At 38.6% G+C, this 288,358-nt stretch overlaps 2 protein-coding genes across 4 annotated transcripts; both read left to right on the top strand.

Annotated features, from left to right (window-relative positions):
- The first annotated feature begins 86,095 nt into the window (after positions 1 to 86,095).
- On the top strand, positions 86,096 to 257,459 carry LOC149255039 (uncharacterized). Of its 3 annotated transcripts, XM_089460299.1 has the most exons (31): positions 86,103 to 86,397; positions 139,863 to 140,004; positions 150,825 to 150,947; positions 174,090 to 174,247; positions 196,291 to 196,335; positions 196,699 to 196,777; positions 196,959 to 197,032; positions 219,333 to 219,439; positions 220,944 to 221,126; positions 222,274 to 222,627; positions 222,876 to 223,107; positions 223,229 to 223,303; positions 223,447 to 223,790; positions 223,937 to 224,132; positions 224,452 to 224,710; positions 224,819 to 225,158; positions 246,729 to 246,909; positions 247,005 to 247,145; positions 247,544 to 247,805; positions 248,610 to 249,733; positions 250,260 to 250,399; positions 250,520 to 250,701; positions 250,849 to 251,307; positions 251,402 to 251,527; positions 251,612 to 251,677; positions 251,830 to 253,670; positions 253,761 to 254,040; positions 254,200 to 254,433; positions 256,045 to 256,593; positions 256,717 to 256,849; positions 256,977 to 257,459. In XM_089460299.1, the coding sequence occupies exons 2-31, from the start codon at positions 139,939 to 139,941 to the stop codon at positions 257,225 to 257,227; spliced, it is 8,604 nt and encodes a 2,867-aa protein (XP_089316425.1). In that variant the 5' UTR covers positions 86,103 to 86,397; positions 139,863 to 139,938; the 3' UTR covers positions 257,228 to 257,459. The 3 variants fall into 3 exon arrangements, with proteins under 3 accessions (XP_089316424.1, XP_089316425.1, XP_089316423.1); XM_089460298.1 differs by lacking the exons at positions 254,200 to 254,433; positions 256,045 to 256,593; positions 256,717 to 256,849; positions 256,977 to 257,459 and having other exon boundaries at positions 86,096 to 86,397; positions 246,771 to 246,909; positions 253,761 to 254,182; XM_089460297.1 differs by lacking the exons at positions 86,103 to 86,397; positions 254,200 to 254,433; positions 256,045 to 256,593; positions 256,717 to 256,849; positions 256,977 to 257,459 and adding an exon at positions 86,425 to 86,955 and having other exon boundaries at positions 253,761 to 254,182.
- Positions 130,863 to 131,669, top strand: LOC149255040 (uncharacterized). The gene has a single exon (XM_089454929.1). The coding sequence runs from the start codon at positions 130,863 to 130,865 to the stop codon at positions 131,667 to 131,669; it is 807 nt and encodes a 268-aa protein (XP_089311055.1).
- Positions 257,460 to 288,358: the final 30,899 nt, after the last annotated feature.

Genomic DNA, 288,358 nt, shown 5'->3' with positions numbered 1-288,358 from the left:
TCAAGTTAAGTCATAGTTGTCTTATGTTGATTCATATGGTCGTAATTAAGGGGGACTGTTAGAAATAATAATTACTTCTGCAAGGAGTGCAGTCCAGATTTAGAGTTCGAGTTGAAGTGCGTCAGTGTGTGTTAAGTCGAGTCCAATATTAGCAAGTGTGTACATGTCTATTTCTTTAAAGTGAAGTGAGTCGCTAGTCGAAAAATGTCTAAATACCCCCTACCTAGTTCATTGTAATAAGCAAATTTTACTTGATCAATAAAAAAATTGTATCTCCTAATTTTTATGTTTCTCTTTTCTGCCTTTCCACACAAAATTATTATTCGACTAATTTTATGTATGCTTATAACTAGAAAACTAAAAAAGTAATATCACTAAGGTACCGGGACCACACCACACGTTGAATTCAAAAAAATACATTCAAGTTTTGAGCCACCGACCTCAAAAGTAAGCATTGAGAAGTATCGACTAGGTGGGTTGAAATGGACTTTGCAATCGAATTTATTAAACCACATAAACGCATACGAGCTTTGAGATATTATAGGGACGACAACATTGAAGCTAAAAGATACTTTCATTCGTATTCATTAAAATTCATAAATGCACCCGAGCATTGAGACCATTTAAATGAAAGTGAAATTTGAGACAGATTTTATATTCGTTTTAATTAAACTTCATAATGCATTTGATGGCTGCGCCCTTTTTCTTTTGCAGTTACATGAACCTCTAAATGAAGTCATAAAATAGCTATATCTTAAAAGTAAATATAATAGTAACAATGTTATAAAAGTGATTAGGTTGATAAGTTGTTTATTTTGAAAGAAGGTTGTTAAAATTTTAATTTAATTATTAATAATTATTAAACGTGTAGTAGAGATTTAATATATAGGGAATTATATATATATATATATATATAATTTAATAAAAAAATGTCATATTTATTAACGTTATTAAATTGGTATTATACTTATGGAATAATATAATGTAATTATATGGAGTTGTTTTTAGTGTGATTTTTTGGACTTTCTCGTGCTAGAATTCGGTCGAAAAATTTGATGTGAAATCTTGATTTGTGTTATTTAAAATGGTATTTTGACTATATATATGGATTGAGCACCCTAAAAACCCCCTAGAGCATTTTGATTGTGCAGGTATTACCCATCAAACTTGTGATTTCAAAAAATTATTGCCCGATTTTAGAGAAATTAGACTGGAAAAGCCCACTAGAAAAGCTTCCAAAAAATCGCACTAAAGACAACCCGTAATTATATTGTTATCATGAATTTTTATTGAGAGATCTTAAACTCGAATCTAGAACTTGTTTTGTTTCCTATATATGAATTGTAGTTATGATTTTGATGTGTGGAAATCAAAAATTTATGTCTTATATATGTGTAACTGTTGTGATCAATAAAAATATCACAGTATATATTTTGCGTTCTATAATTTTTAATAAATAAATTCTTTTATACTTATAAAAAAATATATAATATAATATATTATAGTGAAATATACTCACTTTTAATTAGTTATTTAAAATTAAATACTTTTATTATCGTTTAAGAATATATTGTAGTCAAATACACTTCACTTTTAATTAGTTATTTCAAATAAAACAGTTTTACTATAATTTTATAAAAGTTTTTGAATATATGTACTAAATTAAATATGTCATTTTTTGCTGCTTAAACCATGGTGAGATAGCCCATTCAAATGCCCGTCATCATACAATAAAATATGTGATGATATTAAAAATATTTTAAATATTTTATTTTTTTTATTATTTAAATACAATGGAAAAAATAATTTAATCTAATTTAAAATGCATTTTTCAGATAAATAAAAGTAATTTTAAAAAATAAAATTTAAAATTTTTAATATCACAATAAGTGTCATTTGCACTGACAGAAATAGATTTGCAATTACTTTGGAAACCCTGCATTACGGAAGAAATGTTAGCGAGATCTTTTTTGATGGTGGTAATGGGCTCACTCCTATTTACAATGATTGTTATTGATTCTTCATCTTGATGTATTCTGTTTTTTTTTTGTGAAGCTTCAAAATAAATGTTCTCAATTTCTCAACAAACTTTTCACTAAATAGATTATCCCAAGAGCTAGTTGCCAACAAATCTGCATAATTTTCCGTGTTGGCTTTGAAGGCCTCACATTCTAAAAAAAAATTATGTTTCCACTTTTCAGGAAGAACAAAAAATGCATACTTTTTCTTCCCACACTTTCTTTGGCCTTTTCCAGCACCCTGTTTCACAACGAATGAGAATTAGTCCTTAATTGAGCAATAAAAATTTTGGCTTTCCAAGAGATATTGGCCTTTATATATGCTATTGGTTGATGACTATGAGTGAGATTAAACACTTCAATATAGTAAAACTCAAAGCCATATTAAAAATAATTGTTTACCTCCAAATAGGACCAACCTAATCGTTCACCATGACACGAGTAAGAAAGCCATGGGCACTCTAAAGGATAATATTTCACCATGGAATCAGTAAGAAAGTCATGGGAACTCTGCTTTCCTTCCAGTGTAGAATATATACAGTAACAAAATTAAGTCGGATCATTGGCAATAATGACTATAAAATTTATGCATTAACATTACTAATGGGTGCTTTTAGTGCTGGGAGCTGTCGTTTCCATATATTTGTTCCTTATCCAAACACCGTCTCCTTTTCCACCACCTGTCGCAGGTAGCTTCCACGATCTTGCTATATATAATATTAAATGAATCTAATATTGAGAAAGTTTCTATGTTAAATGTAGCCCAATGGACACACAATGCGAGCATGACTGATATAACAAAAAGGTGCTATAACGCAGAGGAACTTGTGGCGTCCTAATTACCTACAACAGAGAAAAAGATGAAGGTAGCTAAAATGGCAGCATCACAGAAGTATATCTTCAATGGCTATGAAAATTGAGCGGCCATGGTACATCATGGTCGGTAAAACCTCTAAATTTATATTTATGGGCTAGAAGTTGCATAGAAATGACCATGACTTGGAAAGGGAAGGACAACATTACAACACATTACTCAGCCATTCTATGTGTCAACCATGTTTGCCTGCATAAATGTCGTATTTGAATTTGAGGAAGCCATAACAAAAATCTCTCACGCCCAAGAAAAATATGGTAGATGCCTCATTGCTAAAGAACCCCATTTTCTCTTATATAATGGTTTGGCCCGTGGGTGTCCTCTTGTTGTCACCATAACTTCCACGATCTTTCTTCATGACTTGCATCATGTTTCAGAGCATACTGTAGCATTTCATTCCTTTTGATATTGAATAATACTCTGCTGTTATGTGTTTATGTTTGAGTATATGCTTTTTAGAAGACGGCGAACAATATCTATATATATAGAGAGAGCTATTAGTTAATTAATGGTCGGTGGCCACCAACTTTTGTAGAGCTATAGCTCCATGAATGCATGGCGCAGTTTATAGTATGCATTAATGGAACTATAAATTCACAAATATTTATAGCTTTAACAATATCAGATTTAACCACATTATAACACAATTGGCATATATTACTCTACCCTTGATGTACCTGTGGCTCTATATACTATATATATTGTTTGGTTTAGGAGAAGGATGATCGAGGAGTGTTGAGATGGTCAAATAAGAACAATGAACATCAATGACCACATATTTATTCCAGAATTCCCTCCTCGCAAGGGATCATAGGGCACCTGGGTGGTTGACTCTATGGGAATTCCACTTTTTGAATTCTAAAAGGAGTCGTGCTTGACCCACCTTGGTTATTCAAACCCATCATTCCCTACAAGATGACATTTATTTCAGGTCAACATTGTTCTCTATTGACAAACCCAATCTTCCACCCACTCTCGCGAGTTTCAATTGTTGTATTATATCTAGTACCATTTCAAAGGAGCATGGTGCAACCTTAGACACTCAAAAGAGAAATGGGCCAGGAAGGAAAACCGCCAAGCAGCAGAGAGATGAAAATACCCAGAAGGATATAATGGGCACCCAGAACCACATAGAGTCCTACATCCTGGGACAAATCGACAAAGATACAACAAACAAGGAGCAGGGAGGGTGAGCAACTCTCTGTAACCCCAAATGAAATGATGAAAGTCCTCTCCTGTAACAGTAGGGGACTAGGGGCAAAAAAATATTCTATTCTCTTGATACTGCAGAAACGACACATGAACTAGGAATTGAAAGACAAGACACGCAAGGGCTGCGAGAGATGAACCCTACAACAGCCGCTGCCGCAGCACCCTCGGCCTCCGTTTGGCCTCGGATCTCCGCCGCTGAAGGGGAAGATCTACTCCAGATAAGAAGGCCGGAGCCGAAACAAGATCTACTCCAGATAAGAAGGTCGGAGCCGAAACAGGCATTGAGCAGAGTTACGGAGCCGAAACCCAACTGCGAAGAGGCAGCCGCGGTTGCCTCCCTGTCCTCGGTCACTGCCTGGCCTATGCTTGGACTTGCTGCTGAAAGGAGGGCTCGATTCAGGATCTATTGGAGGCGTGAACCCGAGTTGAGGATCCAAGCGGAGGTTGAGCCGAAGAAAGAGGCGAACTTCCAGGCGTTGAGCTCAGGAGCGCATAGCCATGGCAGCTCTGGCCCCTCCATTGATCAGGGGCCTCTCCACAGATCGGTCGCCCTTCCCTTCGCTGCAGATCCGAGTTGGAGCCAAAGAAACCTCAGGCAGAAGATTTCTTCTCTCCTGTTGCCGCCTTTGCGTCAAAAGCTGGGAGACTCAAAGGATTCTGGCCCCTTGCTGCTCCAAAAATCTTTTGATAATTCCTCTGCCCCCTTTCAGTTTCAAATAGCACAGATCTTGGGCAAGACCATTCTGCAATGGGTAAACCCTACAGATCTGGTGCAGAACCTCAAAGCAAATCTGGAGCACAGACTTGGGATCCCCTCAGCCCTACAAAGACTTATTTTCCAAGGTAAACAACTCGAAGATCCTCTTCCTCTCTCTTTTTACAGCATAAAAAACAACAGTTCTTTAGTGTTTTCCTTTCGCTTGAGAGGTGGAGCTGCAGGGCAATCCTCTTCTGCTCCTCCATACTCCTACAAAGCTGCAATCCGCTCTGAGATACCCGCAACCTCGGAGCCTTCCAAACCCAAGCCTTTCTTGGTTGACAAATTGGAGGAGGTTCCCTCTGTTGAGATCTCCTACTCTGACCTTGCAGACGACACCCAAAAATTTGCTGAAAGGGCCATCATCTGCAGATTCAATGGGCTCTGGCCACACTCAAAGGATCTTTATGACTGGATCAATGACAACTGGACTGACCGTTGCAAGGTTCATTTCTGTGCAAAGGGATATTTTATAGTGTTGTTCGATAACCCCGAGCACTACGAAAAGGCCTTAGAAGAAGGCCCTTGGTTCATGGGTTCAGCAGGCCTCTTCTTAACTCCATGGTTCCCAGACTTTGACCCAGCTTCTGCAGTCTTCACTAAAGCCCCTATATGGATCAGACTTCCAAATCTCCCAATACACCTGTGGCGCACAGAAGTATACAGGCAAATAGGCAACACCCTGGGTTGCTTTTTAATGGGAGATTACAAGAGGGAACGGCAAGGTCTCTATACATATGCTAGAGTATGTGTGGAGCTAGATTTAAGCAAGGGATTGCCAGAGCAAATTAATCTCAAGATCAATGACTCTGTTTGCACCCAGTTTATAGATTACGAAAACACTGCCTTCCGATGCCGCCATTGTCACCTAGCAGGGCACCTGCAGAACTCCTGCCCATCGCTGACAGCAACAAAGAAAAAAGGCATCTTCGCAAAATCCAAACCCAAGCGTTGGGCTCCCTGTCCACCGCCGCCAGCTGGGAGCTCTAGCTCCCCAAGTATGGGGGATGAGGAAAGCGATTCAGAACCGGACCAGGCGCCTCAGCCGATGGTTCCGCCCACGGATACCAAGGGGCACACCCACGTCACAGCAATCTCCCAGAAACGGGCCCATGAGACTTCCTCTTCTGAATCAGAAAAGGAGTTCCCGAAGATAGAGAATTCCAGTCTTCAAGTTGTTCTAGCTCATTCTCCCCAGGATGGTTGGACAAAAGTCAACAAAAAGAAAGGGAAAAAACACTGTGTTGTAGTTTCTGACCCTATGGGGTAAAAGTCAGTTAGTCAGTTTTTGCTCTCAAATTATCTGAGGTAGCTCTGAGATTGTATCTTTCTACCAGGACCGAGGTTGATGGATCCATCATTTCCGGTCTGTCGGTCTCTTGCTTCTCCTGATTGTACTATATTTTTCTTAATAGATTTAGTCTTTATCGATAAAAAAAAAAAAAACAGTAGGGGACTAGGGCACCCCTCCAAAAGAACTGCCTTAAAAGATCTAATAAATCAAGAGAAACCAGGAGTTGTATTAGTTCAAGAAACAAAGCAAGGGCAACAAGAAATGAAAAAAATCATAGCATACCATAAACAGTACAAAGGCAGTGTTTGTGAATCAAAAGGAGCCTCTACGTGAATCGCAATGCTTTGGGACCAAAACACTTGGAGTATCACAACATAAACAATCAACCAACACTGGATAAACACTGCTCTGGAGAAATAATCAAAGGATAATCATTTATAATGTATATGCTCCAAACCATTATAGAGACAAGGAGCAATGTTGGGGCACACTCAAAGAAAATATAGATGAAGAAGAAAATAATAACATTATTCTAGGGGGAGATCTAAATCTCATTTTGCACTCCAATGAGAAGCGAGGAGGTTGCTTCTCTTCAGATCCATGCAGAAACCAGGTGGAGACTATCATGCAGGACTGCGACCTTATTGATGTAGTCCCAAAAAACCGCAGATTCACTTGGAATAATCACAGGTTAGGGAAAAACAATGTTATGGAAAGGTTGGATAGAATCCTAGTGAATGTTTCACTTCTCTGCACTTTCTCTGCATCTTATGCCTTCATCCATCCCTCCACAGCATCAGATCACTATCCCACATCTCTGAAACCCACCGCTCATTGGGACCTATTCCCTTTAAGTGTAGTCCTCTATGGAATGATAACTCAATAGTCAAAAGTATTATTCAAAGTAGTTGGCAGCAACACATTGAAGGATCGCCATGTTATATCTGGGAAAGCAAAATTAAAAGAGTCAAATATGCACTAGAAGACTGGGCAAAAAACTACTACATTGAGCTGGAAAAAAAGAAAAGAGAGATCAAATCCAAATTGAAGGATCTCCATAGCACAATTGAGGGGCGCGGATTTTAACAAGAAGATAAAGATCATGAAGATAAACTCTATTGCCAGCTATATCGTATCAATAGAGAAGAAGAGCAGAAATGGAGAATTAAGTCTAGGCAGTTATGGCTGAAATGAGGAAACAAAAATTCGACTTTTTTCCATAAGCAAACTACAGCCCAAAAAATTAGGAACAACATTACATCTATCGTTGATAGAGAAGGCAATCTACAAACCAACCAAGGTGCTATCAAGCAGGCAGCTTCAGATCATTATAGAGAACTTCTAACAGAAACTAAGGAAGAGGAAGACTATTCAGACCTGTTGCAATACCTTCCAAGTGGGATCAACAAAGAAATCAATGACAACTTGAGTAAGGAGATAGAAGAAGAAGAAATAAGAGGAGCCATTTGTGCTCTCCACCAAGACAAAGCCCCTGGACTGAATGGCTTTCCAATCTGCTTTTACAAAGCTCACTGGGGTATTATTAAAAAGGATCTTATGAAAATGATGAAATGGGTTCAACGCAAAAGAAAAATTGGAGGCTATACCAATTCCACTTACCTAGCCCTCATTCCCAAAGAGAATCACCCCACGACCTTATCCCGCTTCCGGCCCATTTCTCTTTGCAACTCCTCTTACAAAATCCTCACAAAAATCTTAGCTACTCGTCTCAAACCTCTTCTTCCTTCGCTCATATATGAAAACCAATGTGGTTTTCTGACCAACAGGCACATCTCTGATTCAATCCTCCTTGTTCAAGAAGAAATTCACTCCAGTCATTCCAGAAAAGAAAAAGGGTTCACCTTGAAGCTGGATTTGGCCAACGTCTTTGATAGGGTAAGGTACTCCTTTCTTATCAATGTCCTTAAGAAAATGGGTTTTGCAAAGCCCATCCTTGATCTCATCAAAGCCAGTATCATGGGGCCTTGGATTTCCCCTCTTGTCAATGGTAGACCTGGACCTCCCTTTCAAACTTTGAGAGGGCTGAGACAAGGTTGCCCTCTCTCCCCTTACATGTTTATCTTGATGGCAGAATCCTTCAGCAAAGCTTTAGATTACGAGAGATGAACTGGTCTCATCACTGGCATAAAATTCGAGAACGAAGTCAAAAACATAACCCATTCCCAATTTGCGAATGACACTCTGTTAATAGGAGGGGCATCTGTCACAATAGCTCGTTGTTTCAAAACTCTTCTGGACAAATATATGAGTTATTCAGGAGGCATGATCAACCATTTAAAAATTTGCATCTATGGTTGGCATGCAACAACCCAAACCCTTCATAATATAGCCAATACTTTTGGGGTCCCTTGCAAATTGAATTGGGATTGTTTCACCTATCTGGGAATTCCTGTGAGCATTGGGCCCTTAAAAGTTGAAATCTGGGACACAATTATAGACAAAATGAAGAGGAAAGTGCAACAATGGGGTTCTACATGGCTTAACCCAAAAGGCCGCCTTGTTCTTCTAAAATCAGGGCTCTCATCTCTTCCACTCTACCAATTCACTCTAATGTAGGCCCCAGCCATATTCCATAATAAAATGGAAAGTATTCTTCGCCATTTTCTCTGGAAAGGGGGGGAAACGAAAAAAATAAGTTCAATCTTATTAGCTGGAAGCAAGTAATTCAAGGCTAGGATTGTGGAGGACTCGGAATCAGATCTCCCAAGCTCTCAAATTTGGCTTTTGGAGGCAAGATCATGTGGAGACTAATCAGCGAGCAACCGACATGGTGGAAAAGAGTTCTAGAAGTCAAATATCTAAGCTACCCAAGACAACAACTCTTGGACTGTGAAATACCCGCTAGAAACGGCTCAAAAATTTGGAAACTATGCAAAAAAGTAATCCCTTTTTTGGCCCAAAACACCTCCAAAGTCCCCAAGGGAGGCAGCAATATCAAAATTGAAGCAGAGAAAATTATGGAGAATCATTCTATCAGCAGTCAACAGGTACGGATAAAATCCTTCCCTTTCATTGCAATAAATGAATTCATTATCTGGACCAAATCTCGCAATGGGACACTCACTCGGAGATATGGATGGGATGGAATTTTCCACCCATACCCTTAGATCTTAAGGAGAGCTTTGACATCCTTCAAGTTCATCTCCACAACATTGCCCCCATAATAAAAAATGACATCGACAGTTTTTGATGGGATCCTACAGGCTCCAACTATACAATTCAAGCTGGCCACCATTACTTATGTAACAAAGAGTACCCTGCTCCTGCTTGGACTCATTGGAAAACTGTCTGGAAATCCGAGGCCATCCCCAAAATCAAATTCTTCATTTGGACCCTCTTGAAAGGGAAAATTCTCACTACTGATAATCTGCAAAAGAGAGGTATAGCAAGACCTTCACGATGTCCAAATTGTAAAGAAGCAAAAAAACCATCCAACATCTCTTTATCGCCTGCCCTCTTGCAATTTCTTGCTGGAAAGGAATATTTCCCAACAATCATCTTCCATGGAATTCCCAAAACTCCATTGGCGAGGTTCTGAATCTATGGAAGAAGAGTTACCCTTGGCAGCATAAGAAGAACAATATAGCCAAATGGGTTTGGGATGCCCTCCCCTATGCCCTTATGTGGAAAATCTGGTTGGCAAGGAACCGTATGATTTTCCAAAATAAGGAAGCCATCAAAAGGCATCTCTACAGCAAGGCAAAAAGTTTAACGTTAGAAACCATTTCTGCCAAAAATATGAAGAAAATTGATGTCGTTGGCCTCAGTGTTGAGGAAAGGGATTTTATTGCCTATTTGTTAGATAAAAGCAATAGCGATCAAATTGAAAGTAATTCCAACATCCAGTCCAGCATCCCCAATCATAATTGGAAAATAAGAAACAAAGAAGAAGAATTTTTAAGCTGGCTCTGAGGCAGCAATCTCCACTATCTCTCCGATGGAGCTTCTAAATCCAACCTAGGAACAACAGGTGCAGGCGGAGTCATCTACAATCCCAGTGGTAGCATTATAGCCACCACTTATGAATGGGGATTGGGCTCCTTATCCAATAACAGGGCAGAAGCTCTTGCCCTCTATCAAGGTCTAAATCAACTTCAAAAGTTTGGAATTAGAAAAGCGTTGATTTTTGGAGACTCTGCCACAATCATCAGTCTCATGGTTTGCAATCAAAAGGCATCCAATATCTACCTTCAGTGAACGATTAAAAGGTGTCAAGCTCTAATCCGTCAAAACATAGAACTTAGATTTTTCCATGTGCTCCGCTCCCTCAACAAAGAAGCTGACATGCGTGCCAACAGAGCTTGTTGCAAACCCAAAGGCAATCTTCTCTGCAATAATACAAGATTCCATCATCATCTCCCGTAATCTTTCCATCATCATGATCTGTTGTAACTCATATGACCTTGTCCTCCGTAGCATCTTCATGGGATTCTCTGACAGACATCTACATCTCTCTTCTCCCGTCAAATCTTTGATTAAGATCTTCTCTCCTCCAATCTGTCCTGTCGCCCCTTCCACTCTGCCCCGATTGACTCGATTCCTTCTCTCCCTTGACTCCCTCCTTCCCTCTCTTGGGATCCCGCGCCTCCTCTTCTGTAGTCTTCATCTTTTAAATTCAAGCATCCCCCCTCAATCCAATGCTCAGATTTGTTCACTGGTTTTTTTTGTGATCCTCTGCTTTTGTTCCTCGACTCCCAGATCGGCTGGGACCTCGGTCTCAACTATCTCCCCTACTCACTGCTTCTCTTTGCTTCTCCCTCCACTGCATTCCCCTTTGCTATCTGATCTGTGCTCTGTCCTCATCCCTCCTCTGCGGCGCCTTCCTTTTTTCTCCCATTCTTCATCTCAGAAGGGTTATCCTCTCAGTTCCTCTACTCTCCAGGATGATCTCCTTTTTAGTCCTTCTTCCCTATCTTCATCGGCTAGACAGAACTCCTTAAACGTTCTAGGTCTTTCTCATCCCAAGAAGAGCACTAAGACAGCTCCCAACATCCACGATATGGTAAGATCTGAAGACTGCCTCTGCTGATCTACAGGCAGAACTGGAACAAATCCGCGTGCATCAAAGAGTTATGGACGCCAAAATTGATTCCCATGCCACACTAACCAATGATAAATATGAAGCAGATATCAATTTATTTCTTCATAGAGTCTCCTCGCTCCAAGAACAGTTTAATGATTTGGCCAATAAATGCAGTCATGTCCAGGAATCAATCGAAATCCTGAAGTACATGATGGAGAAAAGGAATGCACCCAACACCAGTTCTTCAAGCCTCAGGAATGCTGAAGTCGATAGCAAACCAAAAGACTCAACAACATGCCAGATTAGCCATGTTAGCATAGATTAAAGATGTGTTGCAGATATTTCTTACTTGTGTCTTAGTTTGTTAGAATTTTTACTTACTCTTGTTTTCCAAAAGTCAGAAATGACAGAAGCAAAGGGAAATTTTGTCTTCCCAATCATCTCCTAGCTTTTCCTTCGGGCTGAAAACTTTGTATCGCAAGAGCTCAGTCTCCCAAACTTTTTTTGGAATACAAATAGTGACCGATTATGTAAAAAAAAAGAAAAAAACAATGAACTGACAAAAGGCCTTGTTCTTCTATAGCGTTTGAATCAAAGCAATGTCAATCAATCCCAACCCAAATCGTGGAGGCCATTACAAGCCAGAGAGACCTCCATGGCACTGGTATTACCAACCTATTGTTTTAGTTAATAGATACTTTCGCCTTTTGCTTGAATTTAGTTACTATTTTCATAATTTTTTCAAAACCGCATGCCATTAAGCTCTGTGGTTATGAAAAAATTTGGAAACATGTGATTTAAAGCATAACAACACCTGTTCAATTGGATGGATGGAGAAAATCAACCGTAAGGATGGTTGTTTCCCTTTCAATCCACAAAGTCATTATTTTCTTCTTGCCGTATCCACTAATCTGGAAGCCTTAAGGATGGTTGTTTCCCTTTCAATCCACAAAGCCATTCTTTTCTTCTTGCCTTATTCAATAATTTGGAAGCGTTCGTGAGCAATTTCTTATTGAGTTTCCATTCAAAGCAGTTAGTTGGATAATATTTATCTCGTTGACAATGTGCTCATAACTCTATTTTTCCCTTGGACTGTAGTTTTAGAACACAGAGGCTACGTGTAATTGGATCAGAAATACCATTCTAAAGAACTCTTATATCCATTCGATCTAATTTATTGATGTCAGGGAAACATGTAACATATCATCTTCAGCAAAGTGTGTTTCACAGGGAAATAGAGAGCTACTTGATCTCGAAACTACAACATCTTATCGATGGAAAGTATGGTAGTTTGGAATGAGGTGATAGGGGTCAATTCATTTTCACCAAACGAAAAACCACTCCAGTTGGGGAACTCATAGAGGACCGAATTGGAGCAACCTTGTTAAGTGCAACAATCGATCAAATGAAATGTACAAGAGGGGGAAAGAGATCTTTCTGACCTGAAACCATCGTGTTACGATCTATTACCCCAAAAGGATTCTTTTCTAAATGAGAAAGAAGGTGAGAAAGGGTAGTATAGAGTCGTAATAGCACGACGGGATAAAGAGAACCCTTGACATTTTTCTCTTATAGGGAGAAGGAGATAAGGGCAGGTGAAGCATGTATGAAAAATATATCATGAACGATGATGAAATGGAATAGTGAGTAATTGGATCGAAGAACAACTATCATCGGAGAGAATCCTTTATATAAACTCTTGTATCGTGGTATATACAATCTTTGAGAAAAGGAAGTTTCGACAAAGCAACTTCCTACAAAGCGTATCTGATACATAAGTCACTTCGGTGATCATGTTGGGAAAAATATTGAGAAGGGGAGTGAATCAATATTTTAAACTTTCAAAATAATTATTTTCTTTTCAAATTATATAAGTTGTTTTACTGAAACCAACCAGCGTATGTCCGCGCCTATAAAAAATGAAGCCAATGTATAGATAATAAACTTTGATAAACAACTAATTTATTGTCTTAAATCAGAGTGTGATGCATTTACAAAGTAGTAAACATATGCAATAAGGACAAAATCAATCAATGCACATAAGCAGCACACATGAACACCATGATTTTTCAGGTTGAAACCCAATGTGGGAAAAAACCACCGTTGTTGTCGTCTCAGTCTTCAATCTTCTTATAATAAAAAGTGTTCACAAGTTTTTTATTGGTGAAGACTTTTTCCAGTACGCAGGCATCTACCTGCTAAAGGCTACAACATTCACTCGTTTTCCAGCTTGTACTAAAAGGGAGCTCCAACCCCCTAGCTCTTGTATGGGCTGATATGTTTACCAGTATGTAGGCGTCATCCTACAAAAGGCTACCACCTTCACTCTTCCTCGAGGGACCGCATTTCACAAATTTTCATACTGGATACTCCTGGTACACATCAACACAATATGTAGGCCATGTTTCATCAAATTTTCATATTGGACCCATCGGTAACATTGAAGCTCAAAATTGATCACCACTCCAATACAACTGCATCTATCAACAATCAGTCAATCTAAACAATCAGATCATTGCCACCAGAACATAAAGCTGAACCCAAAACACTGTATCAATAACTAGAACCAACTGTGACCTCAAATATCATATTTCAGAATGTATACGCTACTTCAATGAAGCTAACCTGCATGTATACGCTACTTTCTACAACCCAGCCTGCGCATACCTCTAAAGATACTGAATCATCAAACTTCTGAACCAAAAACTGTACTAACCAGATTCATTGTGGAGATCTACTATCATATTACAGAGCTGTAAACATATAGGAGCAAAGATCACCCTTCTTATTTACTCAATCAATCAACCAGACTCAATCTCCTTATACGATCAATTTTACTCTTAGATCTAATGAAGACACCATTGACAAACAACGATAAAATAGTAGCACTGATAAGATAGATTAGTCATCTCTAAACAACAAGATTTTCTTTTGCATACGCCACTTGAAAGTGTCGAACAACGTGCATAAGCGCCTTCACCAAGGCGAACCTATGTATAGATCTGCAAATTATAACTTATAAGTTCGCAATTATTCCAAACTTCAAATATACCTAGACCATAACATATAAATGATAAAACATGAATTAACAATCAGATCTAGACTATCCATTATCAAATCATACAATGATAAGTCATTTCAGGTCTCATGATCCTGATCCAACATTGTATCTAAGGGTGCACAAAATATTTTAAATATATATCATAACCATAACCCTTACAACCCAAAGTATACTTCAGATAGAAGTATTCATGAAACCCCTTTCACTTACACTTATCCCTTTGATCTTCTCCTCCTTATATACTTAGAGCCTTTTCAATACCTCAAACCAAAACAACACTTAGAACATGTGGTATTCTTAGACAAAATCAAGTAACTGTTATTCTACTTCTTCCTGTAGTAGCCTCTTAAATTCGACATTCTCTTCTTGAAACCTTTCGTAAATCTCCTCATTCGAGGGATGAGAAGACGAGCAAGGCGGCGAATAAGATCCATAAGCATCAGAAGATGTGGATGAAGCATCGATTTCAGATCTTCCTTTCTCCTCCTCTCTTCTTTTCTCATATGTTTCATACATGATGTCCACCATTTGGGACATCCTCATGAAGGCTTCGTGCATTTCTTTATCATCCTCCATGGTTGCACATTCGGTCATTCACACATGCAATTTCCTATCAACAAAAGACAACATCTCTTCCCATCACGCCTCAACATCTGTCATGTCTCATCTTCGTAGCGCACACCCTTTGAAGCTTGTTTCTAGTTAGCATACTCATGCATCTAGCATCAACTAAGACATCCTCATGAAGGCTTCATGCATTTCTTTATCATCCTCCATGGCTTCACATTCGTTCATTCACACATGCAATTTCCTATCAGCAAAACACTGCTTCTCTTCCCATTGCGCTTCAACATCTACCATGTCTTATCTTTGTAGCGCACATCCGTTGAAGCTTGTTTCTGGTTAGCGTACTCATGCATCTCACATCCAGGATTTTTTTGCTTATAGATGCATCATAATTACATGTAACAGAGCACTTAAAAACCATAGAAACGTACGCATATAAAACGAATATAAAAATACATAATCACACATGAGATCAAGACATAGAGATTTGATTATGAAGTTCATCCAATTTGGACTACATCTTCGGTCCATGCTCAATAGTGGGGAGGCCTTCATTCATTAAATGGAATGAAAAGAGAAGAAGTACAAGCAGATTTTACATAAACACCCTTATACCTCCAATCTGCAAGATAGCTCACAAATGGAGAGCCCAGCTCTAGAAACAAACAACATCACTGAAATCTTGGCGAAAAATCCTTTAGAAACGCTTGTCTGAACGCCCAATTTTGATAAAAAGGGTTCCTGTACCTCTCGGAACCTTTAGATACTTGAGGCAAGGTTCTAGCCACCTGCCAGGAGCAAGTGTCGCTGCTCTGCAATGGTAATATGAGAAATCTCGCAGCTGCTCTCCCCCTTATCCTATGCATATAGTCCATATAAATTATGATCAGCATATTCCTTCTTGAACCAGGCAGTTAACAAAATGATAAACATAGAAGGCAGGTTGTTTCAATACACAAAGATTCTCGATCCCGGAATAGTGCGCAAGTATAGCCCTGTTAAACATAGTAAAAATACCAAAAAAAAACAGTTCCATGGACTATTTCCTGCTTATCTTCTTAACCGCTCATTAATTCCCTAAACTGACAGCTTAAACACAGAGAATCGGCATTCAACTCCTTAAACAGACGATTTTAACAGACCTGACAATGCTATGAACAGAGAACCATAATTCATTAGCACCGATACCCCATTGCAAATCGCAATCAGCCGGAGCCAGGGGTAACACATATGTGAGAGCTCTATACTTCAGTGATGTGTGATGTGCGATATCCCATAGCACTCAGCACATGCTCAGGGCCAATTCTGACTGTTGTCTTATGCGATGTACGATTATCTCATTGCACTCTGGTCTGGACCGAGGGTCGATTCTAAAGCACGTTTGCTTTGTGATCTGCGATATGCGATTATCGCATCGCACTCTGGTTTTTCCAGGGGCCGATTCTGAAGCATGCCGCTATGCGATCTGTGATATGTGATTATCACATCGCACTCTGGTTTGTCCGGTGGCTGATTCTTAACCACGCCGCTATGCGATCTGCGATTATCGCATCGCACTCTGGTTCTGTCAGGGGGCCAATTTTATACCACCGACCCTCCTTTGATCTGCGATTGCGATAATCGCAATCGCAACCCGGGGACTATTGGGGCCGATCCTTTAACCACACACCTCTGCCCTTTGCATTCAACGAACTGTGGGGCTAATGATGGCCTGCCACTTGGCGCTTCCCCATTCGCTGAAGAGTTCTACCACGTCATTTCCTTTGCCACCTGTCCAAGTCAAACTTGAACTTTGAGTTGCTTTAACTTCTGCATACAAGCTCGGATTCGAGTGTCGTTCACACCGTTGGAATCAGGGTGATGAGAACTTAGATCTGTCGCTAAGTTTGTAGAGATTCTTTCACTTTAAATTTTTGAGCCTTTGTACCATGTCACTGGTACTTTTGAAGACCCTCCTGGATCAATGCTACCCATCATAAACAACAGAAAATAATCCAAAATTAACAGTCATATCTTCGACCCATTACTCATCTGACGATTCCACCAGAGAAAGATCTTTAGCACTTGATCTTGGTAATTCAGATTACGGCATGCATGGGATATGCTGCTCGATGCGGCCCAAACGGGCATTCTGGTTCTAAAACTGACATTGGATAAGTTGGAGCTCATTTTGAATGTCTTGTAGACTCGACTCAGCCTCATTGTGCACCGTTGTGCTGGTGGTCACAGCTATTGCTTTGGCCACTATGCACTTCATTAACCAGTAAAGATGAATGGATTGTCTGAACAGGGTGAGACGGTCATGCGTGTACCCAGGATCCATGATTAGTTCCCCCTAGTCTTCGATTGGCGGTTCAAGCTTAGCTTGCGAATTCAACTCTGCCTCCTAATTCACAATCAATTGTTTCACCTACGCTGAGGTCCCTTCGCAGTAAGCTTTGACCATGGCCTGAAGATGCTCAGAATTTGTTTTTCGACCCATCTGCCACACAGTCCCCTGCAGCATAGTCCCGCTTTGTTTCGTCCCCTGCCTTGTTGTCCCCTGCCATGCAGTCATCTACGGCGGAGTCACCTGCAGTGCGGTCACTCGCCGCTTAGTCCTCTATTGCGCAATTCTCTACTGCTTAGTCCGACCGGAAGATGGATCTACATATTTTCCTTTATCTTCCTGGTGTCTTCTACCTCTTCCACCTCGACCCAAGGCTCCACCGCAAGGCTAATACTTCACCATGTTTGCCAAGGCTGGGCCCCCTTTCTTCACCCTTCTCCCACTTTCTCGTGCTCGTGACCCATCCCACTCTACAGAGGCCAGGAGTGAAGACAACGTAGGTGTATCTGTAATATATTTTGTACAACAAGCATTAACTTAACGAATGACTAGAAAAACAAATGCAACTCCGAACAACGTTGCATCCCTTCATAATTTCACCATCCGAGCCAACAAGCATATATAATTAATAACCCTCTAGAGGTGGGAGGTATCACCAGAAAAAAGAACGGTGTCCCCCATACCCCCCTGAGCCCTAAGTTCGTAGACTTGGCCCTGGTCATTTTCCAAAACCCTTGCTCTCCACAGGGCTTGTCCCGAAAATTCAAACTTAAATCAGGGAACCCAATTATCAACATGCAGAGAAAACATCATAATAAAAAACTGGAAACCGATAAACATGCCCATGCGAGAAAGAAGATTGCTAAAAAAATATAGAAATCGACATCACATAATCGAGAAGGTCTATATTGCCAGTCACAGAAACTGCTAAGTTAACCGGTGTTTCCTTTCCCCTTCGGGCACGAAGTTTATCCCAAGTAGTCACCCCCCGCCCATGATATACAAATAAGATTATAACATACCATACTTTATACGCCAACCTCCAGCAAAGAAAGGCAGCAGCTGGGTGTTCCTCTCGCGTTCCCGAAGCCGCGAACCAGTAACCAACGAACTTAAGCTCCTTAAGAAGCTGAGGACCAGAGTTTATACACCAGATATGAGGTCTTAACTCCACCTTCGCTCCCACTACCTGTAGCTGCCAACGATTACCAACTTTAGCATTGTGGATCTACCAAGATCTGCGACACTGCATATTATCACAGTGAATACTTGTGTGAGGGTATCGGGTATACTACCCATCACCCCAAAACATTAAAAGCTTTGTCATGTCAATCAAGCCCAAGTGGGCCTCCAACTGTGTCGCACCCCGATCAAGGCAATCATTCTCATCATTTTAAATATGCTAAATATGTCTAATACTAGCATAATTGAATTAATAAATTGGTTGATATACACCGACACGGTTATATCAAGCACATTCACAACAAGAATTGTTGTCATGTTGGGTGCCTTGTAGAATCAAGTTGATATTACGATGAATCATTTGCATTTCAAAGATTGATAATTCCACAATGATAAAACTATGAGAAATAAACCAACTAGAAATAATAAACCTACCACACATAATCAATTTTAAAGCAATAAACCCTAAACCTAAAATTTGTTCATAACATTAAACATTCATCTTAATACTCAATTTGAAACACAAATAAAACAATTTGTTACATCAATACATATTTATCATTATCCATTTGGTCACATGAAAAGTATATAATCGGTCCTTACTACAACGTTTGTCAGAGTTTGATTTTCATTTTATAGATGGTAGAAATTCGATCCTAATATGTTTGTATCCGCAACCAATATCTTGGTTACTTTGTTATTTGGAAATTGAATCCAACCTTGAGTGAGTAACTAATTTAATTTAATTGTGTTATCATCTATTATACCATACATAAAAGAAATATATTTAATTAGTTAAAATTGGCTTCCCATCAAAATTTTAGACCAATTGTTGGAGTAGCAAAAGTCTACAATATTTTCCATATCCTCTTATTTGTTTTTCACCTCGGTGCTAAACAAGAATTTTGAAAGTTTTACAATTCATGTTGGTTTTGACAAAAAAGTAAGCATTAACACTTACGGTATCTTGTATTTTTGAATAACATGACCTAATTCCATCTTTATGAAAATTATGGGAAGGAAACCTAATACCTTGAACTTCATGGTGTGTTGTATGACAATTTGAAATTAGTAGAGGCTCCTTTAAGAGGGATACATTCTCATAAATTCGCCATTTTAAATATCCATTACCACGGTTTATATTGTGTGAAAATCCAAACTCCATTATATTAAATTTTCTTCAATCACCATATTGTTAAATTTATATGTAGATTGAATTTATCTATAATTGTAAATTTATTTACAATTGTTATGAGGAATGATAGCTATCCTCTCATCAAATTTAATTTCACCAAATAACATATTGAATATATATTATTGTGGCTTTCAGTGTTATGTTACTCTTTCATCAAAAACCAACAATCAATCCTCTCCATGCTATTTTGTTTGCACATTGTTTTTTTTTATATTGTGTCCATCGAGAATGTGTTATAATTATTACATATCCTTTTTTATTCCTTCCATACATTAACAAACATATTAAATCATAAAAATACGAAACCCTAAATATCTTCATGTAATATATAATTATAGTTGTCATCAATAGTTGATATTCATATATTAACATTAGAACAAGTTCCCAAAATGGTATGTTGGATCTTGTGGCGAATTGATTTTAATAACATGTTCATAAGACTTTGATCTATGAATTTTAAGAGTGAATTTGGCAAAGATATCTCGTACAATCATTTATTGTTATGCAACAATTTACATCATGATAATGTGATATCGGTTGTCATTTTGTTAGCACAACCACATTAATTTACATCACAATCATGTGATAGCAGAAAGGTAATAACACTTGTACCATAAAATGGAACAACCTGGTTATAAAGAGGGAATGTAATATATCTTTTGGAAATCAAAATTGTTAAATTCCTTTCCTTCCTTGTAATGGAAAGATACCTTTGAATCATTGTTATCATGAGCATATTCCGTTTTCATGTCCTTTGCTTAGTCAAACCCTAAAATTTTATTCCTTTAATGCAACCATGTCATTTGATACCTTGTCCGACGAACGTTCTGAAGGATGCCATTGGTCGTTCTCCTCTCTTTGATGAACAACTTTAGTTGTGTTAAATATTTATGGGAAACCTTGATGATGAAACTTGTTGCAGCCTCAAGCAAGGTAAATCAAGAAATTATTTTTCTTCCTTCTCTTATTCATTGCCTCAAATAATCACTTCCATGGTAGAGCCTCAACACCCTCCACAATAGACATAATGGTGATAGTAGTTCCCTCTTAAATCTGCAAATTAGACTAATTAGGGAGGAATTAACTCGCTCCACCACCAGGTTAATTGAAACTATAGAATGAAATCGATTGAGGGAGGTTGAATTAGAGCCAGTGTGAATGAAATTGAAGGGAATGAAGTAGAATCATGAACGATGAAAAGAGGCCACAAAGAAATAACTTGAATGATGAAATATTTTTTTTGTAATGCAATGTGATAATGTAAGAGTGTTGAATTATAGAAAACGTGAATAGTAAGAATGTATTCAATTACAAATAGTCTTCATTGTGATCAATATTAAATTATTTCCTTCTATTATTCTTATCACGACACGTGTTAGCTTTTTCCATCTTTTCGTATCTATCATATGAAAAGGGAGGTTCAAATCGTAGGCCATTTAAATCTTTAACTCAAGCTATTGTCGTAAACGTCACACCTTATCTCTCTTGCTCTCCAATGTTAATAATAGCTTTCTCCAAAGTCAATCATTGTGACTTATGGAGTGTTAAAACCCAAATAAGTTTCAATGGTAGTTGTTTTTTATTACCTTGTTTGAATGTAAAGTGACCAATAATGTTGAATGATAAAAAAATGGGAATAATAAGAATGTAGTCAATTACAAATAGTTTACAGTTTCAAAAAACAAACATTTTCGAATAAGTGAACATTTTATTTAAGATGAAAATTCAAGTATTTTATCCATGGCTGAATTACTATAACACATAAATCAGTGCACGTCGTTATAATTTCTTTGTGCTTACATTGAAAACAATGCATTTAGTGCAAGCAATCAAATAGGATTAGAAATCAACATCTACATTAAAAACAATGCATCTAGTGCAAGCAATCAAATAGGATTAGAAATCAACATCTACACTAAAATCAATGCATCTAGTGAAAGAAATAAAAAAGGATTAGAAATCAACATCTACAATGTAATCAATGCATCTAGTTCAAGCAATCAATTGATATTAGAAATCAACATCTACATTGAAATCAGTACATCTATTGCAATCAATCAAATACGATTAGGAATCAACATCTACACTGAAATCAATGCATCTATTTAAGTGAAAAACCAAAATATTTATAGCTTTTTAAATCCAACTTCTTTTACCTTTTATAAAAGCCTTACTTCCTCTCCCTCTATGGTTAATAATGTTCAATATTATATAATATTATATACGATATGTATTTGTCTCTATATGTCTCTTTATTCTTCCCTCTCTCTTCCCCATTCATCTCTCTCTCTCTCTCTGCCTCTCCCTCCCTCTCTTTGTCTTTCTCTTCTTCGCTCTCTCTCTCCCTTCCATATATATCTATATCTCCCTAAATTTATCCTTTTGTGTCTCTCTATCACACCACCCCAAACACACGTGCTCTCTCTCTCTCTCTCTCTCTCTCTCTCTCTCTCTCTATATATATATATATATATATATATATATATATCCCTCCCTTTCTCTGTCTCTCTCTTCTTCCCTCTCTACCCCTCCATCTATATCTCTATCTCTCTTTGTCTCATCTTCGTCATCTCTCTATCTCATCCCCCAAACATACACACTCTCTATCCATATCTATCTATCTCTATATCCATCCCTCTCCCTCTCTTTCATTCTCTTTCTTTTCCCTCTTGCTTTCCTTTCTCCCTCACTCACTCTCCATCTCTCCCTTATCACTCCCCCCCCCTCTCTCTCTTCACCTTTTTCTCTCTAAGTATTTCTTCTTACCTCCCTATATTTTCCCCTCCAACTCCATCTCTCCCTCCCTCCCTCTCTCCTTCTCTCTCTCAAGTCCTCTCTCCCCTTCACTCCCACCCCCCTCTGTCTCCCCCCCATAACTCTCTCTATCTCTCCCTCTCTCTGCCCTCTGACTATGTCACAATCTCCCTCCCTCTCTCATTCTATATCCTCCCCTCTCCCCCCTCCATATTTGTGTCTCCCCCTCTCTCTCTCCCCATTCTCCCCCCTCTCTCCTTTCTCCCTCACTCTCTCTCCATCTCTCCCTCACTCTCTCTCCATCTCTCCCTTGTCACTCCCTCTCTCTCTCCACCTCTCTCTCTCTCTATGTCATTGTTCTTCCCTCCCTCTTTCTCTTCCTCCATCTCTCCTTCTCTCTCTCCCCTCCTCTCTCTCTTCCCCCCTCTCCCTCCCTCTCTGTCCCACCTCCCCCCCATCTCTCTCTCTCTCTCTCCATATGATCAAGAATTTTCATTGTGTGTAATCAATAATATATGTAAGGTCTAATACAATAATACTTATAATTGAGATTATTATGATTATAATATATTGGAACAATAATAATCAATATTATTGGTTATTATACTAGTGATAATATGTTAACTTTACATTAATAATAATATTGTTAACTTTACTAGGGAAGTTGGAGCGGGGAGGGGTTATCTTTCACCCCGATGAAGAAGAGGAGAAATAATATGCTTGGGGGCTAGGATCTCTAACAAACAATCAAGCTGAATTTTTAACACTTTGGTTAGGTCTTGACCTAGCAATAGAAAGGGGATTTCGACAACTCTATGTCTACAGGGATTCAACTATAGTTGTCCAACATGTCGTGATGCTAAAAGATAATTTAGAGCTCCATTCTTTATCGAATAAGTCTCGAAATTGTGAAATTTGACAGCGTGGAATTCTTCCATGTAAAGGGGAATCATAATTCATTGGCAGTTGCAATGGCAAATAAGGGTGTCAATATGGAACAAGGAACATTAACAATGGATGAGAAAACTACCTTCAAACCTTTGCCACGATAGGTATTAAATCAAGTGTGAATTTATATGTCATTGTTGGCTTCACTATCCAATCAAAGGAAGCGGCGTTTGTTGTCTTGTTGTCAGCACGAACTCAACAATTTCAATAATTTATTTGTTAGTCATAATAGTATGGCAACTCTCTCCTCACAAAGTGGCATGGACCCATGTACCCACTTGGAGTTCCCACGCATCATTGGATCTTTCAGGGGATAGATGGAGGCTGATTCTCCTCATTTTTAATTATGAATTGAAGTGTGATGATAGCATATTTATGAAGGATATCTCCTAAGCACGCTTGAAGAAGCATATATTAACGAAGAAAAACCCAGATTATAGGCTGGAAATTATGGATATGAATCCTCACGTCCAATGAATGCAGATATATCAATTCGACATTCAAGGTGAAGGGATGAATGTTGCTAAGGTAAAAGAAAATGCTCTAATTATAAAAAGAGAAGGTGTGATCTTGGAAGTTATGAGTCGCCCTTCTAACATGTTCTCTATTTGTACGAAATATTATGAAGCATTGTCCTGTATTAATGGAGAATCAATGAATTTGGGAGCAAGAGGAGAATGGATACAACTTAGTCTGTCTGTCGGCGTCAATGGAGTTATTAATAAGCCTGACCTCCTAGTAGGGAGATATGATTTAAGCTTAATCTCAAAAGCACAATGAGTTGGTGAACCAAAAGCTCAACTTGTTGGAGGCCAAACTCTCAAGGCTATAGGTGTCGTCTGACCGCTTGCACATCAAAATTGGCATCCTAGACATTCCTTTTGAATTGGAAGATGACAGGAAGAGCTTTGAGGAAGATGAAGGTCGTGGAGCACAATACGAGCCGACATCAGATCCTCAAGCAAAATAATCAACTTTTTATGGTTAAACAAAATTGTGGAATTGAAGAGCCATCTCAACAAAGGGCTCATCATGTTGAATAGTTTAATTTCATGAAGCTTTGAATTATGTTTTGTAATTTTATAGTGATATTAGGTGTTTTTTGGAAAATCTATAAGGATACCATGTTTAGGAAATTGGTATGTAATATAAGGTCATATATAAGCAGTATGTTTTGGAACTTTTTGAATGCATAGAAAGAAACCTATGTCACTGATGTACAAGTTTTTGGTCTTTAAAATAGTCTGCATTAATATAAAGCTTATAATCGTTCCTTTAAAAAATACAAAAAATAACATTGTTAACTTTACATTAATAATAATAATGTTAACTTTACATTATTGATTATTGTTACACAGTAATTTGTCACCATCCCTGTTACTCCTCTTGTCGTACCTTAGAGGACTCATTCTGAGAGTTATAAGAAGTGACAAGGGCTAAAAACACTTGCATTATGTTCCCCTGAGTATGTACTCCATGTTCCCTGAAGACACCTTCTGCAGATCATCCCTAAAAAGTGCTCTTTTTCCATTGGCGCAAGTCCACAGTATCCTACCCGCGCCAATGATGGAGATCCTCAAAAGAGGGCGCGACCATTGGCGCTCTATCTTAGAGCAACAGTCGCGCCAACCAAATTTAGTCGTGCTTTTTGCCTTAATGCACGTCCGACTGTTGTTTCCTTCATTACATGGAGCTTTTCTGAGGATAGAAAATCAGTCTTTTGTCGAGCTTTATCCATCTTTATGGCTTTTGCTAAATCCGTGAAAGGTGTCCCGGTTCATCGCATCCTCCTCCCTTCTCCATCTATATAAGCTTGTCATAATGCATTGGACAAGCTAGAGAGCTAAAGAGAGTGTTGGTGTTAGTGTTATGCTAGTGATTTGGTGATTGAGTGATAGTAGTGATGATTATTGGTCATGGAGTGTTAGATGTTGAGTTCTTGGAGGAATGCTGGTGAGTGCTAGAGAGGTTATGCTGCCGGAGAAGAGATGCATGTCAAGACACATATAGTTACTCGCCCAGCCAGGAGAAGGGTCGACGTCAGAACAATGGTTGTAACTTTTCCTGTTTATTAATTGATGAGCGACTGCTATTATAGTTCCAATCTCATTATCTATCATGGTGATATGTTGATTTATTTCCTTTCTGACTGAAATATAGTTGTGCCTTGGTAGTCTTTATGTTGGTATCTGTCTCTTCCTTTACATGTGCAGGTGTTCGTTATGATCTGTTGGAGCAAGGGAGCGAGGATATCAACTCTGCTTCAATCATAGCGTTGGACTCTAGGTTAGTCTTCTTGATTCACCTTTGATGCATAACTAGGAACTTGCGTAGCAGCGTGGTTTGTTTGTGGCTAGTTCTGTGATAGGCTAGTGGGATCGCCTCTGTCCGCAGAGGGGATTTACCTTACCAACAATTATTATACCAATAATAATATGTTAAAGAAACAATAGCATCTTAACTTTACATTATAAACAAACCAATTTCTTATGATCAATTTGGTAGCTCTTTGCCTTACATTTTACTTTTTACATTACATTACATTTTGCATTTGTATACATTTTAATTCGAATATTAATGAAAACATATGAAACTCACATTTTTTTTTCTTCTTCTATAATGTTGACATACAATCTCTTTTATATTACACCTACACATCTCCCCATACTAAAGTGCAAAGCACATTGACCCTTTTTTCCTAGAGGACCTTACCTTTGCATGATTTGAATAATACTTTGAATACCTTCCTTCATATAGAAGGAAATAATAATCCCTTATGCATTGCTTCCATAAGCACCATGGATTAATTATGTCGATAGGCGTGGTCTATATTGGAATTGGGCTTCATGAATTTCCCATCTTTAAAATAGAAAAAAATATGAATGGCCTTGATTTAAGAATGATCTTCGCCTTATACATGATCTAATGGATGAAATTAAAAGTTTACAAGACTTTTCTCAGTTTCAAACCTCTATTGGCTTTACAAATTGTTATCCTTGCAAATGGAAAATAATTATTTAGAGATTTAGATCATTTAACAATTTTGATCGAGTTATGAAAAATCAATAATTCAAACAATACAAAATAAGTGGCCCTTCCTTTCATTTCTTAGTGGCCTATTTTCATCATCCATGACTCTCATTCATTTGCTTTAGTTTCATTGACCCTAGATCTGATTCAATCTCCCTCCATTAATTTCATTTTATACTGTCAGTTAACTTCGCGGTAGAGTGAGTTCGTTCCTCCATAATTAGTCTGATCTTCAAAGTCAATAGGTGAACCTACTATCACCATTATGTTTATTGTGGAGTGTGTTGAACCTCTATCATGGAAATGATTATTCGAGGCAATAAAGAAGAGAAGGAAGCAAAATAATTGGCTGATCTACGTTGGTTGAGGTCGCAGTCAGTTCCATCATCAAGATTTCCCAGAAATATTCGACATAGCCATAGTTGTTTGTTAAAGCGAGGAGAATGACCAATGACATCCTTTAAAACGTTCACTCGATGAGTTATTTGATGCATTAGACGAATAAGATTACAGGGTTTGTGAAGGACATGAATATAGAATACGCTCATGATAACAATGATTCAAAGGTATGTTTCCACTGCAACGAATGAAAGGAATCTAACAATTTTGGTTTCCAAAAGATATATTATATTACCTCTTTATTATTTGGTTGTTCGATGGTATGGTAGATGTATCAATTTAATGGAGATAGAGCAAATGTTATTACCTTTATACTATCACATGATCGTGATGCAAATTAATGTGGTTGTGCTAGCAAAATGGCGACTGATATCACATGATCATGATGCAAATTATTGCATAACAATGAATGATTGCATAGGCTATCTCTTCCAAATTCACTCATAGAATTCACAAATCAAAGTCTTATGAATGTGTTATTAAAATCAAGTCGACACAAGATCCAACATACCATTTTGGAAACGTGTTCCAATGTTAATATATGAATAACAATTATTGATGATAGTTATATTTATACATTACATGGAGATATTTAGGGTTTCATATTTATATGAGTCAATTTGTTTGTCAATATATGGAAGGAATAACGAAGGATCTATATTAATTTGTCAATACAGAGAATTAATATTGAAGGATCTACAATAATTCTAACACATTTTCAACGGACATAAACTCCAAAAAAATTAATTGTGCAAACAAAATAGCATAGAGAGGATTGATTATTGGTTTTGAATGAAAGAGTAACATGGCGCTCAAAGCTACAGTAATATATATTCAAGATGTTATTTTTTGGAATTGAATTTGATGAGAGGATAACTATCATTCCTCATAACAATTAGAAATAAATTTACAAGTAGAAATAAATTCAACACACACACGATTTAATGGATTTTGGATTTTCACACAATATAATGGATTTTGGATTTTTACACGATTTAAACTATGGTATTGGATATTTAAAATGGCGAATTTTTGAGAATGAATGCATGTATCCCTTTTAAAGGAGCCTCTATGAATTTCAAATTGTCACGCAACCCACCATGAAGTTCAAGGTATTAGGTTTCTTTCCCATAATCATTTGTCTCACTTTCCAAACCAAAGAGCCATAATTTTCACAAAGGTAGAATTAGGTCATGTTATTCCAAAATATAAGATACCATAAGTGTTCATATTTAATTCTTGGTCAAAACCAACATGAATTGTAAAATTATTAGAATTCTTCTTCAGCACCAAGGTGAAAAACAAGTAAGAGGATGTGGAGAATATTGTAAACTTTTTCTACTCCAACAATTGGTCTAAAATTTTGATGGGAAACCAATTTTAACTAATTAAATATATTTCTTTATACACGGTATAATATATGATAACAAAATTAAATTAAATTACTTACTCACTTAAGGCTGGGTTCAATTTCCAAACAAGATGAGCTGCGAAGCAGCAAGTCCCTGCATTAAGTTGAGCCTGAGAATGCACCTGTACTTGCATTGAGTGGGCAAGTCACGAAAACCGTACTAGATGCTGAGAAGAAGCTAGAGCAAGAGAACGTTGTTCATAAGTACTAGGGTAGGCTCTTTCCTTTCATTCCGCAGAATATGCACCTGTAGCTGCATAGAGTGGGCAAGTCACGAAAACTGTACTAGATGCTGAGAAGAAGCTAGAGCAAGAGAACGTTGTTCATAAGTACTAGGGTAGGCTCTTTCCTTTCATTCCGCAGAATATTGTCATGTTGCTGGGGTGCCTGTCCGGGTAGCCCAGTATTCCGCAGAATATTCGAAACAGCAGGAGCCCTCCATCTGGTATAAGTACTCTGCGCATCCCTTATTCAGGACCAAGGTATACTGAGCCTGTTCATTATGCAGGAGCGCGTTGGATCATATTTCTCATCTGACCTCAAGAAATAGAAGCTTATTATATCAATCCCACTTCGGTCAGCTGTCGCAGCATTAAAGAAGGTCCCAGCCGAGGGCCATATAGAGAGAGGGAGGGCATGTAGCATCCGTCCGTGGGAGGGCAGAGCATGTAGGCAGTAAGTATCTGGAGTAAGGCAGGGCAGATAAGATACTTGGCTTGAGGGCCACTGTTAGTTCTAAAAAGTTCGTTAAGTGAATGCACTCCATCACATATTGAATCTCTTTCTCGGTATTAAAGCAAGGCAGTAAGCATGCTGGGAATGCACATCCGGCACTGTATGTCCCCGCCCTTCTAGCAACTACGGGAAGAAGTACGGTAAGTAAATGCACATACTGACCAGTCAAATACAGCTTAAAATTAATAAGTGAAATCAAGAAATACCAGTCCACTGTAGCTAACCAATACAAGATTAATCGGTTGCTGGTGTATTTTCGCTTTCTAGAGAAGCGATGGTTGTTCCTTCCGTTCCTTTATTTTTCGACTTTGAATAAAGGGCAGAATTCAAGCATGCCATGTAGCATTCAATAATGCTCTGTTGTGCCTTCGTCAAATCTGATATACCAATTCTACCATTAAACTATGCATTTGGTACACTAAATCGGATTTGTAATAATGTCATATTTTTATTTTAATAAACTAAATAAAAAAATTTAGTGACAATTTTGTTGGAATAATCGATTTCACTGCCTAGAACGTATGTCTTGCATTGTATGAGATTTTCTTATTTGCGTATAAGATTATTGTTGGTATAAAGTTTATTACGAAAATTTATAATCATTAAATTTAAATTAATAATAATTAAAAATATAACTTTTAAAAAAGGGACGCATGTTAAAATCTAAAATATAAAATTAACAATAGGAATTGGATTCGGAGGCAGTGTACCCTTTACATGTTTAGATCACAGAGAATTTAAATATTTTGTACATAAAGTTAAAATGAAAGGGCATAAGTTTACTCATAAATATTTAGCCAACACCATTACATTGCATGCAAGCCACGTGCTTGTGTGTGCCATTATCATACACTCTAGACTCGCCGCATACATATGTTGGGTAACGCAGGCATCATAGCGAAACCTGAGACAGCAGATCAATGCTCTGAGGTAGCAGGGAGGTGAGGGACTCATTCTCTGTGGCAGCGAGGAACCCCCTTTCTGAGACAACGAAGGATGTATCTAGGGCTGCTGGAGAACCATACATGTCTGTCTGAGGTAGAACCAATTTCGAAATATACATCTTTCAAATCAGATACTTGTAATCGTATACGTTTTCTGCTGCTTCACAGCGAAGATTTGTGATAACTGTGATATGTGCTTTGATTGAATGTTGAATTCTAAGGCTGCGGAGAGCAGAAAAGAGGAAAAACAGAAGGCCACAAGGTGTCAGATGATTGGGACTGAAACAACCAGGGCAAATACAGTATGGAGGGGCTAGCAAGGTCGATTCTAGGTAGCAAGTGACTCCTTTCTTCATCATTTCAGTTACGAATGCCTCGTATATAAAGGCATTGGGTAGATAGCAGAGGAACAAGCGAAGATAGAGCCCGCAGCATAAGCTATAGAGTACGAGTTAGTTTTGAATTTGCAAACCCTGTTCTGACAATATGGGTGTTTCAATTCTGTGATATAGTGAATCTGATAAGACAAAATTTATATATTTTTGGTCATTTTGATATGTGATTGTTTGCGTCATTGTGACTGTTTGTGTCATTGTAGAGGTGGAAAAAGTAATAAAGTGAAGGAATATTGATGCTTTTGAAGATTCTTGCAGAATAAACTCTTTTACTTTCGGCTGGAGCTATTCCTGTAGCTGCCAAGTTGGTCACTACAACTATACAATTATGTAATAGCAAGCAACGAACAAAGTTAAACAGAGATTTATAAACTGTAGATGATAAAGAAAAAGATGAAAACCCTTTCCACTAGAAAATACTATTAAAATTGTAAAGATTGAGATTCGCTTCTTTTTTGGTATGATGGGCAGAAGAGCCTCTATACGGCCAAGCCTCTCAGCGACAAGCAAGTGGAACTGGACGTTGTCTTGGCGGAAAATGAAGGCGGAGGAGTTCCTTCCACAAGGTGAGTTATATGTTTTTTACTATTTGCTTTTCGTTACCACTATGAAATTTATGTATCACATACTGAGATTTCCTTAAATTTAACTGGCATTGTGTGTCTTGTTAAAGATGGTTTTGCCGAGCAGGTAATGCCCGTGACAGCTATTTAAGTCTAGATTTTGGTTGTTTTTAATCGAATTTTCCTAAATAATTGTGCCACTGCTATTGATGTTTGATTTAGTTCGGCATGTTTTTTGTATAAAGAATTCTAATAGTAAGTGGATTTCATGTTCTTAAATAAAATATGTTGTTGACAGACCCTTATCTTGGTTTTTACTGAAATTCATCTTATATCAAAATTTAACATCATAAGATCAACCTCGGATTCATGGATTTACTTTGCTGAACCATTATGTTTTGGCAGGCGGGTTAGGACTTACCACGTGCTATTCAGGCTGGCCGCAACGATTCACTTGAAGCTACTGCTTATGCGTATGAATTTGTTACTGAAACTACTGTTCGATCTGGATCTGGGTCTCGTTCTTCACCACCTGAAACAACTGGTTATGCATATCGATCTGGATATGCTTCTAGGTATGCTTATACAACATCTGTTCTGTCTCCCCTCAGCAACATCTTATGCGTATGAATTTGTTACTGAAACTACTGTTCGATCTGGATCTGGGTCTCGTTCTTCACCACCTGAAACAACTGGTTATGCATATCGATCTGGGCTTCTAGGTATGCTTATACAACATCTGTTCTGTCTCCCCTCAGCAACATCTATTCTGTAGACACCACAGCAGCATGCAGAGCATCTGTTCTGTAGACACCACAGCAGCATGCAGAGTGACACATTGCAACAGTGGCAATTTCAGTAATCCTTACGGCTGTAAAGAGCCCGCCCGAAATGTTGTATATATCTATCAAAAGTGTTATGGAGAAATAACATATATAAAGAATACCCGGCGTGATATCAACCAGTTCAGCTTCGTGATAAGTCAAATGCAATAAGAGCTAGCATTTTATATTGCCAGATTAATGTTAGCATTAATCAACAGCTCCGAAAAATGAATGAGAAAGACCCAGGAAAATGCAAGATAATATATGATTTCAGCGCCTCTGCCTCGGGAAGAGGCCAAATAAGACCATAAACCACTATGATCTAAAAAACTTTGTTTATACTCGATAAACAGGCGCGTTCAAGCAGGTGAACTAATGTTAAGTACATCGTTTCCGATTACTATAGTCCCTGGCCATTGCCAGATGGCAGGGACTAATAATAGAGTGACCAAGATCTCGGCTATGGATACAAACATATTGGATCAAATTTCTACCACATGTATTTATCTATAAATTGAAAATCATACTCCGACAGAGGTTGTAGTAAGGACCGATTGTATAAATTTCATGTGACCAGATGTACGATAATAAATATGTATTGATGTAACAGATTGTTTTATTTGTGTTTCAAACTTACTATTAAGATGAACGCTTAATGTTATGTACAAAATTTAGGTTTAGGCTTTATTACTTCAAAGATGATTATGTGTGTTAGGTTGATTCTCTCTAATAGGTTTATTTCCTATAGGTTTATCATTGTGGAGTTAACAATTTTTGAAATGCAAATAATCCCTCATTGTATCAACTCGATTCTACAAGGCACACAACATGACAACAATTTGTGTTGTGCATGTGCTTGATATAAGCCTATCGATGTATATCAACCACATTAATGAATGTGGTTGTGCTAGTTTATCTATAAGCATAGTAGTGCCAGTTAAGTGTACGATACATTAACAATGAATGGAATCTCGCTATAAGGGTTAAATGCATAGATTAAATTTTGTATAACAAGATACTACAAAGTATGAAATTAATAAAATGTCTTATATATCATACAAATGTTTTTAAATTGTTAACTATGAAACGAGGAATAATAACCCGAGGATCTTCACTTTAAAATTTATTGTTTGAATTTGTAAAATTAGTAGTATAAGTAATGTCTCATATACTATGAATGTCTCATAAGTAATATAAATGTAGGATTGTGATGTAAGGAGTATGTTAAAACAATTTAATTAAAAGGAAAAAAAAAAAGTATGAGAAAGAGAAGAGGTGCAAAGTTACAAAGGAAGCACATGTGGAATAATGAAAATAATAGCCTCGTAGAGTGCATTGTTTATTAGTGTACACATTATTGAAGGGAGTATGCCATAAAATAAAGGAAGCACGTGTGGAATAATGAAAATAATAGCTTGGTAGAGTGCATTGTTTAGTAGTGCACACATTATTGAAGGGAGTATGCCATAAAATGTTGAGAGTGAGGATAAATAAAGTTAAAGGAGCTTGCTTGAAGACAAGTTCGAAAGATTCAACACAAAGATAATCATAAAGTGTGTGTATGACATTAGTAGGGGTGCATTGAAGATGGAAAGGTATAAGATCTCAAGGAAAGAAATAAAAGATTTACACTCATTGAGAATGTACTGAGGCAATTGTTTAGATTGACATGAAGGAAATGAATGATAAAAAGCAAGTTGAAGAAATGCAAGATAAAAATTAGTTGAAGCAAAATATTTAGAACGAAGGATGAAGAGATGATGAGATGGTCGACAAATTGAATAACAAACATCAATATTAATAGCTAGAATATAAGCCCCAAGGGATTAACCAATCATATCAAGGAACCAAGTCTATTGTGTCGAGAACTCAATTGAGAGACAATAAAACATGTAGCTCTGATTTGACAATATTTTCCATATAGATTAGTATCATTTTGATATCTAGGGAGGTACTAAAGAAAAAACATATTTCCATAAATCATTTAACACGAGTTATTTATTATTATTATTATTAGTTGATTTATTTTTTCCCGTTTAATTTAAGAAAGAGGTATATAATACAACATATTTTAAGATAATCCACATTTTCCAACATAACCATTTTTTTCAGAGAAAAAAACAGCATAACTTTATATTAAGAGTATATAAAGATCTTCAATACATAATTCGAGATAACTGATATGGCATGGATATGCCCAGACCTCTTCATAAAATGCATACAGATTTTCCATACAGGCAGATAATGCCTATCATCCTTAGCAAAAAACATTATGTCAGACCAGATCAGAAATACACATAAAAGAGAACATAGACATATATAATACATCTCCAGGACCAGTTGATCAAAAAGCTTGATGGAAATGTGTCAAAACTTAATGAGGCTGTACCATATAGAGAGTCATTTAAAACATATAAGAAAGAGGGGGCAGATACGCCCAGCCTTGGTGAAGAGGATCCAACAAAAATGATAATGACAATCTGAAAGGAAAAAACCCCATGCAGAACCACAAAACTCACGGCATCATATGGCAGCACATGTTGACATAGAGGAATTTTGTTGATAGGAATCATAGCAAGCCATTATACGCTGAAGAACAGCCTGGAGAGGTTCCTTAGAGTCTTGGAAAATGTGCGCATTCCTCCAGTTCCAGAGATACCAGCATGTGATAATGAAGAGCGATCTCCAAGAAGAGGATTGTCTACTCCACCAGAGAAAACCTTCCTGAACAGAAGAAAAAATGATGTGAGGGAAAACAAAATATGTAGACAAATCATACCAGATTATGAGGGACGTAGGGCACTGAAAGAACATATGCAAATTTGTTTCCGAGGCATTAAGGCACATGGAGCATCTACTTGGACCCTACCAGCTTCTCCTTTGAAGAGTCTCCCATGTGAGATTTTTGTTTTGAAATAGCAACCAAGAGAAAATGATCATCTTCAACAGGCATGCAGATTTCCAAAAACATAGAGGGAAAAGCGGATGAGGACTTCCAACAGCAACGGAAATCATGTTAGCATAAATGTTCTTGACGCTCACAGGTTTATGGAGAGACCATACCAGACTATCTTTTGTGCCCATTCGGGAGATCCCCAAACATTCAAGTCTCGCTTTTACCATCAACCAAAGGGGAAGCATCTGACGGGGTAAATGCAACTCCTCCCCATCCTTCCAAATCGGAGAGGCGCCAGACCATCCCTTGATCAACTTATCCCACGTAAAAACTCCCAGCCTATGAAGATTACATAACAGTGGATGGGGAAATGTGAAACCCCGGCCAGATGAAATAGAATCAAAAGCAATAAAAATGTTAGATCCAGAATATAAGGTCCAGCGAAATTTTTTTATGAAAAAAGGATGGACTTTTCTCAGGCTTTGCCATATCATCGAGCCGCTTCTGGTGCCAAGGACCCGCTTCCTGTACCAAAAGTCTACGCTCTTTCCCTTCAGATATTTAGTCTTTACGATCCTGCTCCACGGCCCATCCCCATATATTCCTCTGTAGAGAGACTTGCATAGAAGAGCATTACCAAAGGTGCGAATGTCTTTCAAGCCCCATCCACCCATGCTTTTTGGAATAGAAATAGAGGCCATCTTGACAAGATGGAATTTACTCTGATATGCGTGACCTCCCCATAGAAAGTTAGCAATCAGCCTATTCATCTGCTTTATAATACTGCTGGGAAGATAGAGAATGTGAGCCTAGTAGACTGATAATTGACAGAGGACAATCTGAGCTAATATAAATCTGCCAGCAAGTGAGAGGAATTTATATTCCCATCGAGCAATCTTCTTATAAAACCTATCCAGTAGCCATTGCCAATCCCTTTTTGTATATCCTTTTGCCTTTAATGAAAAGCCCAGGTATTTGAACCCGTGATGAATTGAAAATGGAGCTATACCCAATAGGTCTGATATCCAATGAACAATATCCAAATTTACATCATTGTGAAACAAGAAATATTTTTCCTTATTTATAAACAGACCTGTAGCCTTATGGAATCTTGAAATAATGTCATTTATGGAAGCCCAGGAGGCCCTGCAGAGCATAGCAAAGATGAGAACATCATCAACAAAAAGATTATGAGAAATGGAGATGTTCTTACAGATCTTAACCGGAAGACATCTCTTATCCTCGACGGCTTTGTTAATCTGGAGACTAAGAGAGTTCATCACCAGAATGAATAGAAATGGGGAAAGGGGACATCCCTGTCGGAGTCCTCTCTCTGCTTGAAAAAAGACCGAGGGAATTCCATTCACAATCACCGAATATTTTACATTCTCCACACAAGACATGACCCAATTAACACCTTGGGACTTTAGTCCTATCTTAGCCAACAGGATTCTCAGAAAGCCCCAATCGACACAATCATATGCTTTTTGCAAGTCAATCTTGAGAATAGCCGCATCCAAATTCTTTGATAACATTGTAAAAAGACTTTCTTGGTTCATGGCGACCGCGTCCAAAATGAAACGGCCATTTAAAAAAGCATGTTGGTCTCTGGAAATATAGGAATTTAGTATAGGCTTCATTCTCTCCGCAACAATTTTTTAGATAATCTTGAACATGATGTTGCATAGTGAGATAGGCCGAAAATCCTGAAAGGATTCAGTCCTATGCTTCTTTGGAATTAGCGCGATGAAGGTTGAGGTGGTTGCCGAGTGAATGTTTCCAGCCATCCGGGAAGCATCAACCATGCGCAGCAGATCCGATTTGAAGAGGTCAAAGAAATGAAGGAAAAATTCTATTGGCCAACCATCAGGCCCCGGGCTTTTATCCTTTTTGAAGGATTTAATGGCCTTTAGAAGTTCATCTTCAGAGATAGGCTTTATGAAGTCTTCATTTGCAGCATCATTAAACATTTCAGGCACCAGCTCTACACCCCAAAGGGCATCTTGGAAGATAACCTCCCTTCTCCTGTATTGATTTTGAAAATACCGCACTGCCTCCGACGTGATCTGATGCTGAGATATGAGTATATTTCCCTGATCATCTCTTATGCTCCAGATAGAATTTTTTTCCCTTCTTGCGCTTGCAAATTTGTGGAAGAACTTAGTATTTTTGTCTCCTGCTTTTAGCCAGATGGCTCTGCTCTTGAGACGCCATGATTCCTCCTCTTTTAGAAGGATCATATTTTTCCTTTTTTCCAGCTTTCTAATCATGTTCTTCATATCAAAGGAAAGGTAATTGGGGTCTGACAACTCACAGAGGGAGTCCAGTTCCTTGCGAATGCAGTTTAATTCCTCTTTATCCATTTTCTTTTTATTTTTTTGCCACTCTTTCGAAACTGCCTTCAATCTGTTTAACTTTTCGCGGAATGGCATGAAAGGAGCCATTTCGGACTCTTGTATGCTTTTCCAATTCCCTGATATGACTTCATTAAAAGACTGGTCCTCCAAGTGTATTCTATTGAATTTAAAAGGGTATCCGGCTCTATTTATGTTCCCGTGCCAGGTAAGGAGGATAGGCCTGTGATCAGATGAATGATCATTCCCGATTGATAATACAGGCATACCCAGATATCCAATAATACTAGCATGTATAATGACTCTGTCAATTCTCTTGGCTATGTATGCCTACCCAGTCCTGCAATTGTCCCATGTGGGCATCATTTTGTCAGGAGCAATGTCTGCCAGGCCCTGTAGAGTAATTCCTTCTTTATTCTCTCAGCCAGAGAATCTATTTTTCTGCAATTCCCCCAGCATTCATCAGAACTAAGAGTCAAGTTAAAATCGCCAGCTAATAGCAACGATTCAACCTCAAGAATGTGTGATTCAAAAAGCCTTTCCCAAAAAGGAAGTCTCTTTTTATATGGAGCGTAGATATTCAGCAAGTTGAGAGAAAAATATTGACCCGTGATAGATGCATGGATTAAAATCCCTGCACAGCATTTGTAGGCTATTGCCATGATCCAGGCTGGATCCCACAGAACCATTTGACCTCCTGACTGACCGTTTGCTTCAGTTGCCACCATATACCACGTGGGGAACATTTTTCTAAAGTAAACTATGGATGCAAAACTGGGATGCATGGTCTCCTGTATGAATATGATCTTTGGATGGGCCATGTAGAAAACATCCTTTAGCGCATTGAATTTGGGGGTTGCGCCCAATCCCCTGAAGTTCATAGAGACAAGGAATGTCATTTTGATGACTCACCAGCGTCACATGCTCTAAGGGGCCGAAACTCTGGTGAATCCAGGACAGGGACTTCCACTAAGGAAAAATTTCTCGCATCATGCTCAGAAGCTACAATTCTCCCTCTAAAATGACAACTACCCCCCTTTGTTTTCTTCCTGACAGTAATATTTTTTGCGGATTGAGGACTTATGAAGGGATGGGGCGGGCTGGACGGTTTATGTATGGTCAGTGGTTCAAGTTCCAGCGAGGTCCTATTGAGGAGACAGTCAATATCACTATCAAAATTATTAACCAGAGAATCAGAGGAAACATTGCCCGGGGAAGGACTATGACGAGGGTCATATTCTTGAGTCTGGATAGGTTCCTTTCCCTTCGATTCAGCATGACAAAGTTTGACTGGAGACGGAGAGGAGGATGAAATCTGAATGGGAAGAGTACCTACGACGAAATCCTTTTGATTCATATCAGGGGGAGAAGGAACCGGAATATCCTCTCGAGGTTCAGGAATTTGAGAGCATAAAGGGGGCGAGATGATTGAATCTAAATGGCCTTGAGAGTCTCTATAGGAACAGCAGAGATCCGACTCTGAAGGAGGTTCTAAAGAAAGAGACTTATGGCCCATATTCTGAGCAGGAATCGGCATATTTTGATGATCCTGTTTTCTGGTGACCCGAATATCATCTTCCCGGGAATACTCGGACTCAGACCTCCTGACCCGCCTGATGTTAGATTTCCTGAATTTTTGAGAGAAACGATGACTGCAATTTCTGATCAAGTGGCCTGTCTTATGACATAAGGAGCATCTGAAGGGGATTCCCCAGAAGTCTAGCCTTTGCTGGATTTTACTATTTCCCCATACAATCTCCAAGTGATCTGGATAACCACCTTTATACGGCTTCTCAATAAGGATCCAGGCAATTCTCTTATCTTTCTCTCCTCTACACCAGGGGTCAACATAAACAAACTTGCCTATTGAATTCCCTATTTTTGAAAGAGATTCTTCCGACCATAGTTCCAAGGGCCAGTTTGGTAGTTTCACCCAAATCAGGCAGTTGGAAGGAGTTTTCTTTAAAGGATCAAACCCTATGTACCAGCAAGACAGGGCTAAGAAGCTTCTTCCAAAAACCCAGGGATTTTTTAAAATGATATCTAAATCAGAGTCTTTCAGGAAGTGGAAGGAATACCATTCCTTCATGAGGCGGGAGATGATAGGAGTGTACCCAATCAAGGGAGCCCACTTGTCCGATAGCCATTTACGCATGTCCTGATCACCCATCTCAGGAAATTGCCACTTCCCAACCAGCGAAAATTTCTTTAGGCTATCAATTCTTTCTGTAAGGGTGGCACCATCCAAGCATATGGCTTTCGGAGGAGGATCAGTCTTGACAGGATTCTTAGCTTTATTGAAAAAGGAAGATGGGGATCCGTCTATTTTGGAGAAAGCCTTTTTAGGTTTATGAGCCTCTCTGCAAGCTGGCTTTATAATCATGTCCTCCACTGTGGCTTGCCAGCCTGTAAGGCTTGGTGACTTTTTCCGTTCCTCCTCGGCTTGTATGGCAGCCTGTACAAGCGCTCGCATGGCTGAAGAGTCCGACTCATCCATGCTATTAATGGGAGTGGGTGAGCACTAATGCCGGCAAGTGCTTTGATGCCGTCAACCACTTGTGCCAGTACAAGAGATCTAACTCTATTAAATATTCCTTCCTTAATATGATCCCCGGATGTAATAAAGCCTGGAGGGAGAGGCAGTAAATAGAATAGACTGTTCTGATAATAATCCCTGGATGAAATAACACCTGGAGAGAAAGGCAAATAATAGAATAGACCGAGGAGATCAGCACCGTAGATCCGATCCTGACAAAAGGATGTGTCGGACAGGGAAAATTAAAGGATCCAGAATGATGAGGACTCGGGATCAGCAAGGTAGAAGACTCCAGAAATGGGAAAAGGAGGTGGAGCCTGACAAATTGGAAAAATCTTCTAGGTGATATGACATAAAAGGACTTTCCCTTCCCCGAGTCAGCATCAAACCTAAATTGGAAGAGATTTGAGCGTACTATGCCAGATAAGGATAGATTGCAAGAGCTGGAGACAGATACAGGTGTAATTAAGGCAGATGTTGACCAAAGAAAATTTGAAATTTTCAGGTCACCGGAAAGATAGGGAATACCAGGGATTCAACTGGTATTCAGGCAGCCATTTTTTTTACAGCCTATCAGAAATCGGGAGCTGCTATGCGGGAGAATGTTCATGGCAATCAACACAGCAACAGACAAGCTGGAAAACACACCACCACTTCCCAATTTTAATACGAAAATCAGTACATGGACTGTAGAAAACAATTGAGTTCTTTATCTTGGCATATAAAGACTTCAGCATTTTTTAAGCAGAAACAGAGAATTCATCTACGACAATACCTTATATGGAAAAAACCAGAGGATTGTCAATTACTACTACAATTCGTCCTCAATCACTTTTCCAGAAAAACTTAGAACAGATAAGGAGGAAACAGAATAAAACTGACCTTTCATGCTTTGCCAGAACATACGGGAGAGAAAGCGTCCTGTACCAAACCATCACCTTCAGCGAGATGTCTAAGTGCCTTCCAGAGCTCAAAACCAGATATAAACTGCTTTTTCCAGCTTTGGGATAGACTATAGAGATTCAAAAGCCACCCACCCAGAGCAAAAACACTTCTGTGAGAACCAGAACCATCCAAATCACCATTATGATAAGACTAGACTCCATAGAAATATATTCGCCTGAGAGGAAAACTATTATGTTATAAGACCATCAACCAGGAAAAACAGGCGGAAAGCAAACGTAAAAATCCCAAGGCCAAAGGCCCAAGGTGGGATGAGGAAACCGCAGGCAATCTAACTGAGGCGAATATATAACTTGGAGGCTAAGACGAAGAAATAATGGCAGGTTCATCACCAGACGTCCTTCTGCATGGGACAAGAAAGAAGGCAGCTCTACGTGTCCAGGAGAGGAGATGTAAGTGCATGCAAGGGACCACCTATGGAAGCAGGTTGTCGCTATTCGGAGGCCTACCGACCCTATTTACCAGTCAAGCATTCTCTGTAGGGGACCAACCAGAAAACTTTGGGTGGCGCTCCCAGCCTTCCTAGCTTGTAAACCTGCCACCTGAAAGAGGAAGTAAGCGTTGTCTGTCTCCGGGAAAGGCGGGTGGCTGAATCCTATTGGAGTCTGTAAAAACCTTCACCAGCTCTGCGGTCTCTCATGTTAATGAGACTTAAACCTGAGTAAAGAAGTTATCATTAAATTCTCCCAACCACTTAAAATACACTCAATTGACATTTAACTTGAGATATTTACTTATAATCAATTTACCAATTACATGGCGCTAAAAACAACAAGAAATAATAAAGACAAACATTATACTAAATAGACAAGGAAATCTTTATGAAGTCCCTTATTCCACATTTACCATATTGACACATCATAACTACCAAGAGAATGGGGAGAAATCATAACTCCAAGGAAATAAGGCCTCTCAATTAAAGAATGACTTAATGTGCAATGGTTACCATTGTTCTACAACACAACTAAATTGCGCAAAGTTTATAAGATTCAACACACCATATTATGGTTGGGTTAAACTATTCACAATACACAAGTGAGAGACATAAACATAATATCTTGAAGTGTTTTATGTGCTTACCTAAAAAATTCCAATAATAATATACACCACAAAATTTTCAACTTGTAATCTTTAAGCGTAGTTTAAACATGTTGTGATTTGAACCTTTTACGTTCTCATTTTTCTAAGTATTTCTCCTCAAAATTCTCTCACACATATATATCAATCACAACATCATTGTCATTATAAATATCCATTATTGAGATTGCACACCTTCATTGCAATAGGGATGTTGAGAGTGCTAAATTTATTTATGCACTAAAAAATTGATAGATATTTGTAGTTCATATAGGTATATGGATTTTGAGAGTGCTAAATTCATTTATGCACTAAATTTTTTTATAGATATATGTAGCTTAAATAGGTATAAGGATTTTGAGAGTGCTAAATTCATTTATGCACTAAATTTTTTATAGATATATGTAGCTGAGATAGGTACTTGTGCACAGGTCTAATTGTTGAGATTTGTAGAAGTCATCTAAAGTCCTCCTTGTAACAAATTCATTTGAATAAAATGAATTATTAACATAAAGTGTTTTTTTAATAAAAGCAAGGTTAAGTGAAGGGGAAAGACATGAGGGATATTAAGTAATCTCAACAAGGGTGATAAGGGACTTTCATCTAGTGAGCAGGTCCGAAGAAGACAACAAGCAAAAAATTGTAGCAAAAGGATCAGATGCATGCATGTTGTACAAGGCAACGCAACATTAGGCATACAACAGGTCATTGCATAGTGTAAACACGAGAGAGTTTCGTAGGTTGCGCAATAGTCGTACATGCAGTCATACAACCGTATAGGTGCAACGCGAGTCTATACAGTAAGCCAACAAGTTGGGGGTTTGATTCGTGGAAATTCTAAAGGGTTGTACAAACCATACATGTGCCTAATAAATTCTATTTTTTTTACTATAGCTTGTATCTGTTTTCAATGGGTCATCTTCCTAATAAGGCAGCTCTTGTAAGCTTTGGTATTATTTTAATGAGAAGTTGATTTGAAGGGCATAAATTTTTGTTGTGCGTTGTGGAAATTTATTTTATTTGCTTCTGCTGTAATTTTTTATTTCGCTAATTAAAACCCTGGTGTATTCATACTATTGTGCGAGTTGTATTAAATTTAATTTTTAGCGAGGAAATCACAATGTAATAATTTGTCAAGTTATGGGGTTGTAAAATTGACATGGTATCAAAGCTTACACTCCTAAGAGGAGGCTAATCTCTAAGTATAAATTGCATATCATTGTATATCAATAAACCAAAGGTAAATCCCGTGGGTGCTTAAAGTACCAAGCATAAATACACGATAATGTCCTAATATTTGAAAAATGACAACAAGAAGAGTCAAGTCTAGAGACAAATTGGATGGGGCATCAAACTTCTTATCTTAGCAAGCAAGTGTTACTTTGCTTTTGAAGGAAAATGACCTTTGGGAAACAGTTGTCAAGGTAATTCCCCCACTGACAAATTTGCAACAATTAGTAGCTTGTGAGAAGAAGAATATTAGAGCCTAGAGGTTGGTCTTAGATACAATGAAGGATGATTTGACTCCTCACTTGTCTGACAAACAGTCGGCCAAAAAAATGTTTAAAGCTCTAGTGGATCTTTTCCTAAGTGATAATATTAACAGAGCAATAATATTGAGGAATAAGCTTATATTCGTGCAAATGTCCAAATATGACAATGCTACTAGCTACCTCACGAGGATCACTTAGATTGTGATTAGTTTGTAGCAATGGGGGAAAGGGTTGATGATGAAGAACTAGTTAATACAACACTAACTGGTTTCTTAAAGCCTTGAGAACCATTTAATTAAAGGTATATGTGCTTGGGATAAATTGTACCACATATGAGAGTTTTCCACTTTATGTGGGCCATACAACAACCCTTCGCGTGGTCGTATAGCCATATAGGTGTTGCAAGCGATTGCACAATAAGCCAGCGGGTCGAGGATTTGGTTCAGAGAAATTATGGAGGGTCATACAAGTGCCCCGTAAATTCTATTAGTTTTGTTGTAGCTTGTATTTATTTTTAATAGGCCATTTTTCCATTAAACAAATCTTGGTAAGCTTTAATATTATTTTAATGAAAACCAGACTTAAAACTCGTAAATATTGATTTATTTATTTTGTATTCGAGAGGAACCCAGTAGCTCGGTTGACACGTAGCTACCAAAAAAATTATGGGGGTCTACGACCTATCCTCCTCTCCATAAATCAAGTCACAACCGAGGGGATTTGAACCTTGGATCTCTCAATTTTCTCAAAACTTACATTACTTCGATCACTAATTGAGCTACCCCCTGGGACTCATAAATATTAAATATTATAAATATTTATTTCATTCATTTTATTTTGTATTAATTTATTTATTTATTTATTTGTAAAATTGTGTGAGTCCTGAGATTAATGCACGCTTAACTATTGGCTTGAGAAACTGCATCCCAAGGACATCTACGTCGTCAACGTCACCCGACGATCACATTCGGCCTTGGCCACACCAACCCCTAACATGGCCAAATTTTTGTCCATGGAGCTTCGAACTGGTTACCTTCATATCACGGATAGCCTTGACAAAAACAAAAGCCCATAAAGCGTAGAATAGACAATGATATATATATATATATAAATTATATTATCACAAATATTATTAAAAAAATAGGAAAAAAATATTTAAACTTATTTGCAATGCTTACAATATCCATAGTACATACATTATAGATAAATATTTGTTTTAAAATTAATATATGTGAAGTTTGTGATTTTCAAGAGATATTTTATAGACTCTAACAACAACATGAAAACACTCAAATATGAGGTGTACAAAACACTCAATAGTGGGTAGATTATCAAATGTTAAAGATGTGAATATGTATCAAAGGTCAATAAGTTAAGGACAGAGGAATGGTTTTCATCTGAATCTGATAAACACAAAATCACAATGGTTTATCATTTAAATTATATTATACTTTTAATGTAAAAATAGATTCAAAACCCTTAAAGATCTTAAAAATTTTGGAAATCCACAAATTCGAAACATAATCGAAAAAATCTACCAAAGCCAAATTGTCGCAAATATCGCCAAAAAAACCTCCTCTCAAAGCACACCTAATGTTGCCAAGATAACTAAAGTATTATAAAATATGTATTTTATGAAATAATAGAATTTTATAAAGTTAATTTTATTATATAATTTGCATTAAAAATTATTATATAATTGATTTGTATATAATTTTAATATAATTTATTTTTAAATTGTTGCTTAGTTATGTAAAAGTCCTCGTGAAAATTCCATGTGATAAAAGTTAATAAAGGCAAAATAATACCACGATTGATGGGACACTTATTCCAAGTTGAATGTTGGCCAAGACATCCTAGTGTGGGTGTTCATTTGGTTTATTATGGCTAAGGAAATTGACAAAGGCAATGGCTAAGGCTTTGGAAAGGCAAAATGATATTTTTGGCACATTTATTTATGAAAATAATGGAAATTAGGAGAAAAAGTAGGGAAAGGTCAGAGGTTGCATGTGAAGAGAAAAATGAAGGAAAATAATGAAAAATCAAGAAAATAGAGGCCTAGTTGATAAAAAGGCTTGTAAGGATCAGTTTGTAACCTTTTTCCAGTTCAGTTTTGGAGCTCTCTCATTATTCTCTCTCTCTCTCTCTCACTCTTAGGCACTTAGAGTTTTCTTGGAGCACTTTGGTATTGGATCAAGAAAGGAAAAGAAGGCAAGAGGAAGGAAGGAGCAAGCAAGGAAGAGCAGGATCAAGTAGCTACAACAGTATTCTTTGCAAGTATCGATTTCATGTGTGTTTTCCTTGCTAGTTTTGGCATGCATGGTATTGTATTTGGTTCTTTTGATGTTATGGCATGGGTTTTTCCAGGTGTGTTTTCAGCCTAGCCTTTCCATTTCTGGATAGTCATCGTGTGATGGGGTTCTCATGTTTTGGTTGAGTTGGATTGTCGAATGGATTCAAAGCTGAGTGAGGTGGATCTCTGAATGATATAACACATGGCCTAGTGACCCCTGAACTGGACTATGGGTTGCAGTAAAGCCGAATTTTGTGTTGCCTCGGTGGGACTAGGAATCCTCGATCGGTGAATGGCGGGATATATGGTAAATCCTAGAGGTGGTTGCCCTTGATTAGGCCTAGGAATCCTTATCGTTGAATGGCAGGATACGATGAAGCCTAGAGGGTGGTGTCTCGATTTAGGGCCTAGTGATCCCTAGATCAGACTGTGGATTGCGGTAAAGCTTGAAAGACTAGGAGACATGAAAATTCCTCACGGTGTAGGTGGAGAAATCTTGTGGCGTCCATGCTTGTTTTTGCCCAGTGGTCTCGTGGAGATCATGGTAAAGCATGTTATTACATGTTTATTGTGTTGCCCTAGTGATCCAGTTTGGATTACAATAAAGTCTGGTTTTTATTGATGAGGGTGAGGTGGTTTAGCCTCGGGATGCCCTGGTTGGTTCTTTTGGTTTGAGTCCAACATTCATGCTTGGAATATGGCACAGGGGTGAATGGCTGAAGAGAGATTTGGCTCAACCATTCTATGGTCGGGTGGAACGTGGTAGTCTCATCCCCGATTGGATTTTGCATTCATTAATAAGAGGTTCTCTCCTTGATATCTTATGTATAAATGTACTTGTTTATATGTGTATTTTATGGCTGATGTATCCTTGATATTTATGTTGTTATTATGATGGTTATAAGCATGTATTATGACAGAATGATGTATGGATTTCCACATGTTTTGATTTGTAAATGAATTAACAATGTATCTATGACCTAATAGATAATAATGCAGCTAATGCTTCTTAGCGATTCTCAGATAAGTATGAGACCCCTATGCTTAAATTTGTTGTTTATACGTGTAGATTACACATTTGAAATATGTTTGATGAAATTGCTGCCATGGCTAGTAGGGGTCCGGTCAAGGGTTTGTTTAAGTAATTTCAATTTTATCATCATTCCATTGTTATCTTTCTATTATGAAGGTATCATCGAATTATGGGCAGTGACCTCAGCTCTGGGCCTAAAAAGGTGGCTCAAATCCCGAGGACACTAGCACAACATTAAGCAAAATAATCCCTAGATGTTGGCATACCATGTTGTGGGAGCGTCGAGAGCCTTCTGGACACATGCATGCCCATATAATGGGAGCATTCGAGGGTTAATTGGTCTAAAAACTCAGTGGGACCCAGGGGTTGGTTACCTGAGAGGTTGGGATGGTTCTTGGGAGTCTTGCTACTGGTGTGGAAGGTTTGTATGTTGTGTTTCCATCGACTCCACTTCCTTAAGGTCACATAGGAGGCTGAATCTCATCATAGTAGCCTCTTGTCACATGTTTACCCCAGTTGGTCGGTTACTTGGGTAGATGCGGGAGGAGGGTGTTACAATTTACGTTAAAAATTGTATTTACATTAAAAATTATATTTATTATTTATTTGTTCATTACTCTACTTTTAATATAATATTAATTATTGTCCGCTAGGGGTAGCTCAATTGGCAATGGTCGTGTCTCACCGAATCGTAAGCCTTGGGTTCAAATCTTGTGCTATCCCCCCTGATTAGGGTGAGAAGTTGGACATGATGAAGATGTAGTCATACCAAGCTTACTATATATATATATATATATATATTACTAATTTTATAAAAAATATTACTATTTTCTTGCCAAATACCTTCCACCAAATCTTTTCGTGTTAGAATCTATTAAAATATAATTATACATTCATTTCTATTTATAGATCTTGTATTTTCTTCATATAATTTTATGTGCTTATTCCTTTAGTATTGTACAAATTAAATAGTGTATTTTCACATACTTTTATTAATAGTGCAATTATATAAATTAAATAGTTGGTAAATATCAATATTCAATCCAAATCTATGATAAGCATCAAAACATGTTTTTTTTGGTCAAGTAAGAGTGGAGCCTTCAACCGAAAAAAAGATTACATATGGTACACATCTTTACAAGTGTAAAGACCAACAAAAGACAGACATGTTGAAGATTAACAAACAACAGGGTCAACAAAACCCAAAACCTTACACACAAAACCTCCGACCATTTTAAAACCCGATATCCATTCGATAAGAACCCAAATGATCAGACGATCCTTAATGATATTGCACCAGAAACTTGCGCGACACTTACCCACTTCACGGAGCCGATATAAATTATAAACCATTGGTCTATAAAACTTTGGATCCACTCTTAGACTTAACCTCTGATCATTTTAAAACCTGATATCTATTCGATCAAAACCCATTTGATACGACGGTCCTCAATGATATCGAATTAGAAACTTGCGCAAAACTTACCCGCTTCAGGAAGCCAATATAGATTATAAACCATTGGTCTATAAAACTTCGGGTCCGCTCTTAGACTTAACCTCTGATCCTTTTAAAACCCGATATCCATTCGATCAAGACCCATTTGATCCAGCGGTCCTCAATGATATCGAATCGGAAACTTGTGCGACACTTACCTGCTTCACGCAGCCGATATAGATTATAAACCATTGGTCTATAAAACTTCGGGTCCGCTCTTAGACTTAACCTCTGACCATTTTAAAACCCGATATCCATTTGATAACAAAGGCCATCAAAACCTATGGCCTGCAGCCCTTCCGCTAGTCTTCCTCCTGCTTATTATTCATGGTCTGGAAGTACACCATATCTTTGGCTACCTGTCGTTGACAATCATCACGCAGTTTACGAGAGGGTATAGAATCCCAGTCGTACCGAATATAGCTTTCCTTACATAGCACTCCTTCATTCGCCAGACGATCAAATAACATATTGGCTTTTCGAGTTTACATGTCCATTATTCACCCCGCTACGGGGGAGGGTAACGGGGTGAATAATGGACATGTAAACTCGAAAATCAGAGAGTCCTACCAAACTTGCAAAAAAAAATGAGAATATTGGATTTTCTTCGCACATGAACGAAGATGACGGTTCTCAAGGGTCGCAATTGGGAATGAATACGCTGAAAGACCTGCGAGAGCCTCCAATGTTTCGACACTTTCCCAAGTGTCGTTCCATTACACATTTTCTTGGCTGCATTAATGACTAATTCAGAGTCAACTTCAATGATGGTATTGTGTAAATTTGACTCCATCAGGATTTCCAGGCACTTCTCTAAGGCCATGAGCTCCGCCATGTTATCAGTGGCAGTGCCCAAATGACTGTGAAAGATATCCTTTATGTGCCCCTGCTCATCTCTTATGACACCGCCAAATCCATCCATCCCTGGGATGCCCTTAGAAGCCCTGTCTATATTGATTTTCAAAAAACCATGAGGAGCAGGCTGCCAGATATCTTTACCAGCAGTTGTTTTGCTCACACCCTTATCAGTGCCTTAGGGAACCAGAGAATGGAAACCCAACTATAACATTATGAGAGCATCCTGGGATGAAGGGGGGTCCTCAAGAATTTTCCACATAAGGGCTCCTACTGTATCTTTGAGTTGTCGTAAAATTTGGACAATGATGTTCTAGGTCAAGCCTGTTTTGTTCTTGAAAATCCTGCCATTGCGTTCTTTCTAGACATCCCAGATAATAAATCCTGGAACCAAATTCCAAGCCTTGTTAAGGATTTCATTACCTGAGAAGTCTTTCCTGCAATTCTTCAAAGTGTTGGTGATGTTGAGTTAGTCCCTGTCAATTTTCCTGAAGAATGAGGCCGCCCAATCCCACAAGGTAGAGGTGAAGGGGCAGAGGTTTAGTAAATGTTCCATTGTCTCCTCTTGTAAGCCACATAGATGGCATTTGGATGGGCCAACAAAGCCCCTTTTCAGAAGATTCTCCCATGTGAGAATTTTCTTTTGGTGAACCAACCACATAAACAACTTGATTTTCATCCATTGCGAGTTCTGCCAAAGGTCATTCCAAACCTGATCAGGGTTTGGATAATCAAAACCTAGGGCCATGCATTTAGCTTCTTTGAGGTTAAAGGTGCCTTCGGTGTTTCGACCCCATCTCAGTTGGTCAGACGAGGATGACACCAAAATCTTCCTCTGCTCCAAGTCAAGAGCAAGAGAATCTGCCTAGGCCTTCAAAGGACTCTCTTCACTATAACCAAGATCCTTCCACATTCTCCATTTACCATTGTCCCTTACCTGATCCCAGAAGTCACTTACTATAATTAAACCTTTGTTGTCAGTGTCAATTTTGAGAGAGGTTAGTTCTTCTCTAAACAAATTTGGTTCATGTTGTCCGTTATCCTACCAAAACCGTGCAAGTTTCCCAGCTCGAATCTCCCAGAAACTATGTTGCTAGACCATGGCAATATTCTCCCAAGCAAGGTTCCAAATGTGGGAGCCCTTTATGAGCCCTGACATTCCGATATGATCCCTCTCCTGCCAATTATTTGCATATTTCTGCTTCCAAAGCTTGGCCCAAGGGGTTGCCGATTCCTTGAGCCACCTCCACCAAAGTTTGGCTCTCGAAACTCTACCGAGGATTTCAGGGTCATGAAGCCCCAAACCACCATGGGCCTTAGGTTTGCAGAGCTTGTCCCAAGCTACCAAAGCCACTTCTTTTTCTCTTTCCCTTTGCCCCAAAGAAAATCTCGTTGAATACTCTTGATTTGTTGCATAACTCCTTTAGGAGCAAGAAGAGCTGAAAACATGAAAATGCGTATAGCCTGCAGGACAGCCTTTGTAAGCACAAGTCGCCACGCCAAATTCAAAGACTTGCAGGTCCATTTCCTGACTTTCTCCTGAAGTTTATTACTTACCAGCTCCCACACTCCCTTGCTCAGAGGTTTGTCAGTAAGATGCATTCCAAGGTATTTGGAAGGTAACTGATCCCTTTCAAACCCAAGATTTTTGGTGAGGTTCCTCTGAATAGCAATGTCAATGTTAAAAAATAACACCTTTGATTTGTCAAGGCTTACCTCTGTACCAGCAGCCAATGCAAAGTCGTTCAGGATTTCTTTGAAAGCTTTGGCTTCCTTGACCGTAGGAATGCCTTGCAGTATTGTGTCATCAACAAATTGTTGATGAGTATAAAAAGCACCATCCGGGGTAAGTTTCAGACCCTGGATTCTTCCTTCAACATTTTCCATTTTGATCGCTCTGCCTAGCCCTTCCATCATGAGAACAAAGAGGAAGGGGGAGAGCGGATCCCCTTGTCTGAGACCCCTAGAAGGCATAAAGGTTCTGGAGGGAGAACCGTTAAGCAGAATGGAGAAGTTGGTCGTGGATACAAGGGCCATAACCCATCTTATCTAGTTGTGGTCGAAGCCATAAGCTCTTAGCACTACCCTGATGTAAGACCAACTTAGCTTATCATAAGCTTTTGCTAGGTCAAGCTACATGATCATACCAGCTTGCTTATTGATCTTAAGAGAGTGTACCACCTTGTGAGCTTGTATGATGTTGTTGAGAATCTGTCTTCCTTCCACAAATCCAGTTTTCTCCTCTGAGACGAGAGAAGGAAGAAGAGGCTTGAGTCTGTTAGCAATCACTTTGGAAATAATTTTGTACACCACATTACATAAGGCTATGTGTCTGAATCTGTCCGGTGTCATAGCCTTTTCCTGCTTTGGAATCAAAGCTATGAGAGAGGCATTAAGAGCTTTCAAAACAGTTTTGGATCTTCTAGAGTCCTCCACAACATCAAGGATATCTTGTTTGACTGTTTTCCAGCAAGCTTTGAAGAAGTCCACATTGAAACCATCAGGGTAAGGAGCTTTCCCATTCTGCATCTCATTGATAACTTCACTAACCTCCTCTTCAGACACAGGCTTGTTAAGATTGTGGTTGTCTTCCCTGGTTACAAGCTTAGGAATGACCTTTGTGAATTTTTTAATGAACTAAGATCTGTCGACGAGAGGCTCCTATGCAATGCTAAGGAAGCGCTGAACTAGGACAGATTCCATTTATTTGTGAGAGACGAGCTCTTTCCCTTGAGAATATTTAAATTTTGAAATTTTGTTATGTGATCTATGATCCAAGGTTGATCTATGAAAAAACTTCGTGTTCCTTTCTCCTTCTCTAATCCACTGCACCCTCGATTTCTGTCTCTAGAAAATCTCCTCTTGCATGCACCGATCGTCCCATTCATTCTAAAGAGAGTCAGCCTGAACTTTCCGTTCCTCGGTAAAACCTTCTGAGATGATGATCTGATTAATCTCCTGAAGTTTTTGCTCAACTTCTCTTTTGGCTTTAAAAATATTACCAAACTCTTTTGTGTTCCAATATTTAAGCCTAGATTTGATGTGTTTAAGTCTTTGCTGCAACATGAACATTTTAGAGCCTTGAATAGGCATATCTTCCATCCACCATTTGTCAATATTGATGGTGAAGTCAGGGTGAGAGAGCCAGACATTTTCAAACCTGAAAGGTTTGTTCCTCGGTGTACCCATAAAAGTAGCTTCAAGCTAGACAGGCCAGTGGTCTGAGCCTCCGAAGGGAAGGATTAAAGCTGACATATCAAGGCCTATGAGAAGGAGGTCCTCTGAGATTATGAATCTATCTAGTTTAGAGGCGACTTGAGAAGCCCCTCCCCTCTTATTATTCCAAGTAAAAGTGCCATTTACTGTTTCGGTGTCCACTGGCCCCATGTTATTCATGAATGTCTGGAAGGCAATGGAGTCTCTGCCTAGTTTTCTAGTACCTCCTTTTTTCTCTATAGGAGATCTGATCATATTGAAATCCCCAGCCAGAATTCGAGGCATATCAAGATATCTCTCTCTCAGCTTCTCAAGGGAGGTGAGAAGCTTAAGTTTGTCTTCTATTTTTTGAGGACCATAGATGTTAGTGATCATGTAGATCTCCTTATCACCTAGAGGTAGAATCACCAACGATAGATAATTCCTAGAAGCTTCAGCATCTAGGATTCCAAGTTTTTGAGGATCCCATAGAGTAAGAATCCCACCCGCCGAGTTATCTTATTTAACCTCTAGATACTCAAACTTGATTAACCATTTGATGTGTATCTCTCTTATCTTGTCCATCGAACATTTTGTTTCCTAAATAAAAACCATATCTGATTTTTCTTCTTTCATTCTACTGCTAAGAGTTCTTTGTTTCCTTTTACTTCCTAGACCCCTAATGTTCTAGGTTGTAAGCTTCATTAAGAAAGGTTTGTAAAAGGAGTAACTGGTAAGATCCCTCATCTTACATGAGTTAATCATAAGTTTCCCACATTTAATCAGCAGCTCATTCTGTTTTTTTCTTCCTCTTTTCCTACTCGGGTTCTTGGAAGAATGCAATGGTGTATCCTCCATCATTTTCACTCCCATATTCTCCTGGCTTTCATGGTTTCTTTTGACTCCAAAACACTTCGTTTGTCTCTCCAGAGGAAGAGCTATTGAACCCTATCAAACTCCTCTTTTGGCAGAGAGTCTACCCCTTTGGTGATTCCCTACTCCAGAAACTTTTCTAGATCCAAATTCTCCCTCTCTAGAATCTCCTGCAGTTCATGGTCTTTCGTTCCAGCCTCGCATGGGGTCATCTCATGGCCCCTAATGAGCTCCATAATGCTCAACATATCATCCTTTTGTTTGATGTTTTCTGGTATATCCTCCATATTAGCATCTCTTTCCTTCTCAGTGGGAATATTCTCTAATTCCTGGTTTGTCCCATTGTTTTCGACTCCTTCTAAGATCTTGAAAATATTGTGGCTCGGTTGTCCATCTTCATTAATTTTCTTTTGGTAGCGCTTGCCTCCTTTCCATTTACCCCCAACCTTAGTAAAACCTTCGGGATCCTTACCTGTAGTGGCTTTCGTATAGCTCTCCAGCTTGTTTAATGGGCAGTCCCTGTATAGGTGCCCATGTTCATGGCACTTACGACACCTAAATGGGACGTGTTCATAGTCCACCGCCTGCACCCATTCCTCGTCATACACTTCTAAAATGATTGCATCCGGAAGTGCCCCAGATAAGTCCATTTCCACACATATCCGGGTAAAGGAAGTGTATTTGCCTCTTAGAGTAGCATCTGAGATCTTTATAAAATGCCCTAGCTTGTTGCCGATAGCCTTTAGAGACTCCGGCAGTGAATAATCTAAAGGAAGGGAATAGAGTCTTATCCATACCGGCATCGAGGTGAAAGTTTCTCGTTCTGGGACAAAGTTCATTACCCATGGTCTCATATAAAGGCCTGCAGAAGCGTAAAAATAGGGTCCTCCCTCGAACACTCTGTCTTTATCCTCTAAGCTTGTGAACACCACTGTGATGAAGCCTTTGGACCCAAGATGAAGGTCAATTTCCCCCTTTGGTTTCCAGTGGTTCCTTATCCATGCTTGCAAAGCCTTCTTCGTCAGCCAAATCCCCATAAATTTACATATAACAGCATATTCCGCCATGTGGTCTTTGTGCACTTGCAGCGCTGGGTCACTTAAAACGACTTGAGAAATAGTGGTCGACTTGGGTTTACAGACCCCTGATGTACTCATAGGAGCAACTTTTTGACTGCTAACCTTTGTCCTCTTCTCCTTACTAGCTTCTTCATGATTCTCTTCCTGTCCTTGAGGTCTGATAGTTTCTGATTTTTCTGTATTCTTAGCCTCTGTTACCACCTCCATTGGTTTCTTGAAGCGATGTGATCCAACTCCCTTGCTTCTGTCCGCAACCACTTGACTGTAGGAGGGAGCTGAACTCCCTCCTCCACGCCCCGCCATGGTGACCAGCGACAAAACCCTAAAGCAAAACCCTAGTTCAGATTACAGATCGCCCACTCCCCTGATCTGATCTAATCTAGACACAACCTATACCAACCTCAAAACACGTATTTCAGTAATACATCTCACATTACAAAGAATGATAAAAATTAACTAAAATATAATTTTATTTTAAATTATTATTATTATTGTTATTTATAATAATAATAATAAGTAATATTTGAGTTAAAGACATGTATAGATTTGAAAAATTTATAAAAATTATTCATCCAATAGAGCAAAAAGCAAGTGGTCTCACCCCGACCGGGTTTGTTGACCAATGTGTATAGCAGGTGACAAAAATAAAAAAATGAGGCTCATGACAACATCCATAAACGAGAGGGCCAAAGGAACCAAAAGACAAACAATACATAAAAAACAATTGATAGCATACCAATCATCCCACGTAATGGAAGTTGTGTCATCTTGGGCAGTTCCTGGAGGTGGCAGAGGGTAGAAGTTGCACGTCCTTCAAAGTGCGCTAGCCAAGTCTCCAGCTTTTCCATGTTTTATGCAAGGTGGTTTTGGCCTCGCCACACCACCAACACTCGCTTAATGACCTAGCACTGAAAGTAATGCATTATGTCCAAGGTGGCCACCAACTCGGCATGTTCCTCCCTTCAAACCCGTTCAACTGACTCTACTCGATCTAGTAGAGATTGAATTAGTTCGCGATAATTCTCTAGACAACAATGTTGAATTACCTACTGGTTGGGAGTTGCAAGCCGACCAAACCCCCATCTATTCATTCCACCTCACCGCACACCACCACTTCGCTGAGGTTGCTGAGACCTCCACATCCATCTCCACGGGAAACCTACTTTATGCTACCACGACCGATGTGCATTCCAACAACCGATAGCTAGGAGCGGCTAGCAGTCTTGCCACACCAGCGCGTCCTGGTTACCACCATTGCCAAATCTTCTGAAGTAGCCAAACTCGCCTAGTCCTCGTGACCCACAGAGCCTGATTTGGCAATGGGGGAGGAGCCCCCATGACGCGAGGAAGGTCGCATATTGAACAGTTTAGGAAAGCCAAATCCCCCAACAGTATTTAGAGTCTGAACCACTGAAATTTTCCCAGACCTCCACACCGAAAGACTAGATCTCCCTTCACCCACAGTGCTCCACAGACGACCACATGCTACAACCCAACTACCACCTTGCCACCAATTGAGCACCCCGGCGAGAACGCAAGTTACTTGAGAAGGAGAAGGCGGGAGAAACTCACCCCAGGTTGACGCTCCCCTCTATCTTCACCGCACACAGAGAAACACCCACGAAACCACCAGGCACGCCAATTTTGGACCAAGCACCAAAAAATAAGAATCCCTCGCATAATCACTGCCACCCGCAACAACACCACCTCCATAGCTCATACATTGTATATTTTTTCCTCCAGACGCCTCCAACGGAACAACTACTCACATCTTCCAAAATACATCGAAGGCAAAAATACCAAGTTCCCCCAATTACCCGCAACCGCACTATGCAAGTGCAATAAAACTCGGGGTGCATTTGGAGCAAAACGATAATGAATTCACACAGCCAAGAGTCGCAAGGGAAGATCAGATGTCGCAACCCAGCACTGAAAGCCCACCGCCGACTCTTGCACTTGCTTGCAGAATACCGACCAGGAGCCCAACACAAGAATGAAACACAAATGCAAATGTCGTCTTACTGAGCCATCCCGCTCGTTAAAATTTCACTAGCCACATTCGCCGAGACAAGACAAGGTTTCACGCAATCACATTTAAAATTGCAATTACACTCCCGTTAGACCGGTTCAGATGAAAGGACTGGGAGGCCAGTCCTTCACCGATACACAAACTATTAATGATCATGGGACTTGGTGGCCACATGCTCCAAGATCCTCACCCCCATCGGGGATTTGAATAAAATAAATATTAAACTATATATATATATATATATATATATATATATATATATATGTAAATTATTTTTTTCTAATTGGTTGATGACTAATTGTTTTATTGCAGTGTTTGCACAACACAATTCCATGTGGACAATTGCCCACTATAATTTAAGCAACTAATTGTATAAAAAAAAATTAATAGAAACTCATGTAAATAAATGTAATATGAAATTTATTAAACTCTTACCATATTATTTTTTTATATTAGTTTTTAATATTATACTAGTTTAAAAATATATTAAAATATTATATATAATTATTATTGTTATTTAAAATTATTAATTACTTTTAACCTAACACCTTTATATATTACATTTATTTTTTTAAAGATTTGGGATATTACATTTTCCTATTCACCATACAAATTAAAATAACAATAATAAATAATATTTTTGTTAATATGGTTTAATATTTCATATAAAAAAATATTGTGATAGAGATTTAGGTTCAGATTTTAATGTATATAGTGGATTAAACTAATTTTAAAAGTCTATTGTGTAAATGTGTTGTGGATTTATTTAGGTTAATTTTTTTATTTTTTTATAAGGCACCAAAAAAAATATAAAATCACAAAACTTTACTTAAGAAATAAAGATAATAAAACTCTCACATTAAAATAATATAAAGATAATCAAATTCTAACCTTAAGTCTACAATTTAAGTGATGTCTAAACACATTGTGAATTGGTATTTTCTCGTCATTTAAATTAATATTTATGGTTCAAAGTCTATTAATAATCAATTTGGATCAATCAATTTGGATCATTGAATTATAGTAAGTGTATTTATGAATATTGAATTTATTTTTTTATTTTTAAAATATTTTTTAAGTAATAATTAATTTTTTATTAATTAAATTCGAATTTGGTTCGTGCTATTACATTCTTAAATATAAGATTTTTCATAGTCCTCTAAAATTGTTCTAACTATACCTGGATGCGGGTTCCTTAATGAGATGTTAAAGCTCGAGCACGCAACGTCGGCATCTGGCAATACCTGGAGTAGGTTTGGCGGTTCGTGGCAGGCCATTAATTAGCATTTATGAAGCTTCGGGTTCAAGGCACGCAGGGAAAGGATTTCAGGATGGCGCGCACAATTCACGGTTCATTTGTTCGGGTCTCTTCAGATAGTGACAGAGTCGATCCGGTTTATTCAGGTAGTGATACTCTATGGTGGTTATGTTCTCAGAACTTTGGCGCAACACAGAGCATTTGGAAGCCACCATGGCTTCATAATCGCTCACTTCTAACCAGCTTCAGAACGGAGGTCTTTTCACTCCGGTTTCTTTTAATTTGTGGCGAGTCGCTTCCCTTTCTCCCTCAGTCCTTCAGCAATTTCAATTTGATAATCCATTCTGCAATGGCCCGGCGTCGTGGTATTCCCAGGCGGGGTAGTAACTCAGGATCCCGTGGAGGGTCTAGGGGTCGTGGTGGCACAAGACCTCGACGTATTACCCCGTTAGCCTCTGCCTCGCCGTCTTCTCCGCCATCAGACCACTCTGGACCCTCCCTAAACAACTCTTTTCACTCATCCCGGTTCAAATTCAAAAGCAGGCGTAACAAACCGACTATCTCAGCTATTATAACTGTCATCTTCTCGGAGGAAGAAGATGAGCTCACAGGCTCAGTTGAAACCTCCAAGGATCAGTCTCTTTCTCAAAATTCCAGTGACTATCAGGGCAGCTTGGATGGTGATGTCCTCAATAATCCCGCTGCGTTGCAGGAAGAAGGCCAACAAGAAGATTCTCCCCATCAGCAAGATTCTTCTCAAGAGAATATCATAGCCTGTACACCAGCGCAATTCTCTGGCAGCGTTCTGCACCTAATGACTCCTCCAGACTGCAACACGATGGAAGTTGAAGATAACGTGATGGTTCATTGGGTAAGCTCTCCCAACAAGGCAAATGAAGGCGACACAGACTCGCCACCTCAGGCATAACTACTTCTGCCTCAACAAGTCATCTCAGGATTTCTGGTTTTTGGGTGTAATTCTCAGGGGGTATGGCTTCTGATATCATCAGTATGGTTTTTCTCATCCTCCAGGATATGATTTTGGCTTTCCAGTTTTTTTGTAATAGTGGCAAAGATTAGAATTTTGTAATAGGGCGGCTCATACTAAAGCATCGATCTTATCTGGCTCTATTTAGTCTTGGGTCTATGATTTTCATCTTTGTAAACAGAAGGCAATGTGCTAATCGCAACGGTTTTTCTGACAGAGGACAGGCTACAGCGCCCTCAAAGCCTCAAACCTCTTTGTAAATATTTTTCTTTTTTAATCTTAATAGAATAGTCTTTATACAGAGAGAAAAAAAATAATAATAAAAAAAAAATAAAAAAAAAATAAAAATTGTTCTAACTATTAATTTTTTGATATGCAAAGTTATATTTTTTCTATTACCTACAAAATTTTTCTTATAATATCATTTTAATAAAGATGGTTTAATTCAAATTTATAAATGATAATATATATATATATATATATATATATATATGTAATAATAATTTTAATTGTAATTTAAAAAATTAAAGTAAATTTTAATAATGTTTGTACTAAAATTTATTAGAATAAAATAACATTGAAACTCATAACATCATATAAATAATAATAATAAAATAAGAGATTTATTACTATTATTTTAATAACTTGTATGGATAGGAGAATTAATGGATAGGAGAATTAATTTTCATAATATTATAACTAATAACAAATAAAATATGGATAGGAGAATTGATTTTCATAATAATATAACTAATAACATATTTTTATATGTATTTAAGTTTAAGGTTTCAAAAGAAGTTAATAATTGTTTATGGATTTTTTTTGTTTGTTTGTGGATTGAAGCGTTTATATTACTTAAAAATCATGTTTATATAAAAATTTCAAAGAGCTTCCTTATGGGTTTGCTTTTCTTTCTCGAACATATATAATCAAGAGATTAGAATCTAAGACCAATATGAAAAAAACCAATGGAAAATAACTCAATTAGAAAATGTGCTTAAGTCGACACCAATATAATTACTTGATTCAATTGAATTCTCAACCTACCAAACATGCAAATATCTTATGTGGAATCAAAGCCAATGCATTACAAAAAAACACAAGATATAGAGACCGTGACGCCACTGCAAATACATCACATATAAAAGTTGCGACAACAAAATAGGCCCTTGGCTTTCTATTGAAATGACACCTCCCGACATACCAAAAATGCACTAGGGAAGGCCCATGCTAGATCACAAATTGACCATCATGATAAAACAAACTAAAACCCATAGTAAGCAAACACCAAACTTCTGCCAAACTTGGAAAACACAAGGCAACAAAATTCAAAATCGCATGCCATGAACAGGGACTAAGAAGCGAGGGGCAAAACACCAAAGTGGATTTTTTTTTTGATTTTAAAATTAAGTAATAAATTAAATTTCATTACATATAAAATTGTAAATAATATTGAAACTTGACCAAGTTAGATAGTCAAGATTTATCACAATATACGTTACTTGTAGATATATGTTAAATATTCCTATGCGTGTGCCCATGTTAGGTATACATTGTTTAATATTTTATATTACTTCTTCATCCCACTTGAAACAACACTCAACTCTTGCCTCTTCTTCTGCAAGATTTATCTCATTTTAGGCCTTTGGAGTTGTGTGCTCGAAGTAAATGGCAATATATTTTTAGCATTGATCTAAGTTCATGTAAGGGGATGGCTTTTGCAACCGCCCTTGGAATGGTTATATTGGCTAATGTCATGCCTTGGAATTTTTGTTGCTGTGTGGGAAACCAAGACATTGATAAGGGGTGGTAGAGCGTTGGATGATGGGAAATCGATAAGATGGCCACAAACGGTTAGGATAAAAGGTTGGTGAGAGGAGACATGGCTAGAGGCTAATTATAGGGCATGAGGGGTTTCAAAAAATAATTTGTGAAGAGGATTATACCTCAACAATTGAAAAGGATATAAAATTGATGGGGATGGGGTGAGGATAGACCTACATATCAAATTTGTGAGACAAACTATCATAAAACTGAGGGAAACACTTCTTGTGAAAGTTAAAATGATCACAGGGAGATGATGGGACTTAACACAAGGATAAAGTCAAGGGGGTGAGGGGATATGACTAGTTTTAGTCAAAAAAATAGGGGTGTATACTGAACTTTGTAACCAAGAGTAAGCTAGAACAACAACTCTAATGTAAGTAAAAGCCCAAATTCACCAGGTCAAAGGGCTTACCCTGTTGTGTGTGATTAACGAGTTTAATCCCAGGGATGAACATGATATCATATTATCTATCTAATAAGCTTGATCATGCTTCGTAATGTCCATGTGTGGAAAAGAAGCAAAGTTTCATCGAATTTAATCCCGGGGATGAACATGATATTATATAATCTATCTAATGAGTTTGATCATGCTTCATAATGGCTGTGTGTGGAAGAGAATTACAGCCTAAATTATTTGAGAGGTAAGGACGAAATTGTTGGTACTGTTGAGAGGAGTGTGGCATCAATTGCCATAATCTCCAAGTGTGTTGGATACTAAACTTACCTTCTTCCTTCACCATTTGTTTAATTTGAACTAAATTTAATGGAGATGATAAATAACTATTAATCATTATAGGTATGATTTACAGAGTACCACCCCATTTAAAAATTATTACTTGTATATTTAATCATATTAAATATTATGTATTTTCTAACCATTTCAAAAGGGAATAAATCACCATTCCAACACTTTTTAAAATTCAAAATATATACACCCAAATAACAAAATTGTGTATAAAATATCACAATTGAATTATTACCTGTCGCAGGCATGGTATGACACATTCGATTTTTCCTTTGACTAGGTTTTACTTTGTTTTTTACCATAATGTTTTGGAGCTTCTTGATAATTTAACCTTGTGGATTGAATTTGGCTACTTTTTATTAATATTTAAAAGTATTTATCTATAATATGATTGGCTTAGTTCTTATTCTATAATGATTCACCAACATGGAGTGCTGAGATCAGGGACACTTGGGCTTGGCAGATGCGGACTGTTGGAATTTACTAGCCATGGTCGGTATTTTCATCAAGAAATAAAAATTGAATTTATGCCCCCTCGAACACTCAAGTCGACCCCTCCAAGATCATGTTGGCATGCCCCGCGAGACATGTTTTTTCACTTGGATGAATAACTATATGTTGAGCCTATTTGTTGTCCTTCAAAGGTAGATTCAGATCATCTTGTGTATCTCTATTTTGGTGCACTAATATCTCTCAGGAACCTTGCATCTTTGTGGCTTATATCTTCTGTGGCATGTGTGCAAGTCCAAGGGACTATATCTTCGTGGAATCATGCAGACCTGAGGTACTATGTTTATGTGGAACATTGTGAGTTTTATGGCACTATTTCTCTAATGCTTACACAAATTATGTGACACCATTTCTCTAAGGCTTATACAAGTTTTGTGGCATCATTTCTCTAAGGCTTGTGCGAGTTTTGTGGCACCATTTCTTTGTGACTTAGATCGAGTTTTGTAGCACCATTTCTTTGTGACTTAGGTCGAGTTTTGTAGCATCATTGCTTTGTGACATGTGAGTTTTGTGGCTCCTATACGAAGTATGTGGTCTATCCTATGCAATGTTTGTACTATGTGAAGTCTATGGTCTACATTGATGCTAAGTATGCGAATTTTTGATTCTGTGATGATCCGAAAGAGGTTGAGGAAGAGACTCTCTTGGAGACCAAATTTGAGGAAGTTTGCCTTTAGATGGCGATGGAATTGATTTGGCAGTTGTGGGAGGTCGTTTTGATGGTTAGATTTTGTCTATGTCATGATGTCTTAAATAGAATATGTTGATGTACAATTTGATGAATTGACTCTCTCTCTCACAAGGAAAGATTTGTTGGGTTTTCTCCTTGTGAGTTTTGCCCTGCCCGCTGACCGAAATTTTGGTCTCTTGTCTATTTTTTTCATTGTGATCTACTGATCTATTGATGGTTGAATTTTTTCTAAGTGTAACTGCTTGATGATGTGAATATGGTGTAAAGAAGTTAAAATTTATCATTAGAAGTAGTTACCATATAGAAATATTGCACTAGTCTTTACTACACTAGATTATCAACATTGTATCAGAGTTATGGTGAAGAAAGGTGCACTGAGATCACTTTTTTAAGAAATCCATAAGTTCAATCTGCAAAAGACTTGTTTGTGGAAGGCTGAAATCCTATACCACAGTCTGCAAATAGATCGAAGGATAAGGTAATTCATTGCATCAAGGTTGTTGACCATGATAAGACCAAGGCAAATTATTGTGGAAAGTGTCAATTTCAAGCTCTCTATCTATGAGAAAGTGGACAAGTTCAAGCCCCTTTATCTTTGTGAAATGATTAAGGTCGAACCTTAGTGCCTCAAACCAAAGGTTCGAAAGTCAGAAAATTTCTTCATGAATTTGAGGTTGTGACAGACTAATTATGGAAGAACTATAAGAATTATATAATTTTCAAGAAGTCTTTATGCAAGCATTAGAAAGATAATTATTATTGATTTGAGTTACTTCAAGAACAAGTTTGTGCTTGGTGCCTACTTCATGCAAGGTATGTATGAAATTTTTCCCTTGGATCATATATATTAAAATGCTTATTCGTGCAAAAATATAGTTACTTCCTTAGTAAAGGATCATGTCAATACTGGTTGGTTTATTATATTCAATATCTTGACAAGCCTTGAGGGATCATCTAAAATAATTGATCATTAAAGATGCCAGATTGAAAAGTCTTGTTTCTGAGTTATGACTTGTGATACTTTAAGAATCCATCAAGGGTATATTTAAAGACGTCGTGAGCTTCTGTCCTAAACACCTCAATACCTTTGTCAAAATTTGAAATTTCTCAGAAAGGTTGAATCTCATTTGTATCTTTGTTCAAATACCTCATGAAATGACAATCGAAATATAAAGATGTTTGATGTTCAGAATAGAAAGTAAAAGTTATAAATGGTATTTGAAACCATGAGGCAATGTATAAATAAACAATGTTCCTCAATTCGTTGGAAAAATTATTCAAATCTTGCCATTGTTTGATAGTCAGAGGTATGTTGCAATGATAGATTACTTAGGGATTCAAGAGTCTAATCATTCTTTGAAACCTACGTATAATATACCCGATCCAAGGAGCTTGAAGATTCTATTCGAACATTTAGTCATAAACGCTCAAAGGGATAATTGTCATTGGAATAAAGTACTCCTTGATAAGTAAAGTACACATCAGTAGGAGAGTCACACCTAGTAGACCAAGGATATTGGATTATTGTTGCTAGGATTTAAATCTCTTGATGAATGGATGCCATGTGTGTTACAATGGAAAAAAATTATGATATAAAATCTATCTTGATAAAATCTTTGAAGAAGTAGAGCTATTTGATGGGTTTTGGATATTTCGACATTCAAGGGTTTGAATAATAAGGGTTCATGTTTCTCCTTGAAGTTAAATACCGTCAAGTTTGAAAATCTTTTAATACTGCAGGGTCTAATATACTTAATGCAAGTTTTGTCAAAGGAAATTGGTGATCGTATTACAAATTTGGAAGTCGATTTGAAGCAAAATGTTGTTGAGGTCACCGAATCACCTTTCAACGATAATATCATACCAACTCTCGCAAACAAAGAAGTTGTGACCAAAAAATATTTGGAAGCAAGTCTCAAAAGTCAACCTTGTGTTAACTTGGAGAGTTCTTTATTCTATACACAATAATATGGTCACGAGACCTTGATGAAATGCACTAAGCCGACTTGATATCTCTTTGAAGTCTTTATACTGAAGCAAGGTCTGATTTGACCGAATACAATCTGAAACTTGAGACGTGAAGAAGTCCATACTTTAACATGCTAAGAAGAAATGAAATTAAAATATGATGAAACTCTTTGTCACTTCAACAAAAAGGGGTCAAGTCCCTACTTGGAGTAAAAATATGAGCCACTTGGTTTAATAAAACCAAGGTTTACTTTCATCTCTTATGCAATCAAGTTTAAGGTTCTGGGTATTTTAGGGTTAGTAAACCCTAACAAGCATAAAGGATTTGGTCTAGGGTTTGGAGTAAAAAACACTAGCTAGACACTTGTAAACCCTAACAAGGAATGAAGATGGAAAGGTGTAGGGTTTATGTACAAAACCCTAGACCTAGATATTTTCGTTGAAAGAAGAAACCTTAGCACCAACAAAGAAGGAATGACATGATGATGATGATGTGGATGAAGTTAATTTTCAAGAAGGCCAAAGATCAAGAGGGAGCCAACATGTTCTCAAAAGATAAATATCTTATTTCTCTCTTCTTGTCCTTTTATATCTTGCTTGGTTATATTTTTTCTTGCTTGGCCTCCCAATGAGGATTGAAGGTACATGATGAAGCCTGCCATTGTTGTGGCAATAAATGAAAAGATTGGATGAACAAAGTTTGTGACAAGAAGACTCGTGATTGAGAAATATTGTATTAGATGAGCCCTAAACTTAAGGGGAGCAAACAAATCAGCCAAATTAATGAAGTCACTTGTGACTTCCAAGATGGATAGAAGTGCATGAGGAAAAGATTACCTTAGTAAGAGGGAGAAGAATATGCAAATAAACACCTCGTTCATGGTACTCTCAAGTTGATGGCTATTTGGTTCTACAAAGAGTGATGATGATTTGTTGTTGAAGATGATCCCGTGATTTTGATTTTCGATTAGGGATTAGGACCTCTTTGTCTAGTGTAAAAGGTTGATTAAAGGATATTGGTTTAATGGATGACTACCTGGGATTATAAGTGTGACAAAATATTGATGAAATCTGTGTTAAGATCCTTTAGAAGTTTGGCATGGTGGACTGTGAGTCCATGAATACTCCCATATTTGAAGAAGTTGTGAGATTGTGATTATGATCTAGTTGGTCCTTCTATGTATCGCAAATTGATTGTCTCATTGAACTATCTCGTGAACATCATACTTGATATTTGCTATGCTATAACAACCTTGGTCAAAATTCCATGTAATAAAGTTAATAAACACAAAATAATAACCAAGTTCATGGGACACGTATTCCAAGCTAAATGTTGGTACAAACATCTTAGTGTGGGTGTTCATTTGGTTTATTATTGCTAAAGGAAATTGGCAAAGTCAAAGGCTTTGGAAAGGCAGAGTGGCATTAATTGGCATTTTATTTATGAAAATAATGGAAATTAGGAGAAAAGGACGGTGAAAGGTCACAGGTTGCATGTGAGGAGGAAAATGAAGGAAAATTGAAGAAAATTGAAGAAAATAGAGGCCTCATTAATAAAAAGACTTATGAGGATCAGTTGGTACCTTTTTATCAATTCAGATTTGGGAGTTCTCTCTATTCTCTCTCTTTCACACTCTTGGGCACTTAGAACATTCTTGGAGCACTCTAGCATTGGATCAAGGAAAACAAAGGAAGGGTAAAGAAGGCAAAGGAAAGCAAAGATCAAGCAAGGAAAAGAAACATCTACAACGAGATTATTTGCAGGTATCAATTTGCATGTGCGATTTCCTTTCTATATTTGGGCATTCATGGTACATGCATGTGTGTATTTGGTTCTCTTGCTATCATTGACATGGGTTTTGCCAGGTGTGAAAGTGTTCTTCAACCTTGCCCTGCCATTTCCAGATAGCCATGGTGTGATGGCTTCTCTTGTATTTGGTTGAGTTGGATTTCTAGATGGTTTCAAAACAAAGTGAGGAGGTCTCTGAAAGAAATAACACAAGGCCTAGGAATCCCTAAACCAGAGAAGGTGGAATTGTGGTAAAGCCAAATTTTGTGTGCGTTGGTGGGCCTATGAATCCTCGACCGATGAATGGCGGGATATATGATAAATCCTAGAGGTGTGTGCCCTCAATCAAGCCTAGGAATCCTTGACCGAGGAATGGAGGGATATAATGTAAATCCTGGAGGGTGGAGTCTTGATTAGTCCTAGTAATCCTCGACCATTGTATGGCGGGATATATGGTAAAGCCTAGTACGCAAATTCCTCATTGTATGGGTGGAGTAATCCAGTGACATCCATGCTTGGTTAGGGCCTATTGATCCGATGGGGATTGCAGTGAAGCTTATGGAAACCTGGTTTGGTTTGGTTTTGAGTCCCACATTCATGCTTGGAATACGGCACGAGGGTGATTGGTTGAAAGAAAGATTTGGTTCAGTCAATCTATGGTCCGGTGGTTCGTGGAAGTCCCAAACCAAGTTGGCTTTTTCATTCATTAATAAGAGCTCCTTCTCTTTGGTATTTCATGTGTAAATGTACTCGCTTATATGTGGAATTTATGCCTGTTATATCCTTTCTATTTTTGTTTGTTATATGTCGAATATGAGTATGTTTTATGACAAACTTGATGTATGGATTTCATCTTATTTTGATTAGAAATTGAAATTACAATGAATACATGACCTAATAGATGATAATGCAGCTATTGTGATATGGCAACATTGCTTCTCTACGAGTCTCAGATAAGTATGAGACCCCTATTCTCAAATCTACTGTTATGGCCTGTACATTACATAATTGTGATATGTTTTACAAAATGCCCATCATGGCTAGTAGGGGTCAGATCAAGTACTTGTACCAATGATTGCATTAGTAGTCTTATTCCATTGTTATTTATCATTTCTATAAGTTTGATGATGTTCTGGGCAGTGGCCTAAGTCTTGGCCTTGAAAAAGTGGCACAAAATACAGGGTCACTAACTCAAAACTAATTGAAAAAGTCCATAGTTGTTGGCATGCCTTATTGTGGGAGCGAATGGGAAGCCTCAGTCGCATGCATGGCTTGTAATGGGAGCGGTTGAGGGTCTAGATCAGTTAAATGTCAAGTTATCTTAGGGGTTGGTCACCTGGAAATGTTGGTTGGCTCCTGAAGGTTTTGTAGCATGTGTGGAAGTTCAAAATGGTTTTTTTTGTTGGTTCCACTTCCTTAACTGTACATGGGGAGTTGAATCACATATAGTAGCATATCGTCACTTTTTTACCCCAACAAACCAATTAACTTGGGTAAATATGGAAGGATGGTGTTACAGAGTGGTATTAGAGAATGGTTCACCCCTTGGACTGGATGGGTGGTGTGTGTTGGACATTCATACATATCATCTACATATTGGTTCTTCATGCTTATGGTCTATGTGCTTGTTGTGGATACATGGTGTTGGTCATGGTTGCATTTATGTCGCCATGTGAAAGTTGATGGTGTTGTTGTTGGATGTGTTTGTCGTGAGTGTATGTTGGTCATGCATTGGTTATGCATGTCAGTGCTTATATGTTGTTATGCATACATTGACATGGTTATAGTTGTCGTGCATGAGATCATGGTATGTGGTTGGTATGGTCATGCATGATAACTGGCTGATGGTTGAAATGATGTTTATGTATTGATATGATTATGATTATACATGTATTGTGCTAATCTGGTTGATCTTGCAGATGAGATATCCTCCCCTGAACTATACTGAGGTATGTTGATTATGTTATGTTTTGGTTTAAGCTGACATGGTATACTTGCAGGAAGAAGATCAAAGATGACTAAGAAGATGGTAGATAATGGTTCACTAGACTCTCCCTATGGATCAGATGAGCAACGTGGTGTTGGGAATTCTTCTGACTTAGCAGACACATTGAGAAGCTTGAAGGAAAAAATAAGGAGTTGCAAGGCAGATAATGACAGGATCATTCAACAACAAGAAAAACAAGCAGAAGTTAATGCAGTCATCCTTCACAGTTTGTCAAAATTGCAAAGATAAGGACTGCTTAGGATAAGCCATAGGCAAGAGGACACGACTAATGGGGCATATGGCAGTAGATCTTAGGGTGGGCACAGGTCGAATAGAGATGAGATGATCAAAGATGGCAGGCTCTTGGATGCTCCAGATAAGAAAGGTGACGGACACAAGTTCTATTCTAGTTTTGGATATGACAAGCACTATGATCGTCATCGTTATCATCCTTACAGGAGTGATAGGGGAAATTTTTCAGATGAGTTCAAGAGGGTGAAGCCACCTGCCTTTGACGGAGATTTGAAGAGGTCAGAGGATCCAGAGGCATGGGTACTTGGGATGAAGAAATTCTTTGAGCTGCATGAGTACATAAAGAATATGAAGGCTAGAATAATTATCTTCAACCTCAAAGGGAAAGTAGACATCTGGTGGGAAGATGTGAAGCAGGTTAGAGACATCAAGACAAAAGAGTTGAGCTGGCATGAATCCAAGAGACTTTTCAGGAATGTTGGGTTGTGTTATATTCTTTCCACGACTAGCCGCCCTAGTTAATTAGGGGGTTAGAGTGGGAGGGGGGAAGCCCCCCTTCGTTGCGCCGATTGCACAGCGAGGGCGACAGCCCCCCTGTCTAGGGGTTTTGATGGGGGCAAGTAGCCCCCCTCTACGGCGTCCAAGGTAGCACCCTGGGGAATTTTTTTTTGGACGCTATATTAGGTGGGGTGAACCTACCTATGGTTTTGTGCATGGTTTTCGCACATGGTTCTAGGCGCGATGGTTTTCGGTCCATGGTATTGGATGCTTCTGCATGTATATATATGTATCGTAACATTGAAATGAACATAATGAAAAATCAATATGGTAGTCCCAGTTTTGGGATCGACGCGAAAATCTCTGTGTATATGTGTTTTCATTGTTTATTTTCTATGTTTTAGAATTCTTATCTAGGTAATTTATGTACAAGATTAAAACCTACATTTGGTATCAGAGCTGTTTTGGCTTCAAGGGGATGCCTTTGTTGCTGAGGGTTTTCACTTGGGCCTGTGGTAGACCCTGTTCAATGGGAGATCTGCTGGATCTATTCTGGTGGTGAAAGAAGATGGCGAGTAGTGGAAAGATAGAGATCAAGAAATTTAATGGTCAAAGTTTTGAGTTATGGAAACTCAAGATGGAGGATCTGTTGGTAGATAAAGATTAGTGGATCGTGGTAGATCCAGGTAATAAACCAATGGGATTGTTCGATGAAGAATGGAAGAAGTTGGATCAGAAGGCAAAGAGCATAATACGATTGTGTGTCTCAGATTCAGTATTTTTGAATGTATCAGGGGAAGCTACGACTAAGGCTTTGTGGGTCAAGTCAGGGACTTTGTACCAATCCAAGTCTCTGGTGAATAAACTATTCCTATGGAAAAAGTTGTATAACAAGAGGATGAAAGATGGAGACTCGGTGACAGAGCATCTGAACACATTTAATACTGTGGTAAGTGAGTTATTATCTGTTGATATTAAAATTTCAGATGAAGATAAGTGCATCAGTTTGTTGTGTTCTGTACCAGATTCATGGGATAGTCTGGTTATTGCAATAGGTAGTAATGCAATTGCCTTGCAATTTGATGAAATAGTCTGATCCTTGCTGATGGAGGAGATGAGACGGAAAAATATGGAGAGCCAGAATGGTGATGCCTTGTTTGTACGAGGACGGTCCCAGAATAGAAACAAAAATAAGTCATCGAGTGGGAGATCTAAATCTAGACATAGACCTAAATCTCCAAGAAAACCTATAAAGGTGTGCTGGAAATATGTAAAGGAAGGGCAATACAAAAGGGACTATAAATATAAAGCTCTTGGCAAAGGAAAGGGATCTGATGATGCTCCTTCTGCAGAGGCGAAAACCACCTCAGATGAAGGTGGGGATGTATACTTGGCTTCTTCAAGTAGACATGTAAATCATGAGGCATGGTTGATTGACTCAGATGCATCCTTTCACTTCACTCCCCATAGAGAGTGATTCTGCGAGTATGAGAAATATTATGGTGGTGATGTCTTCTTAGGGGATGATAGGAAGGCTAGAATCGTTGGTCGGGGAAAAGTAATGTTGAAGTTGCAAGGTGGAAGGGTTAGAACACTTCTGGGTGTTCTGCATATTCCTGCATTGGCCAGAAATATGATTTTTGTAAGCAAGCTGGATGATGCAGGTGTAAAAGTAGTGTTCAAGAAAGATACCTGCAAGATGGTTCGGGGAGCACTAGTATTAATGTGGGGAGTTCAGATTGGAACTCTGTACAAGCTACAAGGTAGCATTGTTATTGATGGGTGCAACAGTTATGTAGTTCCTGAAAGTGGAGCAGAAAATCTAATGGTCTCTGGAGAAAAGACCATGATATGGCATCAAAGGCTTGGACATATTGGAGAGAAGGGCCTTCGAATACTTCATGGTAAAGGTATGACTAATAGCTCTTTGGATTTTGATTTTTGTGAAAATTGTGTATATGGGAAGCAAAATCGAGTGAGTTTCCCCTGTGGTGGTAAGAGGGCGAAACAAATATTAGAGCTTGTGCACAGTGATGTGTTTGGACCTGTGAAGCTTCCATCACTGGGTAAGTCTGTGTACTATGTATCATTTATAGATGACTTCTCAAGGAATACATGGATATATTTCCTCAAGAAGAAATCTGAAGTCTTTGACAGGTTTAAAGAATTTACGCCTCTGGTGGAAAACAAGACAAAGAAGAAGATAAAGGTGTCGAGGATAGATAACGGTGGAGAGTTTTGCAACAAGGAATTTGAAGAATTATGTAAGAAGTGTGGTATAGCACGACAGAAGACTACTCCATACACACCTGAGAAAAATGGAGTTGCAGAAAGAATGAACAAGACGTTGATGGAAAGGGCAAGAAGCATGCTCAATGGTGCTAGGTTAGGACAAGAATTCTGGGCAGAGGTGGTGGAGACAGCATGTTACATGGTCAACAAATCACCCTCATTAGGGTTGGAGGATAAGACTCCACAAGAGGTATGGACTGGTAAGAAACGCTCTCTTTCACATCTGAGGGTATTTGGATGTGATGCATATGTACATGTTCCAAAGGAGAAAATAACAAAGCTGGATAGTAAATATGAAAAGTGCATCTTTATTGGGTATAAGGATGGTTTAAAGGGTTATAAGCTTTGGAATCTAGTAACAAGGAAAGTTGTGTACAACCGAGATGTGGTGTTCAGAGAGGTGAAAAATGTTATTAAACATGAAGTCCCATCAAAGGAACCTGAGAAGATAGCATTTGAGCTAAAGGAGGAATAATCAGACTCTACAACAAAAGAGGAATCAGAAGATGAAGAGCCACAAACTCCGTTTGTGAGAGAATCAGTTCGAGAAAGAAGGCAACTAGAATAGTATAGTCCATCTGCTTTATGTTCAAATTTTGCTTTATCTATTACTGATGATGATCCCAGAACTGTGAAGGAAGTAGTAGATTCAGAGGATGGAAAACTCTGGAAAGAGGCCATGGTTGATGAAATGGCATCTTTGCACAAAAATGAGGCTTGGGATCTGGTGGAGTTGTCGGTTGGAAGGAAACCCATTGGAACCAAATGGGTGTTCAAGGAGAAGACAAATGCAGAAGGAAAGGTGGAGAAATACAAAGCTCAGTTGGTAGCAAAAGGTTATTCCGAGGTGCCGGGAATTGATCTTGGTGATATTTTTTCTCCTATTGCCAAGGTAGCTTCTATTAGATTACTTTTATCTGTTGTTGCTACTTTTGATTTTGAGGTAGAACAGATGGATATGAAGACAACATTTCTCCACGGGGATCTGGAAGAGGAGATCTACATGAAGCAACCTGAAGTCTTTGCGGTGAAGGGTAAGAAAGAACTGGTATGTAAGTTAAAGAAGTCTCTGTATGGGCTAAAACAGTCACCAAGGATGTGGTATCAGAAATTTGATACATTTATACGGGGACTTGGCTTCACCAGAAGCAAAGCAGATCAATGTGTGTATTTTAAATTAATTGGTCACCGTGTTATTTATCTGGTCTTGGATGTGGATGACATGTTGCTTGTTCGTAATGACAAAGAAATTATCCAGGATTTGAAGATCCAATTTTCCTCCAAATTCGACATGAAAGATCTTGGTGTTGCAAACTATATTTTGCGCATGGAAATTAAAAGAGATCAGGTAAAGAGGAAGCTCTCGTTAAACCATAAGAAGTATGTCGAGACAATACTGCAGAGATTTAATATGCAGGATAGTAAACTGGTGAAGGTTCCTATTCCTGTAGGTGTAAAGTTATCTGCTGAATAGTGTCCCAAGACACAAGAAGAGGAAGAGGACATGTCCCGTGTTCCATATGCAAGTACAACAGGTAGCCTGATGTATGCGATGGTTTGTACTAGACCAGACATTGCAAATGCAGTGGGAGTATTGAGCAGGTATATGTCAAAACCAAGGAAAGAGCATTGGACAATAGTGAAGCGGGTTGGACAACAGTGAAGCGGGTTTTTAGGTATTTGCATGGCACTAGTGATTATGGTTTGTGCTACCAAGGAAGACCAGGATTGGTGATCTGAGTTGACTCAACTCCCGAGTTTAACCAAGATCTTTTACTTTCGTGATGTTGTTAGAATTGCATTTAAAATAGCATAAGTGATCATATATGCATGTACTGTAACGAAAAAGGAACATGACAAGAATTAGCAACATAAAATAATAAGACGTTGATAACGAAGTTCTTCCAGGAAGGATTACGTCTTTGGGCCCTGGTGTCAAGATGGTGTAGGTCGTTGTATTAAGTGGTGTCAATAGCGATGATGTACATAGGTGGTGACGTCGCTATCATACAAGGAAAATTCCCTCACACAGGAGTGGCTCCAAGAGATGTTGCGCTACAGGAACTCTCAGTAAAAAAGGACTCTTATTAGTGTGACATAAACTCATGCATGATGATAATGAACATCCCGCCAATATGGCATAAAAGGGATCTCAATGCAATCATACATGGCGACACATGAGTCTCCCATCAACATAACAACAAAGGGATCTCAAATAAAACATGACGAATCATGACAACAAGTACATCCCACAAATGATTTAGCATCACATCAAGCAGGTTCAATCCCCGTCGGCCCCGCATTTAACATGGCATATGCGCATATGGTGATGGGGTGTGGGTCGGGTCCACCTGAGATGGCCTGACCACCACCTTAACATTATGTTTAGTGTATATGTGGTTGACGAAGGGTTCGGTTGGATGGGTGGGGGTCATGGCCCGTCGGCCCTTTCATAATTAAATTCTGTTTTGTAATATAGTTTGGAGGTGGCGGGGGTGGTGGTCCGCCACCTCATATATATATATATAACAAGGCCACAATTTCCCCTATTTTCGGTGGCCAGATTCCATGCTCGGGACTCGGTCAATTTGTAGGACACTTAAACCTGGCCCACAACCCAACTTTGACCAAAACTTTCATTGGCCCGTTCTCCCTCATACGAGCTCGGATTGACAAACCGTTCACACCGTTGCGATCAGGACAACAAGATCTACGCTTTGGTCTTAGTTCGAAAGCATTCTGATCACTTTGATTTTCGAGTTTCCATAAGCCCTCTTTGTCCTGTGTGTGTCTCTAGAGCTACTTGGATCAATTGGACAAAGTTTTGGATATTCGTGGCTTTGTTGATGCAGAATGGGCTGGAGATCTGGATCAGAGAATATCTACAAATGGGTATGTGTTTAACCTATTTGGAGGTGCATTCAGCTGGATGAGTAAGAAACAACCTGTAGTGGCACCATCAACTACAGAAGCAAAATACATGGCAGTCACTCATGCAAGAAAGGAAGCAGTTTTGTTGTAGAGATTGTGTTCAAGTATGGGGTTAGTACAGGGAGCTATAAGGATAGATTGTGACAGCCAAAGTGCAATTTTCTTGGCAAAGAACCCTGCTTACCATTCAAAGACAAAGCACATTGATGTTCAGTATCACTTTGTGAGGGATATGATAGAGGAAAAAAAGGTGTTGCTGGTAAAGGTGGACACATTGAAGAATACTGCAGATGCATTGACAAAATATGTGAGTTCTGAGAAGTTCTCTTGGTGTAGAGAAACAATGGCCATTGCAGGGCTGGATAAATGATTAAGCTCTCTTGTGGCCCCCACTGTGGAAAGAAAACAACAAGTGGGAGAATGTTGGGTTGTGTTATATTCTTTCCACGATTAGCCTACCTATGGTTTTGTGCATGGTTTTCGCACATGGTTTTGGGCGTGATGGTTTTCGGCCCATGGTATTGGATGCTTCAGCATGTATATATATGTATTGTAACATTCAAAGGAACATAATGAAAAATCAAGCTGGTAGTCCCAGTATTGGGATCCAGGGGAAAATCTCTATGTATATGTGTTTTATGTGTTATGCTATCGCATTGTTTATTTTATGTGTTTTAGAATTTGTATGCAAGTAATTTCTGTATAGGGTTAAAACCTACAAGGAAGAAGTACTTGTCAAAGAGGTACCATGACAACAAATCCAAGGAACTCTGTGAACTAAAGATGGGATCGATTACAGATGAGGAGTACATAACTAATTTCCTGGAGTTATTGAGGTATGTACAATATCTTAAGGATGAGAAGGCCAAAGTTCAGAGATTTTTCAGTGGATTGCCATTAGTATTTAGAGATCGAATTGAGTATGATGAGGGTCAGTCACTTAAAGAAGTCATTGGGAAATTAAAGAACTGTTATGAGCAATTAAAACGTAAGATAAAATCTCAACAAGGTTGGAAAAGGAAAGACAAAGCTAAAGGTAAATGGTAGCCAAAAAGAACAAGGCCTCAGGATGTAGGTGAGAAAGAAAATGTTGCACCTTACAAGAAATTTGATGGGTCACAACATGGATGGCAATGAAATAAAGGTTATAGTACATGATGGTTGCAATGTTGGACACGTGGTAGGGGTCATCTTAAGAGGGATTGTCCGCAAAATCGTGGCGATAGTCCTCAACTTTACAGTGCACTTGAAGCTCAAATAGTTGGGGATGTTGGGCAGAGCATTCCACGGATTTATGCAGCGTTGTATAACATGCAAGCAGATCAACATGCATCTATTATCGAGATGTATGGTAAGCTTTGTAATCAAGTTGTTTCTATTTTGATTGACCCTGGATCTAATTATAGTTATGTTAGTCCTGACTTGGTGGATAAGTGTGGTTTGAATAAATAAGTGCATGCAAAATCCTGGTTAGTGGAGTTGGCTACATGTACAAAGAAGAGAGTGTATCATTGGGTAAGAGCTTGTGAATTCGAGTTGACTGATATACCTACCTCAACACATTTTAATGTATTGTCATTGGGAATATATAATATGCTTTTGGGTATGGACTGATTTTATCTTCATAGGACTACAATGGATTGTTATGACAGGGCCATTGAGTGCTTGAATGACAATGGATAATAGAGGGTCTTGCAGGGTAAGAATAAGGCAACATCAGTTAGAATGGTGACAAACTATGCAGTCAAAGTGCAGTCGTAGAAAAGGGCGTGTGTTATTTGCATTGCATATTTCTAGTGATAAAGGTAAGTATGTTGAGGATGTGAAGGTATTGAGAAAGTACCCGATGTTGGAGTAGTTTCAAGATGCATTTCCCGCAGAGATTTTAGAGTTTCCGTCTCACCGAGAAGTGGAATTTTCCATTGAGTTGGTACGAGGGGCAACACCAACACCAAAGGCACCATACAGGATGAGCACACCAAAGTTAGTAGAGTTGAAGTTGCAGTTGAAGGAAATGCTTGACAAGGTATACATTAGGCCAAGTGTATTACCGTGGGGTGCACCGCTATTGTTTGTGAAGAAGAAGGATGGTACTCTCAAATTGTGCATCAATTACGAGAAGTTGAACACGGTAACCATCTAGAACATGTATCCATTGTCGAGGATTGATGACTTGTTTGATCAGTTGAAGTGAGTGGTAGTGTTCTCAAAAATTGATATGATATCAGGATATCATCAGGTACACATTAAGGAAGACGACATTTACAAGACAACTTTCAAGACGAGGTATGGGCATTATGAGTTTGTTGTAGTTGCATTTGGTTTGACTAATGCTCCAGCTACGTTTATGCGCTTGATGAATAGTGTGTTGCATCCTTATCTAGACAAGTTTGTTATTGTATTCATTGATGACATCTTGATATATTCTAAAAATGAGGAAGAGCATGCCGAACACTTAGCAGCAGTGTTGAGATTATTGAGAGAGCATCAATTGTATGCCAAGCTTAGTAAATGCAGTTTCTTTTAAACAAAGGTAAATTACTTGGGACATGTTGTTTCCAAGGAAGGCATAGCAGTGGATCCAAAAAAGATAAGGGCTATCATGGAGTGGGCAGCTCCTATAAATGTTGATGAGGTAAGATCATTTATGGGGCTAGCAGGTTATTATAGGAGGTTCATCAGGAACTTCTCTCGCATTTCATATCCTATTATATCACTAAAGAGGCAAGGTAAGAAATTTGAATGGATAGAGGAATGTGTATCCAATTTTGAACAATTGAAGCAGTTGTTGACAAATGCTCCAGTGTCAAAGATTGAAGATCTAAACAAAGAATTTGTGGTGTGCATAAATGCTTGCAAGAGAGGACTTGGTGGAGTCCTTATGCAGGAAGGACATGTAGTATGCTACGAGTCACGGAAACTTAATGAGCATGAGCAGAATTATCCGACACATGACCATGAATTGGCAACTATCATCCATGCATTGAAGATGTGGAGACACTATCTTCTTGGTAGGAGGTTTGTACTGATGAGCGATCACAATGGATTGAGATACTTATTTGACCAACTGAATCTGAATGTCGGGCAAGCTAGATGGTTGACCACAATCAGTGACTTCGACTTTGAAATAAGGTACACCAAGGGTAAGGAAAACAGGGTTGTAGATGCTCTTAGCAGGAGGATACATGTGAATCATATAACAACTATGAGTTCTTATGGGACATACTTGCAGGATCATATCTTACATGCAAGATAGAAGGATGGAAGGTACATGGAGCTTATGCATAAGCTACAACACAGTATAGGTGGTTAGGATGTGGACTATCATCTTATAATAGATGGTTTGATAAGATTTAGGGACATGATATATGTGTCAGACAACAATGAGCTCAAGAAAACTATCTTGCGAGAGTTTCATGCAAAATCGTATTCAGATCACCTAGGATACCAGAAGACATTGACAACAGTGAAGATGTTTTATCATTGGCCAAATCAGAAGAAGGAAGTGGCAGAGTTTGTGGCTAGATGTTTGGACTGTCAGCAGGTGAAAGCAAAATGTAAGAATCCAGGTGGACTACTACAACCAATTCCATTCCAGAGTGGGAGTGGGAGGTCATTTCCATGGACTTCATCACATGCTTTCCTAGGAAATCTAGACAACATGATTCCATCATGGTTGTGGTGAACAGGTTGACTAAGGTAGTGCACTTCATTCTACTGAAGTCTATTTATTTAGCTAGTGATGTGGTACAGGTATTCATCAGAGATGTAGTGAGGTTGCATGGTGTTCCAAGGAAGTTTGTGTCATACAGGGATGGTAAGTTCACTTCCAAGTTTTGGAAGGAGTTGTTTACAGGTTTGGGGACAGAGTTGGCCTTCAACATGACTTATCATTCACAGACAAATGGACAGACAGAGAGGCCCAACATGATATTGAAGGACATGTTGAGGATGTGTGTGATGCATCAACATATGAGATGGGAGGAGTACCTTCCATTGGTTGAGTTTGCTTATAATAATGGGTATCAAGAGTCACTGAGGATGAGTCTGTTTAAGGCATTATATGGGAAAAGTTGTAATACTCCCATCAGTTGGAGTGATCCAGTGAAAAAGATATTGATAGGACCAGACATGTTGGCAGAGATGGAACAAGAAATGCAGGTAATCAAGAAGAATCTAAAGGAAATACATCATAAACAAAAAAGGTATGCATATCAGAACAGGTTGTTTAAGGAGTTTTGGGTTGGGGAACATGTGTACTTGCGCATCAAGCCCAAGAACAACCCATTGAGGATTGGATCATGTTCCAAGATGGCACCTCAGTTTTGTGGACCTTTCAAGAGTCTTGAAAGGATTGGATCAGTAGCCTATCGACTTGCATTGCCTATGACAGTGAAAGTCCATGATGTTTTCCATGTGCCACTGCTTAAGAAGTATGTTAAATATGTTGATCATGTGATTGACTGGTTTGTATTGCAGGTGGAGCCAGATGGATAATTCCAACCGAAACCTCAGTGTATATTGCAGAAAAATATGCTCATGCTCCGGAACTGAGCAATCGAGTAGGTTAAAGTGCAGCAAAAGAATTTTGGGCCCCATGAAGCTACATGGGAGATGCCAGATCAAATGTAGGCATCTGTTGAGCGAATGTTTTTGGCAGATGTTTTGGTGTGATATTTGGTATATGTATAAGGATGTAAATATGCCATGAATTATGCTATAAAGCTCCAATAAGTAGTATGGGTGTCATGTTGTTATGTTGTTATGTGTCATGTTGGTTTGCTTCTCAACAGGTTGATCATTGTAAATACTGCATAGAGCTAAGTTGCAAAGCTCCATGGGCAGTGTGTTTTGCTTCTGAGTAGTCTTGCTAGTTGTAGGTGTCATTAAACATCGAGGATGGTGTTCCCCCGATGGGGAGGGTTCTGCAATAGCCCTGGTCAAAATTCCATGTAATAAAGTTAATAAAGGAAAAATAATAACTAATGTCGTGGGACACGTATTCCAAGCTAAATGTTGGGAAAAACATCCTAGTGTGGGTGTTCATTTGGTTTATTATGGCTAAAGGAAATTGGCAAGGGCTTTGGAAAGGAAAAGTAGCATTAATTATCATTTTATTTATGAAAATAATGGAAATTAGGAGAAAAGGAAGGTGAAAGGTCATAGGTTGCATGTGAGGAGGAAAATGAAGGAAAATAACAGAAAATTGAAGAAAATAGAGGCCTCATTAATAAAAAGGCTCCAGAGGACCAATTGGTAGCTTTTTGTCAGTTTAGTTTTCAAAGCTCTCTCTCTTCTCATTCTCTCTCACTCTTGGACACAAAGCATTCTTGGAGCACTCTAGCATTAGATTAAGGAAAGAAAAGGAGGGACCAAGAGGCAAAGGAAAGCAAATATCAAGCAAGGAAGAGCATCATCTAGCAACTACAGTGATATTATTTGTAGGTATCGATTTGAAAGTGTGATTTCCTTGCTAGATTTGGCATGGACGGTACATGCATGTGTTTATTTGATTCTCTTGTTGCCATTGGCATGGGTTTTTCCAGGCGTGACAATGTTCTTCAGCCTTGCCTTTCCATTTTCAGATAGGAATGGTGTGATGGGTTCTCTTGTATTTGGTTGATCTGGATTGCCAGATGGTTTCGAAACTGGGTGAGGTGGTCTCTGAAAGAAAGAACACAATGCCTAGGAATTCTTGGATCAGAGAAGGTGGGATTGAGGTAAAGTCAGATTTTGTGTGCCTCGATGGGCTTAGGAATCCTCGACTAGTGAATGGTGGGATATACGGTAAATCCTAAAGGCGTGCACCCTCGATCAGGCCTAGGAATCCTCAATCGGTGAATGGAGGGATATATGGTAAATCCTGGAGGGTGGAGTCTTGATTAGGCCTAGGAATCATTGACTATTGTATGTCAGGATATACGGTAAAACCTAGAGACTAGGAGACATGCAAATTCCTCACAGTTGTGGTGGAGAAATCTAGTGGCATCCATGCTTGTTAGGGCCTAGTGATCTAGTGGGGATTGCGGTAAAGCCTAAGGAAACCTAGTTTGGTTTGGTTTCGAGTCCCACATTCATGCTTGGAATATGCCATGAGGGTGATTGGCTAAAATAAAGATTGGGTTTAGGCAATCTATGTTCAGGTGGTTCGTGGAAGTCCCAAACTTGGTTGGCTTTTGCATTCATTAATAAGAGCTCCTTCTTCTTGGTATTTCATGTGTAAATGTGTTGGCTATCTATGGATTTTATGGCTGTTATATCCTTGTTATTTCTGTTGGTTATATGCTGGTTATGAGTATGTTCTATGAGAGAATTGATTTATGGATTTCATCATGTTTTGATTAGAAACTGAAAATACAATGGATACATGATATAATAGATGATAATGCAACTATTGTGATATGGCAACAATGCTTCTCTACGAATCTCAGATAAGTATGAGACCCCATGCTCAAATATGTTGTTATGACCTATAGATTACATAATTTTGACATGTTTGACAAAATTCCCATCATGGCTAGTAGTGGTAAGATCAAGTACTTATACCAATGATTGCATTAATAGCTTTATTCCATTGTTATTTATCATTTTTGGAAGTTTCATGAAGTTATGGGTAGTGGCCTGAGTCATGGCCCTGAAAAAGTGGCACAAAATTCGGGGTCGCTAACTTAGAACTAGCTAAAAAAGTCTGCAATCACTGGCATGCCTTGTTGTGGGAGTGACTGGGAGGCCTTAGTCGCATGCATGGTTTGTCATGGGAGTAGCTCAAGGTCCAAATTAGTGAAATGTCAAGTTGTCTCCACTTCCTTAACTATACATGGGGAGTTGAATCACATCATAGTAGCCTCTCGTCACATGTTTACCCCAGTGGACCGATTAACTTGGGTAAATGTGGGAGGAGGGTGTTACATATGCTGTGAACATAATTCTTGGTTGAGCCTTGACATGTGCATTAGGCTGCAACGAAACATATATTGAGATATTTGTACGACACCATTAATTATGGTTTGAACGGAGAATGACAACTACATGGTTTTATTGATGATGATTGGGGTGGATGCTCTAATGATAAAAAGAGCGCTTAGGGTTCCTGTTTTTGGTTTGGGCTCTGCTGTGATGATCAAGTAAGAAGAAAACTTTTGTTCCTCTTAGTACAACAAAGGTTGAGTATATTGTTGCATGTTTAACCTATTATGAAGTTGCGTGCCTGGTTTGTTTGATATAGTGCTGGGATTGACCATTGTATGGGGTGATAATCAAAGTTGTGTAAAGCTTTATGAGAACCCATCTTTTCATGTGAGGCTGAAGCACATTGAAATCAAGTATCACTATATCCTCGATGTTTCCTTGTGTGGAGCTACAAGGCTTGAATATAATTTTATTGATGAACAGGTTGCTAATGTTTTGTGAGAAGCCTGGAATGACTTAGAATCCATTTTGGAGAGGGAGCATTGATTATATAGTATCATGAATTTTCCTTAGACTGTAATTGAGAGGCCATCAATTATTGTCGGGAATATTATCACTCCCTTTGATCAGTTGACCGAGAGGCCAGTAGTTATGGTCAGGGAGCTTGGTAATTTTGAGGCATGAAGTGATCCCTTGGGTTATGATGACTGAGAGACCAATGATTTTGGTAATTAGGGACACTGATTTTGTGATCTCTCCCTTAGGTAGTTAACAAGAGACTAATGGATTAGTCAAGGAGATTGATATTGAGTTCCCTTCCTTGGGTCGTTGACTCAGAGGCCACTGATTTTGGTCGAGAATGATGAGTTGTCTCCTTTGGGTTGTGGACCGAGATACTATCTAGTCAGGGAGATTTATGTTGAAACAAGGATTCCTCGCTTGGGTCATGGACTAAGAGACCTTTGTTTAAGGTCCGAGAGATGGACCATGTGTATGCTCTCTTGGGTCATTAAGGTTGACTAAGAAACCATTGCATATGGTTGGAGAGTTTGGTCTCATGAATGATCTTGGTTGATTACATTGGTCAGTTGGGAACTGACCTTGATGTCATTGGGTTTTGGCTTATGGGATGAGTTTGATGCTATGTATCTTTCCTTATGATGAGACTTGTAGATGCTCAAGTCAACCCCTCAAATGCTCAAGTTAGCCCCTCCAAGATCATGTCAGTGTGCCCTAAGTGACACACCTATTCACTTAGATGAACACCTATATATTGAGCCTATTCGCTCTCCTTCAAAGGTAGATTGGGATCATCTTGTGTATCTTTGTTTTGGTGTGCTAATATATTTGTGGAACCTTGCAGATCTATGACTTATATATTCTATGGTATGTGTGCAAGTTTGAGGCATTATATCTCTGTGGAATCATGCAGACCTGAGGCACTATGTTTCTATGGAACAATGCGAGTTTTGTGGTGCTATTTCTTTGAGGCTTATGCGGGTTTTGTGGCACCATTTCTCCGAGGCTTATGCGAGTTTTGTGGCACCATTTCTTTGTGACTTAGGCTGAGTTTCGTGGCACCATCTCTCTATGATTTATGCAAGTTTTATGGCTCCTATAGGAAGTCTATGCTCTATCTTATGCGAGGTCTGTACCATGTGAAGTTTGTGGTCTACACTCATGCTAAGTATGCGAAGTTCTGATTATGCGATGATCAGAAATTCTAAAGCCGAGGAAGAGACACTCTTAGAGACCAAATTTGAGGAAGTTTGTCTTGACATGATGATGGAATTGATTTGGCATTTGTGGGAGGTTGTCTTGATGGTTACTTTATGTCTATGTCTTGACTATAATATGTTGATGTACAATTTGATCTATTGAACTTTCTCTCTCACAAGGAAAGATTTGTTGGGTTTTCCCCTTATGGGGTTTGCCCTAGCTGCTAGCCTAAATTTTGGTCTCTTCCCTATTGTTTTTCATTGTGATCTATTGCTCTAGCTATGGTTGAATTTTTTCAAAGTGTAATTGCTTGATGATGTCAATATGATGTAAAGAAGTTAAAATGTATCATCATGAGTAGTTATTAGATAGAAAAATTGCACTAGTCTTGATTGCACTAGAAAATCAACGTGGACTTCATATCTCTATAGCATGGGAACTCATCCTTGTTTCCATACTTCCCATTGAGAACACAATCGTCACATTCATTACAACAAAAATTGCAGTAGTACGTGCTTAACACCATAAAACTTTCTCCTGTTGGATACGCCCATTATTACATGTGGCATTTTAGAAATTGTTGTAGTGTGAATGATCTTTTAAAATCCGTCAATGAATATTTTTCGAATGCTACCAAGGAATCAACACCACGTCTCGTCCAGTCAAATGTCCCACTGAACCGACCCTCAGACTATGAAGCTTCTAACAGTTTCATCCAACTCCTTCTTGCCTTTACATAATAAGATACCTATTCAACGACGACATATATTCTTTCTTCCAGACCATACACAATTTTAAAGATTTAAAGAAAAAACAATTTCACTCGAATGTATGGACTTAACTCTTTTTAAATCCAAAAAAAATCTTAATTATATTTATATATTTACATAATATATAATAATATAAATCTATAATATTTGTAATTACTAAAAACCAACCATCATTTGCAACCACAATCAATATACTATAGTCGACTACAATCCTAATTTTGACTCCTCTTCTCTATAAGAATCTTTAATCGTCAAACACCACTGGTTTTCACTTGTAGAGTGTTTAGCCCATTTCAAATAGTGGTTACGAATAAAATGAGATACATCACCTGTGCAAGTTAATAACAAACTCATGTATAAAACAATAACAAATTTACTTTCAACTTTGCTTAAATGGCTTAAAAATTAAAATAAAATACGATGATGCCATTATATCATAAATTTATAATAATTAAAATTGTTTATATCTGTGTTTAATATTCATTTATAATTTAGAATGAAAAATATATTTTATAATGTAATGTATAATTTTGATATATATATATATATATATATATATATATATGCATTGCATTTAGAGTAGTGATACCTTAATACAATGTATTCATTTATAATTTAGAATGAAAATAATATTTTGTAATGTAATGTATAATTTTAATATATCAAAATATATATATTTAAATTGCATTGCATTTAGAGTAGTGATAACTTAATATAATGTTACCACCTGCTCTTGCATGTAATGCTACTTCTTTAGCCACATGCGAGGACTCCTCTAAGTCAAGTTGGTCATAGTATGTAGAAGAAGTGTTCAAACATAATTAGCTTAAATTAGTTTAGATGAAGTAAGATTTTAAGTGTTGTTGCTGAATGATTGAATTTCATTCAGCTAAACGATTTGCACAATATCTGTTTCATTAGATATGTGGAATATGAGAGAGTATGAAAAATGGTAACCTCATAAACAAATCAAGTTCAGAATGCATCTATATCAAAAAAATTTCCAACTACATTCAATAACAATAATAAGATGCTTGACTAAATCTTTATCAAAATATTCCATTTACTCACATCAAATAAGAATAAAATAATAAAAAGAAAAAATATTTTATATACTTTTATCAAATAAGAATAAAAGAATAAAGATTAAATGCTTATATTATTATTATTATGGCTTAAATGAGATTATCTTGTTGTTGCGTTATTATTATGCCTTTCTCCAACACGTATTACACATTTGGTTTTGGGTTGACTATATATTATTTTGGTCATATCTGTTAAATAATTTTCAATTTTGTAAAGTGAAACTTTATGATTTATTTTTTTATTTAATGTTTTTTTATTAACATTCATTTGTAATATTATTGGTTGAAATTTTTAACAGCTTATTGAACCATGCCTCGAGTTACTAGGCATGATGGTAACTGGTAGTACGATGGTATGATTTGAATATTATTGCCTGCTATCGGCATTGCACATTGGTCTATGATAGTGAGTCTGCACAAATATAAATGGACAATCCTAAATAATCATATCTTCATGGCATTGCACATTGGTCTACGATAGTGAGACTGCACAAATATAAATGGACAATCCTAAATAATCATATCTTCTTTTCTCTTTCTGATAGTTGAAACACAAACGTGCAAAGTTGATAACAACTATCTTCTCTTGAATTTCGATATTTTTCTTACGTGCAGTTCCTATTGAAGCAATTGCTATGGTGCGAGTCATAAGGTATTTAAAAAAAATTGAGCAAATGGAAGAGGGTAGATGGCCCAAGTTTGTCTTTAATGACAAATTGTGCAAAAAAAAAAACAAATGATTTAGTAAATGGGGTATTTGCTTGAACACGTGTCCCATAAACAACAAAGAGATTTGTTATGGATAAGTTCCACAAGCGTACTTGGGATAAGGAGTTGGGAAGAAAGAAAAAGTACTGTATTGAAGTGTTTAATCCCACTCATAGTCATCAAACAAAAGCATACATAGAGGCCAATATCTCTTGGAGAGCCAAAATTCTTATTGCTCAATTAAAGACTAATTCTCATAAACTCCGTTGTGAAACAAGGCGTTGAAAAAGGCCAAAAGAAGTGTGGGAGGAAAGAGTATGCATTTTTTGTTCTTTCAGAAAAGTGGAAATAGAAAAGCATTTCATTTTAGAATGTGAGGCCTTCAAATACAACATGGAAAATTATGTAGATATGCTGATAACTAGCTCTTGGGTTAATCTATGTAGCAAGGGGTTTGTCGAGAAGCTGGGAGCATTTATTATGAAGCTTCACAGAAAAAGGGTTGAATACAATAAGGAGATGAAGAAGTAATCTGTCCCATAGACTATTTTTAGCCTTTTGGATATTAAAATAATTTCTTTCTTTCTTTCTCGTTTTGATTTTCCGCTTAGAAACATTCATTTCTTATCTGAAAACATAAAAAAAATTATGAATTATACTTTTCTAAATTAAACTTAATAATTGTTTAATTTCACCATTACATAATATCTTTTAATCATGCATGACAAGTATCTTAATTAAACTTAATAACCATTTGGTGAAATAATACCTTTACCCTCTACTTGAGTTCATTTTTTGTTTCAACATCATTGCCCAACTTTCATCTTTCATCATGTTTATGGGCATGATTTTGATAACTACATTTATAAGCATAATGATAGACATAGGCCTCTCATTTTCATAGTTTATGAGCACAATAACTTCGATCCTCTTAACACAATTCCATTTTCTGTCGAAACAATACAATGTTAGCGGAAATCTTAATTTGTATTGAATAAGTGTGAAAATTTATTTTATTTATTTAATTTTTTTTTAGCATATTCTAAAATCTATTTTAGAAAATTAGCAATATTTAAAAAAAATATTAGTTGTTTTGTAATTAATTTATTTTTATATGTAAATTTAATTTTGGATTCTCTATTTTAATTACAAATTAATAAATTTTTTAATTTACCATCAATAAAATCTAAACTTTAATACTAATTTGAATTTTTACTTAAAAAAAAAGTTGCTCTTACACAATTTATCATTAAAGACAACTTTAGGCCATCTACCCTTTTCCATTTGCTCAATTTTTTTTAAATAATTTATGACTCGCACCATAGGAATTAATTCAATAGGAGCAGCCCCGTTTCACTTAACAAGATATCATAAGTCACTACACTTTTAATCTTAAATTTGTTTGTAATCATGAATTTTCTCAATTTGTCGAAAGTAGTGCTAACCCACAGTTTACAACCAAATTCGTGGTTTGAAATCCCCGTTCTGCGATGCACGAACAACTAATATGTTCTTAATCCATGCTTCCATGACCTTACCAGCTGCCGCCTTGATTCAAACTTCATCAACGGTTATGTAATAGGCTGTCTAAAAATTATGTATAACAATGTTCAATCTGACAGACGAGCCCTGTTTGACAATCTCACAAAGTTAGAGCAATGTTCAAACTGACAGAGGAGCCTTGTTTGACAATCTCACGAACGGAGCCGGAGCTGTGTTCAGTATAAATATAGCAAATACGGCGGAGCAATAGAGCCCTTTAGGTAAATGTAATGCAAATCTCTGTTGCATACAATCTCATAGTTTTTAGGTTTTGTTGAATGCACTCTCTATAGCCCATGAATAGCAATGAAAATGGTAGTTTGTCTGAAGTTTTGCATACCAGTGATTGTAATACTAATTTCTTCGCCCTCCTACAATTTTCCCAGCCGCCGCACTGTTCACGACCTGATCCGAAGCACTTTGTCTTTCGGGGTTCTTGGTAGTGAACAGGCTCCAGAAAGCCACTCTCCACTTTGGGCTGCGAACAATGCTCAGAATTAGGGCTTTTGCTTTTGGCGATTAGTATAAGGGAAAAACATGTTCAGTTTTATCCCATCCTCACCCCCATTATGACCAGCCACTTTTAATAGTATATGCCGGGAGACTGTAGGCCGAGGACAAGGAGGAAAAGCTCGAAGCTCTAAATCCTGGAGGTTTTTAGTGAGAAATTTGAGAGGTTTAGAAGAAGACTCATTCGCCTCGGAATTGCATTGTAGTGCCCGCTAAATCTTAATTATCTGGTGCAAATGGCTGGGAACAGCACGCCTTTCATTCCCAAGGTAAAATTCTTCCGAATTGTCAGCATTAGATTTCGAATTTCGAGCTGGGAATTGCGTTCCAGAGTTTGAATTTGGGGTTTTGTGGAGGGTTTTAGCGTTAATTTACGCATTTTACCCATCCTTTGCCACAAATTCTCAGCGTTTGTGGGAAATTGGGGATGAAAAATCTCTTCTTCGGAGAAATTAAGGGTTTAAGGCCGAGAATTCTGAGAATTCGCCATTTAAATGTAACCCGTGACTCCATTGGATGTCTGTCCATTTGGCCATTGTGAAATTATTGTGAATTTTTTTTGCTATGGTTCCAATTCTGCTTCCCTTAGTTTAGAATTCAAAGATTTTTGCCATCGGTTGTCTTGTCCATCTGAAAGCCCGAGAATCTAATATGCAAGGTCCTCATACTCTACAAGATCATTGATCTATTCTACAAGAAGAATGCACATAAAGCTCGCATTGAACCAGATTGTTGAATGCATATGATGGGCAGCATATAGGAAAACCCGATATTGTATAAGCTACGATAGCGTTATTCCAAATTAATTTAAAGCTGATCAAATATAACCCCGAAAACCTTCAAAGATGTTTAACTGACTGAACTCGTGGGGTTTATAAGCTGTAACCATCTACTCAAAATTATTTTCTATAGACTGCCCTCGCCTAGTGTGCAAAGTGATTATACTCTTAATATAATCTATCTGGTTTTTTTCTTCTGAAAAAAAGATTATAGAGATTTAATCCTGCAAGCTTACGCTTTATTTCAGGAAAATAAGCTTCTTTTGAATGTTGTAAATTGAAATCAAATTCATAAACAAAAATGTTCTGAAACATAAAGATAAATTACTTAAATTCAAGGACGAGAGTTTTAATCAACAATGAGATTTTGAAGGTATGCGATATCATTCTAATGCATGGTAGAGAATGTAATAGAGTATGTCAAAGCTTATGCGTGCTTACACTGATGACCAAATAATCTTCTGGAGAAATTTCCATATGTTTTGCTCTGCACTCCCAAATTCGAGTGTTAACAACTTGAAGTATGGTGTCACCTCTGCAACAGAGTTGATACATTTCACAAAACTTAGGAAGCTTTCAGGATTCTAATATATTTCCAATGACTATAGTTTTTATAATTTGTACTCTAAATAAGGCTGAGGTTAAAATTTTGAAACTGAACTTGCACTTGACTCTCTGGCCATGGTTTTTTATAATGTTTCCTCTAAATAGGCGTGAGATTGAATTGTTGAAATTGAACTTGCACTTGAATTTCAAAACTCAACCAAAGCCATTTACCTTGACCTATTTTTCCCTTTCCAACAGAGTGGTAGGAATGAGTCTGATGAATCTTGCTCCACCTGAACAAACATAATCTGTGCAGCCCCCCACATCATATTGTTTTCTGTAAAACAAGAGAACAATATGTTAGTAGAAGTTCATAGATTATTTTAAATAACAAATTAAATCAAGAAAGTTTATTTTAAAGGGATTTCAAGTTAATTATTAAAGCAGAAGAGTCAAGACATGGGAGTTGTTTCTGACTAGAGGCCTATGATGCAACTCAGTGTCTATGAATTATTCGCCAAGCCTAAAATGCAAGATGCTACTGTAAGTAAATAACAAACTGGCTTTATGAGGGGAAGATACTTGTGAGAGAATATAGTTACTCTGTAGGAAATTCTTGACTGAGCTTCAAGAACAGATCAGAATATATTAAAGTTAGTGATGTACGTTTCAAAGGCTTAGACAGAATGGAGTTGTATGTTTTCATGTTGATGTTCCTGAAGGAACACATTTGTAACGATGTCTCTTTATTTCATCTTTCTGTTAATAAATATGCCATAGGGTATATGGTAATAATAATTGCTGTATTCCTAAACGAATACACAGCTCCTACAAAGTGGTTCTTAGTTGATTAACTATTATCTTCCAATGGACATAGTTTTACATCTACAAACAGATCATATAATGTGGAATGGACTGGAAACCCTGTTGACAACATTTGATTAGTAATTTGAACCTAAATTGGACGTTAAGGCAAAAATTATGGGCTTATAGCCACTCATTCTATTAAGTTATTCAAACAGGGTGATGGCTTCCTCAGCATGGATGGAGATAGTTGCATTTCTAATAGTGTGGTATTCATTCTCTATTTGTAAACTCTATTTGTATTTTATTGTTGGGTGCTATTGTACTCTCAACTTGCAGCATATATACATCCCAGGTCAGCAAGAATATACTTCTTTGTTACTGCTGTATATGAGGCTCATAAGCATTATGAATTAATGTTCTCTCAACTGGCAGCATATATACATCCCAGGTCAGCAAGAATACACTTCTTTGTTACTGTTGTATATGAGGCTCATAACCATTATACCAACTTAGAAACCTAGGAGGGGACCTTACACGTGGTATCAAGCTGTGGGACTTCTGCCATGGCGGAAGGAAGAGCAGATGTTGAGTGTGCAGGGAATTTCAGAGTTTTATTCAAGTTCTCCCAAATGCACCCTCTTACTTTCTGAGGTAAGCCAAATGGATTTAATTAACCGAATTCTAATCTATATCAGTCTTGGAATGTCGGATCTTGTTGTAAGATTGGGTGGACGATTCAGGACTTCTGAAGATCATACCCATGGCTCAATTTTGTCAGGCTGGATGCCTCTTGCTATCTGTTTTCATTAATAAGTAGAGCCCATGAATGTTGCATACCAACGTTTCGTTTTTGTGTAATTGGTTCTTGCTGTTTTCTGTGGCCTGACATATGTATATGTGGGCTCTTGCAGGGTTACTTATTGTAGTTTTAGTCTATTTTTAGAATAGGTTACATAAAGATGCTTGTCAAACGACTTGTTGACAAGTGGTTAAATCAAAGCACCTTTCAGAGTTAAGACTTGGGTTCAAACTCCTTGAGAACATAATATGTCAATGATGTGGCCAACCAAGCCATACTGCATCTGGTCTGGCATCTGAGACCAGGTGAAAGTCCTGGAGACCTTCGTGACTCATGGATGCAGTCCATCTCAGTGGGAGAGGCCAGATGCAAGTCCTGGTTGAACTTGGTGAAATATAATACCTTTTGGTCATGGCATCTAAGGCAATGGTAGACCCACTTCTTTAACAAAGGTTTATTTACCAACCCAAAGGTTACAGAACTGACACAAAACGAGGAACAAGAAAATTTATTGCTTTGTTGTGCCACTGAAGGCTTGTCAATGGCAATGGTGTTTCGTACACTATGCCACTTTGATTCAGTGTCATGTAAGAATATGATGCTTCAATAAGCATAGACTAAAATTGGCCAAAGGGAAAAGATTGAATTATATTCTGATAATCACTTAATGAAGTAGATGGTCAGTTCAGGTTTTCTGCAATAGATAGTGGGGAATATTATATAGTGCCATCGATCTAGCCAATGGCTTCTCATTGGATCACTATGAATCACTACGAGTGAAATAGTAAATGGATAAACCATGATGATCAGAAATTTATAAGTGGCTAGTGCAGATGTTTCAAGCCATGGTGAGAATGTGGGTGTCTGATAAGAACAAAGTTATCTAAGCTAAAGGTAGACCCAATTCCTTTATTATTTACCTCTCACCACATGCAATATGTGGAAACAGCACACTAGATCTCTTTGATAAGGTGTCATGTAAGAATACAATGCTTTAATATGCAGAGACTAAAACGGGTTCAAGGGAAATTTTGAATCATATTATGATAATCAGTCAATGAAAAACATGATTCACTCAGGTGCTCTGCATAAGGCATAGTGGGGGAATATTGTATAGTGTTAACTCTAGCCAGACTGCTATAGAAATCATAAGTAGATAAATCATGATGATCAAAAAAATTGTCAGGTGATAGTGCAGGTACCCCCAAACCATATGGTGCAGACATAGGTTCCTAAATAAGCATGGAGTTATATTTGAGCCTTGAACTTTGCCAGCTATCATGTACTAGAGGAAGTTGGAGTTATGATTAAGGCAAGGACATGGAAAATAGTAGAGGAATGATGTGTATGGAAACTTCATTCATCCCTTCCATGTGTGGATTATGTACTATTCAATCTTAGTTTCTGTGTTCACCTTCTGCCTTCAAGATATCAAAGGAAGGTTTATGATTTTGAATCTTTGATACAATTATTGATTACAAGCTGCTGCAAACTTGGGCTCTAAACTCTGTCAGTCTAGGTTGGCTTTGATTATTTTCTACCAGATAATAATGACTCGTAAAGGTTCACATTTGTTAAGGGTTTTGTACATCTATCATTAATTAGAAAGAATTGTTTCAGGATCCCTATTCGCTGTCCTTTTTCCAGTTTCTACTTGCAAGTCCAGTCCCACTAGTGCCAAGCCCTGTCATGGCATTTTTATTATGTCAATACGGTTATCTGATACATGTTTTAACAGGTTTATAGAAGTCTTGCATGACAAGATTGTAGCCTTTAAAGCAGTTGTTAATTTCCCCATTTATAGAACCAAAATTTTAAAGGAAAATCTAAAGGAAATTATAGCTCGGTGCAAGCATTGACATTGCATAGCAAGAAACTTCATTGTTAGTAATCGATACATTTTTTTTAGGAGAATGAAGAATGACATTGGCTCTAATTTCTCTCTCTATTTATGATCCTACCAAAGGCATAAACACTAGATTTATGTGCCATATTCTCTCAGCTTGGATTTGGAGATTTATTTTGCATCGGTCTTGCACTCTAATCCTTCATTTATGTTTTCCAGTTGATAATACCATGTCCACATAATCACCATATTAATTTCTTTCCTAATTTGAATCGGTGTCAAGTTGGTGGCTAATCATATTAATGATTCATTGAGTTAGCTGCATACAGCAATGGAACTTGCAAAATTTTAAGATGGCTCACTCCTTTGCATCATTCTATCCAACCTTTCTCTTCTCAAAGATACTTCTAGGAGAACATTTTTCTCTATTGCATAAAGTCAGCTAAATTGTATCAGTGACACAAAATGTTATCGCTACATGGCTAAGGGGTTGTCACTGTGTCTTGTTCCCATCAACAGTGGCCGCATATCATGGAAGGTTTAGAATCCTGAAGTTGTTTGTGTGATGGTGGTGTCAGTGAAGAGTCAAGACACACATGCATGTCAATATGGGACTTTGGAGTTGCTCTAGCGCTAAAGCTCACTGGAGTGCTACTTCCCTCTTCACACTTCAATTGCTAAGAAGCAAATCTTTTCTGGGAATGGAGGTCCTCTTTATGTGCTTGCAGTGAGTCAAAGCATCCTAATTCTATGTGATCCTGAATGACACCTTGACTGAAGGAAATTATTTAGCCTGCATTAGTAAGCCTCTTAGACAGATTTATCTTGAGATCAATTGCCACTAGTTCACCCCCTGCAGAAACTTTACACAATAGAGGCAGGTTGTTGATCCTCGAAGACCACAAACTCATTTCAACAAGATACACTCATTGCACAGCAAAAGGCATATCTAGGTAACTAAAGTGTCAGGAAGAGAAACGTTTCTAAGACACCATTAACATCCTAGTTCCAATGACTAGATTTCTTGTAGAATACCACCAGGATTTATCTGGTAGAGGAATCAGCTACTCTTGTGCAACGCCAAGACGGACTCGCTAATGTTAAAAAAACTGAGCTCATTTAAGACAGAATAGTTCTCAAAACAGTGTTGGCCAGGTTGAGGCTCATAACCATTATAAATTCAGACAAGACAAGTGTGTTTCTTTAACACAACATATATTATTAAACACCAACATATAACTATGTGTCTATCAATGAACTTATAACCAAAATGAGATCAAAGCATTGTAGGAGAACATTGCAATATGATCCACATGAAGGGAGGACCAGAAAAAACTTGTTTAAAAATAATTTGATTTCAGGTTGATAACCTTTCATATATAATGCAAATTTCATTATATATTTTCAAACAAAAAACTATGTCAAATTGTAAGAGGCATATGTTTTAAATAAAAAACCACATTAACACCAAGTAAATGATCCCAACCACAACCCAATTCTCGTAAGTGATGATATTACACCAAGTAAATGATCCCAACGCATCGTTTAAAATTTTAATTTTAATTTAACTTGGTTTTCCTTTCAATTTTAGTTATTAATAATTAATATTATTTAATTCAGTTATCTTTGTAATTTCCTTCCCTTATTAGTTTTGGACCAAGTTTTTTCTATTCTTTTTGGTAATTTAAAATTATTTTTATTAATAATAAAATTATTTTAATTAAGAATAAAATATTAATATTTTCTATCTTATCAACTATTTTAATCATTATTTAGCTAATTTTTTTGTTTTAATCAAATAATTTCCTATTTGTTATTATTCTCCTCCTATAACGGCTATATTCCATCACAATCCTCTATTTATAGAGGTCCAACACTCATCACATCATCAGTTAGCTTCTAGTCCTTGAAGATGGGTGAAGGGTTCACTCAAAACGTTGGGCATAATAATGATTGTAACACACAGTTATCCAGAAGTCCTCATCAACAACTTACAATATAATGAAATTCTTCTAATCAAATCTTTTAAATTCCTTTATTAATCTAATTTTACCAATTTTAATTTATTGATTATTACATTTTCAATGATTATTATAATCCATTATTCCTAAATAAATTTCAAAGCTTCATTAATTCCCTTTGACCAATTTTTTTCTTTAATCTTCAATTAATAATTTGTTTTCCTTTAAATATGATTAGTTATAACAATTCTTTTGACCTAGAATCAATTCTTTAATTCCTTTACCTAAAATCATTCATTTAATTCCTTTTTAATAAAAAATTACGAATCTTATTCTGCTAATAATTTTTTGCCAATTTTTCTTTTTGACCAAATTTTTTCAATTTTTTTTAGCAATTTAAAATTATTTTTATTAATAGTAAAATTATATTTTTTTTTTGTCGTTAAAAGACTATCTAAAGTTTCTATTATATTTACAAAATTAATTTACAGACAGTAATGCAGGCAATCCAAGGCCAGCAGATGCACCTTGGAAAGGTTAGACTCTGAAACAAGAAGCTCCCTCGCAGGGGCAGCATCGACTGTACCAAAATTCTCCCTTAGGCAACTAATCAAGCTAACAGAGTAGTTCCAAAAAACCATTGCTTCTGGAGGTACAGAAGCAGAGAAAATTAACAACCTATAACTTTTCATTGCTATAAACAAAACCATTTCTGCCCACGCAGGGGCTATCGACCATGACAGACTGAACATAACAGTAAAGAAAAGTAAAGCTGAACCCTTCATACATGGGCCAGATAGACAGACTCAGAAAATTCCAATTAGACCGACGCACAATTGTTGCCGTGACCGACTTACTTGCAGGGGTCTTGGTCGTCGCTTCTGGTGGCGAGAGGAGGGACTGAGTGAATTTGGGCCTCGCTGCCTGGTTCCTCGCTAAGGCTTGGGTCCTCCACCACGTAGCACCATCCCCTGCCTTCCGGGACACCTGCCCACATGGCCTTCCATCTGTCCTCGTCCATGCCTGGTGGTGCCGGCCCCAAGTATGGCCCGGAGTCTTTGTCCGCCTCCTTTCCCAAACCTCCTTGCTCAACCGGCGGCAGCTCCTCCATGCGACCCTTGCCCTTATCCTCTTTGCCCGAACTTTCTGGCATCGTCTCCATTGCCTCCTTGCTCGCCCCCTCTGAAGGTGACTCCGCCATGCCCTCTGGTGCGCCTGCCTCGACTCCTTCAGGAATTCTTGTAAACATAACAGAGATATGGGCATTGACTCCTGTGGTATCCCTTGGGCCACCCAAGGTGAAAACCACAGAGCCAAACGCAGGCAGCAGTGGCCCGCCCTCGCTCGAACTACCCACTTCCAGAAATTGCCTACCCGGGAGCTGCGTTGCTCTGGCCCTCCTGTGGCAGTAGCAACAGCAGCAATGATGGTGTTCGTCTGCTGCAGGAGTTCTAGAGGAGGACCCTCTTCCTGGTCCTCGTCTACTTGGCTGCCTCTCCCGCAATTTAACCATGTTTGGTTCGTTGCCTCCCTCGTATGCACTGACCAATTTAATTGCCAAGCACCCTCCCTCTGTGTGCAAATTGCCCCTTCGAACCTCCCACTGAACCAGAGAGCCTTCGAACCACCACTGCTGTTTGCCACACCACAAGTTACAGCGGCATACCAAAACGTGCTCAGCGGCGGAGTTTCTGGCCTGCCTCGGCTCCTTCTTCCTCGGCTCCCACATTCGCCTGGATTTAACTTGCCAAGGCTCCCACATTGTTCTCTGTAATCGGGTTCCGAGCTTCCCCTTCCCCAGAACATTAACTGCATTTCGTCCCTGCTCATTAACTGCCATGAATTCCTTCGCGTGTGTGCAGAACCACAATGGAATGACGGTCGAACCATCTTCATAAGGTTAACCACGAGGCGGCACATGCAGGGCATGTGGCTCGTCCTCTCTCACCACGTCATCACCCGCATCCGGGGAATAGTAAAATTATATTAATTAAGAATAAAATATTAATATTTTCTATCTTATCAACTATTGTAATCTTTATTTACCTAATTCTTTTGTTTTAATCAAATAATTTCCTATCTGTTATTATTCTCCTCCTATAACGGCTATTTTTCTTCTAACGGCTATATTCCATCACAATCCCTGATTTATAGAGGTCCAGCACTCTTCACATCATCAGTTAGCTTCTAGCCCTTGACGATGGGTGAAGGGTTCACCCGAAGTGTTGGGCATATAATGATCGTAACACACCGTTCTCCAGAAGTCCTCAACAACAACAGTTGTAGAGGTTACAACATTGCTTCTGTGAGGTGAAGAGACCGATACAAAAGTAAAACTTTTTGAAGTTGCTACATCAGTAGGTCTGTCAGGTACAAGAGCAACTGAAGAAGTTATTGCATGTGAGAAATCACTGCTAGAAAGAATTTCATTGTTCTCCAAAAATTAAATAAATGGAGAATAATAAATATCCACACATGCTAAATGTTGTGGAAATGAGGTGGAAAATTATGGGGGAGTTAAAGTGAAGTCCCAAGGTGATGTGGACTCCTAAAATCAAGGAAAGGACATGTGCTCAAATAAAATCGAATTTCTGGCATTAAATGAGAAAGTTGCTTACTTGGAAATTGGAACCCCATTTTCTCTTATATAATGGTTGTGGCCCGTGGGTGTCCTCTTGTTGTCACCATAACTTCCACGATCTTTCTATATGACTTGCATCCTGTTTCAGAGCATACTGTAGCATTTCATTCCTTTTGATATTGAATAATACTCTGCTGTTATGTGTTTATGTTTGAGTATATGATTTTTAGAAGAAGGCGAACAATATCTATATATATATATAGCTATTAGTCTGTGTTGCACGGGTACCCGCACCCGGGGGTGGGGTTCTCGAACCCGTCCCGGGTTCCCGCACCCAAGTCTCGGATTCGGGTACGGGTTCTTCAAAAAAAAAATTTGGGTTCTTAGCCTTTGACGGGTTCTTGGGTTCTTCGGGTGCTTGGGTTCTTGGGTTCTTCGGGTGCTTGGGTTCTTCAGGTTCTTCGGGTTCTTCAAGTTGGGTTCTTCAGGGTTCTTCATTAAAAAACTAATGGGTTCTTCAATAAAAAAAATAATTTTTTTTTATTGAAACAATGAAATTTAAAAAATAAGTTAAAACACCCTAAATCTTAAAGGCAAATATCATATATGAAATATCAAATATCTGATAGGCTTAGTCAGATACCGTGATACACTATATTCATTGTTCTTGGCGGTAGAGCACCGCGACATACCAGTTTCGCAGCAGTGGGTAGCTTCAGCGTGGACCGTGGGCAGCTTCCGGCAGCAGTGGGCAGTGGACCGTGCAGCTTCAATGATAGTGGACGATATTTACAAGTTCTTTGTAGAGTCTAGGCCCGTGTTCTCTGTTTTCAGTATAGGGTTTTCTAAAACATGCAAACAGACTCTTTTTCTATGGTAGAATCTTTGAAAGGCAGATGATATATTTTTATAACGTATTTGATTTGTTTTAATCGAGGGGGGAAATAGAAGTAGAACTTCCAAATTCTGCGGTAAAACATTTTACACAACCATATAAAATTATTCAATAGATCAAATTTACAACATAAATCGCCAGATTTGCTCTGCGGCTAAGCCCATAAGGAAATTTTCAGGCTTAATATCTCGATGAAGGAAACTCTTTGAATGCACATATTCAATCCTATTAATCTGCAAATCGAAGTAGTAAAGAAGATAGTTTCAATTCATTTCATGAAATATTTCCATGGCCTCCTATATTTTACTGATACTTCTCTTGGTGAACACCTGACTCAATGGCTACTGGTTTACTGTAAAAAAACTGAACTAAGGAGAGATCCCAAATTAACCAGGAATACCAGGACTGAATAGAGATATCTAAGTGGCTGATGCACACCCTTCAAGTCACATTATTTGCAGCCTTATATGTTTCAGTTTTGGGCTGTAGATAGTTTATTAGACAACATCTACCAATGCCATAGATCACAGTATTTGCAAATGTTCCCAGGAAACGTATTCAATAAAGTTTGATTTCATAAATGGATTTAATAATAAATACAACAAACAAAATCACAACTTAAATTTAGGAAGAATAAGCATCATGCAAGAATATACGTGGATCTATATCTAATTTTTTAGAATGTGGGAAATCACTACTTGAAAGTGGAGAAAGTGAAGCACCAAACAATCACTGAGTTATCAAAACAAAACTATAAAATGAATGATTTGTTCAAAGCAATAAAGCTTTAGGATTATACGCCCATCAGTTGATCAACAAGCATCAAAACAGTCTTCAATGAGAATTCCCTACTGTAGTAATTAAATAAATCCTCGAGACTTGGTCCAAGTATATCTAGGACCATGACATTAAAATCACCTTCAACACTACACAGTAAAATCGAAATCCGTGATTACAACCCACCAGTATAATCGTAATAACAGATCTGAGATTATATTAGAATTTAGAAGGAATTGGGTTCTGGTTAGAAGTTAGAACAGCTAGTTGTATTGTATCTTCTTTGTAGAGAAAAGGGTATGCCTTCTACAACCATCTCTCAGTTCTGTTTCTGGCATTCTGCCATATATTACCATCCCACAGTGAAGTAATTCACCCACAAGACTGTGGGAGTGATTAGTTGCCGTTGGAGTGATTACTATTTATTATTGGTGATAACTGATAAATTTTGAAATTTCAATGTCAATGTTGAATGTTCAATGATGTGCAATGTTTAAATGATTATCATTAAAGTTTTCTTGTTTAAAGTTATAAAAATATACAAATTCAAATTTCACATATATTATTAATTATAAATTATAAAATATAATTATTAAATTTTAATATTATTATATTACCCGACGAACCCACGCACCCTGTTTCCAAAAATGCCATCCCCGTCCCCGTCCCCGCACCCACGTTTCCTGGCAACATAGCTATTAGTTAATTAATGGCCGGTGGCCACCAACTTTTGTAGAGCTATAGCTCCATGAATGCATGGAGCAGTATATGGTATGCATTAATGGAACTATAAATTCACAAATATTGATAGCCTTAACAATATCAGATTTAACCACATTATAACACAATTGGCATATTTTACTCTACCCTTGATGTACCTGTGGCTCTATATACTATATATATTGTTTGGTTTAGGAGAAGGATGATCGAGGAGTGTTGAGATGGTCAAAGAAGAACAATGAACATCAATGACCACATATTTATTCCAGAATTCCCTCCTCGCAAGGGATCATAGGGCACCTGGGTGGTTGACTATATCTCTAAATTGGTCGTTCGACCGCTCGATTAGTGGCGACATCTATGGGAATTCCACTTTGTGAATTCTAAAAGGAGCCGTGCTTGACCCACCTTGGTTATTCAAACCCATCATTCCCTAAAAGATGACATTTATTTCAGGTCAACATTGTTCTCTATTGACAAACCCAATCTTCCACCCACTCTCGCGAGTTTCAATTGTTGTATTATATCTAGTACCATTTCAAAGGAGCATGGTGCAACCTTAGACACTCAAAAGAGAAATGGGCCAGGAAGGAAAACCGCCAAGCAGCAGAGAGATGGAAATACCCAGAAGGATATAATGGGCACCCAGAACCCCATAAAGTCCTACATCTTGGGACAAATCGACAAAGATACAACAAACAAGGAGCAGGGAGGGCGAGCAACTCTCCGTAACCCCCACATGAAATGATGAAAGTCCTCTCCTGTAATAGTAGGGGACTAGGGCACCCCTCCAAAATAGTTGCCTTAAAAGATCTAATGAATCAAGAGAAACCAGGAGTTGTATTAGTTCAAGAAACAAAGCAAGGGCAACAAGAAATGAAAAAAATCATAGCATACCATAAACAGTACAAAGGCAGTGTTTGTGAATCAAGAGGAGCCTCTACGGGAATCGCAATGCTTTGGGACCAAAGCACTTGGAGTATCGCAACATAAACAATCAACCAACACTGGATAAAGACTGCTATGGAGAAATAATCAAAGGATAGTCATTTATAATGTATATGCTCCAAACCATTATAGAGACAAGGAGCAATGCTGGGGCACACTCAAAGAAAATATAGATGAAGAAGAAAATAATAACATTATTTTGGCGGGAGATCTAAATCTCATTTTGCACTCCAATGAGAAGCGAGGAGGTTGCTTCTCTTCAGATCCATACAGAAACCAGGTGGAGACTATCATGCAGGGTCGCGACCTTATTGATGTAGTCCCAAAAAGCCGCAGATTCACTTGGAATAATCACAGGTTAGGGAAAAACAATGTTATGGAAAGGTTGGATAGAATCCTGGTGAATGTTTCACTTCGCTCCACTTTCTCTACAACTTATGCCTTCATCCATCCCTCTACAGCATCAGATCACTATCCCACATCTCTGATTCTTGAAAGTTTGAAACCCACTGCTCATTGGGACCTATTCCCTTTAAGTACAGTCCTCTTTGGAATGATAACTCAACAGTCAAAAGTATTATTCAAAGTAGTTGGCAGTAGCACATAGAAGGATCGCCAGGTTATATCTGGGAAAGCAAAATTAAAAGAGTCAAATATGCACTAAAAGACTGGGCAAAAAACTGCTACACTGAGCCGAAAAAAGAGAAAAGAGAGATCAAAGCCAAATTGGAGGATCTCCATAGCACAATTGAGGGGCGCGGATTTCAACAGGAAGATAAAGATCGTGAAGATAAACTCTATTGCCAGCTATATCGTATCAATAGAGAAGAAGAGCAGAAATGGAGAATTAAGTCTAGGCAGTTATGGCTGAAAGGAGGAGACAAAAATTCGGCTTTTTTCCATAAGCAAACTACAGCCCGGAAAATTAGGAACAACATTACATCTATCGTTGATAGAGAAGGCAATCTACAAACCAACCAAGGTGCTATGAAGCAGGAAGCTTCAGATCATTATAGAAAACTTATATCAGAAACTAAGGAAGAGGAAGACTATTCAGACCTGTTGCAATCAGTGTTTTACAACCAGGCCGAGTTGACTCGGAAACGGCCTGGTCATACCGAGTCGGAAAAAAAAAATGCGACCAGGCCAAGTAACCGGCCAGTTTGGCCGAGTCAGCTATGACTCGGCCTAGTCATCTAATGACCAGGCCGAGTCATAGCTGACTCGGTCAACCAGGCCGAGTCCGCATTGACCAGGCCGGGTCAATAAAAAGCGGCTGGGCAGCGTTAAACATGTTTTTTTTTTCACTTTTTTGGTGTTTTTTGGTAAAGTTAATAGGGTTTGTGGATTCCAAAGGGTAATGGTAAATTGTTAAATGCTTTTGGGGTCCATTTCCCCCTCCCAAACTTTTATAAAGGCGACTGTAAATTACTTCATGAGAAATTGTTTTTTGATTCTAAAAGGCGACTGTAGATATATAAACTTTCTGAGAATCATGTAAAAAAATGATAACAATATTTATTTGTAAAGTCTCACAACTATGATCAAGATGACTGTACATAAGATAAATAGACTTCATGAGAATCAAAGCTACAAGCCTAAAACCCATATAGTTTTACAAATCAAATACTATCCATATTATTCAGTCTCCTATAGATTGCTTTTACAGATACAGTCCTGAAAGTGTATCTTCTGCAACAATAATACTCAGAACCATAATACAATAATGTAAACATTAATCTTATTATTATCAAGTAAATATTCTTGCATTATGCAATACAATAGCTAATTTCCTAAGGCTATATCGGACCAAACAGGCTTGATTCCCCTTAGCATAAATCTGGAATCTCTCTTCCATGACTTCATAGTATTCCAGAGCATCTCACGGCATTCAGTCCTTTAAATCAATAGAGAACCAAACAGCCCAAAATCTTCAGTTATGAAGAAATCATGAAGACTAAACAGCCCAAAATCTTCAGTTATGAAGAAACAATGAAGACTAAACAGTCCAAAATCTTCAGTTATGAAGAAATAATGAAGACTGGGTAATCTCCATCATGAAGTGCTCAAACAGAAACCATGTTATTCTCTGAAGTGTAATCTCAGAACTACCTCTCATAAAGATTGCTTTCATAACTACCTCTCACTCTTATAGAAATTACATTGATATAATGGATTGGTTCATGAGCCTACTTTGATCATATGTTGTCTTCCATCTATATTATAATGCTATGTGTTTGGAAACATGAATGAAAATCTTTAAACTTATGTTTAAAATATTTAAAATTATGTTTTTTTATAAAAAAAAATAAATATTTAATGTATTTTTTACAAGGACCGAGTCATTGAAATCGACTAGGCCGAGTCATTACCGAATCAGAGTCCTGGTCGGAGTCGATCCTCGGCCTGGTCGGAATCCTGGTCAGAGTCGTAAAACACTGGTTGCAATACCTTCCAAGTGGGATCAACAAAGAAATCAATGACAACTTGAGTAAGGAGATAGAAGAAGAAGAAATAAGAGGAGCCATCTGTGCTCTCCAACCAGACAAAGCCCCTAGACTGGATGGCTTTCCAATCTGCTTTTACAGAGCTCTCCAGGATGATCTCCTTTTTAGTCCTTCTTCCTTATCTTCATCGGCTAGATAGAACTCCTTAAACGTTCCAGGTATTTCTCATCCCAAGAAGAGCACTATGACAGCTCCCAACATCCACGATATGGCAAGATCTGAAGACTGCCTGCATTGTGCTGATCTACAGGCAGAACTGGAACAAATTCGCGTGCATCAAAGAGTTATGGACGCCAAAATTGATTCCCATGCCAGACTGACCAGTGAGAAATATGAAGCAGATATCAATTTATTTCTTCATAGAGTCTCCTTGCTCCAGGAACAGTTTAATGATTTGGCCAATAAATGCAGTCATGTCCAGGAACCAATCGAAATCCTGAAGTACATGATGGAGAAAAGGAATGCACCCAACACCAGTTCTTCAAGCCTTAGGAATGCTGAAGTCGATAGCAAACCAAAAGATTCAACAACACGCCAGATTAGCCATGTTAGCATAGATTAAAGATGTGTTGCAGATATTGCTTACTTATGTCTTAGTTTGTTAGAATTTTTACTTTTGTTTTCCAAAAGTCATAAATGACAGAAGCAAAGGGAAATTTTGTCTTCCCAATCATCTCCTAGCTTTTCCTTCGGGCTTAAAACTTTGTATCACAAGAGCTCAGTCTCCCAAACTTTTTTTGGAATACAAATAGTGACCGATTATGTAAAAAAAAGAAAAAACAATGAACTGACAAAAGGTCTTGTTCTTCTGTAGCGTTTGAATCAGAGCAATGTCAATCAACCCCAACCCAAATCGTGGAGGCCATTAGAAGCCAGAGAGACCTCCATGGCACTGGTATTACCAACCTATTGTTTTAGTTAATAGATACTTTTGCCTTTTGCTTGAATTGAGTTACTATTTTCAAAATTTTTTCAAAACCCCACACCATTAAGCTCTGTGGTTATGACAAATTTTGGAAACATGTGATTTAAAGCATAACAACACATGTTCAATTGGATGGACGGAGAAAATCAACCGTAAGGATGGTTGTTTCCCTTTCAATCCACAAAGTCATTATTTTCTTCTTGCCTTATCCACTGATCTGGAAGCCTTAAGGATGGTTGTTTCCGTTTCAATCCACAAAGCCATTCTTTTCTTCTTGCCTTATTCACTAATTTGGAAGCGTTCGTGAGCGATTGCTTATTGAGTTTCCTTTCAAAGCAGTTAGTTGGATAATATTTATCCCGTTGACAACGTGCTCATAACTCTATTTTTCCCTTGGACTGTAGTTTTAGAACACAGAGGCTACGTGTAATTGGATCAGAAAGACCATTCTAAAGAACTCTTATATCCATTCGATCTAATTTATTGATGTCAGGGAAACATGTAACGTATCATCTTTAGCGAAGTGTGTGTCACAGGGAAATAGAGAGCTCCTTGATCTCGAAACTACAACATCTTATCGATGGAAAGTACGGTAGTTTGGAATGAGGTGATAGGGGTCAATTCATTTTCACCAAACGAAAAACCACTCCAGTTATTTTGGTTGTCACCTGCGTCTCTATCCCCCCCCGATCTTCATAGAAAAGTCATTTTGTGAAAGATTGTGTTGTGTAGAGTGGACGGGCGTGTGTCCAGTTGGGGAACTCACAGAGGACCGAATTGGAGTAACCTTGTTAAGTGCAACGATCGATCAAATGAAATGTACAAGAGGGGGAAAGAGATCTTTCTGACCTGAAACCATCGTGTTACGATCTATTACCCCAAAATGATTCTTTTCTAAATGAGAAAGAAGGTGAGAAAGGGTAGTATAGAGTCGTAATAGCACGACGGGATAAAGAGAACCCTCAATATTTTTCTCTTATAGGGAGAAGGAGATAAGGGCAGGTGAAGCATGTATGAAAAATATATCATGAACGATGATGAAATGGAATAGTGAGTAATTGGATCGAAGAACAACTATCATCGGAGAGAATCCTTTATATAAACTCTTGTATCGTGGTATATACAATCTTTGAGAAAAGGAAGTTTCGACAAAGCAACTTCCTACAAAGCGTATCCGATACATAAGTCACTTCGGTGATCATGTTGGGAAAAATATTGAGAAGGGGAGTGAATCAATATTTTAAAATTTCAAAATAATTATTTTCTTTTCAAATTATATAAGTTGTTTTACTGAAACCAACCAGCGTATGTCCGCGCCTATAAAAAACGAAACCAACGTATAGATAATAAACTTTGATAAACAACTAATTCATTGTCTTAAATTAGAGTGTGATGCATTTACAAAGTAGTAAACAGATGCAATAAGGACAAAATCAATCAATGCACATAAGCAGCACACATGAACACCATGATTTTTCAGGTTGAAACCTAATGTGGGAAAAAACCACCGTTGTTGTCGTCTCAGTCGTCAATCTTCTTATAATAAAAAGTGTTCACAAGTTTTTCATTGGTGAAGACTTTTTCCAGTACGCAGGCATCTACCTGTTAAATGCTACAACCTTCACTCGTTTTCCAGCTTCTACTAAAAGGGAGCTCCAACCTAGCTCTTGTATTGGCTGATATGTTTACCAGTATGTAGGCGTCATCCTACAAAAGGCTACCACCTTCACTCTTCCTCGAGGGACCGCGTTTCATAAATTTTCATACTGGATACACCTGGTACACATCAACACAATATGTAGGTCATGTTTCATCAAATTTTCATATTGGACCCATCGGTAACATTGAAGCTCAAAATTGATCACCACTCCAATACAACTGCATCTATCAACAATCAGTCAATCTAAACAATCAGATCACTGCCACCAGAACATAAAGTTGAACCCAGAACACTGTATCAACAACTAGAACCAACTGTGATCTCAAATATCATATTTCAGAATGTATACGCTACTTCAATGAAGCCAACCTGCATGTATACGCTACTTTCTGCAACCCAACCTGCGTATACCTCTAAAGATACTGAATCATCAAACTTCCGAACCAAAAACTGTACTAACCAGATTCATTGTGGAGATCTACTATCATATTACAGAGTTGTAAACATATAGGAGCAAAGATCACCCTTCTTTTTTACTCAATCAATCAACCAGACTCAATCTCCTTATACGATCAATTTTACTCTTAGATCTAATGAAGACACCATTGACAAACAACGATAAAATAGTAGCACTGATAAGATAGATTAGTCATCTCTAAACAACAAGATTTTCTTTTGCATATGCCACTTGAAAGTGCCGAACCAATGTGCATAAGTGCCTTCACCAAGGCGAACCTATGTATAGATCTGCAAATTATAACTTATAACTTCGCAGTTATTCCAGACTTCAGATATATCTACTTCTAGATCATAACATATAAATGATAAAACATGAATTAACAATCAGATCTAGACTATCCATTATCAGATCATACAATGATAAGTCATTTCAGGTCTCATGATCCTGATCCAACATTGTATCTAAGGGTGCACAAAATATTTCAAATATATATCATTACCATAACCCTTACAACCCAAAGTATACTTCAGATAGAAGTATTCATGAAAAACCCTCACTTACACTTATCCCTTTGATCTTCTCCTCATATACTTAGAGCCTTTTTCAATACCTCAAACCAAAACAACACTTAGAACATGTGGTATTCTTAGACAAAATCAAGTAACTGTTATTCCCCTCAATATTGTGGGCTAATACCATGGTATGGACCCTTTGTATTCTTTAACCTTAATTTTCCATCCCATACATGCTTTTCCTCTTGTAAAAGTGTGTGCATACGTATACACTCCTTTTGTTTTGTGTACCCGCTTCTATACGTTACTTGGACTAGGTGAAATAGCGTATACAACTTAATAAAACTTAAAATATCATTTTTCTTCAATAGCCTGATTCTGATATGTAATCCTTTGTTCCATCATCTTGTTCTTCTGTGCCATTACTCTATTACCATTGAGTAGACCTGTTGCAATGGAAGTTGCCCTTTATCATTTTTGAACTGACCTGTATGTGGGTTGCCATAAAGGATGACACGTGTAGCATAATGCCAATAGATCAAGGACCTTTCTCTTTTCTATATTATATAGGTGAGAATCCTTTATCGTACACGTATGCGTAAAAACCGAGGAATTCGAAAAATTGAATGGACACAAAGTGGTGCATATTATATAAGGAGATGACTGAATATCGCTCTTGCAACAACTCAAGAAATGAAATGAATCGAATCAAATTGAAGTGGTTAATCATATAAGAATTAGACGAGGCATCTCGCTCGTGCAAACGAATCAGTCTCAGAGGATCTTAATCGAGTGCAATCACTTAATCATATATAATGATATAACTGAAGATCGATATTGCAACAATGAACTCGAGACAAGAAACACACCTACCTTTGTTACAACATCTCATTTTGAAACTCTGTCTATATATACCGGCCAACATAAGAAACCGACAGGCATCATAGGAACCTTTCTCTCGGCCAACCTTTGATATATCACCTCTAGCTAGTGATCCAAACAAGGATGTCTCTATTATGGTCATTCAAAAGCCAACATGGTTCCTTACTTAAATAAGGGGTATCTTCTTACAGGTCAAATTGACCATGATTTTTCGTTACTGGCCAAAAACGGTAAGGATCCAGTAATTAAATTATGAGCTATTTGTTTTAATTCATAAGAATTCCGTAAGAACAAAAATACCTTATGTTATTTCTCCTCGGAGTTGTTGATTTACTTTATGCTTTGAACTTTCTAGGTTCATCCTTTTTCGTTTTGAATAGGATGAGTGATGTGGATGAAAGATAATAATGTATGACTCATTTGTGTGTTTACAATGACCTGCATTGTCTGCATGCATGCATAGATGGGTTCCATTAGTAATATCTCACAAATAAGAACCTTTCAAATCCACAATAAGAAGAAGATGCTTTGAGTAGAATAATTGTAGATCTTACAAATGTACTTCTTGTGGGAAGTGATAAGATTAAAATGATTTACGTACTTCTACTATAAATAAACAAACTATACTTTTAGATTAGATATGTTGGTTCTTGATGCATTAGAGAAATTCAAAGAAGACCAATGACTAACAAGGATTGTACACTAGATTCAGAACATGACTGGTCTGAATAAATAAACAAACTTTTGGTAAACCAAAAGGTTTCAAATTAATACAATGTATGATGATCTAAGGATCTTATGCTAGTAGTAAAATAATACATGCACCAAGTAAGGTGTGACATATAAAAAAGTATTAGGTGATGAAAATAGAGGATAACAAACCATGCAATAGCTCGTGGTTAAGTCAATAGGATGCTTTAACCATATTGGATGGCTAAGTGGTACGGGTAAGTGAAATTGTTCTGTACAAAGATAATTGGCTTCGATAGAATGATATCTAGCAACCTATTCAAATTAATTGACAATCTTACAATCTGAGATGCATATTTTACCATTATTTCCTATCAACCAATTTTGGAGAAGTCTGTTTGCCTGTCAGATTACATTGATAGTTTTGTCTAGTTATGAATATGACAACGTAACAATGATTGCATAAACTATTTATTTTAATGAATTTGATAATTGATAAATGAATAATATTGTCATGTTTTCTAGGGGTAAATTAATGTTTAAGGCGAGGTGTAAACATGTAAATGACCTAGATTCACCCCCTGGTACACTTAGTGCCTAAAAACTTAGAGGGTGTGGCATTGAAAGCATTGTAACTCTCATTCATGACTCACGTATATGAGGCGTATGTACTTTCATATTGATTATTCGATTGAATTCAAATATAAACTAAATTATTCATAGTCAAAAAGTGCTAATATGGCATAATTAGATTATGTGTGGTGTACTTTGAAATACCAAACAATTATTTTCTTGGCTATAGACAATGTTAAGGTTAATAAACTTCAAATAACACATTGAAGTCCACACTAGACTAACTATCATAATCAATAGTTTGCTTTATGATTAAGCGGAGGTCATATTCCACTATTAGTAAAACCTTGTCTAAGGAACATATTCAATCCCAAAACCTCAAGGTTATTGGTATTGTAAAGTTGTATTATGCATAATTACATTTATGTTATCATTTTGCTAAAACCTTCTTGCAACCGATTATTGGAAACACTGAGAGGGGGGTGAATTGATATTTCTTTCAATTATGATATTATGTCAGTTAAGATTTTTGTCACAAATTAAACCAGAACAAAATAAATAAAAAATAATAATTTTATTGATGAAAATAGTGAGGACTGTAATTCTCTTTTACAAAAACTCAAGCTCCAACTTGTACACTATACCAACTTATACTTAACTATTTCCTATGTGTCGAAATATCCTAACACATTGCATCGAAAGAAGTTTTCTAGGCCACTGGGTATTTTTACGAGTACAACCATACAAACAAATGTCCCTCGAGCAAACAATGAGGATAATAAGTTATCACCAAAGTATTATGGTCCTTACAAGGTGTTGCGAAAGATTGGTACTATGACATACAAATTGGAGCTTCCTACATCTTCCTGAGTGCACCCAGTTTTCCATGTTTCATGCTTAAAGAAGGTTATAGGTGACAAGCTCTCATTTCAAATAATATTGCGAGAACTTGACGAGGAAGGGAAAATCATATTCGAACCTTAAGTAGTCATGAAAACAAAAACTCAACAGCTATGAAATTAATCAATTTCAGAGTATCTCATAAAGTGGAAGAACTTATCTGCAGAAGATTCCACATGGGAGGATGGTAATTTTATATAGAAGCATCAAGAACTACTCAAGCGTTGAGGAAAACACTTTTTTGAAGGAGAGGAGCATATTAGGTCCCTATAACACTAGTGTATTCCCTCATTATTATTATTGTAGCCCCCTTATTGTTATTGTTGTGCCCATGTAGTCCCCATATTGTTATTGTTGTGCCCCATAAAAGCCCTCTATTGTTATTGTTGTGCCCTTACATTATTATTGTTATGTCGGCTCTGATTATATTGTGACCCCTTAGACTCCTATATATAGAAATGAGGTTTTTTCATTTGTATCATCCAAGAATTATTCATTTGTGTACTGTAAAGGAGGTTTCCCGCTCGAAGAGGCCTCTTTTGAAGTCATTTATCTATCTCTTCTTCTATTTTGTGAGTTGGTTGAATAACAAGGCCTTTGTATTTTCCACATATGCTTTCTTCTTGTTTAGATTAGTTGGAAGCGGAGATGGGATCTTGCATCCATCTATCATAGATTGTCAAACTTCGACTCCAAGAGAAGTAATATTCCATTTTGACCTTCTAGAAGGAAAATTTTGTTCCATCAAATTGGTGAACCTCACCATCTTTATTGGTCATTGTCAATCAAAATTACATATTCTAGTTGTTAGGTTGGTCTTGAATAAGTTGGATCTGGTACCAATTATTGGAAACACTAAGAGGAGGGTGAATTGATATTTCTTTCAATTATTATATTATATTAGTTAAGATTTTTATCACAAATTAAGCCAGAACAAAATAAATAAAAAATAATAATTTTATTGATGAAAATAGTGAGGACTGCAATCCTCTTTTACAAAAACTCAAGCTCCAACTTGTATAACAAAATATCTGACTACTTCAAGGCTCCAACCTTGAACAAATCGAAGCACCAGCTTGGTCAAAATGTGAACTCCAATCCTCTCAACAAATCCAATCACCAACTTGGTCAAAATGAGGAATTTAATCCTCTCAACAAATCAAAATGAGGACTCTAATCCTCCTAGGCTCCAACTTTTCCAAATAGACTTCAAAATACAACTTTTGCAAGATGTCTTCAAAATAAGTTTGAAATGAGATTCAAAAATATAATACAAGTCTTCAAGTAAGGCTTCAAGTCTACTTCAAACACCTCAAGAACTGCTTCAAGAATTGGTTCAAAGTCTACCTCAAAGAAGGGTTGAAGAGTTGCTCCAAATAGTCTTCAAAATCTGGTATAAGGTTACTTCAAAGTCTCGTTCTAGTTATGCTTCCTGAAAAACTAGCTCCAAAGGGTTGCTCCAAAGTTTCTAAAGTTTCCTTCAGGAGGTCTCCACCGTTTGCTTTATTTATGCTCTCATGTTCAACTCAGATAATCACTACAGGTCTGAATAAAGTCATAAAGAGAAGGATCCATCTTTGTTTTTCTACAGGTTGAGGTCTATAGCTATACCACATGTCAAATATTGTCACAAAGAGCCAAATTATAGAGATTACAAAGGGATGAATTACAGAGATTGCAGAGGGCCAAATTACAGAGATTACATAGGACCAAAAACTATCTCAGATGTGCTTCTAAAGGATGGAAGTTTACTCCCATCTTTGGATTGAAATCTACTCTAGAATATGATTGAAAACCTCCAATAGTCTTTAGCCAAGAACATAGATAAAACTCAGTAAATATGCCTTGAATTTCCTTCAAGATTCATGAGATATGAACCATATATCTTTTACTTCAGACTGAATTCTCTTGCTTCCTTAACCGAATTGGATGAGAGAATGGAGACATGTTCTCTATTTATATTAGTCAAACCATACTTGAATCATCGTGTCTTTTGGAAGGAGGGCCAACTTATGTTTATGTAGGCTGACTTGTCCCAAGAGGAAAAATATGGATTTCCTAACTTGTAAATTTGAATTCTCTTTAATGAGGAGTTAGGAGGCAAGTAAATATTCATTGGAAAGCTCTTGAAGTCCTCTTTAAGCCTATGTAATTATATTCTTGAGTTGGTGTTTCCTTTTACACCAATAACAAATATTTGTCGTACACCATCTATTTGTGGATGGAATGTTGTAGATCTCTTCAACTTTGTGTCCATCTTATCCCACAATGTAGTCTAGAATGCACTGAGAAATATTGTGTCCTTGTCTGAAACGATACCCCTTGGTATCCCAAAGTGCACCTAGACTTGTCCAAAAAACAAGTTTGTTTCTTCTTGCCCACTGATGGTCTTTTTATAAGTCATCAAAACACACACCTTACTGAACGTTTCAACTATCATGAACATGTAGTCATGTTCCTTCCTAGTTTTTGGTAAACCTACCACAAAGTCCATGGAAATGCTTTCCCAAGGACGAGTGAGTATAAGTAAGGGATGATATAGAACTTGTGTCCTATTGTTAAGCTTGCTGGTACAACAAAACATGCATCCTCTTATGAATCTAGCTACCTACTCTTGCATCTTGGGTCAATATAAATACCTCAACAAGTTGGCCACGATCTTCCCTACACCAAAGTGCCCTACAACTTTGGAGGCGTGATCATCTCTAATTAGTTGCCATTTCTCACCTTTAAGAACGCATAGCTTATCTAACATGTAGAGTAACCCATCCTAGAGATGGTATTCAACGGTGCTATCATTATCGAGCACATGAATCTGACTCTACAACTACTAAAATACCTCCTTGAAGTCCTCATCTTCTAAATATGCCTCTTTGTATGCATCATGGGTGAATGACTTCATGTGCATAAGAGTCCCCAAAGTTGTTTTCGTTGATGTGGGTGGCCTTGAAATCATGATGGTCAACTTGTTCGTGCTCCCCTTCATGTACTTGATCACTAAATGAAACCTAAGTTACCAGGAGACGGATACGGATACGGATCCGTTGGATTTTTGAAAAGCCAGGATCCGGATACGGCGAGTACAAAAATATATAATAATATTTTTTGAAATTTTAAAAAATACATTTGATGTTTAAAATCAAAACCATTCATGAATCACAACATTAGAACTAAAATTATTAGACAATTTATGAATCTGAATACTGAAATGATGCATCTTGCCTCATACAAAGATGATAGTAGTAAAAACAAAATGAACGTTTCATCAATGATCACTTTATTAATATGATAATATAGAGTAGGCGTGTCTACAAATCATGAAATGGGTCTACATCATCATCATCTACATATTGCAACTCTACATCATGAATAGACGATCGTGCGCCAGGAATGTTAGAAGTTGTTGCAGAAGTAGGAAGTGGTTGTGTAGCATCCTCAAGTAGATTAAGGTGAGTCATGGCATTTAATGTCATGTTCGAGTTAGATATCTCAGGTTCCACATCCCACACCCTATTTGGACCTTTTTTATACTCTGAAGTAGAATGTGATAGAAGGCGAAGGTTGGAATGGACATATACAAGATCCTCAGCTTTCGCTGCTCCCAATCTGTTTCTCTTTACCGAATAGATGAAGCCATATGTACTCCAGTTCCTCTCAGCTGATGAGGAACTGGCAACCTGTGATAACAACCTCGTGGCTAGGGTTGAGAGATAAGTGCTATCTCCACCATGGAAGCCCCACCAAGTAATAGGATCCATATGCCCCCGACCATCCATGGCTATTGGATCTGAAAAGATCCCAGTGGATTGTACAAATGCTCCAAATTCCTCACGTACATCCTTTGCAATTCCAACTTCCCTATAGATTTTCCTCAAAACTGTCTTATATCCCTGTACCACTTCAGAATCTCTGTTTGGTGCTGCTCTACCAGGTAAAGACAATATTTTGGAATGGTAATATTTGGGGTGTAGAGCATACGCCAAAAGGTGTAATGGCGTGGTCATTTTGTTCCACCTTTTTGTAACTATGTCTTTCACTTCATTGTAAAATACTTCAAAGGGGTCATGCTCACTTGCCTTGATAATTTCCCGTATTTTCTCCAACATACTATCTATGTTTTCATAGACTTCCCCCAAGCAAGGCATATCTGTGTCAAATGCCCTAATCATGGTTAGAATTGGTTCTGTGAATTGCAAAAGGTATTGGACCTTGTCTCACCATGCATCATCAAGAATGATATACTTTATTCTTTGTCCTCTATCAGAAGTTGAAGTCCTCCATGATTCCCAAAGAGGGTCAATGACCATTGCCTGTAATGCTTGTCTGACCTCCAAAAGCCTCTTTATGACTAAAGTGTGGGAAGCAAATCGAGTTTCGGCAACCTACATAAACATATTGAAAAGTAAAATCTTAAATCAGACATAAAATAAATTGAACATTAAAATTGAGAACTCATAATGCATAACATTGATTAAAATTGGAGTACCTTTAGTAGCTCCAACTTTGCAAAACTCCGATATATGGCTTGGGACATTGAGTGATTGGTGATAAACATTTGGATCTCCTTTGATGCTACATATATTTCATTGATCCACTCAATTTCACCAATCTTGGCTAGCATAAGGTTCAATGAATGCACTGCACATGGAGTCCAAAATATGTGATTGTATTGACTCTCCACAAGCAGGGCCGCTGCTCTACAAACCTTTGCATTGTCTGTGATAATTTGGACAACATTTTGTGACCCCACACTTTCTGTTGCATCAATAAGAATTGTTGAGATGAACGTTGCATCTTTTTCCACTCCACTGCAATCAATGGCCTTCAAAAACATTGCTCCTTGGGGACAAATTGCAATAACATTAATTAAAGGGCGATTTCTTTGGTCTCTCCATCCATCAGAAACGATGGACACCCCTGTTTCTGCCCATGTATCACGAATTGATTGTAATTGTCTATTCACAAATTTTCTTTCTGATGTTAACAAAGTGGTGCGTACCTTTTCATACCCGGGGCTCTTGTATCCTTTTGGTGCTTCATTAACTGCTTTAATCATTTGTTGCCAATAAGGAGAGCGCACCAAATTGAATGCTAGTCCATTTGCATAGATGCAACGAGCAACATGCTCATCTGCAACTTCTCTACCCTGGTTATTGAATGCTTCTTCAAGAGGTCCTAGAGTAGGCCTTTTATTACTTGTGAGAGCTGGTGTAGATGGCAATGAAGACTTGGTTGTAGAGGCTTGCACAGGGAGTTTTCCCTTGCTGAATTTCCTATCAGCGGCGTCTTGCAAAGATGCATAAAACTTAACTTTTGCAGGACTCAAACCTGTCCCAGGTTGGCCATTTGGACCATTTGGACCATTGCATACTAACACACCTGTGTTGGTTTGCCCAGTGAGATGGGCCTTCACCCTAGTGTATGAGCCATTTCGAATACTATTGCATTCACTACATCTCCATTTGTACGAACCACCACCAGAGTTTTTGCCAAGAATTTCCACATACTGCCATTAAGGAGATCTTGGATCTTTATTGACATTTATTCCTTCACTAGATTCATGCTGTAATGGTTCCATGTTTATCACACCTGCGTTGATAACCAAATAAAATTAATAAAATTGTCATTTTCAAAACAAAATTCTAAATTGTTATTCCTAATATATTATTATATATAATATTAAATATATATGCATGTGTAGGGCAAAATAAAATTACAAAAAAAATATAAAATTCTAAATTATTATTTTATAATAAATAATTTAAAATTTAAATAAATAACTAATTATAATATTATATATATACATAATTTAAAAACTAATAAATTAATAAATATTAATAAAAAAACAACACACCTTGAATAATTGATATAATTATTGAAATAAAATTATAAACATAAAATTATTAAAATATTTTTTTAATTTTTATTTTCAACTTACAAGCTGAGGCTTTTAATAAAAATTTATAACTTACAGTTACAGGTTATATTAATATAACGTATGGCCCGTGGGCCTGGGACTTTTATTTTTTTTTATAAAATAATTTTTAGCCATATCGATATAATCTGTAACGTATAATTTTTTTATTTTAATTTTTACAGTTTAGGTTAATATAACTTACGGGCCACGGGCCGACCACCACTTTTAATTTTGTTTATAAAAAAAATTATTTTAATTCTTAAAGACTTAACCATATGATAAACATAATGTGCAACGCATAAAAAAAATGTTATAATTTTTAAGTTTGAACCATATAAAATTATAAATCTCACCGCTTACCGCCTGCAACTCTGTGGGCCGACCCACGACGCCTGTTGCAGCGTTGCTCTGTCTGACCCACGACGTTGCAGCGTTGCTCTGTCTGACCCACGACGCCTGTTGCTCTGCCTAACCCACGACGCGTGCGAAGAACCGTAGACAGACGACGCGCCGGAGCCTGCTCCTCTGCTCGACCCACGACGCGAGAACTGGAGGATGGCTGCCTGCTCCCTGGATTCTGTTCGACCCACGACACCGCACAAATGCCTGCTCTCACACGACGCACAGATCCCTGCTCTCCCACGACGCTGCCAACGAGACTCGCCCACACCCTTTTATAGAATTCCTTGCAGATAAACTAGGAGTGAAACTAGGAGTTAAACTATAATAAAATTTCAATTAACTGAGTTGGATCAACTGTTAACTGAAGATCCAAACCCACTTGAACTGCGACATACATTTTGTTAAGTGAACGTACGGATCCCATTGTATCCGTACCCGTACCAGTTTCGGATTCGGGGATCTGAGGTTTCTCTGCTTGCCCCCCACGCATCCGGTAACGTAGAATGAAACCACTGTAGAAACCCCATTCATTCATAATTCCTGATCTATTGTAGCTTACTCTGGGCTTGCGGGTATTATAGTGGCTAGTGATTTGTGTGGATTACTATCTCCTTTCACATCAGATAATGCTTCCACTTCTTCACAACTTGCGTCAGGGCATAAACCTCCTTTTCATAGGTAGTGTAGTCAAGAGTTTCCCCATGAAATACTATAAAGAGGTAGCACACATGCTTTCTTCCTTGCATTAAGACCACTCCCATAACATACCCACTCACATTTGTCTCCACTTCAAAGGGTTGTTGCAAGTTAACTAGTGCTTGATTGATCTTCTTCTTTAGCTCCTCAAAGGTCCTCTGCTAAACCTTTCCCCTCTCAAAACTATGACCACTTACTATTATTGCGTGGAGTGTGAAGCTACTGCTAAAAATGAGGCTATGAATTTCCTTAGGTATTGTGTTGCCCCATTGAAACTCCTAACCTCAAAAACATTACTAATCACTAGCCATTTCTTGACAATATCTATCTTCAACTATCCTCCACCTATCACATACCCTAGACACACCAAATATTGTTGTTCAAACTCACACTTATTGAGATTTGCTAGCAGTCGGTGCTTCTTTAATGTCTCTAGCACCTATGACAAATGTGATATATGCTCCTCTTAGGTAGCACTGTATACTAGTATATCATCCAAATACACAATGACAAATGAATCTGTGAAAGGGCACATTACATAATTCATTTATCTCATAAACATAGCGGGTGCATTACATAGGTCAAATGGCATGACTAACCACTCATACAAACCTTGCCTACTTTTGAAGGTGGTCTTTTGAGTAACTTCTTCTTTGACTCAAACCTGGTGATATCCAGACTTTAAATCCTCCTTGGTGAAGTATTTTGCTCGGTGCAACCGATCCAACAGATCATTTATCTTATGTAGCGGGTACATGTTCTTGAGCATGATATTATTCAATGCACTATAATCTATACACACCCACCAAGTCCCATCGTTCTTTGGCACAATGATGATGGGTGACCCACATGGTGATGTACTCGGTCAAATGAAACCATGTTCCAGTAGTTGTTGCAACTATTTGGGAAGAGGTTACGTAGGTAGTTGATTAGATTTATGAGGAAATGAAGTGGATGGTAATGGAAGTGGTTGAATTTAAGTCAATTGTGGTTGGAATTGTGGTTGAGTCAGTTGTTGGGGAGGAGAATAATATTGAGGTTGGAATTAAGGATACGGTCGTTGAAAAGTTTGGGCATACTGAGGATTCCTACCGTAAGAATCCTATCGTAAGAATACTGAGGATAATCTCTTACTAATGGTGATCTCCACTCAAATATGTGCATATGCAAAATATCATCTTAATTTGATGTAGATCGATGCTAGCAATTGTCTAATTCAAATCCCATTAGATGTGACACAATACACTAATTAATTTACTATAGATGTGGGGAAACATCTATTAGGTTTTTCCATGATGCTCCCCTTTATATATATATATATATCCACTTTCTTCCTCTCTTGCTGAACCTTAGGTGGTACACCTTTACCCACTTTTGTGATCTTGTCATTTCCCACTTCATGCACAATTAGATCAAAGAACCTTAGATGGTCCACCTTAACCCACTTTTGTCATCTTGTCATTCCCGAGTTCATGCAAAATTCTCCAAACTCTCTCCAAACCACAAGTTTTCATTAGAGTGATTGTTAGGAGATTTATTAAGTTCATTTGTGGAGGAGTTTGTCTAAGTTTATTATGTCAATATATTTTATTATATTGTTCTTTGTTTATCATAATATTTAATTTTGTCACAAAAAATTATCACACATTAATTAGGTTGATTGATTTTTTAATAGATTTTATTATATTGTTATTTTTAATTTTGTCAAAAAAAATTATGGCACATTAATTAGGTTGATTGATTTTTTAATAGAATTGATTATTATATTAAATGTTATTATTATTATTATTGAGTGTATAGTTAATTAATTATATTTATTATTGCATGTGTTATATATTGCTTTTATTTAAAATTAGTTAATTATATATTTTTTTAATGGGTTGTATGCTGTTTTTATTTACTAGGGTACTATCTTTTCTCCTAACCTATTATATTAATTGTTTTTATAGTTTTATTAAATTTATTACAACAATACAAATATCTCTTTAAAAAAATTAATCTTCAAAGTATTTATAACAAATACAAAATTAATATAAATTTATGTTTATTTTTAATATATAGTATATACATATCATATATCAATTTTATATTGAAAAAAAACATAATCATTCTTTTAAATGCTTTTGATTTATATATATATTTTTTTATTTCTTAAAAATATTATTTTCACATATCAACCTATGTTATTCTTGCATAATAAACAAAACCCACACAGTGGCAATGTGCAAAAAAACAAGAGCAATGGCATTGCCATAGATGACTCTTGTTAGTGTAGATATTAAAATGAATATTCACATTACTCAATCACAATTTATTGCCATTAGATTATTTCAATTTCATGTTCTACACAATGAATATTATAATTTATTAAAAGAAAATCCAGCTTTATATTAATGTTTTTAGTTAATTTTATTACAAGTGATTGTAGAGGCAAGCTTATAATAAACCTAGGGGATGACTTATGCAAATATATTAGTATTAATAACTAGATCATGGTTACGAAGTATTTTTTTATTATTATCAATATTGCAAATAGAGTTGTTTTTGTTGCATAAACTAAATTTAACTATTTAAGAAAAAGTTTGCAATATTAAAAAGTCGATTACCTTATATTAAAAAGTGTAGTATTAGAGTTGTGAAAATTTAATGTTTCAGGGTGTATTCCTCTAGATTTGTTTTATATATATATACAAGTTGAAGAAATCATTCTTAGAGTACTTTTCAGGGGTACATAGTCTTGCTCAAGATTGGATTGCGGGACTTGTGGGACCAAACCTCCACACGCAGCCATTGGACCACAACCTCTAAACTAGATGTATTAATCAACATACAGTGTAAAATAATGATGTTTTGATTGGTTAAAGTTTCATGGATGTCATGGATGAAATCCACGTGGATTGATAGAAACATGACATACAACATTTGTGGGGAGACTATCGTTTGCCATTTTGAGTTATATAACAAGGTGGTAGAATATGTGTAGGTCAGGGGTTGCAGTTGACAATTACTATTTTCATTCATGTTATTGTGGAGTTGTCTAATCATGTAACACACTTTCACTTAGCTATCAAAATTGGATGATGCAAGAATTTAAAGGTTTGGTGGATTTAAAATTCTAAATGATTTTTTTGAATTGATTCTTAATTGAGCAAAATCCAAAAAAACATTGTTCTACCATACATAAAACTTAAATTATAGTGAAACTATGTTAAGTTATGGTATGTTCTATGCTTATAGCAGTTTACTTCTTTTTCTTATTATATTCCACCGATTAGCAATCACATGTACATAAAGTAAAGTGCAGATAGAACATTAAACGATCGACAAAAAACAAGCCAAGACAAGAGACACAAGATGTGGCGGATAGCCAGGGACAAACCCCACAATGTGTGGGGAAACCCTTTGATCAAATCTTCTTTTATCTTCAATAATTCAGCAGAGAGAAATAGTACAATAAATCTGATTCATATCAGCAGTAGCAAACCCTAGATCAACAGCATCAGCATTAGCGGCTTCATTATCAAACTAGGGCAGACCATATCTCACAAACTGATCGTCGGATTGACTTCATTCCACCACCAAAAGTTGCGGCTTTCAGAGGAGGTTCAGATGAACCTACAAGGCAGTTCCAAAGAGGAGATCTTCTAGGCCACGCAAGTCAATCTTTACTTCTGCAGTTGTAGCTTCAGTTTCAGCAGTTTCCGGCTTCAAACTAGGGCAGTCGATATCTTGCAAACCGTTCATCGGATTGACTTCATTCCACCACCAAAAGTTGCGGCTTTCAGAGGAGGTTCAGATGAACCTACAACGCAGTTCCAAAGAGGAGATCTTCTAGGCCACACAAGTCAATCTTTACTTCTGCAGTTGCAGCTTCAAATTCAACAGCTTCCGGCTTCACATGAGTGAGAGAGAGACCCATTTCAGCGTAGTAGAGAAGAGACTCATTTCTGTGTAGTAGAGAGAGAGAGAGATGTGATGAGATGAGTGAGTCCAAATGAGGAAAATTCCTCTTATATTTATACACAACGTTGGTGGGTGAATAGATGTGACTGTTGGGCTTCTGAGCCTACATGAGTTGTAGGTCGGCTTGATAATAATTCCATAATCAAAATAAATTCATATCTCCATGAATACTTATCGGAATCGGATGATTTTTATATCAATCCTACACCTCTCGACGAGAGGAATCCAATAAAAATATTATCAGCCATGAATAAGATGACCCACATGAAGTTTTGCCCTGGTTGCCAATTTTAACACTCCCTCTCAACCATGGAGAACTTCATCTGCAATCTATCTATCGATCGTTACTATTCATCCATCAAATGCACTGCCCTGTACAGCCTGACCCTTGCCCTGCTCTGCTCTATTCTGCCTGTTCTGCTTTGTCTTGTTCTGCCCTGCACTGATCTGTACTGTTTTGCTCTGTTCTGCTCTGCGATTGCATTGTTCTGTTCTGCTCTGCTTTTGTCCGAATTATGAAGAAGAAGAAATGATCGAGGATGTATCATACTGACTCAAAGTCAGTCTCAGAGTATGTACCACTGGTCCCAGACTAGTCTCAACCAACCCGAAGTCAGCGTCATAGTGAGTACAACTCCACTGGTCCTAGACCGGTATCATCCTCCACTGACTCAAAGTCAGTCTCAGAGTGCGTACCACTGGTCCCAGACCAGTCTCAGCCGACCCGAAGTCAGCTTCATAGTAAGTACCACTCCTACCACTGGTCCCAGAGTAGTATCGCAGTCTCAGAGAGTGTACCACTGGTCCCAGACCAATCTCAACCGACCCGAAGTCAGCGTCATAGTATGTACCACTCTCACTGGTCCCAGACTAGTACTGCACTGACACAAAGTCAGTCTTGGAGTATGTACCACTGGTCCCAGACCAGTCTCAACTGACCCGAAGTCAGCGTCATAGTATGGTACAACTCCTACCACTGGTCCCAGACCAGTATCGCAGTCTCAGAGAGTGTACGACTGGTCCCAGACCAGTCTCAATCGACCCGAAGTCAGCGTCATAGAATGTACCACTCTCACTGGTCCCAGACCAGTACTGCACTGACACGAAGTCAGTCTCGGAGTATGTATCAATGGTCCTAGACCAGTCTCAACCGACCCGAAGTCAGCGTCATAGTATGGTACAACTCCTACCATTGGTCCCAGACCAATATCATTGATCCCATATCAATGGAGGTCATCCTAGCGTAGGGAGTACGGTAGATACAACGATGCGTCCATTGGTACTACTATGGTCCCTAACTTCATTTCCCTGCTCATTGATCAGATGAGAGGTACTTCCCATGAGTCCCAGACTACATGGGTAGGATGCCTCGACATGAGAACTAATCAATCCTGTCCTCACAGGAGAACACATAAATCCTGCTACAATCGCCGTGGAGAACACATCAATCCAGGCTGCCATGGAGAATACATCAATCCAGGCCTCACAGGAGAACTAATCATCCTGCTACACAGGAGAGTGAATCATCCTGTTCCACAAGAGAGTGAATCATCTTGTCCCACAAGAGAGCGAATCATCTTGTTCCAGTGTGCACCACCAGGGGAGGGTGAGTCACCCTGTGGTCATATGTTCCTCCAGTAGGAACCGCAAGCCCTCAGAGCTCCCAAAGCTCAATGTATGCAACATGCAGGACCCTTGTACAAGGGTTTCTTGCCGACTCCAAGTCGTTTGGGAAAATCACAGATTAGATCTTTCCTCGGGGCTTTGACAAGGTGTATCAACCTGTACGTCATCTTAATGTGATGGAGGTTCCTTGCTCATCGACTTACCATATCCCAGATGATGTCTATCTACCGGAGCAATTGACGAATACGGGATTCCTCAATAATCGAATCCCACCTCTGGTTGTTACAGAGAATCACAGTGGTATCCAATGTAAATCCAAACAACTCACTGAAGAGCTTTCGCAACTAGACTGCCTCACACGAGGTTATGCTAGCAACAATATATCCTGCTTCGGCGGTGCTCAAAGCCACCGACTTCTGCTTCCTACTCATCCAGGATATCGAAGCAAATCCCAAGGTGAAATAGTAACCGAAAGTGCTCTTACGGTCCACCACACTACCTGCCCAATCAACATCAGTATATCCAAGTAGTCTCACATCTCCGGCAGTGTATCTTAATCCATGAGAGATTGTGTCCTGAAGACATCTCAGAAGATTCCTGGCATCAATCCAGTGAGGCTCAACCAAATATGAGCTCACAATGCTAACTGCAAAACATATGTTCGGACGGAGGTTCGCCAAGAACATCAATGCGAATGAGTTTTTGAAACTCAGAGGCATTTCCCAAGTCTGGTCCGACATCACTACCATATAACTTCTAAGAGTTAAGATCCTCGAGGTAGTCATAGGCTTGCAGTCCATCATACCGAATCTTTCCAATATATTTACCACATATTTTCCTTGAGATAGGAAAATTTCCCTTGGCTTCTGCCACACTTCAAGTCCTTGGTCCTTCATTTCAAATTTAGAAGCCATCTCCCTCTTACATTTGTGAATGAGAGGGTTTGCACCTGTTAGAAAGAGGTTATCCACATACAACATCAGTATGAGAGGCTTGTCATCTTCAACCTTAAAGTAAAGGTTAGGATCAGCTTCACTCCTAGTGAATCCCAGCTTCATCAAGTAGCCATCGATCCTCTCATACCATGCTCGGGGTGCTTGCTTCAGCCCATAGAGAGCCTTCTTCAACCTGCATACATGAGATTTTCAATCATAAATCTCAAATCCTTCAGGTTGCTCCACATAGACCTCTTCTTTGATAGAACCATACAAGAACACAGTCTTAACATCCCATCTGATGTAGGTTCCATCCTTGTGAAGCCACAAGGGCTATGATCAAGCGGATGGTTGTATATCTGGCAACAGGTGCAAATATCATAGTCTATACCTCCCTTCTGGGATAAACCATGAGCAACAAAATGAACCTTATACTTTTCCATACTTCCATTTGCTGCATGCTTTATCTTGTAAAGCCATTTTGAAGTAACAATTGTCTTGTCCAGGGTCTGGGAACTACTTCCCAGACATCATTCTCCATAATAGACTCATATTCTATGGTCATAGCATCCTTCCATAGTTAATGCTTGATGACATCTAAGAATGATGAAGGTTCATTTTGTATGATCGTGCTCATGATGGTCAGGTATCCCTGATACCTGTTAAGTTTCTTACTTTGATGGAAGGTTCCTCAGGGTGCAGCATGTCCTTCAGCATCATCAAGTATCCCCCTAAGCCATGAAGGCCTCTTCCTAGAAGAGGAAGGCTCATGTGGATGAGGATCAATCGGATCCATGGGTTCTTCTACATCAGGCATTGATTCATCATCCTTTCCTTTCGGTTCCCTGGTGTCGGCTTCTTGAGAGCTACTCAAAGTCAGCAGATTGTCCACCTTGCTGAGAGCCATATCTTTGTCAAAGGTGACATCATGACTAATCACGACTTCCCTTTGACCAGTGGTGAACATTTCTTCAGGAGTTTAGGAACCCAATGCTTGATGAGGGCATCGATTTTGTACATATACGACGGTGATTGTAGTTTCAACCCATAGAAACTTTGGAAGTCTTTGATCATGTAGCATGGCCCGGACAGCTTCCATCATCGTGTGGTTCTTCCTTCCCACCACACCATTCTGCTCAGGAGTATGTGGTGTAGTAGTCTCCCTCTTAATGCCAACCTCAGGTATGCCTGAGTAAACCAATTGTAATATATCGGAGGTCTTGCTTTGGCTTGAGGGGAATGGTCACCTTTTGAGCTTTCCTTTGGCACATCCCGGACATACACCTTCTTTCTCTACTTGGAATTCGGGCATCCCTGTTACCATCTGTCTTACATCGGGTAGAGCTTTGTAATGAAGGTGGGTAAACCTCCGATGCCAAAGTTCGGACTAAAGAGTTGTGTCACAAGACATGATACCTAGCGGACTTCCATCGACCTGATATAATGAATCAACACTAAACCCAAGAGTAAAGGCATCTTTAACATTATTTTTCCATATACATACCTTGCCATTGCTGAAGGTTACCTTGTAGCCTCTGTCTTCCATTGCCAAGATGGACACTAGGTTCCTTTTGAGGTCAGGTGCATTTAATACATCCTAGAATTTCTAGCCTTCTTGAATGCTTGTCCTCTTCCTTGATTCCCAGCTCTCCTCTTACCTTTGCTGTTGAATTTGTCATTCCTTTGATTGCCATTAGAGGGATTTCGAGTTGCACCACTGCATACTGTACCATGCTTCTCTAATCATGATTATCATCATGCTGCCCATGTCCATGATTTTATCCATCATAATGCTGCTCAAACTAGTTTGCATCATCATCATGCTATCCTATATGTCCATGATCTCATGTTGCCCTTTATGTCCATGATCTCATTCATCATGATGCTCATGATCTCATACATAGTGACTTGCTTTATTGCAAATGTAACATCGTCATTTTCTTCTAGCCTTAGGTCCAACCTTTCCTTTTGATTTAGTCCCGGAATTATTTCTTTTCTTTGCATGAGAAGAAAAGGCAGCAGGAGGACCTTTAGGCATGGGCATTTCTTGCACTTCTTCCCTTGTTTCTTCTTGAATGCATCTAGCCATTAATTTCTCGAAACCAGGAATTACAATATAGTTCAAAAGAGTAGTCCTGAACACATACCATTCAAATGGCAATCCTCCAAGAGTTGTGAGTGCCATAGTTTCCCCAATAGATAGGAGATCGTTCTTGATCTCGGTGATTCTTAAGAAGTATGCTTGCATACTTTCATCTTTACCCTTCTTGATTTCCCTCAGCTTATTTCTAAGAAACAAAACTTGATTTGCATCATTAACTTTAAATAAACTCACCAGTCTATTGTAGATTTCCTTGGAGGTGTCCAGTTCAGAGATGTAGGCCACCAAGTGCTTGTCGATAGAGTCCCGGATGATCTTCTATTGTTTTGACTTCTCCATTTTTTCATTTGTTCTAGGTAGCAACGGATGCATTTGATGGAGGCTCAACAATATTGCGTCTCACATGATCCAACACTCCTTGATTCTCAAGGGTTAGATCGATAGACATCTTCCATCCGTGATAGTCAGCTTTCTCACGGAGCTTGTCTTCAGCAGGAAAGAGTGTTGAGGACCCCATAGTTCTTTTAGGATAGCCTTGCCAATATTCTCTTCGATGATTGCTCTTGCTCTTGCTCGGGCTTTGCCTTCACCTCAGCTCTGATACCATGTTAAGTTATGGTATGTTCTATGCTTATAACAATTTACTTCTTTTTCTTATTATATTCCACCGATTAGCAATCACATGTACATAAAGTAAAGTGCAGATAGAACATTAAATGATCGACAGAAAACAAGCCAAGACAAGAGACACAAGATGTGGCGGATAGCCAGGGACAAACCCCACAATGTGTGGGGAAACCCTTTGATCAAATCTTCTTTTATCTTCAATAATTCAGCAGAGAGAAATAGTACAATAAATCTGATTCATATCAGCAGTAGCAAACCCTAGATCAACAGCATCAGCATTAGCGGCTTCATTATCAAACTAGGGCAGACCATATCTCACAAACCGACCGTCGGATTGACTTCATTCCACCACCAAAAGTTGCGGCTTTCAGAGGAGGTTCAGATGAACCTACAAGCCAGTTCCAAAGAGGAGATCTTCTAGGCCATGCAAGTCAATCTTTACTTCTGCAGTTGCAGCTTCAGTTTCAGCAGTTTCCGGCTTCAAACTAGGGCAGTCGATATCTTGCAAACCGTTCATTGGATCGACTTCATTCCACCACCAAAAGTTGCGGCTTTCAGAGGAGGTTCAGACGAACCTACAACGTAGTTCCAAAGAGGACATCTTCTAGGCCACGCAAGTCAATCTTTACTTCTGCAGTTGCAGCTTCAAATTCAACAGCTTCCGGCTTCACATGAGTGAGAGAGAGACCCATTTCAGCGTAGTAGAGAAGAGACTCATTTCTGCGTAGTAGAGAGAGAGAGATGTGATGAGATGAGTGAGTCCAAATGAGGAAAAGTCCTCTTATATTTATACACAACGTTGGTGGGTGAATAGATGCGACTGTTGGGCTTTTGAGCCTACATGAGTTGTAGGTCGGCTTGATAATAATTCCATAATCAAAATAAATTCATATCTCCATGAATACTTATCGGAATCGGATTATCTATATATCAATCCTACACCTCTCGACGAGAGGAATCTAATAAAAATATTATCAACCATGAATAAGATGACCCACATGAAGTTTTGCCCTGGTTGCCAATTTTAACAAACTATAACTATATTTGAAATTTCATTGAAATTATATGAAATATTTTTTGTTTTTGTTTTTTGTTATGGGATTAATTTACTCATTTTTTTGTAACTAAGCTGAGCCTAGGCTGGGGCTATCCTACTTATTGGTTGGAAGAAGACTGATCCACCCACGATGGGATGCTTATCACTAGGTTAGAAGAAGATCGATCCACCCACGATGGAATGCTTATCACTGGGATAATATGGGGCTCAGTTGAGCCTGGACGCCCCTTCAGAAGTATAATTCCCCCAAAATGGCTTCCACTCCTCAACCCCTCCTCGCGAGGTTTGAACCTGTGACTTGGCAGGGACTAAACCCCACACAAACCAACTGGTCTACACCTCATAGTTCTAAAAACATACATGTCATAAAGTAGAATTTAAATTTTAATAACAAAGGTAGCAACTTTTCTTCATAATAACTAATAAATGTTGATAGATATTGTCTATTACTCTAGCAAATAACATTTACTAAATATTCTTCCTTTCCTCATTTAGATACAATCCAACATCGACATAAATAGCAATGTAGCAGTGGAATGGATAACATGTTAATATGATTATAGAGAAAGCTAATTCTCAATACTTCTAAGAGCTCAACTAAGCTAAGAATCTTAAAATCTATGATATGTTCAATCACTTCAAACTTAACAACCATAAATCATGGTAAAGTGTAATCTAAATAAGAATAAGACGAGTTGATTGTTGAACAAGTGTTACATAGTAGCTAGTTCAAATATATTTAAATTAACTTAACAACCATAAATCATGGTGAAGTGTTATTTGATTGTTGAACAAGTGTTACATAGTAGCTAGTTCAAATATATTTAAATTAACTTAACAACTATAAATCATGGTAAAGTGTTATTTGATTGTTGAACAAGTGTTACATAGTAGCTAGTTCAAATATATTTAAATTAAAGTAAAAAGATTGAATTCAAATTAGTGTTAAGGTTTTATTGATTGGTAAATTGAGGTATTTTGTTAATTGTAATTTTGCATTGTGGATGTGGAGAATCCAGTCCGGCCCAACTACATAATAATGACTTGATAATGTTTTTGTTGAGAAGATTGCCTTGAAGGTTTTACTCCTAATTATTAAAGTGTTGAAGAAAACATAAATAATGGTGGGTAGTAACAACTCGTAAATGTATTTATTTACATCTTGCTTCTATCCATTTTTTATGCAAATACTTGCTTAAATTATGGTGGGTAGTAATTGATGGTAAACATGTTATTTAAGTGAGTATGAACTATTTTCACGAATTTTAATTTTTGGTGGTTCTATGAAGCTTAAGAATGAAAAATCTAAAAGCATCTATGGCATAAATATTATAACTATATAAAAAATTATGGCAAAAAAATAAGAAACAATTATACACATAACATTGTGTTGTATAAAAATTACAATAACAATTATTACATAATAAAACTTGAAACAATCATATGGTAAATAAATAATTTTAAATATTTATAAAAATAATAAAATTCAATTCATAATATTAAACTATACAAAACTACAAAAACTTTGGATAAAAATCAAAATAATACCTCACTATTTAAAAAAATCCAATAGATAATACCATGCTTACTAGACATAATAATAAAAATTAAAGAGAAAAAAACAAAACACAATTAAATGTATTATATTGTTCAATCATAAAACCCTCCATCCAATTTCAAAGTAGAAAACCCTACCCGAATAAATTTTAATGAAAAAAGAAAAAGAGGAATTGAATGTATTACATTGTTGAATCATAAAACCTTTCATCCAATTTCAAAATATAAACCTAATCCAAATAAAAATTTACCTTTCAACAATAAATCTAAATCCCCTACGCTAAAAAAAAAGTTATATCCTTCATCTCCGCGCTGTTAAATATACATTGAAATAAAAAATTAAGTTACATACAAGCGTCCCTCGCATGAAAGTGCCCAAACCTTGCTTTTGGTGGAGGAAGGGTTTTATGGAGGGTTTAAAGCTTCATATTTTCGGAAATTAAAAGTTTTTAAATGTGAAAAATATCTGCAAGAGAGAAAAAATAATAGGGCAAAGACGTCCACGATCCTTGATGCTAGACTGTGATTGAAAACCAGTCTGTGTGGCGGAGGGGCGAGCACCGAGTGGAGAGCACTAGGTAGTGACCAACCAGGTATGTGCAGACCGACTTCTATTCTACACTCTCCACTCTATGATCATAACCGGCTTGGTATAGCCTGGCCCTGACACACGTTCATCTGGAATCGCAACTCTACCAAGACACCTGTCTATCCTCAGTATGAACGCGAGACTCTGATACTTTTGATCGGGTAGACGTGTTTCCTACTGCTTACTACGTGCCGTCTCTTAGATTTGCCATATATATCTATCATTGACTGGCCTCTGGTTTTCCTTTCTCAACCTGTCTATTTCTGGAGCGATTTTCTAACTGTAAGGATTGCTATTACAGTCAGTTATTCTTAAACATCTACTATCATTCACTCTGTTTTATTTTTTACTGAGTGGTTCATGGTGCTCGGTGCTTAACACTCGGAACACGCTCACGCCTCAGGTCAGTGTTTTTATCAGCCTCATATATAGCTTATTTTGCTCCATAGTTTTACATTCAGTTATAGTTTTCTGTTATGCAGATGTTAATGGCTATTTTCTATCCTTTGTAATTTTAGCACATATCTGGGTTTTACTATCTCTATGCTGGAGCTTTCTATTTTGCACCCTATCTATGTCTCTTATGTCACGGACTGTTTCTACGTGCTGTTCATGGATATCCAATTCGAATTTGCGGATTAGGGTGCCATATCCATGATGTGCTCTGATACCAGTTTCAGTTTTGGACCATGGGGGCGCAATCTCCTTTTTCTGTAGCCGTGTTTTTTACCCTGGTTCATCTTTCTGAGTTTTCCATCGATCTATGTTTTTTCGTTGCCGGTATCTCAAGTTTTTGAATTTTCCGGGCATATCTTGGAGTTTTGAATTTCTGTTCTTTGATCTTCATTTACTCCAGCCATTAATCCCCGCCGCCACCATCTACTTTGCCAGATCTGCTGCTCCTTTCGAGGCCATCATTGCATCGATGGTCGATCTCTCTTATCCCTTATGCTGATTGAAGGGATGTTCCTGGTGGATGGACATTCATTTCCACTCTCCCGCATTTACATTTTCATCTAAATGGTCCACTTTCTGTCACTATAGTTACTGTGGTTTGTCCCTCATTTTGTTGCGATGGTCTTTTCCCTCCTTATCTGTACCTTCTTTATTTACAAAGAGATCATTCTCCTGTCAGTAAATCCATTGGGATCCCCATCCTGACCTCTAGGTGTCAGATCTTTCCCCGTCATGGATTTTCACACTGACCATTCTGCTGAGTCAGCCATGGTCCATGCTACTTTGGATGCGGAAAAATCTCGTGCCAGATATGCTCCTCAGTTTGGTTGGATTGACTCGTTGGAAGCTGATATCATACTTCCCTCTCTAATGGATGTGCCTCAACGGGATGATGATTTAACAATTAGGCCGCTCAAAAAATCATCGACCTGCTAAAACCTCTCCACCGCCTTCAGCCATCAACCTGGATGGTCCTCTATTAACAGACAGGATTATTAGCCTACACTGTACAGAAGAGGGCGCTTATTGGTAGATGGTTTTTCCCATCAATGGAGGATTCACAAATCAGAGAATGGATTGATGCCAGGTGGTCTCCTCTTCTGGAATACTCCCCTACCGTTGTTCGCCTCATGAACAACTGGTATAGTTTCCACTTTCTCAGCAGCGTTGACCTGGAAATCATCTATTCGAAACCCTGGGTGAAAGATAGAAGTTTCTTAGCTCTGCACAGGTGGTTTATAGGTTTTGATCCACTTCGATGCACGCCCCAGAATAACTACATTTGGCTCAAATTGCCTGGCCTGCCTCTCGAATTGTGGACCAGGGAATCCATGGAGAAAATTGGGAACGCTGTTGGGCGGTTCATATATGTCGACCCTAGGTGTATCGGTGATAAAGACAAGAGGGTAGCTGGGGTACTCATCGAAAAAGATTACAGGGGTGGTTTTCCTGAGACTATTGAACTCTCCTGGGAGCTCTCCAAGTTTCATCAACGCTTAGACTTCTGGGGCCTGCCTTTCAGGTGCTCCAGCTGCCATAAAACAGGACACCTCTATCCGAAGTGCCCACGTCGCCCGAGTGGCCGAATGAAGAAGAAGACTGCATATTGTCCCCCCTTGGCGCATGACAGAGACTCTTTGGCTTTTGAGGGGCCTTCATCCGGGCAGATTTTTCGGGCTCCTATCTTTTCCAATGATTCTCATCTATCTCCTAAGGACCGTTCCCTGGAACGATCTGCTAGCCTCCCTCTATCTAGATCTGTCTCTGTTGACCCATCACATCGTATCTCCGTCTTGTCCGCCGATCGACAGAGATCCTCTACTGTTTCTAAATCACCTTCTCAATCCCCTAAGGTCCCGTCGGCCAGAATTCTGAATTTCTCCCACGTGTCGCCGCCCCGCGTTCCTGATTCGGACCCTGAAATTCCCCTCCCTCCTGAACAAACTAAGCCGCTCGGCACCAACCCATCATCTATCCTTTACATTTCATCCTCGACCCAATCTCCCCCTTCCCACATCCGTTCTATCCCTATCCCCTCGCCTGGCGTATCCCCTGTTATAAACCATTCTCCCTTTCATCCTTCCCCCCCTACCCCCCCATCATGCGGCTCGATACCTGATCGCAAGGGCAAGGCGCCATACATCCCCGCTTCTCCTCCTCCATCCCCACAATCCTCCCCTCACAATTCCTTTGATCAGGACATCGATCAGCTTCTCAAAAGGGCGTCCCTTAAACTTCAGCTGTTAACTATCCATCGACCTTCCCGCTCCCCCTCGCCCCACATTAGCCCCAGATCTGCGGGGAACATAACTGTCAGGCGCAAGGAGAAACGCGGCAGCAGACATTTCCAGGGATGAAAGGGAAAATTAGATCTGACAACCGGGGATCGATCCTTAATTGACATTCCTGTGACTGAAATAGCTATTGATGATTTTTCTGAAAATGGGCCTCTTAGAGCTTGTCGGCCCCTAGAGGTTCCAAAATGATTGATATTTTATCTATGAATATCCGGGGCCTTGGTGCTGAACACAAATTCTTGGCCCTTAAATATATTTTTGCCTCCTCGAAATCTAAGATGCTTCTCATTCAGGAAACCATGCATGATTGCGCTCAGACCATCTCTTACTTCAGGCGAATGCTCCCGACTTGGCATATGGTTGCCTCTAATGCTGTGGGCATGTCTGGTGGTCTGGCTGTGTTATGGGACCCCAGGTGGATTACTGCTGCTGCTTTTCAATGCTTCGCTGGCATCCTTGTGCTGGCTCATGTCCGGGGATCCCATGACCCCATCCACATTTTAAATATATATGCTCCCTATAAAAATCGGTCTCCATTTTGGAATTATCTGTTTTCTTTTGAACTTCTTGAAATTGACTCTTTGATTATTGGTGGTGATTTTAACTGTACTTTTTGTAGTGACGAGATATGGGGCAATGGCAGGAAATTTGATCCTATGGGAAGACAGATCCGGGAATCTATTATTCAAAAGAATTTCATTGATATATTGCCTGTTGATCATGGCCCAACCTGGGACAATGGAAGGTCCAACAGTTCCTATTTGGCAAAAAGAATCGACAGGTTCATTTTCCATGAGCGATTGATTGAAATATATGGGCCGCCCTCTATGAATATTATTCCATCCTTCATATCTGATCATCGGCCCATTACCTTTCAATGGAAACATGATGATCGCAGATTTGGATATCCCTTTAAGTTCAATCGCACTTGGTTGGCCGAAGATAAGTTCAATACTTTTATAAAGGATACTTGGAAACAATATCCCAAATAGGTTAATGACTCTCCACGACATTTCATTGACCGCCTGCAATCCCTTCGTATGGAGGTAAAGAAATGGCAAATTGGGAAGGCGGCCTCCAATAAAAAGGAGCTAACGGATATAAACACGGAATTAGAGCACTTATCTTCCCTCCTCAAAAATTCCCCCATGACGACCTCCACCAGGAATCGTATCTGGGGCTTAGAAAAAGAAAACAACGGATTTTAGAGCAAGAAGAAGCTATGTGGAGGCTCAAGAGCCGTGCTTTATGGTTCCGAGAAGGAGATCAAAACACCAGGTTTTTCCACAGGTTTGCCAACAAGAGGAGGGAAACTAATGGTATTTGGACTATCAGGGATGAACAAGGAAGTTCTCACTCCACGCAAAAGGCTATCTCCAGAGAGGCTATTAAGTATTTTAAAAGGGCATACAGCGCGGACTCTGTCTGCGATTTTGAGGATGTTTTGTTGGGTATAGACCCATATCCCATTATGTTTGATGAAGGTCAAAACAATGCTCTTTTTGCTGAAGTGACAGAAGAAGAATTATTGGCAACAATGAAATCTTTCCAGAAAGATAAATGCCCCGGGCCGGACGGGTGGACCATCGACTTCTTCATCCATTTCTTTGATTTATTTAAGGATGATATCCTCAAGATGGTCGAGGATTCGAGAATGTAGGGCATCATCAGTCAGAAGATCTCCTCTACATTTATCGCCCTTATTCCTAAGAAAAAGATCTCATCCACTTTTTTTGATTACCGGCCCATATCATTATGCAACGTATTGTGCAAGATCATATCTAAGATCATTGCTATACGTATCAGGGACACTCTATCTCTCCACCTGTCCACAGAACAACATGGGTTCCTTAAGGACATAAATATTTTAGAAGTGGTGGCTCTCACCCAGGAATGCTTACATTCAATGCATTGTAGGAAAATAGGTGCGGCCCTAATGAAGATCGACCTAAAGAAGGCATACGACTGTGTGAGTTGGGGCTTTATAAGATGCCTTCCGGCAAAGATAGGTCTTGATATCAGATGCATTCGATGGATCATGGCCTGTGTAGTGGATGTAAACTTTGCAGTCCTCATTAACGGTGTCCCTACTCCTTTTTTCAAATCGGTCAGGGGATTACGCCAGGGATGCTCCCTATATCCACTTATCTTCATCCTTGTCATGGAATCTTTGAGCTTACATATTAAAATAGCGATTCATCAAGGGAGATATCAACCTCTACCGATATGCAAGGATATATCCATGTCACACTCCCTTTTTGTTGACGATATCCTTCTGTCTGCCATGCTGCGCAGATCTACATGGATATGTCTTTATGAAATTCTGGAGAGATTCCAGAGAGCCACCGGCCTGAATATCAACGACACAAAGTCATCTTTCCATGTCGCTGATACAAGTGGAGATGTTATCACTTATCTAGCTGAGTTATTCCACATCAAGGCTATTCCTATCAGGGAGGGTTTCAAATATCTTGGATTTAACTTGAAACCTGTGAGTTACAGAGCTGCTGACTGGTCGTGGATTACTGACTGTTTCTACAAGAAAATATTAACATGGGAATCCAGATGTTTGTTAGTCGGAGGTCGCGCCATTCTTACCCAATCCGTGATGGTTTAAATCATGGTTTTCTGGGCTCTTTTATTCTATATCTGTCATTTATTATTAACAGTTTAAATAGAATGATAGCAAATTTCATTTGGGGCGGCCAGAAGGAAAAGACTAAATACCATCTATGTAGACTTTCTAAGCTGTCTCGCCCAAAATCCATGGGAGGTTGGGGCATAATGGATTTACACTCCTTCAGAAGAGTGCTTCTATGTAAAACAATGTGGAATGCATTTACGGGAGAATCTTATTGGAGCAAAACTGTCAGAGCTAAGTATTTGGACGGCTACGACATCACTTATTGGTACAGACAAAGCTCTCTTGGATCCGCCAGCGGTTCTATCATCTGGAGAGGGTTTAAAAGATTGCAACCGTTCTTCCGGAAAAATTTGATTTGGAATTTTCATACGGGATGCAAGATCATTATAGGCATTGATGAATTCGCAGGTGTGGGTGGATCGATCCATATCTCCCCATCACTCTTGAGACATTTTCAACGCATGGGATACTTTTTTTGGACCAGCGTTATAAAAAGTTGGGACGATGGCATCCCTATTTGGAAATCTGCATCAGATTTACAACGATCCGGAGCTCTTGAATCTCAATGGAACACTGTCACCCGGTCCTTGCAATCATTCGGTCTATATCGTTCGCTGGTTAAGGACAGTATCATTTGGAAAGGTCTCGGCGGCTATTCAGTGGTCAGCGCCAGGCACATATATCTCCAGATTTTACAAACAGGTTGTGACTCTTGTGAAAATATCTTTCCGCCTGCTTTATGGAAATCTGGATGCCCTTTAAAAATCAAAATTTTTGCTTGGCTGGTTTTTTACGACAGGAATCTCACCTGGGAGAATCTTCAGAAGCGACAATGGTATGGGCCTGCTATCTGTTCCCTTTGCGGATTAAATACTGAAAATAACTTACACATATTCCTTCAATGTCCTCAATCCTTAATGATTTGGCAACTCTTATCTACTCATTTTGGCATTGATATTGTCAACGCCTCTTCCATCTGCGAAGCCTTTTATTCATGGAGCAGCATGCGCTGCAAGTGGAGGCCGATTCCTTTGATTACAATTTGGGCCATTTGGAAATGGCGCAACCATATGATATTTGACTCCAAAAAGGACCCGTTTCATATTGTCTATGAATCCATCCTTTCGCTATTTGAAGCTATTGCTTGGCCACATCTCCCCTCAGTCAAACAACAAAGGAACTTGTTGCCAAATGATTGCTATGAATATCCTTATGCCTTTTTTGATGGCGTTTCCCAACGAAACATATCTGCCTGTGGGATTCACATTACTCCAGAAGAAGGACAAACTTATGATATCCATTGGAACGGAGGTCGCGGTACAAACAGCAAAGCAGAAATTATGGCCCTGGCTGGTCCCATTGCTTTCTCTGATTTCCTTGGCATCAAAAACCTTCACATTTTTGGAGACTCCAAAGTCACCATCGATCATGTTCTGTCCAAAAATAGAATCAGAAATATACACCTTTCAGGCTGGTTAAATAGGATTGAGGATTGGTGGCACAACAGGAAGGACTACACCATCTCCCACATAGCCAGAGGAAAAAATCGAAGAGCAGACATTTTGTCAAAGCAGGGACTAACATCGCCGCAGGGCATATGGAGGCTGCAGATTACTGTGGACAACTACACTTGCCAGATCCAAGAATTCTCCATGACGGGTACACAATTCACTATTTTGTGATTCCAATCAGATAAGATTTCTATTACCCAACTTATGTCTCATACATATGTGGTTTTTCATACAATACATTGGCTCATTGAAACCTATTTGAAGATACGTCCGATGTTATATTTCTCCTCATTCACTCTATGTTACAGTTTTTTGATCAGGATACACATATCCTTCACCATGAGGTTTATGGTTTTATTTTTCTCCTTCCAGAACAAAAGCCATATCTATAATGATGTACTTTTTCTGTTTTGATTAATACAAAATATCTATATAGCTTTTTTTCGTGCTGAAAAAAAGAACCAACAACATACCGAAGAATTTTGCAAATAGACAGACACGCAGAGCAAACTCAGAGTGCATGGTCGGAGCGTGCCCTAGAGTTTTTGAGACGAATATTTCTTCTCGAAATTTGAAGACTTGGAGCCTTTTTGGTGGAATCCAATATTTTGACAAGTACACAGGTATTTTTTTCTGAAGATTTTTTTACTTAAGAAGATTACAAACTATAACTATTGAAATACAAACGCGTATTGACGATACGTGCCAGACAAACCCCTCACATATAGCGAAGGAAGCGCAAAAATCCCAGAGATTTAGACTTTTAAGCATACATAGAGATTAATTCCTGAAAGTTATTTTTGGCCAGAAGTATATATAAATTGTCACCGGGTTCAGTGAAATTTCAAGGTTCAAGTTCGAAATTCGTCAAACCTCAAGCAATTTCGAATAAGATCGTTGAAGTTCGCCACACTTGAACGCGAACTTCAAAATGAATCCAAACTTGGATACCAAAATTTATTTAAGTGCAGTGGAATTCGATTTTTTAAAGATTTTTTTTTCTTTTTCTTTTTCTTTTCTAAATGCAAGTCTAAACCTAGACTAAACTTACACCACGTTCCATTCTTTCCTCTCTCCATGTTCCATACTTCTTGCCGCATAACATTCCTCCCTTCTTCGAGCGCTCACAGATCCGCGCACCATTCTACCTCCAGTTTCATATTATTCCTCCCTCTATTACAGCCCGACACGACCATCTCTTGTCTCCTTTCTCACAAGCCACAGAGCGAGGCTGAGTTACTGACCATCGCTCGTAAACCCGACAACGGCGGCTACAGGGCCGAAGGATGAGGCTAAAGGGTTGACGGTGGCTGCTACAGGCCCGAACGTTGAAGACTGAGGTTGCAGACTTCAAGAGCGGTATGCTACAACGACAACCTCGGCCTGAAGGCTTAGATCAGCCACCAGAGTACCGTTTCAGGCTCTCAACATAGGGTATTAATATGTTTAATTATTAATTTTGGGATGCAATTTTCGTTTTTATCATGTGTGTTCAATTAGCATATTGAAATTTATTACATACATTTTAAGTTTGAAATTTTATATTCTTTGGAACACAATGCCGAATTTTGTTAGCTAATTTTTCATTGTCGAATGAAGGGGAGGTTCTCGTACCTCACAACAATAAACAACAGTGTTGATCCGTGTACTGTCTTTAGGGCTTAGGCAGGGGTCATACATTCAAAAAATCCAGTGACCAACTCCAAATATAATAACATCGTATTTACAATTAACGATATTCTATCACAATATTTAGAGAATGTTTTGACACTAATGGCAAAGGAAAAGTGTCAGTTTAATGATGAAAAAGATGGAGCAGTCTTCTTTAGCCATGTAAAAAGCAAATATGAAATACAAAGGAGGCAACAACAATGCAAAAAAGGGAATTATAATATTTAACTGAGTACAATTAATTTGATATTTACCTTAATGCCCTCCTTTAATGGTCAATCTAGTAATGACACCAAGCTTATTTGAGAGTTTTACATATTTTTCAAAACCAAAGACTTAGGTGAAAATGTCTGTAGGTTGGTCCTTTGTGGGATGATATTGCAGATTAATAGATCCATCCTTTACCTGAAAAAGTGGCAGTGTTGTCAACATGCTTGGTATGCTTGTGGATGATTGGATTCTTGGCTAGTTTGAGCAACCCCCGATTACAAAAAAGTAGGGGTGTTGGTTTTATCTATTGCATCTCCATTTTTGGAATAGTGTTGTTGGGAGTGCCCTACTAGGGGCCACGCCCCTCCTCCCCCATTGAAGTGGACTACACTCTTGATGCTCTTGTTCTGTTCCTATTCCTACTTCAGCAACATTGGTTGAGAAATACAAGGAGCATCTCAAACTGTCTCACATGCTCCTTGTATTTCTCCTTGATATTCTGCTTCTATTTAAATGTATTCTACTTCTATTTAAATAGCTCTTGCTTCTTGTAGGTCCATATAATTGTTCTATTATGTAAACATTTTGACTTGATTAAATTACATAAAAATAAAAATAAAATAAAATAAAATTTAAAATTAAAAGTAAAATTAAATAAAACAAAAAATCTAATAATTAAAATAAAAATAAAATAAAATTTACAAATAAAATAAAATAAAAATTTTAATAATTAAAATAAAAACAAAATAAAATAGCCAATTTGCTGTTTTTGAACTTTAGGGTTTGACAACCCATGGATTTGCAATAGTATTTCATCAAAACTATAGTGGAAAAGGAGCATAACAGAGCATTGATAACATAGTTCCAGTGCGATGTTGCATAAAAAAATATGGCCATACCACTCTTCCATTTAGGGTTCAGAATTGCGCGAGTACGCAGTCCACAGGAATCTTAGCAGTCAACGAGGAAACCTTGGGCTGTAGGGTTCTGATCTGAGCGGAAATCCTGGAGTTAAAAAAACCCTCGCTTCTGATACTATGTCGGCAGAGCTATAGGGTTTTGATTTGGCAGAGGCAGAGCTGTAGTGCTTTCATCTGAGCGGGAATCTTCTCAATAAGTCCACAGTGCAAAGGACATCGCTAAACCATAAAAAATTCCAAGAAAAGCCCCAACTGCAACTTCGTAACTCTCATCATCGAAAGAGGTACGTCCCCAGGAGGACTATTGAACGGTTGTTTGAAGGGGGACTATTGAAAGGGTTTTTGAGACTGGCCTAATTTTTCTTATAACGTTTGGGCTTAACCATAGCTTCGGCTGATTCCTGCTCGGAGAAGCGGGAGCCTTCGCCAATACATTTTTTTTGGAAACGGGTTGGTGCCATTGTCGCCATGAAGCTCATCAGGTAATCAGTTTTTCCTTTCAAATCTTCCCCTTTTTAAAGTTCTAAACATGAAAAACATCCCCAAAAAATTGAATTTGCGTAGTCTAGACTGCATATAACAAGGGCTTTGAAGAATGTCCTGAAGTTGAAGAAACTCAGCCTCATTCATGGATCAGCTAAATATAAGTTCAAGTGCAAGTTAGTCCCCAGGAATGTTGTCTCAAAATTGCGTTAGATAGCTGCAAAATCAGTTCCAAACCTCAGATCCAGGCTTCAGAATATGCCTCAGCCACAGCCAAATTATACCATGAAGAATTGCAACAAAATTTCTCAGAAATTCCCATTCCACAGGGGTCGAGTTAGCTCAACATTCTAGCCACAAAAAGTAGTCAAAATACACAAATTGCGTCCAAGAATTTTGCCTACGGTATCAGTGATTAAGCTCAGAATTACCCTCCGAATATGCCTCAGGAGATGTGCCACAGGGAGGCCGAAATAGGACCTCAGGGCCTATGCGTCTGTTACAGGAGTATAGCCTTAGATCTGTGCGAATATGCCCACGAAGTGCCTCGGAGAATACACTCAGATCTGCCTCAGAAAAGGCGGAATGGCCTCAGAAGGTGCTCAATACCCCAACGAAGAACCATAAACAAAAGATATACACATTAAGCCCAAAAACCTTCTTCAATCCTGACCTCCTCTTCAGATCTGCCTCAGAAAAGGCGGAATGGCCTCAGAAGGTGCTCAATACCCCAACGAAGAACCATAAACAAAAGATATACACATTAAGCCCAAAAACCTTCTTCAATCCTGACCTCCTCTTTAGCTTGGCGTGACTACACAAGGGCGCACACAACCGAAGAGATGTATCAATTAAGTGCATACAAGATGGTTTAATTGGAGGGCAGACGAGCCCTATTTATAGAGGCTGAAGAGCTTTCTAGAGAGGCAAGCTAACCAGTTCAAGAGGTTATGGAGTCGACCCTCCATAACTGATTTGAATTTTAAATTAAATTGATTTTGGAGCCAAAAATCAATTTCCATTTAGGCTGATTTTAGGAGATAGAAAATGTTATTTTAATTTGATATTTGGAGCTGATTTGGGGCTCATTAATCCTTATAGATGGACAAGTAAATCTACACAGACAATAATAAACAACATTATTTCAACATTGTCCAATCACCAAGCTGACTTTCAATATCTATTTGGGGCTCCTTGACCACACATTTGGGGCACAAACTTTGATCTGGCATATCTCCTCAACCGTGAGGAGTTATAAGGTGTGGCACCTACCGATAGAAGCAGCAAGATGAGGACCATCAAATGAAGATGATCATGAGCCAAAAAACCCTGATCTTCCTTGTCATTTTGTCATTGAAAGCGGGTTTTTTCTGCTGCTGCTTGGGTTGGCATCAATGACGACCAATTTTCAACACATTTTATGTAATACTTTGCTGATTATTATTTGTGAACTATGTATTTTTTTACCATAATGGCATCATGCATTCCACATTGTTAGATTAAACATAGAAAATAGTTCACTCGTTTGATGTCTCTTTGTAATGTATCTCTTGAAGTTTTATAAGAATTATATAATGCTATATGTAGAATGAAGTTTTTTGATGAAGCTCACTGTTTGCAACAGTTTACATTTGAGATCATTTGACAGAGAATAATGAAAAAAGAGATTAATTGAAGGCTATGCATGTACCATTAAAAAATGAGGTAGAAATTTCTAGTTCTAAAAAACAATCTTTTCACATGCAGATAAGAGTCAGATTTGGAGGTATTATGTTTGGATTTCAAGGTTGAAGCAAAAGTTTGGATTCTTTCATCAAATAAAATGGCATGTTCACAAAATCAGCCTATCAAGAGTCTTAACAAAGGGCCTAGTGGAAAACGCTTTGTGGTATGTGTGATCATCCTTCTTTATGGTTATATTTTCAAAGACATGTTAAATTTAGTTATGTTTTGAAATTTAACTTGATATATTGGTATCCACCAGATGGTTTCTTCGATTCATTTGCAAATGTGACTGGGAATATAGATGAAGACAACTTTATTATTCACATAGTTATTCTTAATTTCAACATTGGGTCAATCAAAGTAGGTGTCATATAAGGGCTAGGAAGTAAACGACAAGTTCAGAGCTGGATCATTCAATAAATATCCATTGAATGCATGCCTTGGAGGTGAGATGTGGTGTCTTTATATAGTTTTGGAGGACACCATATGAGAGCTAGCTGACTCGATAAATTTTTAGGAGGGAAGGCCAATAAATTCAAATTGGAATTTGAATTTTAGAATGGAGCCAAAACATTGGTCCAAAAATTAAAATCATTTAATGTAATTAGTTCTCCAATCATGATTTGAAAATTATTCTAGGCCCATGAATAATTCCTTCAATAATTAATCCTTTAATTATGATAAATTTCTTCTAAGCCCATGAACAAATGATAAGTTGCCATGTCACCCATTTCTTGGGGTTTTTGACCACGAGGTGGGTGCTTCATATTCAAACAAAGACATCTCTCAAACCGTGAGGGCTCTTGTGGCATGGCATATACCTCTGGAATCGGCTCGACGAGGATCATCCAATGATGGTGATCTTAGGAGCAATCCGACTAATCTTTGTCCTCAAAAAGTGAAACAAGTGCGGGGATTTTGTTAATTTGGCAGCTCAGGGACAAATTCCCTCTTTTGGACAGCCTTCCTCATCTAGAGAAGACCCTCTTTGTCCTTGGAAGAATTTAATTTGGTCAAGGAAAAATATATTTTTAATGTGAAAACCCACACATGCACAAAATTATAGGTCGGCTTTAAAGACAAATTGGGTCTCCAAAGAAGCATATAAATACAAGTCAAGGCATCATCATTTGGACACACATTACTCACACATCTTCTTCTATTGGAGGCTCGTACAAGTCTGAAATTGCAGGTCTTCATTCACATGTGTGAGGAGGAGAGAGAATTTCAGGAGGGCTGAAAATCTGTCTTTGACCAACGATGACTTTTTGATGTTTGGGCTTACTTTGACTTGGTTTGACTTCTGATTTGGATTTGTTCTTGGAGGCTGCATTCTTTGGCACAAATATAGAGGATTTCTGGGCAGGATGACTTCCTTTGACCGCAGATTTTCTCTCTGTAGACCAGGTTTGACTGAGTTGTTTGGGGTTGCTTTGACTTGATTTTGACCAGCAAAGGAGACCAAATATTTTGACCTTTGAATGAGCTCTTTTGGAGAAGTTTGACCACTGATTTCAGGACTGGTTAGGGCATCTTTGACTGCTGTTGACTTTGACTAGATTTGATAGTTTGACCAGATTTGACTTTTGGGATCATCTCTTGGATTTTGGATATTGGTTTGTTGGAAAGTCAAAGCTGTTGACCTTTGATTCTTGGTTGGTGAATTGGATCATTGTAATCTCTCTGCCGAACATTTTATGACAATCTAATAAGAAGAAGAATTTGAAAGGGTTTTCCCCCTTGTGGGGTTTTCCCGTGGTCTTTGACGAAATCTTGTGTCTCCTATTGGTCTTGATTTTCCTCTGCTGTACATTGTATTTATTGTTGTATCTACAATTGCGATTTGTAACTGGAAGATTGAAATTGATTTGAAAGTAATTGCTAATTGAAGAAAAGAATTGGGCTAAAGTGATTGTAACAACGTAGAACAGTAGAAGATTGACAACTTCTAGGGTTTTCTAGGGCTTCTTCCTTTGGAGCTTTCAACAGATGTAACCCAAACAAATATTAAGAGCGTTCAATAACCGATGTTGACATTAGTGACAACACCATTCAACAACTTCGCCTAAAAATTCCTGGATTTGCTCCAAACAAACATCTTCTGCTGGGACCATTTTGATAGTTGCTTTATTTTGCTACACCACCCCATGCACCTATTTCACCTTTACTCGCCCTGCAATTGACTGGATCATCAGGTTACCCAACAATTCTCCATGCAAAGTGCCCAAGTCTATGCTTTTTCTTATGAAACCTGCACTACCATAGAAACACTCCATCTCCCTTCCCAGATCTGAGTTACCAGAAGTGACCTTCGCCTCCTATAAGGAATTAAGTGGATCTTTAACTATAGAGTGTGGTAGTGAATTAGGGTTGCGAGGGAGCACCCCCCCCCCAACCCTCGGTCTCAATTTGTGCTCCGGACGAGAGCGTCTCCGGAGCGCGATCCTTGAAAAAAAAACGATCCCTGCCTTAATTGAAGCGTTTTTGGGAGCATTCGATCTAGGAGCGTTTTTTTAGAGGGGCAACGATCACTCCCCCTTTGAAACAACGCTCCCGGTCAGCGGAAAAAAAGGGTCGCGACCGAGAGGGAGGGTGACGTTGGCGGTGGAGAGGAGAGAGGGAAAGGGAAGGAAAGGGGAGAGGAGAGAGGCAAGGGAGGGAAAGGGGAGAGGAGAAGGGAAAGGGAGGGAAAGGGGAGGGGGAAAAATAAATAGACCCTCTCCCCTCCCATTATTCACTTCATCCATTGAGAGCTTGAGCAAGAGAGTTTGGAGCAAGAGAGAGTTTGAAGCTTGGAGAGAGGTGCTTGGTGAGAGAGGAGCTTGGTGAGGGGAGATTGAGGAGCTTGGGATTGAAGGCCAAAGAGGTAGGACACTCTAATCTAGAAATTTTTTATTTTTATTTTTATTTTTAATTTTTAATTTTTAATTTTTTAATTTAATTTAATTTAATTTTTATGTTCACTGCTAAATAAATAAATAATTTTTTTTCTCTATTTCCCATTCCTCCATTTTTTTGCATATTCGAAACTTCAAATTTCAAACATCATGGTTATATGGCTTGGCATTTTCTTCTTCTTGGTTCATTTTTTGGTTGTTATGGTGTTGGAGAGTAGAATGAGGAGGGTTGATCATGAAGAAGAGCATAAAGAAGTGGGTTATAGTGGATTTGATGAAAACTCGAGAGAGGAGTATCTTGGTGAGGAGGAAGAGAGTGAACATGATTCAACCCAAAAAACTAAACAAGACCAAACCCCATTGTGGAAATATGTTTCTAGGCTTGAAGTAGGGAAAGGGGGTGGAACCACTAAATTTGACTGTCTTCATTGCAACAAAACTTACACAGGGTCATACACTCGTGCCAAAAGGCACCTCTGTGGGAAAAGGGCATGGGATGAAGATAAAGCAATAGGAATCAAAACTTGTACAAGTGTGTAAGCAATAGATATAACCAAATACACAAGGGAAGAGGAGCAAGTCCAATACAAATCTAAAAAATCAAAGGGTTTCTTTGAACCAAGCTCACAATCATATCAACATGCACAAAGAATTCCTTCAGCATCCTCCCATAGCAGTTTAATGGAGGCATAGGGTCACCAAACATCTCTGTAAGGCGTAGAACCATATCAAATTTCCTTGATGAATGGGTGTAGGAATGACGTGGATTCAAAAGTTTACCGGTTTCTTTATGCATGTGGGATACCATTCAATGTTCTTTGCTCACCTTATTGGCATGAAATGGTTTTTGCCATAAATGATGCCCCTAAAGGATACGAGAGCCCTAGGTATGACAATGCTAGAACTATTGGACTTAATCATGAAAAAACAAAAATATCACATTCTTTGAATAGAATGACAAATTCTTGGACTGAGCATGGGGTGTCCATTGTATCTGATGGATGGACAAATGTAAAAGGCAAGCCATTGATAAGTGTTCTTGCTGTGTCTGTTAGTGGTGCCATCTTTCTTTCAGCATGTGATTACTCAGACAAGTTCAAGACTCGCATCAACATTGCAAAACCATCACTTGAAACAATTGTACGCATTGGGCCATACATTGTCATCCAAGTCATCACTGATAATGCTGCTAATTGTAAGGCAACAAGAGCAATTAATGAGTATAAATACCCCAACATATTTTGGTCTGGGTGTTTGGTTCACACTTTGGTGATCAATTATGATAAATGTTATATATTGAATTTTGAAAGCTTGAAACTTTAAGATTGATGAATCATGAGACTCAATATGTTGTATGTTACTAACTTGTGGACGTGGTTGATGAAGATTATAACTTCTAGATGATTGTTGTTATATGGTTCAATCAATGTTTTTTTATATCTAATTCATCATTCTACATGTTTTTGTTGACATATATGCATCAAAATATAAAAAATATATATTATATAAAAAACGCTCCCAAACCGGGAGCTTCTGAAAGTGTTGCTTCTGCTCTTGCTCCCAAGTAATCTTGGAGTGAATAATGATCTGTAGCTGTTCTTCTGGATGCAAAACAATTGACTGTGTGACAATCCCACTGAGCAATCCATCCATTGCATATTGCCTACCTAAGCTAAGGTATCTTGGAGATTAGATAAAGGCCTTGTTTGGCTCTACAGGATGTGACTCAACTTTGTCTTTGCCTGCTTTCGTGCTTTGCACTATAGTTCCATTTTTTTGTAAATGAGTTGGATCCTGACAGTCTCCCAAGCTTTTCACCTAGAGATAAACAATAATCCTAGTCCCTCACCCCTCGACTTTGGGCTAGTGAAAAATCAGTAGGGTCCTTTGAGTAATCCACTATATCCTCATGAAACTCCATTGAAACTCTGGTTTTCAACCTTCACCAATCCCTTAGAATATGCATTATATGAATCATCTTAAAATTAGCCAGCAATTTGTTAACTCTAGTGCAAAATTTGCAGTAATTCATAGTTCAAAGGGTTGCTACATTTCAAGGTATCAATCACATGTTTGGAATCACCTCATACACGAAGTTTCCTAATTTGGACTCCTTTCTCTATTTCTAGTTAAAGTCCTTGGATAAGGCTTATGTTAAAATTGGCAACTAGGGCCAAACTCCATATGGGTCACCTTATTTATGGCAGTTGATATTTTTCTTGGATTCCTCTCTCCGAGAGGTGTAGGATTTTGATCTATAGATCATCTGATTTCTCCATGTATTTATGGAGATATGAATTTATTCATATTACTGACAATTTGTCAAGGTCAACCAACAAGCTAAACAAGCACTTTTACCCCCTAGCTCATCCTCAACGTTGCATTTAAATAGAGGAGACCTCAAGTGATTTGAGGAACACATCATCTCATGATCTCTCTCTCCATTTGTTTAGGTATGTCTTTTCACAAGGAGGACGTGGTGGAAAGATAGATCTAAGGAGCCCTAGCCGCAATAAGAGAAGGATCCATAGCCGCAGCAGAGGGGCCTTAGCCACAACAAAGAGAGCAAGCCCTAGCTACAACAAAGAGCAAGCCCTAGCCGCAGCAAGGGGAGTTTCAGGGACAATGTGGAAGAAGGTCTGCTTCATGGAAGTGTGGACAGGTCCGTTTGGAGGCTGTGTGCTGGATAGGAGTTAAGATTGGGTTGAGGGACTGTTTTGTGGTCAAAACATGTCCGAAGTTAGTTGTTTCTAGGGCCAAGTTTGCTGGGCAGTAGTCCGACTTTAGAAGAGGGCAAGATATTGCTGTTTGAGGTGATTGTTTGGGCCTGTTGGAGGAGACTGCAGCTACAACTAGCTGCTTTGCTAGGCTGAAGGCCATAGCAAGCAGCTAAGGTTGTTCCAAGGCAACGTTGAGGTGAACAATGCTTGCGGGAGGCAGCATGGCATAAGGGGAGACTCTCCTAGGTGAACCACAACCCTAGAAGGGCTTAGTTTGTTGACATCGTGGAGGGTTAAGGTCTGCATATTGTGCCCTAACCAGAATTGTAGGAGCAACAAGCAAACAGTGGAAGACAACAACATTTTGTGGAGTGTTTGGTCAAAGTGTTGACTGGATTGGATCGTGATTGTAGTAGCCTATTGTTGCCATGTGGAGGATATTCTGAGGAGTTGAAGGATCTTCCTAGGAGTAGATCCAACAATATAGATTTTGGATGCATTGAGCTTACTGTTGAAGGCTGGGTTTGATCGAGCCATTTAGAGGAAGATCTACATCTTGTTTGACCAACATTGATTTCTCTGGTCAAGGCTTTACTGCTGCTGTCATAAAATATCAAATTTGTATATTTGTACTCTCTCTCTGCTGAACTATTGAAAAATATAAGAAGAATTGATCAAGGGTTTCCCCACATTGGGGTTTGTCCCTGGATGGTGCCAGATCTTGTGTGCTCGTCTTTGCTTGTCTTCTATTGTTTATGTTTATGTTCTATTTGCATTTTACTATCATGCTGATGTGATTGCTAAACTGGATATTGATATTGCGCTAACAAGAAAATTGAAGTAAATTGCTCTTAAGTATAGAACATACCAAAATTAACATGGTATCATAGTTGAGGTTAAGAGAAAGCCCAAGCAAGAGTGAAAGAGCAATCATCGAAGACAGTTGGACAAGGACAAAAGGCTAAATGGGTTCCTCATCCCACTTCCCGGCTGAAGGAAAGCTCCGTGAAAAGTCTGACTATCATGGATGGAAGATGTCTCTTGATCTGACATTGGAAGAACAAGAAGTGCTGGATCATGTAAAGGGTAAAATCCCTGAGCCTCCATCAAATGCACCGACTGCTACAAAGAGCAAGTACAAGGCTGAAGTCAAAGCGAAAAAGATTATCAGAGATTCCATTGACAAGCGTCTGGTGTACTTCTTGGAGCGATGAGCAACCATAGGGTGAGTGGTTCAGCCTTCCCCTAGTGGTTTGCTATGTAGGCAGGATGAGTGGTTCATCCTTCTCCTGTTGAGACACAACCATAGGGTGAGTGGTCCAGCGTTCCACTAGTGATTTGTTGTGTACAGGGCGAGTGGTTCAACCTTCCCCTGTGGTGCCCCATGGCGACATGTAGGCAGGATGAGTGGTTCATCCTTTTCCTGTTGAGACATCCTACCCATGCAGTTTGGGACTCATGGGAAGCACCTCTCATTTGGCTAATGAGTAGGGAAATGAGGATAGGGACCATAGTACTACCGATGGACGCATCGTGTACTACCGTACTCCCTATGCTAGGATGACCTATATTGATCTGGGATCAATTGGAATTGACTTCGGGTCAGTAAGAGTGGTATGAAACACTCTTTTATCTGGGACTGACTTCGGGTCAGTAAGACTGGTATGAGACACTCTCTTTATATGGGACTGACTTTGGGTCAGTAGAGAATGGTATGATACATTCTCGATCACTTCTTCTTCATAGTTAGCAGAGCAGAGCAGTTCAGAGCAGTGCATTGATGGCAGAGATAGTACTGACTGAAAAATGGATTAGCAGATGGAGCTCTTCCTAGTTGAGAGGGAGTGTTAAAATTGGCAACTAGGGCCAAACTCCATATGGGTCATCTTATTTATGGCAACTGATATTTTTCTTGGATTCCTCTCTCCGAGAGGTGTAGGATTGATCTAAAGATCATCTGATTCCGACATGTATTTATGGAGATATGAATTTATTCATATTATTGACAATTTGTCAAGGTCGGCCAACAAGTTAAACAAGCACTTTTACCCCCAACTCATCCTCAATGTTGCATTTAAATAGAGGAGACCTCAAGTCATTTGAGGAACACATCATCTCATGATATCTCTCTCCATTTGTTTGGGTACGTCTTCTCACAAGGAGGACGTGGTGGAAAGAGAGATCTAAGGAGCCCTAGCTGCAGCAAGAGAAGGAGCCCTAGCCACAACAGAGGAGCCTTAGCCGCAGCAAAGAGAGAAAGCCCTAGCTGCAGCAAAGAGCAAGCCCTAGCCGCAGCAAGGAGAGGTCAAGGGACAACGTGGAAGAAGGTTTGCTTCAGGAAAGTGTGGATAGGTCTGTTTGGAGGCTGTGTGTTGGACAGGAGTTAAGATTGGGTTGAGGGACTGTTTTGTGGTCAAAATAGGTCCGAAGTTAGTTGTTTCTAGGGCCAAGTTTGCTGGGCAGTAGGCCGAGTTTAGAAGAGGGCAAGATATTGCTGTTTGAGGTGACTGTTTGGGCCTGTTGGAGGAGACCGTAGCTATAGCTAGCTGCTTTGCTAGGCTGCAGGCCATAGCAAGCAGCTAAGGTTGTTCCAAGGCAGTGTTGAGGTGAACAATTCTTGCTGGAGGCAGCGTGGCATAAGGGGAGACTCTTCTAGGTGGACTGCAACCCTAGAAGGGCTTAGTTTGCTGACAACGTGGAGGGTTAAGGGCCGCATATGGTGCCCTAACTAGAATTGCAGGAGCAACAAGTAAACAGTGGAGGACAACAGCATTTTGTGGAGGAGTGTTGGGTCAAAGTGTTGACCGGATTGGATCGTTATTGTAGCAGCCTGTTGTTGCCATGTGGAGGATCTTCTGAGAAGTTGAAGGATCTTCCTAGGAGCAGAACCAACAGTGTAGTTTTTGGATGCATTGAGCTTAATGTTGAAGGCCAATGTTGGCTGGGTTTGTTCGAGCGATTTAGAGGAAGATTTACATCCTGTTTGACCAATATTGATTTCTCTGGTCAAGGCTTTACTGCTGCTGTCATAAAATATCAGATTTATATATTTGTACTATCTCTCTCTCTCTCTCTCTGCTGAACTATTGAAGAATATAAGAAGAATTGATCAAGGGTTTCCCCACATTGGGGTTTGTCCCTGGCTGGTGCCACATCTTGTGTCTTATTATCTTGGCTTGTCTTCTATTGTTTATGTCTATGTTCTATCTTCATTTTACTATCACACTGACGTGATTGCTAAATTGGATATTGATATTGGGCTAACAAGAAAATTGAACTAAATTGCTCTTAAGCATAAAACATACCAAAAATTAACAGCTTCTGAATTCTGCTTCATTATTGGTCATGTTTGCATATCACCAGAGTTCTCTAGATGAGCTAACTTTTTCACTCCAAGCTGCAGCAGATCCTCAATTCTTGCTAGATCTATCTAATGGATGTCTGTAAAAGTATTCATGTTCGACGTCATACTTTGCTCATGTGCCCAAATATTTCTTTTCTGACTGATGCTTTTTTAAAAGCAATCTGAATGAATTCAGAAAACAAGATAAGAGCTCCAGTTGTTGTTCAATCCAATTCAAAATTTTCTTACCTGAAGATGACATTATTTATGTTGATCCACATGGGTTCTCAAGATAAATTTAGAAAGAGATATACACATTGGTTTTTCTCAAAGATGACAAGGATAAAGTAAATCAAAGTTGGTTTAGGTCAGATTTTGTCAATGCAAACTGTCACAAACAGTGAAGATAATATCAACAATATATCGCCGAATATCGGAAATATCGCGATATTTTCAGCGAGCTGAAATATTGCCGAGAAAATATCGTGATATTTTTGGCTCCCGAAAATATCGCGATATTTCCGAGATATCGGCGATATCTCGGAAAATATCGCGAGACCATATAAAATATCGTCGGGCGTGTTTTGCCGCGGCTAGAAAAAGGAAAAATCATTTTTTTTCTTCATTTTTGTTTCTGAGTGTTGGAGAAGGAAGGGGAAGAGTTTTGTGGTGGTTGTCAAGGAGGGTTTGAGGATCAAACAATGATTATCACTACCAACTAAGATTTTTTTGTGGATTAAAGATTGAAGAATAGTGAGACAAACTTCATTTCTTCCATTAACAGGTATGTTTTAAAAAACCCCTATGTTAATGATTTTTTCATAGATTTAGGGTTATGCTTGCTTGCCTCTTTGCCTACCAACATTTTGTTTTTTTTGTTTTTTTCCATTTGCTATGATTTTCATGCCCATGAGCCAATGCAAGGGTTTTCTCCATATTTGGACAGCAAGCTTCATTTTTTTTTCAACTTTCTTATGCACCCTCTTATTGCCATTTTTCAATCACATTGCAAAATGCAAATAATGTAGTAATTTTTTTTAAATGAGGTGGTTATTACTTATTATTTTTTGTGTTGGGGGGGTTTAATGCCAATTTTTTGTGTTTTGTTTTGTGCCCTAGGTTTGAATTAGTTCACTACAAATGTCAAATATGCCAAAAGCCTTGGACCCATTTTGGGAGTATGGGGAGGCTGTTGGTGGGGCAAATCAGGCATATATATCATGCAAATTGTTTGGGACCAAGATGTCAGGAGGGGTTACACGATTGAAATACCATCTAGCTAGAGTCTTTGTACATGATGCAGATGTAATGCCTTGTATGGTTTCTAGTGCAGCGGTTATACAAAAAGCTCTTGAAGCAATTGCTGAACAAGACACAAAGAAAGATGCTAGGGAGAGGCTAATGGTCTCAGATAGATAGTTGCTAGTTTTATTTGTTTTGCAACTTTTGCTACATATAAGTTTATAACTCATGATGATGAAATACTTTTAAAGTTTTATATATGTGATGTTATTTTGTTTGAGTCCTTGACTGGACAATTATTAGGGATTAGCAGGATATGTGATGTTATTTTGTTTGAGTCCTTGGTTGGACAATTATTAGGGATCAGCAGGATATGTGATGTTATTTTGTTTGAGTCCTTGATTGGACAATTATCAGGGATCAACAGGATTTGGTATCGCCTTTGAAGTTTGATGTATCATTTCTATTTGACATCATATATATCAGTGCCTTCTTCATATTTATGTGCCAATGTGTTTAGTTCATGTTGTTATTGCTTTATATGTTTAGAAATCTGAAAAAAATGAATATATTATGCATTTTTTATGCTTGCCGATATTTTCGCCGATATTGCCGATAAGATATTTCTTGGACCCTCGCCGATATTTTTCCGATACCGATATTTTCAACACTGGTCACAAATTCTGTTTCCATGCAAGCTTACTGTTTTTTAGAGTTGAGGTCATTGAAATACTTCTACATGGGTTCTGACATTATTGTTTTTTTTTGTATTCTGGGACAGTTCAAGAATTTCTCTCAGCGACTTGAAGAGGTTGATATTGATGTATTCCGAAGTCTAGCACCTGTGAAATTTGAGCCAACTCAAGGAACATCATTTTTCCAAGAAAACCTTCTACAATGGCGGGTATTGCTTTATTCATTTTTAAGATGATGTACATTTGCACTGTGTTTTAGTACAATTGGTATCTGTCTCTTTCTTTAAATTTCATTTAGTGAAATGGCATTTTTTATTGCAATGGTGTAAAATAATTTTGAGGTTGTTTTTGTTGTCAATTGCACCTTGCAGAAAATTAAATCAAAGGTCATTGCTGTTAGTTTTTGTAGCTCAGACAGGTATTTCCATAAGGGTGTCTGCTCATCAAAATCGTCATTAAATGTCTCCTATGCTTTTCCCAGAAGTTCACTTTATTAATTAATTAATAAAGTGAATGTTTTTTTTATTAAAGTGACTTTTAATTAATAAAGTGACTAAAGTGGGTCACTTAATGATTTAATTAAATGAAAGCCATTGGTCTCACAGTTAGATCTCAACTATTGAAAATTAGGTTTTTGGCTCATGTCAAAGTTATAAAAGAAAGAGAAAAAATGACAAAGACACACAAAGAGCATTTATTTGACAAGTCATGTGAGTAAAGGGGAAAATCAGAGATTTGATTTTCAGCCATTGGCGAGGAGTTTTAGTAGTAGTTCAGCAAGGAGAAGGCGACCAGTCGACAACAAGGAGAAGAGAAACTGTACAACTCAGCAAAGCATGCAGTACAACCGGCTGTACAGATTCTGTACAACCATACAAATAACATAGTAGGTTGTACGGATTCAGTACAGCCATACAGATTGCAGAGCAGGCTGCACGTTTGGTGTAGATCAGCTTTGATTTTTGTGCAAACTGAATTTTTTCCAGATTTTCTATTCGTTTGTTAATTTCTTAGAGCCATTTTCGCTGTAAAGGAAGGAGCTCTTGTAAGTTCTGAAGATATTTTGAATGAAGAACTGATCTAGAAGAGCAGAAATAATTGTGCACTGTGCGTAATTGCTTTTCTCATATTTGCTTCTTGTAAGAGTTAATGTTAATTTTAGGTATGTTCTATGCTTAGAGCAATTTATTTCAATTTTCACAGTTAGCTCAATATCTTTTCTAGGTTAGCAATCACATCAGCATAATAGTAAATTGTAGATAGAACATAAACATAAATTGCAGAAGACAAGCCAAGACAAGAGGACACAAAATGTGGCACTAGCTAGGGACAAACCCCAATGTGGGGAAACCCTTGATCAATTCTTCATATATGTTTTTCAATAGTTCAGTAGAGAGAGAGAGAGAGAGAGTACATATACAATAGAAGTCAACACTTTGACTTATCTAAATAAGAGCATAGATCATCTCTAAGAAGATGATACATAAGGTAGCTGAACTCGGATGAAGACATGTTGCTTCAACTGATTCTCGAAGGTGACTCCATCACCATGCTGCACCTATCATTGTGCTGCACCTCATCATCATGCTGCACCTCACTGTGCTGCACCATGTTGCACCCATCATCACTATGCTGCATCTCATCATGCTTCACTACTCATGACTGTACCTATCACTGTACTGCTGCACTATGTTGCACCCAAATGCATGCTGCAATACCTCATCATCCTGCTGCTGTATACATTCTCGTTGCTGCTATATGTCCATCATTACCATGTTGTCCCATTGCTGCTCCAATGTCCAGCAACACTGATCTACACCATGCTGCACCATCATATGCTACACTGTACATCATGCTATGCATTGCTGCTCCTATGTGCACTATGCTGCATTGTACAACATGTACTCATAGCTGCTCCTATGTGCACTATACATCTTGCTATGCTGCTCCAAGTCTGTATAGGATTAGGGCCGACTGCATCAAAACTTTGACCCAACACGCTGTTGCAATACTGCTGTACTGCTGTTCCTGGTTAGGGCATGATCACGTTGCAACAATCTTTGTCAACCCACACAAACAACCTCCAAATAACTGCGGCCTAGTCAAGGTAAAGTGTTGCCTCCATATGCTGTTGTTTTGGGCATATGGAAGCCTCTCAAGCCTACACGCAACCTTGTTTTGGAGTGGCTAGCATGGCTGCCTACCTCAGATCTCTGCGGCACCCTAACAGCCCTCCAAAACAGTCATACCTTACCTCTTTTTGCCCTCACAGACTTGCGTGCTCCCTTCTTCAAACTCGGCTTGGATGTAGTCACCAAGAGGCTCCAACAACCCTAAGACTCCCACGTTGTACCTACCTTCTTTGTTGGTTAGGGCATCCTTTAGACATCGAGTTAGGGAGCCTCTTTACTGCGGTTAGGGTATCTCTTTTCCAACGTCTAAGGGTTGTCTCAAACAGTGTATAGATTAGGGCATCTAGGGTATGATAAGATTGCATTTAGGGACAGTTGTTAGGCCTCCTTCACCGTGCTAGATCTCCCTTTGAACTGCAGCCAAACCTTCACAAGACCTGTGGCTAGGGCATCCTTCTTTTATTGCGAATAGGGTCTCCTTCTAGACCTACATTTAGGGCTTCCTCTTCTTAGACTTCTCTTCCACTAAAACCCAAAACAAGTGGAGAGAAATCAAGACTGAAGTGTGTGCTAAATGACTATCAAGTCACTTCCTTTTATACTAAAACGTTGAGCACACGTGGGTTATTTGGTTGCTGGCCGACCTTGACGAATTGTCACATAACACAAATAACTTCATATCTCCATGAATACTTATCGGAATCGGATGATCTTTAGATCAATCCTACACTTCTCGATGAGAGGAATCCAAGAAAAATATCAGCTGCCATAAATAAGATGACCCACATGGAGTTTGGCCCTAGTTGCCAATTTTAACAGTTAATAATTCTAGCAAGAAACTAGATTTGATTTTTTTGTTCAGATAGTTGATTTGAGGATAATTTAACATGGTATTAGAGCTTTTGCTCTGAGAGAAAAACAAATATATTGTTTTCCAGGTCTCTTCAGCAAGCTTGAGAGACAGAGCTCAGGATAGCCATGCCAGTAACTACTGTGAAAGTTGAAGATTGATTTGATGGTGTTTCAAATTTCTTGCATGGAAGGCAATAATATTAGTGATCTTGAAGGAGCAAGACTTCTGGGAAGTCATGTACAACCCCCCTCCAACTCTAACGTAGACCTCAAGGAGCATACACGGAGTAGCAACAATATACCTTGCAGTGTAGGAAGTGTGGGATAAGGACATAAAGGCACAAAGGGTGATCCTTGCAGCTATTAAGGATCATTTGATTCCTCGTTTGTGGAAAATTTGAGATCTCAAGGAGATGTTTGATGCCTTGGTATTGTTTTTTCAAAGCGATAACATGAGTATGAAATTATTCTCAAAATTAAGCTCAGAGAGTGCTCCCCTGCAACATAGGAATGTTGCTTCAAATGGGTTCACCAAGGCTTGGGAACCATTCATCATGGGCATCTATGCCCGAGAACATCTTCCCAAGTGGGAGAGACTTTGGGATGATTACATCCAAGAGGAGACTCGTAAAGAGTCCAGGACTAGCAAGTAGGGAGAAGGAGCAACAAATGAAAACTTCTCCCTAGTCAGCGAGACGAAGAAGACTAAAGGGAAAGTTTCCATCAAGAAGGGTGACACTGATGGAAAGGGTCAATAGTCTAGGTAGAAGAGAGATATGAGCAAAACGATCAAATGCTATATTTGCCATAAGAATGGCCATTTTACTTCTCAATATCCACAAAAGAATAAGGGCAAGGGGAAGTCGCAAATATTTGCAGCGACAATAGAGACACGGTTGAGCGAGCTTGCTTCCAATATCGAGAGTGAATTTTTACTTGTCTTGCCTTTCTACCAACATTATTGCTAGAAGCACCTGGTACTTGGATAGTGGCACCTCCCACCACATGGCAAAGGCTAGAGATATATTCAGTGGTTTTGCAAAGGATGACTCATGGATCCATATTGAGCTTGGCGATGATGGCAAGTATGCAGTGAGGGGACAAGAGACAATTTAGTTCTAGCCTGAGTTAGGAGGGTACTCTATGTACTTGGCCAAAAGAAGAACCTTTTGTCCATGTTATTCATGGAGGGCATTGATTATGAGGTCAACTTCTGGAGGGGGCAAGTGTTTCATCTGCCTTGAGGGAGCTAGTCCAAGACTGCAATGAGGATTGTGTTGATTTTTGAAGAGTCCTCTAATTTGATAATTGTTTCTTATGATTCTTTCTTAGATTGATCTTTTCTTACATTTATTGTGCATCATAAAATAGTTACATAGGGAACTTCAACAATAAACAATATGCCAATAGGATCATAAAGAGACAACCACACAAGCACATAATAGTTTACTCTCGGAAAACCCACATTGGGGGGAGAAACCCAACAACCATTTCCTTAGAATAAATTCATTACTTCAACAGAGATATATCTAAGTCAAATACTAGGTCAAACCTGGTCCATCCTCCTAGTCAAGTCATAGATGCGCTTAATAAAATTTGGTATGGTCTGCTCTCCTAGGGCAGAACTTCGGTCTCTCTTCTCATCATAATATTTCAGTTTTGTAGCTTTGTTGCTGTTTGGAAACTCGACCCTTCAACAAAATGATAATCATGAGGATAGATCTTCAGGAGTTCGATTCTTCAACAGAATGTCAACCTCATAGATTTGACCTTCAATATATAGATAGATCCATCCTTCAATACAAAGATACTCACCCTTCTTTCTTGTCTCCATCGCAAAAGATATCAAGTCTTGATGTTGTGATGTGAATTGCCATTGGAGTGTTGGACAACCTCTTTACCTCCGCACGTGTGACTGTTTTCTCTGTGGTGTAGACCTCTTCCTTCTTCGCTTGTGAGAGCTCCTTCAATGCTTGAGTGAGGGGCCTTATAGGCCTGCTTAGATTTCCCAACCAATGATATTATGTCATTGTAATGATAGTGCTGCTGTGACTGCAGGAAGAGGTTTGTTCCTCGTTTTTTGCGCTAATTTCAGAGCTATGAATGCGTTATATTGGAGTGGAGTACGACCCTTATATATAGGTGTTTTCTCCTTCTTTTAGGCCGACTAGATAACTTGTTTGTAGGCCGACTTGAGGACTGTTCTTATGCTTTGGATTTCTTCTTCCTAGGATGTCGTAGCTTGGAGGATGCTTGTGACTTTGCTTGGAGATATTCTCTTGACCATAATACATATACATGCAAGGTATACCATGCCCTTAAGGTCTTCAACTTATTATTTTGACTATTTGACTCACCTATAACACTTTAAATAGTGCTAGACCTATTTCAATGAGCAAGAAACTCATTGACTTATATTATAAAAGTAATATTTCTTTTCTTGAATAAATACAAATATCAAAAGTACATTTATGAAGACCGAACCTAGTTACATTTCCTTCAACACTCCCTCTTAACTAGGGAGGTATTCATATAATCTTCCAAGGTGTTTGGTTATTATCAATCTTGAAGAATTCACATAAGAGAAACCGGATTAGCAATCCATCTGTTATAGCATCATATCCATCAGCATTGTCATAGTGCAAGTCCTTGACTTAACAACTCCATCTCTTTACGAGACCATGAGCTACAATGCTGGCGAGACCAATGATTTATAGACACCTTCATCATTGTCTCTCAAGGTACATACTGACCCGGGTGTTCTCCGAGTATGACCTTCTAGGACTATTCTTATCTTGGGTTCCTAATCCTCAAAAAATATCAGTCCTATTGCCTACTCTTGTCTTGGATGCCCTACACATCCTCAAAGAGTATCAGATGCCAGATGATTACCTAATCCTCCCATTCTCTCTTCCCAAGTGAAGACAAGGATGTTGTGTCTATCTTGTGTCTACATTTCCATTCATGGCCTTCATCTAGACTTACGGCTGTTAGTCCTGGTCTAGTGCATGACCCATGAAATGGAAAACACAATTCTCACTCCTTTGTAATTAGGGGTGATCCAAATCTCCCTCTTGATCAGGGACCTGTTAGAGCTCCCTCTTAACTAGGGAGTCTTTCATTCATCAACAACTGCTTCTTCGGGTGTCCTTTAGCTGCTTGATCTTCTTCCTTTCTTTGATGTCATGAAGTCTTTGTTTAGACTTCTTCTAGGTAGGGCACCATCCATTGATCACTTTCATCCCTGGTTTGTCATGTCATGCTTCCTTCGTGGAAAGTGGCTTTCTTGTCATTCATCAGGTTTTCTTGTCATCTTGGCTACTCCTTTGTCATCTTGTCCATGCTTCAGAATATTCTTCTCATGGATGCTTCATTGTACTTGATTGTTTACATGCTTTGACCTAGTAGCCCATCATGACTTCATCCTAATATTGCTTCAACATTGCTTTTTCTTTTGGTGGATGGCTTCTTCATCACGACATCTCTGTAGAGTAGAATCAGTTATCTGCACCCTTTATATCTCCAAGGCCTTCATAGGTGTCAAGGGTCCTTTCTTCCTTTATCAGAGTTGTCTTGCCTTCTTTCGGGAGATATCTTCAAAGTATCTTGTCAGATAGTGATTCTCGGTGATCATGGTGTTCTTCCACATGCTTGATCTCTTTCTTCGTTTGCTTCTTATCAGATAGATAGGTCAACTATCTAATGCTTCTTGCGAGAGCATTCCTTCATTACTTGCTTCCTGGACTTGTCAACATTTCTTCTTGCTTCTTAGTCAACAATCTTATACTCCTTATGTGAGGATATTCTTTTGTTGACCTTCATTGCATTGTGGTACATGCCCTCGAGCATGTTCTTGGTGAAAGAGATTCTTTCATGCTTGATCATGTTATAGAACTATCCCATGACTCAATAATATACAAATGATAACATGACTAAGCTTTGATGCATACATACCTCATCTTGATTCTCCTTTGATCATCTTAGCTTCATTTGATTGTCCTTGGTGTGGCCCTTCTTGCTTCATCCTAGCTTGCCTGCATATCATCCTTTTCTTGAATCCCATGAATGAGATTCCTAATGAGACATTTGCTTGGGTTTATGAACCTTCTTTTGAAGATTCCATCACAGGATCTTAGAGATCCTTGCCTCACAAATGTTTCTTTTCCTTTTGATGATGGAGGTCTTCTAAGATTCATGATCAATTTTCCTTTCATCGTGGATGAGGTCCTATACTAGGTATGCCTCTTCTATATGAATATCTTGAGCTATATCTGCCATGCTCCTATATTCTAGAAGATATTTCTACCTATTCATTTTTATTCTTATTATAAATGCTACATCTTCATGAGTATCTAGAACTCTATATACATCATGCTTCTAGATTCTAGAGGATGTTTCTAGCCATGCAATTTTATTCTATTCCTTCATGCTCCTATACTACTCAAAAATTTGAAAGAAGTCTAGAAGTAAAGAGTTTGACCTAGTCATAGTAGAGATCAGGAGGATCTTCCTTCTTTTGCTTCTTTCCTTCTTCTTTCACTTCTTGAGTTATGTGAGCTTCTTCCTGCTTTCTTTTGTTGTTGTTGTCCTTCTTAAGCTTAGGACAATTCCTTCTGTAGTGTCCATATTCTTGGCATCCAAAACATTGGATTTTGGACATGTCTTTGTTGCTTGTTCTTCATGGACCAAACTTGCCAAAATTACCCTTTCTTTTGGCCATGGTAGAAAATGCTTGCTCCTTTGATCCCACATCTTCTTTTGCCTTAAGTTTAGTTTCCTTTGTCTTGCATAGAGACCACATTTCACTGAGAGTGGTTGCTTCCTTCTTGGCATATATGCTTGATGTGAAGTTCCCCACTCCTCAGGTAGAGCATTGAGTACTACAATTGTCATCTCTTTGTCAGACATGACTTCCCCAAGCTCTTGAAGTTGATCTCTCATTTCAGATATTTTCATGAAGTAGGGAGTTATTCCTTCCTTTATTATCTATATATTTTATAATTCATTCCTCAAAGATATTACTTCTTCGGTTGTGGATATCGAAAATAGCTCTACTAGCTTATCATAAATTTCTTTTGATGTCTCAAACTTGGAGACATAAGGAATGAGAGAGATTTTGATTGATTCTATCAGAATCCTTTGAGCTCTTGTCTCATCCTTATTGTACTTGGCTAAGGCTTGAGTTTGTTCCTTAGAAGGGGAAATGATATTCCCTTTGGCATGTTCAAGGAGTTCATTCTCCTTGAGAAGTAGATCAGTCCTCTTCTTCCATGCAAGAAAGTTATTGGTACCTACCAATTTATTGCTTTCTTTGCAAACCTACCAATTTATTCAGAAGGGGACATGTACTTACTTGATAGATTTTGAGATGTAATGGATTTGCTTCCTCCTTGAAGACTTGATGGCTTGATGTACTTCAAGTTGCCGCCTTCAAGTGGACTTGCTTGATGACTCGGAGCTTGATGTAGGTCCTGCTTCAATTTGCTCTTCTTTGTAGGTGCCTTTATGTAAGGCTCTTCTTCTTGCTATGTAGACCTCCTTGATGAATGATGGATTGTAGACCCTTCTTGTCCTTGAAGTGATTGAGACTTCTAGGCTTGATGCTTCAACTTTGTAGGTGCTTCTCCTTGATGAGTGTTCTTGAGTTGCCCTTTCCTTGATGTGTTAACCTTCGCTCTGATACCATGTGTTAACCTTGCCCTTTACTTTTTTTGTTAGCTTATTCTTCTTCTTATTAGTGCATATGTGTGTACTTCATGAAACTGCTACCAAAACATAAAAACAAGAAAACAAGATGTTGGCTCTCTGCCAGGGCCAAAACCTCTCTTCTCTTGAGAGGAAAATCCTTTAGTGAATTTCTCTTATTGAAGCTTCTATTGATCAATGCCAAACCCGAGACCCCTGACAAAGAGATCCTCCAAGCACAAGTTAAGTCTTCACTCCTTTCTGCACCATATACCCCGACACTTCTTTCGGCACTTTGTTTCCCGACACTTCGTCCTTCTTCGTCCGACTATGTGATTCACCTTACCCTCATGCCATCACAGCTGCAGACCAGCAACCACTTTTAAGAAAAATCACTACTACATAACGTTGGAAATAACAATGTTTATGAACCACCTCTTCGGACTCTATAATCTCAAAACAAAGTGAAGTGCACATTCACCCCTGCTATTTTTGTTAAACATCTTGAAAAATATTAACACCTGAACGTCATATCAAAGAACACGACTTTTCACTACAGTCACTAAGATTAATATTTTTGATAAAAACAAGTTAAGTTTGTAATCAATAAAGTGAGAGAAACAATATAGTATACCAGCAAGGTTTTAATTATAAAAGCATTATATTATTAGAATCATAAAGTTTCATATTATATTAAAAGGGTGATATATATATTTTATAAAAAGGAGATTTTAATTAAAAAAAAGGTCTCTTATTATCCAAAGTTCAAAAAAATAAAAAGAAAGAAATGAAGAAGAGGAACAATAAAAATGTATATTTAAAAAGTCATATAAAGTTAAAAAAAAGAAGGGAGGTGAAGAAAAGAGAGGATATATATATATATAAAGGGTATTTAAAAAAAGAAGAAAAAGACGAATATTATATAAAGGGGATATATATTATATAAAGTTTCACAGAAGTCTATATACACGTACAATGTTTTGAAGGTCATAAAAGAAGAAAATAACAATATTTTATTATAGAGATTAAGAAGGGTTATCTTCAAAAACCCTAATTTCATCTCAAAAAAGGCAAATGGAGTCTAATTCAAAGGAAAGGATTTTTTTCTTCCTATAAAAGTATTCCAATTGCAGATTGTAGATTAATTACATTAAAAGGGAATACCCAAGGGAAGGAGATTAATATCACTATCAACACACATAACGAGGAAAATTACATCAATGTTAATCTAGCGAATCAATTATTAATTCCAGAGTTAAACATAGGAGAAAGAACATATATTTTTGGCAAAAACCATGTTAAAAGAATTGACATCATTTTGGGTCAACCTTGGTTAAAAGAATTGGGTACGTTCATGTTAAACTTAGAAAAAAAGATTTTGATGTTTCCTTACAAGAGGAAGATGACCACCTTCAAGGATGTGACAATGAAGTCAAAGCCGATAAAGCCTTCATCAGAAGACTTTAAGGATATTTCAGAATTAATGTTTGAAGATAATAAAAAAACTATACCAAAGAAGTAGAAAGAGCTTGAAGAAGTCATTTCCAGTAAAGACAAAGAAATTTCGCGTCTTAAAGAACACAATGAAAAACTACTTGAACAAGTCAATAAAGCTAAGGCCATAAAGAAGGAACTCAAGATGCACTTCTTGGAACAACAAGAAGAAAATTTTCGTTTAAAGAACCTTAATCAAACATTATTAGAATAAATCAAAAGTTTAAAAGATGATGAGGCTACTAAGAATAAAATTGACAATACAACAAGCGAATAGGTTTTACGCCTAAGGAATCATAACCAAAACCTCCTTACACAAATAAAGAAGCTTAAATGTGACAAGAAGTCACTAAATGACAAGTTAGAACAACTTCAAGAAGTAACATCAAAGTCTCCAATCGTTTCAGTCCAAGTTGAAGAAAATGGAATGAATATCAATCCAGTGAATATCACAACTCAAGAAGAAGACACATCAGTTAAACAAAAAACACACTCAGATGTTGAGATGAAGGAAATTCCAAGTGAAGATTTTGTAACCAACTCGAGGACATTGGAACCTAAAGTAAATTAGAATCTTGCCACACAGATGATAAGGGAAACCAAAAAAACTCTTTATCTACATCCGAATCACAAGAACATACATCTCAATCAATCTATCAATCCGTATCACTCAGAACATAAACAACAAACTTATGTTCCGAAGAATATTGAAGTGTGCACAACTCAGTCCTGTGATAACATGTTAAATTATGGTATGTTTTATGCTTAGAGCAGTTTACTTATTTTTCTTCTTATTATCCACAGATTAGCAATCACATATACATTAAGTAAAGTGCAGATAGAACATTAAATGATCAACAGAAAACAAGCCAAGGCAAGAGACACGAGATGTGGCGGCTAGCCAGGGACAAACCCCAATGTGGGGAAACACTTTGATCAAATCTTCTTTTATCTTCAATAGTTTAGCAGAGATAAATAGTACAAAATCTGAATTCTGTAATTTTATATCAGCAGCAGCAAACCCTAGATCAACAAAGTCAAACTTGGTCAAACTAGTTGAAACTGACCTCTAAAATGCTTGGTCAATTTCTGGTCAACTTGTCCTCGAACAGCCTGAAGAAACATCCCCAAAATTACAGTCAATTTGCAGATTTCTGAAGTCAACTTGCAACCTTAAACTAGGGCAGTCAACACTGGTCAAACTAGAGGTCAGATCACCTCGGTTTTCGTGCCAAAAATTGCGGCCTACCTAGGAGAGGCAACCACACCCAATCCGCACTTCTGGATGGTCAACACTGGTCAAAGAGATGACTTGCTGCCCTAGTGTCCTTCTTTCTGCGTCTTCCTTGCCCTAGGACGTCTTCTTTTCAGCCACACGTGTGAGAGAGAGAGAGGCTCCTTTTATGCGTAGGAGAGAGAGAGAAGATGAGTGAATGAATTGTCCAATTGAGAAGGCTCCTTGTGTTTATATGCAAACATTGAGGCTTCTAAGCCTACATAAGTTTGCTGGCCGACCTTGACAATTTGTCCATAATCAAAATAAATTCATATCTCCATAAATACTTATCAAATCGGATGATCGTTAGATCAATCCTACACCTTTCAATGAGAGGAATCTAGGAAAAATATCAGAAGCCATAAATAAGGTGATCCACATGGAGTTTGGCCCTAGTTGCCAATTTTAACACTCTCTCTCAACTAGGGAGAACTTCATCTGCAGTCCGTAGGACCGTCGCTGCTATCCATGCATCAAATGCACTGTCTTGTACGGCTTGACCCCACTCTTCTCTGCTTTGCTTCTGCTCTGCTCGAACTATGAAGAAGAAGAAATGATCGAGGATGTATCATACCATCCTCCACTGACTCGAAGTCAGTCTCAGAGTGTGAAACATTCTCACTGATCCCAGATCAATGGAGGTCATCCTAGCATAGGGAGTACGGTAGATACAACGATGCGTCCATCGATTGTACTACTATGGTCCCTATCCTCATTTCCCTGCTCATTGATTAGATGAGAGGTACTTCCCATGAGTCCAAGACTGCATGGGTAGGATGCCTCGACAGGAGAACTAATCATCTTGTCCACAAGAGAACGAATCATCCTGTCTAGTGGATGCGACGAAGAACTAATCATCCTAGCCTACAGGAGAACTAATCATCCTGCTCCATAGTCGCCACGGAGAACGAATCATCCTGGCCCACAGGAGAACTAATCATCTTGTTCCACAGTCGCCACGGGGTGTCACAGGGGAAGCTTGAAACTTTACCCTGTACATAGTGCACCACTAGGGGATGGTGAGTCGCCCTATGGTCACATGTTGCTCCAAGAAGTACCCTGCGCCCCCCTAGAGCTCCCAGAGCTCAATACATCATACTCGACCCTCATAAGAGGGTCTTTGAATGACACCAAGTCGTTCTCGGAAGTCAGGAATTTGACCTTTCCTAGGGGCTTTGTCAAAATGTCGGTGACTTGTTCATCTGTACCGATATGTTGGAGCCTTATTGCTCCTCGCTGCACCATATCTCGAATATAGTGGTACCTGATATCGATATGCTTGGAGCGATCATGAAATACGGGATTCTCTGATAAACGGATCCCACTCTGGTTGTCACATAGAATCACGGTGGTATCCAATGTAAATCCAAATAGCTCACTAAAGAGATTTCGCAACCAGACTGCCTCACAGGAGGCCATGCTAGCAGCAACAATGTATTCTGCCTCGGCGGTGCTCAAAGCCACTGACTTCTGCTTCCTGCTCATCCAGGATATCGAGGCAGATCCCAAAGAGAAACAACACCTGGAAGTGCTCTTTCGGTCCACCACATTGCCTACCCAATCAGCATCAATATACCCAAGTAGTTTCACATCTCCGACAGTGTATCTCAACCCATGAGTGATTGTGCCACGAAGATATCTCAACATATTCTTGGCACCAATCCAATGTGAGTGGTGAGGCTCAACCATATGTTGACTCAATGTGTTGATTGCAAAGCATATATCCGGACAGGAGTTCACCAAGAACATTAATGCTCCGACGAGTTGACGATACTCGGTAGCATTTCGTAAAATAGGTCCGGCAGCACTACGGCTTAACTTCTTGAAGTCAATCTCCATTGCGGTAGTTACGGGCTTGCAGTGCACCATGCCGAATCTCTCCAATATCTTCATCACATATTTTCCTTTAGATAAGAAAATCTCCCCTGGTTTCTGCTAGACTTCTAGTCCTAGGAAATAGTGCATAAGTCCTAGGTCTTTCATCTCGAACTCAGAAGCCAACTCTCTCTTACATTTGTGAATGAGAGGGTTCTCACCTGTTAGAAAGAGGTCGTCAACATATAGCACTAGTATGAGAGGCTTGTCATCTATAACCTTAAAGTAAAGGTTAGTGTCGGCTTCACTCCTAGTGAATCCCAGCTTCATCAAGTAGCTATCGATCCTCTCATACCATGCTCGAGGTGCTTGCTTTAGCCCATAGAGGGCCTTCTTCAACTTGCATACTTGAGATTCTCGATCATATATCTCAAATCCTTCCAGTTGCTCCACATAGACCTCCTCTTTGGTCGAACCATGTAAGAACGCAGTCTTGACATCCATCTGATGTAGGTTCCATCCTTGCGAAGCAGCAAGGGCTATGATTGAGCGGATGGTGGTATATCGGGCAACAGGTGCAAATATCTCGTCATAGTCTATACCTTCCTTCTGGGAGAAGCCACGAGCGACAAAACGAGCCTTATACTTTTTCGCACTTCCATCAACTGCATGCTTTATCTTGTAAAGCCATTTTGAAGTGACAACTGCTTTGTCCTGGGGTCTGGGGATCACATCCCAAACATTGTTTTTCATAATGGACTCATATTCCTCGGTCATAGCATCCTTCCATACTTGATGCTTGACAGCATCTGTGAATGACGAAGGCTCATTTTGGATGATTGTGCTCATGATGGTCAGGTATCCCTAATACCTGTTCGGCTTCTTACTTTCACGGAAGGTTCCTCTGGGTGCAATGTGTCCTTCAACAAGTGTCCCCCTAAGCCATAAAGGCCTCTTCCTAGAAGAGGAAGGCTCTTGCGGAGGAGGATCAATAGGATCCATAGGTTCTTCCACATTGGGCATCGGGCGTCGTCTCATCTTCCTTTTCCTTCGGTTCGTCGGTGTCAGCTTCTCTAGATTCCCTTAAAGTAGGAAGATTGTCTACTTTGTTAAGAGCCATATCTTGGTCAAAGGTGACATTATGACTGATCTCGACTTCCCTTTGACCAACTACATAGATTCTATAGCCCTTAGTATTTTCGCTATGGCCCACGAAGATTCCTTTCTTTTCAGATGCACCCAATTTATACTTTTTTCTCTTTAGGCACATGAAAATATACAGGGTTTCCAAAAATTCTAAAATGAGATACGTTAGGTTTCTTATCGGTGAGAATTTTTTCAGGAGTCTTGGAACCCAATGCTTGATGAGGGCATCGGTTTTGTACATATACGATAGTATTTGCAGCTTCGGCCCATAGAAACTTCGGAAGTCTTTGATCATGGAGCATAGCAGGTGCCAGGGACAACTTCCACAATTGTACGATTCTTCCTTTCCGCCACACCATTTTGCTCAGGAGTATATGGTGTAGTAGTCTCCCTCTTAATGCCAGCGTCTTTGCAAAAGTCATGAAACTCATTGGATTCATATTCAGTCCCATTATCAGTCTTTAAGGTCGTGATCTTCTTTTCGGTTTGATTTTCAATCAAGGCTTTGAAATGCCGAAACCAGGAGAACACTTCATCCTTCTTTTTCAAGAAGTATATCCAAGTCTTGCGAGAATAATCATCTGTAAAGGTGAGTTAATATAAATATCCTCCCAAGGAGTTCACAGGCATCATATCGGATATGTCTGAGTGAACCGATTGCAATATATCGAAGGTCTTGCTTTGGCTTGAGGGGAATGGTCCCCTTTTGAGCTTTCCTTCGGTACATCCTGGACATACACCTTCTTGCTTTAATCTGAGCTCGAGCATCCCGGTCACCATTTTTCTTACATCGGGTAGAGCTTTATAATGATGGTCAGCAAACCTCCGATGCCATAGTTGAGACAGAAGAGATGTGTCACAAGACATGACACCCAGCGGACTTCCTCCGACTTGATATAATGAATCAACTCGAAACCCAAGAGTAAAAGCATCTTTAAAGTTCTTTTTCCATACATGTACCTTACCATCGTTGAAGGCCACCTTGTAGCCTTTGTCTTCCATTGCCGAAATGGACACCAGGTTCTTTTTGAGATCAGGTACATATAATACATCTTGTAAGTGGATGGTATTACCCTGATTCAATTGAAAAGTGACATTTCCTACGCCTTTCACGGGATATTTTGAATTATCTCCAAGAACAATTTCCAGGTTGGTTTCCTTCTCTATCAAATTATAGAGAGCTTCTTTGTAACCAGTGAAGTGCCTTGAGGCACCACTATCAATAAGCCAATTTCCCAGCGATTCCAGGGGAGCAGTAGTAGATAGAGTTGCTGGTAGATGATATTCATCTTGCTTATTGTTAACAACGTTAGGTTCATACCTGGAATTTCTTGCCTTCTTGAATGGTTGTCCTCTTCCTTGATTTCCGACACTTCTTTTACCTCTGCCATTTGACCTGCCATTCCTTTGATTGCCTTGAGAGGGATTTTGATCATCGTCTCGATGTGAGTCCCTTTTATCAGGGCACTCCCTTGCATAGTGACCCGTTTTATTGCAATTGTAACATTGTCCTTTTCTTCCACCCTTTGGTCCAACCTTTCCTTTGCATTTAGCCCTGAAATTGTTTCTTCTTTTAGTATGAGAAGAAAAGGCAGAGGATGACCTTTAAGTATGGGCATTTCTTGCTCTTCCATCCTTGTTTCTTCTTGAATGCATCTGGCCATTAATTCCTCAGATCCAGGAATTACATTATTGTTGAGAAGAGTAGTCCTGAATATATACCATCTAGATGGTAGTCCTCCAAGAGTTGTGAGTGTCATTTCTCTGTCACGAATTACTTCCCCAATAGATAGGAGATCGTTCTTGATCTCGGTGATCCTTAAGAAATATGCTTGCATACTCTCATCTTTGCCCTTCTTAATTTCCTTTAGCTTATTTCTAAGAAACAAGACTTCATTTACATCATTGACTTTAAATAAACTCACCAGTCTATCGTAGATTTCATTGGAGGTGTTCAGCTCGGAAACATAGGCCACCAAGCACTTGTTGATAGTGTCCCAGATGATCTTTCTTGCTTTTAATTCTCCCTTGGTCCATTTGTTCCTAGCAGCAGCGGATGCATTTGACGGAGGCTCAACAATTCTGCCTCTCACATGGTCCAACACTTCTTGTTCTTCTAATGTTAGATGGAGAGACATCTTCCATTCGTGATAGTCAGACTTCTCACGGAGTTTGTCTTCAACTGGGAAGTGTGTTGAGGACCCCATGATTTCTTTCAGATAGCCTTGCCAACCTTCTCTTCGGTGATTGCTCTTGCTTGGGCTTTGTCTTCACCTCAGCTTTGATACCATGTTAAATTATGGTATGTTCTATGCTTAGAGCAGTTTACTTATTTTTCTTCTTATTACGCACATATTAGCAATCACATATACATTAAGTAAAGTGCAGATATAACATTAAATGATCAACAAAAAACAAGCCAAGACAAGAGACACAAGATGTGGCGGCTAGCCAGGGACAAACCCCAATGCGGGGAAACCCTTTGATCAAATCCTTTTTTATCTTCAATAGTTTAGCAGAGATAAATAGTACAAAATCTAAATTCTGTAATTTTATATCAGCAGCAGCAAACCCTAGATCAGCAAAGTCAAACTTGGTTAAACTAGTTGAAATTGACCTCTAAAATGCTTGGTCAATTTCTGGTCACCTTGTCCTCGAACAACCTGAAGAAACAACCCTTGAACATCCCCAAAAGTACAGTCAACTTGTAGCCTTAAACTAGGGCAGTGAACACTGGTCAAACCAGAGGTTAGATCACCTCGGTTTTCGTGCCAAAAATTGTGGCCTGCCTAGGAGAGGCAACCACACCCAATCCACACTTCTGGATGGTCAACGCTGGTCAAAGAGATGACTTGCTGCCCCAGCATCCTTCTTTCTGCGTCTTCCTTGCCCTAGGACGTCTTCTTTTCAGCCACACGTGTGAGAGAGAGAGGCTCCTTTTACGCGTAGGAGAGAGAGAGAGAAGATGAGTGAATGAATTGTCCAAATGAGGAGAAGGCTCCTTGTATTTATATGCAAAAGTTGAGGGTGAATAGACGTGACTGTTGGGCTTCTGAGCCTGCATAAGTTTGCCGGCCGACCTTGATAATTTGTCCATAATCAAAATAAATTCATATCTCCATAAATACTTATCAAAATCGGATGATCTTTAGATCAATCCTACACCTCTCGATGAGAAGAATCTAGGAAAAATATCAGAAGTCATATATAAGGTGATCCACATGGAGTTTGGCCCTAGTTGCCAATTTTAACATAACAGTTCATCACAAGTTTCCAGTGATCAAAAGATTTCAGAAAATATTAATTTAGGATGGTCATATCCTTCCTCCGTGCGACAATTTTATATATCACTCCAATGATCATATCAACTTGTATCGACAAGGATGACTGTCCTGAGATGAGAAGACATTCATAGTAGAAAAAGGGATTAAGCCCTTCCATCAACAAGCTTTTGAGGACAAAGCTTTTTGAAGAGGAAGGCAATGTTATGAATATAATTATGTAAAAGTAATAAATATAGATAAGAAATAATAAACATAATAATATATAAATAAGTAATAATTAGTTAAACAAAAAAGCATGTCTAAGGAGACATGACCGTTCATAAAGGGACACCTGCTTGGTATATAAGCAAGCCCCTCACTCTCAATTGTATCATCCTTATTTATACATTTTAATATATATTCTTGTATCTCAATGGAGATATTTATATTCCAAATCTTCTGGAGTATTTAACTTGAAGAATGAACTTTGTTCGTTCCATCCAAGCTCCCTAGAGGGTCATATTCACTTTTGTAGGGTGTGCGTTGAGAGCCATGGACCTCCACCATAACAGAGAGAAGATAGCCATGCCATGGGATCCTTTAGCACCATTCATTGCTCGCTTCTGTTTGACTTATTTGATGATGATGATGATGATGCACTTGGACCACCTTGCCCAACCGACTACACACTTGCACCACACACTTAGCAGTTGGTCTAGGGGCCAAATGGGGTTCTGTCTCACACTGGGAGACAAGGAAGGGCTTGGATCATTGTTCCATCCCTTGCATATGGGATACATGCTTGTTCGATTCAGTTCAAGACCCATGAGGATGCTTTTGTACCCCCATAGCCACTTGGGAGCACCACAAGTCATTTGTTTGGAGATCAAGGGGCCATCCCCTTCATCACTATTTTTTGGAGCCCTTCTATTCATTCTAGCACATGTTGGACTTCATTTGGCCTTCCAACCACCCTTCTACCTACTTGTTTATCATTTCAGCTCTCTTGAGAGGCTGATTATTCTTATTATGCAGCTATTTGGTGGGTTTGTCACCAAAGTGTTGTTATTTGCACATTATTTTATTGTTAGGGGCATCATTAGGCCTAATTTAGCCATTCAAACTCCTTAGAGTAGTGTGTAAGAGAGGATCATTTCACCTCTCATCATCACTTGGATTGGTATCTCTTTGTAAAAAAGAATTCCGACCTGCTACTGATGAGCAAATTGGAGATCAATTGGTGCATTTTGATGTTTGGATATTTGTTATTTGTCTTGGAGCTTCATTTTTGCAAGTCTAATGGATGGATATAATCTTCTTGTCATGTAAGTGCTTTTCTTATGTAGATTTTTTCATGTAATTTGTCTAATGTATGGAACGCTATGCTTGGATTATTTTTGTACCCTAATTGTTGATGCAAAATTCATAATCACATGTAATCTTGGCTCGTTGTATATGTTATTCAATTTGGCAAGAAGATCAAATGTTTGTAGGGTGGGTATTGAACTTTGACCTTGAAACTCCATTAAATATACACAACGAAGAATAAATCCTTGTTGAGACTTTGTAGATGCTTATCTAGGGCATGCGAAGTTGCAATAAGGCTCCTTGATAAGTCAAACGTCTCAAAATTGAACTCACTTTGACTCCATTCTCAAAATTGGCTAGGGACTGATCTCAATCTTTGGTGGTTTCTTTGAAAATCTCTCTTTTCCTCATTTTTGCTGCCCTAACCCTAGACGACCTAGCTAGGGCATGAACAAATGCACTTGCTCAACGAGTTGGCTAGGAACTGCATTGGTGTGTCCTCCACATGCCCTCCAAATTTGAAGTTGTTCCCACAGTCGGTTTATGAGATACACCAAGCCCTAGCTTCAAAATCCTTTGGTTCTTGGTCCTTCTGGGTTTGCGGCCTTCAAAGGGATCTATTTTGCTAGAAAACTCTAAGGCAATTCACCAATTGTTGATCCCTTCTTCTCCCTTGCTTGGCTTAGGCCTTTGTTTGAAGTCTCACCTGAAACCCTAGGCTTTGCTTGGGTCCTCTTGGGCTTCTTTGTGTTCCCGCATCTCTGTCATTCCTTATCTCACAAGGCCACTTAGAAACCTTATTTCGAAAAGGAATCTTAGGTCTAGGGCATCCGTCATTAAGGAATACCTCTAATCCCTAGGTCTAGGCATCCCTTGAGCCTTTGTTAGAGAGCCCTTCACCTTGCTTCTAAAGAAAACAAACCCTATTCGTTGAGCCTCTCTTGTGAATGGTCCCTAGAAATCACTACCTATCCTATCATTGATTCATCTTCCCTAGTGATTTCGTTATGCCAGGACTCCTCCCATCAGTGAAAGTCTGTAAAGGGTAGGGGACATCGACTGAGGTGACAATGGGTCCTTGTCCCATTGTATCCCACTTGATCTAGTAGTAGTCCCTTTAGAACCCCTCCTAGGACCCCTGCTAAATTGAGCAGTAACATGCCCCTTGCTCAACTTTAGGGGGAAGTTGAGATATTTCGAATAATTGTCATTTGTGGGCACATGCCAACCTACTATGCGTGGTTGGGTTCCTTTATGGGTCAACCTTTGGGTAGTTACACCCATCATTAGACTTAGAATTTTACAGTGAGGTCAACCTATTCTCTTGCTTGGGTCTAGCACTTTAATTGTATGTGATTGGTACAAATACACACTAGTCACACCATATGTAATCATCTCATTTAAGTGAGTTTTCTCATTCTTTAACTTAGGGCACTATATGTTGTGTTTCTCATGTTAATGGTTTTATCTTCTTTTCTCACAAGGCACTATCTAAGTCACACAACATGAGGACACGAGACACGAAGGACCCAAAAATACGAATATCTGACATGTGACGTGATGACCCCTTGGAACATGACACAAAGGACATGTTATATATTATATATTTATAATATATATTAGAAAATACAACAAATTAGTGAATTACATATAAAATATGAAATATACAAAACATTTAAATGATGATGATACAAATTCAATCATATTGCTAATGCTTATAACCAAAATAGCACTAAGCGCAATCCATTTCTGAACCAAAAATACATCAACAAAGAGGCCCTAATTGGCTTGTAGAGTAAAAAAAGATCATGCTACAACAAATAACTAGTACTACATATCATCAAAATCATTGCCTATATTGGGATTCTCATAATCATTATGACCCTCTATGCATTAAAATAAGATAGAAAAAACTTAACTTGTCAAATCGAGATTTTGCTTGAGTGATGGCTACATTTTTACTTGGGTCATGACAAAGGAGTTCAACAATCAATGCCACCAACATCGAGGTACATATAGGGCTTGGTCCTATTAATTAAATGCTAGTTCCATACCCTCATACATGAAAAACTGCGATGGAAATGTTGCAATCCCCCCAACTTTTAAATCTTGAAAACTGTTAAGTTTGTTGGATTTTGAGTGGGATCTAAAATTCTACTTTCTCCATTTGAAATCTAATGAGGTCGGAACCGTTCTCAAACATGGTAAGTCAATTAATGGTAATGTTTAAAAATTAGGTACTAGGATTTTCATCCTTTTACTTTAAGAATTTAACATTATCGTTATTTGTATAACATTAGAAGGGCATGAACAAATGCAGTTCCCAACACATGGAATCCCTTCTAACATTGCTTAATTGCCCTTAGCTGCACTTGAAAACCTTTGAGAGCTCCAAACCTGTAGCTTAATTGTGTGAGAATGGGGCAATAGAGTGATTTTAAGATGCTTTTTCTTTGGACACGTGTTCAAATTTCGGGACACCAGTAGGGCTAATGTCCAACACGAGTCAAACTAGTGTCCTGCGATTAGGGCATGAGTCAAAATCGTGTTGGAGACTTGTCACATGTGTCGTGTCTGACATGTGAAATACGTGACATGGGGGTTGTGGGGGGAGGACATGCCATGTTACTTAGGGTGCTATTATATTTTAGCTTGTTTTTCTTATTGAATGTGCATTTGTTGAAGAATTCACGGTAGATCCTCTAGCTCATGATTTCTAACAGCAAATACCTAACAATATAACCACTACATTAAATAACTCAATATTACATCACTTTACTACCGAGCCTTTACTGTACCTGCACTTTATCTACCCTCCTATTTTCAAATTTGTAAATATTCTGTTGTTAATATGAGATGTATTTTACAAAAAGAAAGGCTTTATTGTACTTCTAGAGAGGAAAGACTAGGCTCATCTCAACTTTAAAGCCAAGACGACCAAGCTGTTGGTGAGTCAAGCTAGTCCCAACAATGAAGTTTGAGTTGTAATTATGACAGTTTTATCTAACAAACTTTGCTTCATCTTGTGAAGCTTGAAGTTTGGTCAAGCTTCTTACATTTGGAAAAGTGAATTTGTGTGAAAACCCCATGATGTAAGAAAACTTGCATTTTTTACTTTGCTTGAGGTTGATCATGCATAAGCATGTAACAATGTTGCTACTTTTCGTCCTGAAGACTTTGGGTTTGAGGGCGTTCGTTTTCTTACTCTTGGTAGGATCAAGGTTGCGGGGGAGCACCCCCCCTTCTCTCGAATATGCTCCCGATTATGTGCACCCTTACATGCTATATAAATGAAAAGTTGTAACTTGTGGACTTGTGGTTGATGAAGATTGTAATTACTAGATGATTGATGTTATATGGTTTAATCCATGTTTTTATGCTTTTCATAACTAGTTCATCATTCTACATGCTTTTGTTGACATATATGCATCAAAATATATACAAATATATATTATATAAAATTCGCTTCCAACCCGAGAGCTTTTGAAAATGTCGCTCCCCACATCCGCTTCCTACTTCCACGCCCGCTCCCAAGCAACCTTAGGTAGGGCAAGAGAGCAGTAGGTGTTTTATTATCTTCATTTTGTCCTACGTTAATTAAATGAATGAGAACTAAAATGTTAGGGGTAATCCTATAGACTATACAGTAGCAAGACCATTCAACTGTCTAATACAATGAAGAAGACTTTAGGTTATCTTTCTTCTGAGGAAGCAAATTCACACACATGCAAACGTGGAGTAACCAAATGGGAATTCTTTACCATTCATCAGAAAATAATCTCTTAGCTCAAAAACATTGCACAAGAGAAAACTAGTATTACTGATGGATACGTTCTCCTTATTCAATGAAATATGTTCAACCAGAATGTCTGGCGGGGATTTCATAAATGGCTTGGGATACTTCTTAATTTATTTTTGCCTTGCATTTTTGTGTAAAAGTTATTTGAAAACATAAGCAAAGGCAAATTGAAAGAAATATGTTTGAAATGATGAACTTCAAATTCCAGCATTGGGTTTTTTTTCAAGGATTGCAATGGTCAACATAAATTGTTGTTCTACTAAAATGGTTAAGGGATTTGAATTCTAAAGATGTAATTTAAGAGAAAGCTTGTGTCGAAGTTCTTGTCATATTGCAAAAGATAAACCTCTAAATATCTCTGAGCATTTATGGTACAAAACATAGTATAAGCAGGCAAAGATGTGTACAAGGATATTATTGTTCCACTTACGTCAATTTTTATTGGCAAAAGTTAATTTTAACTAAAATATCATTTTTGTTATACACAGGATGGGGTTTCACTCACTGACAATTTGGTTCCCTAATTGTTTTGTATATTCCATTTCCATCATAATTTGTTTATTCTCTTTATTGTCAACCAGGAACTGAATAGTGCGGCAGAATTTATTTCTCTATATGAAGAATTGATGCCAGTGGTGCAAACCTTACCACAAGTTTTGCTCCACAAGGAAATGATTGTATCAAAACTCCTTTGCCGGTTGCACATGCAGGCTAAGCTTTCCCTTGAGCCTATCCTCAGGTACAGAGAAATGATTTTGTTAGCTGTTTTGAGTAGAATGATTGCACATTTGACAATTTACATATGACTTGTTATCTATCATCTCCTTCCGGCAGAAAACATGCTTACTATTCAGGAAAGAACTGCATTTGAATTGGTATAATTTCTTCAAGGCATACATGATATCTGGTACTTGGACGTGGGAATGAACATTGGGTGTGTTAATGTCCATGTAACAAGTAACGTTTGGGGGATGATTCCGAGGGGATTCTGAAGGAGGCACTCATTTTTAATCTGTAAATTACTTGCATGATTCCAATAGTTGTACCAAAGAATTTATACAGAAACTTTATAATTTGGTCATTTGATGATAAAAATATATATCTTTCAATAACTAGGTGGAACATTTGTCCTGTAAATCCAAATATAATGCGAGAGTGACTGAGTGGATCCTCTAGCACTGTTTTATTAACTCTAATCAAAATTTCTTAAATTATGATAGTCTGGTAAACTTGTTCTAGGTTTTAATATGTTTTTGACGGTTCAGTCCATAAATATGCACAAATAATTGTTTTTATATGCTTTTCTTCTACAGTGTTCCATTCAGCATGTACTTGCAATAATATATAACTACAGCCGATAAAAATATATATCTTTCAATAACTAGGTGGAACATTTGTCCCGTAAATCCAAATATAATGCGAGAGTGACTGAGTGGACTCTCTAGCACTGTTTTATTAACTCTAATCAAAATTTCTTAAATTATGATAGTCTGGTAAACTTGTTCTAGGTTTTAATATTTTTTTGATGGTTCAGTCCGTAAATATGCACAAAGAATTGTTTTTATATGCTTTTCTTCTACAGTGTTCCATTCAGCATGTACTTGCAATAATATATAACTACAGCTGAAGCAAGTTATCATTTGTGTTTCAGTGCAGGTAAGGAAGTTCCATTTCTAGGCAATTTTGCCCTGCCTGATGGATCCCCGACAAATGAGTTTCCTGGGAAAATAGAGAAATATGTAATAGAATAAATTGTCTAGTGGGTGATATTTCATATTACTTCAGTAAAAAGGTGATAATTACCCCTTTTGCAACATGCAATTAAAGTTTGTCTTGTGCTTTTCTGCTCCCAAAGCCCTGTTGGTATACAAGAATGTGTTCCCTCAATGGTTCAGTGCATGTAGGTGCTTGCCTGTTCCCTAAACCAAAGGTGGGTTAGTGTTTGTTCCATCGCTCGGTGTGAATTGCATGTTCCCTTAATTAAAGTTGAGCTGGTGCCTATTCCCTTGCTAGGTGCGGATCCCCTGTTAGCTCAATCGCTGACCCTAGGTATGCATAGCTCGGTGTCAGTAGCTAGGTACCTAGATCCCAATGGTCAAAGGTCTGGTCCATGTATGAAAGTTCCCTGCATAAAATCTGGACCTTGAGGGAAGGAATAGAGGGCTGGGAACTTACTGGAATTTTAGAAGACCTTACTTTCATGTTTGGAGGGTCTGTGTTTGATTGTTAGTAGTGTTCACTGTTAATAAATATGTCTTAGGTTAGTAATAAAGTAATGATATGTAAAAAACATAACAATGTCTTAATATAATGAGGTTTGTCTCTTTAGAGTGGTCCTCTTTTCAATGAGAGCACGGGTTTCCTCTTTTGTAGCAGGTTAGTTGGAGAAGACAATTTTTGGCATGAGGCTTAAATTGTTTGACATTTTATTACTTTGACATCAAGGGTGTGCGTGAGATAGGAGGTTGGCGAGGGAGGGCATCAGTCTGGGACTAGTATGTTGTGTAACACAACAGGCTCAACTGCATTGGAAATGTGTGATGTTAGGCATAGCCCCTGTGAGACACATGAGGTCGGATAGGCATTGCGGGTGACTAAATCTCGGCACCAATAGTGGCTTGCTTAGGAGGAGATATGGTGGTGTGTTTTGACAGACAGGTTGATGTAGTGCTGTAGGTAAAGTTTGCAGTTGTTGACATCAACATACATATGGGTGTACATGTGGGCTGGAAGGAATTTGCTGGATGGTGATGCCAGCAAAAGACAACTGCAGTGTAACATGTTTTACAGAAATAGCAGACTAAAACCACCATTATTTTGAATCCTTTTTGAGTTACCGTTTACAGAAATTCTGATGGAGAAAGCAGTTTGGAGGGGGTGAAACATTTTAGTGTGTCTTTATAGCCAAATACGATGGAAAAGGAAAGCAATGGCAACAATGCAGAGGTGAAAGCAATGTTGAGAGTCCAACCTGTTGAAAATGTAACTATGGTCGGTCTTCGTAATTGCTATTGTACTTTATCATTATCTATTTATTGTAAAAGAAGAATTTTATTTATTTATTTTGAAGCATGAGTTTCATGCTCCTTTTATTAGGTCAAAGTCTCCATTGTAGGCTTCACGGGTTTTCTTGAGTCATAAGAGTCATTGTAATATTTATTAGATCCTTCTTGGGCTTTTGTATCATGTAAAGAAAAAATATTTTGAGTCAAAAAGAGTCATATTTCACCTCCTCACCAAGTCGGCCCAGTTTGGGGCAATTCGACCCTGTGGAAGCAGTATAAATAAAAGAAGAATTCAACCTAGTTGGCATCCATCCATCAACAAGTTCGATCTGCAGTACAGGAAGAGAAAAAGAAGTGCGAAGTAAAGAACAAGGTCAAATCAAAGGAAGGACAAAAATTGAAGCTTTGGGGCATCTCTCTCACACATGCCAATTTTCTAGGGTTTTTGGGAAATTCGTTGTTGAGGAACATAACTAGCTTCAGTCTTCATAATTGTACTTGTCAAAAATAAAAATTTATTATTAAAGCAAATGACTTATTAAAGCATGGGTTTCATGCTTGGGTCAAATTTTTCTAGGTCAAAGCCTCCATTGAAGGTTTCAAGGTTTTGTTTTGAGTAATTAGAGTCATTGTCATTTTTATTAGACCCTTCATGGGCTTTTGTATCATGTAAAAAGAATTATTTTTGAGTTGAAAAGGTAATTTGTCACGTCCACACCAAGTCGGCCCTGTCCATAATAAGTCGGCGTACATAAGGGCAATTCGACCCAGCAGATTGGTTATATAAGGAGAGGCATTCGACCTATTTCACTCTCTCACTCAACAAGTTTGATCTACAAGACAGAGAAGCAGAAAATGAGAGCGAAGAAGTTGGAGAAGGACGAAGTTTGTTGGAAAACCCTAAATTTATTTTTGGGTTATCTTTCTCTCACACATGTGAAGTTTTTTGGGAAATTGCTGGGGCCGAAAATCTGTATCTATTGCAGGTCCGAAATTCTAAAGTTGAGGTCCAAGTTCTACTGCTGGGGGGCCGAAATTTTGGACTGAAGCTATTGCTGGGAAGTTGTCACGTGGAGTATTTTGTCAAAATCATCTATTGCAGGAAAGGGATGACTTGGTGGTTGGAGGTCTTTGTATAGATCTAAGAAGTCTGGAAGTGTTTCATCTTGAATTGAATCTACTGGAGGAAGAGTTCTTGACTGGGTTTTCCCCTTATAGGGGTTTTTTCCTGACTGGGAACCTACATCTTATGTCTCTTGTTCTTGTGATCTTCATACACATATAATTTGGTAGTTGCTTGTTGAAAGATAAACTAATTAAGAAGTAAAAGAGGCCAACATAATTTACAAGTAATTATCAAGAAAGAGGAATCAAACCATAAACCCTACTAGCATTGGTTTCTCAACAGTTGCAGGGGCTGAAATTTCTACAATAACTGCAGGTCCGAAATTCTGAGTTGCAAGGGGGCCCGAAATTCCAAAGTGAAGCAGTTTTAAAGGAAGTGACTCTTGTTGACTTTGACAATTTTTGTCTACTTGGAAGGAGGGCCGACTTGGTGATTGGAGGAGGTCTTTGTCTTGGTCAAAAGGTCTTGGATTGTCTCACTTTGACTTGGTTCAATTATAGAAGAAGAGTTTGACTGGGTTTTCCCCTAGAGAGGGGTTTTGCCTTGGCTGAGTGCCTACATCTTGTGTCTCTTGTTCTTGTGATTTTCATGCATTTTTGATTTGGTAATTGCTTGATGAAAGATAACATAATAAAGAAGTAAAGAAGCCAACACAAATCTCAAGTAATTATCAAGAAAAGAGGAATTAAAACCCTAATAACTACTTGCACTAATTTCTCAACATGGTATTAGAGCTAAGGTGAAGGAGGGACTATTTGAAGATCACTTTGTTGGCTATCATTTGAAGGAAGGAAAGTGCTCTTGAAAGGAAAATCTCCCTCATCAATGACAAGCTATTTGAAGATGGCACTCAAGGCCTGTAAAGATCTCTCTATAGTTGCATGAAGTTTTGGTGTCAAGATCATCTACAATCTATCTAGGAGAGTTAAAATTGAAGGATTCATAGTAGCACTTACAGGTACATTTGATGATGACAATGCTTGGATCATTGATAGTGGAGCCTGGAGACACATGACAGGAGAAAGTGGACAACTTCAAATCTTATCAAAATAATCATCATCTCATTCAATGGAGCTTGGAGACAACAATAACTATGTAGTCAAAGGTCTTGGATCTACGTCATTGAATCTAGAAGATGGTGGAAAGCCTCATCTCAACAACATTCTCTACGTCCTAGGTTTGAAAAAAATGTACTTTCTATTTCTTGTCTAGAAGATAAAGGAGAGAGGATTGCCTTTGTAGATGGAAAAGTTCTTGTTTGGGGAAGGGCCTCTAGTATTGAAAAGGCAAGGGTTGTTGGGATTCGTGAGGGAAGGTTGTATCAACTTTTGACACCTCCTCCACAAGCTCTTGTTCACATGGATGTTAGCCCCTCTGAGCTTTGGCATAAAAGGTATGGACACCTTCATTATAAAATATTACCCTCTCTAAATCAAATGGTAAAAGGCATCCCTAGCTTAAATGCGGAGCATGAAGGAGTATGTAAGTGATGTGCTTTGGGTAAGAATACAAGGAAACCATTTTCAAGCTGTGAGAGATGGTCTAAAAAAGTGTTAGACCTCATTCATTTCGATGTGTATGGACCAATGGCAGATAAATCTCTTGGAGGCCATCTATGTTATGTGACCTTCATTGATGATCACTCTAGGAACACTTGGATCTATCTTCTCATATCTAAGGGTGAAGTCTTTGAAAAGTTCAAAGATTTCAAATCAGAAGTGGAGAACTTAACAAAAATGAAAATAAAGTCCCTTAGATTCGACAATGATGGTGAATATACATCTAAGGAACTCATAGCCTTTTGCAAGGAAGCAGGTATTAAGAGGGAGCTCATAGTTCCCAATAATCCTGAACAAAATGGAGTAGCAAAAAGAAAGAATAGGACCATTGAAGAATGCATTAGAACCATGATATTTGACCAAGACCTTCCAAAATTCTTATGGGGAGAAGCATCTATGAAAACAATATACATACAAAATTGAAGTCCTCATAGAATTCTTGAAAATATGACACTGGAAGAAGCATTCTCAAGGAAGAAGCCATATGCAGATCATCTTCGTATCTTTGGATGCCCTACCTACATTCATATTCCTAAAGATAAGAGAGAAGCTAGATTCTACTAGTATGAAGGGTATCTCTGTTGGTTATAGTCTTTCATGAAAGGCTTATAGAATCTACATAAAAAGGAGATCGTGAAATTGTAGTTAGCAGAGATGTCATATTTGATGAAACCTCTGCATACAAAATCTAATGATATTCCTGTTGAATCCGATGAAGAAGATATTCCACTCTTTGAAGAAAAAGAACAACTTGACAAAGCTCTTACAAATCAGAAGGAGGAGGACCAAGTGAACCCATTCGACCTACAATCATTCCGGAAGTAAAGAAGAGGCCAAATTGGTTAATAGTTAGACTTGAAGATGTTGAAGGACATGTAGCAGCAAAAGCTACTTTCAGACAAAGCAAGGAACCAAAGAGATACTCTGGATATGTAGCTTATATGTCAAAACTAATTGAAGCAAAACCAACCATATTTGAACAAAACACTCATCATGATGAATGGAAGATATCCATGCAAGAAGAATATCGATCAATCATGAAGAATGGGGTTTGGGAAATTGTTCCTAGACCTAGGGAAAAATCTTTTGTCACCTCTAAATGGATCTACAGAGTCAAACACGTTGTTGATGGGAGCATAGATAAATACAAAGCAAGATTTGTAGCAAGGGGTTTCTCTCATATGAAGGTGTGGACTATGAAGAAACATTTGATCCTACAACCAGGTACACCACCATAAGATCCTTCATTTCTTTAGCAACTACTATGGGATGGAAGATCCACCAGATGTATGTCAAAATAACTTTCTTGAATGAAACCGTAGATGAAGAAGTGTATATTGAACAACCAAAAGGTTTTGAGATACATACCAAGGAATCTCATGTCTGCAGGTTGAAGAAAGCTCTATATGGCTTGAAACAAGCAGCTAGAGCTTGGTATGCTAGAATGGATGCCTATCTTTTAAGGATTGGATTTGTCAAAAGCTTTGCAAACCTAAACCTCTACATCAAAGTAGTAAAGAATGAACTTGTCATTATTCTATTATATGTGGATTATTTGTTAAAATCTGAAATTTCTATGCAAAAATTTAAAAATTCTTTGCAGATACTTGAAAGTCCTATACAAAAAACTGAATGTACTTGTAGAAAATTGAATGTACCTTGCAGAAAACGAAATGGAACTGAATGTACTTTGCAAAAATTTGAATGTTCTATGCTGTTACAGTGTTAGTCAAGGTTGTCATTGATGTCATTATGGCATTGTTTGTGATGGCAAATTCTTGTGATCTGTGATGTTGCCCTAAGATGCCCATTGATCATAATGCCCTAGTGATGAAAGTTCTTATGAAGATGCCATTACAAGAACTAACCTTGTTGTGGTAATATGATATCCTTGCTCATGTGACAAAGCCCGAAACTAAACATTTAATAAGACGATGTTATGAATGATGACACTTGATGAACACTATTGAAGGAATTGATGACATGAAAGTTTACACTTGATGACATACATGACACATGAAGATTTGGATAGTGGAACCTTTGGAACCTTGAACAAGTTAAGAACTTGAGGGCCTTTGGATAGTGAAGTTTGTTGATGACAATTTGAAGATATCCTTGTAGCAGAGATATTGAAGCATCCTTGAAGCAACAATGTTGAGGTACATTGTAGAATCCTTAGAAGAATGATTTGGTGTAGACTTTGAGGCTTAGTGCAGCTTATTGTAGGCACATCGTTGAGAAGCCCTAGCTGTCCTTGGAGTTAATCTTGGAGACCATGATGCATTACTCATCATGAAGTGACCTTGGAGAAAGTGTTTGGGTAATATGAAGATTAGCGGCGACACCTTCATGGTAAGACAAGGTTGTCATTGATGAAGTGACGTGGAGACTAACTGAAGGCATTGCTGAAAATTGACAGGGCTCGTTGAAGAAGACATTGGGAGCCGTGAAAAATAATCAAACACATTTTGACAAATTGAAGTTGAGGGTTGGAGCCCTAGAGGTTGGTGCCTCAAATTGACAAGGTTGGAGCCTTGGGAAGTCCAAGTTGGTGCTTGGCAAAACACAGGTTGGAGCCTGGGAGATTTAAGATTGGTGTCTTCATCTAGGGTTGGAGCCCTAGACATTACTATATTGAATTTATTGTAAAGAAGAGATTAATAAAAGTATTTATTCTTGTTGTTCATTTTGTGTTCTAATTATAAGTGATCTTAACTAGTAAAAATAACAATTGAAAAGAAACACTGATTCACCACCCTCTCAATATTTCCAACAATTCAAATCAGAGCCAGTACCTTCGCTCATAAGCCTAACAACTTGAAGGTTGATCCTTAGAACAGAAATGGCAAAGCCAAGGAAGAATGCTTCCAATCCTTCTAAAGATATCTCTTCCTCAATGATGAAAACTGAAGACAATCAAATTGGGAAAGTTCCATTGTTCAATGGTAACTTTGATATATGGAAGGTGAGAATGAGGAATTTCCTTATGTCTCAAGGCGTCGAAGTATGGGAATCAGTGATTACTGAAAGCACGATGGAAGGAGAATCCAAGGAGTATATTGCAAGAGCGATGAAGGCAATCTTGAATGGGCTACTAGATCCTATAAAGGCCAAAGTGGAAAATGTTCATGAACAAAAGATCTGTGGGACAAACATCATGATCTTCACTCAAAAGGAGAATTGACCATGACTGCTAGTAAAGAAGATGATGGAAACCAAGAAGGAAATCCAAAACCCATTAAGGAAGTTGAAAACAAGAGTGAAGATATCAAGGCCAAAGAAGACCTAGAAGATGAAGAAAATAAAGAAAACTTCGAAGAAAATCTCATGGAAAAACTTATAGCTGCCCTAGAAGAGATTAACAGGTTGAAAAAGGAAAATAAGGAGCTTAAGAAGCAATTACAAGATGGTGACCATAACCTTGACAAGACAAGGAAGGAAGTTGATTACTTTAAGAAAGAGATAAGGAGCTCACGAAGCTAAAGGAGCATTGTCATCAAAACAAGAAAAGACATCATGAAGAAGTCATATCCATGACAAATCAATTGGATAAAGCAAAGAAAAAGGAAGACACCTTGTCAAGCCACCTTGAACAAAGACACAAGATCTTGAACAAACCTGAAGCAGAAATTGGTCAATACAAGGAAGAGGTCTCCTCCCTTAGATCTCAACTAGAAGAAACAAAGAAAAAAGCACAAGGAGTTGAGAAGGTGATCGAAGCTTTGGCACTCATAGAAGGACAAGTTGATGATGCAGAAAAGGAAAGAAACACCATGATATGCCAACTAGAAGAAAAGGATGATGACATGACTAAATTAAGATCATAAATATCTTCACTTAAGTTCAATCATGTGAAGCAACCAAGATGAAGGAAGAAATGGAGATCAACCTATCAATGAAGGATGAAGAATGCAAGAAAATGAAAGAAGAAATTGTCTTTCTTAAAAAGGAAGTTGACTTGTTGAATAAGAACTTGAGGAGTTCTCAAACCCTAGATGACATCCTAAGTCATCAAAGATCTCCTCTTGATAAATCAGGTCTTGGCTATGCAGGTGAACCCTCAAATAGAAATGATGCAAACCCTAATGTTTCAAAGGATGTGGAGAAGCTTGAAAGAAATATTGATGCCCTAGGTTCCAACAAAAGCAAGGAGAAGAGTCAAGATGACATTGGAAGAAACTCTACTACAAGAAGATATGCAGATGGTGTCAAGAATGCAAGAGATAATGGATATCATCAAAGAATTCCAAGGCAAAAAGACTTCAGAGGTACATTAAGGCAATCTCCATCTCCCAGTTACCAAAGCATATTTTTTGGTTATTGCTATTCTTGTACAAATTTTGGGCACATGGCAAAGGACTGTAGGGCATACCACAAGGACAAATATAATGGTCCCCATCAATTTCCTAGAAGCAACTTTGCAAGAGGAAATTATGCTTCTTCATTTATGGACAAAACTGAATGCTTCAATTGTCATAACATTGGACATATGGCGTGATTGTAACTTGACTCGGGTCCCTAAACAAGCTAAAAACATGTCTACCAAGCAAGAAAAGAAAGCTACACAAGTATGGAGGAGGAGGCAAATTGGATCCGAAAGTCTCTTGAACACTCAAAACATGCACTCATGTTGTTGATCTGATGAGTACATCTTTGGCAGATATGATATTCCAATTTTTAATGATGAAATTTTGCCAAGAAGAAGACCGTGCATACTGTTAGGGAGAGCTTATGATTCTTAATTATTCTTGCAGAAGCTATCTGTGAAGAGCCCTATGAAATCCTTGATGAGTCATATATGGACAATCTTGATAAATCATCTCTCAAGGGTGGCTCATGAAATTGTGGAGATGTCTTCCACTTGATCACAAGGCAAGCAATCTTTCTTGAGCTAGAGGAGTTTATGTAGGCAGGGGGAGTTGGTTCATCATATGAAGAAATGCAAACATATCTATCATGGACCACATTGCCAAAAGGAAGATATCTTGACAGGGGGAGCAACATATCTAACATGGAGAGCTATCATTGATGAAGAAAATATGATGGGAGCAACATGATAAGGGGAGTACTTGGGTACCCCGTTTGCCATTGATGTCAAAGGGGGAGAGAATGTTGAAGGGCAAGAATATTGCCATCAATGACAAAGGGGGAGATTGTTAGTCAAGGTTGTCATTGATGTCAATATGACATTGTTTGTGATGGCAAATTCTTGTGATGTGTGATGTTGCCCTAAGATGCCCATTGATCATAATGCCTTAGTGATGAAATTTCTTATGAAGATGCCATAACAAGAACTAACCTTGTTGTGGGAATATGATATCCTTGCTCATGTGAAGAAGCCGTAACCTAAACATTTAATAAGACGATGTTATGAATGATGACACTTGATGAACACTATTGAAGGAATTGATGACATGAATGTTTATTGATGACATACATGAATGACTACACTTGATGATGACACTTGATGAAGGACTTGATTACATATGATGACATGGTTGGAGACCATATGATGAGATGGAGGACCATATGATGACATAGAGATGATATGATGACACAATTTCAGACATGACAAGCACTAATGACCTCATTTTGACCCAAACACCTTATGCATAAAAAATTTCAAGAACAACCAAAGAAAAATAATTTTTGACAATTTGGAGGCATCCTATCATAATGGGTCCTTTACCATCTTAAAGAGGATTCTTTCCTCTTTCTAATGAGCCCTCACTCAACTCCTAACTCCAAATAACCTGAGAGAAATTGATTTTTGAAAAATTATATATTCTATTTTTCCAATCTGGCCGACCTATACCCTGTCCCTCATGTCGGGCTCCTTCCATGGTCACATCCCTTTATTTTTCATGACAAAATGTGTATAAATAGAGACCGCAAACCCTCATTTCTATCATCAATGTTAGTAAAACAATTCAGAGTTAATACAATGAGGAAAAACACCGAGGAGAGAAGACTTAGAGGCTGAAAATAATTGTTGATTGGGTTATAAAAAAAGATAGATCATTTAACCTTTGAAGCAACTCCTTGGCTTAGACATCACAAGCAGATGGAGTAAGCTACATGCAGCAGAACTCGATTTTATATCTTGGTTAGAAACTCAGATTATAGACTTTTGACCCTTAGACACCACATTCTTGGACCTGTGATCACCACAGGCATCACATAATCTCGGATTTGGAGGTTCAGACCTGCCGTCATTACTCGGCCCCATTCTACACTTGTCTGTGGCTCGGAACAGTTGCAAACTTGCTGTCTCAAACCTCCTTAAAGAAGTATACATTTGTGCAATGATATGATCTTACATAAATGTGAACTCGATGTAAAGGCAACATTCATGAAACTATGATGATCGGTTATGACAAAGTTTTTGATTGTGAGTTTGTGTGAGACAACGTGAATGTGTGTTATCTATTGAATGCCAGTGATTTCAACAGTGTTCTGGACAAAGACAGTAAGGCTGTTGGTGATTCTAATTCTTGAGTTTGAGGTCACTGTCTGAAGCAGTGAATAAAGAAGAGCTTGGAGCATAGGACAAAGAATAGCTTGAAGCTTGGACAGTGAAGCATTAAGGCATTGGGCAGTAAAGAAGTATTAAGGCATTGGGCAATGTAGAAGATTTTGACAAGTGAAGCTTTGGATAGTGGAACCTTTGGAACCTTGAACAAGTTAAGAACTTGAGGGCCTTTGGATAGTGAAGTTTGTTGATGACAATTTGAAGATATCCTTGTAGCAGACATATTGAAGCATCCTTGAAGCAATAGTGTTGAGGTACATTATAGAATCCTTAGAAGAATTATTTGGTGCAGACTTTGAGGCTTAGTGCAACTTATTGTAGACACATTGTTGAGAAGCCCTAGTTGTCCTTGGAGTTAATCTTGGAGACCATGATGCATTAGTCATCACGAAGTGACCTTGGAGAAAGTGTTTGGGTAATATGAAGAGTAGTGGCGACATCTTCATGGTAAGACAAGGTTGTCATTGATGAAGTGACGTGGAGACTAAGTGAAGGCATTGCTGAAAATCGATAGGGCTCGTTGAAGAAGACATTGGGAGCTGTGAAAAATAATCAAACACATCTTGACGAATTGAAGCTGAGGGTTGGAGTCCTAGAGGATAGGAGTCCTCAAGAAACTAGGTTGGAGCCTATACCAAAGATAGGGTTGGAGCCCTAGAGGTTGGTGCCTCAAATTAACAAGGTTGGAGCCTTGGGAAGTCCAAGTCGGTGCTTGGAAAAATACAAGTTGGAGCCTGAGAGATTGAAGATTGGTGTCTTCATCTAGGGTGGGAGCCCTACACATTATTGTATTGAATTTATTGTAAGGAAAAGATTAATAAAATTATTTATTCTTATTGTTCATTTTGTGTTCTAATTATAAGTGATCTTAACTAGTAAAAATAACAATTGAAAAGAAACACTGATTCACCCTCCTCTCAATATTTCCAACATACAATTACTTAGAATGCAAATTTCTTCTTCACAACTTTTCAGCTCAACAATTGTAGATAGAACGTAAACTTAAGGATCATATGAAGACAACCAAGTACAAATACGAGACACTGAGACTTAGGTCCAATGACCAGGGAAAAAACCACAAGGGGAAAACCCAAATGATTCTTCTTCTATTAGATTTCCTCAAATTTTCAGCAGAGTACAAAGAGAGAGAGAATGAGAATGAATAAAGTCATGAATGTCTGATCAACTTGCAGCTAAAGTGCCCTTGCTCTTTGCTTGAAGATCTATTCCTTCTCTTGATTGAATCTTGTCCTTCACACTTGCTCTAACTCTTCCCTTGCTCTTACTCTTCACTTGCTCTCACACTTCTTTTGCACACACTTATCACTAGCTCTCGTCCTTTACAATGAACATGCTACTCTCCTCTCACTTTCTCTTGCTGAGATAGATGAGAAAGGAGAGGAGTTACAAAATGAATTCATTCCTTGAGCCAATAATAAGAAAATCGAATTCCATGAGGGAAGAGTTACTTGAGGAGAAGTGTAACTCATCCCAAGAATAGAGAGAGATGTACACTTGTTAAACATTCTAGCAGCTAGTAAACATATCTCTGCATCTATTTATCTGATACCATGATCTGGTTCTTCATCTTGTCTTGAACATGAACCCACTAGTTGGTTCGAAATGCGTCGACAATATTTTCTCCGATGTGATTATCACTGAAAGATTTCTTTTCAATCTAGTTATGGATCACAAAAGCCTAATTTCAGAAATTACAAACCTGCACGGTAGGGCCATTGCGATTAAATTTTTATCATTTCATGTAGGCACGTTTGTAGGTTTCTAAGATGAAATCAGATCTGGCATTCCAAAAAAGATGTAGAGATTTTTCCATCATTCCTTCATTCTCTAAGATGAAACATCCCCTTAATATTTCCAAGAACCATCGGGTATTTTTGATTGCTAGCCTTGCGCTTATTCATTCTGAGATTTCCAAGATTAGGAAAAATCTCGATCTTATTTCTCAGAGGTTGCTCTTGTTACATTTTGTACTTTCCAATGTGATTTTCACTGCCCTTTGGTTAAGGATTGAGGCTTGTTCGACGTTAAAGTCCTTTCGCTTGGAGGAACTTTGGAAGAGAAAACAATCTTTGAAGTTTCTCAAGCTGTTTGAGAATGCCTCTTCTCTTAGAGTTTTTTTTGTTTCTTCCAATAGCAGAGTGAATGGTAGTCAGATGATGCAGTAGCGAGATGGAATTAGTGTCAGATGATGCAGTTGTTGGGTCCCTATAATACTAGTGATTACCCCATTACTATTATAGTTATACCCCTTATTTATATTGTTGTGCCCCTATTACCCCCATATTGTTATTTCTGTGCCCCATAGAATCCCTCTATTGTTATTTTTGTGGCTTTATATTATTATTGTTAGGTCGGCTGGATTATATTGTGACTCCTTAGACTCCTATATATAGAAAGGAGGTTTTTTCATTTGAATCATCTAAGAATTGTTCATTTATGTAATGTAAAGGAGGTCGCCCCCTCGAAGAGGCTGAATTCTAAGGCGTTGATCTATCTTTTCTATATTTTCTTGAGCTGGTTTCATAACATTTGGTATCAGAGCTTTGGATTCTAGGGTTTCGCTGCTCCAAACAGGTCATTGTGGCATTTTCACTATAACTTTTTTTCTGTGACGTTTCAGAAGTTGCAAAAAAAATCCATTTGAGAAGAAATCCCGCTGAACCTTGGGTCTGAATTTCAAAGCTTTTCGCGCGATATTTTCGGAGATATGATCTGAGGAAGTTGGTCTTTTTGCAGACTCCTGAATTACATTCAAAACAGGTGACCTGGGGAAAATTGTCATAACTTTCTCTCTGGGAATCAGATTGAAATTTCGTAAGAAGTTACAGAAAGAGGACAGACTGTAGTTTCTTGTATATCTTTTTCAAAACCAAATATAAAAAATTGTACACGTGACACTTCATACAACTTCGCTCTTCTGGAAAGGTCTATAATCAGGTCATCTTGGGAGATTGTGCATAACTCTTTCTTGGAGAATCCAATTTGGATCAGACTGGTGGCATTGGAAAGAGGACACAGAGAGCTACTACAGGTCACAAATTCAGAACTAGATGATTGGAAAGTACATAGATACATCAAAGACAATATCGAGCTCCTACAAAGTGAAAAAATGTGTGTAGATTTTTTAAATTTTTGCTTAAGCTTGGTTTGAAAATTTATTTTGAAGGAATTCAAAGGGCATATTAGAGCATTATTATCGGTAACTGATGCCCCGAGGAAAGAAAATACAAACACCTAGTAAGGAACCTGAAAGCTCTAGCATGACTCATGAAGAAGAGGAAGAAATGCTACATGATATATCAGAATTACAAGAACAAGTGAAACAATTGTCACGCTCACAAAAGTTAACAGATGCTAAGATAAATGGCGTGGAAGTTAAGATAAATGGCGTGGAAGCTAAGATGAATGGCATGGAAGCTAAGATGGACAATTTGAAGATAGATTTGAACACAAATTTGAAGACAGACATGGCAGATTTGAAGACAGATTTGACAAATTTTCTACAAGAAATATTTACTAATGGTGAAAAGGTAGTAAAGGAATCTCATGATGAGAACAAAAGAAATGTTAATCATGATTCCATAGACGCTAATGTTGGATCGAAGAATCACCATATTCCAAAAATCGATATGAGGAAGTTTGATGGCAAGGATCCCGCCACATGGATATTACAGATGGAGCAATTCTTCGATCTCAATAATGTGCAAAACGCACAAAAGGTACGTATGGCAACTGTATATTTGGAACCAAATCAGTTTGTATGGTATCAATGGCTTTGTTCTCGTAAACAATTTATCACTTGGGCAATTTTTACGGAAGAATTGATAGCACATTATGAGGATACAAAAAGCAACACTTTTTTTAGCCAATTGATAAGTCTCAAACAAAAGGGTTCAATAATGGAGCACATTGAGGAGTTCCAAAAATTGAACATAAGGGTAAAAGATATTCCAGAGGAGCATAGGATTGATGTGTTCATAGGGTCTTTAAAGGATAATATCCAACATGATGTTCGCCTTTGGGAACCTGATTCATTAGAGAAGGCATTCAGGTTAGCAAGAAAAATGGAAAGCAAAATTATGGCAACTAGGAAGCATACCACTCACAACTATAAAGACGTAAGTGTTGTTGCCCCTAGTCTTCCACAACCTACAAGGTTGACACAACAACAATTGGAAGAAAAAAGAGCAAAAGGGCTTTGTTACAATTGTGATAGCAAATACACAAAAGGTCATAAGTGTGCTGAGAAGAAATTATTCTACATAGATTGTGAAGAGGAAGAAGAAAAGGAGCAAGAAAGTTCAAAAGAAGTGGATATATTCCAGGAACAAAGCCTAGATGAAGAACAAATAAATCCGACCATATCTTGTAATGCATTGGCGGGAATTACCACTCCTCAAACCATCAAGATAGAAGGACAAATCAAGAAGAAAAAGGTAATAGTGTTGATTGATTCAGGAAGCACCCACAATTTTATTCATTGTAGGGTAGCAAAAGAATTGAATTGCTTCCTATATCCAGCACCAGAGTGTCAAGTGATGATTGCAAATGGAGGAACAATAAATTGCTCTGGAAAGTGCCATAATATCAAGCTATCCATGGGAGAATATGTATTGACTAGCCCAATGCTTTCCATTCCAATGGGAGGTGCCGATGTTGTACTAGGAGTCCAATGGCTACAATCCTTGGGTACAATAGCTTTTAATTTTCAAGAACTTTTCATCAAATTTTCTACGGAAGGAAAGGAAGTTGAATTAAGGGGTATTGCAGGGAAACCAGGAAAGATAATTAGCTCTAATGGCATGACTAAGCTTCTAAAAAAGGAGCAAAGAGGTGTAATTGCACAATTATGTTCGCTAGATGTTTCCACATTGGAATCATCTATTTCTCCAGATCTCCAAAAAGTCCTGGACAATCATTCCAAGGTATTTGAGACTCCCAAAGGTCTCCCACCTATGCGTGATCATGATCATGCTATTCATCTGATTCCAGGTAGTGTTCCTCCAGAGTCCAAACATCAGGCCGTACAGATATCCCTATGTCCAAAAAAGTGAAATTGAACGTATGGTTGCAGAAATGCTAGAGGCTGGTATAATTCAACCGAGTCAAAGTTCTTTCTCAGCTCCAGTAGTATTGGTGCACAAGAAGGATGGATCATGGCGCATGTGTTCCGATTATAGGGAGCTCAACAAGCTCACTATTAAAGATAAGTTCCCCATTCTTGTCATTGATGAATTACTGGATGAATTGCATGGATCAATTTACTTCACCAAGTTGGATCTTCATTCGGGATATCATCAAATCAGAATGAAGATTGAAGACATTCTGAAAACGGCATTTAGAACTCATGAGGGTCATTATGAATTTTTGGTCATGCCTTTTGGCCTTACCAATGCACCTTCAACATTTCAAGGTTTGATGAATTCAATTTTCAAACCATTCCTTAGAAAATTTGTGTTAGTATTTTTTGATGATATACTAATCTACAGCAAGTCTTGGAAGGATCATGTTGAACATGTTGACAAGGTGCTACAACTATTGGAGGAGAAACAATTATATGCAAAAAGATCCAAATGTTTCTTTGGAGTCCAGGAGGTGGAATATTTGGGTCATATTGTATCTCATGAAGGAGTTAAGGTAGACCCTAGCAAAATTAAAGCCATTAAGGAATGGAAAATCCCCACATCCATAAAGCATCTGTGAGGATTTCTTGGGTTGACAGGGTATTATCGCAAGTTTGTTAAGAATTATGGGAGAATAGCAGCACCTCTAACAACATTATTGAAGAAAGATTCATTTTCATGGACTCCAGAAGCAACAAAGGCCTTTGAACATCTTAAAGAGGCAATGTGCCAAGCACCAGTCTTAGCTACACCGGACTTCACAAAAACCTTTATTGTGGAATGTGATGCTTCAGGAAATGGAATTGGTGCTGTTCTAATGCAAGATGAAAGACCCATTGCTTTTGAAAGTCGTCCAATCAAGGGAAAGTTTTTAAGCAAAGCTATTTATGAGAAGGAAATGTTGGCAATACTCCATGCACTTAAGAAATGGCGACCCTACCTAATGGGAAGACACTTCAAGGTAAAAACGGATCATGATAGCCTTAAATACTTTTTAGAACAAAGATTATCCTCTGAAGAGCAACAAAAGTGGGTCACAAAGATGTTGGGTTATGACTTTGAAATCATCTACAAAAAAGGGAAGCAAAATGTGGTGGCAGATGCACTCTCAAGAAAGGATGAGGATGTGGAAGCATTGTTGTGTGCCATTTCTATTATCCAACCAGATTGGATAAACGAAGCAAGGGAGGAATGGAAGAATGACGAAGAAGTGTGGGCACTTATTCGAAAGCTACAACAAGATTCCAGTACTTCTGATACATTTAGCTGGCAAAATGATTCGTTATGGTACAAAGATCGCTTATACCTCTGTAAGAATTCCTAGCTAAAACAAAAGATTCTTATGGAATTGCACACTTCTCCCTTAGGAGGGCACTCAGGATTTTTAAAAACTTACCACAGGGTTAAGAAGGATTTTTTTTGGGATGGCCTTAAATCAGATATTCAAAAGTTTGTGGCAGAATGTTTGGTTTGCCAACAAAATAAAGTTGAAACAATTAAGACACCGGGTCTATTACAACCTTTATCCATTCCAAGCCAACGTTGGGAGGAGGTTTCAATGGATTTTATCACAGGTTTACCCAAGTCTGAGGGAAAGAGTGTCATCATGGTGGTAGTTGACAGACTTACCAAGTATGCACACTTTTGTGCATTATCACACCCATTTAAAGCCAGTACAGTTTCTACTGCATTTATGGAAACAGTTCAAAAGCTACATGGAAACCCAAAGATTATTGTAAGTGACAGAGATCCCATTTTCACTGGAAATTTTTGGACAGAATTATTTTCTTGTTTTGGTATTCAGTTAGCCCATAGCTCATCTTATCATCCTCAATCTGATGGGCAAACTGAGATAGTAAACAAATGTTTGGAAGGATATCTTCGTTGCTTTGTATCTGATAAATAGACACAATGGGTCAAATGGTTGCCTCTGGCTGAATGGTGGTATAACACTTCCTTCCATACAACAACAAAAATGACCCCATTTATGGCACTTTATGGGTATCAACCACCATCCATCACATCATATTTAAGAGAAAATTCTAAGGTTCAGGCAGTGGAACATCACATCGAACATCAACAACAAGTCCTCCAACTCTTAAAGGATAACTTTGTGTTGGCACAAAATAGAATGAAACAACAGGCAGATCAACATCGCAGTGAAAGAAGTTTTGATGTAGGTGATTGGGTATTCCTACGGCTACAACCATATAAGCAAATGTCCCTAAAGCAAGCTAAGAAGGATAATAAACTATCACCAAAGTATTATGGTCCGTACAAGGTGTTGCAAAAGATTGGTACTATGGCATACAAATTGGAGCTTCCTGCAGCTTCTTGATTGCACCTAGTTTTCCATGTTTCATGTTTAAAGAAGGTTATAGGCGACAAGCTCCCAATTCAAACAATATTGCCAGAACTTGACGAGGAAGGAAAAATTATATTGGAACCGGAAGCAGTCACAGAAACAAGAACTTGAAAGCTACGAAATCGATCAATTTCAGAGTATCTTATCAAGTGGAAGAACTTATCCGCTGAAGATTCCACATGGGAGGATGAGAATTTTATGCAGAAGTATCCAGAATTACTCAAGTGTTGAGGACAACACTTTTTTGAAGGAGAGGGGCATGTTGGGTCCCTATAATACTAGTGATTACCCCATTACTATTATAGTTATACCCCTTATTTATATTGTTGTGCCCCTATTACCCCCATATTGTTATTTCTGTGCCCCATAGAATCCCTCTATTGTTATTTTTGTGGCTTTATATTATTATTGTTAGGTCGGCTGGATTATATTGTGACTCCTTAGACTCCTATATATAGAAAGGAGGTTTTTTCATTTGAATCATCCAAGAATTGTTCATTTATGTAATGTAAAGGAGGTTGCCCCCTCGAAGAGGCTGAATTCTAAGGCGTTGATCTATCTTTTCTATATTTTCTTGAGCTGGTTTCATAAAAGCAGTAGAGTGTTTGGAGGACAAATGCAGTAGCTGGGGACCAGAAACTGATCAACACAGAGCAAGGTTGGTAGCAGTGCAGTTGGCACGGTGCAAGAGTTCATTAGCAGCGCAGAAGATTCAGTGGGTCAGAATGAACAATAGTCATATTCCAACATTCATTGTATTATGCTGAACACAGTTAAGTTCAGCTAATTTTGGATGTTTTTCAGTTGCTTCTCTCAGCAACTGAGTTGCAGTACGGATGCAGTGTTAGCAGTGGTAGTGCTAGCAACATAGCAGATGCAACGTTTGAGAGGGAGCTGTAGTACAAATGCAGTGGTGGCAGTGTCATGGGCAGCAGTACAGTAGCAACAACAACATAGTGTTGGTGGCAACAACAGTGCAGAAAGGAGGTGCTTCAGAAACAGAGCAACATGCAGGTGGACATTGTTGCTAGAGCACTTTCCTCTCTAAGAGTGAATGTTAGTTTTTGGTAGAATCGGAAGTGCTCTAGCCTTAAAAATTGGTGGAGAGGCTAAGGCACATGAGCTCTAAAGAACCCATAAACTGTTTGGTGAAACTCCACCCGGATTGTATTTTATTAAAATAATTAATATTTTTGATGGAGTTCGTAAGTCTTAACTGAGGGAAATTAAAATATTAATGGGTATTAATCAAAATATGGGTGAGAATGATCTAGAAGGTGGATCAAGTCATGTTTTAATCTTAGTCGGTGATTAGAGACTTAATCTTGACCGTTGAAGACTCAACAGGAAAAGTATAAAATGGAGGGTTGGGGTTCATTTGGAAACACACAGAGAGAGATTGAGGAAATCGATTTTTTGAAGTGAGAAGTTTTCAAGAGGAAAATCGATTGGGGAGATCTTGTGGCTGAGGGGTGGAGAGAATCCGGGAGAAGGACTTTCTGGAAAATACATAACAGATAGGCGGAGAGAGCTTGCAGAGAGGCAACACAGTAGACGGGAGAGCTGACGCAGAAAAGCTGCCTGTCACGCAGAATCCAGAACAACCGAAACAACCAGAACCGCTGGGAACTGTTGGAACAACCGGGAGAGCTAACGTAGAGGCAACGCAATAGCCAGGAGAGCTGACGCAGAAAAGCTGCCTGCCACGCAGAATCCAGAACCGCCGGAACAGCTGGGAGAGTTGACGCAAAGGGCAGAGAAGGTGACGCAGGGCTGACGCAGAGCCAGCACAGAAATAGCCCGGGTTAGCTAGTCTTGTGCTGGATCAGCCGGAATTCTGCCGGGTGAAGTGAGGTAAAACTCAGTCAGATTTTCCGCCAGTATTTTATTTGTAAAGGAATGCTAGATGTGCATCCAAGATTTGTATTGAGATATTTCTCCTGCATAATAATAAATCCTTAGAACTGCTGCACCGGTTTTGCCGCATTGGGTTTTTCTGGGGATTATTGTGTCCAAAAATAAGTGTGTCCTATGTATCTTGTTCTTTGCTCTGTTTTCTGTTTCATGAGATCAAATATTTAATTAGTGTAGGCTGCAGAAGTAATCTGCTTCAGTATTCAGAAGAATAACTTGGTTAATGTATATTAAAAATCAAGTAGGTGAATTAGATTCATATTCGCTGCAGTAGGGGTTCCTTCGAGTGTAGGAATTTTCACACCTAGCGAACCTGTTGGTGAAGACTAGTGCACCTAATTTGAGGGATTTGAACCATGCACCTGCTGGCACAACTAGATGAGTGAAGCCCTTGAGCTATCTCTTTGACATTGCTTACATACGTAAAAGAAGCATTTTGATGAATGAAATATATGAGATGTATCTTTGTTCTTGCAAATTTTTATCTAGCTCATGTCAGCTGAGAGAAATGATAAACCTTGTCCTAGTTGCTGCTGTAGCTGTTGAAAATCTGTAGTAGCTGCGTGCCCAATAAGTTTTATGTTTTAGTCATCCCCTAGCAGTGTATTGGAGGAGGTTTCACTATGAAAACAGCCCTAGGAAAAATGTGCTCCAACTTCCATTGGGAGGTGACTAAAGAATTATCTGAAATGGGCACTTTTGACCTTCTAAAGAGGAGTGTCAAAAGTTGAGCTGTTCAAGCTTCAGACTGGACTGAGTCTGCCTGCTAAATCAAAGGACATACCCTTGAGATTGAGAGGTGTGGGTGGATTTATTTATCATATTTCTATGTTAAATATACTAACAATTATGCGTGTGATTGCTTGTATGGTATACTGTGTTTGTTAAACCTACACATAATGCAATGGGATGTTTTTTCTGAAGCTTCATTTATTCAATATCATTAACTGTTCTGTTCTTGTGTTATGTGATGACTGTATTTGCTTCGTAATTTAATTGCTCTCCTGTTCTTTTGTATAATCCTCTATCTCAGAACTTCGGCGTTTCTAATTAATGGTATGTTCTTTTAGAAATTCCAGGTACAACATGTTTGGTATTTATTAATTTCTTCTGATTAATTAAATTATGTTCTCGCAGTTTGATTGCAGTTCTGTCAAGGGATTTGCGTGAGGAGTTCATGCCGTAAGCTTTTTTCTTTTTTCTTTGAAGGATAAAAAGTAAAGTTTCCCATGTTGCAATTAGGTGATCCATTGATCTATCTAGATCTCTTTTATGCATGGTTGCAAGTCAATTGTTTTGTGACATTCATTTTATATCGTGTCACTGGCATTTAAAATTTATGTTTATGTTTAATACTATTATGGGGAGCCATTTTAAGGAGTTAATAGATACATGTATCCATTCCTTTCCGTTACTGTAATGTGATTCTACAGTGCATTGCAAGACGTCCAGTTTATGATACTAGTATCAAAGCATTCTGAATAATTGGTGTGATTATATCACATCACAGTTTATTCTTTCAATATTTTTGACCTGTCTTGGCAGTTTTCTCCATAAACTGATGGAAACCATGGGAAACCTTCTAGAATCTGGTGGAGATCGAGATCCTGAAATTCTTGAACAGGTGATGGTATATCCAGTATCTTCAATCTTATTGTCTTTGTTCAGAAGCCATAATTTCATGATTTCGTTTTCATTATGTAGGCAGGTTTTAAAGTTTACTTGTTGTCTGGTTGATTATTTGTTTTAAAAAATGTGAGTATAACATGGATAATTTGTAATTGATGCTGGTTGCTTATATCCAGGTTTTCACAGCTTTCTCTTATATCTTGAAGTACATGCAGAAGCTTCTTGTAAAGGACATTGCATATGTAATGAAGTAAGAGAACTTGATCTTGGACAGTACGTCAGATAAGTTATGGGTATTTATGTGTGAGTTGTTACATCAAATGTGTTTAGAAAAACAATCAACTTTTCTTCAAATTGCCTACATCTGCTTAATACATGAATCAGTTTTAAATATTTTGATGGGGTTTCAGATTTATAGTTACTTAGGATTAGTTATTCTCTGAGTGCAGAATCTACTTACCATGGGTTGAGAAATTTACTTGAGCACATTTGATAAAACTTTACAGGAATCCATGTATGGATAGAACAACAACTTGTAAGAGGGAGTTACAGGGTTTCAACAGTGGGATGCCTGAGCTTTAGTAAGTGAAGCAAATCTGGACTTGTGAACAGTTGTGGGGTGTGATGGCCTAGTTCCTCTAGGTAGTGGAGTGATATTTTGTGTAACTAAGAAATGTGATCCACACTGGTAATAGGTTGCAGATTTGATTCATAGTTGTTGATTTGTTTGTGGTTTTTTGAAGAGTTCCTGTCATGTCTAATCTCAGTCTCAGAGATTATGTTGGAGGCACTTTCAACTTTGTTCCATAGAAGTGCAGGCTGCACGTTCTCTTGGAAGGAATTTGAACTGTGTTACCATTTGGAGAAGGATGTGATATTTCCTAGTGATCCGAAGGATTTGACCTGGCATGCTAGGAAATTGGTCAGAGTAGAATGGATCATTCTAGATTTGGTGAAGGATCATCTAATCACTTGCATTGCAAAGAACACTGTTAAGGAAATGTATGATGCCCATGTCATCTTATACGAGAGTAAGAATATGTCTATGAAAATGCTCTCAAGGAAGTAACTAACCAGTACTTCCATGAGCAAGACTAATATAATAGTGTTAACCCCACTATAATAGTGCACTGGAGGGTTAAGGGCTAGCTAGCTTTCACTACACTGGTATTAAGTGAATAGGTGCTTCAGGTTTCATAGAGACCAATAGGTTTCAGAAAGGCAAACACATTTCACAGGTATATACACCAATTTTGGTGGAAATCGGTATCCTTAGTAGTTTTCCTATTTTCTAGGAGCTCAAATTTGAGGTCCACAGGTTAAAGGTGATCAAATATTTGGAATCCTTGCAAACTCACAATGCAACTGAACTTTTTCTAGGAAATATGTGAGATACTGTTATTTTAAGCAGATATGGTTTCAGGGCTTGTATGATGATTCTAAGCTTATATTCAATTCCTTGCTGAAAATTGAGTCCAATGAGACTGATTTCATTTACATGCAAGATGCTGCTATTTTAGCAGTGCTTAATTTTAGGGATGCTATATTTAGTAGTGATCTCCAACTAGTTCCCTTCACTTTTCATCTTTCTATTTTTCACGAGCTGGATTTCTATTTTTGGCATGCCCATATTTAGTAGTGCTATTTTAGCAGGTGGGGGCGCTAAGCTCTTGGTTCCAATGGCAGGTGTGGAATGAGCGAATGGAGGCTTTTTAGGGTACTATATGGCAATCATTCCAACATTTTCTCATGAAGAAAACTCTGGGCACCTTCCATAAGTATGTTTGACAATTAGCTAAATTGGCTTCTTGACTTCCATTCTATTTTTGGTAAATGACTGGTCAATATTTTTGGCAAAGGAGGGCAACTTCGTTGAATCTTTCCTCTTTGCTAATTTTGGACGAAGTTGCACTGAAACGGACACGGGTTCTGAAATCCATACGTCTAAGAAAATAATTTTCTTCGAGCCCCCTTATTAATTTTTTTCCTTGCTTTAGCCTACGGGAACCACATTAGGCTAGTGGACTCCGTCATAAGCCTCCTAAGTGGTGGGGACATCACATTATTATTGGTCAGACCACTGATTTAAGAAATTTTAGTTGTGGAGGCAGCTCACTTGTCTTGAATGAAGTCAACATGATCAGTTTTTAATGGAATTCAGGGGAACCAGATGAGCTTGTTTCATTTATAGAGAGGTTGACCCCCTCCTATGTAAGAGTTCCAGCTATATTTATGGCTGTTACTTGGATGTTTACAGCAGTTTACCTTACTTACAACAGCCACCTAACATCAACATATACTTTATATGAGCAGGCTGCCCCTTTTGGACTTTGGGGAGAATTAAAAGAGGGTTGAACTTGTATGGCATTAGTGGGGTGTAATAAATATAAAAACATAAACATTATTAAATAATAATTAATAAGTGACAATTAGTAATAATGAAAGGTCATATATCTTCTAAAGGACATGGCTGTCATATATCATCTAAAGGACCTGGCCTTTCATGAAAGGGCACTCTTGCCTAGGTATATAGAGGAGGCCATCATTTACTATCATACCATTTTCTCATACTTTATTCAATATATTATTCTTTTAATCCTCAATGGATTACTTTATATTCCAAGTCGTTTGGATATTTAATCGTGAGCCAGGTTTGTTTTCATATTTGGTATCAAAGCTTTGTTTTTCTGACCACATCCTTTGGCCACTTTCCTTTATCAGACCTTGTTTGATCTGGCTTTTGGCTAATGCTTTTTTAGGGTTTCTCTGATCTACAGGTCATTGACCTTAATCAGGCCTTTGGCCATTCTCAGAGTTTTGTTGAAGGAATTTTTGCTATAAATTAAATTTGTAAAATATAACCAGAAAATGAGAAGAAAGAAATTTAAAGTATATTTTAATGCAAACCATTGGCATTTCTCATGAAGGGCATTCAAAAAAATAAAAAAATAATAAAACTTTGCACACATATTCTCTGTAAAATAACCACTCAGAAAATTCACTACAATTCAAGTTTCTCTTGTAGAACTTTCATCAAACATTTGTCAACACTCAGGTTGCAATTCCAATAAAAGTTATACTCACAAAATTGCATTCACTCCACAAATTGAATTCTGATTTTTATGAACAGCAACACAGATAACAAATTCTGAACTTTTAAATCAACAAATAACTCAGCAAACCATGAAATTGTACTCATAAACTTTTGGGCAAAATTCCTTGGAAAAACCCCGGAGGGATAATCTAAGCAACAAAGATGGAAAAATCAACTCCATTGCCCTATACATGCAGTTGGGTTGTTTCTGAACCCAAGGTATCATTATAAAGCTCCGGAGGTAGAAGCTTTGACTGGGGAGGTTAGAGATGGATTGATTGAGTGCCTTGAGTGCATGGTCCCTAATGAGAGTGAGTAGCTGGAGATACATTGACAAATCATTTCTTTCAATTGAGCCACATGTGCCTATTGATTTGGGTAGCATTGAATGTGCTCTAGCTCCAAAATTTTGTGGAGGGGCTAGAACACATGAGATCTCCAAGACCCAGAAATCGTTTGGAGAAATTTCAGACGGATGAGGAGTTATTAAATTAATTAATATTTTTAATGGGTTCCTAAGTCTAAACTTAGGAAAATTAAAATATTAATGGGTATTAGAAAGAATATGGGTGAGAAACTTCCAAGTGATGAGGATCAAGTCTAATTTAATCCTAGCTGTTGATTAGGGACTTAATCTCGACCGTTGATTCATCAACAGGAAAAGTATAAGAGGAGGCTTGAGGATCTGTTGGAGATACACTTGAGAGATTAGTTAGTTCGATTTTTCTGGGGCGCGGTTTGTTGAGAAAATCGAACAAGTGATTTGTTGCAGTGAGAGGGGCAGTAGTAGAGAGTTGGCTCGAAAGGGAGTTTCGAGCCAACGAGTTCTAGGCAGAGAGACAACAATAACATCAGAGAGGCAGTACAGAGGCCTACGCAGCCCAAGAAGGGGCTGACGCAGGCCAAGAGGGTTCTTGTAGTGGCAGTGTGAGATAATTGTGGGGAGTTCGAGATTTTGCTGGGAGTTTGATGTTTTGGGTCGGGAGGGCTAAAGTCGAAGCTCTTGAGAGCAAATCGATCCAACAGAGAAGTGACGTAGTCTCCCAGAGGCAAGATGCTTGCCCACACAGAGCAGAAATTGTTGGGATTTTCGTAGTGCTTGTCGAAGTCAGCATTCAGTGGATCAGTGGTGAATTAGAGAACGAGGTAAACCCTCGTATGTATTTCTTACTGCCGATATTTCTCTGAAAGGTTAGCCAGTGCGAGAGGCAACCTGTTGTACTTAGATTCTGCTTGCTTAATAATCAAACCCTCTATATGATGCACCGGTTTTCCCGCATTGTGTTTTTCCGTGCACGTTTGTCCAAAAATAACTGTGTCCCTTGTTTATTTGTCTCATTCTATTTTCAGTTCATGATTTGTATGTATGTGTAGTTTGCAATAGTGTATCGCTATTTAAATAATTAAATAACCTGTTGAATGTAAAAGCAAGTAGGAGATGATAAGCCAATGATTGCAGTAGGATTTCTGATGTATAGATTCATAAATTTTCACATGGTGTCAGAGGATTGTAAATCATAGGAGACTGAAGACATCAGCCGGGAGATCCAGAGAATTTGCTGCAGAGAAGTAGCTGTCCCGAGTGACAACGCTGTTTCGGAGGTAGAGGAGTAGCTGCAGGAGTGACGCAAAGGCTCACGCAGTGCCTGCGTCAACATTCTGAGCCTATAGAGGGTGACGCAGTACCTGAGAAGAGCTCATGCAGTGACTGTGTCAGTTCTCTGCGCCAGCGTAGAGCCTGAGAGGCTCAGTGTAGTCAGTTGCCGGCGTTGGAGAAGCAGTGCAGATTCGATCAGTGGAGCTGGTGGGACACCGTTGCTATTGGTGCAGAACAGTGTCTGTGGAGACAAAGTTGAGGTAGAGGGAGTCACTGCCTTGACATATTTTTAGCCAAAGAAATCTAGATTCGGGTTGCAACAACAAAGGAGGATTGGAGAGGAGTGATTTGACATTTGGCCAGAGGATTTCCATGAAGGAAATCAGGACTCAGAGGGAGTTTAGAGGAGCTTGTTCCTTAGAGGATTTCTAGCGCCAAGAAATCCAAATCCGAGTCTTGCTGGATTAACAGTAGGAGAGGGAGAAGAGAAGTAGTCCTATATTTGTTGAGTAGAGATGGCAGTCAATGGATTGAGGGATTAGAACAAATTGGATGGAGCATCCAATTTTGTCATCTAGAAGGCCAGGATCCTGACAATCCTAGACTAACATCGCATCAAGAACTATGCCTTGAAAGTAGTTGTTGTTCTGGTCGACGCTGATTCGTTAAAGAAGTATGAGGAGGCCCAAGCGAAAGCCAAGTGCATGATCCTAGACGGGGTCAAAGATCATGTAGTACCACACATTGTTGAGAAGGAGACAACAAGGGAGATGTGGGAGGCGCTGACCACCTTGTAACAGGGCACTTTCGTCCAACGGAAGATTCTGTTAGAAAATCAATTGAGATAGTACCAGATGCAGAAGGGAGAAGAGATCGATCCCTTCCCCCTCAGGTTGCAAGGGATTCGCGACCAGTTGGCTTTTGTGGGGTCTACACTAGATCCTGAGTTCATGGTCAGGACTGCCCTGAATGTAGTCACCGAGGACTGGGAGACATTTGTCCAAAGTATCTTGGGCAGAGCGACTCTCCCCATTTGGGAGGAGATGTGGGCAACTCTTCGACAAGAAGAGATTAGGAGGTTGACCAGGGAGTAGCGACAAAGGAGCTCGGGTCAAGAAGGAGGAGGATGCAACTCTTGCATCATCGGGGCAATAAGGGCAACACAAGAGAAAGAAGAAGGATATTTCCAAAGTCAGATGCTTCAAGTGTGGGGAACTTGAACATTTCGGCACTTAGTGCCCCTTGAAGAAGGGCAAGGGGGAGGCTTCTGACTCGAAGGCTACTCCAGCGAAACATGACAAGGAAGGCGAGTATGACGATTGTGCCATGAGTGTTCATGCGCCTATGGAGAAGAGGTGGGGCGACATGGAGTTGTAGTTGAGAGGACTACATGAACCAGGGGCAGGATCCTTGAGGTGCTCAAACTCTTGGATCACATACAGCTACGAGAGCCCTTAACGACAGTAGCAAAATGACGGGTGTCGGTTTGTACGAGGTATGATGGAGCAACAATGGCAGAGCTAGAGTGTTGAAGTTCGAAGCAGCGAATTGGATGTTGTAGCATTGCGAGAGGCAGAGAGCAAATTGCAGCAATAGAGGGTCAACAGAGATTAGCAACAAAGGTAGCTTCAGCATCACGAGGCATCCATACTGACCAACATGTCAGTTTTTGGGTGGATTTTCAGTTGCTTACATCTCAACCACTGAGTTGCAGTGCAACAGTTAGCAGTGGCAGTGCTATGGGCAACATGATGCAGCATTTTGAGAGGGAGCTGTAGTACAGATGCAACAATGGAAGTGGCAGAGTCATGGGTAGCAGTATAGGATGCAATAGTGCAGTTGATGAAGGGCAGCAGGCCAAGCATCAACAACACAGAGGACCGATGCAGTGGATCAGTGTAATACTTCTATTGAGAAGTATTGCTAGAGCACATTCCTCGCTAAGAGGGAGTGTTGATTTTGGGTAGCATCGGATGTGCCCTAGCTCTGAAATTTTGTGGAGGGGCTAGAACACATGAGATCTCCAAGACCCAAAAATCGTTTGGAGAAATTCTAGCCGGATGAGGAGTTATTAAAATAATTAATATTTTTAATGGGTTCCTAAGTCTAAAATTGGGAAAATAAAAATATTAATGGGTATTAACAAGAATATGGGTGAGAAACTTCCAAGTGACGAGGACCAAGTCTAATTTAATCTTAGCCGTTGATTAGGGACTTAATCTCGACAAAAGTATAAGAGGAGGCTTGAGGATTAGTTGGAGATACACTTGAGAGATCAGTCAGTTCAATTTTTCTGGGACGCGGTTTGCTGAGAAAATCGAACAAGTGATCTGTTGCAGTGAGAGGGGCAGTAGCAAAGAGTTGGATCGGAAGCGAGTTTCGAGCCAACGAGTACCAGGTAGAGAGGCAACAATAGAACCAGAGAGGCAGCACAGAGGCCTTCACAGCCCAGGAAGGGGTTCACATAGAGCTGACGCAGGCCAAGAGGGTTCTTGTAGTGGCAGTGCGAGATAATCGTGTAGAGTTCGAGATTTTTCTGGGAGTTTGAGAAGTCGAAGCTCCTGAGAGAAAATCGATCCAGTAGAGAAGTGACACAGTCTCCCAGAGGTAAGATGGTGGCCCACACAGACCAAATTGTGCTGGGATTTTCGCAATGCTTGCCGGAGTCAACCATTCAGTGAATCAGTTGTGACTTAGAGAACGAGGTAAACCCTCGTATGTATTTCTTGCTGCCGATATTTCTCTGAATGGTTAGCCGGTTTGAGAGGCAACCTGTTGTACTCAAATTCTGCTTGCTTAATAATCAAACCTCCTATATGTTGCACTGGTTTTCCTGCATTGAGTTTTTTCGGGGACGTTTGTCCAAAAATAACGGTGTCCCTTTTGTATTTGTCTCGTTCTATTTTCAGTTCATGATCTGTATGTATGTGTAGTCTGCAATAGTGTTTTCATCGTTTTTTAAATAATTAAATAACTTGTTGAATGTAAAAACAAGTAGGAGATGATAAACCAATGATGTAGTAGGATTTCTGATGTATAGATTCAGAAAATTTCACAGTACCTATGGAAAGAACCTAGCAAGAATTGCAAGGGGCGCAGATGAGCCAGGTAAACAATTTCAATTTTCAAATTCTTATTTTGTTAAATTGTTTATATTTTGAAAGTTGGATATAATTTGTTGAGTTAACTCATTACACAACTATGCTTTTTGCAGCACAATTGTGGGAGGCATTTGGTAGCCATTGTCCTCAATTGCAGAAGTTTGCAATCTGTATTTTGAGTCAAACATGCAGTGCTTCTAGGTGTGAGTGCAATCGGTCTGTCTTTGAGAGGATTCGCACGAAGAAGAGAAACCGTTTGGAAGAAAAACCGTTAAATGATCTAGTCTACATCTAATACAACCTCCGGCTATGATGCAACCAATTGCTGAACAAAAGACATGATACAGATCCCATTGTGTTGGAAGATATTGATCCATCTTTAGATTGGGTAGTCGAGAGTCAACCAACAAAGTTTGACCCTGATGGGGATATTGGTGTTGATTTGGATTTAGAGATGGAGGCATTACAGACTATTCAGTTAAATACAGATCCACTAGTACCAGGCCCACGTCCTCTAGTTGCAAGCACTTCCTCTACTCAGCCAAGATGCAGGCGCATAACTCGTCTATCTCAGCTTGCAACCGCTGCACCTGCTAGTGCTCCTATTCTACAGTTGTAGTTGGAGATCTTGATGAGGAGGAGCCATGGGTTTCCCTGTTTGACTTTGATTCAGAGTCTAAGCTAGATGATGTTGGCTTCTCTAGTAGTAGTGACTAGTGATCTAGTCTACATCCAATACAACCTCCGGTTATGATGCAACCAATTGCTGAACAAAAGACATGATACAGATCCCAATGTGTTGGAAGATATTGATCCAACTTTAGATTGGGTAGTCGAGGGTTAACCAACAGAGTTTGACCCTGATGTGGATATTGGTGTTGATTTGGATTTAGAGATGGAGGCATTACAGGCTGTTCAGCTAAATACAGATCCGTCCTCTAGTTGCAAGCACTTCCTCTACTCAGCCATGATGTAGGAACATAACTCATCTATCTCACTTGCAACTGCTGCATGTGCTAGTGCTACTATTCTGTAGTTGTAGTTGGAGATCTTGATGAGGAGGAGCCATGGGTTTCCCTGTCTGACTTTGATTCAGAGTCTAAGCCAGATGACGTTGGCTTCTCTAGTAGTAGTGACTAGTGTTTTTTTTGCTGTAGAGGCCATTTAGAGCCTCCTTGGTTATGTGTGAGTGCAATTGGTCTGTCTTTGAGAGGATTCGCACGAAGAAGAGAAACCGTTTGGAAGAAAAACCGTTAAATGATCTAGTCTACATCCAATACAACCTCCGGCTATGATGCAAGTTGCAACCAATTGTTGAACAAAAGACATGATACAGATCCCATTGTGTAGGAAGATATTGATCCATCTTTAGATTGGGTAGTCGAGAGTCAACCAACAAAGTTTGACCCTGATGGGGATATTGGTGTTGATTTGGATTTAGAGATGGAGGCATTACAGATTGTTCAGTTAAATACAGATCCACTAGTACCAGGCCCACATCCTCTAGTTGCAAGCACTTCCTCTACTCAGCCACGCGAGCACATAACTCGTCTATCTTAGCTTGCAACTGCTGCACCTGCTAATGCTACTATTCTACAGTTGTAGTTGGAGATCTTGATGAGGATGAGCCAATGGGTTTCCCTGTCTGACTTTGATTCAGACTCTGAGCCAGATGATGTTGGCTTCTCTAGTAGTAGTGACTAGTGATTTTTTTGCTGTAGAGGCCATTTAGAGCGTCCTTGGTTATGTGTTTTTGTTTTGATCTCCATATATTACATGTATTGGACAAAGCACTGGGTGCCATTTTGATATAATAGATATATTCATGAGCATACTTTGATCATATGTTGTATTCTCTCTATATTCTAATGCTTTGAGTTTGGAAACATGAATGAAAACCGTTAAAAATATGTTTTTTCATAAAAAAACTTAATATTTAATTTTATGAAGACCGAGTCATTGAAATCAACTAGGCCGAGTCAATACTGAGTTGGAGTCGGAGTCGAAATTGACCCTCAGCGGGTTCCGAATCTGAGTCGAAGTTTTAAAACTATGATCCCAAGTGCATTCAAACATAAGAAATATACCTATTTGAGGCAGCGGGGTACAGGAGAAGAGGATGAGTTAGTTTGAGGACTGTTTGTGGGTCAATTGTCTCTCGTTACAAGTACGAATGTGAGGTAGATCAAGCCGCCAGATTTGATGACATTTCAGGGTTGTTTTGTGTATGATTAAGGTGGCATTTTCCCCTTTTATTAGGTTGCATCCTTGTGTGGTATAAACAGACTTACCCGAGCTCAGTTAGGGCTATCTAGGAGGGCCATAATGCCTGAAATTTGTGCCCAGAAGAGTGCGTTGGAGCAACAGGTCTATAGAAGACATTTGGAGAGGGATAGAAGGCTTTGGCAAGTGTTGGGATGACATCGTATTAGAAGAGGAGACTAAAGAAAGGTGACCACAACTATAGGGAGTTCTGTGTGGGTGTTTAAGAGGTTTGACGTGGACTTATGTCATGCCCTAACCAGATCACATAAGTTGCAGCAGTGACACATCCTTTCGATGTATGTATAGGTGTATTTGAGTTGTTTGAATGCTAAGTGGATGGTCCAAGTGTGGAGAAAATAGGTAGCCTGTAGAAGCCAAGTGTAAGGGTTGACTTGCGTGGTTAGAAGTCCTAACTAGGAGCAGATTCTACAATGAATTTTTGTAGTTGTATTGGGCACTTAGTGGTTGGTGGAGGGCAAAAAGAAAGTGTCCAAAGTAGCCGTAGAACAAGTGTTCAAGAAGGACGTTGACAAATGTGTGTTGGGTGAAGTTTTGATGGCCTATGTGGCACTTTGATGGACTAAAGTGACTACTAGGAAAGGCAGATTGTAGCTCAGGTATTGGCCAGCCTAGAGGAGCATATTGATAAACCAAAGTTCATTGTAGCAGAAGTGACTTGCAACAATGATAACATGCAACCGTCTTGGAGTCTCTATGTGTTGTTCCTTGATGGACTAAGGGGCAACTAGTGAGCAGATTGGGAGCAAAAGGACCAGCAGGTTACATGCTATGACAAAGAAATTATGAGGTGCACTACATCAGCTAGACTGTTTGATTATCTTGTATTTGTATTCTTGCACTTGAGGATAATTAAGGGCCATTATCCCTTATGCGAGAGCCCTAGATTATTGTATTATTCAGTTGGTTTAATATACCGAAGATTGGGTCGTTGTACATACATGTATAAAATTGTACAATGTTGTGTATATTTTGTGCACTAGTAGATTTTATTTTGTTTATATTCCGCTGTGCAAAGTAGCTTTGTTGAGATTCTTGGTTTGTTAGTGCCAGTGATCTAAGATGTGAAAATTCTATCAATGCAACAACTGATTTATTTTTCCTACTTATTCCATAATAAATTATTTATGAAATTACTTCAATAAACATTAAAATAAATACTGCCCCAGATATTACATCGTAATACAGAAACAAACATATGCACAAGCATTAACACATTGACACAGATATTTTGGACAATAGTCCCCGGAAAACCCAATGTGGGAAAACTGGTGCAACAAGGGAGGATTTTATTATTCTACAATTCTTCTGTACAATAGGGTGCCAAACTGGCTTACCCACAAAGAGAAATAATTCTCCAGTGCTTCTCCCAATCCCAGTGTCAGCTCGACTGACCTTTGCGTGGCTTTCAAACCCTATGGCGTCAGTTCCCGCTTGACTGCGTCAGCCCTGTGCCTCTTTGTGTCACTCACGCAGGCTTAGCAGGAGATTGCGCAGTCTTCTGCTGCCTCTGCGTCTGCCTCCGCTGCCTCAACGCTGATCTCTAGTGGCTGATCCCGCCTCTTTGCTCCGTACTTGCTGCCCTTTTACTACTCACCAGACCACTGGTTCAATTTCTCAGCTAACCTCGCTCTAGAAATTGAACTGACTGGTCTCCCTCAATATGTTCTCCAATTGATCGTCAAGCCTCCTCTTATACTTTTCTCATTGACAAATCAACGACCGAGATTAAGTCCCTAATCAACGACTAAGATTAGATCTGTCTTGATCCATGGCTTTTGGACCATTCTAACATAGTTTTATATTAATATACATTAATATTTTATTTTCCATAAGTTTAGACTTAGGGACTCCATTAAAAATATTAATTATTTTAATATCTCCAAATTGTTTAGAATTTGCCCAAACCCTTTCTGGGTATTGGAGATCTCATGTGCCTTAGCCTCTCCATCAATTTTCATCGCTAGAGCACATCTGATGCTACCCCAAATCAACACTCCCTCTTAGCAAGGACTGTGCTCTAGTAATACTCCTCACTGAGTATCACCCTGATCATCCAGCATCGGTCCCTGTGCTGATGCTAAGCCTCCTTGCCCAACATCCTCTGCACTGCTGCATCCTGTACTGTTGCCCATGGCTCTGCTACTGCCACTGTTGCATCTGTACGACAACTCCCTTTGCATCCGTGCTGCTGCTGGTCCTTTCTCCCAACACTGCATCTGCACTGCAACTCCCTCTGCATCCTTGCAATTATCACTCCCATTTCTGTTACTGAAATAGGTTCTTTACCATCCGCATATTTTCATTAGTAAATCCACTCAATCTAATATTGTTACTCCTGGTGTACAAGAGTCCATAATCCACTGTTCCTTGTAAATACCTGAGAACATGTTTGGCTGCTATCCAGTGCGTCCTCTTTGGTTCCAACATGAACTGACTGAGTGTGTTGACAGAGTCGCAAATGTCTGGCCTGGTATTGACCAAATATATCAGGGATCCTATGAGCTGCCTGTATAGGGTGGGATCGACATCCTTGTCTTTTGATGCTTCAATCTTCTTCTAGTTGGTATCATTCTCATAGCCATAGGTCTACAGTCCTCCAACCCGAATCTTTTTAGGATTTCTGTAGCATATCTCCCTTGCCCAAGGAAGATTTCTCCCTTCTGCTGCCAAACTTCCAACCCTAGGAAGGCATTTGTCCCAAATCCTTCATATCGAATTCTGTGGCTAGATTCTTCTTGTAGTCCCCAATGAGTCTGGATGATCCTGTCAAAAGGAGATCATCCACATACAATACTAAGATTAGCGACTCGTTCTCTACAACCAGATAGTAGAGATTCGGATCCACGCCACTCTTGACAAACCACATCTTCTGCAAGTAGCCATCTATTCGACCATACCATGCTCTCGGTGCCTGTTTCAGCCCATACAAAGCTTTCTTTAATCCGCATACATGAGACTTCTTCTCATGAGTTTCAAAGCCCTCTGGTTGTTCAATGTATACCTCCTCTTCTATTACCATGTTTAGAAATGCCGTTTTGACATCCATTTGATAGATCTCCCATCCCATCTGGGTTGCAAGAGATATCATGGTCCTAATAGATGTATACCTGGCTACCGGGGCGAAGGTCTCCTCATAGTCAATCCCTTCCTTTTGAGCATACCCCTTAGCCACAAACATGTCCTTGTATTTCTCAACATTGCCATTTGTAGCGTATTTGATCTTCTAGATCCATCTTGAACCTACCACTGTTCTGTCTTGAGGTCTTGGCACCACCTCCCAGACATCATTTACCATTATGGAGTTGTATTCCTCTACCATCGCATCTAGTCAAACCTAATGTTGAGCTGCCTCCTTGAAATTGGCAGGCTCTCCATCATGAGCTACTAATGCCTGATATCTATCTGGCTGTTTTCGCTCCCTCTTATTGTTTCTTGGCGCACCGATGAAGTCCTCTGCATCTCGCAGAATCTAACGAAGTTCCCAGCTAGTTCTTCCTCTGCTAGCAGGTGCTTCTGTTCACTCCTCCTCCTCATCTTGAGAATCTTCTTGTCTTGAGGAAGAATTCTTTACTTCTGTTGGTTGAAGAGGCTTGACTAATGGCTCCTCTTTCGACTGCTCCTCGGAAGGCATCTCGCGAGATCTTCTAAAAGCCCTGTCCTCCATGAACTTTACATCTTGTCGTACTACTACCTTCTTGCTCCCTGGAAGATAGATTCTGTATGCTTTAGCGTTCTTGCTATATCTTACCAGATATCCCTTTTCCGCAGTTTGATCTAGCTTCTTCCTCTTTTCTTTGGGTATGCGGCAATATGCTAGACTCCCAAATATCCTAAAATGACTAATTTCAGGTGTCTTCCCTGTGAAGACTTTCTCTGGAGTAATCTTGCCCACTGCCCGATGAGGAGTCCTGTTCTCAACATAGACTGCTGTGTTGCATGCTTCTGCCCACAGGAATTTTGGCATGTCTTGATCATACATCATGGCCATAGTTGCTTCTACAATTGTCCTATTCTTTCTTTCTGCTATCCCATTCTGCTTCGGAATATATGGAGCTGTCCACTCTCTTCTGATGCCCTCCTTAGCGCAAAAATCAGTGAAGTCCTTATCGACATATTCTCCACCATTATCTGAGTGCAAAACTTTTATTTTCTTCCCAATCAGATTCTCCACTAGAGCCTTGAACTCCTTGAATCGACAAAAAACCTCATTCTTGGTTTTCAGAAAATAAATCCAAGTTTTCCCTGAGTGGTCATCAATGAAGGTAAGGAAATACTCGACACCACTGAGAGCTTTGATGGACATAGGTCCGTAGATATCAGAGTGTATCAATCCTAGTACACTCTTGGCCCTGTGTTTGTTCCTAGGAAATGCTGCCTTAGCATACTTTCCTAGAACATATCCCATGCATAGATCATCTCGTTCCGTACTCAGATCCGGAACTCCTGTTACAATGCTCCTGAGAATTCTCAGAGCTCCATGGTGCAAGTGACCCATTTTTTTGTGCCATAGTTCGTTCAAGTCCCTGTCTCCATGACTGCCTATTAGTGCCATTGGTGATTCTAGTTGCAATCTATACAACCGATTACTTTTGATCCCGATCTGCACTTTCTTTTTCCGGCTCGGGTGTTTGACGTATACCTTCTCCTTGATGAAGTAGACGTCATAGCCCTTGCCTTGTAGTTGCGACACGGAAAGTAAGTTCATCCAGAATCCTGATACATGCAGTACATTTGGAGCATGGAACTGTTCTCCCGATTCTGTTTGGAAAACTATGGTACTCTTCCCTACTGGAGTACACTTTCCCTTGTTCCCATGGTGATCTGAAAGTTCATCTTCTCTTCTCGATATTCTGAGAAACACTCCTTGATTCCCGTCATATGCCACGAAGCTCCACTATTTATATTCCTCTGCATCGTGCTCTTGACCCATAACTGATTTTCTCTTTCTGTCTCTGATTACTTGCTCTGATACCATGTGAAAATTCTATCACTACAACAACTGTTTTTTTTTCCTACTTATTCCACAATAATTTATTTATGAAATTACTTTAATAAACATTAAAATAAATACTGTTGCAGATATCACACTGTAATACAGAAAAAAATATGCACAAGCATTAACACATTGACCCAGATATTTTGGACAACAGTCCCCGGAAAAACCCAATGTGGGAAAACCGGTGCAGCAAGGGAAGATTTTATTATTCAACAATTCTTCTATACAACACGGTGCCAAACTGGCTTACCCACAAAGAGAAATAATTCTCCAGTGCTTTTCCAATCCCAATGTCAGCCTGACTGACCTCTACGTGGCTTTCAAACCCTCTGCGTCAGCGCTGGGCCTCTCTGCGTCACTCACGCAGGCCTAGCAAGAGATTGCGCAATCTTCTGCTGCCTTTGCGTTTGCCTCTCCTGCCTCAGCGCTGATCTCCAGTGGTTGATCCCGCCTCTCTCCCCTGTACTTGCTGCCTCCTGACTGCTCATCAGACCACTGATTCAATTTCTCAGCTAACCTCGCTCCAGAAATTGCACTGATTGGTCTCCCTCAGTATGTTCTCCAAGTGACCCTCAAGCCTCCTCTTATACTTTTCTCGTTGACAAATCAACGACCGAGATTAAGTCCCTAATCAACGACTAAGATTAGACTTGGCTTGATCCATGACTTTTGGACCATTCTAACATAGTTTTATATTAATACACATTAATATTTTATTTTCCCCAAGTTTAGACTTAGGGACTCCATTAAAAATAGTAATTATTTTAATATCTCCCAAACTGTTTAGAATCTGCGCAAACCCTTTCTGGGTATTGGATATCTCATGTGCCTTAGCCTCTCCATCAATTTTCGTGGCTAGAGCACATCTGATGCTACCCCAAATCAACATAAGATTCTATCTTAGACACTAGGATCGTGGAAATTCAACATGGTATCAGAGCATGTCTGAGCTACTTTGAGGGATAGTAAATCAGAGTATGCACAACAAAGTACAACTTAAGAGGGAGGTGGTCACATTGTAGGTGAAGGGCTCACTACAATGTCGAAGTTGCAGGTTGGTCTTAAGTATGAGGACAACTTGGAAGGGATGTCCGACTACAGTCCATGGAAGGAAAGGATCAAGTTGGTCTTGCAGGTCAATAAGATCTGGGAGTTTGCATACATCGTGTCGTTTGGTACTTAATTATGGAACTCCTGTGACGGTTCTTATGAGAATTCTTTGAGCCCCATGGTGTAAGTGCCCCATCCTTCTGTTTCATAGTTCATTCAAATCTTTTTCACCACTGCTGCCTATCATTGCCATTGGAGATTCTAGCTGTAACTTATACAGTCTGTTACTTCTGACTCCAATTTAGGCCTTCTTCCAACTCGGATGTTTGACATATACTTTCTTCCCAACGAAGTAAACATCATATCCCTTGTTCTATAACTGAGATAGAGAGAGTAAGTTCATCCCCAATCCAGGCACATGCAGCACATTGGTAGCTCGAAGCCGATCCCTTGCTTCTGTTTGAAAAACTGTAGCGCCTCTTCCTATGGGGGTACATTTTGACTTATTTCCCATGGTGATCTGGAAGTTCATCTGTTCTTCTTGATAGCTCGAGAAACATTCTCGTATTCCCGTCATGTGTGCAGAAGTGCCACTATCAATATACCAAACCTTAGTGGAAGCAAAACTTGCAAAGAAAGCGACTTCTTCTTCCAGTTTGGAGGTTAACGCAAAATTGTCGCGATCCATTATATTCTTCGTGCTTTCCTCTTTCCTGGGAGAATTGCGTGAGTCCTTTTGTGTTTTTGCTCCAGCATCATGTTCACGACTCATTGTAGATTCTCTAACCCCGTTGCCTGATCTCTGCTCTGTTACCATGTGAAAATTTCTAACACGAAATTCTACTGCAATAACTGATTTATTTCTCCTACTTATTTTCCATGACAAGTTATTTGCAAAACCCTTCAGTGAACATCAAAGTAAATTCTACTGCAGTTGTCACATAATAGCATAGAGAAAAGAACAATGAAATACAAACACAAGATTCAATCACATCAACACAGTTATTTTTGGACAATAGTTCCCAGAAAAGCCCAATGCGGGAAAACCGGTGCAACAGGTGAGGATTTATTTATTATTCTTCAGCGACAATCTCTTTACAAGGAATGATTTGTAGAACATAGAGAAACCTCTGAGAAAACACCTGAGATAATTTTCCTCCACCCTTTGGAGAAATTCTGACGCCCAAGAGACCCTCCAGCCTCCACTGCGTCACCTTTGCATCATCTCTGCGTGAGGATTGCGTGAGGTCTACATCCCTTGCTGCATTGCCTCTCTGAGCTTTCCCTGTGCGCTGTCCCTCTGATGCACTGCGTCCCCTCCTCCTCAGTCTCCTATGAATGCTAATACCCTCCCCTTACTTCACCTTGTAACTCTCCCTCTAAAATCGAACTGTTACTCGTTGAGAATCGATTTCACTCAGGTTACTGAGTATTTGCGCAGTGTGTCTCCAAATGATTCTCAAGTCTTCCTTTATGCTTTTCTGTTGAGATATCAACGTTCGTGATCTAATCTCTAATCAACGACTAAGATTAAATTAGACTTGATCCTCGTCTCTTAGAAGCTTCTCTCCCATATTTTCATTAATACCCATTAATATTTTAAGTTTCCTAAGTTTAGACTTAGGAACGCCATTAAAAGTATTAATTATTTTAATAAAATACAATCCAGGTGGAATTTTTCCAAACGATTTTAGGGTCTTGGAGTTCTCATGTGTTCTAGCCCCATCACAAAATTTCGGGGCTAGAGCACGTTCGATGCTACCCAAAAATCAACAAAGAGGAATCCACGTGGCCTTGTAACGACCATACATTGTCATGATGTCATCAATTTTGGCTAGCATTTGGATGGTTAATTTATAATTTGTGAAAAGCTACTTGGTCGGCTTGCGATCAAGGCTTGTTTCTTGCCCATTATTTTAATGTTTTGGGGGCTAATTAGGCTAATTCGACTAAGTGAAGATCATATAAATAGAACTCACCCTCAATTGTGAGAAATCATCATCATCACTTGGATTCTTTCTCTTGAAAATAACTCACTTTTTCTTTGGAGCTATTGGAGACTCTTTTGATGCATTTTGATGTGTGGAAGGTGATTCACATTTCTTCTTTGGAGCTTCTTCTTGAATGATGGATGGATATCTTGCATGTAAGTATGCAATGTTGATGAAATTTTTCTTTGAAAATGTTTAATGTATGGAATTGTTGCTCTAGAATATGCAAATTTATGCCCTAATTGTTGAAAATAAAGTTTGGAAAGCTTTTCTAGTAGAGTATTGCATATATTATCCAATGCAAGGCATGTAATGAATGTTCCTAGTCAATGAATGCCTTTGATTCTTCATGAAACTCCATTATGTCTTGAAGAGGGTAAATGTTTGAAGTTGGTACCTAGGGCATTGATTTCGAGCCTCCTTGGAAGACTTCTTATGGACTGGGCACTAATCCAAGGATTTTGGTGATCAAATTCCTTTTTCTCCATATTTGCTCCTCCTAAACTTCGGTCCCCTAAAGGTAGGGCTGAAATCTAAGGCTTGAAACAAAATTTTAGGGATGTGATTTTTCGGTAATTTGAGGGCCCAAACATCAAGCTTTGGGTCTAGGCTACCTATGCTCCAAGTTTGGTGGGCATCAATGTTATCGGAACTGAACTAGTTCTGGCAAAGCCAACCAGTCCGATTGGTTTGGGGGCAAAACGAGTCCGAATCGGCCCTCCGAACCGGAAAAGGCCGGTTCGGAGGCCGGTTCCTCCAGTCCGCAAGGCTCGCGGATATGCAACTTGTGCATATAAAAAACATTTTTTATTTATTTTATTTTTATTATTTTTCCTAGTTTCTAACGCTACTCTAGCCTCGCCCTAAAGCGGAATTGGAGTGTGTTTGAGCGTATACACACTAAAAAGAGGAACTGTTTGGAGCAAAAGCGGTTGAATGACATGGTTTTTGTTCAGCACAACCTTAGGTTGAGGCGCAACCAATCGCTGAATAAAACCCCTGAATCAAGCAACATTGTCTTGGGTGACTTTGATCCAACATCAGAATGGATTGTGGAGAGTCAAGCACCAAGATTTGACAATGAAGCACTTTCTTGGTTGGAATTGGACCCACTTCCACAGGATGCAAAGAAAGATATATCAGAAGCACCAGTAGCAGCTTCAAGGCTAGGGGAGTCAAGCCATAATCCCATTGCACACTTGGATGCTACTTATTCTTCAAATGACGTTGAGAAGGATGACCAGGAATCAAATGAAGTTTTGATGATGATTGATGATTTGATTATTGATTTGATGTAGCTGTAGCTTGTAGTATTGTAGGTTGTAGTATAATACTATGATCTATCATGTTATTTTGGACTATCAAGGCCTTTTAGAGCCCGCTTCTTGATGTTTGTATCATTTTTGGTTCAACGATGTTTTGCACTAAGTGCGTGCTATTTTGGTTATATGCACTATTACTTGCTATATAAACGATAACTTCTGCATATTTGTGTATAAATGGTTTGGATTCATATGGATGCACATGAATATATTTGTTTTTTCTTTAAAATATGAATATTTTATGTGTTTTTGGTAAACCGTTTTTTTCTTCTTTGGTTCTGGTTCCGATCCGGTTCCGACTGGTTCCCTGTCCACAAGGTTTTCTAGTTCGATGACCAGTTCAGTTCTGATAAAATTGGTTGGCATCCACTCAAGTTTCATTCTTAAAATCTCTTGCCCTAGGTGTTACTCCAAGAGGGAAAACCTAGGTATTTCTCTCTCACCTTGGGACTTCTTCGAGGGTTGTATGAACTTGTTTCTAACGCTACTCTAGGCTTGCCCTAAAGCGGAATTGGAGTGTGTTTGAGCATATACACACTAAGAAGAACCGTTTGGAGCAAAAGCGGTTGAATGACATGGTTTTTGTTCAGTACAACCTTAGGTTGAGGTGCAACCAACCGCTGAATAAAACCCCTGAATCAAGCATCATTACCTTGTGTGACTTTGATCCAACATCAGGATGGGTTGTCGAGAGTCAAGCACCAACATTTGACAATGAAGACCTTTCTTGGTTGGACTTGGACCCACCTCCATAGGATGCAGATGCAGATATATCAGAAGCACCAGTAGCAACTTTAGGGCTATGGGAGTCAAGCCATAATCCCATTGCACACTTGGATGCTACTTATTCTTCAAATGAGGATGAGAAGGATGATCAGGAATCAAATGATGATTTTGATGATGATTGATGATTTGATTATTGATTTGATGTAGCTGTAGCTTGTAGTATTGTAGGTTGTAGTATAATACTATGATCTATCATGTTATTTTGGACTATAAAGGCTTTTTAGAGCTTGCTTCTTGATGTTTGTATCATTTTTGGTTCAACGATGTTTTGCAGTGAGTGCTATTTTGGTTATATGCACTATTACTTGCTATATAAATGAGAACTTCTGCATATTTGTGTATAAATGGTTTGGATTCATATGGATGCACATGAATATATTTATTTTTTCTTTAAAATATGAATATTTTATGTGTTTTTGGTAAACCGTTTTTTTTTTTTCTGGTTCCGACTAGTTCCCGGTCCACAAGGTTTTCCAGTTTGATGACCGGTTCGGTTCTGATAACATTGGTGGGCATCCACTCAAGTTTCATCCATAAAATCTCTTGCCCTAGGTGTTACTCCAAGAGGGAAAACCTAGGTCTTTCTCTCTCACCTTGGGACTTCTTTGAGGGTTGTATGAACTTAGTATTCACTGGAATAAATCATAAGAAGCCCTTTCTCCTCCCTTGCCTTGACCTAGTGAGTACCTTGGAAGTATTTCTTCTCACGATTATTCATAAAACCCTAGGTCTAGTGCAAGTATTTCCTAGGTCTCTCAAAAGGAGCAAAGAGCCTCTTAGAGTTATTAAAACATCTCATAGAGCTTCTTTGAAAGGTCCTACGTCATCAGCTAGAGTCTTGATCTTAGGAATACCTATTATCATTGCATATCTCAAAACCCTAAGTCTTGAACTCCTTATCTCAAGGCCTTTCTTGGAGAGCGTTTTAGCTGCTTTGAAGCATTGAGACATTGTTGTGTCTCTGCTTTGAATGGGCATTTTGGAATCACATCACACCTAATCATTGATCTACCTGCGCTAAGTGATTCCCTTCCCACCGGGACTCCTCCCATCAGTGAAAGTTTGTAAAGAGCAGGGGGCATTGACTGTGGGTCATTGTCCTATTGTTATCACTTGGTCTAGCATCCTTGTCCCATAGGGTTTCCCTTCTTAGGGCCTGCTAGATTGTGTGGTAACACGGCGCTCTGGTTAGGTTACATGGTTTTACTTTTACTAATTAATTATTATTTTTAATTTGACTTTTAGTGGTCCCTAGTCACTATAATACATCTTTCAGAATCAGCCATATCCAGTTTGAAACCCTGAATTGGATGATACTGGCCCCAGAATTGGTTAGACCAGACAATTTTCTGGCTAGTGTCCTATTCTATTAACGTTGACTATATATATATATATAACTTGTTCCCATGCCACATTTCAGGGGTCGACATGTCCTAGGTTGGATACTTGTATCCGTCTCTTGGGGTCCCAATGTCATGTGACTTAGGATATGAGCAGGTTATGACAAGGGATTGAATTGATGTTGCAAATATTGCAATAATATTGCTGATATTGTGAGATTTGAAGGTGGTGATTTTATCATCTCAATGTATTGTTATTGTTTTCAAATTTTGAATATATCACGATATTTAGTATCACTGATACTGGAAGATTTCCAATGTGGCAATATTATCAGCTTAATATATCCTAATAGTTTTGAAATTTTGAATATATCATGATATTTAGAAAATCTTGTGATATATCGGAAAAATATCATGAGATGATGGATAGTATTGGTTGATGCAGAAGATCATTTTGGGGGATTTTTCTGTCATTTTAAAGTTGGAAATTAGCGGATGGAGAACAAATGGGTTGGTGATTGTTACCTTTGTTCATGAAAGAGATGTGTAGGCAGGGGGAGGGGTTGCTTTAGATGTTTAAACAGCAGAAAATAATGACTATTTTGTATTCTTTTTAAAGTTTTCCCATATTGCTGATAAGTTTGTTTCTGGATCTTGGCAAAATATTCGCTGACATGATTGCAACTTATTCTAACTTCAACCTATTTAGAGACACATTCTATTTGGTTTTTCATGTGCAGAGGATTAATCATACAGCAGATAATTTGAGTTTATGTTTTTTCTGAATGCAAGTTTCTGTTTGTTTGTCTGTTGAGCCTTTCTCAGCTGAAATGCACTAGGATATTCGGTTTTCTCTAGCTATCTACAACATTACAGTTACTTTTGAATGCTAGAATAGGCGTAAGATTTTGCATCAAAATCTGTCAAATGCTTGATCTTGTCCTGCTATTCGCACTGATTTGAACTTTGTTTTCACCCAATTTAAAGGATAACAAAGCAGCTGCGGTACTACCATCGAGAATATGTGCAAGAGTTTATGGCTGAGGCTGTGTCTTTTTTGCTCCGAAATGCATCTGTTAAGCAGCTTATAAAAGGTATGTTGTTTGATAAATTGCTATATTAATCTGGTTATCCTTTAGGATGAATCATGACAGGTATGCCATTTTCAAACAGAGTGCTTTCTTTGCCGAAGTGGGTATTTTGTTAGCAATGCTGACTGTTTGGTACTGTGTTCAAGTATAGATAAAGTGGAATTTAGTCTGGAACATTAGCTTATATTTAAGTCGCATAAAACATGAAAACATGTACAAATTTCTGAGACAGGAACACCTGGAAATGTGCACCATCCTCCCCGCCAGCCAACAAAAACAAGGTGCATGGGGGAAGCTAAGTATATAAAAATACAAAAAATATGGATATTAGTTTTTTAAATAACACATTATGTTGCAATAAAATAAGCTAGAAATTAAGAATGATACACATAAATGACTTTTTAGAAGGAGACATGTGTCTGTATTTGCTCTCTTAGATAATTGCATAATGCAAAATCCTATAGCCTTGTGGTATTGGCTAATGCGAATCCCCAATCCCGTACCCTCATACATGATAGAATCCAATTGAGTCTTGCTGATCCTGAAAATTGTCAAGTTTGCTGAATTCTGAATGGAATATGAAATTTTACTTTCTCCATATAAAGTCCAGTGAGATTTGAACCACTCTCAAACATCCTGAAACAATTAATGGTAATGTTAAATCTTTTTACATTCAAGGTGACAAACTTATTAAATCTCAATTTCCTGTCTCTAATTTGACTTGAAAGGTCATTTGCATGAACAGGGAGATGTTTTCCAATGAGTCATTCTTACCTCTCAGGCACCTAGGTGGGCTCAGAAACTTCCGAAAAAGTGCCCAAGACATCACTGGAAATGGCCGAAATGCCTTGGAAACACTATCGGCTGCACCGTATGACATTTCCAAATTTGGAAATGGTGTATGGTACAGACAGTGGCGTTTCCAAGGCATTTTTTACCCGTTTCAGTGTTTGCAGGCATTGTGGGAACTGGGATGTGGCCAAACTAGGCCTTTCCTGCAACTTAGATTTATATGCATACTGCATGAGTATTGCCTGCAGAAGAGAAGTGTTTTTAATATATTAATGAAATACAAGCATCCAAAGATTTCTTTTGCCAATAATCTCAAAAGTTGTTAGTATAGACATGTGGACTATCCTTGTAGAATGTAATGATTGAAGTTTTGCTGTTAAGTTAATCAGTCCAGAAGTTGTAAGATATAGTGACAATTTTCTGACTGGGTTGAGTTTACCAGTATTTGTTTGTTATCATCACAGTCGGTATATTAGTCTTTGATATTTGGCTTTTCTTGTCCAAGCTTTTGAGGTAATGCCTGTGTATTACTAATTCGTTTTCAATATGCATATTCTGGCTAGTTATTTGTATGAGTATTTTTGATGTTTCCGAATATTAAATAAATATATTTGTTAGTTATTCGTACGAGTCTTTTCGATGTTTATTAGTATTCCAATCTTTTCTTGATAAGCCATATTTTTTTATATCTGATATTGTCTATCTAAATGAGCAGGTATACGAAAAATAATGGGAGAAATTGTCATGGAGCCTTCAGAGGAGAAAACAACAGGCTGTAGTGCTTTACTGTGGCACATTCTGAAGGGTCCAGCATCAAAATTTCATTCGAGAGCAGAGCAAGCCCTTCGCCTTTTGTTGGATAGATCTACTTACTCTATCTCTACCAATAAGTGTCATGGTATGCCCTTTTGGAATAGGATTGATAGTTAGATTCTTGTGTTTTTTGTTCTTCGCATTATACATTATGATAGGTTAATTTATCTCCCATGTGCATAATGATATGAATCGATTTTTTTGAATCCTATGGTAAGTGTTGAACCATACTATTATATTTCTAGTTGTAACTTTGCTAGAGATGATAAAACATTTATTGAGGTACCACAAACAACTTCATGACGTCTTCTTCCGTGATGTCACATCTCACCCCCAATTCTGGATGTCCTGTTATTATTTCTTTTATTGCAAGAAACCCCTCTTAGTCTCAGAATTTTTGCAAAACAGATCTGAGGAAACCCTAGTTTCCTCCAGTAAAGTCACACGTGTGCGCTGATAGAAACAGAGATTCTCTTCCTTTTTCTCCTTCGTTGCCCTCCTAAAAATTTTGCTCCTTCTTCCTCACTTGGGTCAGAACTCCCTTTCTTGCTTGGATCAGAAATCTTTTTCTCGCTTCACTCAGAAATTTTGCTTCTGAGTGCGTCATTCAAATGACGACAGGCTCTCCTTTATATATGCTTCTTGAGGGCGGATTAGTCCTCTTTTAGGCCGACTTACCTTTTGGTGGGCTTCTAAACTCATCATTTTACAATAGTATTTTTCTTTCTTTGATTTTTGAGCAACACAAGGGCTATTACATCATGTCTTGCTATTTGACTTTGTACAAGACCCTAGAGCACACAGTAAATGGGCAAGAAAGCCATTTTATAATAAATAATTTTCCTTTTACAAATACAACAATTATTACATGAATTCATGCCACATATACAATTATGAAGATCGACACTAGTTACATTTAAACACCTGGTTAGCCTGATGTTAACATAGTACTGTAAACTGCCTGCTGGCTGCAAAGAAATATGTCGTAAACTCAGAAATTCTGAATGTGATCTGTTCTGTATTGCTTAAATTAAAGATATGTTTTAGACTTCACTAACAATGGAAATGCGTGAGAGGGTCGCGCTTCTGTAAAAGAGCAGATCTCTAACAATCAGACTTGGGAGCACCTCCACATATTTAAATGCACATTCTTTTGTGAATGTATTTTCATAAGATTGAGTCATACTGATGTTTTTTGGTGGAGCTTCAACATCTTTGTATGCATGTTGCAGGAGATGATGCAATTGTTGAGGTGGTAATGCGGACTGTTCAACGACTATGCAAGGAACTTAAACGTGAAGAATTGGGATTGCTTTGGGATTGTTTGCTTGAAGAAATGTCTTGCTTGCTTCCTGACATGAATTTGGAAGGTGTAGCTGATGCAACAACTGAGCCTATCATGCATCACTCGATGACAATTAAAGCCCCATTAGATACATGTATGGAAAATGAGAATGATATGCCTACTAAACTTGCAGTAACAGTTATAGGAGAAAGCCAAAGGAGAGAAGACTTTGTGCAGCTTGGCCGTCTCTTGTCATTACTAAATGTTGTACTTGAATTTCAAAATGGAAACAAAGTTAGTGGTAAGATTACAATGCTGCCTACCCTTTTGCTGTGACACTCAATATTTTTCAAATGTACTTTATTTGCTTGCTCTTTTGCAAAATATGATGTGTATCAGTTGGATCCACTTCTAATCCTTGCTATTGATTTTGCAAATTCTTTTTCTATTGACTAGAAAATGGAGTCATTATTTTTTGTACTGCCTTCAAGGGATTGTTTCTACTTCTGATACATAATATTTGAAATTGAAAATTTGAACATGATCAAGATTATAAGCCATTGTTTATACTCGCGGAGAAACTAGTCAAGTTATTGATGAGCCCCTTGTGGACAAGGATTCCTTGGGAGGATTCAATACCATTGCTTGTGTCTGAAACACATCGGCTCTTACTTGGTCTTGTGCATAATCATGCACGGGTTGGTAGTGCAAGTATTGGTCCACTGGCTATATCCAATGTTGCTTCACAGTGGGCTTTATTGTTTCAGAGAAAAAATGATAGGTATGCATAATTATCTTGTAAGGATAGTATTTGTCTTATAATTTTGTTCTAGACCGGCTTCTGCATATTCTTATCTCAATTGCATTGTTCTGAAGTTCAAATCATGATATTATATTTGCAGCTTATTTACCCTCATCAGAGGCTTAATTGATCAGGACGTGTGTGTAATATATCCTTTCTGTCCTTATATTGTAAGGTACTTTATTTTATTCCAGTTCTAGTAGATCTTCTTCTGAAAGTCCTTGGCAGCAAATTTTCTACTAATGACCGTATCTTATTTTGAAGTTTCTCGAGGATATGGTTATTGAAAGAATATTTTGTCAATCTGCTGTTTTCCAGTGCCTTGGATAATTTCATTGAAGAGTCTCCTGGGGATGTCCTTTCTTTATTGATAAGCTATTTTGAGAAGCTAGAAAGAAATCCCCTGTTCCTTCATAACATGGGAGGAAACACATCAAATATTTGTTCATTTGTTTTGCAAATAATTAAGGATGCAACAATAAAAATAAAGAGTGGAAAGTTTCATGAAGGAAATCTATCCCCGGTAAATAACTTAGCATCACAACCAGCTTTGGTCTGGGGAGCATTGAAGTGTTATCCATACATTTTTTCTTCCGAAGAAAAATCATCAATTGTGTGGGATTATTTACTGGCTATAAGTGAGGCTTTGATAACAGAAACGGGTAATACTATACTTTTCTGTCTTATTTTGTAATTTTCATGATTATTCTGTCTTTTTGTTCTTGGAGTTGTGTTGTCTTTGGAAGATTTATTTGTAAATGAATATTCTAACTGGTGGGTAGTGTGCGTGGCTCTTTTTGGCTTGTAGACAAAATTAAAGATCATTCCAGGAAAATGTGGGAATGCATGATTGGAGCTGCATTGACATCTCACTCTAAGCTACTAAAGGCGTGCATTCCTCAGCTGTCACAGCATCTCAATGACTACCTAAGCTTTGCAAGACATTTTAAGCTATCATCTCATGTGTTATGTGCAGTATCTGACTTTTTGGACATGATATTTGGGTGAGCATAATGTTATCATTTATCTTTATTTAGATAGCTTCTCTGTCAATTTCTCATTTAGTGATTCCTTTCCTGGTTGAATCTGAGGAATCAAGGTTTTGAAGTTTTCTTATAACTACTGTAACATTTATTAACTTATTTTTGAATTCAACAAGTCAACAGAAGTCCTTGAGCATAATGTTGTCATTCATCTTTATTTAAATAGCTTCTCTGTCAATTTCCCATTTAGTGATTCCTTTCCTGGTTGAATCTGAGGAATCAAGGTTTTCAATTTTTCTTATAATTACTATAACATTTATTGACTTATTTTTGAATTCAGGGAGTCAACAGAAGTACTCAATAACGGTGATAAAGAATACCATACAGAACTTAAGATCGATAAAGCTCTGGATGCTCTGATGTTATTTTCCCATAACTTGGGAATGTCAGACAAAAAGCTAAGGCTTTCAACATTGAGAATTCTGAGCCACTATGAACCTTTTCCAATCCCTGAAGCCAAGAGTATGGAACGACCAGAAAAGAAAAGGAAAGTTGAAGGGGGGATATCTTGTGATGATCTTTCCAATTCTTACAGCAAGGTAAGTGTTGTTATCCTGTTTCAATTATTTATTTATTTATGATTTTAGGGTAACAGGTAATGCTGAAGAGAGTAAGTTTCAGACTTATCTTTTTATTTGGAACCACAGGTTATACAGCAGCTGTTTTCCATTGAAGCATCCTCTTTGTCCCTCGGTACTAGCAGACAAATAACTGTCATTATCTCTAAGATCCAGATGGACCTCTGTTCAGGAAAGATCCCAGACTCATACAAGACACTCTTATTGCATGGCCTGATTGGTATTCTTCATAATCGGTTTGGACTTTTGTGGGATTCAGCAATGGAATGCCTTGCAACTTTGTTAGAGGGGCACGGAGACCTTGTCTGGTCTGCTTTTATGGAGCAGCTTGAGACAAATCAATCATTGCTCCTTGCATTTCCAGGCCGTGGTGTTAACCTTGAATATGATGGTTTTGTGATATCAAAAGGTAATGTCTTTCTTTGGTAATGGAGATTGGGTTTTATAAGTTACCCACAATCATTGTTGTATCTTGTTTGAAATTACTTGATTGATTAATTAAAAATTTGTACAATTAAGTAGTGATTGAAATTTTAATTTATCTGAAGGAAATTACATCAAAGCATATATAACAGCAGTATCATTGTTTAGTGATCATGGTCAACACTTTACAGCAATGTTCCACCAAGACTCCAGGACGGGGAGATCCGGGTGCGGGGAGACACACAACGGGGACATGTGGGAGTACTCTCAAATTTTAGGGAAATTTAAGGGGGGGATGGGGAGATGTTGGAGCAATGTGGAAAAAGTCGAAGTCGGGATTAAATCGGCAAGGGTCCAGAAGTTGAAAAAGTCGTTAAAGTCGGGAGTTTTCTGAAAAGGTCGGCAAAAAGTCAGCAAAATTAAAAAAAAATACAACAATATTCATTTTTTAAAAAATCCCGACTTTTTCAATAAAATCCCGATTTTTCAAAAAAAAAAGTAAAAAATCGTTAAAGAAACTACCTCATCCACGATTTTTTGGAAAAAGTCCCGATTTAATCCCGACTTTTTCACCTGGAAAAAAAGTCGGCAAAAAATCGGCCGATTTAATCGGCCAGCCAAAAAATTCGCATTTTGGGGATTTAATCCTGATTTTTCCCTGACTTTAGTCGGGGTATATATATATATTTTTCTTTTTTATATATATATATATATATTTCAAATTCATATTCAATAATGAAAGCATAAATACAATGATACGTACATAATTGAATTAAGTAAAGAAATACATTGATCCATACTCATCATCCTTACTAATATATACATGATTCATCCATAGACCACGAGATTCAATAATGGAATACTCTGATCCATATTCATCATTCATTATTCACCATTCTAGAATCTACATTGATTTAAAAATTAAATTTATCTTTCATCATTCTAGATTCTAAATTGATTTAAAATTAAAATTCATCATTCATCATTCTAGAATCTAAGTAGTACTAAGCAAAATAAACTATAATAGGTACTGATATCTAGTAAATTGATATAACTAAAACTCAAAAACAGTGGACTGATGAGTCTAAAAGTCACTCTAAAGTACACAGAGGGCTTGGTGCTCTTGATTAAATACTAATTTCATACCTTTGTACATGACAAAATTCAATGGAAACATTGCAATCCATCGAATCATGAATTCCTGAAAAACTGTTAAGTCTACTGGATTTTGAGTGAGATTTAAAATTCTACTTTCTCCATATGAAATCCAATGAGGTCGGAACCACTCCCAAACATCCTTTATCTTTCATTTTCATCCTTTTACTTTAAGAATTTAACATTACCATGAATTGCATAGCATTAGTAGGGCAATATGATCAAATACTAGGTTTCCTTGTCATAAATCATTGTTTACAAGCAAATTTAACGGGGGACGCATAGCCCATTTTGAGGGGGGACTCCCAGGCGTCCCGCTTTTGGGGAGTCATTTCCCCCACATTGGGGAAACGTGCCCCCCCATGCGTCTGCCCACGTCTTCCCAAAAGGGGGACGTGGGGAAACATTTCCCCAGGCGTCCCCCCGTCCTAGGTGCAAGGGGTGCGCACACCCAACCTTGGGGGACGCGTCCCCATGGCACACTGCTTTACAGTATACAACATGGCACACAATTGCCCTCTGTAAAGTTGTTGCATTCGAAGCTGGAATTTACACTGTCTTGTTATCAGAAAAGTAAACTAAAGATAAGAGAGGGAACTGTACAGTTGGAAAAGAGAATGTTCAAATATTTGTTTATTTAAAATAGAATAGCTCTTCTTACATTTACACATGTGAAGAGGGAAAGAGGTTATACAACATGTTTCCATTAACATTTTTACTAAACTAAAGTACTTCAGTGTGCCATGGGGATGCGCCCCACACATTTTTCCTGCTCATGGCACAGGGGGAATGCCTGGGGGAACATTTCGCCTTTTCCCTGTTTGGGAAAATGTGGGGAAATGCAGGGAGAAACATTTCCTTAGTGTGCGGGATGTGTTTCCCCAACAGGGCGAGTTTTGGGCATCCACAGAGAAAAGGGATGATTCTGGGCGTCCCCCCCAAGAAATGGCTGCTTTTGCGTGTTCCCCTCAGAAAATAGTTGCTTTTGGGCATCCACCCCAAATTATTGCCTATAAAGGGTTAAAAATGAAATAATAAAAGAACAAAAAAGAATATATAAAATCACCATATCTCATTCTCTCTCCTTGATGCTCATTTTATTTTCAATGCTTATTGTTCATTGTTAATTTTCAGTTTTAAATTGAGTCTTGAATCTGGATACTGATGACCATAGACCGAATGTTTGATTTGTTACTCTTTACTGTTTTTGAGTTGAGTAATTTTAATTTACTATTTCAGACTTCAGCATTTACTATGCATTTACTATTTTCTTTGTACTAATTAGATTCTATAATGATGAAGTAAAATCAATATATGGACATTTTTTTTATTTCTGTTTCATTTATGGTTTATGAATCAATGTATTTCATTACTAAATCCTAATTTGAATTATGTTATATCATTTATGAATTTAGTACTTTTTTATTGTTACTGTTTAATTGTGCCAAGAGACGCGCTCCAGCCCAGTATGGAAGAGATGTTGTAATGTTCTGTCTTTTCCTACATAGGCAAAAATAATAGAAGTAAAAATAAAAGTAATCATACATTAAAATAAAAATAACATATTAACCCCATGGTATTCACCCGTTGTATTGACCCATGGTATTCATGTGGAGTATAGGTTATTTAATAGGGGGAAGACTATTTAAAAGGGAAAATTCAAAAGACCAGCCAAGATCCAACTTAACTTTGGATCTACCGTTCGCCGAGAGGGATCAAATCTCGAGGTACAAACTTCCTTTAGAGTGAAAAGAGTTTTGTTCCCTCTTGGTGCTTGGTAGATTCAAAGGTAAGATGGATCTAGGCTGGTATATACATTGCACAATGATGAACTTGCATGAAATGAATTGATGGACATGACCCCTATGCAAGGCACTTGATGTCCACTCATCTCTTTTGAATTTCCCTAAAATTTGGGGGTACTAGCACACGTACCCCATATGCATCTTTGCACTCTTGAGCTCCATATCATACTAGATGTCAAAATGTGCCAAACACCCTTGCCCCAACCAACTTGGTAGGGCAAGGAGAATCTGATTTCTTTTGCTGAATCTGATTTCTTCATTCCTATGAAGTGTGCATACTTTGTGAGTTTGTCTACTACTACAAGAATTTTATCTTTCCCTTCTGACATGGGTAATTCTTCAATAAAATCCATTGATATTTCTTCCCATTTTTGGTTTGGGATATTAAAGGGTGGAGCAACCCTGGGGTCCTAATGTTCTCACTTTTATTTTGTTGACATTGATCACATTCTCCTACATATTTTTGAATATCACTATTCATTCCCTTCCAAAAGAATGGCTGGCGTGCATCATAGTAGGTTTTAAAGAATCCTACATGTCCGACTGACAGGTAATCTTGTGACTCTTTGAGAATGTTGACTTTAAATTTGGAATTTGAGCCCAGATAAATTCTTCCCTTGTACCATAGAATATCGTTTTTCCATTCAATTTTTGAATTCTGAGGAAGGTTATTAATTATAGCACTTGTTTTAGGTTCTTTAGCATATTCACTTTGAATCTCATTAAGCCAATTGGAAACAACAATTGAAACTCCAAGTAATGATGGTTCTTCGTCTTTCCTGGACAAAGCATCAACAACTACATTATCTTACCCTTTTTTATGTAATATATCCATGTCGAAGGCAATGGTTTTTTCGATCCATTTTTGTTGTTCTGTTGATAGCATTTTTTGCTGGAGGAGATGATGAAGATTATTATGATCTGAAGAATCAACACCCAATTAGCAACTCTAGATGAAGTTTGCGTTGCACCTCTAGCCACGACAACCAAAAAAACGAGACTCAACAGTGTCTGCGCTGGCCCAGTAATCACTGCTTTGCCCTCTGCAGCAACAATGTCACCCAATTAGGCTAATGCAAGCTTTGCGTGAGCCTCCCTTGGTGACTTTGTCACCCCTCCTCTTCTCTCTTGGCCAGAAACTGCGCTGTCTCTCGGGACAACTATCTTCAACACATATTTCCTCTGTCGGTTCACCGATGGCTTTAGTCCTCCTTGCTCTGCAATTCCTGTGATACCATGTGAAAATTTCTGAATCTAACAAGTCAGAAATCCTACTGCAGTAAATTGATTTGCATTACCTACTTGCCTTCTTCATTTTAACAAGTTATTTTTAGAAATATTCGGAAAATATTAAATGAAAATACACTGCAACCTACACCAACATACAGATCAAGTACTGGAAAATAAATGAGACAATCACTCAAAGGACACACTTATTTTTGGACTAAACGTCCCGGGAAAACCCAGTGTGAGAAAACCGGTGCAACAACTCTGGGGGTTTTCTATTATTAAGTAGTAGTTCTGAATAAAATGCGGGTTGCCTTCCCGACAAACCAGTGACAGAGAAATACAATGGCAGAAAACCTTAGTGAGATTTAGCTCACTTCACTCGACAGATTCCGGCTGATCTGACAAAAAAACTGGCTGGCCTCGGCTACATCTGCGTTGCTCCTTCGCGGTAACTGCGTGGGCTTGAGTGGAGCTCTCTGAGGCTCTGCGTCAGCTCTTATGCCCATTGCGTCAGCTTTCCCTGCAGTTCCGGTAGTTCTGGCTCTCTACGTGGAACACAACTTTCTGTCACTGTGCTGGACCTTCTGGCTCTGCGTCAAGGCTGCGTGGGCCCAGACTGGCCCAACGTCAACTCTCCTAGCTATTGCGCTGCCTCCACAAGCTTCTCTCCGCCTCTCTGTCAGTATTCCTGAACTATCCCTGCCCCTCAGCTGCAAGATCTCCCCAATCAATTTCCCTCTTGAGAACTTTGCACCTTAGAAAATCGATTTCCTCAATCTCTCTGTGTTTTCTCCAACTGATCCCAAGCCTTCCTTTATACTTTTCCTGTTGAGAAATCAACGGTTGTGATCTAATCTCTAATCAACGACTAAGATTAAATTAGACTTGATCCTTGTCTCTTAGAAGCTTCTCACCCATATTTTCATTAATACCCATTAATATTTTAATTTTCCTAAGTTTAGACTTAAGAACCCCAATAAGAATATTAATTATTTTAATAAAATACAATCTGGGTGGAATTTCACCAAACGATTTTTGGGTCTTGGAGATCTCATGTGTTCTAGCCCCTCCACAAAATTTCGGAGCTAGAGCACATCTGATGCTACCCAGAAATCAACACGTGTTTCATCCTTTCCCCACATGTAGGATGCTTATTCCCTACGATCGACGGTTGACATGTCAGTGCGATGTGATTCATCCTTTCCCCACGAATAGTATCCTTCCTATGGTTGGCATGCATGTAGGAAGTGGTGTATCCTTTTCTTACTCTCGGTGATTTGTATGCGCTTAGGATGTGGTTCATCCTTTCCCTACGTATGGTTATGACATGTCTTTGTAGGATGTGGTTCATCCTTTCCCTACGTGTGATTATGAATTGTGTTTGTAGGATGTGGTTTCTCCTTTCCCTACCAGTGGTTGTGAGCAAGATTTGATATATTCTTTCCCTTTTGATGTTCTTGCGTCATCCTACCCATGTAGTCGTGGACGCATGGGAAGTGCCTCTCATCTGACCAATGAGTTGGAAAAGTGGTTTGGGACCATAGCACTAACGATGGATGCATCGTGCATTGCCGTACTCCCTATGTCTAAGATGAATAATGTTTATCAAACTTGATCACTTATGTGTACTGACTTTAGTCATTGGAGAGTGGCAAAAGTCTTGTGACTCACTCTCGATAAATTCTTCTTCATTATCTTTATCAGTGTTCAGCAGAGTTGGGACGAGATGCAGAGATGGCACATAATGACAAGATGTCATGTTAATGAATGGATTGTCAGGTGGAATTCTCCCTAGTTGAGAGGGAGTGTTAAAATTGGAAACCAGGTCCAAATTCCACTGTAGACAGGTCTTTTGAAGAAGATAATTATGGCATTGAATTCCCCTTTTCGAGAGGACCAAAATCGACCTAAAGATCGTCAAATTTGGATAAGGAGAAGTGGGTTTTGTTGAAATTTGGTACCGGAGGACAGGTGGTTCCCTTAGGCTTTGATCTTTGGCCTAGGGAAAAGTGTCCAAAAGAATTTAATTTTTCTTCTAAAGTGACTTTATAATTTTATAAAGTTAAATCTAATTTAAAAGTGACTTTAAATGATAAAGTTACTAAGTCTAATTTTAAAGTGACTTTTATAAAGTCAATGAAAAATTAGAAAGAAAAAGTGACTTTGGAAATAAATGACTAAGTGGGTCTTTATTAAAGTGGGGTGAATTAAAAAATAGAAAGTGAGATTTAAATGAGCATTTAATCTCAGCCATTGATCTAAATCTATTTCAACCATTGGATTTAGAGATCACCCAAAAGTCACTTGGATCACCCAAAAGTCACTTGGAGTTATATTAAAGGAGGAAAAGGAGGAAAAGGTCATTCATTCTTTCATGAGCAGATTGGGAGAAGGAGAGCAAGAGAGCAAGAGAGATTTCTGAGCAGGGAGGAGAAGGAGACAGCAGCTTGGCACACATTCCAAGGCAGCAGTTGAGCAGATTTATACAGCTGATTCAACACATAGTGAAAGACAGATTTTTGCACAAAAATCGAGGAGCAGTTTGCTAATTTTTCTGCACAGAAAACGGAGGCCGTACACCATTTATTGCTGTCCTGTTTGCTGTAATTTCCAGATTGCTGTGAGGCACGAGAAATGAGATAAGTTGTAAATTTGCTTGCTGATTTTTTGCTGAATAATTCTCACTGTAAAAAGACAATTTTCAGAAATAAAGAAGAGCTCTCAAACTGGTTTTCCCCAAGAGTTGTAGGGGGTTTTTCCAGGGTCACATTGACCAAAAATCTCAGTGTTTAAATGTGTTTTAATGGCTGTTTATTACTGCTGATTTTTATTTCTGCAATTTCCAGCATTCTGTAAAATTTCCAGAATTTGTGTTTTCAGCAAATAATTTTTTTCAGCTTGTTAAATGTATGGTTATGGGAAAAGGCATTTAACTATATGGGAGAAATAAGGAGAAACTGAAAACCGGGGTGGGAAAACAGAAATTTCTACATGGTATCAGAGCTTGAGTGCTGAAGGGCAGTTTGGGACAGCAAAAGGAAAAATTACAGTTGCTGATTTTTCACTCAGAAAATTCCAGCAAGCTGATTTTTTCATAAACAACAGTTTTATCTTTACCATAGCAGTGCTATTTTCAGTTTTAGGACAGCAGGATGTCATTGGGATTGAGGGTGGAGGATAGGTTGGATGGGCATACAAATTACAGCGTTTGGAAGGAGAGAATGCAGAGTATCTTTGAGGAGGCAGAAGTCTGGGATATCATGGTGCATACCGCACAGAACCTTGTTGTTGTGCCCACTGATGTTACTCAGTTGGCTGAGTATAAAAAGAAGAACAATAAGGGTAAGAGGCTGATTCTAGACGGAATCAAAGACCATTGCATTCCTCATGTGAGAAGAAAGAGCAATGCCCATGAGATGTGGACAACATTGTCCAATCTCTACCAGAGTACCAATGAGAACCGGAAGATGGTCCTGAAGGAGAAGCTGAAGAACATTAAGATGGGGAATGATAGTGCAGCTGGATATCTCACAAAGATTACCAATGTGAGAGATGAGTTGGCAGCGATTGGAGAGGCCATTCCACCCACTGAGTTGGTGCGGATTGCAGTGAATGGCCTCCCCCGTTCATGGTTGAACTTTGCTGATGGGGTTTGTGCACGTGAGACCCTTCCCACATGGGAGAGGTTTTGGGATGATTGCATTCAGACAGAGATCAGGAAAGGTCAGCTTGGGGCAGCGAAGCGAGTTGAGCAGGATGAGGATGTAGCACTGGTGGCAGGAGGCAAGAAAGGCAAAGGGAAGAAGCAGGCTTCCACAAGCAGTGGTGGGGGCAAAGACAAAGGTAAAGGTAAACAGGGGAACACACAGAAGGACTATTCCAAGGTGAAGTGTTGGAACTTGGAATTGTCAGAAGATGGGACACTATGCAGTTTTGTGTCCGGAGAAGAAGAAGAAGAAGGGGAAGAACCAGGATGTGGCAACTTCAGCTGAGATTGAGGACTTTGCAGGTCGTTTTGACCGGGAGTTTGCGTTCACTACATGTGAGTCCTCTAGTGCAGGATCACCTGCCACACAGGTTCAGAGGGAGCATGCTTTTCCCTCGATTAGCGGAGCATCTTCAGGTATCTGGTATGTGGACAATGGGGCTTCACGTCACATGACAGGAGTCCGTGAGTACTTCTCAGAGCTTTCAGAGAGTGGCACTGATATTGAGGTAGTACTCGGTGATGACAGAGTTGTTAGAACAGTCGGGGTGGGGACAGTGACATTTCAGAGGGAGTCCAAACCTCCCTTGAAGGTGTCAGAGGTTCTTTATGTGCCAAGGATGAGGAAGAACCTCATATCCGTCTCAGCTTTGGAGGACAGAGGATACGAGGTACTGTTCAGGGGAGAACAGGTGTTGATGTATCCCAGGGATACTCCAACTGATTCAGCTAGAGTGATAGGGGTACGCCATGCAAAGGTGTACAAGTTTGCATTCCAGCCCCTTTTGGCATTGAGCAGTAGTACCGACAGCAGCGCTGGCAGTTCTGAGCTGTGTGAGATTTGGCACCGCAGGATGGGACATATGTATCATGGAGCCTTGAGGACATTGCGGGAGATCACTACAGGTGTGCCAGATTTCAGTACTGATCACTTTGATACTTGCAGAGGTTGTGCGATGGGCAAGTTTGCCAAATCCCCTTTTCCCAGCAGTGACAGCAGAGCGACGGGGATACTTGATTTGATTCATTCCGATGTGAGCGGTCGGATGTCTTATGTTTCCTTGAGTGGATATGAGTACTATGTGTTATTCATTGATGATCACTCCAGGAGGACCTAGATTTATTTTTTGAAGACCAAGAGTGAGGTCTTCAAGCGGTTTCAGGAGTTCAGAGCTCTTGTGGAGACTCAGACAGGTTGAAAGATCAAGTCCTTGAGGTCGGACAATGGAGGAGAGTACACCCTTGGAGAGTTTGTTGACTATTGTGCGGAGGCAGGCATTAGGAGGGAGTTCACTGTTCCTTACAACCCCCAGCAGAACGGGGTTACAGAGAGGAAGAACAGATCCATCATAGGGGCAGCCAAAGCCATGTTACATGATCAGGGGTTGCCATTGTTCTTGTGGGCAGAGGCCTGCAACACAGCTGTTTACTTGCAGAACAGGAGTCCGCATCGTGCCTTGGGGCACATGACTCCGGAGGAGGCTTTCTCTGGGAAGAAGCCTGATATTGGTCATCTTCATATCTTTGGATGCATTACATACTCCTATATACCCAAGGAGAAGAGGACCAAACTAGAGCCCACCGCAGAGAAGGGTATCTTTGTGGGCTACAGTGAGACCTCAAAGGCCTTTCGGATTTACATTCCTGCACAGAGGAGAGTTGTTGTCAGACGGGATGTGAAGTTCGAGGAGGACAGGGCCTTTAGGAGGTTACGGGAGTTAGAGTATCTGGATCAGCCAGACCCTCAGCAGCAGTTGAGTCAGTCGCAGGGATCCAGTGGGCAGGGATCAGAAGGATCAGGAGGTACATCTATGAGGATGTCAGGTCCGTCAGTGAGCAGTGGCTCATCGAGCCAGAGGGGTGGTGCTCCGGGCAGCATGCAGAGCAGTTCACTAGGGAGTCCACTGATGGACAGTTCACACGGTACCTCAGCTTCTACAGGTTCAGGTGCAGGCAAGAGGACAACAGACAGACAGTCAGGAGTTCAGGCTACTGATGGTGATGAGGAGGAGGAGTTTCATTCTCCTATGGGAGAAGCATGCTCAGGGAAGAGGAAGCCCAAGTGGCTTCAGGACACCTTGAGAGATGCCACATCTGTTGCTGAGCCGAAGAGGCCGGTCAGAGAGAGTAGACCACCTGAGAGGTTTTGTAGCTATGTGGCGATGTTTACCAACATCCTTGACTCTGAGCCTTCTAGCTATGAGGAGGCAGCTAGCCAGCAGGTCTGGAGAGAGGCCATGCAGGAGGAGTATTCTTCTATCATGAAGAATGATGTTTGGGAGGTGGTGCCGAGGCCTGAGGGCTAATCCGTGGTTACTTCCAGATGGCGTTACAAGGTAAAGCATGCTGCAGATGGCAGCATTGAGAAATTCAAAGCAAGGTTTGTGGCTAGAGGGTTCTCCCAGGTAGAGGGAGTTGATTATGAGGAGACCTTCGCTCCCGTGGCTCGATATACTTCGATCCGCTCCATTATATCGATAGCAGCAGAGATGGGTTGGAAGATCCACCAGATGGATGTGAAGACCGCATTTCTCAATGGCTTCATACAGGAGGAGGTGTACATTGAGCAGCCACAGGGCTTTGAGGTGCATGGGAAGGAGTCCCATGTGTGTAGACTGAAGAAGGCCCTTTATGGCCTGAAGCAAGCTCCCAGAGCTTGGTACTCTAGGATAGATACATACTTGTAGGGGATGGGTTTCACAAAGAGTGAGGCAGATCCGAACCTTTACTTTATTGTGATTGGTGAGGAGCCTCTCATTCTGGTGCTGTATGTGGATGACTTGATCATTACAGGTGTAGAGAGACTCATAGAGCACTGCAAGAGAGATCTTGCGGCAGAGTTTGAGATGAAGGACATCGGCTTGATGCATTACTTTTTGGGTTTGGAGGTGTGGCAGGAGGAGGGGCATTTCTTCCTGGGGTAGGGGAAGTATATTGTGGACATCCTTAGCAGATTCCACATGGAGGATTGTAGACCCATGTCGACACCGATGATCACCAACTGGAAGAAGCTTCATGCTTCGGATTCCGAGTTGGTGGATCCCACATTGTACAGGCAGCTGATTGGTTCCTTGATGTATTTGGTCAACACTAGACCAGATATCTGTTTTGCAGTCAACACGATGAGTCAGTTTATGAGTGAGCCTAGGAAGGTTCACTGGGTGGCTGCAAAACACATCTTGCGGTACTTGCAGGGGACAGTGGATTATGGTCTGGACTACAGGCAGGGAGATGGAGTGAGATTGGCAGGATACACTGATTCTGATTGGGCAGGTTGTGCTTCTGATAGGAAGAGCACTTTAGGGTGCTGTTTTGGGTTGGGTTCAGCAGTAGTGTCATGGTTCAGCCGGAAGCAGCAGTCAGTAGCACTGAGTTCAGCGGAAGCAGAGTATATGGCAGCCAGTCTAGCTAGTTGTGAGGCTATCTGGCTTCGCAAGATGTTGTTTGGCTTATTTGGTCAGCCGTTGAGACCTTCAGTGATTTACTGTGATAATCAGAGTTGCATTAAACTCACGGAGAATCCAGTATTTCATGACAGGTCAAAGCATATCGGGATCAGATATCATTTCATCAGAGACTATGTTCAGAAGGGAGCTGTGAAGCTTGAGTATATTTCCACCGATGAGCAGGTTGCAGATATCTTTACCAAAGCCTTACCACGGGGCAAGCATGTCTACTTCAGAGACAAGATGGGTGTGGTGAGGAACACCTTCCTCGGTAAGAGGGAGTGTTGAAATTTGGTACCGGAGGACAGGTGGTTCCCTTAGGCTTTGATCTTTGGCCTAGGGAAAAGTGTCCAAAAGAATTTAATTTTTCTCCTAAAGTGACTTTATAATTTTATAAAGTTAAATCTAATTTAAAAGTGACTTTAAATGATAAAGTTACTAAGTCTAATTTTAAAGTGACTTTTATAAAGTCAATGAAAAATTAGAAAGGAAAAGTGACTTTGGAAATAAATGACTAAGTGGGTCTTTATTAAAGTGGGGTGAATTAAAAAATAGAAAGTGAGATTTAAATGAGCATTTAATCTCAGCCATTGATCTAAATCTATTTCAGCCATTGGATTTAGAGATCACCCAAAAGTCACTTGGAGTTATATTAAAGGAGGAAAAGGAGGAAAAGGTCATTCATTCTTTCATGAGCAGATTGGGAGAAGGAGAGCAAGAGAGCAAGAGAGATTTCTGAGCAGGGAGGAGAAGGAGACAGCAGCTTGGCACACATTCCAAGGCAGCAGTTGAGCAGATTTGTACAGCTGATTCAACACAGTGAAAGACAGATTTTTGCACAAAAATCGAGGAGCAGTTTGCTGATTTTTCTGCACACAAAACGGAGGCCGTACAACATTTATTGCTGTCCTGTTTGCTGTAATTTCCAGATTGCTGTGAGGCACGAGAAAGGAGATAAGTTGTAAATTTGCTTACTGATTTTTTGTTGAATAATTCTCACTGTAAAAAGGCAATTTTCAGAAATAAAGAAGAGCTCTCAAACTGGTTTTCCCCAAGAGTTGTAGGGGGTTTTTCCAGGGTCACATTGACCAAAAATCTCAGTGTTTAAATGTGTCTTAATGGTTGTTTATTACTGCTGATTTTTATTTCTGCAATTTCCAGCATTCTGTAGAATTTCCAGAATTTGTGTTTTCAGCAAATTTATTTTTTTCAGCTTGTTAAATGTATGGTTATGGGAAAGGGCATTTAACTATATGGGAGAAATAAGGTGAAACTGAAAACCGGGGTGGGAAATTAGAAATTTCTACACGGTTTTGAATTTATGTTTTCTCACATGTAAATTATCAAGGTCGGCTTCACCTCTATGTCGGCTCATCAAGCCCAAATGGTCACATCTATTGACACCCATCAAATTGTATATATAGAGGTGCCTTCTCCCTCATTTTACACACATCAACATGCTTGAATATGTGTTTGAGGCCTTGAAGGAGGTCGAAGGATTGTTTGGTTGTGTGTTCTCTTCTGTCATAGGGTCGAGTCTTATGAGAGACAACTGCAATACTTAAAGGGTAATTTTGGGCATCGTTGAAGTCTGATGTGTCTCCTTTAGGAGGTCGAATAGGAGCAACAGGCAACCACTGTGATTGAGTGCTGCTGTAGGCGTATATCAAGTGTTATATTGAGGCCGAGCTTCATACCTGTTATCACCTGTCGCCTACACCTACTTACAAGTTAGTGAGAAAAGCCTTCAACCCCACAAGGTTTGGCTGTAAAACTAATCCCGACTCTCTCTGTTTGAACTATCTCATAAGTTAGCTAAGGGGCACGGGCCCTAATGAAAAGTTAAGTTAAAAGATGTGAGTTTCTAGGAGAGTGTTATAGTGAAAATGGATTACTTTTAAGGATTTATGAGCAAATATGATGTGAGCAAATTGAAATAACAATGCCAATCATTAACATGAGAAAAACCATAAAATCAATGCCTTATAAGGAATTTGCTCAAAGTAAAATGAAATGCTCTCAAAAGAGAAAGCAAAGTAACCCTCAAATGTAAACAAGAATTGTTAGCACAAGATATGTAAGATACAAAATGCTTTTGAGATAATCAACTTTATGAATCAAAACATATGAAACATATCTTGCCAAAACCCAAAAATTAGTAATTAACTTGGAAATGTAAAAGAAAGGAAGTGCTAAACCAAGGCATCAATATGCAATTAGACTTGAAGCATGAAAAGAAAGTACTTGTTTGAAAGGATTACAATACTTGCTTTTGGAATATCTTTGCATATGAAAACTCAAACCCTCAAGAGACAAGTAAAGTAAATGTAATGGAAAATGCTCTTGGTAAATTTTATCAATTATCTCTACAACAAGATTACAATTTAACTCTTCAATTCTTAGACCTCTTTTGTGCTTTTGTTGGATGGCTTATTCATCATGACATCTTTGCAGAGTTGAAGCAGTCATCTGCACCTTAATATCTCTAAGGCCTTCATAGGTGTCAAGGGTCCTTTGATATTTTTCTTCCTTTGTCAGAGTTGTCATGCCTTCTTTCGTGAGATGTCTTTAATGGATCTTGTCAGATAGTGATTCTTTATGACCATGGTGTTCTTCACATGCTTGATCTCTTTCTTCATTTGCTTCTTCTTGAATTGTTTAGATAACAACCTTGTACTTCCTCATGAGAGCACTTTCTTCATCACCTGCTTCTTGGACTAGTCAACGTTTCTTCTTCACTTGCTTCTTAGTTAGCAATCTTATACTCCTTAAGAAAGTATTTTTTCTTCACTTGCTTCTTGGACTAGTCAACAACATTATACTCCTTATGTGAGCATTTCTTTTTGTTGACCTTTATTAGATGTAGTACATGCTCTTGACTATGTCTTCGGTGAAAGAGATCCTTTTGTACTTGATCATGTTTTTAGAACTATACCCATGACTCAATAACATATATGATGACATGACTTAAACTTTTATGCATACATACCTCATCTTGATTTTTCCTTGATCATCTCGTTTTCATTTGGTGTAGCCTTTCTTGCTTCATCTTTTCTTGCCTGCATATCATCCTTCCTTGTATTTCGTGAATGGAATTCCCATTGACACATCTGCTCTTATTTATGAATCTTCTTTTGAAGATTCTTGTGATAGGATCTTGAAGATCCTCATCCTGCAAATGTTTCTTCCTTTTGATGATGGAGGCCTTCCATGATTTTTTAATCATGATCAATTAGTCTTTTATCATGGATGATGTCCTATAATAGGTATGCTCCTTCTATATGATTATTTTGAGCTATGTTTACACCATGCTCCTACATTCTAGAAGATATTTTTAACCATGCATTTTGTTTTATTTCTACATGCTCCTATACTACTCAAAACTTTGAAAGAAGATTTTAAGTAAAGAAGTAGACTTAGTCATAGTAGAGAACTGGATGATCTTCCTTCTTCTGCTTCTTGTCTTCGTCTTTCACCTTTTGAGTTATATGAGCTTCTTCCCTTTTTCTTTTGTTGTTGTTGTCCCTCTTAAGTTTAGGACAATTCCTTTTGTAGTTTCCATATTCTTGGCATCCAAAGGATTGGTTCCATGGTTGCAAATGCTTGTTCCTTTGATCTCACATCATCTTTTGCTTTGAGAATAGTTTCCTTTATCTTACATAGAGACCATAATTCACTTAGTGGGGTAGCTTCCTTCTTGGCATATATGCTTGATGTGAAATTGCCTCAATCCTCAGGTAGAGAATTGAGTACTACGATTGTCATTTCTCTGTCAGACATGATTTCTCCCGGCTCTTGAAGTTGATCCCTCATCTCAGAGATCTTCATGAAGTATGGAGCTATTCCATCCTTTGATATCTTCATCTTGTACAAATCATTTCGTAGAGATATCACTTCTCCCGTTGTGCTTACCGAGAATAGCTCTATTAGCTTGTCATATATTTCTTTTGATGTTTCAAATTTGGAGACATAAGGAATGAGAGTCTTTGATGGATTCTATTAGAATCCTTTCAGCTCTTGTCTCATCCTTATTGTACTTGGCTAAGGCTTGAGTTTGTTACTTAGCAGGGATAATGATATTCCATTTGATGTGATCTAGAAGTTCATTCTCTTTGAGAAGTAAATCAATCATTTTCTTCCATGCAAGGAAGTTAGTGGTCCCAACCAATTTGTTTCTTTCTTTGCAAAAAGACATTGAGGTATATTCAGAAGGGGACATATACTTACTTGATAGAGTTTGAGATGTAGTGGACTTGCTTTCTTCTTGAAGACTTGATGGCTTGCCTTCCTTAGATCTTGATGTTCTTCAAGTTGCTTTCTTCAAATGGACTTGTTTGATGATGAGATTTACTTGATGACTTGGCTTGTAGTGCTTTTCCTTTTTGAAGATGGTGTAGCTTGATGTAGGTCCCTCTTTGATTTTCTCTTTTTGTAGGTGCCTTTATACAAAAGGCTTCTCCTCTTGCTTTGTAGTCTTCTTGTAGGTGCCTTTATACGAAAGGCTTCTCCTCTTGCTTTGTAGTCTTCTTGTAGTCCTTTCTTGTTCTTGATGTGATTGAGACTTCTTGACTTGATGCTTCAACCTTGTAGTTGCCCTTGAGATGTTCTTCCTTGATGAGTCACCTTATGAGTGTTCTTGAGATGCCCTTTCCTTGATGTGTCACCTTAGCTCTGATACCATGTTGAAGAATCAAAGGTAGTTATGTATTGTAGGATTCTTCTAGAATTGATAACTTGATCTTCTTCTTCTTCTTATTAGTGTGTGTGTTTACTTCATCAAATTGCTACCAAAACACAAGAAACAAGAACACATGATGTTGGCTCTATGCCAGGGCAAAACCTCTTTCTTAGAGAGGAAAACCCTTTCGTAAATTTCTCTTATTGAAGCTTCTATTGATCAATGCCAAACCGTAGACCTTTGACAAAAAGATCCTCCAAGCACAAGTCAAGCCCTTTCAAGATCACTTCCTCTTGCAACACTTCATCCTCCCTCTTCCGACACTTCGTCTTCCTCCTTCCAACACTTTGTTCTTCTTCTTCCGACAACTGTAGAAACCCTAGATTGTATGCCCTAGAGTGATCATTGTCCTTTTTATTCCTTCGCTTGAGATGGAGCCTTTCTAACTTAAGAAGATGAACTTGTCACCTCCCAACCGGGCCTTCTTTTGTTCACAAAGATTGCAGACTTAGAGCAGCGGTAATACAACCCTAATTCTTCGCACGTGTGAGGGGATACCTTCACAAAAACTATGTTAGATTCCTTCTTCTTCCTTCGCTTGTGTAGCCTTCTTTCTCGCTTGAATGAGAGGCCTTATAGGCACTCTTTTCTAGCCCAAACACTTCTCCTTTATGATTGCAATAGGAGAGCTTGATATGACAACATAATAGCCTTCTTGCCTTTGCACGTGTGACTGCAATTAGCCCTAGAACAGTTCCCAAAAACTCACTTTACTTCCTTCTTCGCTGCACTTGGAGACCTGTTTCCTTGACTTCTTCGTACCCTTTACTCGTCCTCTTTCTCCCTGATTTCAGAGATGATATGATTATACTTTGAGGAGGTCGAATGGTTCCTTATATAGGAGCGTGTCTCCTTCTTTTAGGTTGACATGAAGACTTGAAGCCGAGTTGCTCTATATAATTCAGATTGCTTCTTTTGATGGTGCCAATGCTTGGAGGAGGCTTATGAATTTGCTTGGAGGTCTTCTTATGACTCTAATACATATTATTACATAGTGTAACAAGCCCATAAGGGTCTTTAATAAATACATTGACTCTTTGACTTCCTAGAAGCACTTAAATATGTGCTTGACCTAATCAATGAGCAAGAAACTCATTGTTATAAATAACAAAAATAATATTTCCTTTTCTTTACAAGTACAAAGATCAGAATTACATTTATGAAGACCGAACCTAGTTACACTTTCTTCAACAACTTGAAGGGGTCAAGATGATCTGAGCCATCGATTGGAGTTAGATAGTGGCAATTGGTTGCTCAATGTGAGATTATAAGAGAAAATTGATGGGGTGCTTGGAAATCACATTCGAGACACAAAATTGCAATGATAGCAAGGGCATAGTGATAGTGTGAAAGACACTAGAAGCGGGGTTTCGAAAAAGAATTTGAGGAGAGAATTGCCGGAGAAATTCTTCACCGAGATTCCATTATTTCCAGAAGAGAAAGGAGGCCAAATTGTTTTGCAAAGAGAAGGCTAAATGAGGCAGCGCGTGAAGCTAGTTCAACCAATGCGAGTAGCTAAAGGCTTGATTGAGTAGCCAAATTGATCCAATGAGGTACTAGCCTAGGAACACTAGGGCAAAGTTTGATCTCAGAGCTAGGGCTTGGGATATCTCGCAATCCCACTGTCAGAATTTCTTCAAATTTGGAGAAGACCTTGAGGACACACCAGCGCAGTAGAGGCTAGGAGATTGAACTTTTTCCATGGCTACTTTGTCAGGAAAATGATGGCCAAGGTGGCCCAACATGGCTAGACCTAGAAAGAGGGGGGGAAAGTTGAAGAAAAGGAGGTTTTAAGGTGATAACCTTATGGCGGTTTGTGCCTAATTCCTTTGGGGATATGGAGTCATGAAGAATTATGAGAAAGGATCTCGTTTCTAGCTCAAGGAGGCTATAAGGGAAACTTCGTTCAACGTTAGGGAAAAAAAGAGAGTGACCTTAAAGCATTTATACTTTGTTTGCAAATGAAGATGGCTTATCAAGATAAATTTGATCTCTAGGAAAATTCGTTCAACAAACATGGCCCATACATAGAGATATGCTATATAGAAACATAATGCCACAATGAAGCAGCAAATGCATGCAACAATTAGCCCTAAAATAACGAAAATCCCATGATCAATGTATGTGACAAAGTCACATACATTGATTCAGAAGCGTTGACACAGAGGCTGACAGAGTGCCAGAAGGGCTGCGCAGAACCAGCGCAAAGGGAGAGAGAGGAGTCTGAAATCTATAGAGGAATTCGATTTTCAGAAGTTGGGAGCCGGGGTGTGAGACCGGGAGGCAGAAATTGAATTTCCTAGGCAGCAGATCGACCAACCAGAGAAGTGACGCAACACCCAGAGAGCTTGACACTAGGCTGACGCAGACACTGCGTAGAGGCAGCCAGAAAAGCCGGGGGGCAGTCAGTTTGGGGCTAGATCAGCCAAGATTTCTCAGTGATTGTGTGAGGTAAAGTCACAAAGCTTCTTCCAGTATTTCTCTTTGTAACTGAATAACCCTGTGAGGTATTTAGTGATGTATTTAAATTTTTCTACTGCTTAATAATAATAAACCCTCAGAGCTGCTGCACCGGTTTTCTCGCATTGGGTTTTTCTGAGGACTATTTGTCCAAAAATAACTGTGTCCTATGTGTTTCTATTTTCCTTGCTCAGTTTCTATGTTTCAGAATCATATTTAATTGGTGTAGGATGCTTCAATAATTTACTTCAATGTTTCATGAAGAAATTTGAAACAAGCTTGTAATGTAATTTACAATCTAGGTGAAGTAGATTCAACTGGTTGCAATAGGATTCCTTAGACTGTTAGATCTAGGAATTTTCACAAGAGAAAGGAGCAGAAGGTTGACTATCGTTGACTAAGGATCTTGTGTCTTGGTCTTGGAGTGGCAGACAGGTCTAGGGTCTTGGTCTTAGTATTCGTCAATTGGAATCTCTATACCAAAATTTGAGACTTAGAGCACATCTGATGCTACTAGAAATCAACAAAATGTTGTCAAGATCAAGACAATTGCTCATGAAACATAACAATGCTAGAATGCCAATTAGATAATGACCAAAAACAAAAGAGTGCCAATGTGACAATTAGATGCAAGAAAGAGAGAGAGCTTAAATACAATTAGCAATTCCTTTTATCACGATTATGATTATCGATTGACTTGATTAGCAAGAATGTAAAATTAGATATAGAGCTCGCTTGCAATAAATAATATTAATTACACTTGTCACAAAAGAAATTTTCACAATAAACAACCAAAATAAGCAAAGTATCCAATTATTCAATTATCCACTTAATGTGATAGCAATAACAAGTAAAAATATCCTGTAGAGCCAATGTCACAATGAAATTAAAGAAAAGAGCATTTGGTTCCTTAGAGCAATGAGCCAATCCGATTAACCTTTTAGAGCATTTATGAATTAGATTCACCAATTATGTTCTTTGAAGCAATGAAAAGCACTTAAGTGCAAAATGCCAATGCTCGAGATGACAAGACACTAATGAATCTTTTGACCAAACTTTAAGTCCAAATCACTTGAGCAATTAATGTTTATTAATTAGATGAGTTCCTTAGTTATTTTTATGTGAAAATTCCTAAATCCGGAATCCCTACTTCAACAAATTGATGTTACTTCTCCTACTTGGTAATCCATGCAAGTTATTTACTGTGTTCTACGGTAAATATCGATGTAAATACAACTGCAATATTCACTATTAAAAATAATATGCCGAAACAAGAAACTGAACAAGAAAGAGATACAACACACATCTACGAAATCCCTTCAGCAAATATTAAAATAAATTCTACTGTAGTTATCACACAATTACCCAGAGAAAAATACATGCACAAGAGCCAATCACATCAACACAGTAATTTTTGGACAATTGTCCCCGAAAAAACCCAATGTGGGAAAACCGGTGTAGCAGATGAGGGCTTTATTAATCTTCAACAACAATTGCTTTTACAAGGAATGATTTTACAGAGAAACGGAAAGAAAACACCTGAGACTTTCCCTTTGAGACCTTTTGACACTTTGGAGACCCTGCTCCCACTTCTGCGTCACCCTTGCGTCACTCTGTGTGGCCCAGCGTGGCTCTGCGTCAGCCTTCGTAAGCTCTGCGTCTCTCCTATGGATTGTGTCTCTCTCTGCACTGTCTCCCATTGTCCCTGCATCACCTCCTCCTCTGTCACTGCCTGCTGCTGATACCCTCCTCTTCCTCCACCCTGCAACTCTCCCTCTGGAATTGATCTCCTCTACTTGAGAATCGATTTTCCTTGAGATACTGAGTATCTGCCGGTGTGTCTCCAAATGATCCTCAAGTCTTCTTTTATACTTTTCTTGTTGACGAATCAACGACCGAGATTAAGTCCCTAATCAATGACTAAGATTAAAACAGACTTGATCCTCGTCTCTTAGAAGCTTCTCACCCTTATCTTTATTAATACCCATTAATATTTTTATTTTCCTAAGTTTAGATTTAGCAGCCCATTAAAAATATTAGTTATTTTAATAACTCCTCATCGGGGTGGAAATTCTCAAAACGATTTCTGAGTCTTGGAGATCTCATGTGCCTTAGCCTCTCCTCCAAATTTCAAGGCTAGAGCACATCCGATGCTACCAAAAATCAACAAATAGGATCAATTCAACCTTTTCAAGAAAGTATTGATGTTTGGTCCTTTCCCCTCACCTTGTCCGAGATAGGAACATCATTGGTTGCTACGTTCCATCCCCGAACTTGGGTTGGGTCCATTTGGCCCCTTGTGGTCCCATTTCTCAATAAAGATTATTCATCAAGGACCATTTCCCAAGGATTATAGGGATTGAGAATCTTGTTTATAAGCCTATCCTTTCTCCCTCAACCCTCCAATCCTCACCCCTTACCCTTGGTGGACCAACTCCCTTGCTTAAAGAGCAAGCAAGTTCCATTCTTTACTCCATCCTTTTGGAAAGGGTTTTCAGGGTCACTTCTCACCTATCCATTGACATATACGTTACAAGTGATCCCTACACAACCGGGACTCCTCCCATTGGTGAAATTACGTAAAGAGCAGGGAGACTTAGCCGTGGTGATAGTGGGTTAAGCCTCCACCGTTGCCCTTAACCTAGCAGTTGCCCTCTTAGGAACCCCTTTAGGTCCCCTGCTGGTTTGAATGGTAACAAGACTCACCCCATGTGCCCTTCTGCTGGTACAGTTATGAGTTGTGGTGCACTCTCTGTCATCAGATTCAGTTGGTCAATTCTTTGGGAAATCTGTTGTTGTGATTTTTGGGAGTTTTTGTTAACTTAGATTGAGATGCTCATCATCAATGTCCTTTATTTTAAACAAATTTTGAAGGATGCAAGCTTGAACAAATTATATTATTTTCATACTAAACAAACATTAAAGATAATCATGACTACATGCAATAAAACAGTTGGACACATTTGATAAATAATTGTTGAAAATTAACGAATCTTTTTCTTTTTGTTCATGGCAGACCTGGATAGTAAATTTAGATATTTCCTCAATGAAGATTCAGAAAGTACCACAGTGGGAACTGTTGTGAGTCTTCTGATACGAACTGCTCAAAAAGTTCCAAGGCTTGCAGAGGCTCGATCCCAGCAACTCATCCCTCTCTTTTTAACATTTCTTGGTTATTCTAACCAGGATAGTGCCAGGTATGGTTGAACATTCCAGTTTTTTACTTCGTATTGTACTCAGTTCTGTTGGGTTTACTAAACATGACTTAGTTGTAAATTGTCCTATGTTTCAGTGTTGAAATCTATGACGAGAGCCAATGTAAAGGGAAGGAGAAGAGAGACATTATCAAGGAATGGCTAATTTTGATTAAAGAAATGAGAAACCCCAGATCATGTTTTAGAAGTCATTTTCTTAAGGAAATCCTTACTAACAGGTGGGTTTAGAGCATTTGCCTGTTTAGTCTATATTCTGGGTGTCTTTCCTGACATCTCAAATGCGTATTTTGTTCTATCATTTAAGAAAGCTAAACTCTTTGAGTTTTGTGTGCTTGACTTTTGTTTTTCTCCTCTGTGACAAAGATTATTTTGACATCATTATATTTCAAGGTTTCAATTCAGTTTTGTTGTAGGATTGAAATGCATATATTGGTTGCTTTATTTGATTGTGTCCTTGATTAAATCCATTGGAGTACACACAGTTCGGTTGAAACTTGAAGTGTGTGTAGGGCCAATCTTTTCTAACGCTGATGTATTTGAAATATTTTTTATTATTCTCACCTATGTCTGCTGTTATGGAACTCATCTAACAATTCATGTAATGAACCTTTTGTAGGCTTCTAGAGCAAAGTGATCCTGATATTCAGCTTAAAGTTTTGGAATGTTTGTTGAATTGGAAGGATGGTTTTTTGCTTTCATATGAGGAACATCTGAAGAAGTTAATTTCTCTGAAGACTGCACGTGAAGAAGTGACGACATGGAGTCTGTCTAAAGAGAGTCAACAGATTGAAGAGGGTCACAGGGATGAATTGATTCCTATAATTATACGGATACTCATATCAAAGGTCAAGAAGATTAAGGGTGGCTCTTCAAGAAAGGTAGATATGTGTTTTTTTCCTTCTGAAAAACATAGTGTGTTAATTTTGCATTAGCTACAAATTCACTTATTGTGTATGTGAATACTTTGTTTTAATAAAAGACCAGCTTAAAATAGGATCAAGGCAGTCCGAGGAACATTTTCTTACTTGTCCCTGCTGCTTGAAGAAAAATGTGCACATCTTGAAGGACCAAACTAGAGTCTTTGACAACTTTTGCACGTTAATGTGGAGTTTGTGAAGAGCTGTTTATTGTCCACAGAGTCACAGATTTTTGAAATTCTTCTGTCAGAATTAATGGCTAAGCTCCTTGTGCATGGATTCAGCAGTGCATTCCATTTTGTGATTTCCAAGCCGTGTCCCCATCCTCCACACAATCTTTCCATGTTCTTTAGAGACAGACTAATATAGCACTTTGTTAACGTGACATAGCAACTCAGTTGCAGGTCCCAGCTTTTCATTTTTTATGCCCCGATCAAGACTTGTTTTTGACTTCCTCTGTTTGCATAATATTGGCTGCTTTAAATAATATGACACTTACTTCTGACTGCTTGCTTATATGATCATATTTTTTAATTTCCTTGGAATTTTTATTGTACTATGAATTGCATTAATTTTTTTTTGTGCATCTTTACGTGCAACTTGCAAGGAAGGTATGTATATACTTTTAAATTAAACAAATATACATTTAACTTATTGCTTTGACAAATATCTGATGAATTATTTTAGAATAGAATCTTGGATTAAAGATGATTCGTTTTGTTTTCAAGGCTTCACCAAAGCTCATCATGTTATTTTATTGTCCAGTCTGCAGGAGTTCTCCAAAGGAAGGCAGTTCTGTGGTTTTTGGCACAGCTTGAAGTGAATGAGTTGGCTCCCTTTTTCATTTTGCTTTTGAAATCTCTTCAAAATGCATTTATTGATGAGCATACCTCAATCTGTGGATCAAAATATTCTTGGGAAGCTGCTATAGAACAAGGCACAGCAATGGATTTCATTAATTTGATTAGTATCGAAGGAGTTGCTACTTTGCCATACAAAAAGAAATCAGGATTTTTGCATGTAGTGAAGGATGTTTTGGAGACCTTTGATGAAGCAAGAATGGTGCCTTATCTTCTCCCATTATTAGCATTTGTCCTTCGTATATTAGAATCCTGTGCATTAAGTTTAGAACATCAGAAGGATGCCATCTTCAATCATAATAGTACACAGGGGGTTGAAACTCCTGCTGACTATGAGATGCCCGATGTAGCAATGTTAGAAAAGGTAAGTGATACCGACATAACTGGGGAGCAAAAGCAACCTTATTCAGTGGACTCGAAGATGTCTGAGGCAGATAACTTCCTCATTGCAGATTTTTCTGTGCAGAAATTGGAGAATATATCGGCATCACCCATGTTAGTTGCCAGTGGGGTTCAGATTAGAAGTGTCACTATGAGGCATGGGGGGAAAGATAAGAACCCAGCATTGTTTCTTAGTGGAATGAAAGACTTGAGATCATTATGTCTCAAGGTTATTTCCATTGTGCTGAATAAATATGATTCAATTGATTATGGTTCAAATTTTTGGAATATATTTTTTACAGCAGTAAAACCATTGGTTGAGAAGTTTACACAAGAAAGTGGGAGCAATGAAACACCTAGCTCATTGTTTATTTGTTTTCTGGAAATGAGTAAAAGCTTAAAGCTTGCTTCATTTCTTCAGAGAGAGAAATCACTTGTCCCCAATATTCTGTCGATTCTGTCTGTTAAAAGTGTGTCCGAAGCCATGGTTTCAGCTATTCTGAGTTTCGTTGAGAACCTTCTGAATTTGGAGGATGGAAATGATGAAGATCAAGAGAATGTTTTGCTGCAGGAAATTCTTTTACCACATCTTGATATACTCTTCACAAGTATGCAGAATTTGGTTCAACTTCGTCGGGAGAGCAAGAGGTAGTAACTTGTTGGATTTGGAATTCCTTTGTCGCTGTCTATTTTTTCTGCTACATTTTATGTTTTAAATTGATATTCTGTATTATCCTGTCTCCTTTAAGTTGTATGCATTGCTGAGTTTGTGTTGCAAAATTCTTCAAATATTTACTTCAAGGTTGCAAATTATTTTTGAAATAGCAAATTATCAGGAAACATTAACTGAAATTATTTGAAAAAATAGAATGAAAGATAAACAACAACACAATAAAAATGGATCCTTCTGCCAATGATACCCACAACAATCTTCTTCATATCACTGCTTTAGAATTCTGTCCTGATGTTGCAAAAATCACTCTCAACCCTTCTTCAATGTTTTTGCTTCTGTAAGAAATGCTTGCTGCTGTAGAAAATCATCCTCTCTGATCTCTCATTTTGTTATCACTGAAGTTTTATGTTACGTGTAAATAGCATGTACTACTCAGAAACAGTCTTCTGTCAGATTCCATATAAATTGTCAACTTTTGACCTTCTGGTTTTTCATTATCAGGAAACGTATCACAGGTCCTGGGAAGCGTGAACTAAGAATTTTTAAATTGTTGGGAAAATATGCAACACGTTCAGAAGTAGTGAATCAATTTGTTGATTGTTTGTTACCATTCCTTGATGTCAAAAAGGTCAGCAAGAATGGTGAGTAAATGGCATGGGCAAAAGTAATTTACAGAGATTGCAGCTATATTTCAGATTTGATGTTTATTAATGTGCCATAATTGACATTTTTTAACATATTGTAGTTAATGTGATTTGCAGAGCATTTTATAGAGATTCTATGTGTTCTGAAAGAGATTTTGCCAGCTCTGGGTGACAGTAGTGTTCTTAAAATGCTAACTATGTTCAGTTCATTGCTAACTTCATCACCATTGGATATTCGAGTGGCTATTTGTGATATCCTGAAAGGGCTTTCAAAAGTTGACTCTTCCTTGGCCTTGCCTGTAAGTTAGCCGTTCTTGTTTGGTTTTGTTGAACCAGAGTTTGATATTGTTTAATGTCCCGTGATGTTAGTTTACAGTGAATTCATTGGTTATATTGGCAAAGTATGTTATTAATCATTGACCTGAATTCTTGATGCTTCCTTGCAGGCAAAACTGGTAGGTGATTTAAATGCAATATCATTATCTACAGTTGGAGAATCTGATTATGATAAGAGGCTTGCTGCTTATGAGAAAATATCTCCTCAATTATTCTCCCAGATAGGCGAGCCATATACCTTGCTTATTCTCTCACATTGTGTGTATGACATGTCATCAGAAGACCTCTCACTCAGGCATAGTGCCTCCAGTTGTCTGCTTTCTTTTATTCAATTTTCTGCCTCTGTATTAGAAAGTGAAGAGGTAATGCAGCAGGATGATTTTCAAGATGACCTGAAAAGTGAGAAGAAACCTAATCATATAAACACAGTGAAGCAAGGACTGCTTGATTCTTGCATCAATGATGGCTGTGGAAATTGGTCTAAAGTCTCTGTTAAGCATGTCATTTATAAATTTTTTCTTGCACATGTGAAGAAGGGTATAACGAGTTCAGAGACCTCCATCCAAAGGGTATTTTTTTATTACTTATTGTAAATTTGTATGTCACCATCTTAAATATTTTATAGGTAAGCACACCATTTAACATTGTTAAATGTATCTATAGGAATGGGTGGCTTTACTGCGTTCAATGGTACTTAGCCTTTCTGGTATTGCAACTTTGAATGAATGCAAGCCTCTTTCCAGCACGGATGTAGAAGTGGACTTCTTCAACAACGTTCTTCACATTCAGGTTCGATAGCATGCCTTTCCTTTCCAGTTCTTCCTTGTGCTGAAATTAGTCTAGATGTTGACTGGAGTTTCTTTACTTATGCAGAACCATAGGAGATCAAGAGCAATGACTCGGTTTAGAAATATCCTGGATGCTGGAAATCTATCTGAGGTAAGATATAATGTTTGAGTCAGTATGCATTTATATGTTTATATCTGTGGGTGACATTGGAGTGAGATATTGTTAGTCTTTGCTCTATCCTTTTCTGATCATACCCTGCTGCAATGTATTGACATTTCTAGTGTATATGGAATGTTATGCAGGGAAATCTCATGCAAATATTTGTGCCACTCTTTTTCAGTTTGTTGTTTGAGGCCAAAGTTGACAGGGAGGGAAATGTTGTGAATTCTTGCATAGAAACCCTTGCTTGTATTGCTGGTCACATAAGATGGCACTCTTACTTCAGTTTATTGATGAGAGCATTTCGAATGATGGCTTCCAAGGAAGATAATAGCAATATACTTATACGGCTGATTTGCTCTATATTAGATAAGTTTCATTTTATTGATGGAATGTCCTCAACTGTAGAACCAGAAAAACATGATCATCAAATAGAGATTGGTGAAACAGCATTTGATAAGCCAGATATGGGATTGAGGAGGAATGGTGATAACAAAAATATTCTCTCCCCTGAAATACAAGAACGTCTGCAAAAGTGTGTTCTACCTGAGATAAATAAGTTGATGATATCTCACTCAAATGTGGTTAATATTTCAGTTAGTCGTGTTGCACTGAAGTTATTGAAACTTATGCCTTTGGAAACAATGGAGTCAGAGCTTCCTCGTATTATACAGCAAATTGCAAATCTACTGAAGAGTCGCCCTCATTCTGTAAGAGATGAGGCGAGGGCTTGCTTAGCTGCATGTGCCAAGGAATTAGGACCGCAGTATTTGCAGTTCATTGTAAAAACACTACAGACAACATTAACAAGGGGATATGAATTGCATGTTTTAGGCTATACAGTCAATTTCATCCTATTGAAAGTTTCATCTTCCCTGGACATTGGAGATATTGATTATTGTGTGCAACAGCTTCTAGAAGTTGCAGAAAATGATATTATGGGAGAGGTTGCTGAAGAAAAGGAAGTTGAAAAAATTGCCTTCAAAATGAAGGAGACAAGGAGTACCAAATCTTTTGAAAGTTTGCAGTTAATTGCTCGTAGTATTACTTTCTCTGCACATGCTAGTACATTGCTGGTACCTGTTAGACACAATCTTCATAGAACACTTACACCAAAAGAAAAAGTTAAGATTGAGTCCATGCTACGCTATTTAGCAACCGGTCTTCAGGCTAATGCATCATTAAGTCAGACAGATTTGTTTGTTTTTGTATATGGATTGATTGAGGATGGTATTGGGGAAGAAAAGATGGGTAGGAAGACTGCTTTGTTTATTAAACCTGGCCTAGCATCTTCAATATCATCGGGCTCATATAAAAATTCAATGGAGGGACCTGCAGATGATAAGCTAGATACACCCAATAGGTATCTAATTTCAGTGTTTGCACTGAGACTTCTTGAGAACTATCTGAAAAAACTCAAAGTAGATAAGAGTGATCAATATTTAATAGTGATGTTAGATCCTTTTATAGAACTACTGGGGCACTGTCTGAAATCTAAGTATGAAGGAGTTATATCACATTCTGTGAAATGTCTGGCTTGTCTATTGAGACTTCCCCTTCCATCTATTGATATTCACAGTAGCAATATTACCTCCTCAGTTTTTAATATGGTCCTTAGATCAGGAAAGAGTGACAGTCCCTTAATGCAGTCTTCTGTTAATTTACTTGTTATGCTTTTGAGACATGCAAATACAACCATCTCAAATGATCAATTAAAGATGCTTCTCCAATGCCCACTCTTTATCGATTTAGAGAGTATCTCAACTACCATTGCACTATCACTTTTGAAGGCAATTGTTAGGCGGAAGCTGCTGGTTCCAGATCTGTATGATTTGGTCACTAGAGTAGCACGCTTGATGGTAACTAGTCAAGCTCTTCTGATTCGCCAGCAATGTAGTCAACTTATTTTACAGTTTCTTCTTGACTACCCTCTTGGTGCCAAGCGACTGCAACAACACTTGGATTTCTTAGTTGCAAACCTTAGGTAAGGAGTCATTAATTTATTACCAATCATCCAGTTTATTGTTATGTGTGCTGAATATAAATTTTCTTCTTTTAACTGCGTTTGTTGCAGCTATGAACATACAAGTGGCAGGGAAGCTGTACTGGAGATGTTGCATGTGATTATTTTGAAATTTCCAAGTAATGTGGTAGATGAGCAAGCAGAGACATTTTTCCTACCTCTGGTGACTTGCCTGGTTAATGATAGTGACAATCAAGTTCGAGCTATGGTAGGAACAGTTTTGAAAGTTTTGATCAGACGTGTAAGTCAGCGACCATTGCAAAGGATGCTAGTATTCAGTCTTTCTTGGTATACGGGTGAGAAAAATCACCTTAGGTGTCCAGCAGCACAGGTAACCAGTCTTCCATGTTCTCATAATGATTGAGATATGGTTTTGAAAGCAAGTTGACAGAAGGATGTTGATATGTAGTTTACTAGAGCAGAAACAGCTTTGTTTAAGGAATTTGGTTTCTTTTAATTGGTGACGCATTTGTTTTTTATCATTATGCAGGTGTTAGGTCTCTTGATTGAAGTCATGAAGACAAGTTTTCAGGCACACATAGAAGATGTAAAACCTAGAGTAATACACATCTTAAAATGTGCACTCACTGCTGATGGAGATGGAAAACCAGAAGTTGGCGAGGAGGACATGTTAGCTTTCTGGAAAGAGGCATATTATTCACTTTTAATGTTGGAAAAATTAATGCTTCAGTTTCCTGAGATTTCTTTGCACAAAGACATTGAGGTATGGCTTAACTTAAGCAAAATGTTAGCATGCTGCACTAGTCTTTTTGGAATTTTTTATTAATTTCTTTTCAAGCTAATTATATCATGCCATTCATTAGTCTTAGTTACTAATGTATTATGTTTACTTTTGATCTCTAGCATATTGCCAGGCTGGTTTCAACTGATTTCTTTTGAATGAAGGAAGGAACTTGGTTTGTAAAGTGGGATCACCTAAAATGTTAATTCAATTAACATGCTGAATGTCTGTTTGCTACTGTTGCCATCATGAGTCAGAGTTATAACATGCATAGAATAATGCTTTGCCAAATAGGACATGTGCCTAATTTACAAAATCGAAACTGAATTGTTGAACTGTATTGAAGTCTCTAACAAGTAAAGAAATGAAATTAGGAAAAAAAAAAGTATACTGTTGTAGCATCTTGCCATATGAGCAATGGCTGCTCTATGTCGATCAATTGCAGATGGCCTACCAAAACATGTAAGGACCCCCTGCGATTATGATGGTAATATACTTGTTGATTGTTTTGCCTTTACACATTAATTGAAGCTGCTGGTATGTTGTTGGTACCAGGGGATGGGTCTGGCATTTTAACACAATCATCAGCCAATAATAATAGTGGCCTCCAACCCTTCCAAATTATCCTTTGGATTGTCATCCCAATTCATAAGTTGTAGTGCACATGAACCAAGCTATCTGTTGATCTACATTCAACCCATTTCTCTACATTGTGGATGAAGTTGTAGGTGTTTCAGGATGTCTAACCCTCTTCCTTGAGGGTGAGGGACCTATCAGGGCCTTCCCTTAGGACCCAACATTCAAAAGAAAACTTTAAAATGATTTCTTTATACAAATCCTAAGAGCAGTCTCGTGAGTGCACCTCGGATTGCACAAATTGCATGGTAGTTCCCTGGAGCACTTCAGGGAGCATGCTCCTAAAATTCTCTGGGGACTGCAAATCCACAGGTCAGGTATGTGCTCCCAAAAATGATCCCATTCTGAATTTCTCAAGAGTGCACTCCCAAGGGCACACATACTGCATGTCACCAGTTCTCTTCTAGAGCAGGAGTGAGACTTCTAGGAACGTTCTCTTGTAGCACTGGGACTCCTAGTGCTACCCGCTCGTAGAGACTACCTTGATTGCTAATAGTAATATTTTACGAACACAATTTCTGGTAACAATATTATCGCTCCCAGTTATTCATAATCAGAGGAAACTTTCAAGGATTCAAGTATAAACAAAATAATTTGATGCAGAGTGCATGAATAGGAAGTCAATTTTTGAAACCTGTTCCTCAAAAGGCCCTTTTTGAATTTGCGTTGAATAGCATGATTGCCCTGTATTTTGTTAACAGTGATTCCTTGGACCATATACATTGAAGGAAAAACTAAAGTTTCACAATATTTAACCTGTTTGGTCACATCCTTCATTGCTGTTTTGATGAATTAGATCAAACTCACATCTTGGTTCTCAATCTTTGTGCTGTTGTATAGCAAAAAATTAAAAATGAATCGAATTCCTTTATATCTTTCTGAATACGTTTGCAAGATATGTTTTCTTTAGACAGTGAAATTTGTTCACCTAGTTTTTCTTAACGACTGTTTGTGCAGGAAATATGGGATTTAATTTGTTCACTTCTGGTTCATCCACACATGTGGTTACGAAATGCATGTGGACGTCTTATAGCTACATACTTTTCTGTTTCCGCATCTGAAATAAATACAGGGAATCAGACAAACATTTCAAGCGGAAAAACTGCAATGCTTTTGCAGCCTAGCAGACTCCTCTTATTAGCTGCTTACTTTTGTCACCAACTTGATACAGATCTTCTTGATGAAGGCACGAGTGATGTAGTTGTGAAGAATCTTATATATGCGACCTGTGCACTGTATTCCTTTGTGAAAAGCAGACAGGAAACTGATCTAAGTGATTTCTTTTTCACCCTTGATGCTAGCAATCAATCACTTATCTTGAAAGCATTTTCATTGCTTGGTTCAAAAGCATGCAGAGAGGTTTGCACCTATTTGGTTAGTAGGCAATGTGGAGATGTTTCCAATTTTGAAGTAAATGAAGATTTCAATCAGGACCTCAAAATATCACTACTCGAACCCATCTTCAAGAAGTTGGGAAAGGTTTCACTTAAAGTGCGGGATGTACAGGTATGATCAGTTGCACTTTCCAACATATAGTCTGTTATATATACATATGTACGACATTTATTGACATTTGATTCTTAGATTTTACTTCTTGGGCGTTGGATCCTAACACTATCCTGTTTGCAGACAAAGTCCATATTTGAGTGGTATAAAGCCATTTCTTTGCAAATGGGTCATGAAGGAATTCAAAGCCATGGAGCAACAATATTGCTACCACTGTATAAAATCACAGAGGGTTTTGCAGGGAAGGTGATTTCTGGTGAGGAAAATGAGACTTTTGATTTTTACATGGTAGTATTAATAAGGATGGTTGGATAACTGTTTGCTTTTTTTGAAGAGGTTGAGTAGCTTACATTAATTTCTTGGTTATTTAATCCTTTATTCAGGGGACTTGAAGCTATTGGCAGATGATGTTCTATGTCACATGAAAGACATCATGGGGGTTGAAAGTTTTGTACAAGCTTACAATTTAGTGAGACAGAATGTGAAGTCAACACGAGACAAGAGAAAGAAAATAGAAAAGATAGCTGCAATCGTTAACCCAATGCGGCATGCACAAAAGAAGATGAAGTTAACAGGAAAACGCCAAGCTCAGAAGAAAACGAAGATTTTTAAAAAGAAGTTACGGAGAGGTTGATTTCTCTGAGCCTAATTATCCTGCTTGGAATTTACTCGGTTTTCTAGTATTCGAGTATTGCACTCTGTGTCATGAAAAGGGAAGGCATAAAACGCTGCTTGGAGACACTTGATTCAGGTTTTTATGTGCTAACTGGAATTAGCTTTGCCAGTCCACAACTGGAATGAAGTCATGTATCATAATTACTATCAAGTAGAAGTGATTTAGTGCGGTGTTTTGTGTATTTAAGAAATGGGTATTTTGGAATGACTAGGAGCGTGTTGCTAAAATATCCTAGTCATTTGATCGATCATATAAGAAATACCCATGAGCATCCATAGGTTTTTGACAGTGACGTTGTAGTTGTGTGGTAAAATTGTTTAACAATATGGTGGTTCAAGGCAGATTGTATATAAATTTGTTCTAAATAATATTTTATTTAAATTATTCTTAGATTGTATCTAGAACTGATCTGTGGATTGAAGGTTGCATGTTGGGATTGTTGAAGGCTAAGTACTGGGAAGGCTGTTTTTGTTCAATTATTGTTTTCTCAGCTATCCATGCTCTAATTGTCCATAACGAATACCGTTTCTCCCCTTTGACGTTCCACCAGTGTCATGATTTAGAGTTCATTCTTCGATGAGTGCTGCAGAACTGCCACATGTTTCACAGGACCTAAGGTAGGCGTTGTTATAGTACTCCTCTTCATTGGTCACCTGTTGCCCTGTTACAAGGTCCACAGATTGAGCCTCTGCTGCTGACAACCAATGTTTGTAGTCACAGTTTCTTTCCGAGTTCCTTGATCTGCGTGGTGAGAGAGATTCTTTTTGGAAAAATCAGCTAGTTTGGTACTTCTCAAAATGCCATTAGAGTTATGTTGTAGATGGACTTCACAGCATACCCTTTGGTTGAGGTCTTGGAGTTCTAACAGTGGCAGCATAATGAAATCAATGGTAATCAGGAGTTTTCAGTGATGAAGTATGGGACTGTGTCACTAACACCTGATGTGAGCACAAAAATTCAAAAGCTAACAAGGAAAACTACTAGGAGCACTGGGGGAGAATGATCTTGCTTAGATTGTGCCAGATATTACTTAATGCTGAGAGTATTACTGCAAGATGATTTGTTCATCTGAATCTCTTGTGCTGAGATCAGTCCCCTTAAAAGTAAGTGCATTGGTTTATGGGTTAAAAGACTTGCATAAAACTTATTGTTCTAAGTTTGAGGTCAATGATTTATCTTCAGTAATAATTCTTGACAAGTTAATGCTAGTGGGGAAGGCCGCCCCATTCATAATGTCAATGATAATTTAAATTTTGGAGTCCCCTGCAATTTTGATGTCTCAAATCTCTAATTTGGATGTCAGTTTTAGGCCTTTACATAAAATGTGTCCTGCAATATTATTTGTGGTTTGGTCACATGCTCATGCTTGAGCAAATTTTAGTCTTGTCTTTTCTCATGGGTCCCTTGAGCACCCTCCCCATGCTCTGCCTGGGTTTCATTTTGCTCTCCCATCAAGGAAGAATATATTACCATATACATGAGAGAGTGGGCTGAAATGGGGAAAGAATCTCAGGTGGGGAGTCTGAAAATTGAGTCCACTCTTCAAGACCCCAACCTTTCACCCATTGCAATTACTTGTCTGTATAATTGATTGCCTCATTTTGATCTTTTGCAGCAGGCCCTAATTTTTTCACTAATGAACACCTTTGCTTTCATGGCTTCCCTTGCCTTAATGGAAGATGATCTTATTCCAAATTTTCCAAGTGACAAACTTTGGAATCAGATTCCATAATTTGGAAATGAAAGATTTTTCCTTGAGAGAGCTTGGATAGTGATTATTCCAGGTGAGGACAGAATCTTCCCAAAACCTCTGGTCTTGTGAGATCCTGTGTGCTGGTACTGGCCGAAAAGGTTTATCAGATTTCTTTAGCTTTTTTGCTATGTGAAAAGAGTAATGTTGTTTATGTATGCTTTAGAAGTATGGCAGACATAGAAGGCCTGGATAAACCTTGTGTAATTTCTCTGCTACCAGTGGTTTGTTGTTAGGACTGTAATGTACCTGAAAGCAAATGGTGAACTGATACTTCAATACTGATTTGACCTAAAAGTAAAAGCAGAAATATAATAGACATGAAGCTCAAAATATCAAAAGTAAGAGCTAAAAGCATAAAATAAGTATTGGGGACACTCTCACAAGTGACAACCAAGTAGATTGCACCTGCAAATCCGATTCTAATGGAGGAAGAGATATCTGAGAGAAACTTTGTTGATTAAATATCTGAAATAAAATTTACAAAAACCACTATTTATGCACAAAAGAGAATGAAGCCCTAACTTAGATATGTTTCTGAACTGAAGCATTGAAGGCTCTGCTGGAGTCCTTTTTTCAACTTGCTAGAAACGTTGGGTTGGCTGATCGTCCAAAGAAAATCATCTAGGTTAAAATCACATGAAGAAACTAAAATAAAAAATAAAATAGTCAAAGTGTGGGACCTTAAAACACTATCTTTTGCGTATAAAGTACCCCCCTCCCCATCCTAAAGTACACAATCAATGTTTCTCATTGCAGTTTGCGTTTTTTATATTTGTGAGAGTGATTTGGAGCAAAATAGATAAAAGAAATAGGTATTCTCTATGTTTCTGGTCCAAGTGTCCATTTTTCTTAATATTTAGGTTTCTCATAAATTGTTTCCCCATATTCAGATCCAAACTTGTCAAAAAATTTGGTGGGTCCATCTCTGTTTGCATTCAACTTAGGACCAAAATAAATCAATAGGATTGAGATGTACATCAAGCGATAATGGCAAAACGGCAGTGCGTAATTCATCCCCTGAAAACTACAAAGGGCTAAACTAGTAAAAGGACCAAAAAAAAGACTACAATGAATAGGGGTAAACCCTAGTCAATGAATTAAGAACTGGTGTTATATAATGGGAGAGGAAGAACAAACAGTCATGTGGCTAAAAGATTGATTGAATCATGAATGGAACCAAAAGAGGAAAGAAATTTGTCCTGGTGGTTAGTGGTGTATGTTCCCAAGGAATATTCAATATATGCATTGATTACCCAAGACAACATTCACTCCTCTATTGTTTGTAACAATTTTTTTCTTTGAAAATATAATTCACCACCTTATATTCTATATTATGTATGACACCTTTACATTTAATGTGTTTGTGGCCCAGGATGACGATTGAAAGTGTTCAAATGTGTTGAGATGGAGGTTCAATCTTTTAATATGTTTTTTTGTTAATTTTTCACTATATGGTAGGTAGATGTGCACTCCTAAAACAAAATCCTAAACTAGGAATCAAACTATGATTAATCACCTATCAAAAAACAGATAAAGGAATGCTAGATCTCTAACTACATCAACTTGAAACTGGAACATCAAGTTTAATTTGCAGCACTCAATCTAATCACTCTCTATTAACTGAATGAAAGAATTATAATACAGTAAACTGTAAGATCAAAGCTTCGACTGTCTGGCCATCTCAGTCAAGAATTGTGTAACCCTTCACACCACAGGCCATCCAAAAAGCTCTTGTAGCATTCAGAACAAACTTTTCTTGGCCAGTTGTCCTTTTTTGAAATCAAACTTTATAAATGTCCTCAACTCCAAAAATTTGTGACTTGAGCTTTGAGATTCAGATCCTCTATAGCTGTAGAAAGCTCTCCTACAACTATTCTAAGATCATAGCGTCTTCCATAATCTGTCCAGGGAAGCGAAGAGGTCATTCTCCACCTTCTTTACATATGAGGCCAAACATACATCTCTCTCTTTATCAGGTACTTGTCTATCACACAGATAATCCTTGTTGAGAGACAAAGAAAGGACCTTTTAAGTTTCACTGTTTGATTCTTCCAGATACCTAGATCTACCATTTTATAGAGTGGATGCTAAATCCTAACAATAGCTCCATATATTTGATACTATTCACTTCAAGAAGGACAACTCGGTGCCAACCACTTCCTACCACCACGCTTTCAAAAAGGACCACCAAAAGGGATGCCTTATAGTCCCTAGTCAAGGTTCCAACACTAGCTTTGTTGCTCCTGTAGGACTTCAGGCCTTGGATCATGCCTGTTATTTTGAAACCCTTGAGAGGCACCGTGACACTTCCCAAGATTGCAGAAGAGGACTATGTTACCAGATCTCAGACCAACTAAGACCATTAGGTAGGTTTTGGAGGATTACTAGGAATTGAGGATAATAGACATACATCTGGACTATTCATAGTTGTGTAGGACAGAGTTCATCCTCTAATGGTCAATTGTCCTGATGCACTTTTACAGATCAGAGATTCTGATGCAGGAGCATCATCTCTGAAAAACACCTTGTATTTTACCTAAGCTAGGGGGTTTCATGTTTTGAAGAAATATTAAGATTTCATGTAAATATTAATATTATTTTGAGTGATTAATTAATTATTTGTGAGAAATTGTAAATGTGAGATAAATTAGTTTCTAGATTATTTAGAATTAATGAGGGAGCCTAAGTTGGAATTAGTTTCTAAGTTTTAGGGATGAGAATCTATCTTTTAGGGATGTTGAGAGATTTAGGGATTTGTTGAGATATTAAGGGGATTGAGCATTTAATTAGACCATTTTTTAAAATTGTATAAATAGGAAGGGGTTTTGAGAGAACAAGACATTGAGATTGTGAGAGAGTGTGATTGAGAGCAGGCTTGAACAACCAAGGCTATAAGCCTTCAGGCAATTGTAAGGGCCAATTTATTGGAAATCAGGCCACGGAAGGAAGTTGTATTGTAAGTGTTTAGTGTGTTAATACAACAGTTGTTTTTTTTACTGAATGTCAATTATTGAGTTGCGTAAGATTGAATTTGTGTGAAAGGAAATTCGTTCTTCTTTGAAATCTGGGGTTATTATGTGCAAAGGAATGGTGTTTAGCTTATGAAAGAAATTCAATTTCTGCAGAGGTTCATTATGTGAGACTGCACCTTAATTTAAATCATGGAATTGGTAAATCGATCACCATGGATCGATTTCAAGAAGAAAAACTTCCTGTATCAGTAGATTGTTAGTTACTGTTTGAAAGAGGGCGTTATTTTATGTGATTGCCGAGAAGTTCTGTTTGGAATGTTTTTGTTTACCGTCTCTGAAAATGAAATACGCTGTCACTAAAAGCAATGATCTTCACAAATTTGAATGGAACGCATGGAGCGTTAATGAAATGGTGGTTACTTTAATGTGAAATAAAACATAACGAAATTGCAAACTAGAGTGGATTGTATGTTGTGGTATGCAGTGGAGCGTATTCACACCATAGCAGAGTGCGTATTGGGAAATCGATGGTATAAGTACCATAGCCAGTATTAAAATCGATCTGTGGAGGCGCTGAACCAGAATTAAAACTGGAATGGTGAGTCGATTTAATAATGGAATGAGAAGTGGTTTAAATGAGATCAGAACGTATGGGGTCAATGTTTGCAGCGTAAATGTATTAATGTCTGGCTTTTAAATGCTGAAAGAACAGTACTGCGTTGAACTCCTATTGTCTAAAGTCCAAATGGGTTGCAGAAGAATGAATGCAGTGTTAATGAATGCCGGAATGGAATACCTGTCTGGAATGAAATTCGATTGGCAGACTTTTAAATTTGCAGAATTGAAAACGATTTCCTTGTTTCATTAAGAAGAACATATTTTTGTTGACGCTGAATTAATTGGGTTTATTAAGTTGCAGGTGGAAAAGCAGTGGAACGCTTTTTGCATCGATATGATCAGTTTACAATTATTAAGTGACAGGCTCTGCGTGCAGGAGGACGATGTGTGCAAACAAAGTGCAACGAAACTTGGAGAGTCGATTTTTGGAAGGCGCTGAATTGGTTGGAAGATGTGTGAACAGTTACTTTTAAATGCAATTGTTGAACGCTGATGCAGAGAATAGATCAGAACAATTTGTCAGGTCTCTGTGCAGTATAAAGGGTGGAACGTTGAAAACCGGATGTGGAAGTAGTGAGAGTTGCGTGGCCAGATTGTAAATTGTGGAGGTAAGCTAAGTTACATGATCAAATTGTCATAGACTTTAAATTGGAAGCGCTGGTATTTTCTCAAATTAAAGCTGTATGAAGTTTTCATAGGCACTAAATCAAATAAAAATGAAATACATGAATTGGAACCTTCACATGTATAATGATAACAAGGGGCGCATTTATTTAATGACTTTTGATTGTGAAATCCGATCTTAAAAGGGTGTATGTACAAGATTTGGCTTTGTAATTGAATGGTGGGTATGAAAGCGTACACACATGGATTGGATTTGAACTTTTGTATAAAGTTATGTTTTAAGATTTGAGATTTGGGTTTTATAAAAACCCTATGAAATGGGAATGAGGTATGATGAAAGTAGATGAGTTAATCATGGAAGTTATGGTGAAAGTTTGGGATGATGTGTATTAATCATGGTTTCATAACCATTGTTGTTTTGTAACAAAGAAGCTTCCAGATGAAGATGAAATTGCCGTGTATTGAGGTTGATTTGGGAAATTGTTTGAGGCGTATGTTTGTATATGCATGAGTGAGAAAAGATCCTGGTTATTTGCAGGCTAGCCCTGCGTCAGATTCCATAGATAGTGCTGTACTACATAGGACTTCATGTCATATCCACTATACCACTATCTTTGTTTACTGTAGTCTTTTACTTTAAATCTCTTTGAAAATGTCGCACTCAATCTAAACTTATTTTGTTCTATATGACCACTTGGGCTTGTGGACGGTTAATAAACGCTATTATCCATCTGTCTATTGAGTCAGATTGACCACTTCTATTCACAATTCGATATTTATATAAATTTCTTTCAACCTTTCTCAAGCTCTTGTCACAAAGTCTTCCTGCTCTTGATTATAAACCATCAGTAAAAAGTAAGAAAAGTAATTCTTTGTAGCACTGATGTAATATAGGATGTGTTTTTGCTCAAAGGAACCATTTGCTTAGATAAACATGAAAGGACATTAAGATTCTGCTGTCTTGGTCCTTAGAAGTGTTAGAATGTTTAATGCCCATTTTTGGTCCTTGAAAGTGTGTTTTCAAAGAAAGTGCATTTACATGCAAGAAAAGTGAAAAAGCTATAAAAGCTATCTTAAGATAGGACAACTTATTTTAGGCAAAGATGATGATCCATTTTTATCTTCAGGGACCAATTTTGAAACAGTTTTGTATGTTAAATATGCTTTTCGTTCATTTGTGTTCATTGTCTTGTGCATGTGTGCTATGCAAAATCTAATATGGGAGCCTATAGCTTGTGAGGAAGAAAGTTGAATTTCAGGGTGGTGTATGCCCTCTAGTAGGAGAAGCACCAGAACTGTTGAGAATCATTATATGCTGAGTATAGAGAGTTTTCGAGTGTAGCATCTGAGTTTTGGGTGCAACAATCAGTTTTTCTTGTGTCTACCCTACTTTTGTTTGGTAGGAGAAAATTGAAAACACTCCCCTAAAACAGCACAGGGATGGTGCTTTGTCAAATTCAAGTATCATTTTGACTAGGATTGGAGCATACAAGCTCAGTAAAAGACATAAATACATATATTTTTATTAATGAATGATGATTTTTACATAGAAGGGCCCCTGCCTTACTGCCTTATATATTGTCTCGGGTGCCTCTTGGTGAAAGGGTGTGATCTTCTGATCGTGCCCCTTTGCCTAATTAACTAGAAAAAGGGTCACTATCATCTCCTTAACTGGTCATCGTCTTTATTTTCTTGATTTTTCAGATGGCAATGATTGGTTTGTGCAGTCAACACTGTGGAATACTGGCGTTTATATTTGCTACTTCTTTGCTGTTGAATGGGGATAATGCGCTGGCATTGCAGGGCTGGGTTTTGTTTTTTGTGGTTTTGTTATGGCTCATGAATGAATGTGTTTATGGATTGAAATTTAAGGAAAATATGGGTTTATTATAGCATATGAATGGGATGCATCCCAGCATTGAAATTTCAGAAGTTGGGTTTACTGTGCATATGAAATGGCATGTGTTCATGCTTTTGAAATTTTACTCGGAGAAAAGAAAAGATGGATTTGGTATTGCATATGAATGAGATGTATTCATGCATTGAAATTTCATTGAGAAGACGTAAAAATTGGTTATTATAGCATGTGGATGGACTTATTCATGCGTTGAATGCTCATTAAGAATCAATAGATGGCGGGTTTGTGATCATGGTTTCTTATGGAATTAACTTTTTAATAACAATATATCAACATGTTTTCTAATATTATGTTTTGACTTTCTAAATGCAATATACAATTATGGTTTTCAATGACATATATTGGTAGGGGATAGTCATGGTGGTTATTGCCTTGGTCACTAGCAAGCTTCGTATATGCTTGGCCATCTATAGAGGTTTCTTGATTTTGGGTAATTAACTTAACCTCTTGATTTTGGGTAATTAACTTACTCTAAAATGAAATAAGACATTCAATGTGTTCCTTGTAATATAGATATAAAAAAAAAACATCTTAAGAAAAGTACTTGTAATTGCACAATGATCCAGTCCAAGAAAACAAGGTTTTCTATAAACCAATTAATTCTTCTAGAAAAATTCAACAATTCCAATTTGATAATCCTATCGGCCTCTCTTTGTATCTTTTGGGACAATTGCTAGTAATTATAGTGTTGAAAAAGTTGGCAAATCGTGGTACATATTACAAAATATAAACTATATTATTTTTTTCAAATAAGGAAAAATCGGTAAAAAGAAAAAAATTGTGAATTTTCCAGACATCATAAAAAAAATCAGCAATTTCATTGACATATATAGAGATAAATTAGAAAATAAAATTAATATATAAGAAGTAAAATATGCGATCAAGTGATACATTATTTATTGATTCTCGATTATTTTATTTTTATCAGATCTTGTAAGGCTGATATACATCACATCACAAATATAATAATCATGATTTATAATCATGAGCAAAGTGAAGCACGGAGTATTTAAACGGCTTCTAGAATCCCAAAAATATTAGGCCACAACAACTACATTTAACAAAATTGCCACCTATATAGGGATGATAATCGATATCATTAGTAGCATACCATGATTAGTGTGGGTTGTGAACTGATTTGTGCACGGAGTATTGCCACGTATATAGGGATGATAATCGATATCATTAGTAGCACACCATGATTAGTGTGGGTTGTGAACTGATTTGTGCACGGAGTATTTAAATGGCTTCTAAAATCCCAAAAATATTAGGCCACAACAACTACATTTAACAAAATTGCCACCTATATAGGGATGATAATCGATATCATTAGTAGCACACCATTGATCCTTTACTCTAGCTTTTGCCTTTATCTTCCGGGACATCAATGAACACCTAATTTTAATGAATTTGCTATATCTAACTATTTAACTATACTTAGTATGTCTAGTCAATGATTTTGTTTGAGTTAACTACAAATTTTTAGTATTTATTAATGTTGTAACAAAGGAATTTAACAATTAGTGCAACCTACTAGAAGGTACTTGGAAATTTTTGTTGATTTTTTGGATAGTTGTGGGAGGTTTTCCAGATACAGAAGTTAAAAGAAAGAAAATTTAAATTTAAAATTAGAAAAATTTAATTTAATTTAATTTTAAATTTATTTTGCAGAGAGACGTGTCTCTTGGGCACCCTAAAATCACTATAAAAAGACACATGAACTTCTGTTTTCACACATTCATCACTCACATCTCTCTCACACATGGGAAGTAATTTGAGGAAGACGTTGAAGTTTCCAAGGACTCAAATTTCTAAAACAATCAATATTTGACCAATTGAATTTTGTGTGATTGCTTAATGATTTTTTGGGGTGTCCTAAAGTAATCATAAATCGTTCGAAGTAATTACTAGATGCAAAAAATTGTGTTTGTCTAATTAGCACTAGAAAATCAACAATTTTGGTGTTGTTGGTTAAATGGAAACATTGCAATCTTGTCAATACATAAAAATATAAAATTTGAATGAGATATGAAATTTTACTATCTCCAAATTAAGTTGGAACCGATTGTCAAATAATTAATGAGAGTGTTAAAATTTTAAGCAAAAAGATATAAATGAAAAAAAAAAAAACAAAATGTCAACTTTTATATTAAGAATTTAGTATTATTGGTGAGACACAAGGTGACAAACTCTTTAAGGCTCAATCCCTTTCAATTTTTCTCAAAGGCCAAAAATAAGGTTATAAATTGTTATTGCAGTTAGCAAGGTGATATTTTCCTTTTGATTTGCAATATTTATCTAAAATATTGTGGTATGTTGGAAGTAGAGTAACATTTTACACCAATAATATCAACACAGGGAAAATTGCTTGATATATAGTAGTGTTGACAATATGTCAATGATACATGGAACATTGGAACTTAGCTGGCATGTTAGTACACATGACGAGTTCCATTGTTTATGGGCAATAATAACAAAACCAAGGTAACATATCTAAATACTAATATCTTGAATTACCATGATAATGGTCATGTACCGTCTAGGCATTCATTATTTGGTGCATACGATTATCATGATGCGTACCATCCAAGCCACCATACTAGTTATTATAAAGGTGTCTAGTTTTTAGAAGCATTCATAATATTAATAAATAAACTTGTAGTTACAACTCCTTTGTTGATTTGTTATCCATTTCTTTTTAGTTTCTAGATCTTTTTAGAGAATCGTACTTAATGTTATCTATAAGTTTTACCTGAAAGGGTGTGATCTTCTGATCGTGCTCCTTTGCACCAACTGACACTAGTCCATCCTGCTACATCTGATTTGGGCTCCCGTAGCAAGGAATTGATCCGAGAGGTGGGCTCCTTAAGGATCTTGCCCATCTGTAGCTCTTCCGAACTACAACTCTAAATCAGCCCACCTCCCTCCTGGAGGTATCTCGACTCTCATGGCAAACTCATCCTCCTCGATCTTCGCGGCCGCAACCTTTAGATCATGCTTCTCATCTTGGTCCTTCTTCTTGAGAGGACACTGTGTTGCGTAGTGACCCATTTCACCACACCTGAAGCATTTAATCTTTGAAATGTCCTTCTTCCGCTTCTGTTGCTCCTGTTGCCCCTTGGATGCAAGGGCTGCATTCTCATCCTCCTCCTTGGGCTTCGACCCACTATTGTTGCTTCCGTCAAGTTTACACTTGACCAAGTCTCTCCTTAGCTCCTCTTGCTTAAGAGCCGCCCACATCTCATCCCAATTTGGCAAGGTCGCCCTGTCAAGGATACTCTAGACAAAGACTCGCCAATCTTTCAAAACATAATTGGGGCCAGTCTTACCATCTCGAACCCTTGAGGTGTAGACCCCACAACTACTAACTCATCTCGGGTCTCCTAAAGCTTCGTGAGGAATGAATCAATGTGTTCCCCCTTTTACATCTGTATGGATCTCATCTTCTGCTCTAGGTACGTCTTCCGCTGCTCGAAAGATCCCTGATACAACGTAGACAACACATCCCACATCTCCTTAGCAGTCCCTCTGCTAGCGATGTGACAGACTACATGATCCTTCACTATGTCGAGGATCATTCTCTTTGTCTTCGCCATTTCTCCTCTGTACTTGAGCGGATTTGGATCCGCGAGCACAACCATCACGTTGTTGACGTAGGATTTGAGAAAATGTTCATCTAGAAGGCACGACATCCTTGCCTTCCAGATTACATAGTTGGATGCCCCATCCAACCTGTCCTGATCTCTCAGTCCACTGGATGCCATCTCTGCCAAATAGAAAGTCGAATGACCTCCTCTCTCCTTTGTGTTGCTGCTGGGCTAGCCTATGCACTCCCTGCTAGAGTCAGTAGATCTGTTGCCCCTTGCTGCTGCTCAGCTGATGAGAATTCAGACTTCTTGGCTGGAAGTCCTCTGTGGAAGAATTCCCTCAACTGTCTCTCTCTTCCCTCTGATGTCTTTCTGCTTAGCAATTGCCTGCAGAAAATTGCGTCCCACCAGAAAAACCCCTCTTCATTGAATCCTTTGTTGCATTGCTCCCTTTGTCGTTGATATATTTCGATCTAGAAATCTTACCTCTCTGTCGACTCACTCAGAGAGAGATTTACTACGAAAATCTAGCCCTCTTGTCCTGAACTGCGCAAACCATCTGGGGATTCAAATTACTTCCTCTGCAGGAATTTCGAATTCCCTTCTTCCTTCAGCGCTGGGTCTTTCAGCTCTGTTCTTCTTGCTTCACCTACAACTCCGATACCATGTGAAAATTCAAGAAATCAACCCAATCGCTGCTGCAACAAACTGATATTACTTCTACTTGTTAATCCATGCAAGTTATTTATGATGTTCTACTGTAAATATCGAAGTAAATACAACTGCAACCTACACCATTTAAATTTATAAGCAGAAACAAGAAACTGAATAGGAAATAGATACAACACAATGATACCGTTATTTTTGGACAAACGTTCCCAGTAAAACCCAAAGTGGGTAAACCGATGCAACAACTCTGAGGGTTTTATTATTACGCAGTAGTAAATCTGAGTACAATTCGTTAGAAGCCTGCCTGACTATTCGATACAAAGAAAAACTGGACAAAACAAATAGTGAGATGATCTAACCCAATCACTAGAAGAATCTGACCCTGATCTCTATGGAAGGAGTCTCTACGTCCCTTCTATATGATTATTTTGAGCTATGTTTGCACCATGCTCCTACATTCTAGAAGATATTTTTAACCATTTATTTTGTTTTATTCTACATGCTCCTATACTCCTCAAAGCTTTGAAAGAAGATTTTAAGTAAAGAAGTTTCCCTTACGTTGAACGAAGTTTCCTCTTTTTTTCCCTAACGTTGAACGAAGTTTCCCTTATAGCCTCCTTGAGCTAGAAATGAGATCCTTTCTCATAATTCTTCATGACTCCATATCCCCAAGGAATTAGGCACAAACAGGGATAAGGTTATCACCTTAAAACCTCCTTTTCTTCACCTTTCCCCCCCTTTCTAGGTCTAGCCATGTTGGGCCACCTTGGCCATCATTTTCTCGACAAAGTAGCCATGGAAAAAGTTCAATCTCCTAGCCTCTACTACGCTGGTGTGTCCTCAAGGTCTTCTCCAAATTTGAAGAAATTCTGACAGTGGGATTGCGAGATATCCCAAGCCCTAGCTCTGAGATCAAACTTTGCCCTAGTGTTCCTAGGCTAGTACCTCATTATATCAATTTGGCTACTCAATCAAGCCTTTAGGTACTCACATTGGTTGAACTAGCTTCACACGCTGCCTCATTTAGCCTTCTCTTTGCAAAACAATTTGGCCTCCTTTCTCTTCTGGAAATAATGGAATCTCGATGAAGAATTTCTCCAACAATTCTCTCCTCAAATTCTTTTCCGAAACCCCGCTTCTAGTGTCTTTCACACTATCACCATGCCCTTGCTATCATTGCAATTTTGTGTCTCGAATGTGATTTCCAAGCACCCCATCAATTTTCTCTTATAATCTCACATTGAGCAACCAATTGCCACTATCTAATTCCAATCAATGGCTCAGATCATCTTCACCCCTTCAAGTTGTTGAAGAAAGTGTAACTAGGTTCGGTCTTCATAAATGTAATTCTGATCTTTGTACTTGTAAAGAAAAGGAAATATTATTTTTGCTATTTATAACAATGAGTTTCTTTCTCATTGATTAGGTCAAGCACATATTTAAGTGCTTCTAGGAAGTCAAAGAGTCAATGTATTTATTAAAGACCCTTATGGGCTGGTTACACTATGTAATAATATGTATTAGAGTCGTAAGAAGACCTCCAAGCAAATTCATAAGCCTCCTCCAAGCGTTGGCACCATCAAAAGAAGCAATCCGAATTATATAGAGCAACTCGGCTTCAAGTCTTCATGTCAGCCTAAAAGAAGGAGACACGCTCCTATATAAGGAACCCTTCGACCTCCTCAAAGTATAATCATATCATCTCTGAAATTAGGGAGAAATAGGACGAGTAAAGGGTACAAAGAAGTCAAGGAAACAGGTCTCCAAGTGTAGCGAAGAAGGAAGTAAAGTGAGTTTCTGGGAACTATTCTAGAGCTAATTGCAGTCACACGTGCAAAGGAAAGAAGGCTATTATGATATCATATCAAGCTCTCCTATTGCAATCATAAAGGAGAAGTGTTTGGGCTAGAAAAGAGTTCCTACAAGGCCTCTCATTCAAGTGAGAAAGAAGGCTACAGAAGCGAAGGAAGAAGAAGGAATCTAACATAGTTTTTGTGAAGGTATCCCCTCACACGTGTGAAGAATTAGGGTTGTATTACCACTGCTCTAAGTATGCAATCTTTGTGAACAAAAGAAGGCCTGGTTGGGAGGTGACAAGTTCATCTTCTTAAGTTATACAGGCTCCATTGCAAGTGAAGGAATAAAAAGGACAATGATCACTCTAGGACATACAATCTATGGTTTCTACAGTTGTCGGAAGAAGAAGAACAAAGTGTTGGAAGGAGGAAGACAAAGCGTCAGAAGAGAGAGGATGAAGTGTTGCAAGAGGAAGTGATCTTGAAAGGGCTTGACTTGTGCTTGGAGGATCTTTTTGTCAAAGGTCTACGGTTTGGCATTGATCAATAGAAGCTTCAATAAGAGAAATTTACGAAAGGGTTTTCCTCTCTAAGAAAGAGGTTTTGCCCTGGCATAGAGCCAACATCATGTGTTCTTGTTTCTTGTGTTTTGGTAGCAATTTGATGAAGTAAACACACACACTAATAAGAAGAAGAAGAAGATCAAGTTAACAAAGATAAATTGGAAAAGTGATTCACAAATTGTTATCAATTCTAGAAGAATCCTACAATACATAACTGCCCTTGATTCTTCAACATGGTATCAGAGCTAAGGTGACACATCAAGGAAAGGGCATCTCAAGAACACTCATAAGGTGACTCATCAAGGAAGAACATCTCAAGGGCAACTACAAGGTTGAAGCATCAAGTCAAGAAGTCTCAATCACATCAAGAACAAGAAAGGACTACAAGAAGACTACAAAGCAAGAGGAGAAGCCTTTTGTATAAAGGCACCTACAAGAAGAGAAAATCAAAGAGGGACCTACATCAAGCTACACCATCTTCAAAAAGGAAAAGCACTACAAGCCAAGTCATCAAGTAAATCTCATCATCAAACAAGTCCATTTGAAGAAAGCAACTTGAAGAACATCAAGATCTAAGGAAGGCAAGCCATCAAGTCTTCAAGAAGAAAGCAAGTCCACTACATCTCAAACTCTATCAAGTAAGTATATGTCCCCTTCTGAATATACCTCAATGTCTTTTTGCAAAGAAAGAAACAAATTGGTTGGGACCACTAACTTCCTTGCATGGAAGAAGAGGATTGATTTACTTCTCAAAGAGAATGAACTTCCAGATCACATCAATTGGAATATCATTATCCCTGCTACGTAACAAACTCAAGCCTTAGCCAAGTACAATAAGGATGAGACAAGAGCTGAAAGGATTCTAATAGAATCCGTCAAAGACTCTCATTCCTTATGTCTCCAAATTTAAAACATCGAAAGAAATATATGATAAGCTAATTGAGCTATTCTCGGTAAGCACAGCGGGAGAAGTGATATCTCTACGAAATGATGTGTAAAAGATGAAGACATCAAAGGATGGAATAGCTCCATACTTCATGAAGATATCTGAGATGAGGGATCAACTTCAAGAGCTGGGAGAAATCATGTCTGACAGAGAAATGACAATCATAGTACTCAATTCTTTACCTAAGGATTGAGGTAATTTCACATCAAGCATATATGCCAAGAAGGAAGCTACCCCACTAAGTGAATTATGGTGTCTATGTAAGATAGAGGAAACTATTCTCAAAGCAAAAGATGATGTGGGATCAAAGGAGGAAGCATTTGCAACCATGGAACCAATGCTTTGGATGCTAAGAATATGGAAACTACAAAAGGAATTGTCCTAAACTTAAGAGGGACAACAACAACAAAAGAAAAAGGGAAGAAGCTCATATAACTCAAGAGGTGAAAGAAGAAGACAAGAAGCAGAAGAAGGAAGATCATCCAGATCTCTACTATGACTAAGTCTACTTCTTTACTTAAAATCTTCTTTCAAAGTTTTGAGTAGTATAGGAGCATGTAGAAATAAAACAAAATAAATGGTTAAAAATATCTTCTAGAATGTAGGAGCATGGTGCAAACATAGCTCAAAATAATCATATAGAAGGGACGCAGAGACTCCTTCCATAGAGATCAGGGTTAGATTCTTCTAGTGATTGGGTTAGATCATCTCACTATTTGTTTTGTCCATTTTCTCTTTGTATTGAATAGCCAGGCAGGCTTCCAACGAATTGTACTCATATTTACTATTGCATAATAATAAAACCCTCAGAGTTGTTGCATCGGTTTACCCGCATTGGGTTTTACCGGGGACGTTTGTCCAAAAATAACAGTGTCATTGTGTTGTATCTATTTCCTGTTCAGTTTCTTGTTTCTGCTTATAAATTTAAATGGTGTAGGTTGCAGTTGTATTTACTTCGATATTTACAGTAGAACACCGTAAATAACTTGCATGGATTAACAAGTAGAAGTAATATCAGTTTGTTGCAGCAGTGATTCGGGTGGTTTCTTGAATTTTCACATGTTATCGGAGCTGTAGGTGAAGCAAGAAGAACAGAGCTGAAAGACCCAGCGCTGAAGGAAGAAGGGAATTCGAAATTCCTGCAGAGGAAGTAATTTGAATCCCCAGATGGTTTGCGCAGTTCAGGACAAGAGGGCTAGATTTTCGTAGTAAATCTCTCTCTGAGTGAGTCGACAAAGAGGTAAGATTTCTAGATCGAAATATATCAGCGATAAAGGGAGCAATACAACAAATGATTCAATGAAGAGGGGTTTTTCTGGTGGGACGAAATTTTCTGTAGGCAATTGCTAAGCATAAAGACGTCAGAGGGAAGAGAGAAACATAGTTGAGGGAATTCTTCCACAGAGGACTTCCAGCCAAGAAGTCTAAATTCTCATCAGCTGAGCAACGGCAAGGGGCAACAGATCTACTGACTCTAGCAGGGAGTGATTAGGCTAGCCCAGCAGCAACACAAAGGAGAGAGGAGGTCATTTGACTTTCTATTTGGCAGAGATGGCAGCGAGTGGATTGAGAGATCAGGACAGGTTGGATGCGGCATCCAACTATGTAATCTAGAAGGCAAGGATGTCGTGCCTTCTGGATGAACATTTTCTCAAATCCTACGTCAACAACGTGATGGTTGTGCTCGCGGATCCAAATCCGCTCAAGTATAGAGGAGAAATGGTGAAGACAAAGAGAATGATCCTCGACAGAGTGAAGGATCATGTAGTCTGTCACATCGCTAGCAGAGGGACTGCTAAGGAGATGTGGGATGCGTTGTCTACGCTGTATCAGGGATCTTTCGAGCAGCGGAAGACGTACCTAGAGCAGAAGATGAGATCCATACAGATGCAGAAGGGGGAACGCATTGATCCGTTCCTCACGAAGCTTCAGGAGACCCGAGATGAGTTAGCAGTTGTGGGGTCTACACCTCAAGGGTTCGAGATGGTAAGACTGGCCCTAATTATGTTTTCGAAGATTGGCGAGTCTTTGTCTAGAGTATCCTTGACAGGGCGACCTTGCCAAATTGGGATGAGATGTGGGCGGCTCTTAAGCAAGAGGAGCTAAGGAGAGACTTGGTCAAGTGTAAACTTGACGGAAGCAACAATAGTGGGTCGAAGCCCAAGGAGGAGGATGAGAATGCAACGCTTGCATCGAAGAGGCAACAAGAGCAATGGAAGCAGAAGAAGGACATTTCAAAGATTAAATGCTTCAGGTGTGGTGAAATGGGTCACTACGCAACACAGTGTCTTCTCAGGAAGAAGGACCAAGATGAGAAGCATGATCTGAAGGTTGCGTCGCGAAGATCAAGGAGGATGAGTTTGCCATGAGAGTCGAGATACCTCCAGGAGGGAGGTGGGCTAATTTAGAGTTGTAGTTAGGAAGAGCTACAGATAGGCAAGATCCTTAAGGAGCCCACCTCTCGGATCAATTCCTTGCTACGGGAGCCCAAATCAGATGTAGCATGATGGACTAGTGTCAATTGGTGCAAAGGAGCACGATCAGAAGATCACACCCTTTCACCAGCAGGTACCTATAGGTGATGCATCGGCTTCCAACAACTACTCTGGAAACACCACACCATTTAAGGTACAAGTTAATTTTGAAATCCCCATATTCGAGGGTCAGATAGACGCAGATGCCGTAGATAAATGGTTAAATCTGCTAGATGGGTATTTTTTTGTTCATGAATTTTCGAGTCGGGAAAAGATTGTTTTCGCTCTTCTCAAAGCAGCCCCCCACGTCAAGGACTGGTGGGAAACCTACTGCGAGCAGAAAACTGAAAGTACGAGCTCACTATTTTCAGCCGTACCCACTTGGGATTCATTCCGGTATGCCGTCAAGGAGCAGTTCTACCCTGTCAAAAGCTATGAGGAAAAATACATCAAATGGACCACATTGCGGCAGGGAAGGGACCAAGATGTGCCGGAGTCTAGAAACATTTTTCATACCCTTCACACATAGTTGGGTATCAAGGACTATGAGTTGCATTTGGTACTCAAATACTGCGGCTGCCTACACAGATACATCCAAGAAGAGATGGAGTGCCTGAACATCTCCTCACTCGACACGACATACCGATATGGTGTCAAAATTGAGCAAAAGTTCAAACAGAAGAAGCGAGACTTTGGATCGGCAAATCTGAAGACCAAAGGACAAAGCCAAGGCGGGGTGACCCAAGACAACCCGTTGAAGGTGCAAGAAAAGAACAACACCACGAAGTCGAAGAAGGACACAGGAAAGTGGTGTGAGTTCCACAAGAGTCCCACTCATAACACAAGCGAGTGTCGGACCAAGCAGTCGCTGGTGGCCGAGTTGAAGGCTTCAGAATCAAATGCATGTTCCGACCTTGAGTCAGAACCTGACAAGGGGAATGGCAAAGGGAAGCGAATCATTGATGCAGAGTCCAGCGTCACTGTTGCCACCGCCAAGATCTAGAAGAATGAGCCCGAAGACCCAGAGGAGGGGGAGCATCTTTTCCACTCACAGATGTGGGTGAAGGGTTCACCACTGCAATTCATTGTTGACAATGGTAGCCAAAAGAACCTCATTTCAGTAGAGGTCGTGAAGCAGTTGAGCCTACTGACTACACCACACTCACAACCGTACAGTATCGGGTGGCTTCATGAAGGATGAGATCTCAAAATTCGCCAACAGTGCCACCTTCCCTACAACATCCAGCCCTTTATATACGAGGAATTGTATGATGTTACACCTCTGGATGTTTGTGATGTACTTTTGGGCCAGCCATACTTTTGGAGGCGACATGTTGTGTATGAGTCAAGGCCTCGCGCTGTCATTATTTCTTTGGGTAATTCATTATATAGGATACCAGAGGTAGCCCCACTTGCCGCCACGTCCTTGATCACTGCCAAGAAAGGCATCAAGCTCATCTCCCGGACTAGGAAATTCATTTTCTCTCTGGTTCGCTCCCAAAGTAAGGGGAAGATTGTCACCACATCCATGACCCCCGCGAAGGGTTCCTCCACGCAACAACAACAACAGAAGGATAAAGTCATGAAAGAACACAAGAACATCTTCTCCTTACCCACAGGGGTACCGTTACACTGTCAGGTTAAGCATTCATTTGATCTGACTCCCAGAGCACCTCTACCCAACGGGGCGATATATCACCGCTCCATTCTGAAAAGTGACAAGTACAAGAAGCGACATGTTCAACATCGGGCGCCACACAAGTTTACACACAGTATTCCCCCATTCCTTCGCTTGCACCGAGTGTTCAATGTGGACCGCCCTTGACCATGCTTCCCACCATTACTAGACATGTCAGAGATTGTAGAACAGCTCACCAGGGACCAAGTTCAGCAGCAACTTCCTCATCTCATGGAGGAACTCAATGCAATGGGGACCATTGCTTCCTAAGGGGGGAGGAATGATCCAGGTGGATGTTGGTGGCCACCCACCTATCCCATTTGGACCCCCACAACTGTCTCTTTTAGTTTTTCAGTTTCCTTAATTGTAGCACAACTTACTATTTTTAGCAGTTTTTCGGGTCGTGAACTTCCGGAGCCGTTTTGAGGCCTTAAACGATGTTTTTTGGGAAAATTGGGAGAAACATGGGTCCATGGACGAATGTTTTTCTCCCCAAAGTTGTAGTGCTCGGATAGATCTTTCTAATGAGCTATTGTACGCGTCAAACAAAGATCGAGTGCTAAAGTTACGACATCGGGAAGTTGATGTACCAACTTACCCAAAACGGGGCTCACAATTTGGCGTTTCATCTTCTAGGGCTAGGTTGTGGGATGTTAAGGGTTTTCCATTGTTTCTCAACAATAAATAGGACTTCGAGCCTCATTGTAACATAGTTCAGAGGCATGTAGATGCCACATCTCTTCTCAGAGATAAGCTACCATCGCCCTAGCTGGTCTATTTCCATTGTTGTTTGTAAGCATATTTCAATATTTTACATTAATGAAATGAAGTATTATTTCCGCTGCATCTTTGTGTTTATGGTTATCTCTGTAATTTGTTGCATTCTTGTTTAAATCCAGATCACGTTTGAAGATCATCGCTAATTGGAAGCCAAAAACTGTAGGGAGAAACCTCCATCACTAAAACGTTAAATAGTGTGTAACTTCTAGAAGATATAGTGATGGATTCACGACAACATGTGCACTTGTTAACTAGTGTGGTCCTAGTAAAACAAATTATGACATGTGGCATGTGTAGGCTCAGTGACCTTTTGGGCTTTGTTAGTTGAAAGGACACATGGGTATGAACTTATAACTAAGCCCCTAAGGGCATTAACCCAAGGATCAAGGTATATGTTACAACTAAGCACGATAAATAAGGCCATGGCTCCATGACACGGTTCCATTAAGTCATCCATGAAGGGTCATGACGTAAGGTTTAAGGAAATGAGGATATGGTTAAGTCTTGGACACAAATCATCACATGTCGGGTCATGTGAACAGTTGACCACATCTGACTCAGTTTGAGGATGGAACATTGATTGAATATCTTTTCACTCGGGGCAAGCTTTGTTTGGTAACGGTGGTAGATGTGGTTCTCTGAGATAGTGGTAGAAAGTTCTGAGTAGGTTCGCGCTGAGTTCACCACTGGTTCACCAGGAGTTGGCTATCAAAGATAAACGAAGAGACGCAGCAAGTAGCAAGCTTGTGACAAAAGCCCCTGCTTAAAATTGGTATCAGAGCCAGTAACGTTTGGTTCAGAAGGTCGGTATTCTAAATCTTACACTCATAAAGAATGGATTCATTTCGGAAATCAGTTTCTCTCTGTGAATTAGAAGAGAGAGAATCTAAGGCTGAAGAAAATCCTTTGAGAGATATGTTTGCTACTAGTTCGAGTTGTGTTCTTAACCAGGCCAAACTTGAGTATGAAGAACCTCAGCCATCTGCCCGTTGGGAACTACCTGCTATAGCTCCCTCAGAAGTATATAATGATATTTCTGTATTTCATTTAAAAGCTACCACGAGGATTAGTATCAAAGAGTCAATGAGTCAAATCAAAGAAAACTCTGATAATATCCAGACCATTTCTCTGTTAAATCCAAAAGAGTTACAGGCAAAGGCCAAAAGATTGAAAACGAATTATCTGCATTTGGGATGCATAAGGGTAGGAGTCAACCCTTTGACACATCAAGGGTTAAATACTTATGTGTTAGCCACTGTCTGAGATCTAACACACAATAAGTATACTAATTCCTTAATTGGCGGAATTGTTGCTCCTCTTTCTCATGGTCTAGTCTATTTTGACTGTTTTCCAAATTTCTCTATCTACACATTTGATGAAAAAATTGATCAGATTCTACAGCTCCAGATCCAAACCAATGGTTTCGATATGCATAAAAAGAGAAATAACATTTCCATTCAGACCAAAGGCTGTTTCGCCATACCAATACTCTATGGCCAGCCATCTGCCACACTCCCAGTCGTGATTCAAAGTCTAGTGTTGTTGTTCTGATTGATCCAAAAAATAAGAAAATACAACATTAGACAATCAGATGGGAAGACTTGACTTTTCCAGAACACTGGGTAATAAATAATCCCAAGCCTTTCATGCCAAAGAAAATCACCTCAGCTGATATCACAGAGAATCTATCTCCTAAACTTATTGCAAAAATGGAAGAAGAAGTTCTTAAGGATGAAAAATGAGATGTCATACATAATCCTGATGGCACTATTACTAGCAATATGATAGGAGCATTGACATCAATGATCCTAGAACATTGGTGTGGTAGCGAAATAGAAATTGCAGATAAAAATGATGTCATTCTTATGAATCTGAAGTGCCATAAAATGTCTCAGTTTGAAGACTTCCACAGAGATTGGATGTAGCGTATATATGAAGTCAAAGATTCAAAGAACTTGTTGTGGAAACAAGTCTACCTTGTAGCTTTGCCATCCAGATTTATAGATTACATCAGACTACAAGAAGTCTTCCAATTACCTTTTGAGTCTTATACAGGGGGAGAAATTTATGCCCATATTACAAGGACATTGGCGAGTCTTTGTACTAGCTCAAAAGTTAATAAATCTCTGGAAAAACTTTTCAGATTACCAGATAAAGAGTCCATTTGCTATAAATATGGACTGACAGTAGATGATCCTTTGGTAAAAAGGAGAAAGGCAAAGAAGAGAGCAAAAAGAGAATTCAAAGAAATCTTCTACAAAAATCGGTGAAAATATCCAAAGGACAGAAGAAAATACTCCAAACCAGCTCGAGGCCAAACCTTCAGGGAAAAGAAAGGATATCATAAGTATGTTCCTAGAACACACTATTATAATCCCTCTGATATTCACCTGCACACTGCCAAGCGGGAGAAATGGAATAATCTTACTTGTTGGTTATGTGGAAAGAATGGACACACTTCCTCCAGATGTCCAGAAGGTGAAGAGTCAAAGAAAAACAGAGGCAAGAAATCAGAAGCCTTTGTTCAGAAAGGGAAACAAGTCAAACAAGAAAGAAGAGGACCAATGCAGTGCATGAAATGTGGTTCTCACACACATAAAACAGAACACTACCCAAATGTTGTAATCATGGAAATAACTCAACAACATCAGATAGAAGAATCTTCATATGATTCTTTCATTTCTTCTTCCACAGAAGAACTACAAGCTCATATACAACAATATTTAGATTCTGAATCTTCAGAGTGTTTATGTTCTGAATCTGAAGAATGTGCCTATCATGTCCACTATGATTCTGATTCAGAATCCTATAGTGAATCCGGTAAAGAAGAGGGGGAATTCAAACCCCAAAAAGAAAAATTTCTCATGGCCGCAACAGAAGAAGACGAGCTAAAAATCTTAGCTCAAATACGAGCCATGGAAGATGGAGAGATGAAGAACCGCCTGACTGAAGCATTCATGGACCAACTTAGAACTAGTGCTTCAAAAAATCTAGGTAAAAAGTCTTTATTTATTGATGCTTCATATGAAAGAAATACTAAATCCTTCCAGAGGCATCAGGAGAGACCTGACAGGGTGAGGTAACTCACCATAGGAGAAGTGAGTCGCGAGATTCACTACATTAAGTCAGAAATTTCTGATATGATTTCACAAATTGCAGAATTGCAAAAAGGAGAGCAGAAAGCCAGTAGAAATGAAGAAGAAGAAGAACAACCATGGGATACCCCACAGTACAACAGTAACCAAAAAGTTGAAGTCGCTGAAGGAGTTAAGGATCCAAACTTTGGATTCAAAGAGATGAGACTTAACCATCTCTTACCAGCGACACCATGTCAAAATTGACCTCTGTATTAAAGGGGAAATGTTTGAAATGATTGCGCTCATTGATTCAGGCGTAGATATAAACATCCTCAATATAAAGATGATTCCAGCTAAACACTGGGTTGCTGCGGAAAGAAAAGTGGTAGGTTTGGGCAACAAAAAGATTTTATATGAAATACCCAAAGCCTCTCTCTGTTTTGAAAATCATTGTATTAATCTGAAATTTGCAGTTGTAGACATTCCAGTCGATTGCATCCTTGGAAATGTCTTTTTGGCAGCAGTAGAACCTCATGGCTCACTTAGGTTCAAAGGAGGAAAAGCTGGTTATTTCATATCAGTCCCCACATCTAAACGGACAAGAAAGAGGATTGAATTACCATACATTTCAAATCCAAGAATTTTCACAATGGTCCAAACTATGCAAAATCTGGACATAGCCGAAGCAAGATTTTCAGATCTGAAAGATCTGAAATCTACTCTCAGAACAGAAGAACAACTCAAACTTACCCAGGTGAGGAACAAGATAGAAGAGCTGAAAAATAAAATTGAAGAAGAATGCTATTCTGAAGAGCCAAATGCTTTTTGGCATAGGAAAATACATACAGTTGAGCTCCCTTACAAGGAAGGATATGCTGGTAAGCCTTGCAAAAGCCAAGCGATTCCAATGAGTAAAGAGTACAGAGATCTCTGTGAGAAAGAGATCCAACAACGCCTTAATAGAAAATTGATTAGAGAATCAGACAGTCCTTGGAACTGTTATGGTTTCTACATGAACAAGAGAGCTGAACATATCAAAGGTATTCCACGGTTATTAATTAATTACAAGCCTCTGAATTCAGTCGTAGCAGATGACACCTATCCCATACCCCATAAAGGAGATTTGATCAAAAGAATAGCAAGAGCAAAGGTCTTTTCCAAGTTTGATTTGAAGGCAGGATTCTGGCAAGTTGCCATCTCAGAAAAAGATAAATTTAAGACTGTTTTCAGCATACCAGCAGGCCACTATGAGTGGAATGTGATGCTTTTTGGATTGAAAAATGCGCCATCAAAATTCCAAAAGGTAATGGATAATATTTTTAAGCCATATTTTGACTGGCTTATTGTATATATAGATGATGTGTTGATATTCTCTAAAACCATTCAAGATCATCTCAAGCATGTAAATATCTTTAAGAATTTAGTTAAGCATAATGGTCTAGTGCTTAGCAAGAAAAAGATAGAGGTTTTTCAAACCACTATCAAATTTCTGGGACATACAATCTGCAATGGGCAGATTTCACTGCAAAAACATGCATTAGAATTTGCAGATAAATTTCCTGATGTCATAACAGATAAGAATCAACTACAAAGATTCTTAGGCTGTCTCAATTATGTCAGTAACTTCTATCAGGACTGTGCAAGTGACAGAAGGATACTGAATAAAAGATTGAAGAAAAATCCTCCAGAATGGACAGATGTCCATACAAAAGTAGTACAGAACATCAAACCCAAGGTAAAAACTTTGCCTATTTTATATGTTGCTGATGATCTTGCATTTAAGATTATGGAATCAGATGCAAGCAATGTTGGATGGGGAGGTATTTTAAAACAGAAAGTTGGAGATGCTGAACAAATTGTTTAGTTTGCATCTGGAGTATGGAATCCAGCCGAACATAATTACTCCACAATAGAAAAGAGGTCAAAGCACCTTGGAATTGCATCATTAAATTTGAGGTATATCTTATTAATAAACCATTTTTACTGAGAACTGATGCATCAGCTTTGCAGAAAGTATTAACAAAAGACATCAAGAAAGCGGGAGAAGCAAAGTTTGCCAGATGGCAAGCATTATTTGCCAACTTTGATTTTCAAGTTGAGCACATTAAGGGTAAAGAAAATAATCTCCCTGATTTTCTCAGTAGGGAGTATATCGAGACATAAGAACATGTCATGATGATAGTCATTGAGTGGGACCAGAATCAAAGACAAGAGGTCTTACGGACAATCTCAGATAACCAAGACTAGGAAGAATACAAAAGAAATTGGAAACCCATTTGAAATCTCAGAAACACAAAAATATTAGACGGCAACTTGCAACCTCACACTAACATACAACACGTTGTACCTGAAAGAAAAGTGTACCCTAAAGGTAGCAAGTGGATTCATGATATGATTTATGAGAAAGTAAGAAGAGATGCTGGGATTGCGCAACAAGCCTTGGAATAGAACTTCCATGATATTGCCGCCATATGGTACCACAGAGGATCCAGTACTGGCATACACGAAAGATACATTTGTATCCACAAAACAAGAGACCTTTGGAATGAACCGGGACATTGGCTAGTTCAGCCTGCTGCTCGGTGGCCAAGAAATGATCCAAAAATTATTTTTCCTGACACTGTGTATGATTTTGCAGGATATAAACAACTTTGGTGGGATTTCCACAATATTGATGACAAAGTAAGAACACATTTTACAAAGCTGAAATTCAGCACAGTTGGCCACTACCAGGGATACCAACAATGCAAATGGTTCAGAGATTGGTGGAATGATTACGGTGTTAGCAGAACTCCAATGGCCCAGTATGGCACTAGAAATATCGCAAAAGCCATTGTGAATTATGTCTTGAACAAAATCTTGAAGAATGCTTTCACCCCATCTACAAAATTGTCAAAGAAATGATAGAAAATGAATGGTCACCATCTCATAATCTAAACTACTCACTCGAAGAATACATGAGAGAAAATTTAGAGTGGCTAGTTTTAACTAAAGTAAAATACCAGTTTGTCTTGGGGAAACCTATGATTGTCCGCAGAATATACACAAAAGCCTAGGATGAAATGTTGTATAAAAGAGATAGATTTCCTGAACTAATGATATTTTGACGGTTCACATGGGCTTTCTGTAAAAAGCATCCATTGTGTACTTATGATGTCTAGTCACAAGAACGTATTTGTGGTTAGATTTCTCGTGGGCTTTGCTGTACCAACGCCTCCACTGTGTAAGTAATTCATGCATACTAATTTCAGTTTTCTCTCTCATGAGATTTAATAAATGAAAAAGCATCCACTTTGTTTTGTCGGTTTCTCGTGGGCTTTGACAGATCAAAAGCATCCACTTTGTTTTGTTGGTTTCTCGTGGGCTTTGATAGATGAAAAGCATCCACTTTGTTCTGACGGAATCCTTTTCTGTAAGATTTTCTTTTCCGGATAGGAATTTTTGTGTGGATGTCGCTCAGGTGTTACCCGGAAGCAATGATTCCATCCATCTTTCACTCAGTCCACTGATGACCTACAATAATGCTTGTCCCCTCTCATTTCCTATATAATGAGGGTAAGGCTCATTGTTGAGGCATCTGGTTTTAGAGAGTCGTAGAGAGTCAGAGTCATTGTCGAGAACTCCTCCTGCTCTGAAACTGCGGACATTCAGTCTGATCTGCTTGCATCACGAGAAGAACTCAAGTCCTTAGGTGATTTGGGAGCCTGCGCATCAGTGTGCTCGGCACTGGTGAGAACCTAAAGTGGACGAATCATATTAGAAGACTTTGAGTTTGTATATGAGTCTAGTCATATTCTGAGGCAGAGCCTATCCTTCGCCAGGTAGCCTTCGGTATTGCTTGTTCCTTGAGGACAGTATAAAGTCCAATAAATGTGAAGATAGTCAATCTATGATAAATAATCTCTCTGTAAAATTTATAAAATCCATTCTGAAATAATATGAGTATACCATTCCACATCTGAATACCTGTTGCACATTCATATAGTCTGCTGTGGTAGTAGTTATCTTTGAGCTTTCATCCGAAGTTCACAGCAAGTTCATCAGAGGTTCACAAAAGGAACGAAGGGACGCCAAGGCCGTTGTTAGGCGAGAAATCCAATGTTGAGGCCACGAGAGCGTGAAAGTTCTGAGTAGGTTCGCGCTGAGTTCACCACTGGCTCACCAGGAGTTGGCTATGAAATATAAATGAAGAGATGCAGCAAGTAGCAAGCTTGTGACAAAAGGAATTGGCTGAAGATTGGAAACATTTTATGGAAGTCAATAACACATGGATATCCTTTTATTCATGGAAGGATAATGTTGCTCCAATTAATGTTTTAACTGGTTCAACCTCAACCAGTTCAACCAATAAACATGCTTGGACTACATTAGATGGAAGTAGAGTTGAAACTCCATCAACATTTCCTCCATTCAAAGGAATTGTTATAGGAGAAAACCATAACGCAGCTAAAGCTATTCCACTTGTGCAGAAAGATGACAATGCCCTAGGTATTGATGGAAGCATACAGAAGGCCAATGAACAATTGAATTGGACAAACATTGCAATTAAAGGCTTAGAAATCAATGCAGCCAAATCAACAGAGGTAAAAGAACAAATTGATACTGTTCAAGTGTCAATTAATGATGTAAATAAATGTCTGAATAATGTACAGTACGATTCTAGTATTATTCATTCCTATGCTAGAGAATCTTTATCAAAAATTGAAGGAGTAGAAGAAAAATTAGTTGATCATCAGAATCTGATCACTGGTTTGACAAATAAAGTTGAAAAGATGAATCTGTCAAAAATAGAAAAACCAGTTTCTAACTACTTTCTCTTTAAAAGAAACATAAAGATTCAGGATCCTATTAAGCCTATTGATAGGTTCCCAGCATTGTTTCCAAAGAAGTAGCCACATCTTCGGAATCTGAGGCTACAGAAAAATTGACCACTGCATCCTTGTTTAATGATGAAGAAGAAGAAAAATGGAAAGAATAGAAAGATCGTGATACACAGATCTTTCCCATCTATGAATCTCTTGAGCACAAGTTCAGTAAGTATCTAGCACCTGATATTGAAGGTAAAGGTAAACTTCCTGAAGCCCATACCTTTTTCCCAGAATCTCACAGAGAGTGGAACATTGACAATATGAGTGTTGGTCAAATCAGACAAATGATTGATATGATGTATAAAGAGTATAAGCTAATGTGTCTGAGAGGGAAAAGTGAGATTGATACTTGCAGGACAATTATACAGTGTTTTACAGGGACACTTCTCAGGTGGTGGGAGACAGAATCATCTCCTAAACTTATTGCAAAAATGGAAGAAGTTCTTAAGGATGAAAGAGGAGATGGCATACATAATCTCGATGGCATTGTTACCAGCAATATGATAGGAGCATTGACATCAATGATCCTAGAACATTGGTGTGGTAGCGAAACAGAAATTGCAGATAAAAATGAAGTTATTCTTATGAATCTGAAGTGCCATAAAATGTCCCAGTTTGAAGACTTCCATAGAGATTGGATGCAGTGGATATATGAAGTCAAAGATTCAAAGAACTTGTTGTGGAAACAAGTCTACCTTGCAGCTTTTCCATCCAGATTTGTAGATTACATCAGACTACAAGAAGTCTTCCAATTACCTTTTGAGTCTTATACATGGGGAGAAATTTATGCCCATATTACAAAGACATTGGTGAGTCTTAGTACCAGCTCAAAAGTTAATAAATCTTTGGACAAACGTTCCAAATTACTAGATAAAAAGTCCATTTGCAATAAATATGGACTAACAGTAAATGATCCTTTGGTAAAAAGAAGAAAGGCAAAGAAGAGAGCAAAAAGAGAATTCAAAGAAATCTTCTACAAAAATCGGAGAAAATATCCAAAGGACAGAAGAAAATACTCCAAACCAGCTCGAGCCCAAACCTTTAGGGCAAAGAAAGGATATTATAAGTATGTTCCTAGAACTTACTATTATAATCCCTCTGATATTCACCTGCACACTGCCAAGCAGGAGAAATGGAATAAGCTTACTTGTTGGTTATGTGGAAAGAATGGACACACTTCCTATAGATGTCCAGAAGGTGAAGAGTCAAAGAAAAACAGAGGCAAGAAATCAGAAGCCTTTGTTCAGAAAGGGAAACAAGTGAAACAATAAGGAAGAGGACCAATGCGGTGCATGAAATGTGGTTCTCACACACATAAAATAGAACGCTGCCCAAATGTTGTAATCAGGGAAATAGCTTAGCAGCATCAGATAGAAGAATCTTCATATGATTCTTTCAGTTCTTCTTATGTAGAAGAACTACAAGCTCATATACAACAATATTCAGATTCTGACTCTTCAGAGTGTTTATGTTCTGAATCTGAAGAATGTGCTTGTCAAGTCCACTATGATTCTGATTCAGAATCCTATAGTGAATCCGGTAAAGAAAGGGCATTCAAACCCCAAAAAGAAAAAGTTCTCATGGCCGCAACAGAAGAAGACGAGCTAAAGATCTTAGCTCAAATACGAGCCATGGAAGATGGAGAGATGAAGAACCGCCTGACTGAAGCATTCATGGACCAGCTTAGAACCAATGCTTCAAAAAATCCAGGGAAAAAGTATTTATTTATTGATGCTTCATATGAAAGAAATACTAAATCCTTCCAGAGGCATCAGGAGAGACCTAACAGGGTGAGGTCACTCACCATAGGAGAAGTGAGTCGCGATATTCACTACATTAAGTTAGAAATTTCTGCTATGAAATCACAAATCGCAGAATTGCAGAAAGGAAAGTAGAAAGCCAGTAGAAATGAAGAAGAAGAAGAACAGCCATGGGATACTGCACAATATATCAGTAACCAAAAAGTTGAAGTTGCTGAAGGAGTTAAGGATCCAAACTTTGGATTCAAAGAGATGAGACTTTTAACCATCTCTTACCAGCAACACCATGTCAAAATTGACCTCTGTATTAAAGGGGAAATGTTTGAAATGATTGCGCTCATTGATTCAGGCGCAGATATAAACATCCTCAATATAAAGACCATTCCAGCTAAATACTGGGTTGCTGCGGAAAGAAAAGTGGTAGGTTTGGGTAACAAAAAGCTTTTATACGAAATACCCAAAGCCTCTCTCTGTTTTGAAAATCATTGTATTAATCTGAAATTTGCAGTTGCAGACATTCCAGTCGATTGCATCCTTGGAAATGTCTTTTTGGCAGCAGTAGAGCCTCATGGCTCACTTAGGCTCAAAGGAGGAAAAGCTGGTTATTTCATATCAGTCCCCACATCTAAAGGGACAAGAAAGAGGATTGAATTACCATACATTTCAAATCCAAGAATTTCCACAATGGTCCAAACTATGCAAAATCTGGACAAAGCCGAAGCAAGATTGTCAGATCTGAAATCTACTCTCAGAACAGAAGAACAACTTAAACTTCCCCAGGTGAGGAACAAGATAGAAGAGCTGAAAAGAAAACTGAAGAAGAATGCTGTTCTGAAAAGCCAAATGCTTTTTGGCATAGAAAACAGCATACAGTTGAGCTCCCTTACAAGGAAGGATATGTTGGTAAGCCTTGCAAAAGATGAGCGATTCCAATGAGTAAAGAGTACAGAGATATCTGTGAGAAAGAGATCCAGTAGCTCCTTAATAGAAAATTGATTAGAGAATC

This window comes from Pinus tabuliformis, chromosome 7 (assembly GCF_031772625.1).
Source record: "Pinus tabuliformis cultivar Carrire ecotype Pingquan chromosome 7, CPIR1, whole genome shotgun sequence".
Classification (NCBI taxonomy): Eukaryota; Viridiplantae; Streptophyta; class Pinopsida; order Pinales; family Pinaceae; genus Pinus; species Pinus tabuliformis.
This window is presented reverse-complemented; position numbering and strand designations above follow the sequence as displayed.

Excerpts from the sequence above, each read along its gene's own strand:
- LOC149255039 (XM_089460299.1), top strand. The coding sequence starts at position 139,939 with ATGGCATGTTCACAAAATCAGCCTATCAAGAGTCTTAACAAAGGGCCT. Across the intron at positions 140,005-150,824 it reads CTAGTGGAAAACGCTTTGTG|TTCAAGAATTTCTCTCAGCG; the intron begins GTATGTGTGATC and ends ATTCTGGGACAG. Across the intron at positions 222,628-222,875 it reads AAATGGAAACAAAGTTAGTG|ATTATAAGCCATTGTTTATA; the intron begins GTAAGATTACAA and ends AACATGATCAAG.
- LOC149255040 (XM_089454929.1), top strand. The coding sequence starts at position 130,863 with ATGATTGATATTTTATCTATGAATATCCGGGGCCTTGGTGCTGAACAC.